This window comes from Mastigoproctus giganteus, chromosome 8 (assembly GCF_048544385.1).
Source record: "Mastigoproctus giganteus isolate SK-2022 chromosome 8, ASM4854438v1, whole genome shotgun sequence".
NCBI classification, from domain to species: domain Eukaryota; kingdom Metazoa; phylum Arthropoda; class Arachnida; order Uropygi; family Thelyphonidae; genus Mastigoproctus; species Mastigoproctus giganteus.
Genome location: NC_143582.1, coordinates 4,315,541 through 4,599,931, shown reverse-complemented (window position 1 = coordinate 4,599,931; position 284,391 = coordinate 4,315,541). Strand labels below are relative to the sequence as shown.

Sequence of the window (284,391 nt, the reverse complement as noted above, 5' to 3'; positions counted from 1 at the left end):
TTTCTTATGTTTAACTTCAACAGTTTCTCTTCCACTTTGCTCTCAGTTATTACAAAATCATTAAGTATCCTGTTACAATTTGATAACCTTCTGCCATTTTCAAATCTTAATACTTCCTCACGTGTGAATGTAGATGCAAAATACTCATTCAGTTTGTTTGCTATCTGAGCAGGATCATCAACAGTCGAACAATCGATGTCAAGTGGACCAATCAGATTCATCCCCTTCCTTTTAGAGTTTATATAAGTAAAGAAATCCTTGCTGTTTTTCTTTCATGGAGATAGCCATGTTAGCAACATGGCTATCTCCATGTTGCTAACAAAAGCCTAGAGGTCAAGTTTAATTTTTGTTTAATTCTTGTCCATGAAACATTTTCATGGGGGGTGTTAAATTATACTGGTCACATTCCTATATCTACTAAAAGGCCTGTATGTTATTATATATTCTGAAAATCTGATATTTAAATATTAGTATTGACCGTACTGTGCAAGAAAGCCAACTTCTGCTGCATCAGGCAAATAATAACAATTTAAAAAAAAAGTAAATGCATGTTTCCCCCTCTCCTTGTGAGTATTGATCTAGTGTCCTTTGAGTTTCCCAAGGCCATCGACCTCAATCAATGGAATAAGATGCCTCTATTAGGAGGCAACTCACTGGATAAAAAAAAAATTTCCTTCAACCTATTCTGTATTCCTTTTCCTTTTAGTTTGAATTTATTACAATGAAAATTTTCTCTTAGTTAATTAATGCCATGAAAATTTCACCTTTATTTATTTTACTGTCCAGTCTCGGGGCCTTAAACCTCAAATAAATTACTTACAAACTACCTAGCTATCAAGCTCTTTACCTTTGGGATATTTTCAAGTAACTGTCTTTTTTTTTTTTTTTTTTTTTCAGAAATGGACAATTACCTTATTTGTCATTATTAGCGGCAAATTGATGTAGCAAAGCAAGCTTATACAGTTTAAGCAAAAAAATACAGCCCATGTTATTTGCCCATCCTTTCTAATAATTTGCATAATCCTTCTTTACCTTCCGGTAATGGTTTCCCATAAGGTAATAGTGCCACTGGTGGAGAACCTGAGTGCCATACTTTCTTTTTAATTTTTGAAAAACCTTTTGAGTTTTCTAAATTCTGCTTGGTTATACCAGTATTTCATATTTTTGTGATGGGTTGCTTGTTTTCTTTTATTTGGTTTTTAGGAGCATTAGCAACTAAGGCCATATTGCTCTGGGGATATGCGGTGGTCATTCCCTAACCTTTCCGCATCCTCTGTATTTGGTGATCACGGGCTCGAACCCCAGTCTAATCAAGAAGCGTGTGCTATGCACTGCTGCTCCTGCCCACCTGGCTACGGAGGCGCCTGTGATGGGTTGCAATACTTATTGTCTATAATTTTTTAGTTATTAATAAAAAAAAAAACTTAATTCTTTAATTTTTACATTTTATTTAAAGAAAAATTTTTGCTGAAAATTAAAAACATAACAAAATATAAAGAAGAAACTGTTGGTCTGTTCATTTTCCAATTTAAAAAAACTGTTAAATTTACAAAATTTCAAAAAATATTTACGCTTATAAAAACTATAAAATGTTTATAAAAAAAAAATATGTATATATTACTGTTATTCACTTCAGTTTTCAAATTTAAAGTGAATAACAATAATAGTGAAGTGAATAAGTGAATTTTTTTTTCCTGTCATCCCCTAAAACCATTTACTTCCTCAGTCACATTAGGCCTCCGTAGCCAGGTGGGAAGGAGCAGCAGTGCGTAGCACACGCTTCTTGATTGACCGGGGTTCGAGACCGTCACCACCAAATACGCAGGATGCGGAGAGGTCAGGGAATGACCACTGCATATCCCAGAGCAATATGGCCTTAGTTGCTAATGCTCCTAAAAAAAAAAAAAAAAAAAAAAAAAAAAAAAAAAAACCAGAAACCAGTCACATTAGAGATTAATAGTTAGAAATTGCTCTAACTGCTGAGACAGTAGGTTCCTCCAATTCCTTTTGGACAAAACTGAAAAGGAACTTGATGGTTATAAAAGGTTATAATGCATATACCACCTCATTCTATTTCTGTTAAGCTACAGAACACTAAAAAAAAAAAAAAAAAAAAAAAAAGCAAGCAAGCATTTTGGAATGCCCCTAGCAGGGCTGGCTTCATGAGCGATCAAGTGGTACGGCTGCACAGGGTGCCAAAATTTAGGGAGCACAAAATGCCGCGCAAATTCGCTGATTTGCTGTAAATCTCATGTCGCGATATGAAGTCAATCTTGCGTTCCGATTTAAGCAATTCAGAAGAGTGGATTTCAGTTATCGTGCATTCGAATGAATAAACATGCCGCTCAACTCACCAGAAACGGGCCACTGGCATTTCCCACGGGCCCCATGTCAATCAATGAGAACCTTGTCAATCAATTTGCCCCTGGAGAGGTTGTGCAAAGGCTCATGGGATTGAATTTTTCTCAGCTTGGGACACTTACATAGACAGGACACGCATAGAATGGATAAAAGAATATTTTCTAACTATCAAGGCAGTATTTGGATCAGAAACTGCTAGTTTGGGGAGGATACGCTGAATAATTTTAAGGGCAGCTGTGAGCAGAGGTAAAATTGATTCTTGCACTGCTTATATTGGGACATCCAGCACCCTGGAAAACAAGGGGTGTGTGTTAATTACTGGAATTAGGACCAGGAAGTCCTGATGGGAATAGCACATGTAGGGGCTGTGCTATGGTCACTAAGAGCAAAGACATTACACTTTTAGCATTAGTAGAGGCATTTGATGCAAGAAAGCAAGCTTATGCAGCAACAGCCAAAAAAAAAAAAAAAAATAATAATAATAAATAAATAAATAAAAAATAACCACTTCCACTTCACCCCTCTGTTCGTTCGAAATACCTGTCCAGCTGAGCCTTAAATTTATTTAGGCTATCAACTTCCACGACAAGGGATGGAAGTCTATTCCACCAACCAACCACCCGCTGGCTAAAGGCAAATTTCCTCACGTCTATCCTACATCTGACTTTTTTCAATTTGAATTTATGCCCTCTCAGGTGATTATTCTGAGCAAGAGGAAGACTCCCATCAGCATTTAGCATGCTCAAACCATTCAAGGCTTTATACACCTCTATCAGATCACCTCGCTGGTGCCTAGTCCCCGGACACTGTAATTTGCAAAACTTAGCCTTTCTTCGTAAGAGCACCCCTTTGTTCCATTCACTAATCTTGTTGCCCTTCTCTGTACTCGTTTCAGCATCTCTGCATCCTTCTTGAAATGAGGCCTCCAGACCTGTATACAGTACTCTAGGTGTGGCCTGACCATTGCCTTATTAGCATTAGTAGAGGCATTTGATGCAAGAAAGCAAGCTTATGCAGCATCAGCCAAAAAAAAAAAAAAAAACCCACTTCACCCCTCTGTTCGTTCAAAATACCTGTCTAGCTGAGCCTTAAACTTATTTAGGCTATCAACCTCCACCACAAGGGATGGCAGTCTGTTCCACCAACCAACCACCCGCTGGCTAAAAGCAAATTTCCGCACGTCTATCCTACATCTGTCTTTCCTCAATTTGAATTTATGCCCTCTCAGGTGATTTTTCTGAGCTAGAGGAAGAATCCCATCAGCATTGAGCATGCTTAAACCATTCAAGGCTTTATACACCTCTATCAGATCACCTCGCTGGTGCCTAGTCTCCAGACACTGTAATTTGCAAAACTTAAGCCTTTCTTCGTAAGAGCACCCCTTTGTTCCATTCACGAATCTTGTTGCCCTTCTCTGTACTCGTTCCAGCAGCTCTACATCCTTCTTGAAATGAGGCCTCCAGACCTGTATACAGTACTCTAGGTGTGGCCTGACCATTGCCTTATACAATGGAATAATCACCTCCTTATCCCTGCTGGAAAAATTCCTGTATATCATTGACAATACTCCATGAGCTACTCTTGCAGCCCATCTGCACTGCTCAGAGAACTTCATATCTGCCTGCACAATCACCCCCAAATCCCTTTCATTCTCTACCACTGTCAGTGTAGTACCACAGAGTTGATACGTTGCTCTGGGGTTGCTGTTTCCCATGTGTAGTACTTTACATTTGTCAATGTTAAACTTCATTTGCCACCTCTCAGCCCATCTGCTCAACCTTTCCAGATCCTGTTGCAGCAGCATAGTGTCAGTAGTGTCCTTGACAACCCTGCAAACCTTTGTATCATCTGCAAACTTGGACATTAAGCTTGATATACCATCATCAATATCATTTATAAATACAGAAAACAATAATGGACCCAACACTGAGCCCTGAGGGACTCCACTAATAACATCTGTCCACGATGAGCAGTGTCCATTGATTACCACTCTCTGTCTTCTCCCCCTCAACCACCCCTTTATCCATAGCAGCAATTTGCCTCCAATGTCACACTGCTCCAATTTGTGTAGCAGTCTTCCATGTGCAACAGTATCAACAGTATCACTCACACACTAGCAAGGCTTTTGTGGATTTACTGGATGATTGTTTTCTACACCAGCATGTTCGGGAGGCAACTAGAGGGGGTAATACTCTTGATCTGATTATCAGTAGTGATTCTTCATGCATTAGGAATCTGCAGATAAATGAACCACTGGGTGGCAGTGATCACAGTGTGCTGAAGTGGGATTTACTCAAGGAGGTAACTACCATCAGAGGTACAGGGAAGGGTTTTTGCTTTCGTAAAGGAGACTATGCTGGTCTGAGACAGTATTTAAATTCTATACAGTGGGACCAACTGATGATGTTACCAACAGCAAATTCAAAATGGGAAGCATTCAAGGAATTAATCTTGGAAGCTACCAGGCTTTACATACCAACCAAGAAATATTGTTCAAGGTTCAGGCCTAAATGGTTGTCAGATGAACTAATGAGACATATGGCAGAGAAGAAAAATGCATGGGATACATACAAATTAATGGGTGACGTGGAAGCCTATGATAGATATAAGTTGGTCTGTAACCAAGTCACAAAGGAGATTAGGCAGGCAAAGGCAGATTATGAGAAATCCTTGGCAAAGGATGCAAAGAAAAACAGAAAAGAGTTCTTTACCTATTTAAACTCAAGAAGGAAAGGGATGAATCAGATTGGTCCACTGGATGTTGATGGATCAACAGTTGAGGATCCAGCTCAGGTGGCTAACAATCTAAACGAGTATTTTGCATCTACATTCACACATGAGGAGTTATTCAGCGAGGGGAATGCCAGAGGTGTATTCAACTCTAGCAGTAAGCTACAGAATCTTGAAATAACTGAGAGTAAAGTGGAGGAGAAACTGTTGAAGATAAACACAAGAAAGGCACCCGGGGTGGATGGGATCTATCCAGTTATATTAAAGGAGGCAGCAAAGGAAGTAAGCAAACCCTTAGCCATAATTATGAGAGCTTCCTTGGACTCAGGGGAGATACCCATAGACTGGAAATGTGCAAATGTGACCCCAATTCACAAAGGAGGATCAAAGGCTGACACAGGTAATTATAGACCTGTTAGTTTAACTTCGGTTCCAGGAAAATTAATGGAGGTACTGGTTAAAGAAGCACTGCAGGATCATCTGGACAAGAATTCAGTTATAGCTCAGACACAGCATGGGTTTGTTAAGGGCAGGTCTTGTCTGACCAATTTGATTGGATACTATGATGTAGTCACAAAAGAACTGGATACAGGGAATAACTTTGATATTATATATTTGGATCTTAGAAAGGCTTTTGATACTGTTGCGCATGGAAGACTGCTGCACAAATTGGAGAAGTGTGGCATTCGAGGCAAATTGCTGCTATGGATAAAGGGATGGTTGAGTGGCAGAAGACAGAGAGTGGTAATCAATGGACACTGCTCAACGTGGACTAATGTTATTAGTGGAGTTCCTCAGGGTTCAGTATTGGGTCCATTGTTGTTTTCTGTATTTATAAATGATATTGATGATGGTGTATCAGGCTTAATGTCCAAGTTTGCAGACGATACAAAGGTTGGCAGGGTTGTTAAGGACACTACTGATACTATGCTGCTGCAACAGGATCTGGAAAGGTTGAGCAGATGGGCTGAGAGGTGGCAAATGAAGTTTAACATTGACAAATGTAAAGTACTACATATGGGAAACAGTAACCCCAGATCAACGTATCAACTCTGTGGTACTACGCTGACAGTGGTAGAGAATGAAAAGGACCTGGGGGTAATTGTGCAGGCAGATATGAAGTTCTCTGAGCAGTGCAGACGAGCTGCAAGAGTAGCTCATGGTGTCTTGTCAATGATATACAGGAATTTTTCTAGCAGGGACCGGGATGTGATTATTCCCTTGTATAAGGCATTGGTCAGGCCACACCTTGAGTACTGTATACAGGTCTGGAGGCCTCATTTCAAGAAGGATGTAGAGCTGCTGGAACGAGTACAGAGAAGGGCAACAAGATTAGTGAATGGAACAAAGGGTTGCTCTTACGAAGAAAGGCTTAAGTTTTGCAAATTACAGAGCCTGGAGACTAGGCATCGCCGAGGTGATCTGATAGAGGTGTACAAGGCTTTGAATGGCTTGAGCATGCTCAATGCCGATGGGATTCTTCCTCTTGCTCAGAATAATCACCTGAGAGGGCATAAATTCAAATTGAGGAAGGACGGATGTCGGATAGATGTGCGGAAATTCGCCTTTAGCCAGCGGGCAGTTGGTTTGTGGAATAGACTTCTATCGCTTGTTGTTGAAGTTGATAGCCTAAACAAATTTAAGGCTCAGCTGGACAGGTATTTCGAACGAATTGAGGGGTGAAATGGGAGTAGTGGTTGTTTTTTTTTTTTTTTTTTTTTTTTGGCTGATGCTGAATAAGCTTGCTTTCTTGCATCATATGCCTCTACTAATGCTAATGCTAATGCTAAAAGCCTTTCTAAGATCCAAGTATATAATATCAAAGTTATTCCCTGCATCCAGTTCTTTTGTGACTGCATCATAGTATCCAATCAAGTTGGTCAGGCAAGACTTCCCCTTAACAAAACCATGCTGTGTCTGAGCTATAACTGAAGTCTTGTCTAAATGATCCTGCAGTGCTTCTTTAACCAGTGCCTATACAAGGGAATAATCACCTCCTTATCCTTGCTAGAAAAATTCCTATATATCATCGACAATACACCATGAGCTACTCTTACAGCCCGTCTGCACTGCTCAGAAAACTTCATATTTGCCTGCACAACCACCCCTAGGTCCATTTCATTCTCTACCACTGTCAGTGTAGTACCACAGAGTTGATACGTTGCTCTGGGGTTGCTGTTTCCCATATGTAGTACCTTACATTTGTCAATGTTAAACTTAATTTGCCCCCTCTCAGCCTATCTGCTCAACCTTTCCAGATCCTGTTGCAGTAGCATAGTGTCAGTAGTGTCCTTGACAACCTTCCAACCTTCGTATCGTCTGCAAACTTGGACATTAAGCCTGATACACCATCATCAATATCATTTATAAATACAGAAAACAATAATTTACCCAATACTGAACCCTGAGAGACTCCACTAATAACATTAGTCCACGATGAGCAGTGTCCATTGATTACCACTCTCTGTCTGGGTAATGTATTTACCCCCACACCCTTTTGGCATCTCTCATAATGTGGATATAACTTCACAACTGAGATGGCTTGTTGTATTACCTGGGTAACTGCCCGCCCACTGATGACGAAGCCAAACGGCTTCGAAACGATCGTCTGGGTGGTGGTACCGCTGAAAATAAATAACAGTAGCCTTCTCTACTAGAGAAGCGTTATTTATTTGAATTAATTCAATATTAGCTATCTTATTGTGAAGGCAACCACATTATGAGATACAATTAAAACGATGCCTTCTATGCTACAATCGTAGCTCAAATATATGGGTTAACTATGGTGTATTTACACCGATATTATATTGTTAATTTGTATTTATCCCATGCATTTTTCTTCTCTGCCATATGTCTCATTATCTCATTAGTTCATCTGACATCCACTTCGGCCTAAACCTTGAACAATATTTCTTAGTTGGTGTGTAAAGCCTAGTAGCTTCTAAGATAAGTTCTTTGAATGCTTCCCATTTTGAATTTGCTGTTGGTAACATCATCAGTTGGTCCCACTGTATAGAATTTAAATACTGTCTCAGTCCATCGTCGTCGCCTTTACGAAAGCAATAACCCTTCCCTTTACCCCTAATGGTAGTTACCTCTTTGAGTAAATCCCACTTCAGCAAACTGTGATCACTGCCACCTAGTGGGTCATTTACCTGCAGATTCCTAATGCATGAAGAATTACTACTGATAATAAAATCAAGAGTATTACTCCCTCTAGTTGCTTCCCGAACATGCTGATGTAGAAAACAATCATCCAGTAAATCCACAAAAGCCTTGCTAGTGTGTGTGACCAGCCCCCAAATTCCAGTCAATATCTGGGAAATTAAAATCCCCCATTATAAGACTCTTTGATTTACTGGCCCATTCTATTTCCCCCTACAGTTTCTTATTATACTCATCAGAGTAATTAGGCCTATAGCACACTCCTACTTTCAATTTTGATCTCCCAATGCTTATGTCACACCAAACTGGCTTGACACTGCACTGTCCAGCAATGTTGACTGGCTTCACTTCCTTGGATTTTATGTATTTCTTAACTAATAGCATAACCCCTCCTCCCTTCCTATCCTGTCTCTCCTTTCTGTAGACATTGTATTCCCCAAATTCCAGTCCTGCATTCCTTATATGTGTGTGACTCCACGTCTCTGAAATCCCCACAATATCTGCCTTTGATGTTTTGAGCAATACCTCAAATTCATCAAATTTATTTACTAAACTCCTAGCATTGGTGTATACGCAAGTATACATGCACCTGTTCTTTTTCTTAGCTACCCTAACACAACTCTGCCAGGGGCAAAGGTTGATGCCGTTGTAGAGCGAATATCATCTTTTAAGGGCACAAAAGGTGATATAGTTGTACACGTTGGCACTAATAATATTAAGAGTAGGAGACCGGCAGAATTACTTAACAAGTACAGGTCACTGTTGAACAAAAGCCGAGAATTAGGGTTGAATTTGAAAGTGTCTGCAATTCTGCCCAGACACGATAGGAGGGAGTATATGATGAGAGCCTTGTCGATCAATTCGGCCCTGGAAAGATTGTGCAAGGCTCAAGGGGTAGAATTTTTTTCAGCCTGGACTGTACTTGTTAACAGAAGAGATTGCTTCTACAGGGATGGGATACACTTAAATAGAAAGGGTGCAAGAATATTTGCTGATGCTATCGAGGCAGTGTTAGGTGGGTCGGAAAACCGCTAGCTTGGGGGGAGACAAAGACCAATAGATTGACAGTAGCCACTGGCAGAGGTGAAAGAGATTCTTGCACTGCTTCTATTAGAATGAGCAGAAATCTGAAAAACAGGATGCATGGTATTTCAGAGACTGCTGGGAGCCATTGCGGTACAAGTAAACACATGGGTTGTGTTAGGGTAGCTAAGAATAGAAACAGGTGCAGGTATACTTGCGTGTACACCAATGCTAGGAGTTTAGTAAATAAATTTGATGAATTTGAGGTATTGCTCAAAACATCGAAGGCAGATATTGTTGGGATATCAGAGACGTGGTGTCACACAGATATAAGGGATGCGGAACTGCAATTTGGGGAGTACAACGTCTACAGAAAGGATAGACAGGATAGGAAGGGGGGAGGTGTTATGCTATTAGTTAAGAAACACATAAAAACCAAGGAAGTGAAGCCAGTCGACATCGCTGGACAGTGCAGTGTTGAGTCAGTTTGGTGTGATATAAACATTGGGAGATCAAAATTGAGAGTAGGAGTGTGCTATAGGCCTAATGACTCTGATGAGTATAATAAGGAACTACAGGGAAATAGAGTGGGCCAGTAAATCAGAGTGTCTTATAATGGGAGATTTTAATTTCCCAGATATTGACTGGAATTTGGGGGCTGGTTACTCACACACTAGCAGGGCTTTTGTGGATTTATTGGATGATTGTTTTCTACATCAGCATGTTCGGGAGGCAACTAGAGGGAGTAATACTCTTGATTTGATTATCAGCAGTGATTCTTCATGCATTAAGAATCTGCAGATAAATGAACCACTAGGTGGCAGTGATCACAGTGTGCTGAAGTGGGATTTACTCAAAGAGGTAACTACCATTAGGGGTAAAGGGAAGGGTTATTGCTTCTGTAAAGGCGACTACGATGGACTGAGACAGTATTTAAATTCTATACAGTGGGACCAACTGATGATGTTACCAACAGCAAATTCAAAATGCCAAGCATTCAAAGAACTTATCTTGGAAGCTACTAGGCTTTACATACCAACTAAGAAATATTGTTCAAGCTTTAGGCCAAAATGGATGTCAGATGAACTAATGAGGCATATGGCAGAGAAGAAAAATGCATGGGATACATACAAATTAACACATGACACAGAAGCCTATGATAGATACAAGTTGATATGCAACCAAGTTACAAAGGAGGTTAGGCAGGCGAAGGCAGATTACGAGAAATCCTTGGCAAGGGATGCGAAGAAAAACAGCAAAGAGTTCTTTACTTATGTAAACTCTAGAAGGAAGGGGATGAATCAGATTGGTCCACTTGATATTGATGGGTCAAGTGTTGATGATCCTGCTCAGGTAGCTAACAAACTAAATGAATATTTTGCATCGACATTCACACATGAGGAGTTATTCAGCGAGGGAATGCAGAGGTGTATTCAACTCTAGCAGTAAGCTACAGAATCTTGAAATAACTGAGAGTAAAGTGGAGGAGAAACTGTTGAAGATAAACACAAGAAAGGCACCCGGGGTGGATGGGATCTATCCAGTTATATTAAAGGAGGCAGCAAAGGAAGTAAGCAAACCCTTAGCCATAATTATGAGAGCTTCCTTGGACTCAGGGGAGGTACCCAAAGACTGGAAATGTGCAAATGTGACCCCCAATTCACAAAGGAGGATCAAAGGCTGACACAAGTAATTATAGACCTGTGAGCTTAACTTCTGTTCCAGGAAAATTAATGGAGGCACTGGTTTAAAGAAGCACTGCAGGATCATTTAGACAAGACTTCAGTTATAGCTCAGACACAGCATGGTTTTGTTAGGGGAAGTCTTGCCTGACCAACTTGATTGGATACTATGATGCAGTCACAAAAGAACTGGATGCAGGGAATAATTTTGATATTATATACTTGGATCTTAGAAAGGCTTTTGATACTGTTGCACATGGAAGACTGCTACACAAATTGGAGCAGTGTGACATTGGAGGCAAATTGCTGCTCTGGATAAAGGGGTGGTTGAGGGGGAGAAGACAGAGAGTGGTAATCAATGGACACTGCTCATCGTGGACAGATGTTATTAGTGGAGTCCCTCAGGGCTCAGTGTTGGGTCCATTATTGTTTTCTGTATTTATAAATGATATTGATGATGGTATATCGGGCTTATATGTCCAAGTTTGCAGACGATACAAAGGTTGGCAGGGTTGTCAAGGACACTACTGACACTATGCTGCTGCAACAGGATCTGAAAAGGTTGAGCAGATGGGCTGAGAGGTGGCAAATGAAGTTTAACATTGACAAATGTAAAGTACTACACATGGGAAACAGCAACCCCAGAGCAACGTATCAACTCTGTGCTACTACACTGACAGTGGTAGAGAATGAAAGGGACTTGGGGGTGGTTGTGGCAGGCAGATATGAAGTTCTCTGATCAGTGCAGACGGGCTGCAAGAGTAGCTCATGGAGTATTGTCAATGATATAGAGGAATTTTTCCAGCAGTTTATAAGGAGGTGATTATTCCATTGTATAAGGCGATGGTCAGGCCACACCTAGAGTACTGTATACAGATCTGGAGGCCTCATTTCAAGAAATATGTAGAGCTGCTGGAACGAGTACAGAGAAGGGCAACAAGATTCGTGAATGGAACAAAGGGGTGCTCTTACGAAGAAAGGCTTAAGTTTTGCAAATTACAGTGTCTGGAGACTAGGCACCAGCGAGGTGATCTGATAGAGGTGTATAAAGCCTTGAATGGTTTAGCATGCTCAATGCTGATGGGATTCTTCCTCTAGCTCAGAAAAATCACCTGAGAGGGCATAAATTCAAATTGAGGAAAGATAGATGTAGGATAGACGTGCGGAAATTTGCCTTTAGCCAGCGGGTGGTTGGTTGGTGGAACAGACTTCCATCCCTTGTGGTGGAGGTTGATAGACTAAATAGTTTAAGGCTCAGCTGGACAGGTATTTTGAACGAACAGAGGATGAAGTGGAAGTGGTTTTTTTTTTTTTTTTTTTTTTTGGCTGATGCTGCATAAGCTTGCTTTCTTGCATCAAATGCCTCTACTAATGCTAATGCTAACTTATGTGTTTATTTGTACCCCAATGATTCCCAGCAGTCTCTGAAATATCCTGCATCTTATTTTCCAGGCTGTGGCTCATTCCAATAGAAGCAGTGCAAGAATCACTTTCACCTCTGCTAGTGGCTACTGTTAATCTATTAGTCCTTGTATCCCCCCCAATCTAGCAGTTTTCCATCCCACCTAACATTGCCTCGATAGCATCAGCAAATATTCTTGCACTCTTTCTATTTAAGTGTATCCCACCCCTGTAGAAGCAGTCTCTCCTGTTAACAAGTACAGACCAGGCTGAAAAAAATTCTACCCCTCGAGCCTTGCACAATGTTTCCAGGGCCGAATTGATCGACAGGGCTCTCATCATATACTCCCTCCTATCGTGTCTCGGCAGAATTGCAGACACTTTCATATTCAACCCTAATTCGCGGCTTTTTTTCAACAGTGACCTGTACTTGTTAAGTAATTCTGCCGGTCTCCTACTCTTAATATCATTAGTGCCAACGTGTACAACTATATCACCTTTTGTGCCCTTAAAAGATGATATCCGCTCTACAATGTCATCAACCTTTGCCCCTGGCAGACAGGAACCCCAGTCCACTCAAGGAACGCGCGCTATGCACTCTCGCTCCTGACCACTTGGCTACGTCAGGCCTGTTTTTTGTGCAGTTCCAATTGCTATGGGTCTAACACAATGAACCCACGCTGGACTCTATTGTCCATTCAAACTTGAATTCAAGAATCTGGATCCTTTAACCAAGTGGCATGTAGACCATTTGGTGCATCAATCAATGAACAATTTATTTGGGGGTGTAGCTCATCAGGTCATGGGTTATGCTTGTGATTGCCTTTGCTAACCATCACAGAGTTCTCTTTTTTTTTTTTTTTTTTTTTTTGTATGCATGATTTTGACTAAACTGCTTGAGGTTGACATCCAAATCCTGAGTGTATGATAGCATCTGCTTTGGGAAAAAACAGCTGAATGCATGAAGATGTGCATTCCATATCTCTGAGTAGATAGGAAAATGTTTTTGATATCCCTATAATGTCTGTTTGATGACTTAATTGATGCTTCAGCTTCATTAAATTTAATTACTATATTCTTTACATTAATGTTCAAGAAAGCATATATGTGCCCAAAACCACTTATATATATTTTTTGTTCCACAAGGACATCCAGTTGGCCTTGTAATTATGCAGCATTTCTGGCTGCTGAGTGTTCTAATAGAAGTAGAATCAATTTCACCTCTACTTGTGGAGGTGCCTCTGTAGCCAGGTGGGCAGGAGCAGCAGTGCGTAGCACATGCTTCTTGATTAGACTGGGGTTCAATCCTGTGACCACCAAATACGGAGGATGTGGAAAGGTCAGGGAATGACCACTGCATATCATTGGAGTAATATAGCCTTAGTTGCTAATGCTCCTAGAAACCAAATAACAAACATAACATCTACTTGTGGATGCCATTAGAAAAAATTGTATTCATTTTTATGTTATAAAGGGATGATTTATTCCTATGGTCATATTTTTCGGCCTCTAATATGATTTAAGTTTCACTTAACTACACACTAAAAGCAATAAAAAATGCATGTATTATACTAATCTCTAAGCATTTATTATTTAAATACTGTACTACAGTATAGTTTAGGGCTAAAGCCTCAGGTTACATAGGGAGCTGACTAGCATACAAGTTAGTGCAATTGCATCATTTTTGTACGTAGCCAACTACTCAAGTAGTTATAAATTGGTATCATTAAGTATATCTCATATTGTGAATACCTTCACAATGAGTTGTCATTATATTGCACTACCTCGAATAAGTAATGGTTCACCATAGGAGAAGACTATTGTTATTTATTCTCAGTGGATATATCAGTTGTCATCATTGCAACACCAGGGTGCCTGCTCACCCACTGATGAGGAGCCAATAAGCTCCGAAACGGTGCCGTATGGGTGATGGTATCTGCTGAGAACAAGTAACAATAGTTTTCTCCTATGGTGAAGCGTTATTTATTCGAGGTAGTGCAATATCATGGCAACTCATTGTGAAGGTATTCACAATATGAAATGTACTTAATGATGCCAATTTATTTCATTTATTATTATTATTATTATTATTAGCTATATGGTGCAAGGAAGCCTGAGGCTTATACTGCACCAGCCAAAAAAAAAAAAAAAAATTCCTGAGCCACCTTGAGAGAGAGAGAGAGAAAGAAAGAGACAAAAGGGAATCACCAAGAAAGAGAAGAATGATGATATCCAGATCAGGACCCTGGGTGTGCCATGCCCATACTCACCAGATGTGAACCCCTACTTGAATAGTTGGCTACGTACAGATATGATGCAATTGCACTAACTTGTATGTTAAATACTGTATTAGTCATACCAAATTATTCACGTATTAAGAAGCCAGTGAAAGAAGTCTTAGCAGAATTTTTCTTCATCATCTTGATACAGTTCATCAGTGTTACTAAGATTATTCAACCTTTGATTGAACTTGCTGTTCTGTTCATTGTTTGGGTTATCTTTAACAAGAATATCCATCTCCGTCTTGACCATTCCTCTTTCCTTGGCTTTTTTTTGTTGATCTGTTTTTACTTGCATTGCAGGTTGCATTTCCTTGCATTTCAGGCTGCATTTCCTCACATTGCAAGCTGCATTTCCTCTTCCTCCTGCACTCTTACTCAGAGCTCTGTTCCAACTCAGTTAGATCCTCATTAATCAGATTGGCATTGTGTTGATTCCAACAACTCCACGTTATTTTGTTCTCTGACTCTAATATATATGGTCCAGACCCCTCAAACTGATGGTGGTCCTCTCCATCTGCCTTGCTGATCAGTTATCGTATAGTCTGCTGAGCATAATAGGTTTTCAGTGTCACTATTGCTCCCTGGTCCTTTGGTTGTAACAAAGAGGTCATATCTGTTGTTATTAAAATGACTTGAATGTTGTGGTACAGGTCTGGAATTTTAACAGGATGGCCAGTTGCATTGCCAAAAACAAGCAAGACTCTGTTTCAAGATTTTGTTCCTTACAATACTTGGTGAAGTTAGAATTTAAAATTAAAGAAAGTTATATTAAAATGACAATTCAGAACAACATAAATTGCAGACATCCTGTACAGGGAAGTGCATCAGTTAATGGCGCCTCCGTAGCCAGGTGGGAAGGAGCAGCAGTGCGTAGCACACGCTTCTTGATTAGACCGGGGTTCGAGCCCGTCACCACCAAATACGGAGGATGCGGAAAGGTCAGGGTATGACCACTGCATATCCCGGAGCAATATGGCCTTAGTTGCTAATGCTCCTAAAAACCAAAATAAACAAACAAACAAACAAGCATCAGTTAACTCCCTCAAAACAAGCAGGTTAATTTTTCTTCAAGATACAGCAAAAGGAACTTGATTAAAATAATTATTAATAAATACAGGGTGTTTCAAAAGTGCTGGTCAATAATTTAAAGGTGAACTGTAGACTACAATATGCAAAAAACACCTAGTAAACATGGGTTCTTAAGTGAATCATTTTCGAGATATTGCAAATTTCTAGTTAGCATTAGCATTAGTAGAGGCATTTTATGCAAGAAAGCAAGCTTATGCAGCATCAGCCAAAAAAAAAATATAAAAAAAAAAAATAAATAAATAAATAGTTGGGATCCACCACTGACAAGGTGAACTGTAAAGAGTTCGGATCCACCACTGACTTGTTTTTTTAAGTTAGGTTATGCTCATTCTCTCCCTTTCTCCTCTCTCAATGCTCTGAGACGTAGCAGGCATACTAGTACTTGTCAAAGGATAGTCAACGTGGAAAGAGGTTATAACAACAAAGAGTATGTGGATATGCACTTCATGTATTCATGTATGGTAAAGCCAACGGCAGTGCACTCGAGGCTGCACGTTTGTACCAAAAATCATTTTCCCGCCGAATGCAGCCCAACAGGCACACATTCATCAGAGTACATCAGCGCCTTAGAGAACATGGAGTACGAGCAGGTAGCCCAGAAGCATAACACCTGATGTTGAGGAAAGGGTGATAACAGTGTGTGGCAAATTTTACGTTGCCAATTACTGTACCCCTATGTGTACAAGCTCTCAGCAATACAGACTACCCTCCCAGAGGCGCCTCTGTAGCCAGGTGGGAAGGAGCAGCAGTGCGTAGCACACGCTTCTTGATTAGACCGGGGTTCGAGCCCGTCACCACCAAATACGCAGGATGCGGAAAGGTCCGGGAATGACCACCGCATATCCCGGAGCAATATGGTCTTAGTTGCTAATGCTCCTAAAAACCAAATAACAAACAACAACAACTACCCTCCCAGAGTGAACTTCTGCTAGTGAATATAAGTGTGTCCTTTTCATCTTTAAATTATTGACCATCATTTTTGAAAACCCTGTATAATGAAGTAAAATGGATGAGAAAGATATCTCGCTCCAAAAGTTGTAGCATGCATTCATACTTTTCATTATGAAGACCATAGACTCTAGCACTACTCTATGCCTGCTTGAAGGATCCAAACATGTTAGCACACACAGTGGCACCAACGACGTGCCGACCGGGCTAGCCGAGTGGGTAAAGTACCTGCCCGGCAACCCAAAGGTTGCGGGTTCGATTCCCGCCTCGGGCTTGGATCAAAGTACTGCAAAAACCTTGGGAGGTGCAATATGGCCACAGAAGCCGATGCACCAACAACTACCAAATCAAATCAAGGCACCAACGAACATCCACCATTTTCTTATGACATTGAAAGCATAATGTTCCAGTTTGTTTTTTAGAGGTTTTTTTGTTATTATTATTTATTTTATTTTTTGGTATTGTTGTAGATTTTCAGAACATTGTTTTACTACTAATTTTGATTAACTTGAGACATTTATATATGTAATGAGAGAAATATTGATGAGACAAAACAATGAAAATGTTTGAATCTTTTTATTAAATCTGTTACAAAATTATAAAGAATAATTTGAAAAATAAAATTTTATGTATATAAAAAAGTTGTTTATATAAACAAAAACAACTTTTTTTGTTACATAGTGCAGATGATTAATTTTATTATCGGTATATCCCTAATTTCCAAAGCCTTTTTAGTGAAAGTTCACCTTCGGATTAATAGCTGCATTTTTCAAATGCATTTTTCAAATGTAGCTATTTTTAAGTTCCAAATAAATAGTCTCACCAAACAAAATTGCAATAAATAAACTGCATTTTTAATTGCAATTTATTTTTTGCAATTATTTAGGTAAGATAGATATTTTAATACTCACATAAATCTGTGATTTTGAAAAAAGAATAATGCTTTTGTGAAATATCGATTGCTTCCATGGGCCTTTCACTGACTTGTAAGAAACCTATGGATATTCCTTATCATTTGAAAGATGTGTGAAGATTATTATCCTTTGGATAACATGATTCATAAAGTTAAGGATGAATTAATTTTGCTAAAAATCTACATGTTCTGAAATGGATAATAAATAAGATTAAACATCAAGAATAATATAGAAGAAATGTTATACTAAAAGTGTAATGATGACATTGAATGCTTCAGATTTGTACACCGAACAATGGAAGGGATTCTGAGTAGAAAACTGTACCTTATTAAAATTGGTTCTTGAGTGAAACTGTACCTTATTAAAATTGGTTCTTGAGTGGGAAATGAAAATGATTATTAATCCCCACCACCCTGCTCACTGCTTAACAGTGACTAGGGTAGTGTGGAAGTGACACCATTTGGACATCTGTGTGCGTTTTACATGCAATACAATTTTGGTTAATTTTTTTCTTGGAAGTTATATAATAGTTTATAAATTCTGTATTCCATGTTCAGCTCTGAATTGAATCTTCATGCTATCATTATTACAGACAAAAAATAATTCTTTATGGTATTTATTGTGGATAAAGTGAGCTGTTCACCTGCTACTGTTCTATAGAGCTTTTGTTTCAGTATCTTTTTTTGCTTTATTCACACATTGGAGCACTGGAAATTAGGGGGGTTAGAAAATGAATTTTTATTATTTTTTGGATAACAAAGCTGTTACTAAAGATATTTTTTTGTTCTCATCAGTCAAAATAATTTTAGAATAAAGATTAAAATTTGAAAATGCAATATTCTCAAATCTTTTTTTTTATTTATTATTTTTATTTCAAAAATGCAGAATGGTGTTTAAAAGAAACAACATTCCTTTTCTTGTGGGTTTTTTTTGGAAACTCGTCAAAAAAATTGGCAGGGGGAGGCTTGTTAGAAGGTCATGTAAGCTATATAATAGTTAATTCCATTGCTATTTAACTTATTGCCAACACAGGTTAGCTGATATTTTTGATTGTTGGAGTAAATATGTCGATAGAGTTCAAAGTCTGTTTTCATTTTTCCTCTAGCAAGAAAGGAAAAACCCAGTTCTAGCACAAATAGCTTTTGTCACGAGATTGCATGAATGTGATGAGATATATATTTGTATATAAGTAGATTGGGGAAAGGGTGGAAGAGTGCCGACAAAACTGGAAGTAGTAAAAATGGAAAAAATCATTGGATACCTAAAAAATTAAAATAATATATTAGAGTGGTACTTAATACTATAGATCTGATGATTTTAACTTCTTCATCAAGGGTCATTAGCCAAAAAACAAAGGAAATATAGCAAGAAGTAGTCTCTTTCTGATATGAAATATATGTAGTGCGTATGACAATGAAACCAAATTGAAAAAGAGTGTACGGAAGCCAAAAAGTGGCGGTAAATCTAGTGAGAAGTCGACATATATTTCATAGCCATCATTACATACATCAACTTCTCAATAGATTAACTGCCACTTTTTGGCTTCTGCGTATTCTTTTTCAACTTGATTTCATTGTCATAATCACACGCTACGTATATTTCATATCAGAAACAGAGACCTTACTTCTTGCTATATTTACTTTGTTTTTTGGCTGTTGACCCTCGATGAAATTAAAATCATCGGATCATTAATTACCACTCTAATATAATATTTTTATTTTTCAGGTACCCAGTGATATTTTCCACTATTACTACTTTCAGTTTTGTCAGCACTCTTCCACCTTTTTCCCAATCTACTTATCTATATTCCATTATAGTCATTGGGTATTTCTGCTATTTCTAGTAGTGCCCCTAGTCCATAAACCATCTTAACATATCTCTATATATTATTCTTTATTATGATTTCAACTTTCACTACAACCTTTTACTTTTAATACATTATATATATATGTATCCTTGTTATTTCATAATTATAATTATTTGATTATAAACTGTTCCAGATAAGAGCTGATGAATTCCTGAAACATGTTCGGTGTTGTGCCTCAAAAGTGTAAAAACCACTGCAACAAATTCTACTGTGTGTGTGTGTGTGTGTGGCCCTTTCCTAACCCAATTCCGACAGTATACAATCACAATGGATATTCAGAAAATTTACCAATTATACTTTGGCTGTCCTCTAGGTAACCAGAATAAGCTGTGAGTACCACTTGTTTGAATCAATTATGTGATTGGTTGAACAAAGTTAATGGAAACAAAGGAAAAGTTAATGCCAAACCCATGATATGGAGGGAGCCAAAAGATCGTGGTGATGATTACTTTTTGTAATGTGGATTCTCTGTGAAGAATAAGCACAAGATTGTTTATCTGAACCTGAATTGAGCAATGAGACCAATCCCTCACGATGACATTATATCAATTCTGTTACCTCCACAGCATGAATTAAATTTTTTAGAAGACAAAATGGAATGTGATGAAGGTTTGTTTGACAGAGACCTGAGACCTTCAGCTGATCCTGAGTACACACCCAGTGAAGAGACATTAGAACAGGAGTTATTTACCTAAGATAAATGGCCTCATCTATCCTTCCCAAAGATAAAGCTGAAGTCGCCCCCAAGACTAAAGAAGAAAAACTTTGTCAAGAAGGATATTGAAGTGGGTCACTATCAAAAAAAAAAAAAACCCACATTTTGGTGATAGTCTTTATAGTAAACAGTCTACTCTACTACTGTCAAATCAATAGAGGTTTTAGGGAATTGTCACAAGTACACATTACATCTGAATGGCTCCTCTTCATTGACTCCTCACAGCAAGTAAAGCTGTTTACTTGAGTAACAGGAATTTAAAACCATCCATCCCCATTTCCCACTCTGTTCATCTAAACCAGTAATCACAACGTGTTCAGTATATGTAACCCACTGCATGTAGTATCTCGTACCCTGATATGTACTTAGCACCCTCCTGGCACTTTGCCGTCCCGGGGTGTTTCCTTATGGAAATACACAGATAATAATAATAATAAAAAACAAGTAGTAGAGTGGTTATATGGTCACTGCCCTCCACACCCCAGGGAAGGACAGTGATTATATCCACTGTCCAGGTTAGAAAAGGCTGTGGTTTGAATCCTGTCAATGATACAAGGAACTTTTATGGTCTTTTTTCACTCTGTAAAAAAAATAAAATTGACCAGGGAACATAGGTTGCAATTTATGGGCATAATATACAAGTGAATTATGCCCATAAATTGCAACTTTTTCTCATTTAGATGTACAAACTGTCATATTTAGGTAGCCCTAATATGACAGTTTGTTCATCTAAAGGAGGCACTACAAAAGCACTGCCCAAAGCAATTCAGTTTAGCACTCATCAATGGAATATCTGTGGTAAATTAATCACTGGTATGTTAATGGTCAAGCAAATAAGGTTCACAAAATATTGTTTCCTATGCTTGTGGGACAGCCATTGTACCGCAGACCATTACATTAGATCAGGGCTGTGCAAAGGTACTTGGGGACCCAGATGCAAAAGGAGTTAAGGGGCCTCATTTATTTATGTTGAGACTTAGATGGCTCCTTGAATGGGCTCCCCCTAGATTGTGGGGGCCCTGATGTGGCGTATCCAATGTACTCCCCATTTGCACGGCCCTGCATTAGATGTGACTGGCCTCAAAATGAGTACATATGAGCCAGGAATGAGTAGTAGTAGTAGTAGTAGTAGTAGTGGCACATGATGCAAGAAAGCAAGTGTAGGAGCTTATGCAGCATCAGCCAAAAAAAAAAAAAAATCACACCATTCCCTCCAAATGCCTGTCCAGTTCCTCCTTAAATTTATTTAACCTATCAACTTCTACAACGACAGATGGAAGTTTGTTCCAGCAATTAACCACCCGCTGGCTAAAGGCAAATTTCCGCACATCTATTCTACATCTGTCCTTTCTTAATTTGAACTTATGTCCCCGTAGGTTGGTAATCTGAACAAGTGGAAGGATCCCATCAGAATTCAGCGTGCTCAACCCATTCAAGGCCTTATAGACCTCAATCAGATCACCGCGCAGGTGCCTAGTCTCCAGCCACTGCAATTTGCAGAACTTAAGCCTCTCTTGGTAAGAGAATCCCTTCATTCCCCTCACCAATCGTGTTGCTCTTCTCTGTACACGCTCAAGCAAATCTACATCCTTCCTAAAATGAGGCCTCCAGACCTGTACGCAGTACTCAAGGCGTGGCCTGACCATTGCCTTATACAGAGGGACAATCACCTCCTTTTCCCTGCTAGCAAAATTCCTATATATCATTGACAAAACCCCATGACCCGCCCTAGCAGCCTGTCTGCATTGCTCAGAAAACTTCATATCTGACTGCACAATTACTCCCAGGTCTTTTTCATTTTCTACCACCTTAAGTTTAGTACCACACAGTTGGTACGTTTCTCTGGGGTTACTTCTACCCATATGCAGTACTTTGCATTTGTCAAGGTTGAACTTCAGTTGCCACTTCTTAGCCCATCTGCCCAAATTATCTAGATCCTGTTGCAGTAGCACACTGCCATTACTGTCATTAACAACCCTGCCAACCTTTGTGTCATCTGCAAACTTCGACATTAAGCCTGATATACCTTCATCAATATCATTGATAAATACACAAAACAACAGTGGACCCAACACCGAACCCTGTGGGACTCCACTAATAACATTAGTCCACGAAGAGCAGCACCCATTGATTACCACCCTCTGTCTTCTCCCACTTAACCATCCTTTTATCCATTGTAGCAACTTACCCTTAATACCATTCTGCTCCAATTTGTACAGTAGTCTTCCATGCGCAACAGTGTCAAAAGCTTTCCTGAAATCCAAGTATATGATATCAAAATTATTTTTTGCATCCAGTTCCTTTGTGACCACATCATAATAACCAATCAAATTTGTCAGACAAGACTTTCCCTTAACAAACCCATGCTGTGTTTGAATTATTGATGCAGTCTTGTCTAGATGATCCTGCAATGCATCTTTAACCAGCGACTCCATTATTTTACCCGGAACAGAAGTTAAACTAACTGGTCTGTAATTAGTGTGCAGTATTGCCATTAGCAGATATGATGAAGATTTTCCTTCCACCTCTCTCTACTTTAAACTTGGTCTAATGAAGTTTGTGAAAGTGATGGATAAGATGAATTTGAAAGGATTTCATTACTCAAGTGAAATTCCACAGAAGATCAATACTGCAAAAGTGAGAAAGTGAAAGAGGAAATCATTGTTGGGCCTCAGATGTGGGAAAGTGTTTTGGATAAGTACAGGCCTCTCACATAGAAAAATGGTGGGTTCAGAAATTGCATCATAGATAGTGTATGGGATGTACAGCATATAATTTTGTTTCTGATTTGTCACTCTTTTCTATTTCATCGATTTTGTGATATTTCAAAGGAGTTTTATAACCTGTTATATTGTATAGATTTTATTTTCATTTGTGGAAGTCACACCTATCTACTTGTGATGACTGAAGGCTGGATGATATGTTGCATCCTCAGACTGTGATCTGGAGCAGTTGATTATTGCTTCTTGTAATAGCAATATTAGGTGACATTATCATCTAATATATCATTTAGAGTTTTTTTTGTGCAACAGTAGTGGTATATGGAGTCACAGCAAAAACTGGCAATATATATAATCGGTAATAGAATTACAACATTTTAATGTGGCATCATTATTATTAAGCAAAAATATAGATTAAAATAATTCACTCTGTTTTAAAAGCATTTTAATCCTTTGTGAAACTCTCAAGAGTGCAGTAGTGATTTAGGCTAGCACTAACCCTCCCTTTACCCAGTAGTGGTCCCTGGTGTAGTCAGTAGGATTCTTACTCCTCTTCATGTTCTAAGCTCCAGACTTTATTAATATTTTGTCACAGTGGGATATCTGTAAAGTGGGAGTATTGGGTAGAAAAATCAATTTAGTTCACGAGATACTGATTTATGAATTAAATATATAATTAAACAAATAAATTGATAAAGTAAGCAATAAATAGGCAGTCTACAGTGATACTAATTTGGACAACTTCCATTCATTTTTAAATCGATACTTGCAGAAAATTAATGTTGCTGGCATTTAAAATATAGAAATTAAGCAATTTTACTGTAATTAAATATTCACTTATAGAGAGCAAAATAATGGATTTATCATCATTGCATCAACTCCTTATAAGTTTGAGAACATCTATGACAACCAGGAGTGGCTGACCAGCTGCCAGCAGTCCAGTACCTTGTGTAGGATATGTACACTTGTGCTTTGCACACAATGCTCACCACAGGTGTTGGCCGCATGCCGCTGTCCAACATGTGATCTTTGACTGGTTATTTGACTGCTGTTGAGCCAGTCACGGTAAACTTGTTACACCACAAACAAGTGCATTTAACCATGTCGGCTGTTGTTGAGATACTGGCACCTGCGCATTTTTAACCCACAGTAATTTCACATTCATAGTGGGAAAGATCTCGACACTGACTTCCTCAGAGACACTCAAAAACTGATTGCCATTGCGTGCGAACTACTATCTTATATCAGCTGTTCCTGACTTTGAGTCTTCACAAGTGTCACAGACCAGTCCATTCCTAAACAATTGGTCATTGTTAATACAAAGCCAATCCAGTGTATATTTTATGTAAGGGGACTGAACATGAGTTCAGCTCTGCCACTGTTCACTGTGATGATACAAGAACTCTGGAAGACATTAGAATTTCACCCTCTTTGACTTATGTAATCATGTACCAACACTGTATGTGGCCATATGAATAAAGATAGCCTTGTAACTTTTCTATTAAACCCATATTTATTATGAGAGATTTTAATGTTGGTGCCTAGACTCATTATGAGATATTTTATGTTGGAACAATTTTTCTATTGAAACAATTTCCATTGAATTAATATTTTAATAAGTGTGTTAATTTAAATCTCTCATAATAAGAACTTTTAATTAACATGCTTATTAATTTTTAATCTTGACAGAAGGTCCATCTTTTGGTGTTCGAGGCCTCAGGTACTCATTCCAAGGCCTCATTATATTAATCCAAGACCTCATTATGTTAAACATACAGTATTAAAATGCCCTTGCAGTTAATGTACTTTTTTTTTGTACAAATTCTATAAATTTGGTTTTGAATTTATTTCCACAATGTTTATTCCAGCACTAACTTACTCCAATATGAACTTTGATAACCTTTTGAATGTTTTTGCTAACAAAAAAAAAAAAAAAAAAAACCAAAGAATGCTTTTCTCTATTTTAAACAGAAATCTCTGTTTAAAAATTCTTTGTTGAATTTTATTGCTGGAATAAAATTGAATTACATTTTTTTGGGTATTGTATTTTTATAGGATCTAAAAACTTTATAGATCCTAGGCCTAATGGAAATGATAGCCCTGCTTGGCACCCACATTATTTACATAAGAGGCAAAGTCTAAGTAATCATCAAAGTAGAGCAGTGGTTATCACTGTCTGTCCTACCCACACACCAGGTGGAAAATGCATGGTTAGATTAGACATAACTTACACTGGAGGGAGGATAATAGAAAAATTCCTTTATGGGCCTTTTCACAGTGTGACTAAGTTAATCAGTTTCAGGTAAGGGTAGTGTGGTGTTTTTTCCTCCCAGAAACTGGTTTTTTGGTCAGAAAACAGCAAATCAACCACAGAACACATTCAATTTAGAAACATATTATATAGGGTGCAGTATGGCCTAAGTTGTTGATGTGCCTAAAACCTTACAACAACCAATAGAAAAATTCCCTCTTATGGGCTCTTTTCACTCCATGGCTGAGTTAGTTGGTCTCAGGCAAGGACAGCAAAGTTGCATTCCTGGAAACTCTGGGGGGGGGTCCAGGAAAACAATCAAACTGACCAGAGGAGACAAGCAATTAATGGACATATTACCTATGATCGGATGAAGTTGTCCTCAGGTAACCTTAATATGACGTTTGTTTTGGTCATCAACTATTATACCTAAATATTTAGTTTTAGGGAATTTAGGAATTTGTTTGCCAGATGGTCTGTTATAACTCAATTTTCCTCTAAAAATAAGGATTATTTCTTTTCGTTTAAAAAATCTGAAGACTATTTATGCCAGTACCATTCAGAAGTCATTGGGAACTATTTCAGATGTTTAAATTGCAGCACAAGACCTACTAAAGATAATCATTAGATCATCTGCATAGGTTAATACTTTTATCCACCTATCATTCTCCATCCTGCTTCTATTTTTGTCCCATTATTTTTTTTTCCTATTATATATCTATTCATTAATTAGCTGAATTATATATTGCTTTATAATTATAAAGCATTTCTTCGCTTTTAACTTTATCTTTTTAATGTTTTTTTTTTGTTATTTTCCTTAATGCTTTAATTTCAATAATTTTGTTTATTTATTTTTACTATTGTATCCCTTGTCTGAGCTGCATGCACTATTGTAATAAATACATTTTCTGTTTATACTCAAGGCTGATCACAATAAGCTCAGCGAAATTCACAAGTTGGAGTGCAAGAACATTACCATATTTAGTATACACTTGGGCTTCAACCCAAGTGTATACTAAACCCAACATGTATATTTCAAATTTAGCTTCCTAAGTGAATTGTTCCAAATTATATTATTTAAGTAATATTTCATAAAGTAATTTATATAATTTAACTTAATAATCATTATATGTATAATATTTTATTTTTATTATTCCTCACATTCTATTGGCCTTTAATGTCTGTTATACTTCTCGAAAATAACTGGGAACTAAATCCGGTAAGTGAAGTGGATGTAGTCATGCGTAGTATCTTATGTACAGTGGTGCCTGAACTTTAGTTCAACTTTGCCTTGGTACACTGTGATGAGACAGAAATCTGTAAAACCGCCAGAAATGTGTGTAATGTTATGTTTGTGCAGTGTGTGTGGCTTAGTTGTTTTTGGCAACGTTGACACCCGGAAGGTGAATTACCAGAAGGAATTCGCTTTACTTATAGGCAGGCGAAAAGCCTGTCTATAAGTAAAGCGAATGGAGGACCAGAATGATGGTGTGCTTCGCAAAAATTATTGAATGTGAAAACTATTTAAACTATTTTATTAGGTTAACCTGGAAATGTAATTTCAACTACCCATGTGTGCTGTGTCTGTAAATAGTGTGTGTTCTCCAGTCAATCTGTCTGCTTTTCTGGACAAAAAATCTTGGGTTCCAAGAGGAAAAAAACCTTGCTATCTACGCCTAAGACTGACCAACTCAGCCATGGAGTGAAGCCCATAAAAGTTCTTGGCGTCATTGACAGGATTCGAACCTGGGCCTGTTCCACCCGTCACGATATCACTGTGCTAACTGCACAGACCTGAATGTGAAGTAAGGAGTGTGCTGGGGCATTGTAGTGATGCATGGGTATATTCCCTGAAGCCTACTTTTCCGTTCGTTTTATCTGAGCACTATCACCATAGAACTGTTTTATAATAATCTGAGTTCACAGTTTGACCCTGTGGGACAGGTTTACAAAAAACAATGCCTATGAAGCCAAAAAAAAGTATGATAAGCATAATCTTCATAATTGTTGGAGATTGACTTGCTTTTTTGGACTTTGGAGAAGATTGAGTCTTCCATTAAGAGGACTGTGTCTTTATTTCTCAATCTTAGTCGTATGCCTACAATTTGTCACCAGTAATGATATAAAAGCAGCCTCGATCAGCAGCATGCTGATGAAGGTCATCAATATTACATCAGTATAACTGATGGAAATGATCTAATTAAGCAATTTGAAATTTGTTCTAGACTGAAATTTGTTCCAACAGTCAATTATTCTGTCTAAAAGCAATTTTTGCACTTCTGTTCTGCAACCAACCTTTTTAACTTAAATTTATCCTCTTGTGTGTGTCATCCAAGAAAGAATAAGGATGCCAACGGCATTTATTTATTTTTATTTTTTTCAATCCATTTAATGCCTAAAACGCTTCAATCAGCTCTCCTCTCAGGTGCCTAGTTTCCAGATGCTGGAATTTGAGAACTGAAGTCCTTGGTAATAGTACCCTTTTGTGTCCCTGACTAATCTGGTTACTCTTCTCTGAACCCATTCCAAAAGATCTACATCTTTCCTAAAATGAGACTTTCAGAACTGTATGCAGTATTCCAAATGAAGCCTAGCCATTGTCTTTTACAACCTAATAATCATCTCATGTATGTGATTTACAGAGCTTCATTATCTGTTCTAGCTGTTTACATTGCTCAAAGAAATTCATGTGCATGCACCCTTTTCATAAGAAACACCAATTTCACTAACAAATTCGCCGATAGTTAAACGTAAATCACCCCTATCAGATCACGGGCACAAGAGACACTATCATTTGTTATTGAAGTCGACGGTTGGCCAAACCGAGGATCATCTTCTGCTGCCAAGCATCCCTATTTGAACTTTGCAAATGCCTGAAAAGTATTTGAACAAAACGCGCGCTAATTCAGACTGACTGGAGATAAGCAGGTGATTCATGCTTCAAGTCGACAAGAAACAGCAAACACGTGATAAGTCGCAACTATATGACATCGCAGTTCAAGATACAGTCAACTGTCAATCCCTGAACTTTTTGATCCCGCTTTTTACATGTAATTGTGCGCGGAATCATATGCAGCAATAACGTTCTCATTGGAAAATTTCAATATTGCTACTTTTTTATAATAAAAATACAGATTTATTAATTAAAGTCAATTTTTTCTGTAGTACTGTATTTGAAAATTTCTATATTATTCTTTTAATTTATATTTGATACGAAGGACAGAAATGATTCGCCATCGCTGCATTTGACTATAGTTAGCAAACTGGCGCTTACACTACTTGTAGGATAATTTGATGTGGCTCTGCTAGTAAGAATAAATATTAAAATTTAGGGGGAAAAAAGGGATTCCTACCTTTTTAATATTCCTGTGAAGTTTCTGGAATTTATGGCGTACCGGTTGGCTCCAAAGCCAAAGCTTGTTCTATTATCTCTTTACATGCCTGAAATACATCATCTGGAGAACCATCTGTCGTTAGAACGTGCAGTTTTCCCTGAACAGTTTCTGGTAAGCTTTCAGAATATTTCTGGAATGAATCCAATTTCTCTTGAATTTTTACTTCGTCTAATTCATTTTGAACCCTAAAAGCCTCTTGTTTCTCAGCCCTCTCTTTTGCCATCTCTAACGACACCTCGAAAAGAATAATAATAGAAAATTCTACCACTTCTTCGAATTTTTTAGTATCATCCACATTATTTGGAAAACCGTCAATTACAAATCCACGTGCAGATGGTAGCCAGTCAACCATTGCCCTCTTTAGAAGATCTATGATGACATCCGATGAAATCTCTGTCATGTTTTTTAAGCGTTTTCCTTTTTCGGAATCTAAGCACATTTCTTGATGCAGGAGATCATCAGGATTTAAGTGGACAATGTTGTATTCTTTCACGAGCCTCGCAGAAATGGTGCTTTTACCAGAGTATGGTCCACCTATGACACTTATAACAGGGATCTTTGAATCTCTTAGAGGTGTAATATCAATTGGCTCATCTCCGCTGTCTATAAGTGTGTCTGATGAAGCCGTTTTGCTAATGATGGTGTTCACAGCACTTTGCATTTGGGAAAAAATTTCATTCAAGTCATCGCTGGTGTCATCGATCATTTCTAAAAGTTCCCTCTGTTGATAGTAATCTACGATACTTAAAATACTACGTGAAGTGTCCGATATATTAGAAGGCGATTCACTAGTTAAAGTGTCACGTTCGCTTTTCATCGCTATTACATAATTTGGTCTTGTTTGAGTTCTTGATTCAAATTCGATGACATCTTCTAGGTTACGGGGAAAACCAGTGACCAAAGCGATATGGTAATGTTTACAAAGTGATATCTCACTTATGATAACATCCACTGCAGAACAAGAAGGGAGTTGGGAGACGTCTGACATTCCGACCACTGTTGCTAGTGATTGAAGTAATTGACCAACACCTATATGGGTCACATCTGAAATCCTGCGACTCACTTGTTCGCATAGTTTCTTAACTCGATCTGAAACACTAACAGCGAAAATAACCAGTTGGATCACCCGAGCTGGTTGAATCGGGCTGTAACCCAATTTACTACAACCTTGTGTAGGCTGACAGTGCTCCAAATATTTTTCAGCTCCCATCTGTCCACACCGAGTGGAAGAGAAACAGTGCGTGGAAAAGTCACGTGATCTATTGATGAATGTATTCCATTTAAAGTCTGCGATTTCTGCCTCTTGCACATAGCGAAGGCATTCCAGGATGTACTCGATGTGGTCATCGGGTCGATGGTACATAAGTGCAGCCATCAAACCTTCGAACAGCTGACCAATCTTCTTTTCCGAGACGTAGGACATGACTTTCTCATAAGACGCCATTCCCCGAGACTGCGTACAAAGAACAGACGTCTTTCTGTCTAACACAGAGCCAGCAACCCTACACAAAGTAACCGCAGTTCAGAGAATTGTCGCTTAACGAGCGCCAGGCAATCGATATAATGGATGACAAGCATGTGTCACGGCATTACTGATTATTAGCACATAAGAGGATGATATATTAATAATTGTCATTCTATCAACACTTTATGATAACCCTTTTTGTCCCAGTATGCGTTACAATTTTCCTTTACAACTTTTTTTTTTATTGAAAAGCGAGTCTGTCAATATTCTCTCGTATGCCTCTGTGAACAGGGACATTGTTACGCGCATACAAAGAAGGTGAAGGCTGTTATTACATTTGCTGACCTCATGAGAAAAGAGAACACGCCCATACCTGCACTATATTAGCTAGAAGAGAACTGTAAAAACTGGCTACAGTGGCTTATTACTACCATAAGAATATCCATTATATTTCAAAGTGATTAAAAAATTCCGTGTGTTTGATGTGTAAATTTGACTTTGATTTGATTTACACGCCCATTATAGGATCATCCTAATAACGATATAAAGAGTAAAATTTACATAATTACTTATATTTTTATGATTAATTCAATAAATGTCAGTTTGTAAAATTCAGTTAAATAAATTTGCTTTTCATTATTTGCAGATGATGTTTTTTAATTTTGTTCTAATGGAGTACTGATTTTTATCATGTTTGAATATTCAACCTTTAGAGTTTATTTGTGTCTTTCTGTATACAATGTCTTAAAACGAGGTAGATCTAATAAATACTGAAATTTTCATGGATATCAGTATCCGTTGTATACTTATTATCACATTTATCATTATTATTATTACATTTAATATGTATTAGAAGTGCAATATCAACTTGTACTAGAAGATCAATATCGGCACTGTGTGAATAAATATTGTGAACTGTCCAGAATACCCGATAAGTGCAGGTGGAGATCGACCTGGTTGATATTGAATGAATGTATTGGGGATGGCTGTCTCATCATTTTGACAAAAACAAAATCATAAATTAAATATTCTAATTTGGTTGAAAAGCGTGCTTCCCTAACATCAGGAATTACCCTGTAGCAGGACATGCACATTCCCATGTTACACGAATAGCACTAAAATACAGCCATGATTTGAAATTTAATGCCCCAATACGTTCGCCATATTGGATTAACCTTGCACATTCTGGTTATCACATGGGTCTCTTAAAGGTCTACGTTTGAGGATGATGCAGTTCAAAATGTGGTACATGATTTCCTACACTCTGACAGAATTAATATGCCCACATTGAAATAAACATGCGAATACATGGTCCTCCTGTTAATTATTTTTAGAATAAACCATTTTGAAGATATTTTTAAATTCTCTTCATTTATTAACTCCATTTTATTTATTAATTTAAAATATAAATATATGTTATCTAGAGTTTCTTAACCGATATTCTGTGATCCTCCCCTCTCCTAATGGTGCTCCAACTGTTTCTGAAAAAGTTGGAGGGGAAGATTGCGGTTAGAAAGAAGGATAATCAAATAAACACTAGAGAACAGAAAGTGGACCTCTCAACCCCATAATTTTTTTATGAGATGACTGGATCTATGGCCTTAAACAGATTGAGAAACCAGTCTCTAAAAGCTGAAATATTTCCTTTTGTTTTATTTACATTGCTTCACCTGTTTAAACTGAATCACACTCCGTTGGTGTTATAGATGTGTATTAAAACTAAACACAAGAAACCAAGAACAAGCAGTGAATCTTGAGATGCTTTTATTAACGACACCATGTACAAGACACAGGCGGCACATTTTAAGGCCACTTCTCATCCACCCAACAAATTATTGTTGAGCAAACCCAGGTGTGGACAATGAAAACAAAACATGGTGATATGGGGCAAGATGTTGGAATGTAAAACTTCTGTGAACTTCATCCACTGTTGACTAAAATTCTTTATTAATATACGGAACTACAATTTTTTGCACAATTTAAGAACACAAATATATGTAATTCATGAAGCAGAAATACAACCAACAATTGAAATTATAACATGCCTAGTGTTTTTCTGTCAATGACGGTTTGAAACAGAGGTGTGTATTTTGTGTAAGACAAAAAAAAACTTTTTGAAATTTAGAACCATTACAATATTCTGTTTTTAGGTTGTCCTTTTTCTTTGTAAGCTTTAAGATAAAAACAAGTGCATTTGGATATTGTTATTTTTAAACGAATAGAACTGAAATGAGTTAGAAAATCGCTTCTCTTATCATATAAAATTATAAGATAGCTTTCTATGGAAAGTGAACAAAAAGAAAAGAGAAATGGAAATTCAAAGAAATAATAATAACCATATACACTGTGCTGCCACTTTATTAGGTACACCCCTGCTGTGCACACAAATGGTTTGTCCCACAACGTTGCAAGTCACATGACCACAGTTGTGGCGATAAATGCAGCAGAACAACCTTTCTAGTATCATTTAAGCGTAAAAACCGTAGCAAGAATGGGGAAAAGGAGTGATCTAACGGACTTCGAACGTGGCATGGTAGTAGGTGCAAGACGTACTGGACAAAGCATCTCTGAAACGGCAGTTCTCCTGAACTTTTCACGCACCACAGTTTCAAGGGTATATCAAGAATAGTGCAACGAACAGAAAACATCCTCTCAACAGCATTCCTCTGGAAGAAAATCGCTTGTTGATGAGAGAGGTCAGAGGAGGATGACTAAAATTATGCAAGCAAACAGGCTGGCCACAATGTCGCGTATTACGTCAGAATACAACCTTGGTGAATAGAACAAAATATCGCAAAGGACCACTAGTCCCACTTTGTCGCAAATGGGCTGCAACAACCGGTGGCCACATCGCGTATCTTTGTTATCAATGAAGAACAAGAGAACACGCCTCCTGTGGGCACAGCAACACCAGCACTGGACTATCGAGGATTGGAAAACAGTTACTTGGTCTGACGAGTCGCAATTCCCGGTGCATCATGTTGATGGAAGGCTCAGAATTTGGCGAAAACAATATGAATCCTTGGACCCGTCATGTCTGACGACTACTGTGCAAGGTGGTGGGGACAGTGTCATGGTGTGGGGAATGTTTTCTTGGCACACGTTGGGTCCATTGATACTCATAGATTCACGTCTGAATGCCCCATCGCACCTAAACATCGTTGCTGACCAAGTGCATCAGTACATGTTGACAGTTTATCCTCAGTCAGATGGTTACTTCCAGCAGGATAATGCGCCAGTGCACAAAGCCTGAATCACTATGGAATGGTTTCAGGAACATGACAATGACTTTTCCTTGCTGCAGTGGCCCGCTCAGTTCACGGATCTCAATCCTATTGAACATCTTTGGGATTAGCTGGAAAGGGCTGTTCACTGCAGGCCTACACCTGCGTCGAATCTCAAGGAACTGCGTGACACACTCATGTCTGCATGGTACTCCATTCCTGGACGTTTTCAGCATCTTGTTCAATCCATGCCTAGACGAATTCAGGCTGTTTTGAAGGATAAAGGAGGTTCAACAAGCTACTAGATAGGTGTACCTAATAAAGTGGCAGCACAGTGTATATATATATATATATTTTTTTTTTAAACTTTCATTGATATTTCTAAAATAACCACTTGCATAAAAAATAACATAATTTTTATTACATTTTTTAAAAATAATTGTATTATAAAATACAATTATATTTAGAAAATGAATACTTATTTAGAAGTTATTAATCTTAATTGCAATATAATTTATTTATGTTATAATATGAAACTTAAATATCTAAACACTTTGAAAAAATTGATAGATAGATAGAGAGAGAGAGAGAGAGAGAGAGAGAGAAAATTCAATGACATAAAGCGCGAATATTGAAGATAGAAATTTACCATTTTTTAAATAATTATAAAAGACACATTATTATTTCTTTATTTTTCTGGTTGTAGTTTTTTAATAGTATGATTGTACATTTACAGTTAGGGACCATTCACAAAGTACGTAATGCGATTTTTAAATTATTTTTAACACCATCTCTCCCTCTCATTAGTAGGTATGAAATACTCCAATTGAAATCACGTTCTTTTTTTTTTTTTTTACGAAAACCTATTAAGTAACATTCCTACAATTTCCCTCATTACGTACCGTAATGTTTACCTGCCTCCCTTTGCTTGTGTTGCGCCATTTGTGAATAGTCCCTAAATTAAACGCAATAATATATAATATTTTATATTTTATTTCAATAAAATATAAAGCTTAATTTTACTAACGGGTGACCGTTTATTTACTATTTTTTAGTTAATAATAGTAGATGGAAACCATATTTGGCTAACGAACGATGATTTCTAGAAAATGTAATTTTTCATAGAAGACAAATAAATTATTATTAGTTTGGCGTGGAGTATTCACATTAGTTCGACTGTGTCTGAGCATTTCAATTTCTAGTTCTTTGAACTCGAAAGTAAAAATTCCGATACAAGTGTAATAAATGGCACTTTATTTTTTGCCGAAGAGACCATAAAGTTTTAACTTCAAAGTGGCTAGTTTTTACATGTAATATATGAGGATATTTTCTTGATAAAAAAGGCTTCTGATTATATGAGAGAGAGAGAGAGAGAGAGAGAGAGAGAGATTCTTTTAGAAATCTAGAAACCTTAATACTTAAATGACATACGTTATAAATTATGCCATACAGGCATATTACTTTACTTTTGCAATAAATTTTTTACATGTCATTTAAACTATAATTTTTTTACATTCTTGAAATAATGTAATATATTTCATATTCTAAGAAATTAAAAACATTAATTTAACCTACATAATGATCCTTTGACATATTGATCAGTGAAAATTAAAGAATATTGTAGTATAGTATTTTAAATATTTTAAAAATAAAATATTTATAAAAAAACAGTTATATATATTTATCGTTTTAATTTCCTTTATATTCAAATGGACACTTCTGAAGGGTGCGCTGTCTATAGTCACAAGACGTCAGAAACAATAGTCACGTGATCTGCATAATTATTTGCAACTGATTGGAACATCAATGCTCACTTTCTGTTTTATTTATTGTAATAAGTGTTGCAAATCAAAGTAAAATATCCTACGATTTTTTAATTATAAGTATAAGTAATACAAAAGCATTCAATATTGTTATAAAAAAATAATAAATGTTTCGAAGACAGTAATTAGAAAAAATATGACAAAACAAGCATTATTTTAATAAATATGAAAGCTATCTAGTTCGAAACTAATTTTTATTGTTTGTATGTGTATATAAAAAAAATTAAGCAATTCTTTAAGAAGTTGCATACTTAAGGGAACTTCCACTAGTGCTAATTTATCAGATTTATTTCTGCTTGATGGCATTTATTTAAAAAAATTTATAAAGTCTGTAAACTTGAAAAGTATGGCTATTAACATTTGTGATGTAACGTCCGATATGTGACGTCATCAAGTTGAAGTTTACCACTTTAGGACACTGAATTTCTTTATTATTTTAAGCATGCTAAGCTCTTGAAGTGATAACGAAACAACCTAGTCTTTAAAGCTAACAGGCTTTAAATTATTAATTAAATTAAAGTTTTTATTTTCTTAATTAGTTTAATATATACCCTACCTTAAATATATTATTTTATGCCTATTTCGATTCATTGTTATTTTTATACTATCAGAATAGTTAAATACTAAATTTAGATAACACTACTCTTTTTTATTTTTAATGACAGAGAGTTCGAAATAGCTTAAAAAACTACGGTTGCCAATCAAAGAAATTATATTGTTTGCTGAAACAATATAATTTCTTTGGAAATCATCTATTTTTCAGAGGACTGTGGACCCAAGATCAATGGATTTACCATCTCTGGATTCCCTCCCCTCTGGGGATGTATCTGAAAGGAGTGGCAATCTGCCTTTACAAGAATAATCTCACACACTGGATGTGTGTGAGCTTATTAATTTAAGACTTATTTATCCCTTTTCAAGAGGAATTTTTTTGATAGAAGGGGACACACTGGTTCTGCTATGATCGATATTAAGGGATAGTAAAAGTTTTAGTATATTATATACTAAAGAAATTCTGTCTTAATAAAAGTTGGCAACCCTAGGGGGAAACACCAGGGATTACGAGTTAATATTCGAGCTATGAGATAAGTGGATGAAACCCAAAGAGGCTACAATCTTGCCTTATCAACTAAAGGAGTAGTTTGTAATATAAATAACTTGATATACTGCTATAAAAATTCTATTAAAATGTGAAATAAATAACATTGAGAAAATGAGAATGCATTCGCTATATACAATGAATAATTAAAGGTGCAAATTATTATTATTTCTTTTATGTAATTCTTTAGTGAAACGATGATAGGAAAGTATAAAAAGTTGAAAATTGTCTTCTTAAAGTGAAGTATAAAAAGCGAGCAAATTTATCAAAGTAAAATAGTTTACCATGTCGTCTCTACAATGTCTTTGTTCACACCATATCTTTCCAAAACCAAAGTACTTGATTTGGTAACAGCTGTTGAATACTAAAAATGGTTCTGAAAATTACATAAATTCAAGTATCGCCATCTGGTGGCAATGCTATGAAGCGTAAGGCAACAAAATCAATATCATCATTTATAAAATAAGTCTGTGTTTTGTATTGAAGCGATTATATCTTTTACTCAAGTTACTAAATATAATGGTCTTTACTGAAATATTAAACAAACACCACTGACATACCTGAATTTCTGCAACTGACTGTAAAAAAAGCAAGGCAAAGATTTAATCATTTAAAAATCATTATGTGTGGGCATCATATATAATTTAAACCAAATAAACAAACCACTTTCTAATATACACAGACATTTGGACTGCTTACCAAATATCACTTTTCCGTATAATAGTTGTAAAGCATTGAATTCAAACTTGGGAACTTGCATTTGACTGTACATGATATTTGTTCTGTTTTAGAAGTGAAAAATTGTACATAGAAATAGCCAGTCTTTCAGTTATTATTTAGTTTAAGAGAATACTTTGATTTCACTAGCACATCAATGAATTATGAGGGATACACACAGTTGTAGTGTCTCTTGACAGAATACCATACATACTGCAGGTGACATCATTTACTGTAAAATGTACATCTCTCTAGAATTATATCTACTCGATCTCCTGTTATCTATCGGACATTACTGAATCAGAGATATACAAGCTGCCTCTACAAGATATACAAATTCCTTCCGCTCAGAACAGAAGTCAATACTCATGTGTACATAAAATATCATTCTTATAAAAATGAGAAGAACGTTTAAATCGAGACAATAAACAAATATATAGAAACGTTTGTCACGATTTAAGCGCATATAAGGGAATACGAAATTTGGCGAAATTCCAGCTTATAATAAACACAGTTTTAAAAAGAGCTTATCACTGTCAAGGTGGCTTCAGAAATGGATGGAGATGAGAAAAAAGAACACCACAGTCATTTGAATGTTCGCAAAAATTAGTTTCTCACAGCTTTTGTGACATGAAAGATGGATAAATAGAAAAGGATCTATAGATGAAATATTATCTGACGTTACTTTAATAGCAGCTACCTGTTCCACATACACACAAATACTAGCTCTATGGTATACTATGGCATCGTTATTGAACGAACTTTTGACAGAAGGCAGGAACATTTAAGAACTTGGGAGGAGCAGTTATATTTGAAAGTTTATTCTTTTCAAATCCCTCCTATATTTTTATTAATCTCTCCATTGATATAATCTAGTCATTGGAAATTTGTTCCCTTTTTGCAGTTAGCTAAAGAACTATCTGTTTGTTCAAGATATTTGTCCTTGTGTAGTGTTTTACTCCTGCAGCTCTAACATTTGTAGTCATTTTGGTTAATCGACTATGAAATATAAACGTGGAATACGTAGCTTTCAATGAGCATAGTTAAGAAATCCAGATCCCTATTTACTGTTTGATAGTTTCCACATGGATAGATTGTTCTAAAAGTGGAGAACAATCTGGTTCATAAATGAAAGGTTCATTAGTTAAGTTTTAAATTCAGCAAGTTCTATTCCACTATAGTGAAATAACGAAATGAGATTTATATAAAAAAAAGAATTTAAATAAATAAATATGCTTTATAAATCGTCAACGTTCTCTAAGGAACAATTCATTGCAACAGTTTCTGAAGTAGGAAAAAATCCATTGTTGTAGAAAAAATCCAGTAAGAAAAAAATTATCTGAGTAAAAGATTCAACAAGATGAGCAGATAGGGTGGAGAAATGAAATGCGATATATTTTTCGTTTTTCTTTTTTTTTTTTTGAGCTCCAGAACTAATTTGTTCAAACACTTCCCTATTATTACTAATATCGAGCGGTATTAAGACTAAATAAATTATTGCGAAAGTACATAAAACAATTTTGACTCTCATTGATCAAAATTAGTCCATAGATTTCTTTCTTCGATTTAGCAAAATTTTCAAAAAAAACAAAAAAAACAGAGTCAATATCACTTATAATTGAATGTAATAGGGTGTAAGCAAAAATAGATAATTCCATGATTGAATTTGTAAAACCAACTTGTCCTGATCTTTTCCATTGTAGTTTGGCGAATACTAATTCACTGGGAACTGCAACTAGTTAAAAATCGAAATTTGATAGCTAGAAGATCTTTCAAAAAAAGGTAGTATGTAGTTTTAAATTTATGCAAGTTAGCAGAGGAGTTTAAAATATTGGGCCGATGTAAAAATTAAGAAAAGGACCCATCCTATTTCAAACATATGAACTAAAACTTTGTTTAAGCTTTTTGGTATATGAGATTGAGTGGTTTCTAGTGATCACAACACTCCACTGTCAACCGAATTTTGGGACATTTAAGTTTGAACTAAGCCACTGATATAAAGATAATTCTAATAATGTGCACTGAAAAGTGTATATTTCCTCAGAACTAAAAATCATTAAGTGGAACATTTAAGAGCAAAATTTTTAATAGTGCTTATAAAGTGGAAATATATATATATAAAGCTAAAACCTAGGATTCAAAAGCTACCATAGTTGCCACCGTTAATTACATCGATAGTACTGGCTTACAGAATATTATTTACGGTAATGCGCTGGTACATAATAACTTCCTGGTAAATCTAACTTTTGTAGGCTGTACAAATTCATTCATTGTGATTATCTGACAAAGAACAAAATAGCCTAGGAGAAAGTAGAAGCAGAACTGTGAACAAAATTACCTTGAAAATAAATTCCTCAGAAGTTTTGGAGCATTTGTACCAGTGTGAGCCGAACAAGACAAGAAATAACTATTTACATATTATTTTTGATTACCCGCAAACATTTCTGTTTCTCTATGGGAAGAAAAATATAAATATTTTATACATAACAAAACATTTAACATATCTCGACTATCGCTCGTGCACACACACACATATACAGATACACACATACGACATATGTGCACACAAGCGCATTGTGTAGTTCTTGTTTTTCATCACTTCAGTTTCTTTCCCGATATAAGAAACATTTTCTACAATGAAACAACAATCTCACAACCACTGTACATTTTGAATACATCTCCCTACAACTTTTATTGCTTATCAATGTCCAAAGACTTTGCTAAATTTTAACAAACTGTGTAATGCTTTGTCCTCCTCAATTTTCCACAGTACATACACCCACTATTCTTGGTGTTCTTATATTTGATAAGTTAATTACGAAAGTTATTAAACAAATGTAGGCTATATCAAGTTTCTATATAGTTATTAAACGAGAAAACCACGTAGAATTTTATTGCTGATAACAAGGATGCAGATATTTTTTATAAATGTAGTTATTATAAGAAATATGATTTACGTGTCTATTTTTAAGTATAAAAATTAATTTTATATGCCTTGACAATTTTGGAGTTTAGTCTTGAATAATGTGCCTTGGGCCAGTCTGGGGTCAGTGGGTTTAGAGTTCGAGCCCAAGTAATTTAATATGTATGCAGTTATAATGAATTTGAAAATAAACGAAAATTTATAATTTTGCCAATGTAATATTTTTGATTAAAAATTAAAATAATTTTTTTCAGTAATTTTAAAGCTTCTGTTCTTTAATATATATTTAGAACATATTTAAATAATAAATAAAATAATATTTTGCTGAATAATAAATAAAATATCCAAACGTAGTCTGGGTTGTAGAGTAAAGTGAATATCGCAGAAGACGATTAATTATGTTAAGTTCGTTCGTGTTTTAAGTGTCTAATTATGTTCCCTAAAAATTTGCAGGGAATAAATAAAAAGGTATTCGTTTTATTTCTTAATAAAAGATGTTCTTGGAGTTAAAATATTTCGTAAATTTGATAATAAATGTGAATGCGTATTTGTATAGTCGATTTATTTGCTTGCCTTATATACGGATAATAAAATACGCCGATGTTTCTTGTTATTTAATTATATTTTGATTAAATATGAAAGGAAACGTATTCAAAATTTTATTAGAAAAAAATTTGGTTTCTTCGAGCAGGAAAATACTTAGGCATTATTTATATTTTTATATAAAATTAGTATTATGTATTATTACTTATTTATTGTAAAATTAGTAGTGCTATGTTTGATTTTTACAGATGGCGCTGTTTTCTCGTTTAATAACTAATATTGAGAACAAAATTAACAAAAAATTTAAATGACTCATAAATATAACTGGAAGTTCCACAAGATTCTTTTGTGTACAACATAATGTCCAATTGCACAATAATCTAAACGTAGGTTAGTGGGGGAAATAACAACACTTTTCTAAGACATAATGAGCGTTTATAAGAGCGTGAAGAAAGAGAGAGAGAGAGAGAGAGAGATGCAAAAAAGCTCTCCTACGATGTGAATAGTATGTAATGGCTTGTGAGGATGTAAGATCAGTTTCTTATGTGAGCATTGGAAACGTACACCCTTAGTGCATTTGTACATCGTTGTCAATGGTGACAACGTTGTAATTTTATATTTTTTCCTGTATAAAAGGCTGTTCGTAGCCGTTGCCAGGGCAACACTATTCCAGCATAGTTCGTTAATGCTTACAGGTGGCGCTGATGTGCTTCTAAACCGATGTCTCGAAGGCCACAGGACCTGGTTGGGAGGGAGGCGATGATCGTACTCCGGGAGATGAGGCAGGAGACGGCCAGATTTCAGGCTGTATGGCAATAGCAGTGGCGTTAATGACGGCGGCTGTAGCAGCTTTGGTGGTGTTGGCAGCATTGCGAGCGGTGGTGGCCGGAGATGGCCTGGACGGGCTACGGAAGGGACCAGGATCAGAGTAGTGGGCCGAGTAACGTGAGGTGCGTGCAGGGGAGGAGCCTGTGCAGAGGGTGGTGCAAAAAAGAAAGGGAGAGAAAGACAGAAAGTGCAATTAAAGTGATACTATCAGCCACTAGATGTCGCTAAGTGCAAAGCAGCATGCTTTTAGGATGGTTAAAATAATGAAAGTTTCACACTAGCAAACGATCAAATGATCGTTTGGTAATATGAAAATCAATCCAACTGAACATTTAGGATGCATTAATAAACATAAAAAATATATGAGAATATGTTTTAAAATATCCTTAATACTAAAGTAATTTTAAAGTGATCGTTTTATGGAATAACTCACAAAGAAACTGCTTGTTTTTATTATAATACTTAAATTTTTCTTGTTTGATAAAACAATAACATGCAGGATTAATGGATCCTCTGTATGTTTTGCCAACAAGTAATCAGCATTCAGAAAAGCAATACATTTATAAAGATTTAAGTTTTTTTACTGTTAAATTCAATGGTTAGAAAAATATTCCTAAACATTTTCAGATTGAAATAACAAATGCAATATTCGATTATGAATGTTTTGCATTTGGAACGAAATAATATGTTGGTAACATTTTGTCCATTACAAAGTAATCTTATTGGACTAAAAAAAGTAGAAATATATAAATTTCCGAGAGAGAGAGGGAATTATTGTTACAGTGCCAAATATTTTGCGTTTTATTTATTTAATATTTAGGTTAAATTTAAGAAAGAACTTTTAATTGGTAAAATATAATATGAGACAAAAATAAGGGTAATAATAAAGGTTAACATCTAAAAAAATAGACACAAAAAGGTATGTTAAACTTCCAAACTTCCTTTATTCTCGTTGAGTGAAAGAAGTCTTTTGCCGGATTTTTGCAAAGTTGCAAACATAACACATAATTAATTTTGGGTAATTTCTTCTGTCATGCCCCTTTTTAGGAGGACCTAAAACCAGTGATGTCAGAAGCAGAAGTTAAAATTTTTGCTTCACTGATCTTATTATGGAATTTTTCAAAATCCGTTTAGCGTTTACCCTGGCTTTTAACTTTCCAGTGAGATGATTATTGTGGTGATGAGATGATTATTGTAAGATGAATATGAAACTATTCTAAAGCTAAAAAGAAAAGACTATATCACTGGTAACTGAAAAATTTTACATTTTATTGGTACTTGAATTATGAAAATAATTTACACCAGGTATACTCAATACATTATACGAACTTGCCTTTTTTTTTTTTTTTTTTTTTAAGAACAGTATTGCCGAATGAACACCGGGATTCCATTATCAAGTCAAGATCTATGGAGGTTTTGATAATCTCATCAAGTCAAGATCTATGGAGGTTTTGATAATCTCATCAAGTCAAGATCTATGGAGGTTTTGATAATTTCAAGTGAAGATCAACAGGAGATAGATTTGATCAAGTCAGGATCGACAGAGAGATTTAATCACGTCATCAAGTAAGATCGACAGAGAGATTTGATTAAATCATCAAGTCAAGCTCAACAGAGAGATTTGATGAAGTCTCTCTCTCATCATAAACGCTCACTAAGGCTTTTTCATCAGATTAAAATCTGCTCATGTGCCTTTAAAACTAATAAGCGGATGATTATTCAGAATGAACGAAATAACTTGATTGGTTATTTCAGGGACCATGAATAGTATTCCTTACATATAGTGCAGAAGTCAATCACTCATGTTATATCTGCATAAAACAAAAAATCAAACACATTGTGAACAAAGTAAGAGGTTCAGATGTTTTTTGTGGACTGAAATGTTTACTTTCAAAGAACACAAAATTGATTAGGCTTTCACCAAAGCGTAAAGTTGTCTTCTCTGCAAACATATTCCATCTGAATAAGGTTTTTCCCCTTTATCTGTTTATATTGAGCGTGAGTGAGAGATTTTATTTATTTTCTTAATAGGAAATTTGGATTTCACAATGATATTTATCTTTGGCTTCTTTTCAACGAATCATTTCGGTTTTAATGTTTTTTTTTTATTTCTTTGCAAATTTTGAAAAGGCTGCTTTTAGAAATCAGGATAAATTCTGAGGACATTGCCCTGAAGTAGAACAAGGATCGATAATGACAAAGGGTTTATTGCTCAGACAGAGTTATTAGTCAGCGGCATTCGCGTGGATGGGAAACTGATTCATATAATTTCCCCTCCACCCTTTCAGGCAGCCACGCATTGGGTTAATGACGTCACAAGCGTTATAATTAAAAATTAGCACCCGCTAGCTGAACGCTTGCCATCAAACCTAATAACGATTACATCCGTTCCTAGATTAAATGTAAATATAGGGGATGCCTGCCAGGTGGTCGTCGATATTCATGTTTACCACACGAAGCCGAAGAGCAGGTGGTGATTTATTACGCCTTTTTTTATACCTGCGTTTATAAGAATGGTTATTTCAATATATGAAGAAGAATTTCGGAAAAAAATTTAAAAAAATCGATAGTTTTAGTCTTTTCCTGCGGAAATTACGAGGAACAGCGATAGACGGAAAATATTTCATTACTCATTGACTGGTAGACCACATTGCTGTTTTTAAGTAAAAATTAATTAACTTAAGGAAATCACATTTTTTTATTTTATTTTCCAACTGTAATAGCAGACCCTATAATAACCTATTCTTAATCTTCTATTTTTAACTTTGTTTGCCTAGCCCTAGCTTAGTGGCTTGGCCTATGCAAAATACGTGCCTAGGAGCCCCGCCATTTGGAGAACCTTGATTATGTTATTTTCTCATTTTGTTTGTAGTAGAGTGCCACAGAAAAAAATCCGACTCGCCAAACTGAACATCCAACACGAGACCAACTCTAACCCCACCCCTCAGAAAATATCTGCAAGTCCAATCGTTTGTAATTAATAAATATTAATTTTGTAAACAAAAGTAAAATTTTTTTACACAGGTGTAATTTTTATTTCGTATTTACAGAATACAGTTTAGTTGCCTTTTATTTTAAAAATTTATATTAATTCATTTTGCTTTTCATATTTTTATTTTTTAATTGATTGTAATCGTCATTTAAAAAAAAGTTCAAATAGGGCTCTCAAATAATTTCTTCCTAGGGATTAAATACATCAAAAATAGGACGTGCTTAAACGACGTGTATTTTAAAATTTAAATAATAATAATAAAATTCATTATTATTGGTAATACGCTTGTCACAATTCTCCCATACATACAAGTCGAATCCCATTATTGTGCGAGGAAATTCTTATGGGTTTCTTTTTACAACGTGGCTGAGCTAGTCTGTCTCAGGCAAGGGTTGCATGGTTTTTTTCGTGCAGCAAACCGAAAACCTTAAGGCACGCACGCGCGCACATACATAAAAGAATAGTTCACTGATAGCACTTTATTTAGTAGTCACCTAAGTTTAAACCACGTTCAACTCAAATGCGTGTACTAGTGTACCTTCGCGTTGATTCAGCCCAAAAATCCAAGGTCCCAATAACGTGGCCCGCCAGATTGAGTTGCACAGGCCGGAAATTAAAGGCTGGAATTAGAGCTGCACAGGCTAGAATTATAATCAACCCATGTAAATATCTTGTGATTGATAAGATAACAGCGAACATTTTAGTTTTCGAGCACAGCGCCTCTAATGGATTTACTAGACTATTCTCGACAATTGTGAAAGAAAACAGAAAAAAGTCAATCACAAAGTCCTGGAGCGTAATCGATTTATTAATAATCATTATTCTCCAGCTGCAAGATCACAAAGCTTCGGGTTGTTAAATAGGGTAACAGGAACAGACTGTTATGAAAGTGAAGGTCACCAACACTACAATGGATGAAAATTGATGAAAGTCTGAAAAGTTTGAGCTTATGAATTAATGTGATGTGATGGATCATATCAGATTAATTTCTAAGCTCAAAAGTCTCATTATTGTGGTGGTTTTTGCATAGTCGACCATATATCTGTAGCTCTAAATGCATAATACGTATAACTGGGAGTCTGGTAACTTAGGCTAGTCTTTTGTTATTTTAAAATTATGTAAATGTTTTTTTAAAATGACATGTACGTTAGATCATTGTGTTGATGATTATAAGCTTTAGTTGTATATTTTCTGATGGTAAATACAGGTTTATCACTTAATTCGCAGAATGGTAGTGCCATAGTTTCGGGGAACTGCCAGTAGATGGCAGGAGACTTTGCTAGAGAGATTTCCTTATTATTGTCCTCTTAACCCCTATATACATAATTAGCCTGTTAGAGGTTCTATATCCGATATTCGCCCTTTGCAGGAGCAGTTGGTCCAGATTTTCATTTAATGGACGATGTGATGGATGCATTGCCCACAGATCTCTCCCCAAGTAGATTTCAAAGAGAGAGAGAGAGAGAGAGAGAGAGAGAGAGAGAGAGAGAGAATATAATCCATGTGTAATGGCTAACCAGATTCCCAATCCAATAGTGCATGTTTGGGGTATTCTAAGCAGAACGCTTGCCATTTACAGGCCAAAGAATAGAAATCTCAATGCGTTATCTCCGTTGGTAGATAACACATCTTATTAAGGGGTGTTTCTTTGGGTTATCGATGTACCACTTTTTGGCAGCTCATGAACTTATTTTCCTAACTCTGCAATTTCCTATAAAAATTTGCCCAATCTTTGTGCATTTTTAAGACACACGAACAACGAATGTTTCATTAATGATATGGTCATAATCAAATAAAAAGGTTTTGATTTATTTACTTTTTATGTTTGTTCCCTAGCTCTTGAGCACCAGAAAATTATGAGCGACAATGTCTTAACATGTCTAATAGTGAGGAAAAAGCAACGCCACATAATCACACCTTTAGTTTCCTCTACACTTAGTCTAAACAGGCTTTAAAACAAGGATCAATTTAAAGTGGACTTTATGTCAGTAATTAACATTTAATTGGCAATGAGAGTGTGTTAAGAGTCCTGGTGGCATATACATATCAGAACGATATGCGCATGTGCAAGTGCGTCCATTTGTATCGACTGTGTGCGCAATTTCAGTTCATTTTACTGAAAGTAAGTGTGAAAACTCAAATCTGTCTTTTGTTGTTTAACCATTGCTCAAGTGTAAGCGTTCTGTGTAATAGAGAAGCGCCCTCTTTTTTTTTTGAACCATACATCCAAATTGCTTTTAACAGCAAACCCAACAGTTCTCGAAGCCATTAGCTTGCCTGAATAGAATACTACTAACTTTCAGATTTGGAGTTCTCTCCTGACGGGGACAGGATGAGAATTCCAAAACTGGCCTTTATTTCCCCCTCATTTAAAAGAGTTTGCTTTCGAATAATTTTGATTGATGAAGTTCAGTAAGAAAATTAAACCACACCCAATTCTTTTGTTCGTCTAACTATTCAATATTTCTTGCTGTGAAGGAGAAAAACGTTTAACTTTCAATAAAATTGAAAGGCTTTTTTACTGGAATTATTTGTCTACTTCGGGGTCTAAACAAAATAAAGCACCATGGCAACCTAGCAGAAATCCCATTCATTCTGTTTTATTGAGCTCAGAGGAATTGTGCAAGTTGGGCTTTATAGTTTCTTCTGTAATTTATCTTTTCCACTCACAAGTCGAAAAAGATGGTTTAAAGCAAACCGAAGGACATCTGTTTAAATTGCCTTTTTTCGCCTTCTAATTTTATCGTTTTTTTTTTTCCTGTTGCATGAAAGTTTGCTTATATTTACTTAGCTATTGCTCTGACTTCGGTTCTTATTAAAGTAATGGAGAAATTCATTAACATCCAGGTTCTAAAATATCTTGAAACCTCCCCCCCACTTAATTAATGATCACCAGTATGGATTCTGCCATTGTCGTTGATTAATTATCTTCTTATAGGGGATCTTCTAGCTTGTGGCACCTTTGGACAAATGCCATAGAAAAATTTGAATAAACTGAGGTAGTTGCTCTTGATACTTAAGGCATTTTATCGAATTTAATGAGGTTCACTCTTATGGTTCGTAGCCTTCCTTTTGCGCTTGAATGGCCAGTTACTATGTGTGTAGCCTTTAAAAATTTCCTTTATATACTGTATTAATTACTTTCTTCTAGTAACAAATCCTATTCTCGGTTTTAATGATCAGAGTACTTTACATATATAGTATTAGTATAAGCCAAAGGATGCGAAAAACCAGTTACCAGTAGGGTACCAGGTATACGCATTAAAAGTGGAAAAGTAAACCACTGGAATACAATTGATAATAAATTCAATTTGTCTGCTACATTTTCTAAAATACTTGCAACGTATCTTTCAGACATGCAATCTCAGCGAAGGTGACTACAGGATTCTTAACTTCGGCATCCCTTTTGATTTATAAGTTGTTAATGTTGCAAAAGCACGATTCTGTCTTCATGGGTCTATTAAAAAAACCGAGTAATAGTTCTCATCGCTGATATCAAGTCTATTGACATGGGCACATCTAGAGAACATATGGAATGTTTTGCTGAAGAGATGCCACTTCTTCTGAATCGAAGATACAGATCTTAATGTCAAGATCAATGATCCACAATCTTAATGTCATCAGCCTAAATCAGAACGTGAAGTTTGTTGTTGTCACTTTTCGAAGTCATAAATGAATGTAATAATAGTCCTAGATAGGATTCTTGCGAAACAATGAGATTAAATAATCTAGCACGGTGCAGTATATAGTATAATGTTTGATAAGATAGTTTCAAAGAGTTATTTAGATGATTAAGAGTGACATCACACTACATTTCTCAGAGAGAAGAGAGTACGACTCTGTCAAAGAAATAACAGAAGTACTGTACTTGTTACGATTATATCTTCGTAATTCAACGGGTGAGGCCGCGAATAACAATTCTCAAGACCATCCTCATTTGCTTTGGAAAGAACCTGTCAAAGTACGACTGTCATATTAGAGCCACTTCAGAATTTCCCCGTCTACCCATGTGTATTGTCTGTAAATTGCATTTAATGTTAAACCCCTAGCATTGTCGCTGTTGTGGGTATTATTGCATCAGGCAATCATGTAACCAATCACTGCCTGCAATAAAGATATATACAGTATATGTATTCTCTGGCAGATTTGCCTGTTTTGCTGGATGAATAATCAGCCACGGAGTAAAGTGTAAAGTGTATTTAGGGTCATACGGCACCAGGGGTTTCCCCCATCTCCGCGTTGTTTACATTGTGATGGGTGTGCCAGTTTGCTGGAAATGCCAGAGATTTAAAAGTGTATGGATATTGTTCATATGTAGTGTCGTATACCGTTGTTCATCTGGTCATTTAGCCGCTGGACCCCTACTGAGGCCCAACGTTGTGGGCCACGGAGTGGAAAAATAAAAGTTCCTTGCGTGATTTACGGGATTCGAACCTGGGTCTTTTCCACTCAGTATGGAAAGGACGATGATTATAATCGCTGTCAATAATCAAAGATCCTGTCAAAGTTCAGACCGGTGGAACTATTGACATATGCCAACAAGAGTGTTAAAAAAATGTAAGTGATCTACTTGAGAACAATATTGTTGAAAAAAATTGGTCTATAATTATGGTTATCATCCTTGCAGCCTAGAAAGTGATAATTGCAATAAACCTTTGTGATTTTGGCTGATTGAGGTATGTAATTATAATTGCAATGCGATTACTGTATGGTACGGATAGAACCTATTTGGAACTTCTGGGTTTGGCTTGGATCTGATTGCATCTTCGATATCGGACTGCGATGAACTGTAGTGCTGATAATCTTATTAATTTTATTTTACTGCTAACAGAAATAAATGCAGTTGCATTTATTAAACAAAAAAGTTCTGCCTGCTTACTTTTAATAATGCTCGTACCCAGATCTCTAGACAAAATAAGATGTAAAATATATCTTGCTTTGTCTGGAGATCCTTCTTCCAGCTTTACTTTCTTATTATGAACATATTCGCAATACCGAAAAGTTAGGGTTTTTTCTTTAGTTCCCGGTATTCTTTTTTCTGATCTTTTAATGTTGTGCAAATCTAAATGAACTTCCGTCACCACTATTTTTCCTCTTCCTCTCACCGGTGTTGTTCAACTCTCTTGCTGAATTGCATTTCAATAATTGGAATCTATGATTTTTGTTCTCACTTTTAAATCTCTTAGGAAATGAGAGGAAGCCAGCCAATCATTTCATTATACTTCAAAATCGCTACGTTAATTTGTTTTTTATTCTCATCAATCTTTTTTTTTTTTTTTGGACTTTATTTTTAGAAACGCCGACCTATTGTAACAGAACCGAGCACTGAACTTTTCTCAGTTAACACCCAGGGTCCTGAGCTGGATATCATCATTCTTCTCTTTCTTGGTGATTCCCTTCTATTTCGGCTCTCTCTCACTGTCTCAGGGTAACTCGGGAATTTTTTTGGCTGGTGTATAAGCCTCAAGTATAAGCCAGTATAAGCCTCAAGCTTCCTTGCACCATATAGCTAATAATAATAATAATAATAATAATAATAATAATAATCAAAATGAAAGTAAATTTCATTTTTATTTTGAAGTTAGTAAGCCTACTGAACTGATCGAAGAGCGGGAAAAGAATAAATTGAAATGCCAACTCCAAAAGTTTAAAAGGCACTGTTCCGCAGTCGCTGTATTTTACACCTTTCAGAATTCGATCGAGGAACAGCTGAATTGGTGCATGCTTAGTCAAAAATTATTTCAAATTAAATGTCAAACATCTTATTTGAAATACATTTTAAGATAAGTAATCAAAATCTGCTAAAGCATACATGTAATCTTGCGTGATGAAGAAATTAGTTATAGTTTGTAAATTCGTTTTCAGTAGACTGCATGGCTGACAAGAAAAAAAGAAAAGAAAAAAGAAAGTCAGGTGACATAATGTGTGATTCCTCTATGTTTCGCCGTTCTCCAATATTGAGTTTCTTTGTTCAGAATAACTTATGTGTCTGAAGTCTGACAGCTTTTCTCTGACGCTTGTAATTCGCGTGCGTGGGTCACAGCTGGCCAGCTCCACGGACCAAAGCTGACGTTTAATATTTAAATAAGCATCATCTTAGACCACGAGATCTACACGCATATTGAAGTTATATGTCCTTGCGTGCAGTTAATACCAAGCATGCAAATGAAACTGAATCAATAGGGTTGCATATTTTATTATATCTTGAAAGAGATAAGCCATGAAACTGAACTTGGTTGTAAGTTGGCTAGTACTTCGATCCAGAATCGTGGTGATATTTTTTTGCTTCATGAAGAATATTTCACTCAGAGGGAGATTTGGGGATTCCCCAAAGCGTCGTATTGCTTATCACGTGAAAATATTTTGTTATATGAATGTTATTGTTCAAATGAGAAAATTATATAGTTTACTTTGATTATTTAAAAGTACCATAATTAGGATGAAAGCAGGACTTTTAAGCAATGACTTGACTTGATTTTGTGAAATAATACAAATGCTCGGTTTACAAGAGATTAAAATACACTGATGGAAGATGAACTTGCACAATCCAGACAATGATTTTAAAGCTTAAATAAATTCACGAAAATCAACATGAACGACCCAAAGAGTAGTATCTAGATTGCTGTTGTTGGATTCTAGGATCATCAGCGACTAAAGCCATATTGCTCCGTGTATACTGTTTGTAAATTGCTTGACGAAACGGGTTTTTTCGTCCAGCACGGTTGCTGGACGAAAAATCCCGAGTTTCCAGGAGAAAAAACCATGCTACCCTCGTCTGAAACCGACTAACTCAGCCACATTGTGAAAAAAGGCCTATAAAAACTTCTCCCATCATCGACGGGACTCGAACTCAGATCTTTTCCACCCGGGGTGGGGAAGACGGCGATCCTATCAACTGCGCTACCCTCAAGGGCTGTTAGATTTTGGAAGAAATCTGTTCCAATATGTTTCCTGTTAACGTTGCTTTAGCAAAATATTTTCGTTTCACTTTTGATTGGTGAAGTGCGTAGGGGGTACATCTGGATTTAAACTAGTTCCTTAGAAAGCAAATATTAGAATTCAAAAAAGTTTGGACATTGTATTACTTGCTGTTCTGTGCAGCTCGCTTTCCTGACATAATAGCGACTTTAAGCTGTCCCTAAAAGGTTAGCAGCGTTATGGTGAAACTGTCAACTAAAACGACTTTAATAGATGTTATTAAATGAGGACGGATTGTACGCTCAATCTCTCAGTTTTCGTTATAACCTTGTCTTTTCCTCGTGGATAGCATAGTGGTTATTATCGCCTTCTTCCACACAACGGGTAAAAACAAGTCCCAGGTTGGAATCTCGTCAATGATGGCATAGTGTGGCATAGTCTTACCCTAAACACTATGCCATCATTGACGAGATTCCAACCCGGGACTTGTTTTTACCCGTCGTGTGGAAGAAGGCGATAATAACCACGTCAATGATGGAAGAATCTTGGCTGAATTAGTTTTTGGCGAGGAGAGCAAAGTTTCCGCCGGAAACTTCGGGGGGGGATGGGTCTTAAAGAAAACAGGCAAACCGACCAGAGGACAACACGCGAAATTTATGGACATAATATACATGAATGGATGAGTTATTCTTTCATGTAATAACCCTAAAATGATTTTTTTAGTCGTCTCTTAAGTTCATTTCTCTTATTATTCACCATCTAAAATACACGGAATTGGACATTTTTGTTTTTTTTTAATGAAGACTTTTACTGGCTATATAGCTGTCTAAGATAAGAATCCGATGGCTGTCTTTTTGCTGGCATGCTGTAAGAAATGCATTTTTAGAAATGGTTTTGGTGTTTGTTATTGCTGGATCGTTTTTATCTCAATTACTTTCGCAGTAATTTGTTTGCTTGCCTGGTGGCGTCGTTGAGATGTGTACTTTCGGAAATGTAAAATGTGTTTCCACGGTCATAAATCTCATCATGAACAGCTTATTTTACTGATAGTTTGATATGTATCTGTCCTTCCTTTCTGGAAACAGGGTAGCATAAAAGTATCAAATAACCCGTTGGTAAACTTTTTATGAAACGGATGATAATAATTCAAGTAGGTTATAATTTGACAATAATTACAACACCAAACGTTTCAGTAGAAATGTAAAACTGCTAATTAAGAAGTCGAATTAAATGAGGGCCAAATTAAAGGGATAAAAATAACAAACGTCAAAAATATCAATATTCACAGAATTTCAATGAGTTAATACCCACGACATCAAATGTTTTCTTATGAATACACTCTCTTTCTAAACGAGAAAAAAATTTTATGCGATCACTTGAGAAACTTTTGTTTTCAAGGGTGATGATTTTATCACATGTTGGTTGAAGATTACCAGAAGTAAGGAATAGCTTAGAGAATTCAGATTCATATCTCTTTATACGACTTATCTGATTTTTTGAGTCATTTACTGTTGATTGTAAAATATAATATTAATATAAAATATAAATATAATAAAATATATTTGTACGAATTTTATGTGTAATTTATTTAAAATAAATAAAATACAGATAAAATTCGCATTGATTTATTTTAAAAATGTCATAGTGATCTACAAATTTATTTATTTTTATAATTAAAATTTCGTTAGTTTTAAATTATTTAAAGTTTTGCTTGTCTAATTATATTAATTTCAAATTATGTCTAATAAATATGTGTATGCATTAGCGCCCTCTTGTTTTATATTTCGATTTACCTGTATCTTTTGCTTTACAAGAAATCGTCTGCGTTAAAGTGTCTGCGCCTTGGTTGGTTATGGCGATATTTAGAAATTATATACGAATTTATCGTTGAAAATAAAGAATTACAGAATAATCCATTAATTTTAATATTTAAATTAATTTTTAAGAAAAGGAGGAAACCAATATTCCTACGACTTTTGGTAAGCGAGATTATTTTATTGAAAGAGTTAAATTTATTTCATCTTCAATGTGTCAGAATGCTTCTTGCTATTTAAATGTTATTTTTTTTTTTTTTTTTTTTTGGTTTGGTAGTTGTTGGCGCATCGGCTTCTGTGGCCATAGTGCACCTCCCAAGGTTTTTGCAGTACTTTGATCCAAGCCCGAGGCGGGAATCGAACCCGCGACCTTTGGGTTGCCCGGCAGGCACTTTACCCACCTGACTAGCCCGGTCGGCTTTAAATGTTATAAAATACATTTAAATAGCAAGAAGTATATATAGTATTTATAGAATCACAAATAAAAAAAAAATCAAAGTCGAGAGGAAAACACAAATGAAACTACTTTTAATTACTGTTTAGTAACGAGTGAATTATACAATTTTTTTAAACGTTTAATATTGTACATGAGCTGAAAAGGACGGCCAGAAGTGAAAGACTTGTATTCTGTACAATGCCTTTTGAAAGTTGTGTAAAAACATCGATGTATCACAGGTGGGAACAATCTAACATGGAGTATGTATCAAAGAAGGAATATCGTTGTAAGTTTTTGTTGTAAGTCAGCTTTCTACTTTTAAGTCATTTGGTTTTTTCTGAAGGCATAGAAAACAGTAAGGCAACGTTATCATTTCTTTGCAGAATGAAATTCGGATAGATGCTATTAATTTGTGGTTTGCTAATGGTTGATTAGCTCAATATTTTGAACTGTGCTAGTATACTTCTAGAATAGTGATAAAAAACTTATAGCTTCGCGCTTATTTGCAGCTACAGAATTTTTTAGTCTTATATTTGCTCTGTTTTCACTTATTTGAACTTGATGAAAACTGGGCACAGGGTGTAGCAGGAGTCGTAGGTAATTAGTGTTTATTTCTGTTATTGAAAGTTATTCTCATTGAACCTTAACGGAACAAGAGGGATCGCAGCATTTATAGTAGAATTGCTGGAAGTACCTAGACTGTCCGAAGGGGCGCTGCTAGCTCTCCGATCATGCGCTCTCCAAAGCAATGACCTGACGTGACCTTTAGTACCTGTGTGTACAGCATCGACACTGAGACTACGTGGGATTTGGCTCCTCCACCAGTCTGTAGTATCGGTGACGGGGAACTTGGAGGGGTCAGGCCTGTGGAATTCGTTTAAGGAATACAGCTTGTGGGTGATGTCCTTCCCAATCAGGTTATAGAGCACAACGTCCAGGAAGTGATTGTTCTTCAGGATTTGCTGGAGTACTCTTCGTGACCAGCAGACGTATCGACACTCTTCCGTCGCTGTTAACGTTACCTGGTGGTGAAAAAAGAAAACAGATTAGAACTTTTAATTCAGATATCTTATTCGAGTTTGGAATAATACACAAAGATCTTTTTTGAGATTACTTTCTATTTTTTTAAAAATCATTTTATTCTTCCTACTGTCAAGTAGGAAGAATAAAATGATTGCGGTTATAAGATTTCAACAGCCCGCGAAGATGGAATATGCACAGAATGTGGTTGAAAGAGATATTTTCATCCAAAGTTCAAACTAGATCTTCAATGATAAATTACTCAACTTCTACTTTTATAAAATAAGCCGCATATAACAGAGGAACTTCCAATGGACGGATTTTCATGAAATTTTATATTTGGACTTTTTAAAAATATTTGTTGAGCGATTCCAAATTTCATTAAAATCGGACCAATAGAAATACGGCAATTATTATTTCTTTCTTCCATATAATTTGAATGGATAAAAAGAAATTCGTAGTTTAAATGTAGTTTTAAAGTCCTTGCACGCTTTGCGTGTGTTGTTATGTAAGACTCCTGAACGTGGTGCCGCTTGTGAAGTGATACATACTGGTACATATAGAGAGGAAATACTTAAACGTATATGGGAGAAGAGTAATAAATATTATACAGTTGTAATTAAACTGAACGGCTGAGTTTAGAGAACGTAAACCTATAGAGTTTTGCTAAGTGTTCTATTAAGATATAATCTAGGAATTAATTGATAAGGAAATAACTATATTTACTTTTCACTTCTATTAATCACAGAAAAAAATGAAATTAATTTAATTTAATGTAGCGCATTGCATACATTAACTAACTTGTTTTACTTTTCTTTTTACCTTCTTCCTTTCTTTTTTTCTTTTTTCCGTAACACATCTAAGAACTGGTAACTTATGCGAAGACAAATGAACACCTTCATATTCATATACTGTCTTCTACCAGTCTTCTCCACAATTCTTTATCATTATAATAAGTTTTTACACTCTTTGTTAGCTACTTTGCACTTAAAGGTTAATTACATATCCTGTTTCGATATTTCCATCCTCTTTTAGCGCCTCTGGCGGATAGCGCAGTTTCTGTAATCACCGCCCTCTCCACACTAGGTGGAAAACATCTCAGTTCGAATCCCCTCGATGAGGCGAGGAATTTTTACAGGCCTTTTTTACAACGTGGCTCAGTAAGTAGGTCTCAGGAGAGGGTAGTATGGTTTTTCATCCCGGAAACTCAATTTTTCGTCCAGCAAACATACAAATCGACTAAGAAACCACAGACAGTTTGCAGACATATTATATACGGTGCAATATGGCCTAAGTTGCCGATCCGCGTAAATCCCTACAACAAACTTCATATAATATTGCAAACCTTTGTAATACCTACACCATTAAGAAAGATGTTGTTCTTATTGGGTTTTAGGAGAATCGGCAACTATGGCCATGTTGCTTCGCGTATATTGTCTGTAAACTGCGTGTGTTCTGAGGTGGATTTTCTGCTTGCAAGACAAAAAATCCGAGTTTCCGGGAGAAAAAACCATGGTACTTTCGCCCGAGAACGTTGTGAAAAAGACCCATAAAAATTTCTCCCGTCATCGACGGGTTTCGAACTCAGGTCTTTTCCATTAAGAAAGAAATCTAGAGAAGAGCATAAAAATTTGTAAGATTTGAAAATCTTACAAAAATAAAATATTTTTTTTTAGACTTTGGAAGTTAGTTTTCCTTTTTGGATTCTTGCCGTTAGTAGGATAATATGGTAATAGCGTCAGTTTCAGTAACAAGAATTATTCAGTAAGAATTGTAAAATTAGTGGGTAGTAGTAATGAAAAACAGAGCCATTAGCATAACTTCCGTTGTAAGCAGGGAATAGACGGTGAATACTACGGCAAACACAGCATGGGGTTTGTCGCGACAAACAAGTTAAGGTTTGTGCAGAGTCGAAATTTACGCAGACCGGAAATCGGTTCTTAAACGCACACACAAGTTTCCAAAAATAGATGCTGTGGTCACTAATGTCACTTTTTGTGGTTTTGGAACGCTATGGAGACAAGTCGTTATATGTGAAGGGTAAAGTGTTGTTTTTGGACAACCGGCTACTTCAAAGAACACACCGGATGGCCGCAGATCCAACAGGTTGAAAATAGGGGTGTATTGATCACGTGCTACTGGGCCGGCGGAATAAGGGGTTTTCCAACAAATGGAATGAGATAGAATCCGAAAGTCAATGTAAGATTGGTAGAAGTCACTGGGAAATGGGCGTGGCGAAATCGGCAGTAAGAGGTAGGAAAAAGGCAGTGAAAGGGTTGCAAAACACACTAAGTTGGGATTTTGGCGGTGTGAGTTAAAAATGGTTTAGGAGGAGACTAAGTTGAGATTTTGGCGGTGTGAATGAAAATGGTTTAAGGACACAAAGTTGAGAATTTGGCGGTGTGAGTAAGAATGGTTTAGTCAGACACATAGTTTAGATTTTGGTCGGTGCTAGTAAGAATGGTTTAGTCAGACACATAGTTTAGATTTTGGTCAATGCTAGTGAGAATGGGTTAGTCGTTGAGAAAGTCAGAGTTCTTTTTTTCTGAGTGGAACATAGTCAATGTTGGCTCTTTGGATCGTCTAGGAGTTGGGAAGAAATATGTGAAAGACAAACGAGTCTCTCACAAAGAAAAAGGTGAAATCAAATCTGCCGAAAAAAAAGGCCAAGATTCCTGAAATCTTGGAAAGCACAGTGCAGGATCGGATGGAATCGGAACCCCGACCGACATGATAGTAGCCATTCGGAAACAGGAGAGGTGCATCAAGCGGGCTGAATAAAATGGAGCCGAAACCTACCTGGCAGCACCACTACCAGTGCCTAATTCTTCAAGAATAGAAAGACGCTGCCCCAGATAGTGAAGATAAGATGTACCTGATAGGAAGGATGAAAGATGACGCCCCACCGAGTTCTACAAGTAAGTCGCTAGTTTGTAGTACATAGTACTGTAAGGACCCGTCCTTACATTAATTAATAAAAATTGTTAAATATTATGAGAATTTAACTGTAATACGAATAGTGGTTTTCTGATAAAAACAACATGGGTTAAGAAGCTCTGGAATTCAAAAATACCTTCCAGTCACTCCCTGTTTAGTTGTAGTTTGTTTGTATGGAAGTTCTTTGACGAGTCAGTAAAAGTAAATAACCGTGACAAATCCCCATTAAGACAGAGGCAGATGCACCATAGTAAGGGCCAAGAGCACTTAAGTTGGCTCTCTTAGAAATTTCACGGTGGAACGCTAGTAGAGGTGGGCGACGTCACCAGGTGTGCGCGCGTGAGGTCACGGGAAGAGCTGTGACGTTTCTCAGTTAACCTGAACTTCCGCCTCTCGTTCTAGATGGTTCTCGTATATTCTAGGCCACGGAAGTTGGGAAGAAGACCCGCCCACGGAAGATGAGAGGAGACAAATGAGAGCACAGGAAAAGGGATGCGCAGATCTCCTATTGGCCAGGAAGAAAGTGGAGGGAATTTTGAGAGGGAGATTAGGAAGAAGTTTTCGTGGCATTCAGGGAGAAGCTTTCGTGGCATTCGGAAGAAGTTTTCGGAGGAGTCGGAAGAAGTTCTCGAAGCGGTCTGGAGAATGATTTGAATGAGTTGGAGAACGATACAAAGCAGAGCAGTAGTCTAATTTGGGTGATAGCTGCAGCCCTGAGGTAGATGGAAGCAATGATAGAAATTCTGCGTATCCCGACAGCCCGTAGGAATGTTCACCTGTAAGCATGGAAGCCGTAGCAAGGAAGAATCACATCCTGAAAATTATGTAGGCAAAGCCAGTCGAATGAGTGGTCGAACCATTGACCTACTAGACAACTCCTCTATCCACGGAAGAAGAAATGCTGACCGGTAAAGAGTATACGACCCTGATTGATTCCAGCCACGCAGTATCCGTTAGGGAGACACCATAAATCACCGAGATCCCCAAATGAGCGCCCCCGCATTCCAGTACCTGAATGACCGATACGAAAGGAAGCCGAGCAGGGAGGAAAGTTCCAGGCCAAACACGTAAGTCCTAGAGAGTTTACCGAAATAGGTGTACTTAATTTATTAAGGAGAGGACTTTAGGAGAAAAATGTGTATATTTAAGTAATGAATATATGAATAAACGGGTAATGTATTTAAGACGGACGCAGCCTATAATTTGAAGTGAAGCTCCTCATATTAATGCTTGCTGGAAGGAGAGATTATAATAGATAAGTGAGAATTGTTTAAAGTTGAGAAAGGTTTTTATAATATATATGAAATTAAAGGTTGAAATTTCAATTTATTATGAGTTGGTTTGTGGAGAGTATTTCTGATTTGAGTAGGGGCTAATTAAAAGTGATATATATAAAGGTATAGAGGATTAACGGTCCTGAAGGGTAATGTTAAATTGAATTGATTAATATTTCCTGTTAACCTGATTGCAGAAAGGGTGTCTAATTGAATAAATGCAATTTTTTTACAAATTGAGACACGAACTCTGAAGGTTTTTGTGAGCCAGTTCATTGGCTGGTAGTTGTTGGTTTATTATACAGACTGTTCATAAGAAGAGTGAGAAGAATCTATGTAAAGTGTATGACACGACCTATTGAAGTCCCTGTAAAGAACATGAAGAGACACCATGACATAATGAATAATAATGTGTATTAGAGTAGAATATCTGATGATGAAACAATTGAGCTTGAACAAGATATTTACACATATAAAGGTTAATGAAATAACAAGTCACCAGCTAAATATAGTTTGAATAACTGCTATTGCTAGTTTTTGTATGATATGTTAATAAACATTGTTTTATTTTATATTCATGTGTGGGAGTCTGTCATTCCGAAACTCAGCCAATCCTGTGGAGAAATACTTAAAATAATTAAGGTCCCCTACGAGTCAGGTAATCTTCTGAGAACAAACAAGTCAGATGCTAAGTGGGAGGATTGGACTACTGGGATATACATATAAAAAAGGGGATATAAGTAATAAAAAATTAAAATATTAATACAAAAGGAAGATATACAAAAAAAATAACCCCATAAGTAATAAACGTTACCCCGCCCCCCACAATTGGCGAGCGAAAGCCAGGATAATTCTGCACAACGGAAGGCTGAGTTCTGAACGACAGGAAAATATATTTACATGTATATATACATGCAATCCAGTTGCTGAAACTGATAGAAAAAATTCAGCTGGCGAGCCAGAAAGCGTAAGTTAGAATTATATATGTATTACTGAGTTGATTATTGTTGAATGAATTTAGATTGAACAAGTAAATAATGGTGGATTTTAGAGGCAAGTATTGATTTAGCATTGAACTGGAAATTATTATTTATGTACAATTGAATTAATTAGTGAGACCGGACAGGGAAACTTCAAGGATAGATAGGTAAAACTTAAGGAGTTTTATAATTATTGGGTGTTGAACTTTTACTAATTGATTATTGACCAATCAGGTAAATGTTAATGATAGATTGAATTAGATTATCTAATATAGTTAAAGAATTCTAGAAAGATTAATCGGCAGACATATTAATTAGTTAAGGTTGATAGCTAGAGATTAATAGATATAAAATAAAAATGCCAAGAAAGGGTAGGAAACGCGGCGAGGACTGCGAAAATTTTTGGGGCCACAGTGACGAACATGAAGGCCAAGAAAAACCGGAGGTGAGAATGGTAAGCGGGGTAGCAAAGGGGTCAGGACAAATCAAATACAGCAAGTATTTAAAACCATTTAAGGGGGAATCAGGTGAAAGAGTGGAAAAATTTATTAATAAATTAAAGCTAATTAAGGATAAGGAAGAGTTAAGCGATATGGATGTCATAACTATAGGGGAATTTAAATTAGAAGGACAGGCATTAGAAAAATACAGGCAGGCTACAGTGGCAGAAGAAATAGTAACGCTCCACAGATTCACTGAGACATTAAGAAAATTATTTGGGAAAAAGAATGACTTGTTAACAAGCGTAGGAAAATTGGGGGGATACACGCAAACCACTCGAGAAACAGTAAGCGAATTCCACCAGCGCCTCCTAAATTTAAAACTAAACACAGAAACATCGGAATCGGAGAAACAGGCATTCGAAAAAATACTAACTGGGCAGTTCATCACAGGGCTCAGGCACAATTTTAAAAAAGAAGTACTAAGAAAAAATCCAGAAACATTAACAGACGCGTACACCCACTCATTAGAGGAAGAAAGGCTTGAGAACTTTAGCAAAAATACGGGGGCAAGGGAAATAAACGCAATGACCGACAGAAAGCAGCCTGAAACAGGAAAGGAATCGAGGGAGTGGGGAAGCGAGATCGAAGGGTTAGCTAAACATTTAAATAGTATCGAAAGAAAGATGGAGTGGATGATGGAAAGGCTCTCTTTAAGCAATGATGCTAGAGAAAATCAGCAACAAACGGAAGTGAAACAAAGATTGGGTACAGTTTCACAAACAAACGAGGGGGGAGACAAGGACGGCGGTCGAAAATGGTGTTATAAGTGCCAGAACTCAGACCATTGGACCCGCTACTGCAAAGTGAAACAGGGTGCTAAAGAAAGCTGGGAAAGGGAAGAGTATTGGGAAAGAGACAGGTACCCACACGTAAAAAACCCCAGAAACATGGACAAGCACAGGGAGGAAAGGCATTGCGCAAAACAAGGGGGGTATCGGAATGAACGAGAGCGCATTAACAATGCCGTAGTCAAGAGACATGGATCTTTTAGACATGCCCGCTGTGGGAGGCCATCATTACACTCAAACACCGCCAAAGGAAAAACCATATCTTTAGGTGCGGTAAGTGATAATGGCAGTAGAAACGACCTATTATATGTGAGAGGCAGCTTAGGAGGGGTACCAGGTAAGTTTCTGGTGGACACAGGAGCCTCGAGGTCTATTTTAATGTGGGACTACCTCATTAAATACTGCAAAAGGCCGAGTAAGGGAGATATAAGATGTTGCCGCGATTTTCTTGTGGAGGGGGTAGGTGCTGAAGGAATTCACACCGATTATATTGTCAGAGACAAGGTAAGAATACAGGGATGTGATAACTTGGTGGCCCATTCGTATTTTGTGGCAAACAGAATAAACAGTCGTCGACACGACGCAATACTAGGCACGGACCTTCTAAGGAAATTAAGAGCCAAGATAGATGTGAGAAATGGCCGCATTACCTTCGGCAGTAATACCCAGGCGAGTCCAAAGGTAGACAGGAGGCGAAAGGCAGGCGGCAGAGCCCAGTATGAGCCAGAGAAAGGGGAAACTTCGAAGGAAGCTAGTGGGAAAGAATTAGAAGGGTGTAAGGCAAGCACAGATAATAAAGTTCTGGTTACACAAAACAAATGGGAATTAAATAAGAACACCAAAACAAATAGGAATAATGAGGGAAGGTGCCAAGAGAATGGGAGGGTGTTACACGTAGGAATTTTGGAAACGAGAGAAAGGGTCGGTTTACATTCGGGAGAGAAAACACGTGAAGGGGGAGAGAATGGCTGTGATGAGAAGGATCGCAAATTAAATGGAGCAACAGAAATTAAAGGAATCGAAGGATTAGGAAATTACAGAACTGAAGCTTCCAGTGAGGAGAAGGCACACAAACTGAAGGAAATAAACAGGATGCAGCAAATGTATCTAGGAGCAGTATTCGATGAAAATATGGGATGGGAGTAGTTAATGAAGCTTAATATAAGTTTAAGTAATGTCTGGTATATAAGTGTAATTAGAAAATATAGAAAGGCAATTTGAGGAGATTGGCTGTCGATAAAGTGGATCTGGGATAAGGTCATATCCGTCTGAGGACAGAAAAGAAAAAAAAATTTATATATGGAATATAAATTTTTTTAGGGGAAGAGGAATGCTATGTAAGGACCCGTCCTTACATTAATTAATAAAAATTGTTAAATATTATGAGAATTTAACTGTAATACGAATAGTGGTTTTCTGATAAAAACAACATGGGTTAAGAAGCTCTGGAATTCAAAAATACCTTCCAGTCACTCCCTGTTTAGTTGTAGTTTGTTTGTATGGAAGTTCTTTGACGAGTCAGTAAAAGTAAATAACCGTGACAAATCCCCATTAAGACAGAGGCAGATGCACCATAGTAAGGGCCAAGAGCACTTAAGTTGGCTCTCTTAGAAATTTCACGGTGGAACGCTAGTAGAGGTGGGCGACGTCACCAGGTGTGCGCGCGTGAGGTCACGGGAAGAGCTGTGACGTTTCTCAGTTAACCTGAACTTCCGCCTCTCGTTCTAGATGGTTCTCGTATATTCTAGGCCACGGAAGTTGGGAAGAAGACCCGCCCACGGAAGATGAGAGGAGACAAATGAGAGCACAGGAAAAGGGATGCGCAGATCTCCTATTGGCCAGGAAGAAAGTGGAGGGAATTTTGAGAGGGAGATTAGGAAGAAGTTTTCGTGGCATTCAGGGAGAAGCTTTCGTGGCATTCGGAAGAAGTTTTCGGAGGAGTCGGAAGAAGTTCTCGAAGCGGTCTGGAGAATGATTTGAATGAGTTGGAGAACGATACAAAGCAGAGCAGTAGTCTAATTTGGGTGATAGCTGCAGCCCTGAGGTAGATGGAAGCAATGATAGAAATTCTGCGTATCCCGACAGCCCGTAGGAATGTTCACCTGTAAGCATGGAAGCCGTAGCAAGGAAGAATCACATCCTGAAAATTATGTAGGCAAAGCCAGTCGAATGAGTGGTCGAACCATTGACCTACTAGACAACTCCTCTATCCACGGAAGAAGAAATGCTGACCGGTAAAGAGTATACGACCCTGATTGATTCCAGCCACGCAGTATCCGTTAGGGAGACACCATAAATCACCGAGATCCCCAAATGAGCGCCCCCGCATTCCAGTACCTGAATGACCGATACGAAAGGAAGCCGAGCAGGGAGGAAAGTTCCAGGCCAAACACGTAAGTCCTAGAGAGTTTACCGAAATAGGTGTACTTAATTTATTAAGGAGAGGACTTTAGGAGAAAAATGTGTATATTTAAGTAATGAATATATGAATAAACGGGTAATGTATTTAAGACGGACGCAGCCTATAATTTGAAGTGAAGCTCCTCATATTAATGCTTGCTGGAAGGAGAGATTATAATAGATAAGTGAGAATTGTTTAAAGTTGAGAAAGGTTTTTATAATATATATGAAATTAAAGGTTGAAATTTCAATTTATTATGAGTTGGTTTGTGGAGAGTATTTCTGATTTGAGTAGGGGCTAATTAAAAGTGATATATATAAAGGTATAGAGGATTAACGGTCCTGAAGGGTAATGTTAAATTGAATTGATTAATATTTCCTGTTAACCTGATTGCAGAAAGGGTGTCTAATTGAATAAATGCAATTTTTTTACAAATTGAGACACGAACTCTGAAGGTTTTTGTGAGCCAGTTCATTGGCTGATAGTTGTTGGTTTATTATACAGACTGTTCATAAGAAGAGTGAGAAGAATCTATGTAAAGTGTATGACACGACCTATTGAAGTCCCTGTAAAGAACATGAAGAGACACCATGACATAATGAATAATAATGTGTATTAGAGTAGAATATCTGATGATGAAACAATTGAGCTTGAACAAGATATTTACACATATAAAGGTTAATGAAATAACAAGTCACCAGCTAAATATAGTTTGAATAACTGCTATTGCTAGTTTTTGTATGATATGTTAATAAACATTGTTTTATTTTATATTCATGTGTGGGAGTCTGTCATTCCGAAACTCAGCCAATCCTGTGGAGAAATACTTAAAATAATTAAGGTCCCCTACGAGTCAGGTAATCTTCTGAGAACAAACAAGTCAGATGCTAAGTGGGAGGATTGGACTACTGGGATATACATATAAAAAAGGGGATATAAGTAATAAAAAATTAAAATATTAATACAAAAGGAAGATATACAAAAAAAATAACCCCATAAGTAATAAACGTTACCCCGCCCCCCACAGTACCTTCACATACACAAAGAACTGTAGAAACCCAGTAAATTGGTCAGCAGGACTTTAGAAATACCTAATTGTAAAGATAGTTTAGTGAAGAATCAGGAAGGAAGAACATTAAAAAGAGGGAGATTTATTAGATATAAGATATTTAGAATGTTGGATATATGATAACGTAGAAAGGGATAGAATGGAATTGATGTTAATCATTAATTGTTATTAATGGTATTTAAATGAAGCAGTATTAAACATATGCAGGATGGAATAGAATGGAATTAATATTTCCTGTTAATAGTATTTAATTGGTGCAGTACTAAATATATGTAGAAAGGAATGGATGGATTTGATATTTCTTATTAATGGTATTTAAATGAAGCCGCATTAAGTATATGTAGAAAGGAATGGATGGAATTGATATTTCTTATTATTGGTATTTAAATGAAGCAGTAGAAAGTATATGTAGAAAGGAATGGATGGAACTGATATTTCTTGTTTAATTGATGCAGTATTAAGTATATGTAGAGAGGAAGGGAATGGAATTGATAATTCTTGTTAATAGTATTTAATTGATGCAGTATTAAGTATATGTTGGGAGGAATGGAATGGAATTGATATTTCTTGTTTAACTGATGCAGTATTATACATGTAGGATGGGATAGAATGGAATTAATATTTCTTGTTAATAGTATTTAATTGGTGCAGTACTAAATATATGTAGAAAGGAATAGAATGGAATTGATGGTTCTTATTAATGGTAATTAAATGAAGCAGTATTAAGTATATGTAGAAAGGAATGGAATGGAATTGATATATCTTGTTAATGGTATTTAATTGATGAAGTATTAAGTATTTCTAGAATAGAATGGGATTGATATTAGTTTGTTATTGATTTTTACTAATGTATGAATATGATATATATATACACATGTAGGTGAGACCAAATCATGTTGTCATATGTATGAATTCAATTATTATTTGGTTTTAATTATGCTCATGTAAATATGTCTAATAAACTGATTTTTTTTTATACAACATTTGTGTGTTTTTGTTGTTCTGAGTACAAGCCTATCCAAAGGGAATTAAACACATATAAGAGCTTTTCCCCTTGAACTTTGAATTTTCTGTGAAGCAATAGTCAGATGCGCAAGTGGGGAGATATTATAACGGGGAGTTGTATTAAAAAAGGGGATATATTTAAATAGGGGAATAAAAAGAAATAATATAAAATATGTATAAACATATAAATCATAATCAAATTTAATCCCCCCCACAAATTTCCGGTTTATAGACTATCTCATTTTGTTAGATTGTGATAATTCGGACGAAATTACAATGGTCATGACCATCTGGGTTCGATTCTCGAGACTGAAGGAACTTTTATGGAAAGCAAAGATGTCTTGCCACCAGAAGAGAGGCGGCTATCTATTATTTCTCTTATGTTCTTGTTTGAATAATAGAAAATACAAATAACACATGGAGGAGTAATCATAAATGTAGATGAATGTGATTTGAATTGAGTTAATTTTTCAAACATCTTTTGAAAAATGTTTGAAGTCGGTTGTAAACTACGATCTTACGCAGTTGAAAAAAGAGACTTTGCCTTGTTCGAAATATTGTTCAACTGCTATTTAATATCTCTAATTGGAGTAATTGTACAATACAATAAAAATGAGAAGTCAGTTATTTTTAAAAGTAAGTCCTTTTTATATAGCAACGAGATTTGCAAGGCGATGTGCGATTTGAAAGCTTTTCAGAATATAAGAGATTTAAATCCTTTTTGGAGGTTTATTTTTAGGATCAGAAATAGGATGGTGAATATTTAAATGATACCCAGTATCTATCTTATAATGATATTCAGTTCAATTCATTATGCGATCATGGATATACTCATCTATATGAAAATAAGTTAATATAAATGCACCAAATTTTGATTATTTATTTATTAATTCATGATTTAATTATAAAAAATTCTATTCGGACGTCAGTACTCAACTGGGTTATTTTTATCAAAAAGTAAGGAATTTTTATTGCAGAATTTGAGTCTCGCCTTTCATTTACATCTGTTAGCCATAGCAGGATTTGTACTTTGTACAGAAACAAATTTGTTTATGTGAAGCATGCGTTGATCAGATATTGGAGATGTAATATTAGTTTCACCTAACGAAAGACAGACAAATTTCCTGGGTAGTATGCCTTGCTGTTTGAAATCAGGAGGTTTTTTTATTATGAAAACTCCAAGCACGAGAAGTAATAAAAACCTATAGTACTTATTACCGTATGCAATATTTTCCAGAGAAAGTCAACCACAGTATTTCTTCCTTTAAGATAGAATTCGAACTTGCTTTTTCTCCGCTCAGCGTAGAAGCACAGTGAATATAACTCGTTCCATCTTCCTGACACTATCATTATGTTTTTATAAGTTTTCTTTTGTGAATATAGGCAGTCGGCTGTGTTTTACTGGATTTCTTGAATCGACTGAGATCGTATTCCTTCCACGTCCTTTTATTTTGGGGATAGCTAAAAGTCGAATGGTTCAATCAGGTGAATAAGATGGCTGCGCACGACGGGAATGTTTCTGTCGGTCAACTTTTGCAGGACGGTGAGTGACAAGGTGCTAACGAGTGACAAGGTGCTAATGAAGGAGCCAACCATTTCATTTTCTGGTAGATTTCTCAATCGTTTAAAACTTCTTGGTAGTATGACTCATTGACAGTTTCACCTCGCCGAACCAATTCTGATAACGTCATGCTGATTGCTGAAAATACAATCAGAAGGACCTTCACATGTGATTTTAATATGACACCTTTTTTGGCCTTGGAGATGACGCTAATTTCCATTGGGAACTTTGAATCTTAGTCTTGGTTATATCCGTACAGTAAAGACTCACCACCTGTTATAATATTTGTTAAAAATGCAGGATCCGACGCAGCTTAATCTAATAATTCATATGAAATGAAGCCTCAATGCTGTCTTGATCGGTTCGGAATGCTGGTGGATCTCTTGGAGTTGTGTTCATCTTCAAGGAAAAAGTTTCCTTCACGAAGTATTTGAAACCACTTTAAAACTGTTTTTAAGTCATTGCATCATTTTCATAAACTGCAAGGAGCATTTTATCTGTTTCATTGTCTGCCTTTCCAAGTTTACAGCAAAATTTAATGTTCGTACGTTGTTCAAGTTTCGTTATTTTCAATGCACGCGACAAATGAGAAAAGTGTGTTCACTGAAAGCAGCTTTCTGCTATACTGACATAAGAAATTTAAACTTGTTGCGCGCATGCTGAAACCATGTCGTTGTAAGATCCTCTAGAATGTTTTAGTTGCTGTTATATGTTCAAGAATTATAAGCGCATTCACCGAACTTTTATCAAACCTTGCATTAGTATTTGACAAGACACGACCGAAGAGAAATCTTGCGTAATTCACAGTCCATGTGTTACCAGTTATGTGCTGTAACACATGGGATAGCAATCATGTTGCAATATCATCTACCTTTCCTCCATCATGCCTCTACAGATCACATGTGTCTATCTTGGTATTCGTTTTATTCGGACTGTATAAACAAAGTATATTCGACTGTATAAACAGAGAAGCTCTGAAACATAAGAAACTAAATTTTAGCTGTAATAATAGTGTTTTTATTGCATTTAGAGATATTGCTTGGATAGAAAAGAAAAAAATTTACCTGAAAAAGTTGATCACTGTCGGCTGTACATGACTCCCATTCCGGAGAGTCAATAAATTCGTTGGGAAGGATGTAATGGAGAAGGACGTCTTCACACGTGGCTCTCATCCTAAAAGACATGAAAACAGTATAAAAAATGAAAATTTCATTACTGGAACTGTGAGAATTTTTTGCAGAAAATTCGTCATATTCAGCACGTTTCTTTAAGTTGATTTTATAATAGTAGAAGGCCATTTTCTTCTCCATGTAATCGCTACAGCGTACTGAGGCAAACACTTTCAAGAGAATGTACACCTTGCTTCCATAAAAATCTTATTTGATTGGTTGGTGTAATGCCTCTCTGTTTTCTGAATAATGATAGATAGATAGATCAGTTTTTCACTCTTCAGCTTACCATGAGATATAACGAAATTTATTGATGAATATCACTTGGATTTTTAAGAATTCGAGTGCATTTTCTTATTTGAATACATCGATTCAAACTTCAATAAATAACTTAAAGTTTTATTCTCGATAAGTCAGTTGTATATAAATATACAAGTAGAGAGAGAGATTTTTCATTTTTCTTTCTGCCTTACGTATAAGGGGAATGTTCTTTTACGAGTCAAGTTTTCCCATATGGTTTTATTATTGTATTACCAGAATTTTAAATAATACAAGTACAATACTCTTTTATATGTATTCATTTGATGTTTCTCAGTATACCTTTATTGGGGATGATCATCACCTTTATATACATAAATAAAGGATTCTTTATTGTTGGGTTAAATGTAATTATTTTATCTTTTTCCATAATGAAGAAGAAACTAACTACATTTTGTAATTCCCTAGAGCTATAAATATTAACAGACCTACTAACCAAAAAATTAGAAACACATCTAGTCTATACACGTCGTTGTATGGGTTCCAATAAGTGTCTCAGGAAATCTAGTTTCAAATTTGACTATTATTCCATCACGATATTTGTCGACTGCTGTATTGTGGTTGGAAAACTATGAAGCTGAACTGCCTTTTGTAACATGTCACAGACATTATCAGTCGGTTTCAGATCTGGAGAATTAGGCGGCCATGATAGACGTTAGAAATTTTGGGAATGTTCCTCGAACCATTCAGATATAATTGTTGCTCGGTGGATAGTGGGGTGTCATCTTGAAAGGATCCATCGCAATCCGAGTAAAAATGAAGCATTACAAGGTGAAGTCCGATACGACAGAAAGATATTCATTAAAGATAACTGAACCTTCTAACGGTGTGAGTGGATGCAGTCGGCACCAACACAACACATTCCATATCATGATACCAACTGCAGCCGCTAGAGTGGTGAATGCAAGGCAGTCTGGATGCATGGATTAAGGCTTGCTCCACACTTTTACCCTACCATTGGTGCAAAAAAAAAAAAAAAGGGTAAATCTCGAGACTCGTCAGACCGAATGATCTTTTTTCACTGTTCCACAGTCATTGACGTTGGTGGTACCATTCCAGTCGAATCTTTCGATTTTTTATAGAAAGCAGCGGCTTTCGTATAGGCATACCACTACCAAATCCCACCGCATGGTTCCTTCTTTGCATAACTTAGATTTTTCAGTCGTTTGCTGCACACTGGATCTTCTGTTCTGACGCACAATTTGCCTTAAATTTCTGCGGTCTCGTTCTTGAAGTATCGACTTTCTGCTGCATTTCTTTTTAGAGCTCCATTCTCCTTTCCTCTTCCACTCGTATACTTTGCGATGGTTGCTTTCTACAAACTAGTGATTACCTTCGTTTTCTCAATTGCAGATCCTGCTAGACATTCCCCAACAATAACAACTTTCTGAAAATCGGAAAGATCACCTGTCTTCCCCATGACCGGGTTGACTAAGAAACTCAGGGTAGCGTACATTATTTATCTAACACTAAGGAATTTCTGATCACCATGTGGCAACTGACATTTGACATTTGCACATCGTCCATTTATCTGTTGACGCCAATTGAAAAAGATTTCTAATTTTTTGGTCGGTCAGTGATATGTATACTAAGCAGTTAATTTTTATATTTTTTCCTCTATAATATATACCCTTGCGGTCAGCACAATGATGGTGATCGCTGACCTTCCACTTTATCCATTCAGTTTTGTCTTATTGCGTGGTCTGAGTTCTGGGTTCGAATCCTGCCTAGGCGGGAGAAACTTTTAAGGACTTCTTTTGCGTCGTGACAAAGTTAATTGTTCTCGGAAGTAATTCAGATGATAGGGAAGCACCTGCCTTTCCTTCGTGGAGAGATTCAGTCCTTTTGTTGATATTTGTGGAGTTGGACAAGATAAACTTGAAAAAAGTCATAATTTCTCTTCCTTTAATATCCACAGCAGGAACAGATGGTATCCCGTTGTTTACCTTCCGAACAAGATTCTAAATAGATGTTTAGTTTCGTACCTCTTAGCTGATTCAATCTCCTCTTCTTCTGAGTACTATTTTTGGTACCATTTTTTTTTTTCAAAAAATCATGTCTACTGTTTCTTATTTGCGGAAGATCTTATTTGCACCACTCAGTTCCTCTTCAAGGAAACAAGCCAGAGAAAATTCCAGCCTTTTATAAAATCTGTTATACCTCTTTGTGAACTAAATTAAATTCTTTGAGATGATCATTAACTCAACTTACTCTCATTAACTTCTTTTTTTTTTTTTATCAAAGTCGTCTTTTGATTTTCAAATTGTTCTTCTCTTTCCGGCTTAAATGCTTTTAATAGCTTCTTGAATCTATAGTTAAACAACTTCTTAAGTATTTGTTCGCGTTAATCACCTTACAGAAATAAGTTGTTTAAGGAGGATAATTCCTTTCATTGAAGAAAGATATTGTTTTTCCCGATAATAAATTCCACTTGATTAAGCTCATTGCTATATTTTTTATCTCTCTCGCGAATCCCTCTTCTGTGCTGAATCAATAAAGTTAACTGTACAGGAGGAGACTGGGTCTTTTTCACAAAATGATACAGATCCGAGAGCTAAGCGGCACCATTTAACTGACAGTTTCCTTTTTCACAAATATCCTTTATTAATGTAAGGATTTTTTGCTTGGAAGAGAGAGCAAATAATTTTGTTCTTTTGTAATTTTTTTCTCAGCAAGTAATTATGGACTCTTGGATTTATCTTAATCTCCTGGTCCTGCTGCCGTGATGAGCATATAGCAACCAATAATATGGACACTTAGTAGTAATAAAGATTATATATCTAAAAAAAATTCTTTGTCTTTAACTAAAAGGTCAGTTTTGATGCATGGAGTTCGATATAGATATTTTTAAGTTGCCTGTCTTTGGAACTTAAAACTTTTTATATATTTTTTAATGCGCTAATTTAAAACTACTTTTTATTTTAAAGAAAATCCCTTCGCCTTTTCCTTCAAAAACTGATGAAACATTCAATCAACTGCTGTCTTCCATTTTGTTTTTTTGTTGGCTGAAAAGGAGTTTTCATTTGTCTGACGCTCGCACAAAAATGGGAGTTGATAAGCAAATTAAATCAGAAAGGATGTCATCAATATCCTTATTGCTGTACTTTTTTCTTGCTATTTGTAGTAGTTTGACTTTTCCTTCGTGCCTTTTCCGTTTTTTGATTTTTTCCACTTTGGTGTGAGTAACTTTTTCACCCCCAGATCTTCGTTTTATTCAACATCTTAACTTCAATTGCAATTGAGATCATCGTAGAGTCGAATTTCCGGTATATTTTTATGGTCAGACGTATTTTCATCGATTTTTTGAGATTTTCTCTCCTCTATTTCCTGGAACATCACTTGAATTGTTATTCAAAGAACGGAACAGCGCAGGAGTTGCATTTTTCGATTTCTATTTTAGTTCAAGTGCATTTTAAACAAATTGCTTTTTTAGAAGCTAATATCCAAGATGCATTTGGTGACACTGTTTTAATACAAGTCGATCAGTATGTTTTTATACGGCTAGAATAGAAATGTAAACTGCCAGGGATTGAAGAATTATGAAACTTTAATATCGAAGTCAAAGATTGAATTAAAATTTTATGAATTGCTCGTATAGTACGTAAAAAGGGTAAGAATACAAAAACATTATACAAGCATCTTATCTAGATTAGAATTGAAAAGAATCATACACAATTGATGGACTTATTTTAACATGAAACTGCTCGTTTTATTATCGAAGGAGAAAGAAAAAAAACTCCTATAATTGAATTATTGAGTTGAAATCATACCTGGATGTTAAAAAGAGTACGTGCGATACCTACTTGCCACTGAGGAGTATGGACAAACGTTCATCAGCTGCTGCTATTCCTTCCATGGCGTAGTGTTCGTCTGGCTCTAGGCTAAGGATTTCGGCATCCCGTATGAGCTGCTTAAAGTTCTTCTTGTCGACTCTGAGCGGAGTAAAGACTTTGTTGTAGAGGTCTAAAAGCTCCGGTTGAATCCGTGGAGGGAGTGTTTTGTAGGCTAGATAGACTGTGTGAGCACAGTTCGTCACTAAGAAGGTTAAATTCCAGGCAAAAATATCCGGAGCACAGATGTCCATCCCCGCCCACATCGTCACCATGAGAAACCCCATTGTCAGCACACTGCGCATGAGCAGTATACTTAACCGAAATTTGTGTGGCACTAGAAAAGCCGCTGCGTAACACAGGTGGGCACCTTGGAAAAGCACGTGCTGAGCATCTTCCCAGTCTTCGCAGAGGTATTCTGTTTCGTTCCCCGTGCCGTTCACGTTCATCTGCCCTATGGTTATGGTGTAGACCTGTGTGAGGTTCTGCGAGTCCCCACCGGTGCCGTTATCAGCCAACAGGTCTCGTTCCCTCAGTATCTCCTCCGCAGCTCTCTGCAGAGCCATGTGGACCTCGTGGACTACCATCGTGGCCTGGTTAGAATGACAGACATCTCACGGAGGTGTTTCTGCAACAAGAAATATGAGGCATTCTGAGAAAGATTAGCACAAAAAAAAAAAAAAAAAAAGAGAGAGAGAGAGAGAGAGCAAGTGAAAGCGAGCGCCACCTAACGATTATTGATTATACCTGTCAACACCGCAGACACATTAAGCTAAGTAAATATTCGATAATCTTATAATTTACAGGGTTTACCAAAATTTACCCCCTACTTTATAATATTAATAGCTTTTTTCTGATGTAGGTAGGCAGTCCATTTTTATTTATTTGAAGGATAATTTAATTTCCTTTTATTATTGTTAAAGTTATTTATGCCTTAATTTTTAAATTGAGTCATCATAACGCAAAAACAAAGTTTGACTGAAAGAAACTGTCAGGAAAATTGAAGACAATAATCGATTTCGAAGCCTTGTGGACTGCTGTGTGTGAGTTTATAGTTATTGTCTGTTCATTAACTAAGAAATATAAATGATTAGCAAGATGATTTGAAAAGATTTATTTGGCTAATGGGAGTATTTTTCATGTACGAAGTTTTGAATTGATTTAGTACTACTAATGGTCATCCGATATTGAAAAATTCAGAGAGTGAGAGAGAGGCGATCAGATGATACAGTTCAAAGCTCCTCGGTCTTTTTGTGACAGTGATATCAATGACACGTGCCCATTGTAAACTCAGATATAGATATTATTTAATCGTTTCAGCCAGCAGAATTTTTTCTTTTTTTTTTTCATCTGCTAAAGTCCTCATACAATCATGATATTAGTACAAGAACGCTACGTCGGGAGCTGCTTTGCATTGGATTTTACGGAAGAGCTGCATCGCATAAACTGAAAATCTCAGAACTTGATTCACAGGGTCGACAGCCCATCATAATTGATCCCTGGAACGTTGAAAAACAATATTATGGAGTTATGAATTACGATACGTGGTTTTAAAATGTGATAGCCGTGTTTTGGTAGATGACTCAAGAATGTTATTTATCAGAGTATTTGAGATCCACTTTGAAGGATGCTGTCACTGCCTGAAATTGTTTGTAATGGCTTGAACCATTGGTTATCTTTCCGGAAGCAATGAATGCCATGCAGTATACGCTGCCCTACCATTAATACCCGGACACCCTTCCATGGATGTGGAAACAGTTCCTATGCATGCAACGCGTCACAGAACCTGCTATAAATATATGCACACTGGGTTCGAAACAGACAATTGCAAAAGTTGGCATGCAAGATAACATGTTCAACAGAATTACTTCAACAGTTCGACAGAATTGATCACCTCAACAAATGCTAGACGCCGATTAACATGAGGAGCGCGAATTCTGGACTGTAGAGCAGTGGAAAACAGTCATATGGACAGACGAGTGGAGGTTCGCACTCTACAAGTCTAATGGTCGTTCCTGGGTGTGGCGAATGCCAGGCGAACAGTTCCCTCCTGATTGTATTCTCCCACAATGAAGTTTGGTGGAGGCAGTATCATGGTATGGGGCTCCTTTCATGGTTTGGCTTGGGCCCAGTAGTCATCGACAAAACCATGAATGATGTGCAATACCAGGACAACTTGGACAATTATGCACTCCCAACATTATGGCAATACGTCGGGGAAGGCCCATACCTGTATTAGCAAGACAACGCGTCATGCCATACTGCTCGGGTCGTAACATGGGTATGGAAAAGTTGGATTAGCCAGCCCAGAGTCCTAATCTGAATCCCGTTGAGCATTTCTGGGATGTATTGGATCGTCGGATACGTGTACGTCGAGATTGCCCAAAGAACGAGGCCAAACTGGGGGCTGCGTTCAAGGCCGAGTGGAGGAACATATCAGCTGACATTCATAAAAAGCTGGTTGAGAGTATGCCGCGAAGATTGAAGGCCGTCATAAAAGCAGAAGGTTTCAGCACAAAATAGTAAATGACACAATAAAAGCTATTTTTTTTGTCTAAAGGCAGGTGTCCGGTTATTAATGGTAGGGTAATGTATCGACTTTCTGAACAATTCCGCTTTTCCTACTAGCAGGCAGTCTGAGGAGTGGTCCTTTTCTTTTTCGCATTACGATGAACCATTTTCATATTGCACATTTTTTTTTTTTCATTTATTTACACACTCAAATATTATGTACAATCTCAAGAAACATATACAATAATTTATATACAATTTTATGTACATTTTCATTCTCATATATAATTACCATAACATATATATATATTTTGTTCACATTACAGTTGAGGAAACACAGTACAAAACACGTGTGTGTGTCCTGGTATCAAGGGTGGCCCCTTGGCATAGCCCATCTCCACCTAGTGGATCCGTATTGAATGTAGGACCTCTGCAAAGGAGCAGCCAATACCTGTGCAGCTGCTGTCTGGTGCCTGTCCCCAGGCGCGAGTAGCCGGGCCTGGGTTTTTTTTTTTTTCCCTCTTACATGCAAAAGTGCTCGAGATCCCGCACCCACTGGAGGTAATGCAATACAAGTGGGTGCCCGCTATCCCGCTCACAGGCTGCCCAGGCCTGGAAGCCCGCAAAAAAAAAAAAAAAAAAAAACAAGGCTGGAGCTCCAAAAACCCATTGAAGTCACACAGCCAAGAGAAACATTTTTAAAGAACCCTGCAGTTATCAGTAGCATTATATATCAGTTATCCTATTAAGTTTAGCATTAACAAGGAAATAAACTGTTAACATTGATTACACTATTTACATTACAGTGAGGTTTACCAGTCTCTCTGTTTGACAGTTCTAGCAACAGAATTTGAGAATTATTTACAGTCGTTTTTACAGCAACATTAGTTGTTACTTACCAATAGTTACATGTATTTCTGGTTTGTACAATGGTAAAGACTGTCCAGTAGTCTAACTGTTCAGGAAATATAGTCTCATTTAATTTCTTCCCCGGTACAATCTGAGCTTGTAGAGTATTGGGCGATAGAAGTTCCTCGATGCGATTTCCATGTAGAAAGTTCACATGGTATTCCTGAGCTTTAGGCAGGAGAGGAAGTTCCCAGCATGCATTAAAGCACTCGCAGTAACACTAGCGTTCTTGCAGAAGGTTTTTCTATACGTGTAGCTATAAATTATCAGTCACAGAGCAGAAATTGGAGTTTTTTGTGTTCAATTGGCTTGATGGCATTTCAGATTATTGCAGGATTCTTCTTATGGGGAGAAGATCTTATTTTATTTTATTTATTTATTATTTTTTTTTAAGTAAGATTTCATAAGAGAGAAGTGTGTTCGGGTGCACAGAAGTATGGGTATTCTTAACTGTACGGATAAGCAATTATTTACAATTCTTCAAGGTTAGCTTCCTAATAATTTAGGCCCGTTTATACACAAAGCTTCTCAGTGAGCCGTCCAGCATCACTTAGAGGAGAAAGGGGTCTACCTGTCATTTCCTGTTGCGTTGCTGGCTATCTTCCGATATGTTCTTCCCAAAAGTGAGTTAATCTGGATCATTATGACCCCGCAGTAGAGTTTCTAGCCGCAAATCTTTTCTTGAAAACTGCCGCAGAGAACTGTTGAAATGTAGTGAAGACATCAGAATTTTCGATGAGCAAATGTACATTATTTTCTGAGAGATTATTTATTTTACTCAGCAGTACCTGTCTTTCATTCGAATAATCATTACATTCAAAGAGAACGTGCTGCCATGTCTCAGATGCTCCGCAGTGACAGAAAGGGTCAGGCTCAAGGCTCCTTTCGAAAAGTTTAGCCCTGAGCGATCCGTGGCCAGTCATTAAATATGTAGTCATGCTAGGCACAAACCATTTTGAGACTGTGGGTAATGATGCGAATTCAACATTTGAAATGTATCTTCGTGTAACTTCACCATGTTCACTTTGAGCCCATCTTTGCTGCCAAACAGCAGTGAGTTCCTTTCAGAGTCTTCGTTTTTCTTCTTTTATTCTGTTCGTAGGGTCAGTTACAATGTTAAAAATATTTACAGAAATTCCTTTTTTGAGATTGTAGATCATACCCCTGTAGGAGATATAAAGATCCAGAGGCAGGGTTCCTGCTAGAACTTGTAGAGCATTATTGGACACTGTCCTAGGAGCTTGTAGAAGTGTGAGCAACACCGAACGCTGTAATGACAGAAGTTTAGTCCTGGTCTTAGTTTTTGAGACCCTCCAAAACCAAACACCTGCTGCGTATGCAGCAATCGGTAGGAAGATTGTCTTATAGTATAAAGACAACGTCTTTTTGCTGAGGCCCCATTCTTTTCTGGAAATCCTTGCAATTCCAGCCGTGAAGTTTTTAATTTTCTCAGAAATTTTGGATACGTGAGTATGAAAGTTTAGTTTGTCATCGATTGTAAGTCCCAAGTACTTGGTGCTGGATACGTAGGGGATTTGTGAGCCATTTAGGATAACTCTGGGAGGTCTGCCATAATTGAATTGCTTTCGAAAAACCATGAAATTAGTTTTTGTAGGGGAAATTTTGAGCTTATTTAGATTGGCCCAGTTGGATAAATCATCCAATATTGTTTGGATCTTTTGTTCCAAGATTGTTCTCGACCTTCCAGTAACGCCAACCGCCAAGTCGTCTGCATATGCAATTTTTAGGCAATCTCCATTTTCCTTTGTCAGCCATTGGTCTAAGACTGCATTCCAGAGGAGAGGCCCCAGGACTGAACCCTGCGGGCACCCTCTGGAAGCAGTCGTGCTGTAAGTCAGGTGTTTGGCACAAACCTTGATCTGTCTGTCCTGAAAGTATGATCTCATAATTTGGTAGATATGATTATCACACATGGCTGAACGTAGCGACCCGAGGGCGCTCTCCCACCAGAGGGAGTCGAATGCGCCCTCGAAGTCCACGAACACCACCAAGACATACTTGCTGTGAGAATCCTGGATGTATTTCAGAAGAGAGATTATAGCGTATTCGGTCGAGTGACCCTTTTTGAATCCGTGTTGATGATCTGAGCACAATTGTTGGTCCGATAACATGCTTGCAATTCTGGGAGAAATTAATCTCTCAAAAAGTTTCCCTAAGTTAGCCAGGAGGGATATTGGTCTGTACGCCCTTGGGTTTGTTTTGACTTTTCAAGGTTTATATAAAATTTTCAGTAGAGCTAGTTTCCAGGGTTTGGGAAAAAGTCCTTCGAGGAAGCATTTATTGTACATATTCAGTAGGATATTGGGAAACAGTTTAAAAAATTTCACAATTACCAAATTCTCTAGCAAGTCGATGCCAGGGCATTTTTTCTTATTGAGTTTAGCAGTAGCAGCTCCTAGTTCCACGAGAGTAAAAAGGCAAACATCGGTAGATCCAACATAATTCTGGTTTTTCCTCCTGATCTCTGCCTGTTCTGGAGTATCACAGTGAGGTAGATCCTTTGGAAACAAATTATCTACGATCGTTCCAATAGAGTGCCAGTCTGTTGTTTCTAGGTTATTACTAATTACAGTCTGATAGATATCTCCACTTATCAGTTTATTCCTCATTATTTTATATATCCCCCAGGGAATACCAATCCCCCAGGGGTTGGTATTCCCAACATCCTTGACCAAGTTTTGCCAGCAGGTCCTCTTACTTTCAGATATGGCTCGATGGAATAATTTCCTTTTCTCTCTATAACTGTTTTTCAGCCTTTCAACGTCCTCGTTAGAAAGATGTCTATTACGCTGATATAAGCGTCTGGCTTGTTGAGTTTGAAGCCTCAAATCAGAAAGCTGAGGGTTCCACCATGGGACTGAAGGCTTTCTTATATGTTTCCTTTTAGTTGAGTTTGACATAGCTATATATAGATGTTGCTGAACAGTGTCTACATATTCTGAAGCCGATAGTTGGTTTAATGCTTCAGCATCCTCCCCATTAAATACCGTACACAGATAATCCTCGAATTTTTTCCAGTTGACTTTATCCATACGGTATCTTCTTAAGTCATGGACAGTCAAGTCATTGTGTTGGGAGTTCTTTGATATGTTGAACGTGATAGCCCTGTGATCGCTGTTCACCAAGGAGGGTTTCACGTCCCAGTTTCCAGTTTTGTCTTCCATCCTTATGGAAGTAAGTGTGACGTCGATGTTTGATTCTCCGTTGGTAGTGGAGAAAGTAAATGGTTTATTTTGTACATTTTTAATACAAAGGCTGTGAGCCATAATTAAATCTTCAAATTGGGCTCCCCGAGGATCAGTGAAGCCACTGTTCCAGAACGTCGATTTGGCGTTCAGGTCCGCCGCCACCACCAAGTTATTATTTGCGAATTTATCACAGATCTTGTCCAGTAGGTGCAATGCTATATGCACATCTTCTGAGGGGGGACAGTATAGTGAAGTTAGGTAGAAAGAGATGGAACTAGAGGATACGAAATTTCATATTGCACAGCCTGACTTGGCTTGAAGACATAAACATGCAATAGTTTCACTGCCCTGCTGACAGCTCCGCGTCCCAGCAGTGCGGAGCCCTGCGCAGGCGAATGGAGCATTAACCCTATTAATCCTATTGAACACCTTTTGGTTGAACTGAAACGTTAGCTTCATGCCTGGCCACCACTCCTGCAACAGGTAGCTGAAGGAAATGGACGATGGATATACAGTAGACCAACGCATTATTAAATATTGTATAAGGTCAGTGTATAATATCAGTGAGGTTAGTGCTACGTAATGTTGCCGAACCTGTGTCCTATCTGTAGAATCACGTTTTATAGCCCTTATAGCATGGCATTTGTCTTAAATTGGTTGAACACATAACTAATATCAAAAATTGTGTTTAGCGAACTCACATCAGCAGAATTTCTGGTGAAGAAATATAAAATATTAACATTGAAAGATCGTTTAAAAAAATGTTTTTAGCTGTTACATGCAGATCCGTGTAAGAGATTATGTAATCTTCCAGTTCGAACTTTTATCTTGGAAGGGCCCTACAAAGGCATTTTCGAAATGGAATTTCAAATAATTCATATATTTTCCCACTTAAGAATCAAATTGTATGGATTTTGCATCCATCAGGTTGTTAAAATGTTTCTTTTGAACGAGGCTACATTGGTAGCGGTCCATAAACGAACTGAACTTTTTTACTTATTCAAGTTAACCTATTTTACTGAATTATTGATGGTCACGCAGGGTTTAACTTACCTGCCAAGAAAGGAAAACTGAAGTTATATAACATTTTGATGGGTTAGTACGCCGTTCAAAATAATTTATAAAAAATGGAACCTGCTGCTTTCCATTTTGTAATGTAATTATGTTAAGGATATACATTTACCGATGTTCTTATACCTCGTTTCAGACAAGCAGAAAACTTTGATCCTACTGAATAATTGAAATTTCTGGGTTGGTTACCATGGTATCGCACTTCCAAGATAAAAGATGCAGCATGCGAACTGCAAGATTACATAATCTCTTACAAGAATCTGCATGTAAACAGCTAAAAGCACACATTCTTTTTTAAAAACTATCTTTCAATACCAATATTTTATCTTTCTATTCCGGAAATTCTGCTGAAGTGGGTTCGCGAGACGTGATTTTTAATAGCAATATGAGATTAGCGGGTTTAAACGAGTGACACAAGAGGGCGTCATACGAATACATCTGTTTAATATTACTATCTCCAAATGGAAGATATAAACCAGATAGCGCCCATGAACAGCACTGACAGCCGTAGTGATTTTGCGCTAACAAACATCTAACCTAACTTTAAATCTTCGCGAGGACTGGAGTATGCAAACCTTCACAGCACAAATTTCCCCTCTGGTGATAATTTTTGGAACTAATTTTATTTTTTGTATAATTCTTCTCTGCATCCTCCGAAGAACACCTGCCAGATTTCGTTGGATTTCTTCCACTAGATCGCGCTCCAGACTTCTTTCAATAGGATTGATTTTGGCCACTCTTTACATTTAGGGGGTCGTTTGTTAGCCACCTTAGCAGTGCTTGGGAATTCCATCTCCCACCAAGACGTATTAGTTTCGCATTTCAGTAAGATGCACTGGTTGAAATTCTAAGGACATCAAAAAGAAATTTTCTTCGACTCCGGTAGCATCTATCGTTTACATGACAACAGACCTTTGAACTCATTCCACATTGGGTTCGGATATCTCAGCGAACCTTGTAAATATGGCACAATATATGTGATGTAATTTTTTTTATAAGCTTACGGGTTTAATATCAACTACGTACAGAAACAGTGCGACCCAAGTTTGCTGGATACCCTTGGCAATAGTCAATGTTATAGTGTAGATGTGAGAGTTGTTGCTAGGAGACGCAAAATGAATTAATAGACTATGGGTATTGAGACTGTTTTTGTGACAATCGATGTATAGCGTGATATGTTTCCATAACGTGTCGCGCAGTTACAAATATTACAGGATTTATCATAACTTTCATGTCATGCTGTACAGTGTCACATTATTCTCCAAGGAAGGAGAAACGATTGCCAGTAACCAGTAATAAGCCTCACTGCTTACTTCATTTTTAATTCATCTTTCAGTGTATTGCAGTTGCTGATGTATTTCGTTTATTGGACCAGCCCCTCTTGATTTTTATGAAAGTTATTGACTATACCTAAGATTGTTTGTATTAAATTATGAATAATGGAAACACTTAGGTGCCAGAACCCAATGACTCTAAACTCTAAATATTTTTTATTTAGAGCGTTTATTTTAATAATTATCTTTTATAGTTTATATGATCATTTAAAATGTAATGCTACGGTTTCGTTGAAAGTAGAGGCTTACCTTTGCGAAATTGGATGGAAACATTCCCTGGGTAGCAGGTTTCCATCTGTTTATGAAGTAATTGGAGTAAATTCAGATGATGAATCCTCTTGACATTTTCATGCGAAGAGGATTCACTTCTGAATTATGTTGTGAGGGAAGCTAAGTTTCGTCGATGCCCATTTAAGCAGCTAGAATTCTGATTCTGAGGAGTAGATTTTTTTTACATTTGTGGAAGCAGTGAAGGCACAGATTTCAGTGCCGTAGAAGATTGTTGAATAGACGGTGGTGATAATTTAGTTCCATACTGTGGAGGTATCCTCGATGTGGAGGAGCTCTGTTTTTGAGATCCAGCGAAGCTTCGCAAACCTTAATTGCAGGGCATCTAGATGGATATGAAAGAAGAGCTTGCTATCAAAAATAACTCCAAGGTTTGTGCAGGTAAGCTCATTTGGAACGGCTTTACCCCTAGTGACCCTATGAAGATTAACTGCATGCGGTTTCAGACCATACATAAATTGTGGCTGTTTATTTTGATTTGTGGTAAGGTCGAAAGACAGGTAGTTCTCAAGGTCAAGCAAGTTTACTATTAATCAAGCTATAAGTTGCTAGACAGTGCTCGATGTGGGCGAGTACCTTGAGATCATTGACGTATGATATAATATCATGTCACCCGTGAATAACTGGGACCACTGATGTTGAGAATAACAGACCGGAGAGGATCTCGTCTAGTGGGATCCCCACATTGATTGTTTTGGTCATGGTCTGGTGAACAAACTTGAGAACAATAGTTCTTTCGCAGAGGAGCGCTTTCAAAGTTCCACAGAAGGTCACCATGAACGGAGAAGTGATACTGACGCAGATTTACCTGTTACTGGATATTATCATCATCCAAAGTAAACGGAATGTCGACATATATAATGGCGATTTCTGCTTTCTCTTTGAATGCTTTATAGACCAGTAGTTCTGTATGTTACAGTAGATCTTCCTTTCATGGCGTAGTGTATTTGTTATTGCAAGTCGCGGAGAATCTGTGTAATCAGACAAGGAGGAACTATTTTTCCAAGAATTTTTAGAGGAATATCTGTCATGGCGCAATAAAATTGATATTTCGCTGTCTTCAGTTATCCTTACGGCACTTTCGGCAAGGAGGGTTTCACAGCTGTTATCTGGGATGGACACTGTTCCACGTCAATAACCAATTGTACCTGGTTGTTGACGCCATGGCAAGTGGAAGAAGTCATTAGGAGTTGTATGGAGGGGGAATAAGTATAAATCAATAATTTTTTTCACGTCTACGTCATGTGGTAAATTTGTCGTGGGCCGAGAAGGATGTTGAAGCTTTTACGTTTTGAACATTTTACGGATTCGCACTTATTTTCTAGGTCCGTTTTTTTTTTTTTTTTTTGGCTGAGCTAACATTTGTTAATGTTATTAACAAAGTTCATAAATATAGAGGCATACAATTCTCCATTTCATCCCTCTTGAATGAATGCATTTACAAGCAGTAAAGAATATAAATAAGAGAAATGCTTATCTTTGCTGAGACAAGCATTTCTCTTATTTATATTCAAAGAATCTAGGATTTTTGATACAAAAAAACGAACAAACCGACCATTAGACCACACGCTACTTACAGACAACATACACCGACCCCTCAACCTTAGTTTCCTGCATACATTCTAAACCCATTCTAAAACAACCCAACCCTTAAATATTACTCCACACCGTTTTTTTACCATAAAGTGATATAACGGTTGCCTTGACAACAGAAATAATCACTCGTTCTAAAGAGGTATCATTAATGGAGATCATTAAGAACAACGGTTTTATGTTCTCTAATTATACTTATGAGAGAGATCATTCATTGAGTTGCGCTGTAATATAGTTAAAATCGGCTGTTATTTATAACCAAACTCCTTTATATAGGTTGGTCATTTAAAGAATAAATGATTACAGGAAACCGCTTTGTGCCCCCGAGAATAATTTCAGGGTTGGATCTTTTTATAACTCTTAAGATAAGTTTACTTTATTTCTTGTCACGAATTTTTGACAGTTCTTGGTTATCGTGGCATATCGAGGGCCTCGTTGTGTTTCCTTGGTTACTTGATTAGTGCTATACAGCTGACTTAGTACGTAAGCCGGAAGTGAAGCCATATTTGGAAGCCGGTGACATTCTCTTTGTCTAGCAGAGTTTTCAGAGAACGGATACATAAGCCCAGACCACGAATTGCTGATTCTAGCATTCATAAGCAATACTCCATTAATATGCACTGATTCTAGCGCATATTAAGGCAGCATTGCTTATCGGTCTGATTCTGAACGAACAGCGTAATTCAAAAATTAAAATAAGAAACTGCGAACTTAGAGGATGAGAAGGATTTGAAACAAGAAATTTCGGCCTACATGTACTATGTTATTAAAAATAGTGGGCAACATTTTCAAATATGTTGGGTTTCCTACGTACAGTAGGTAGTTAGCAAGGATCTTTCTCCCTCATAGCAAATAATTATCGTAGTCAATAAATAAATGAATTCATAAATCATTTATTTATGTGAGATACAAATGAGTAGGATTTAAAATGTTCGCATGAGACTAAATTTGGCCATTATCTATGACGTCATTGTGTTGGGATATTTATGAGTTTGTTCACAGCATTGTCGATGTTCCTCCATTCGAGATGGATTCCAATAATCCAGACCTTTTCAAAAGACTTGCTTAGATAGCTCAGGCAGAGAGACAGAAAAAAGGGTAGGGCAGGGTAGGCTTTCCACTGTGAGTTAATCCTGTTTTTCAGCCTGTACAACATGCAAATCAGATAGTGAACACACTTCTACAGACACACGATACGGATACGATCGACAAGCTACTGTGTGTGAAAATAATAATTTGAATTTTTACCATTGACAGTTTGGTAGAATATTATCTACTTTCAAATTAAAGGATCAATGAACAGAATTTGATGGTATAAACACATGCAAGATGAGGAATCATTCTTAAATAAATAAATAAAAAAAAAATAAAAAAAAAACGCGCTTACTGTGATTTCCTCTCCCAGTTAAAACCACAAGATTTCGTTTTTTATTAACTTTCAGTAGTGCACCCTTAGCCTAGAGGTAGCCAATCTTGACTGAGGTGAGCAATGATTTATTGGAACTTCGTTGGAATTGAGTCAAGAAGAAAAATTTGAAGTCTTCTTTGTCTCTTTTGACTTTGAGCAATTAGTTGTGAAAGACGTGAGGGAATGGAGAATGGTAAGCAGTACACTTCATAGACCACGTGTTTATTGATGTTACATCAAATGCCGTTGGTATATTATTTTTCTGGAGGACTCATCTAGGATTTTGTCTGGAAAGCTACACGTCCCTGGATGATGATACCACTTGCCACACCTCCAAAGGATTCAGGAGACGTCTTGGCATCTAATAATGTCACAAAGCCCTGATATGATTTCAAATAACCAGTTATGGAGCGACTTGGAAAGAAACTAAACAGCTATAAGTATCAATTGTATTTGGCATAAATATTAATTTGTATCTGGACAGGGTTTCGCCAACTCTTCAGATTTTGAATTTATGAGTTTGAGAATCTGAAGACTTCGAAGTGCTTTCCGACTTTATCTAGTAAAAAAATTCGGAAAGCACTTCACATCATAAATCGAACTACCTACTTTTCCTTCTATGGGAAATTAATAAAAACTCTCAGGGCTAATGTAAGTTTGAAATTTACAGCGCTCCTGCATAGATATTTCTCAATTCTTTTGATCCTTTAAAGGATGAAAACTGATATTAGAAGGGCTGGGAAAGTAGAGATTTTAGTTATTTTGCAAGCGTGATGGTATTTACACTAACAAGGTGAGGTAATAAGCTGTGAAAAGTTAATTGTGACTAATCCAGCGTGATGAGCGATCGCGGCAGTTGGTACGAGATCGATGGTAATTATCTCTCATAAAGTCAGGTAAATATGATTAACCGTAACATTATCCCGACGGGCAGTCGTTAATGGTGTGAGAAGAATGGTGACGTCCTCGGAAGAAGAATTGCTGACATAGATGTTGTGTTAAGCAGATGGCCGATGACGTCAGATTACGTGAAGTGTTTGAAGTTAAGTTAATGGACCACATAGTCTTCTGATGCTAATAACTTTCCTTTTCGGCTAATGGGATGAATAAACATCAAGATTTTAATGCACCGTGATGGAGTGGCTATTTGTGGTCTATGACGTCATTCGGCTTCGTCAAATGAAAATATCTGGTTGAGTTTTTGAAGTTCTGTCGTCAAAGATCTTAAAAACATTGTCTGCAAAGTGTGGTTACAGTGTGATCACCAAATTTATGGTGAGGTCACATGGCTTCACCATATTTTGCAGTAAATTAGATTGGTATTAGTCGTATGGTGCAAGGAAGCCCTCGGCTTTTGCTGCATCGGCAAAAATAAAATAAATAAATAATAAACCACCTATTATTTAACTCCCTCTTCACATAGGCATCTAACCAGCTGAGATTTTAACTTCCCCAATCTCAGCCTCAGCCACTCGTGGAAGAAACATTCCAACAATTAACAACTCGCTGGCTAAACGAAAACTTCCTGCAATCCAATTTAAATCTCTCTCTCTCTCCTTGTAATTTTAATTTATGGCTCTTAGTTCTGGAATTATCTATAACAGTGAAAACTTCATCCTCAAATAAAACGAACTTGTTTTCTCCTTTCAGAGCCTTATCTCATTCAAATGTTCTTTAAGGTGCTAGTTTCCAAGCTCTGCAGCCATTCGAGTCTTTCCTCATAAGAGCACCCGCCCTCGTGGGTAGCACAGTTGGTATAATCACCGTCCTCGTCACATCCGGTGGAAAAGATCTGAGTTCCATCTCGTCAGTGAGGAATTTTTATGGTTTTTTTTTTTCACAACAGTGTGGCTGAGTTAGTTGATCTCAGCCGAGGACAGAATTTTTTTTCTCCCGGAAACTCGGGTTTTTCGTCCAGTAAACAGCACAGAGCACACGCAATTTGCAGACATATTATATACTGCGCAATATGGCCTGGGTTGCTGATGCACCTAAAACTCTACAACAACCAACCTTTTTTGCCGATCTCACTAGGCATGCCAAATGGCGCTCCTCTTTGCAGAATTCTCTGCTCTGCAAACTTTTACTTTCCTTGGGCATGGGTGGGCTTCCCGGCCCAGGAATGTCCAACTCTTCGTTCCTTCCCTGCCCCCCTCATCCGGAGGACGCCTTCTTTCCTCGTCTTTCCATCTTCCTCCCCGCTTTTTTTTTAATATCTTTATTGCAGGCAGTGAATGGTTACATGATTGCCTGATGCAATAATACACATGACATTTCACCCGCTATCATTTTAATTGACACGAGAAAGCAGAGGGCGAATATCCGTTTGGAGACTTTTCTGTAATTTAGAAGTTGGGTGTTATCTGAAGTATGTGTGAGTGGTGGCAGTTTATGCTTGAAGAGGACCTACCGAAGAAGCCAGTACTCATCGGATGCAATGGTTTTTAGCGTGGTTTTCGTTGCCGATGCCCAGATTTCTGAACCGTAGGTGATGACTGGCTACAGAAACCGGTATATGTATTGGAGCGTGTACTCAGGCTCTGTGACATGAAGGAGTTGTTGTTTGGAAAGCCAATTTTACTCCCACTGTTCCACTATCACCCCTGCTCACACTTGTGTTTTTTTTTTTTTTTTTGGACTTCGTCCAGGAAGCTCAGGCGACTCTGGCAAAGACTAGCCAGAGAATTATAGGCAGCATGATTACCTCCAACGGTGGTGGCGGGCAATAGGGTCCCACTAGGGCTCTGCGGCTAAATAGCCAAAGAAATAACAGAACCCAACACGATACTATACACATACAACATGCCACACACTGTTACTACAGCAAAACTTTCATTTTATATTATTTCCCTGTATTGCCCGCCATCTACAGATATTGCTCCTCATCTTCATTACTTAGACTCGGCGCTTCACGCTATTAACCCAGAGCCTCTGCTAATTTTAATGGATGCAAATTCTAAATCTTCTTTGTGGCACAGAAAATCCACAGATACAAGAGGACGCCTTTCAGAGTACCTAATTTTATCTCATCAACTGAATGTCATTAACCTTCCAGGGCCGCCTTATACCTTTTCCAACTCCTTGGGACAATCAAATATAGACATTATATTGGTAACTCTCACTTATTTATAACTGGGAGGTAAACACTGATCTGACTACATCTGATCATAGGGTTATCTCTTTCCTATTAGAAAAAACCTAAAGTTTCGAGGAACCTCCAAGGGACCTAGTGAGATATCCGCTTCGTAATATTCATTGGAGCAACTTTGAAAAATCAATAATCCAGGATTTTCCTTCAGATGATATTAAAGCTATTTCTGACTATAATCCTGAAGAATTAGCATTTCTCATTCAAAAGACAGTTCTGAAAGCCACTTCCAGATCAACAAGGAAAACGTTCTTGACCATCAAAACCATTCCTTGGTGGGCACAGGAACTCACGATACTAAGACGTAAAGTTCATCGAGCTAGAAAAGTCTTTCAAAAAGTCAGAAAAAACAACAATATCTTACCATCAGAACTCTCAAGACTACACCAAAAATTTAAAAATACTAAGAAACTATATGTCAAAACCATCAAAAATAATAAGTTGGATTCCTGGCAAAATTTGATAAAAACTGCTGGTAACAAGGATCCATGGGGTTTGATTTACAAAATCTGCAGAAACAAAATAAATCCAGAAGATATCCTTAATACAGTTATAACAAATACGAAAGACTCTTTAAACTGGATCAATACTGTCAATAAAATGCTAGACAGGCTCTTCCCGCAGGACGATTCTATCCTTGACTCCCCTGTGCAGGCTGAAATCAGAAATTTAAATTGCCTTTCTCATTGGATGAGTTACAATCTGCAGTTAATTCAATGAAAAAGGACAAATGTCCTGGACTAGATCTACTGGCATGTATATTTCTTAAACGCTTCTATGAGCTACGACCAAATCACATGCTTTTCCTCTTCAACAAATGCTTAGAATTTAGTACCTCATCTCTTATCTGGAAGTCATCTTTATTGAAAATTTTACAAAACCAGGAAAACCTCAGCATGGCCCAAAATCTTACAGGCCAATTGCCTTGCCTTCCCACTTAGGAAAACTACTTGAACGTTTAATCAGTCTTAGAATTAATTCACTGCTTGCTGAGGCCTACTTAAATTCATCCCTTCAATATGGCTTTACACCAGGTGCCGGGGCTGTGAAAATGCATTGTTTCAAATGAAAAAGCTCATAGATGAATCCACATTTAAATATACTCTAATTTTATTTACAGACTTTGAAGGTGCTTTCGACACACTATGGTGGCGGAGTGTCCTTCGTTGTCTGAGTTGCAAATTGCCCTCAGTTATTATACCTTCTCATAAAGGACTATTTAATAATCGCTTTGTCTTGATTCAAACTAAACACCAGTCTATATCCAGACCTATTACTTGTGGCTGCCTCCAAGGGTCTATTCTTGGACCCCTAGTATGGAACTTAGTCCTAAATGATTGGCTTCTCCTCAGTGAGATGACTTAACTAATATAAATACAATAGCTTACTGATGACTTATCCATTATTGTCCACCGAAATTCCAGAAGGGATCTAGAAACTTCTGCAAATAATATTCTCTCTCTCTCTAGACTATCCGACTGGGCCACTCAAAAGAAGCTCACCGTTTCAATGACAGAAACAAAAATGATGATCTTTAAGGGAATTCTAAATTATGGTAAGCCTCCAGTAATAAAATATCAGTGAAATTAACTTCCTATAGTGTCCATACACAAACACCTTGGAGTTCTAGATGACAAGATGACCGTCTAGCCTTCTCATCACACTTACAGCATCTCTCTAAAAAGATTAAGAACTTTACAACTTTACATCAATGCTCTGCAGAATTTCTAGGAAAGAATGGGGACTGAAAAACAATTCTTTCCGTATCTTGTATCGTACCGTCTTTATCCCAATTCTATTATATGCCTCCTATATTTAGTTTCAAAGGGCCAGCCTTCTTACCGTAAAATCTCAACTGGATACTATATAAAGGTCTTTTCTCTTGGCGCTGCTTCGAACATGTCGTACAGTCTCCACACCGGCCCTACAAGCTATTGCAGGCACTTTATCCGCTGACCTTCATGTTATTTATAAAAGTCTCTGCTATTATATTAGGAAAGGGATACCTATTATCCTCCTTAATATTGCTGTCGATCCAACTGCTGACCCAAAGAAAGAAAAAAAAATGCGAATCTTCTGACCAACTGTTGACAATCCAGGTGGTCCTTGTCTACTAAAGGCATTGTAACGAAGTCGTTTATACCTGACATCTTATTTACCTCTTCCAACATTGTACAGAAATGGTTCTTCCCCAGTTTCTGCACATCATACTTAATAACAGGTCATGGATCATTGAAAGCTCTTACAGTTTAATCTGACCACTACAGATTCTTGCTTATGCGGTGGCATCGAGGACTGGCAACACGTAATTTACTCTTGCCCAACTTACCAAGACCTTCGGCAAAAGATCTCAACTACATCTCATCACTTTGCTCCTGGAAACGAACACGATTTAATTACAAATAAAGAAACTCTTGAAATCTTCCAAGAATTTTCAAAAGAAATTTTTAACGGACGCGCCAGCCGGTTTCCCTATCAGGATATCTGCCTTATAACTGAATTGTGATTTCACCCACCATCATTGACTGTATATGTTTTTCCTCTCTTCATACGATTCTGGCACCAATTCCACCGAGTCTTCTGTTCTGCCATGTGTCGCCCTGTCCAAGTCTACCTGAAATTTTATTCTGAAACAAGGGATACCAGACTTTACCTACTGATTTCTCTAACTACTCGATTACTGCTGATTGCCACCCCATCACTAAGCTACATGACCACTGCTCAATTCATTATTCTTGGCGATTTTTTATTTATTTTTTTTATTTGTCTATTTTCATTGTATTTTTTTATATTTTTATTTTTTAGAATTCTTATTTTTTATTATTTTTCTTATTTTTTATTATTTTTCTTTTTTTTTAATTATTATTATTATAATATTATTATTTATTATTATTTAAAAAAAATATTTATCTGCTGGTACCACCTCCCTCAACATGAATTGTTGAGGAAGTTTCCATCCTGCAGTGGGTTGATAATGGCTGCAGTTTACTTTTTTTTTTACCACCCACCGGTTTGGGCTCCCAGTGGAACGGGATTTGCTGGCATCCACTGGAATTTATTTTTCCTCCAGTGGATGCGGGATTCTTACCTTGTCACTTTTGTTTGACAGTACGCGTATTGTTGTGGCCCGCCTCCTCGTGGCGTGGACGGATACTAGGGATCAGCCATCCTGGTGATCGCTGCTCCCTAGTAGCAAAGTGGCCAGATACAATAGAACAAGACACACACTTCGCAGACATAACACCATATTTGTATCTGCCCATTTCACAAAGCTCTGTATTCATCACAGTGTACCATGGTGGAGTTGAACTAGGTTCCGACGTACATAAGACACAACACATGTCCATATGCCACACACACTTCTGGCATTTACAGAGTTTTGTATACTCAAGAGTACTGATGGCGCAGTTGTAGCAGACAACCGGTGGCGCCTTATCCCCAAACACTATGCTCGTCTTTGGACACTTCAAGAAGCTTGAGGCCTTTTTTAGGTGCAGTCTCCATACATGGGCCCAGTATTCCAAGCGTGGTTTCACAATTGCCTTATATAATAGTATTATGACTTCCCTATTTCAGCAAGCAAATATTCGCCAAATCATCGAAAGGACACCATGGGTCTTCCTTGCCGCCTGTCTACACTGTTTGGAGAACTTCAAGTCTGACCGTACTCTAACTTCCAATTTTCTTTTTTTCTCGACTGTTTTTATTTCAACTCCACCAAGTGTGTAAGTTATTTCCAGGTTGCCGTTCCCCAAGACCTTGCATTTTATTGCATTAAAAGATAGCTTCCACTTTTCTGACCATCTGTGAAGTCTAAGTCGCCCTGAACAAACTCTGCTTGTCGTTGGTTATTAATTTCTCTACTGATATCATTTTGACATCACGCACTCTATCCCTTATTCGATGTCATTTAAGAAAATCAAAAACAACAATGATCCCAGTGCTGCTCCTTGGGAACCTCACTCCTTTCGTTAACCAAAATTGAAAAATCCTTAATTGTAACCCTCTGCCTTCTGCCCTGCAGCCATCCTCCAATCCATCTAAAGATTTTGGAACATGTTCCAGCTTATATAGTAACCTATCTTGTAGACTCAGTCAAAGGTTTTACTGAAATATAAGTAAACAATGTTGAAATTATATCTTACATGCATCTCATGAATTACTCTGTCGAAATAGCGAATCAGGTTGGTTAAACATTATTTTCCGTTTACGAACCATGCGCTATTACCTTCTGAATTCTATTTTTATCTAAATGATCCCATATTACACTCTTTATCATTGTGTCCATGATTTTCTCTACCACTGAAGTCAGACTGACCGGTCGGTAGTTATCGACTTCTTCTTAGACACCTTTATGTACTGGGGATGCAATTGCACTTCTCCTCTCCGAGGTAGTAATTCCTGTGTCTAGTGTCCTCATAGTTAACCTTAATGGTTCAATGCACTATCTTGCTCCTCCCAAAAAATTACTGGGCCATCAACTTCTGGAGTTGATAGCCCAGTAATTTTAAGGGAGGCGGCAAGAGAGTGAAGGGTATTTCTTCCGGAAATATGATGCAAAATGCCTGTTCAATTCATTTGCAATATTAGCAGGGTTATGACTTTCTCGCTCCACCCATCGTCTGCGTGGGTAGAACAGTGGTATCGAAACTGTCCTACCCATACGGAGTGGAAAAGATCCGGGTTGGAATCCCATCGTGAGGAACTTATGGGCTTTTTTTTCATTCCGTGGTTGAGTTAGTCGGTCTCAGGCATAGATTGCAAGGTTTTTCTTCCGGAAACTCGAAGTTTTAGTCCAGCAAAACAGGCAAATAGACCAACGAACACACGCAGTTTACAGATACAATACACATGGGTAGTTGAAATAACTCCGGGTGACCCTAATCATCATCATCCAACTTAGAACACCGTGATCACTTACAGCTAATGATTGCTCTTCTGTCTGCATGATCTGACTTAGAATCTAGCTGATTTAAAAATTTGTTCCCATGAATGTTTAGTCGATTTTTAAAAATTTTGTTCTCCACGGTGAGTTTCACTCTTACTTGCTCCAATCAATTAGGGACAAATTGAAATCACCCATAATTCTTCCATACAAAAGCTGTTTGGAATTTTTTTTTAAATGACACGCTTCCTAAGCATGTGGATTGATAGGAAGGTTGGAGTAGTCACAGAACCTCCTTCTTCTTGTCTACATGTGAAACTGGTGTCCATGTTGAAAGTCTCAGAAACAGCAGTTGCTGAAAAAAATCAGTTGTGAGGGTGCCAAGATCAACATCAGTGTGCTAAGAAGTAACCCCTGAGAGATAGTACTGTGGTTGCAATTGCTGTCCTCCTAGTTCTTTTTAAAGATCTGGTTTCATGTCTCATCAAGGTGGATGGAAAGATTCTTTCTTCCATTCCAAGAAAAGCCCAACTTTCTTGAAGAAATTAAAATGATAAAATCATCCCTAAGAAAAGGCAAAAATTCCCCTCCCTTTCGAAGATATTACAATTCGCCACTTACTTTTTTCATCCCCCCCCTTTATAGTGAGTGTTGGTTTAGGATTTACTTGCCGTTTTTATCTTTAGACAGAATTGAAGACAACCATCATCCAATTCATGGTGTACTCTGTTAATAACTGTTTTTTTATATATTTTTCGACAACTTTATAATCGTTCTTGTGCTGTACTTCATTAGTGGGGTGTCTATCGTATTCTCTAGACTGATATTAAAAAATATAACAACATTGGTAAAGACAGATACTCGTATACAGAACACAAGATGAGTTAATGAAGAATCTTAGATGATTATTTTTACGTGCATAAACACAGTATTAAAGATAACTTACACTACTTTGTGCTGTACGGCTCGATTCTCTACATCTAGCTGGAAAATTGTTCGTTGTTCTTTCTTCGGCTTGGCTGGACTTTGTAATTACCATGGCGATGGCTGATCATTCTGGAAAAAACAGAAGCATATTACTAAACAAGAGTGCACCAAACTGACTTTGAATTTGTCTTAATCTTATCTTAATTTGTGGGGAATTGTAATCTTAATGCTATGTTCGGCGATCTGTTACTGTGGAAGAAAGAATATTTTATATGAAGATAATGACGTCAGTTCTATGCCCAGTTTCTCTCTTTTGCTGGAAGAAAGCGTCATAATTTTGGAATAACACATTTTATTTCAGTGGTAGAGTTACTCCATGATCATGAGACACTCGTACTATTAGCGATTATTAATTCTTAATAGATTATCAATTACAGTTTATAAATTATTACTAGGAAGATAAAGTCCACCAGAGGAAAAAGCAACCGAGAACGGACGAACAGAGTGGCTGTTGAAGACCTCCTCGCCACTAATTAAACAACCCCTTGGTGTGTACACAGCAGATGTTTGCAAGTGAGCTGATTTCGTGGAATTATAAATGAACTAGCGAGACATCAGAATGACCTTTATGTATTATTTACTCATGGTTTCGCGGAGCCCCGTTAGCGTCTGTCACGAAGTGTTCTCGAATTTATGGTAAGCTGCAAACACCAGAAGACGCTAGTCTCAGCGTCGTTTGGTCATTATTGGCGCCGCTTTTGGCTATCTGAAGGAAGATATGGCTGGGTGCTAAGCTTGAGGTTCCGTAACTTGAAGATTGGTGTCAAAGCATAACTCGTTTTGTTCACAAAGGACCACAGAGGCTAAGAAAAGAAACGCTGCTAAATATACAGGAGCGAATTATATCAGCGTATGTGTGTGCATGAGTGTGTCGTAGTTACCGTATGGAGGGGTTAAAACACCTGGATTATGTATAATAAGGAAATTAATCTAATAATAAATAGGAATTTTAAGAATTGGATAAAGTTCTGGATGGCAAAATTCATTGGAAAAAATATCGAAATCTATATAGAGTTTTAGGTTAGCAACGTATTATAGTGATTTTAAATGAACTGTATTCTGCGCATTACATTAGGATGGTGAAATACGTTATTGATAACTTTATTTCATGAAGGATTTGTAGCACAAGAATAAGCACCAAATGTGAACTTTATCAATCACTTCGTCAATGCACCAAATGTGAACTTTATCAATCGCTTTTCTCAGGCGAAGTTTGTACGAAAAATCCCACTTAAACTCGAGTTTTCGTCCAGCCAACAGCAAGCCAACCGAAAAGCAGGCGCAATCACAAACAGAATATATGACGCCTTAAGTTATCATATTAAGGTTATCTGAGAATAACCTCATCCGCCCAAGTATATAATGTCCATAAATTGTTTTGAATGTTTTGTTGGAAGAAAAATCCGAGTTTCCGGGAGAAAAAACCTTCTTATCTCGCCAGAGACCGACTAACTCAGCCACGGAAAAACCATAAAAGTTCCTTGATTCATTGACAGGAATCAAACCAGGCCGGTTTCAACTCAGGTGTGGGAGGACGGTGATCATATCTTCTCTGCTACCCGCGAGCAGAGTAGTTATGATCTACACTGGAGCTTAACAGGGACATAACCTAACTGTCCGAAAAAGTGCGTCATTTATGGGAAGTGTTAGACCCGCGACCCCAGATTTCGCATTTTCTATACATTATTTGAGCAGGTATAGTTGATTTCCTTTGCCCTCCCCAGCCTGGTATAAATTACGTCTTCTGGACGGATATGCTTAGTCTTTTGACCACTTATAAATATACATTGAGTTGGCTTATCATGGCAACATGTACGTAATACTTCGTGAAGCTGCCTTTTGCCCGTAATACACCCCGTTCACTTCTTACCATGGATTCCTCAAGGTATTGCAGTGTGTCCTGTGGTAGTGCTGTCCATGCATTGCACAATGTGTCCAGTAATGCCCTCACTTTGTCAGGTCCATGGTCGAATGTCCTTTTCTAGTATGTCCCAAATATACTCAGTTGGGTTGAGATCGGATGAATCGGGCAGCCATGGGAGGGCGGGAAATTCATTGTCATCTCCTTGAAACCAGTTAACAACCGACCGGGCCTTGTGGCGCGGAGTTGTCTTTTTGTCTGGATATAGTCATCATATAGGGGTGAACTTGGTTGGCGACGATATAAAGGTAACCATTCGAGCTGTTGATCAATAATTATCACACAACCTGGAATTACTACAAAAACAGTTCAATAAACTATAAGACCACCGCCTCCAGCCTGCCGAACTCCAACAGTGCAGCCAGATGCCACGTCCTCATGTTACTTTCTTCAAATGCGGATACTCCCATCAGCATGTTAGAGCTGGAAATGTGATTCATTAGACCGGACGACAGATTTCCACATGTTAGTGATTCAGTGTTGGCGCTGATGTGCTCATTCAGGGCACAGTTTCTTGTGTCTAGCAGTGAGCATGGGTACCCTTGACGGCTGTCGAATGACATAGCCTATATTCCATGTGGATATTGGTCTTGCTACGTTTTATTGAGTGGTTAGCTGGGTAACTGTGATGTTTCTGTTACACATGGTGCTCTTTGGCCAACACCCGACTTCCAAAGCTATCTCAGTGTAATAAACTCTCAGGCGTAATAAACTTTGGAAAATCCTATGCTGTCCTCAGTCCTTTCTGTTTTGTGGTGCCAGATTCAGGCACGCCAACAATTAAGTATCCTTTGGAACTGAGTTATATTATACTCTTTATCTGTTTAAACCTTGAGTTTCAAAGGTTGAAACTTTGCTTATTTCTAATTGCACTGTTTTACCTCCTCTTCCTTTTATGCGAATTATATCATATGATGTTTAACGAAGTGTTATTGATAATTCACGTACAAGTTAATTTCCAACATTTGAATGTATTCCTTTGAAAATGGGATCGAGTTTCCGTTATTTTGGTAGGGCAGTGTATCTCATAGGATATATCGTTGCAAGTACCTTATATCATTATATGATAATTGCAACGATATAAGATACTTATATCTGTGTATTCATATACTGTTATGTCTTATAAATAATTAATTGGTCTGGGAGCGAAATATCAATAGATATTAATCTTATCTAGAAAATATTCTTATAAAACTAGCTTGCTACTTTAATTAGTTAAGATTAATTATTCCAATGCTCAGGTTTGTGTCAACACACTAACTTACGGAAATTTAATTACATGGAAGTACAGGTAGAGAAGGAAAAAATGAAACGCTTTAGACCCGGAAGAGAAACACCACTTAATAGATTCCCTCATTAATGCAAATATGATGAAACCCAGGCATGGTTGCAATGTTAATTTACATTTGCCATTATCAGAAACAAGGAACGTAGCACTAAGTGCCTTCCCATGCCAGTTTAAGCAATGTCTGGTACCCATTAATTGAAGTGCTGCAGTTATTCTTTCAGCGTGGGTTATGATTGGGCAGTAGATAAAGATCTCTGTGTATGCTCAAAGAGATCTGAAATATGGGATCACATTTCCCCTTTCGAAAGATGCCTTTAAGCAACTAATGGACGAAACTCGGAGTCAAGGATCAACCCATTCTTCTTCTTTCTCTCCAAACAGAAACGAAAGATCAATTAGTATCAAGGTTGGCAAATACTTTACTATAGTTTTCCTCGAAGATATCGCATCAATAACTGTTCCATGAGAAGTGGAGGAAAGTAACATTTCAAACATGATAGAGTATGGTTCTCCTTCTGCTTGGTGAATGACCTACTCCGGCTGTATTTCAATACAACTGGTACTCATTAATGGCTATTCTTTTTCTTTAGCATAATCGATCACTGTCGGAGTGACATTTGCAATCGAAAATCAATCAATAATGACAGTGTTAGGGTGTGGTGGCACATTGGTGGAGCAGGTGTTCTACTTTTAAGCTTATATTCAAGATTGCCATTTACAGTGCATCACCGATGTATTATGGGAAATAAATATTCAAAAATGAAAATGAAAACTGGTACAAATATGTCGCGATAGAAATGCAATATTCATCAATTCAAGATTCAAGAGTTTCTTCAGTCAGATATCTTCCTTAAATAACACCATCGACATTACAGCAAGACTTAAGTAAAGAATCGAGATATTTGTCTTATAATTTCAACTGGGAACTGCTGTAAGCTCCTCAAGGAAACCATCTGGAAACACAGGATGACGGTTGCTATGACAACAGAGAGCGTATTACTTATTAATATTATTTTCAGACCAGACAGAAAGGAAAAAGTGGGCCCATCTCTACAGTGATAAAGGTGTGCATCTGGAGATGGAAAGAAAATAGGACAAGATGAAACCCGAATAATGGAGACGTCAGCGTTGCGTGAAGAGAACCAAAGATGAATGCATTTCAGTTACTTTCCAGCTTAGCTTTCTTAATGTAGACTGATTACTTGGGAGGATAATTAAGTTAGAATTAACGGCGTAATGTTAAATTTGGAGTTATTCCGATTTCGAAATGCCCAGTGACTTAAGAGTTACCTTTCTTATTATCAGCGTTTCTTAGGATAATTTGATATTAATTAAAACTGCGCGCTAAGCTCTTGCGTGAATAACAGACACTACTATTGTACCTCTTAGATAAGTGTGAGTTGCCATGGAAACATTCTAATTGTTGGCAACCTGCTTCATTATGAGTCTTCCTGCACGCCATTGTGTTCAAAAGAAGGTGATAAGAATATCCTGGAACCCATAGAAGTTTATTCTGTAATGGCTTTGAAGGAAACAGCGAATTTGAATAAGGAGTTACACAACCGAATGAATTGCAACAATGTGATGAACTGATGTTGAACAGTGTGGAGTTCAATTACGGAATTAATAATTTTTGAGCTTTTCTGTGCTGCCTTGGTGATTAACAAGGAAATCAATTAATGCTGCAATAAAGAAGCTTTAAAACGCTTTGTGTCTTGAAAAAGTGTAGATGTAATACGAAGATGGTTGAGATGAAAATCATAACAGTTTAATATTTACACTCTGTAGCGTTAAAATTGCAGCACCCAGAAGAAATCAGCAGGTGGATGAGTTGCACCGAGATATGCAAATGATCAATAACGTAGGACCTTGAAATGAAAGAGCCTTGATGCTCTTTCATTTACTAACAAATGATTAAAATGTCGGAACAATTGGGCTGATATAAAAACGAACGTAGAGATTGTGGGGGTTCAATGTGTGACGCAGTTAACAGGCTTCTGTCTCGCAAGAACGGACTTCAGACTTTAGAGAATGCCGAGTCGTCAAGTTCCACACTGATATTAACAACTCAGCGACTTCGAAAGAGGGCAGATTATCGGTCTCCGAGAAGCTGAATGGTTGCTTCGTTGTGTTAAAGTTGCGTTAGAGTCCTAATTTTTGTTCCACTTGAAGAACTAATAACTGACAAGATACATGTCAATGTCCCACTTGAAGAACTAATAAGTTGGATCACCTTGGTGAGTTTTATTTTTGCTTATTCTGGGTGCAAGCAGAATTCTGTGCGTTATTTTATTCAACGCTAAGGATAATGGGTCTGCCTTCCATAGTGCCATTGTCTTAGCATTGGAGCGTGGCCTCAGGCCCTTTTGTGGTCAGCAGGTCTGAATTCTGCTTTTCGACTGGGGCTGGGTTTCCCCCTGAGTGACCTTCAAGAACACTTCGTCGTGTCTCGGCGTTATTTGTGACATTCAAAGTGAAAAACAGTGACTAGCCATGAGTACCACGTGCTCCCCCCCACCATAAACTCATCATGGCAGTGCTTCAACTTTTCCCTTGTCAGTTTTCTCGTCAAATCGACCTCGCCAACGCCAAAGTAGCCCTATCCTCTAGGGCTATTTCTACTGTTGGCTGTTCCCCCACGTGTTAATTGTGGTTAGCCAAAAACTTCAACAGGCTATAACTCGGTGTTAAACTCACGCATGAACTTGTGATCGGAGTCTCTCGCCATCTCCCATCTCCCGGGAGATATCATCCCGCTCGTCCAAATATTACCGTTTATCCGGATCTGTCATAATGGAAAGCAACTATGACATTTCTGAGATCCAAAATGGCACTGAAAGCCAAACGGAAGACATCCTGGCTTGTGCCATGGCGGAACGCGATCCCAATAGCAAGATGGTGGACCCTGGCGACCAGCAACCAGGACATACCACCAAGAGGAAAAATAAGAAAGAAGTCCCTAAATCAGACAGAGAAACCCGCAGCACCAGACAGACTAAAGAAACACATGAGCAATCCCGAGCAATGGAAGATCCAAAACAAGCGGATAAGACACCTGTTCTTTATCCCACCAACCCAGAGGGTACAGTACCAGAACAAAGCATGATTATTAGAACTAAATTGAAGACCATACTGAGAGACAACAGTAGTAGGATCTCATCAATGCTTTGCGCAGAAATTATCCTCCAGTGGACAAAGCTAGAGACCATACTGATGGATACGCATGTACAACACCAGAGGGCGATTGTGACCTTGGAAGCCCTCCAAACAGATGGCGGCAATCAAATTCCACAGCGCGCCCCACCTTAATCACAAGTGCTGAGGAATACTAATAACACCACAAATGCCCAAATCACCGCCGCACCTAGGAAAACGCTTCTACCAAAACCACATCTAGTGGTGCTCAAGTCAACAAACTTTGAAGCACACAAAACCAGTGAAGAGGTAATGAAGACAGTCATAGACTCCCTTACTGGAGACTTCAGGAACGCAAGAATAAAATCAATATGGAAAACGCGTAACACCGGAGTCATTATCGAAACTGAAACCAAAGACGACGCCAACTTAATTTTAAACACCACTAAGATCCCTACGCTTGGTCTCACTGCTGAGCCGCCGATGAAAAGGACCCCCTGTATCGTTGTTTTTGATATGGACAAAGAATTGACTCCCTCTACCATCTGCGAGGAGATCTGTAGAAGAAATTTACAGCAAGTTCTCCCCGACAGAGACATGTTAAAACTGATCACACCAAAATATCAAACCAAGAGTAAAAATTGAAGCTCCATAAACTGGGTCATCGAACTGGCACCTGAGGCTTGGCAAGCCATAATCAGACAAACGAAGATGTACATACACTGCTTCACGTATTGCTGCTTTGGGCACACCACTCACACGTGCGTCCAAGCGGTAACTTGTGGCTACCGCCTGGACGCACGTGTGCAGAGAAGGGGCACAATTTCAAAAACTGCCCGAACAAAGATAAAGATCCGACTTGTGCTAACAGCAAATGGCACAAACTTCCTCACTCCCATTCACTCCGAGATAATAAGTGCCCCGTATATCTGAAGGCAAAGCGTGCCCAAAAACAAAAAATCGATAATGGGGACACTGCCTAAAAACATAATACCATCTGTATCAAATTCCTGCAATTAAATGCTTAGCGAGCCAAAGCTGTTGTTTCCCAGACAAGGCAAAAGGTGGAGGAAGACAACTATGATATACTGCTCCTCCAGGAGCCATACACACTCGCAAATACCGTATGTCGATACCCACTGAACGACAAGATCGTTCAAGTGGAAGGTGAAACGCCCTGGACGGCCGTGGTCGTGCGCAATCCCAACTTGACAGTTACGAAGATATCTCATCTATATTCTACATGGGCCACCTATGCACATATTATCTCATCTATCCTGGGAATTTTTACGTAATATCCATGTACTGTCGTCCAGGAGGAGACATTCTGACAGCTGTCCAATACCTGCACTATGTTCAAATGGAACTACCAGGATCCATAATCTTCATTTGAGCTGACCTAAATTGCTGCTTACCCATGTGACACAGCAAAACCTTAGAACGCAGAGGCTCCAGAAATGGCCAGCGCATGGAGGAGTTTCTCACAAACAGCGGCATTGTGGTCTTAAACCGTCCTTACAACCTGCCTACATTTCCCTCAACTCTCTGGGAGACCGCCCTGGATGTCAACATGTCAACGAGATCTTTTACCAACTACATAACTGACTGGACGGTCCAGGATGACTGGACCACCTCAGCCCACTGAGTCATCACTTTCGAAATGCGGAGATCCATCCACCGAATACCAACCAACAACCAAAAGTTGCACCGTTATGCAGTCCACAAAGCCAACTGGGACAGCTTCAAACAAGCCATAAGTACAAATGTACAGAGTCTGCTGACCAATAACCTAGAAAACCAGAACCCAGATCTGCACCAGAAAGTTGTTTCTGAAGCAATAATCAATGTAGGCAACCAAACAATTCCGAAAAAGATTCCACGACCGGGTGCGGACCCGTGGTGGTCCCAAGAGCTGGAAGTCTTCAGAAGACACGAAGAGGCGTGCTTTTCAAAGAGTCAGGCGGTCCTCCCCCCCTCCCCCCAGAGGTTGAGTATCATCAGCAACAGTACCGGGAATAACCAAGAAAATGATAGATATCGGAGCTGAAACTCCGATTGGAATTCACTGCATTGCGCATCAAGAAGCTCTTTATGGGAAAGTGTTGGATCTCCAACATGTTATGAATGTAGTTATTTAAACTGTAAATTTTACAAGATCACATGGCCTTCATGTGGCTGATTGAAACATCAACGAATGTTTCAACACAGAAAGAGGGAAATCAATAAAACAACTATAAAATATGGAGTGGCTGTTTGATCTTGAAATTCATACTAGTCATTTAAATGCTCTTAATTTAAAACTACAAGGGGAAAGTAAAATTGGTCTGATTTGTTTGGTGACATCAAATCATTTCAGAATAAGTTTTTGTTATTTAAATTCCAGTTGAACGAGGCAATTTATTTCATTTTGAATGTTGTACTAAGCTAAGGAAGAAACACATTTCCAAAGAATCGTTGCCTTTCGTTATTACAATTAATTTTTGACAAGTTTGAAAGTCGATTTTTTGATATAAAATCCCATGAAAAAACATGAGCTGTTGTTTGAGAATCCATTTACTTCTATGGCTGAAAACTACAATTCCAGATTGCAACTTGAAATTATTGATCTTCAAGCCAAAATATGATTCAAAAATAAGTATATAGACTGCAAAAATAAACTATTTGAATTCTACAAGACTTTCCCATCTGAATATTTTCTGCTAATAGAAAATGCCATGAAAATGGCTACTTTCTTCAGATCAACGTATGTTTGCAAGCAGATTTTTTTTCACTCGTAAAATCAAATAAATATTTAAAAAGAAACAGAATAACAGATGAGCATTTTTTTATGAAACCCCAAACACGAGAGGTATTAGAACATATAGCACCGTGCATGGGTTGGAAGTTGGAAGTTGAGAAGCCGAAAGAAGATATTTGTTGACACTGGACTTGAACTTCTGTAATTTTCAGGAAATACGTATGAAGGAAGGTTGTTCCAGAAAACGGCAGTTGAATGAATAAACGAGGAAGATGAGAAATTGGTTCTGTGAGTTTGAAGTTGGACAGTAAATGGATGTTGGCTGGTGGCGGCACGTGTTCGGACTGTTTTGAAAGAGAAAGCGGGAATTATAGAAGCCAATTCAGAAGAACAGGGCCCATGGAAGTATCTGTAGAAGAGGCATGCAGCAGAAACAGTGCGTCTATGAGACAGCGAGTGGAGAGACTCTGTTAGAGATGAATCATTAATTAACCTAACTGCCCTCTTCTGAATGGAATCAAGAAGCCTGAGAGAGGTTTTGGGGGCACCACCCCAGATGTGGGAACAATATTCCATGGCAGGGCGGATTTGCGATTTATACAGAGTGAGCAGCTGTTTGGAAGAAAAGTAACGCCGAGAGCGAAAGAGAAAACCAAGTTTTTTAGATGCAGAGGAAGCAATATTTGTAATGTGCTTGTGCCAAGAAAGATTAGAAGTCAGAGTAATCCCCAAAAGAGATATATGTCATCTTGCCTAGAAATCGGAGTGTCACCAAAGATAAGCAGAGGAGCTGAAGAATCCTTTTTGCGAGATATAAGACAAGACTGAGTTTTAGAAGGATTGAAATCAACTACGTTGTCTTTGCCCCACTGGAGAATTACTTGGAGATCGGCATTTAAGGAATTGGTAGCGGATATTCGAGAAGTTGAAACTGCTTGAGCAGGGTAAGATTTTTCAAAATGGAAAGTGGAATGCAATGTGCTGTCATCGGCAAAACTATGGATAGGATTTCCAGTCAATGGAAGAAGGTAATTAATATACAAGAGGAGAAGAGTGAAGGAAAGAACTGAACCTTCGGGGACACCAGCATTAGTGGAGATGTTAGAAGACCGAGAGCCATCTACCATTAATCTCCGTGAGTGGTCAGAGAGAAAACTGGATAACCATTTACAAAGAACAGTTGGCAAACCATAAGATGGGAGCTTGTTTAGAAGACCTTTATGCCAAACACGATCAAAAGCCTTTGAGATGTCAAGAGCAACTACTTGTGTTTCACCGAACCTTTCCATTGAATTAGTCCATAAATGAGTAACATAAGCCAGAATATCACCAGTGGATCGACACTGACGGAATCCATACTGGCGATCGTTGATTAGACGGAAGGTTTCTAGATAGGTTAAGAGTTGACGGTTAAGTGTAGAAGTAATTTCAATGGGACGATAATTGGATGGGAGGGATTTTTCACCAATTTTAGGAAATGACTGGATATGAGGAAATTTCCAAGCAGAAGGAAAAACAACTTTGGAATAAGAACTTCATTCGTACGTTGGCATTCGATGTGAGCGGACGCGCTTAGACAGGGCTCCTCAGTTAAGTGGTTTACTTTTGGATAGTGCTTTTAAATATTTGATTTATTTAGATATTGTTGGATTATTTTGTTATAGGTTTTCCTGTAACTGTTTGATTTTAATAATATTATAGATATAATTTTTTAAAGTTACTTTCATTGATATTTATTTAATTTTATAATGGTAGTTACGAGATCTGCCTTAAACACGTCACAGGGTATCGTGACTCACACGGAAATAGCAGATGGCGATTTACGGGTGAGTCATGATTTAATCCGTTGTGGAACCTGTGGAATGTTTTCCAAGGTCGACCTGGTGACTAATCCTACCTCACCTGGGGATTCTTTTCTTTGTGATCGATGTAAGGAGTGCACCGATCTTAAATTACAATTTGGTGCACTGATGGAACAATTTGAATCCCTGAAAAAACGAGTGCCTGCCCTCGAAAATAATGCTTCTGGGAGCTCGTCAGGGACTCAAAACTCCAGCAATCTACCAAGTGATGTACACCCGATTCGAGCCTCAAAATAGAAAAACCAAGCGCAAACTACCCTGGTTAAAAAGGACATTGTTTTATTAGGAGACTCCATTGTCAGGGAAACGGGGAATATTTTTTGTAATAAAGATAGGTGGAGCAGAACCAGGGTATGTCTGCCGGGAGCAACTATTGATGATGTCACCAACAGACTGTCAGATTTTAAAGGGGGTAAAGAAAATATCATTATTCATGTCGGAACAAATAATATTAAACGTACACGATCTGACGATTTGTTGGAAAAATACAGGACCATGCTGAGAAAATGTCGCGAGCTAGGCCATAATGTCTATGTGTCTGCAATTCTGCCCAGACACGATAGGAGGGATTATATGTTAAGAGCTTTATGGATTAACTCAAGACTTGAAGGAATCTGCAAGGCTTTAGGGGGTAAATTTCTATCAGCATGGCCCACACTTGTAGGTAGAAGGAATTTGTTTTGTAGAGACGGGATACACTTAAACAAAGGTGGTGCAAAAGTTTTTGCCAGTATTATTGAGGATACCTTAAAGGCTCAGGGAAACTGCTAGTTAGGGGGGATGTGGGTAATACTGACACGCGTTTATCTGATAATATTGGTCAATGTAACTCTTGCACATACCTTAAGAGTTCTTATGTGTTACCCCAACTGGATGTATTATCTAGATGTTCTGGGGACAAAGACGTTTCACGTGAGCGGGTAGCTAATATCAGGGAAGAGAGCCTAAAAAACTTCAAGGGTTGTGTTAGGTTGTGTTAGGGTTGTTAAATATACAAGAACAGTAAATCTTAATTGTTTATACAGTAACGTTAGAAGTGTCGTCAATAAAATGAGCGAATTCGAACTGCTGGTTAAAACAAGTAACGCGGACATAATAGGGCTTACAGAGACGTGGTGCCACCCGGAAATTGGGGATGATGAGTTTCAGTACGGCTTGTATAATGTATTTAGGAAGGATAGAGTAGATAGAAGGGGTGGTGGGGTAATGCTTCTTATCAGAAGCAGCCTGAGTGCGACGATAGCTTTCCCGGATTCAGACATTTCACATGCTAGTATAGAGTCTGTATGGTGTGAGATAGTTGGAAACAAAGGTACAATGCGAGTAGGAGTAATCTATAGACCAGGTGATTGTGAAGACTATGACAAAAGCCTCTACATGCAAATGGAATGGGCAAGTAAGCATCAATGCTTTATTATGGGTGATTTCAATTTGCCTCTAATTGATTGGAGTAAATGGGAAGGAAACTCGACATGGGGAACAAAATTTTTAAATCAGCTAGATGACTGTTATTTGTATCAACATGTCAGGGAAAGTACTAGAGAAAAGAATATCCTAGACCTCATCATCACACATGAATCAGATGACATAACAGGGGGCTGACAGTAGAGGAACCAGTAGCAGGAAGTGATCACGGAGTTCTACGGTGGATGATGAAGACACAGAGGTAGCAGTAGTAAAAGGCAAAGGAATGGGTTTTAATTGCAGAAAAGGAAATTACGATGCCTTAAGGTACTACATGGCCTCTATTAACTGGGTAGATATCGCGCAGAGAATGAATACAATTGAACTGTGGTACGCTTTTAAAACATTAATCACAGATGCCTTGAATGCGTATATACCATTAAAAAAATACTCCACGAGAAGGGTTCCAAGTTGGATGAATAGTGAAGTTGCCACATTACTTGAGCAGAAAAAGGTGGCATGGAAATGTTACAGAGCAATAAAAAGTACTGAAGCCTATAACAGCTACAAGGTGATGTGTAATAGAGCCACAGAAAAGGTTCGACAGGCAAAGGCAGTTTATGAGAAATCGCTAGCAAACAGAGCAAAGAGGGGGGATAAAGAATTCTTCACATATATAAATGCCAAGAAGAGCAGGACAAACCAGATCGGACCTTTACGTAAGGGAAAGGGGATAGTAATAAATACACCAGCTGCCGTTGTAGATGAACTCAACAGTTATTTTGCATCGATATTTACAAATGAAAACCCTTTTGTGGCAATGGGAAATTGTGGGGGCGAAGTTAAAAAATATGTAATTAATGATATTGAAATTTCGCAAGATTATTTAATGAAAAAACTTTCAAGCCTACAGACCAGAAAGGCTCCTGGAGTTGATGGAATATACCCTATAATCTTGAGAGAGGCGGCAAGCGAGTGCATTGAACCACTGAGGCTGGTTATGCAAGCATCACTAGACTCTGGGGAGATTCCCTTGGATTGGAAAAGTGCAAATGTATCTCCCATACATAAGGGTGGCTCTAAAAGTGAAGTGGGAAATTATCGACCTGTCAGTCTGACTTCAGTAGTAGGGAAAATCATGGAGGCAATGATCAAGGGTGGAATTCAGGATCATTTGGATCGAATTGAAATTCTCAAGGATACTCAGCATGGTTTTGTAAAGGGAAAATCATGTTTAACAAATCTGGTTCGCTATTTCGAAAGGGTCACTCACGAGCTGGATTTAGGGAATAATTTCGACATTGTTTATTTAGATTTCAGCAAAGCTTTTGACTCAGTCCCACATGAGCGGTTGCTTTATAAGCTGGAACAGGTTGGAATCACTGGGAAAATCCTTAGATGGATAGAAGGATGGCTTCAGGGCAGGAGGCAGAGGGTTGTGATAAATGGCTATTCCTCAGATTGGGTTGATGTAAGAAGTGGGGTTCCCCAAGGATCAGTATTAGGACCACTGTTGTTTTTAATTTTCATAAACGACATTGATGAAGGGATAGAGGGCGTGATGTCTAAATTTGCAGATGATGTTAAAATTGGTAGAGTAGTTAATGATCACTGTCAAGCTGAGCTTCTTCAGAGAGACCTAGATAGACTTCAAGAATGGTCAGAAAAATGGCAGCTGTGCTTTAATCCAACAAAGTGTAAGGTATTACACCTGGGAAACAGTAATCCCAAAATAACTTATTCACTTGGTGGAGTTCAACTAAACCCAGTACTGGAGGAAAGGGACTTGGGTGTTACGATACGGTCAGACATGAAATTCTCTGAGCATTGTAAACAGGTTGCAAGGAAGGCCCATGGTGTCCTATCGATGATCTATCGAACTTTTGCAAGTAGAGATAGGGACGTGATAATCCCATTATATAAGGCTTATGTTAGACCACACTTGGAATACTGTGTTCAAGTATGGAGACCGCACCTAAAGAAAGACATCGAGCTTCTTGAAACGGTGCAAAGAAGGGTAACTCGCCTGGTGAGATCGGCAAAAGGGCGTCCTTATGAAGAAAGATTTCGAATATGTGGGTTGCAGAGTTTGGAAACTAGACACCTTAGAGGAGATTCGATTGAGGTGTTTAAGGCTCTGAGAGGCATCAGTAAAATGAATGAGGACAAAATTTTCAAGATTATAAATTATGCTAGAACTAGGGGACATAAATTCAAGTTACGGGGGGAAATGTTTAGATTGGACTGCAGGAAGTTTTATTTTAGCCAGCGAGTTATAAATTATTGGAATAAGTTGCCTTCATGGGTGGTAGAGGCCGACAGTTTGGGGAAATTCAAAGGTCATCTGGATAGTACTTTCGGGTAAGGGAAGCGCATAGGATGATAGGATTAATTTCCTTTTTATTTATTTTTTATTTCATTTTATTATTTTTATTTATTTATTAATTATTATTATTTATTTATTTAATTTTTGTTTTTATCATTGTTTTGTTCGGATTTTTTTTTTTTTTTTTTTTTTTTTTTTGGCTGGTGCAGCATAAGCCATAGGCTTTCTTGCACCATACGGCCGTTACTAATACTAATACTAATAAGAAAGTGAATAAAGGTGGCATAGCACAGGAGTAAGTTCAGGAGCGCAGGTTTTGAGAACAAGTGGAGAAATACCATCAGGACCTGGAGCTCCATCGAGAAATACCATCAGGACATAATCTTCATTATGTATTTAGATTGGCGTCACAAATTCGCAACCAAATTTTGAACAATTATTTAAAAATATCCAGCCTCAATCATCTTATTAAAGTTAAGTTTTGTCCAGTAAATGTTATTGTGTATTGTATTTAATAAAAGTTTCGAATATTTCAATTTTAGATTTATCTTTATATTTATTTATTCATCTTAATATTGAAAAGCAGTGATCCTTTTCAGGTGGTGAATTTTCTAAAATGAGAATTTAAAAGCAAAAGTATTTTTTTTTAAAAGAAAAGTGAAGTTTATCAAACAGAAACAAAAGTAAAGTATTTAAAAAAAACAAACAAAAGTAAGTCATATTTTTATAATTTTAATAAAATCTAAAAAATAAGTCACTGACATAGATTTGTTGCACAGAAAAGTGCTGGGAATTTCCATTTTATTATATATAGCTTGAAAAGAAAAAACGGTAACATGAAAATAGAAACTTCCTTTTACGAGTAACAAGAAATAGAAAATGTGACACAATTTTTTCTTGACTCACTCTGTGTGGCCCCGAAACAAATCTAATTTTGAATACGTCCCCCGTACGGGAAACGGTTGGACACTACTGCCCTAGACCTAGAAGTTGCCCATGGATATGCTCTACCATCTGCACCGTGGAACCAGCACTATATTCATGAACTTTACCACAGATTCTTCCAATAACTGATCCATGGAGAAAAGAAGACTACAAACCCATCTGATGACCATCTGGCAACGACGCTGGACAGACTCCACAAAGTTCCTACAAAGCGTATAAACTACATATTCACAGTATCCGTCCTGGTTCTCCACAGGCATATATACGACCTACCTCCTCACAGGGCACGGAGAAAACCGCTGCAAACTAAATATACTGGGAATTATTGATAATCCAAGGTGTGTCTGTGGCTCCCTGGAGTCCTGACACCATCTAATGTATGAGTGCGAATGGGAAGATCCCCGTGGTCTACTTGTCACGCAACTTCATTTTATACCTACAAATCAGGAGCATTACCTACTGGAGGACGAAATCACCTACAGCGTCTTTTCTGACTTTGCCCAAAAGATGTTTGCAGACGCCGGACACTTCCGCCACCTGCCGATCCTAGCATACTGGATCCGCCTTAAATATAACCTCGAGCCCTGGTCAACCTGCCGCAAGGAAATCACACACCTTGGAAGAACCAGGCTGTAACAACAAAGTGCAAACCAACCAAACATTACGTCATCGTCACCACAAAGAACAGGACATCAGTCCCAAGTGCGACCAGACTCAGGCCATAACTAGGACAAACTGTAAAATGGGACACCGTTCCCATGAGTGACATTTCTTAGACCGGACTGTACTCACTGAATGGGAACTTCTAAGAAGAATAGTCACAACTTTGCTGTTTAAGGCGATCTTGGCTGTCAGAACCATGCTCCCTTGCATGGTCCTTTCTTTCCCTTTCCTCCTAGCTGGGGGAGCTGACGGTCTCTTTGTCTCCTCCTCCACTGTTCCCTCCTTCCCTCTGGTGGGGCTGGGTCTGGCCCACTGACACCTTGGGGGTCGCCTTCTCTATTCATTCCATATTTCTGTTCTTTTTCCCCAAGCGTTCAGTCTCCCCCTGCTCTCTCTCTTAAAAATTTTCACGACTAGCGTTCAAACTAATCCCTAGTAATTGTACCCCGAACTCAAAAATTTAATTAACACAATTTTTAATTACCTCGGCTAACCCTATTTCTTCTCTCCCCCCCACCATTTTTTTTATGTCTTTTCCACTGAAATCTCGGGAAATTAGGTGGGAGGACCTGCCAGAGTAAATAAATATAATACTGGTTTACCTGGTCTGCCTCCACGTGGTAGAGTGTGAACAACGTTGGGTCCTATTAGGGGCCCAACGGCTAAATGACCAGAGGCACAACGGTACACGAAGCTACACATATACAAAATCCATACACTTTTAAACCGCTGGAATTGACAGTGTTCTGTTTTACACCCACAATGTATACTATGCGGAGATGGGGGGAACCCCTGGTGCCGTTTGACACTAAACGCACTCTACACTCTATCACAGTGCCCAAATGATGGCAACATTGACTGCAGGAAGGTATGACTGCTCTTCGAATGGGTAGGGGACCACGATGCTGGACTACAGAACAGAACTGGAGGATAATCTTATCCGTCGATAGGTTTACATTGCATCTACAACCACACGGGCTACCATCCAACGAGCTGTGACATCAGCTGGCTGTCACTCCATCACCCATCATACACCGACTGGCAGAAGGGAGCCGCCGTGCATATGGGCTATTGCGTTGGCTACCACTGATCGCTGGCCATCGTAACAGCGTTTGGAATGGGGCGGTGCACGGGCCACCTGAAATACAGACTGGTGTCAAAGGGTAGTCACCATCGCCGCTTTTTGAACAGTGTTATTGTTATGGTGTAGGAAGCGATCACTTTTGATAGTCATTCTTGGTTGGTGTTTGTCAACGGCAATCTTATTGCTTGCCGTTATGTCGCCGAAATTCTCGAATTCGTCTTTCTCCCCTTTATTACTGGGGTTCCTAACGCAATTTTTCAGTATAACAACGTCGAAATACATTCCACAGGGGTTTTCTCTGAGTGTCTTAGAAATTTTGGGATACCTACCTAGTAATAGATAGGCCCACCTTTCGTATGGATAAGGGCAGTCACACAGCGATGCATTCAGTCCACTAGAATGAATTATGCCCAGCTGTCCATAATTCATTCGCATTCCAAGGTGGAGGATCCAAAGCTCGAACGGACCTTTCCACAACATCCCAAAGATGCTCCTCAGGGTTCATGTCCAGTGAACGGTGAGGCCATTCTTTGGTAGTAAAATCTGCGGAATGCTCTTCGAACCATGTTCTACTCACAACGGCTCTATGGGAAGGTGTATTGTCCTGCTAGAAGCATCCATTGCCCTGTGGGTGCACGACGACCATGAAGGGTTGCAGATGGTTTGCAAGGATGGACACGTAACCTGGACCGTTCAGAGATGCATCTAGACGTACAACAGGTCCCAGCGTGTGCTAGTTGAAAATGCTCCAGACTATTACCGACCATCCACCAGCTTGAACAGTTCCTTGTTGACATGACAGGTGCATTGCTTCGTGCGGTTTCCGCCAGATACACATCCTGTCCGCTCGAAATAACTGGAAACGGGACTCATCGGACTAGGAGACCCGTCTCCAATCATCCCAGGTCCAGTGCATAGGTGATCTTGATCACTCACGGCATAATATACTAGAAGAAATTCCTACCCAAGTTTGTCTTGCAGTGCTAATCTTTCGGAAATGTGATCTAGATCATTGGCTGACTTCCCTACATTTATCTCCTCATTCTAGCCAAACACCATGAAAATAAAAGCTTATGTTTTTTTACCATAATCGTTCTCCTGTAATCCTACCACCTTCTTATAAGAGAATATGTTAAAATACTTTCAGCAAGTAGCTGAGCTACATTGAATGTCCACTCTATTAGACAGACCTACCAAATAGCCAGAAGATCCCCATTTAGCTATTAGAACAGCCTAGATTCTTTATGGCAAGTGCTCAACGGAATTTTAAAAGCATGCAAGGGATGCTTTGAGATGCAACTTACATATTGCGGATCTCTACTTCGAACTGCTCGTTCGCAGGTTCTCAATTGGATCGAGATCTGGCAACTGGGCAGACTAGCGCACTAGACTTAATTCACTTTTATGTGTTCTTGGAACTATTTCCGTAAAATTTTGGCCTTGTCACACGTTGCATGATTCTGTTGGAAGAATCGATTCGCAAATGGATTGGAAGAATCAATTGGCACAGAATCCCTACACAATTGCCCGTCGGTTTTATATTATATTTACAAATATTTGATGCTATTAATTAAGGAAGCTCCATTTCATTAAAATAGTGGGTATACTTAATAAAGCCAACTCAATATACATTAATGGTTCAACTGCGAATCCATCGAACTAAAAGGACAATTTCAACAATATTTTTTTTTCTGTTTTGTAAACCCTCAATCCATTCAGAACACTATAGGCGAAACTTTAAGTCTATTTTTGAAATCGTCATAAGAATCAATCCATCAGTTACACCGATAATATAATTGCAGGGATTTGCTCTAAAGATCTAAAGATCTTATCTTATTCAATTAAAAGTGTCAAAGTTTTAATCAATTTGGAATGGTGCAAATCTCACTTGATGGATCGGTTTCTTTTTCATCCCAAAACAGTATTCGCCCATTCAATATGGAGTACTCTCATTTGGAACCAAGATGAGAACAGAATCAGAGATTATCTGAATGTTTTGCACTGAAGAACAGTTTACCATCGTATTGGAACCAGCCTGAAGATAATGAATCAAAATGCACGCTTTACTACCACAGCTTCTTAAGTGCATTAATCAAATGACATTGCCCAAGAAGTGATATCCATTTGGTAAATGTTTAGGGAACTTCTAAAACATTTAAATGATAATAAATCTCTCTGGGAGAAGGGCAATAGACTTTTGTAATCCTAGAAGTTTCTTCGCTCCTTCGATGGCCACTGAAGTTATTAAAAAGCAATAGTCTGCCTCAAAACTTTACACATAATTTAATTATAAAGGGTTTGGCGCCAGAGAAATCAGCTTCTGAGCCAGCGTCTGAGAACGCCTAATGGTCTTTAATTATTTATTAATTATTCCGAAGAAAATGGACCGTGGCTTTGTGTAGGATACTTATAATAACATACGGGTACGATAAAAGACGGCACTTTTAAGGGAACCCGTCACGCCTAATTAGAAGATGCTGAGAAAATGGATCCAAGATACTGTGGGTGACAGCGGCGATTAGCAGATCGGAAGTGTAATCACTTGATTATGTCGGCGCAGGAAACCGCTGAACTTGCGAAATGCGGCGCTTTTCGTTTGGAAATTAAGGAGTTGTGATGAGTTTGCAAGGGCTTAAATGCTAATTACTCAGATTGACATGGCTTGATTAATTTCAGGAACTCATCCCAATCGCAATCATAAAACTCTTCATATCCGCCATCGTAAAATAAAGCTGAGAAAAGGGGTGTTCAGAACTGGGCTTTTATGTTTGAACGAGTGGTTTTAACACGAACTCAAGTGCGCTTCTGAAAAGGTTTGGTGGAAAATTCTCTTTTCCTCAAACTTATTTCAATGCTTTGTTTTTGTATCCTCAATTTTTATTTTGTCAGTATTTTGTACGAAGTATTTTTTTAATCATGCTGATGTTCACAAAATTTGATGTGATACTTCATCTATTTATGTACCATTTGATTCAATTTCATTAATCTTTCGATCTGAATTCCGAGGAATTTTTGGCTGTTGTAAGCCAAAGCGCAACAGTTACTTGACAGGTATGATCGCCTCTTCTCATCCAATTTTAAAAGCAATTTAAAATTATTTATCTTTTAAAACCTCCTATTAGATGAAAACACAAATAACAGTATGTACTGGAAGATTTCAAAACAATAACAAATACATGATTTGAATCATATATGAAAAAGACGTTGAACAACTTAAATATACGTTTGTACTCCTCAGGGTCCACACACACAAATGTGTATGTATATACGTAGATACTCCAGAAATGTTTAATATACAAAGACTGGAAAAATTTCGATCTGAAAATAGAGAGTTGTGCAAATGGTTTCATGTCCAAGCTGGCTCTTCAATAATCCACGAAAATATACCCAAATAAAGTGATTTCTGTAGGTTCCAGTACAGGCGTGACAACGAACTTCTTATGCTGAGTTGTTTTTTTATGTCGCATTGGCTTATGCTGATAATGAGACTATTAACTGACACTTGTGGTATCAATTTTCATTCTTGCGAAAGGGTTAACAGAGTCACAGCGTAATTTCTCGGAAGTGTGCGTTGTGGCTAGCAACCCTCTTGCATAGAGTATCACAGGAATGTGCTATTTCATTGAACGCTGGGCATTTGGCTGGCCGTTACATACGGCCTGTACTTGTCTGAAGCTCACCAGGAGAGTTACGTGAGTACATGTACGTGAAGTAACCCATTTAAAGTTTGGATCAATTTATCCTGGCTCAAGGCGAAATAAAGATCAAATACTACCATTGACATTGTGACATGGCTTTTGAGTGCAGCACACCACGTGGAGAAGGGATGAGTTTGAATCCCGTCAATGACAAGAGGAACTTAAATAAGCCTTATTCACATCAGAGCCAAATTAGTTGATTTTGGGGTTTTCTTTCCCGAAACTTTCGATTTTTTCGCCCAGCAAAGAGACAAACTTGACCAGAAATTACTTGAAATATACAAACATATTTTGGTATGGATATATGAGTACCTGCTTTGAGAACCTGAATTGTAAACGTTAGGGCCCTTGTAGGTAGTACAGTTCGTACAATTACTGTCCTCCCCACACACCGTAGAAAAGACGAGTTCGATTTCTCAATGACGCCAAGAATTTTTAAGGGTCTTTTTCACAATGTGGTTGAGTTATTCAGACTCAGGCGAGGGTGGCATGGTTTTCCGTCCATAAAAGAGCAAATCGTCCACAAAATACACGCAATTTACGGATATATTATGTACGCTACAGTATTGCCTAAGTTGCTGATGCACCTTAAACCCTATCACAACCAATGAACCTAAATGTTAGTTTTATTTTTGCTATTGACAGTCAATTCAGTTCACCAAATATTTTTTGGTGAACTGAATTTGGTTCCCCCACTCCTCTGTAAGTCCTCTGTAAATCCAGTAAGCCCAGAAGCAAGTTAGTATGCTGTAGAGTCTATGAGACACTTTAAAGTTAGGGCACGACAATGGTTATCTTTCTGGAAGGCGATAAGAGGATTGCCTGGGACAGATCTTCGTGAGAAAGTTTGTTTACTTTGGAACTACTCTCAGTAAATTCTTACAATGCTGCGATTCCCATTTAGTTGCCTGGTAACCTTCGACTTGGCTCTGCTTTCATTCTCTTTCTCTTTCTCTATCCCTTTCCATCTAAAAGAATCATCCAGTTTGTGTTTTATGATATTTTCACATGATGGTTATCTTGGCTGTTTTTACTTTTCATGTTGCAAGGTCGTGGGCGACTTTGTTCAAGAATGAATCCCATTTACATTTGTACTTAAAAACATATTCGAATTTATGTTTTTCTCCACAACTTTTGAGAACCAGTGTAGATGGATGGAACCAGTGAATCTTTGTAACTGTACTTTTGCAAATATAAAGACCTTATAAGGAATAAAAAGTATTTGCAAATGTTTCTCTAATTAAACGTATCCAGATAGTTGAGATGATGTAATATCATTAACTGCTCTGTGGAAGGGTTGGATTTCTAACGAGAACTGCTGATAACAATGTACTTGGCACTCTTCCATCCCCATATTTACGACTGTAGGGAGTTTGTGATAATTTTTACCCTCGTTAGTTCACTGAATTATTAAAATGCAATTAGCGACCTGCTAGAAAAGTCAATTTAGATGAAAAGTATTTAAGAGATTTACGTTTTTCTGAGGTTAATTAAGACCTTCAAGAAACAAAAGTTAAAGAGTGTTCAAGAAATAAGAAAAATGTTCCCGTTTGAAATTTGTTTTTCACAGAATGTGTTCATTTCTAAGATGAAAACAAAGATCTCTCGTACTCATTCTGAGTAACGTTTTCCAAGTCTATTAGTTGCAAGTTAGCTTACTTAAGCTTATTGGTTAGAGAAAGTTCAGCTGCGTCCATTAGCCAGAATTCACTTGTGCGTTCACACAGAAATTCGGAGCATAATTATAGACACAACAGAAGATCGCTCGAGACATTAGCTGTAATGAGGCAGTTCCCAAATAATGGACAGCGGTCTAATGAAGGTAATGGGGTTTATTTGTAGTGGAATACCAGGTGCACCAGCTGGAATACATTAATGCATTCCAATCTTCCATCCTTCCCTATCCAAGTACATCACCGATCTTATAACCGACATTTATTGCTGAATATTAATGCGTAGATCTCAAGTAAATATCGAGAAGACCAAAAAAATACGTTCATGAATAAAATTCATGAACAACAAAGAGAGAGAGAGAGAGAGAATGAGAATGAAATAAGACGGTAGTGGTGCCAGTAAATGATCATTCCTAACATAAATTGGAACGATGCAGGAATCCATTTTCCTGCCAATTGCGTCTGTATTTCGTGATTTGGCGTAATCTGTGTGCGAAGATAGGGGGAGGACGCCAATCGTTTTTTGGTTATTGTAGAAACTGTTTCGAACGAATATTAGTGATGCATAGATACGGGGCGAAGAAATGGCACGATTTCTAAAGTATCGATTGATTTTCGTAGAGCTACTTGTATTGGAAAGAGCTCTGAATGTGGTTTGATTAGAACCGATGGAATCTGGGTCATGGACAAAAAATGGCTTTATCTCGCTTTTGCTCACGGAAAAGGCAACAAAATAAAGAAAGCTGTAATAGTCATCGTGCTTAATTGATTTGCTTCTAGGTTCAGACTAGAAACTTCATATTGTCTATACGTTTCTTTCAAGTTTAAGATAAACATTAAAACTCTCATTCCATCTATCCTACCATTGAAGTTTCATTACTGAATTGTAAAGCCATTAAAACTGCGTCTGCTTTAATGGCTAATATTTGGATGCACACATGAAATATAGGTCGCGCTAGGATGTTATTTCTTCGCAGTGATTCGATATTAGATAATGCAGCGTCCATGACCAATTTTGTAAACGAATATGTTGTTCCTGGAGATGGAATTTCCTCCCTTGCTGTGCTTTTCTGTTTATTGTAGAAGTTTTTCAATGTTAACGTTTCAAAGTCTCCTTTTTTGGCTTATTTTTATCGTCTTCACGTAGATAATCACCAGTTTTAGGAGTCATAACCAAGGAAAGTATGGAAGGAACAAGCCGAGTACTTTAATATTTCAGAATGTTGGAGAAAAAGGAAGTAGGCCAGAAGTTTTTAAGTTCTGCTGATGCAGTTATCGGTGGTCGAAACTTAATAAATTGCTGCCTACGCGTTTAAGATATGTACCAAATTTTACTGAATAAGGACAACTGATACTTCAGATATGATTAATTCATTACAATGAATCTAACCATATAATAATCCAAATCAGAATATCTCGACCCTAAAAGTCAGCACGCATAAAGCCCTAGGCGTGGTCAGTGAAAAGAACGTTGCGTTGCTTGTCGAATCTGATGGAACTTGTAGGGCACGGTCAAACATAATTATTCGAACTTTGCCTTTGTCTTGAAGATTAAATTTCACTCTTTACAACCAGAGTCAATTGATTATTTGACAGAGCGATTTAGAATTAAAATATAAGGTTTTCAGTTGATTATACAAAAGCATAGGGAAGAATCAAAATTCAGTTAGGACTTCTGGAACAGTGTGATACCATGTTATTTATTTATGAAGTCCAAACTTCTTCAGTTTGGAGAAAATTTATAACTACAATGCTTTCTGTTCTAAACTGTTGTTAGTTTGGTTATTTCAAATAAACGAAATGCAGTTAAACCCGTGCGTTTTCAATAAACTATGTATTCTATGGTTAGTTTATTTCGGAGATGAAAGCCGGTAACATGGGCTATTTCTATAATGATCAACTTGTGAGTCAAACATTATGACCACCCCTGTCTCCATCAGTGGATGCATCCCACATGGGGAACGATTTGCGGCGCTAGGAAGGCGGGGGCCAGCATTTCAGAAATCGCAGGCATTGTCGGCTGTTCGAAGACCGCTTTAGTGCAGGTGTGACGGAATCGTCCGAAGAGGGACATGCAGCCAACCAATGTGCCGGAATGGCGAGCTACCACTGGTTGACAATCAAGGTGAATGGTTAGCACTTGTCTGGGACAACAGACGGATCCTTCAATTAACAGCAGACTATAACCAGGGCTCACAAAGAAATGTTTCCGAGAATTCCATCCAGTGGACGCGCTTGTGGATAGGCCTATGAAGTGTCTGTGTTGACATCGAAACCTCTGAGAGGGCATGGGAGCACCATGGACATTGGACAACAGGAAAAGAGTCGCCTGGTGTGACATCAAGGTATAATATAACAGAACATAACATAAAACATATACACACACCACAAACATAAAAACACCACATGCACTGCACAAAAATAACATTGCGCATATTTCTGGCTGTTTTACAGAGTTCTATAAATCACGCTGTATCACGGGAGAGTTGAACTATTGTTCTGGTGTCGCTCTACATAAGCTACTATACAAGTCTACATGTATCACATTCTACCTCGTCATTGTTTCGGACTAAATTTTGCTACATGGTGACCGTGCATCCAGATGGCATTGGACTCTTTCCACAATGCAACTCCCCGCGTCACAAGGCCAGAATTGTTCAAGAATGGTTCCTGGATCATGTGCTCCTCTGGCTGCCAGATTTCTCGACATGAAACCCATCAAACATTTGTGAGATGAGGTGGAACGCAACATTCGCCAGTTCACGCAAGTGCTTCCTCCTCCTCCGTTACCGAACTCCGGGATCTCCTTCTGTTCAGCTAGGCCAGGATACTTGAGGACACCTTCCATGGTCTCGCGCAGTTGCAGTCGATGCCATACCCGGTGTAAGCGGGTATCACGGCGAAAGATGGCCCAACACGTTATTTGGTAGGTAGGTGATCATAATGTTTTGGCTCTTGAGTGTATTGTACGAATAACTGAAACGTAGTGCCATTCCGAGAAAGGGGATAACCAATTTCGGTTCCCAGAGCCTGATGAAAATCAAGCAGATTTTGAGTGTGGTATGAGATGACTAGTTATAAAGGAAAGAAGATAGTAAGGGCATGTTCCAAAGCAGGTACAACGATATTTTATCTAATGAGATAAAATATCCTTGACATAGTTCTCACCAAGGATCCAAGCATTATCAAAAATATAACGGTTCAAAGAACTGATAGCAGGAGGGAATATAATGTCATGAAATAATAGTATCTATTGGACGGATTACTTAGGTATTTCTTCAGATGAATTAGCTGGGGTTATTACTGTATACTATTTGATGCTCCTACATTATGAAAGTGTTTAAAGGATTCATCCTGGAGGTCACAAAGAGATTTTCTTTTGAGCAGTAACTGAAAAGGACGATCTCAACATGGGATGTTAAGAGCAGCTGGCTTGAAAGATCTAACTGAGTAAAAGAAAAAAAAAACATGGTCCGGTTACAGGCTATTACTTCATACGCTCGCTGGCAAAGAGAGATAAGAACGGGAAGTTTTACTCATATACGAATGAGTATAAAGTAAATTCATAGGTTCTCCCCTTTACAAGATCAAAATGGTAGTATAATTAACGGCCGATTTGAAGAGGTAACTAGACATCTTAGGAAGAATTTGATTATAGTGTATAAGGCTTTGAGGGGAATTAGTAAATGATATTGATGAGACCCCACCGATGATATCTTTACCTTGTCGTGATGGTGGGGCTTGCGCGTCTCAAATGATCTACAGCGCTATGTTGGTGGTAGCTTGCTACCGGTAGGGCCTCCCCAGCCAGAAAGTTTGTAGCTAGAGACCAAACAAAAAAGAGACCCTGGCACTCCATGTTGGGGGTTGATGCAATGGGCCAGCTTCCCATTCATCATAAAACATTTTTTCAATGCTAAAAGACCTAACAGAGAAAGAATCGGACCGAGAAATAGGAATCGAATGTACAAGGAGGAGGAGATATTGATGAGGGAATAGAGGGAAAACTGTAAAAGTCTGCTGACAACTTAAAAACCCAAGTTTACGCTGTTCAAAAGGAGAGTTGGACAATATTCAAGGAAAAATTGGACAGACACTTTTTAACAATGGAATTAACATTTTTGGTACAATTTTTAGGGTTATATTTGAACCTGCCATACGCTTCACTTGTGGAAGAGTTGGAAAACGAGATGGATCTTTTTGAGTTAAACACCTCTATTTAGCTCTTTAATCTACATCTATTTATTCATATCTACATTTTACATTGCGTATGTGAACAACAGCGTATGTGCATATTTGGATAGTCGGATGTTACTAGATTTATTTGTTGCTTTCTGACATGCTCGAAGAATGCACAAAAATCGATTTGTTTCGTACACTGACCCTGTGTATGTCTTAATATGGTGCTGCCAAAGCTGCAGTGTACGTGTTTTGGATTGGTAACGATATTTTTCAGGAGCAGTGAGAAGTTGTAACGCGACATTTTCTAAGGTTGGCATCAACGTAATTCAACTTTGTTATGCAGAGAAGCTATTTCTACAGAAATGATTGTATCAGTATTATTAATCTACTCACTTATCTTATACGAGTACAGGACACTTAAAAAGTATCCGAAAAACTGGGTGTGTTCTCGTTTTAGAACACCTTTCTATTTATAAAAAAGTTTCAGAAGAAACGTGATTATAAATAGAAACATCTGATTCAAAATAAGCGATTGGATGAAACGTGTTCTTTTGTTTACAGCGAATCTTTATTTAACGTAAAATTACAATGTTTACAACCCACATTTAAGCTATTTATATCTTAGTAACGAAGATATAACGTTTATTACCTACATGAAAGTCATTGGGGAAAACATTCAATCAGTTTAAAATGCAATATTGATGGTGCAATTCTATTTTCATTCGAAATGGCGTGTTTATGTGATGGGAAATTTCAAGTAAATGAATATTTCAAAGCGCATTGCTTACCACACGAATTGTTTGTGCTGAGCACCCCGTTAAAGATTTATTGCAACGTTTTATTACTTTCTGCACTCATTTAATTTTAACTGCCACACTTATTAAGAAAGTTTTATATTCGAAGGTTACAAAACAAAATTCATATTTCTGAAGGAGCACGCAAACTTTTATCATCTGTACTAATGGATCCAGAAAAGAAAAGTTTGTTCACTGCATTCTGGGCTTCATATTCAAAGGAAATTAAGCATAAAGACAACTGTATCCCGCTTAAAAGGATTTTTCCTTTTAAATGTTCAAATATAATAAATGATACTTTCAAGTTTGCATCTGTGCAGTACTATAAAAAAGAAATTAAATCTGGAATTTATGTTATACGAATCCTTCTGTGGTCGTAGAACCAATATTTGTGTCTCGAAATCTCATGCTTTGTTATGAGAAAGCCGGTCTTAGGTTTATTTCTCAGGAATGGCTGGTAAATCCTCGTCAACTAGTTTATTGAATTAGTATAAAGGCGAAGGCTTCCTCCCAAAGTGACTGGTTTCACAATAAGTCCCAGACGTTGGCAGCTGTTCAAGTGGGCAGATTGATAGCAAACATGCGCATTGTAACTTGACAGCTCCAAGGGACAATACATGTCAAGGGACAATAAAAATCTCAACGAAATGTATGGGATAATATAGCTAGAAATAAATGTATTCAGTTAGTTAAACCTTTATGCCACGCTGGAGATTTAATCTTTAGTAATAATTAGTGAACCTTTGTGTTATTTTTCTAAATTATTTCGTGCTTCCTCTGGTTCTTTCATTAGCCTCAAAGTAACTCCTTTCCTGAGTTACCTTGAGGCTAATCGAAACAGCTCCTGTCTCGAAAGTCGAAGAGCGTATTTATAAAATAGACCTGGCGAACAAAATGCAGTGCAGTACAGAACTTATTTGTCCAGACAAGGAAAGAGAAAAAGAATGAGCCTATTCATCTTAATCCTGTTCTTCTGTATCCATGGAAACAAAGCCCATCTAAAGTGAGGAGCAATTTGAGTTTCTGAAACTGCTCAGAGGGCTAAAAACTTGGTTAAATTATTTTAATCTTGTCCCACGTGCATGCTAATAGCTCCTCAGAAACCCGTAATGTATTCCAGCGAACTGTACTTAGAGGAATTTTGATCAACTTATGCGATCAATTCCATTCTTTTCACTTTATTTTCTATATTGGCGATAAGCGCATGCAGAAATGCTTGGCAAGAGTCAAAGGACAACTCTCACCCTTGACATTTTCCAAAACACGATATAATCTTTAACGACATCGACCGCAAAAAATCTTCCCCATCAGATTTCTTCGAGAAGTATTTTTCTAATAATCACTGATAAGTGATTCGTATCACGCGATACTCCTTTTCCTAAATTTCCGGTTCCCTATTATGAATCCACTCAATCCTGCATGAAGTTTAAGGATTACAAAAAGAAATGTTTGTTTGTTGACTAGCTTTCTTCGTAAAGTAACCAGACAAGTCATTCCACAAATTATAAAGCTTACTGAAATACAAATGTTCCCATCTTCGGAATGCATAGACCTTACAGATTTTATTTCAGAAATTCCACCTGGAGTTCTTCCACTTAACTGAAAAGCAATCTATATACATTCAGATGTTGTAACTATTTTATTTAAAATGCTAAATATTTAAAGGAATGGTAAAAATTTCATTAATAAAAGATTCACCAGCACTTTAAAATGATATAATAAAATAGAGGTTTGGTTTGGGTTTTTTTCCCTTTAAGCTATAAAATTTATTTCATTTTTAATTTACATAAAGTTTTATGTATGGAAGAGTGGAAGTGAAAGAGGATATAATTGCTACTATCGAAGAGAAGCGTTTAAAAGGTATGGACACGTAAAACGGATGCAAGAACCCCAGATATCCAAAGGCAATTCTGGAATGGATACTTCCAGGGAAGAGGTAGATCTAGGAGGATATGGATGGATGGAGTACGGGAGCGCATGCGAGGTCTAACTGACCAAATTACCTTGAACCGCACTTTTTTGGTGGGAAAAATAGGCTGAGGAAATCCATTGTAAATGGAAATACTCCTCTATAAAAAAAATAAATAGTTTTGTACTTCTGAATTTGCAGTTTAACCAGAGATAAATCGCGCTACTCTACATTCTGATGTGGATGCTTGCGGTTTTTTCAGGGCTTGGATGAAGAAATTTCGGGTAGGATCATCACGAAACAAATAGGACTACCGAGAAAGTCTAACCATTGGATCAACTTTATTCTTCGAAATGAAACCGGCTGATATCTTTAAGAAAGAGAGGACCACCTTCCTAAAATTTTCGCATAGAAGAAAAGTATTTCTGGTATGGGCATCTTTAAAAATCTCATCAATCAGCCCAGACAGTCCCCTTCAACTATCTCTATAACCAATGTCCTATAAATAGTATCGATAGACTTCCCAACAAACCTTGTGATGTTCTTCTGAATAATTTTCCTGAACATTTCCTGTGTATTGTGTAGTGATTCTACAGTTCATGGACTACACAGAATGGCCACTTCATTAGATACACCAACCTCAGTGGGTAGGTCCCTGTTCAGTATTTGGAACAGCCTGAATTTGTTCTGGAATGTACGTCGCCTGTCATAAGGAATTTTTCTCCACTTTATAAACAGAAAAAGTTTCAATGTTTGTTAACCCACATTATTTTTTGTAGTTCTAACCCACTTTAATGAACTTTGGGGGAAACTCAGCGTCCACTGAAGCAGGCTTTTCTTCCGTGACATAACTGCGTCAGTGTGATTCTTTTTCCAACAGCGAAAATATTTTCATAATAAAGTGGAGTACCAGAGAGACAGGAGCGTGTTCATACCACATCAGTCTTTTGCAATTGCGAGTTTTGGTGGAGAATTTTATTTCTGTACTTTTAGTAACCTCATCAGATAATATCCAATATGGTTATTTGCATACATCCTTGAACTTTACAGTTGAATTCTGAAACGCTCTTTTTCATGTTTCCTATAATTAAACAGAGTGCTTTGTAATGTTCTTTAGAGACTGTTATGTCTTCTACCCTGATAATTTCCACCATTACAGTTCTCATTAGGAAGGAAAATATTGCCATTGGCTGCACAGCGCGGGTAATGTATGTTTTAGGGTGTTATCGGAAAGCGTGGAAGTTTGTTCCTTGTTAAGCGAATTTTGTTTTTAAGTATAGTTTCCACGGAAACTCTTCCGTCCATTAGATGTAATACTTTGAATAACTAATTAAAACAATTTTGCATGTTTTTTCCTGCTTATTAGACACGTTGAATCAAACAAGAACTTTGGATCAAACTTATCCATTGACACAGTATTCTTAAAATCCTACTTCATTTTACGATTAAATGAATTTTTCTCCTTAGGAATTTTTTTCCAATCCGTGAAGGGTGCTGGTACCAAGTGCCATGGGGTGGTTGGTTGTGTCCGGTTACTATTATTATTACTCTTGGTCGAGAAGCTCTCTGACTATCCTACAGGTGCTCAGGATTGTGGCTTTCTGGAGTTCCATGTAAGTGTTCACTGGGAGCCTATTACTGCTAGGTTCTTATGGAGGCTCTTTAACGCCATGCAGGTGGTTCGCACGGTGATCGGGATATTCTTTGACTTCCTGTCTTAGGTCTGTACTTTCTGATCTTTACCTCGTAGGGTTACTGATGTTAGGTACCTCTATGTCGCTTAGTGAGCCAACCATTGGAGGGGGGGGGGAAGCTTCGCCCATGTCTTCAAAACAAAATTACTACAGGTTGTGTAGCACGATGATGAAACAGAAAGGACTGACTTGATCTATGTACCACTCTTTTGAGCACCCTCCGATTATTTTTTCGCAATTTCTGCGGTCTTTCTGAACGTTCCCGAATGTAATAGCACCATGAGATGAGAAGTTTTAATTTGTTGAATATGTCATCAACCGTTCATGTGAGATGTTGAAATTTTGCTGCAATGGAACCAACAGATTCATTTCTTATATGACATCCTATGATGACTCCCTGCTGGAAGTCACCAAGCTCTAAACTCGCCCCATTTTGACACGTAGATAGCGAGTGTGGTTAACTTTTCTGAAATCTCAGGGATATCTGGATACTTTTTTCAATATAGTGTATGAAATTTGGATTGGCAAACATGAGGAATTCTAATGCTGATACAGACTGTGGCTGTTAACACACGAACTTGGATAGCCTTAAAGGTTGCTGAAGGACTGGTGAAATTGCTTGTGCCTTCTTAAAAATTATTAGTTATGTTGCAGTCTTGGGTATTACAAGTCCATAAATGATGAAAATGAACTATTTTTCTTTAGTAAACCAGGCAGGCGCCAATAGGTTTTTTTACCCTAAGAAAAATATTGTATTAGCGACCATGACTGTTATTTGAAATAGCAGTGATTACAGATTTCCTTACCAATTTTAACTTTATTGAAAACTTATTTAAACCTTATTAAGAAAGCAAGTATTGTACCGCAATGAAAAAACCTGAAATGTAAGTGCCAAGTTATTTGATTTACTTTTGTGGCGCTGTGGAAGCGAGTTCCTTTGTTTATTCAGAAAGCTAATGCGTTCAGATGTCAGCTATTTTATGCTCGACGTATTACAGAAATAAGTTAAGAACGTGGAAGCTTGTTAACTTGATGCCTAACAAAAGACTTCAACTGTCTTTCCCTGGAGGGGGAGGAGTCTTTGAGCTTTTATTGACTTCCTTTCCACTCTCCTGAATCGAAATATTGAGTCGAAGAATATTCCGAGTACAAACTTGTGGAATTGATCGCGTGGGTTAAATACTTTCAAGAGATAGCCTCGGAATGGATCATCAAAAGGAGGATTTCGATAAGTTCAATAAATATCGCGTTCTTGGAGAGCCCTCGGAGCATTGCATTTGAAAGGGGTATTTATTCCGTGTTCTGGAAAATTTCTCAAACTTTATGGAAATTTACCAAGTTCGACATGAAAATAAGAGGGTGAACCAAATGAAAAACCGGACTTTTTTTCTACCAAATACTGGTGTTTATTTTTCAAAAAAATTTCCACCAAAATGTAGGCACTTCTATCCTACGCCATATGTTTAAACACTATGATATCCATTACAGAAAGACCATCAATATTTTTGACTCGATATATATCCTCGCCTAGACAACCTTTAATTTCATCTACATGAGGTATCTCAGGCAAGCTCATTTAAAAGAAATAGGAAGCCTCTTCAGTGCTCACCGATCTCATTAGCAAACAAGAACCGTAGATCCCTTTAATCCTTTTCAGTGGAAGTACAAAAAACCACAAAACGAAATATTGCTCTAAACAGTTTTCTTCTTTCTTTTACAAAAGAAGGTTCTTACTGCTCTAATTAGTCGGACTTTACGTGGTATCAGCGTCTTCATGATAATTAGTTACGAAGGTTAAAGTTGTCTATTGTATACTGTCTCTTAGAAGTGGATGACAGGAGAAATATTTACCAGGAGTAACTTCTTAATGAGGTTAATACTCTCCTGAATAGCTGTGTTGACCCTGCTGAACTTGGAATGTGAAATTAGAGGGGAATTCTTTGGCTGGGAGTAGTTATATCTCGCGTTAAGAAAGAAAAAAAAAGTAAACAAATTCACATATCCTGTCTCATCCTTAAAATATTAATCACTCTCCCACCCACTTTGTTTCTCTTCCGATTGGACTAAAAATAGAGTCTATCGGAAACACGCGCAACTATAGGAAAGGTCATGTCAGAAGTTACCGTTTCATCCCCCATAAATCATGACTGCTCACGTGCTTCGTATAAGTATGACGATTAAGTTGGTAGCAGGTCGCGTGCTTCACGTGCCACGAATACACACAGGATACCTGGGGATACGCTGTTCCTCGGACCTACTGAATTAAACATTATCTGGCGACTTACATGCACTCATCATGTGACGTGTTTTGAAAAAGAAGTTGGCACATGGTTGTGGCATTTCGCTCTCCTGATGGCGTGTTCTTCAAGTGAATAACGCCTAGAGAGCTGTACTTAGTGAACATTAGAGGACTTGTGCTGCCACCTTTTACGGATTCCATTACAAATTTCGACTTAAAATAGCTGAAATTATAAAATTGTGCTTATTATACACTATATGACCAAAATATTCGACCAGAAGTTTCCTGCGCATGCATATTGGTTCGCACATATCAATATAAATCTCGTGGATCTACTGTTCAGGAGCATACATTAGAAGCCAGCTCATGGATTGGGACTTTGACTTTCAGTGTGGAATGTTGATGGTTGGATACCTTTCTGTGCATGTAATTGCAAATCGTCTGAACCTCCCAAAATCCACTGTGGCGGACGATATTCAAAGATGGATGGTCGTAGATGATACAAACAGAAAAGACTTGAATATCCTCCCACAGCCAACGAGGATAGTCTCGCGCTTACACCATCTGTAGAAAAAATCACGGAATGGTGGATGTTTCCGTGGGTTCAAGAAGCCATGGGAACATCTATCAGACCATCAACCATCTGTATGGAGCTGCATAGTCTGGGGTTTAATGGCAGAGCAGTTGCGTATAATTGGAGTCATTTCCGGCTTTCGTGGACCCAGCGACAGAAGGTGCTATGGAGTGACGATTCTCGTTACATAATGTTTCGTCCCGATGGATATGGTTGTAAGTGGAGATTACTCGTGGATGTGTTTCAGCTGGTTTGAAGTTAGTTCTGAACGTACAAGTCCATGATCTGTTTGAATTTCTGCATGCGCTACTTGTACTAGTACCATGACAACGATCCTTGTCAAACAGAATTGATTTGTGGATATTTGGCTCAGAGCGCGAAACCCAACCCACTTAACACTTGTAGGACGAATTTGAGCACTGGCATCTACTTTGCAGGAAGAATGGAGACAAAATCCGGTCGACACTCACCTGAAATTGATAGAAAGGATGCTCAGGAGGGTTTAGTGTATGTGTCCGAATACTTTTACCATGTAGTATAGTTGCATTTTGTAAGTAATTTTCACAAAAACACATTGTTACAGCTATCCCCGCATGTGCATAACTTTTAATAGACACAGTGGTTAAATTATAACAGTTATAAAATAACCAGAAAATGATTATACCACCGATATTTCGTTACTAGAACTTCATTCTCCAAAGGACTATGCAATCGATACAACAGACTCGTTTCAGCATAATTTTACTTACACATCACTGCATGATTCTGTTGTTCTTGATGCCTTTCCTACCTCCTTTTCCAAAATAAATCAGTCTCTTTGTTCAAAACATTTCGATCAACTATTGTCTCCTTAATGGTTGTTAGGCTTTTGCATATAATTCCAATTTACATAAAATTAGATAAAATTTAAGCCATCAAATATTGTCCTCAAGGCTGTCGCCAAAGTTTTGAATTTTCAAGTATCTATTTATCAGCATTCTTCCTTTCATCGATAGTCACCAATACAGTGCCCTCGCTGGTTCTCCTTTAGTTCCTTCTCTGTTTACCTTCTATGTAAACGATCTGTCGTCCTCATTTCTTTCTACTAACGTCGTGTGGCAAATGTTCGTGGTAAATCCTTTGAGGTTTTCTTCAAATTAAAGATAAAACATACAAACTTTGTAGGCTTCTGTGGTACAAACGTTTCTGGAGTCAACTGCCACATGTTACAAAACCCCAACAACACCATTACTGATAAAATACTGTACTTCGTTCTGTTGAAATTAGAGTTCAAACATGATGATGCAGATGGATTCATTAAAAAAATGAGTTTGTTTTATGTCATTCAAAGGATTTGCTGTCCAATGCACGTTTTTTTGGGATACTAAATTTATTCAGTTCTTTTTGAATTACCAAAGTATATTTTATTGAATCGACCGAGGTTGCCTCCAAATATAGTCAGACATAAGAAAACTTAAAAACTCTATGAAGACATGAGATATGGTTTTAGACATGCTTGTCCATTCAGTTGTTTTAAATCATTAATCAATTTGAACACTGCTTTAAAATACGATAGTCGAGGACCAAAAGTAAAGGTAGAAAGAAATTATGAAAATCTGGCGAGACGCCAGGTCTAATTTTCAGAAGAATGAAGTGGGTTATAGTAATAACACGACTTATGGAATATGCATTTACCTGGATCTCTAGGGGACACTTTGGATGGGTTCCAAATGGCATGATTCATCGTTGACACAAATGCGAGTTGCACACATCTCTCCAGCGTTTGGAAAAGACAAGATTTTATCAACGGAGGGGGATTTAATAACAGTAAAATCATTAAGTGCGATTTGTATTATGGTGGAATAGAAATCTTTATGCAATAGTGTAGCAGCAAAGTTGAAACCTCAATAAGAATGGCGATATGATAGAAGGAAATAATTAGAATTATTTGTTTAAGGTATTTATGGTCTTCTGTTGAAATCAATCATCAAACAACAACTGTATAAAGAAACCTTCGAGGGTTTCATCTGTTTATACGCCATCAGACACAGACAGACGTGGGTTTTAATGTTTTCCACATCACCGAACAAGACATAAAGCAGACAGAAGTAAATTTTTGGTTAAATGTCTTTCCGAATTGATCAGAGGACAGCATTCAAACGGGTTGAGTACAAGTTCGAAAGTGTTTTATTATGTTTTTTTTCTGTCCACTTTAAACTGATATTACGGGAGACTACAAATCTGTTAACTGATATGGTTTTAATTTATGGTGATGCTCGTAAGAATTTCATAAGAATTTTAAGTCTTATCCAGATATGGAGGCTACCTCATCTTAAAAAAATACATTGAGCTTATTAAAAACAAAGGGTCCAAAGACTTCGAGGAATGACTTCGATTATGTGGGTTACAGAGCTTGCCAACCAGGCACCTTAGAAGGGACCTGACTGAAGTTTATAGGGCTCTGAGAGGGATTTGTAAAATAAATGAAGACGGAATTTTCAATGTTATAAAAGATTCCAGAAAAGGGAACAATAAATTTAAATTACAGGAGTTGAGGTTTAGCCTAGATTAGTCAACTAGTCGTTGATTGATGGAACACGTTGTGGCTGACAGTTTGAGGAAATTCATTCGTCAGCAAAGTTACCTACGTGAGGGGAGAGAGAGAAACACATAATTAATCTGTTATCTTATCTACTTTTTACTTTTATCCGGTGCAGCAAAAGCTTGTGGCCTTCTTGCACTATATGGCAAATAGTAATACTAATTTCATAGCTGAAGATGTTTTATATGGCAAAAGTGCAACAACCCACTTTTCTCGAGATGTTTCCGATTCATCATGCCGTTTTTTTTTCTTTGCTGTTTCGCAAGGTTCAGTTTTTCATAGAGAAAGGTTTGGAGGTTTGGTTGGCAATATTGAATACTTTTGATAATTACTCTCACCATTTACAACGCAAAATAATAGAACAAGTAATGAAATTTAAATATTTGAGCATACAGAAGTTAACAAAACCAATAGAATAGTGGACGAAATCCTAAACCATGCGAATAGTGTTACAAAATGGCCGAAAACGCAGACAGATTGGGCAAAATGGTCCTGCACAGTGGTCACCATGATCACCAGAAGGGTTAATTTCTGTTTCTAAAGATCACCTCAGCTACAAATCTATTGCGATTTAATGAATCACTAGCACCATTAGCATTTATTTCCACAAGTGACGAAATGGCGTATGATGTGGTAAGAAATGAAATTTTAAATTGTATGCTTGTCAAAGTGGTAAGATCCATAGTGTAGTTTAGATTAGGTAGATAGGTCCAAAAAGCATTTATGTTGCCAATGATCCCACGCCGAGAAAGACAACTTTCCACTTCGAAAATGAGCATATTCGACTATTTTTTGTTAACGGTCAGTCATCTAGATACTGATCTGAGGATTTAATTAATAAATACAAAACAATATTGAGGAGAAGTCGCGAGTTATGATTGACATTGAAAATGTCTGAAATCTTGTTTAGACACGATGGGGGGGGGGAGTACCTGATGAGAGCCTTGTCAATGATTTCTGCCTCAGAGAGAATGTGCCAGCTCATGGGGGAGAATTTTTCTCAGCGTGGCGTGTGCTTGTTAACAGGAGAGCCTGTTTTTAGAGAAGGCATATACTTAAATAGAAAGGGTTCAAGAATATTTTCTAATGCTATCGATAAACTGCTAGAATGGGGGAGATTACACAGATTAATAAATTTACAGTAGTTGTTTGCAGAGGTGAAGGTGATTCTTGCACTGCTTCTGTAGTAACATGCAGCAGCCTGGAAAGCAAGGATCGGGGATTTCAAGACCTGCTGGAGTCCTTCGTGGAACAAGCAAATATATGGGCTGTGTTATAGATATTAAGAATAAAATTAATTGCGTGTGCACTAATGGTAGGAGCATAGTAAATAAATCTAATGAATTTGAAATACTGATCAAATCATCAAATGCAGACAATTTAGAATTTGAATATGGAAGTACAATGTACAGGAAGGACATAGTCTTTACTGTCAAGCGGAACTGAGGACTCTCGTTAAACGGTGGGACAGAAAGAACACACAGGACGGGAGGAGGGGGTTACGCTCTTTCTTAAGAAGCACATAAAATCTAAGGCAGTGCTTCTAGTTGACAGAGGTGGACAGTGAAATATTGAGTCAGTTTCGTGTGACATGAGCACTGGGAAAACAAATTGGAGTTGCAGTGTGTTATAATTTGTTTAGTGACTGTGATGAGGCAACAAACAACTGTACAGAGAAATAGAGTAGGCCAGTAAATCAGAATGTCTTATCATGGCGTACCTCAAGTTTCCAGATGTTTAATGGAGCTTGTGGGTTGATCACTCACACACTAGCAAGACTTTCGTGGATTTATTCGATGACTGTTTTCTCAACAGCGTATTAGAGAGGCAACAAGAGAAAGAGATCAGTACTCTTGATCTGATTATCAGCAGTGATTCTTCGTGCGTTATGGATCTGCAGATAAAAGACCCAATAGTTAACAGTGATTACAGTGTACTGATGTGGGATTTACTTAAAGATGTAACCGCCGTCAAAGGCAAGGGAAAGGACTTTTGCTTTTTCAAAGGTGACAACAGCTGTCTCAGACAGTTTTTAAATTCTATAAATTGGGACCAACACGATGTTACCAGCAAATTCTAAATAGAACGCATTCAAGGACGCCTGAAGGCCTCCTTGTTTGATAAGATCACATTGAATATCTATGAAGAATACGAACTCATAAGCCTAGAAGTTGGGATGTAGCGACATTTCAGTGGAAAATTTTGAACGCGTGTAGTATATAATGGTAAAATAATGGTGTATGGAGATCTGATGGTCAATAAAGATTGGTGAAAACTTTGACTTGGTGTTATTTTTCTCAATTAGTCACTCTGATTAAATTATGAAAAACTGTTATTCAATAGGACGTAATAGTTTTCGAGTTATTAATTTTTAATTGTGGAAAAGGACTTTATTACTACTTTGCACATTAATTAAACGAAGTAAATCCTGATTGCTTTTGCAATAAAATGATGAAAATCACATCTGCCATAAGTTGAGAAGTTTTTGTCGAGAAATAATTCCCCCTTGCACATAATATTTTTCTTCCTAAACTGCAACGAGGAATGCGTGGTGCCAAACACCCTTGATAATTGCTACGCTGATTAATACATGAAACAGCACCTCCCAACTAATATCACGCAACCAGCTTATCGTGCCTCCGTTGGTAGCCCTCTTATGATTCGAACCTTTCTAATTATAATCCGTCCATTTAATATTCATGTCACGTGCTTGCCGCCTCCTTACAATCCTATAAAAAATAATGCGATCTGTCTTTCACTCTCGGAAATAAGACAAATGCGAACCTACTTTGTCCTTGTTTATTATTGTGCACGATTTTCTCAAAGCCACCTTGTGTAGTCTTTGAAAGAATCGTGCAGAATGTCTTGTTTATTGTCTCACTTCTTCAAGAGTACAATTTTCAATCAACACAAACATTTCCTTTAAAATATCAACTCAAACAGCCACTAATAACTCTAGATTACATTGCTCAAAGCAGTTGAGTGCTCTGAGTTGATATCCGTCTTCCAAACATAGAGAATCTCATTCTGAAGTAATCGATAACGAGATCCGCCCTGGTAGTCAGAGGACTTATTGTTTTGGGTGATTGATCGTTCATTTGAACAACTCGTGATTTTAATTAGATCTATTGGTAAGTCAGAATAAAGTTTTCTTACATTTTTGACCCCAAAGTTTTAAGAATTAAGGAATTCCTTTTTTAAAGGATTTAAAATATAATGGTATGTGCTGTTTTACGATATTAACTTCATCTTTTAAAGTTAGGAATATTTTGCAATTGGCGTCAACAGCTAATTAAACCCGCGGTATGTCAATTTAAGTTGTCATCATATAAGACAAAAGGAGAATGCAGCTCTAAAAGAAAGAAATGCGATAGAAAAATCTCCAAATTTGAGACAGTAGGAATTTAAAGCAAATTGCGCGTCAAGTACAGTCTGGTATGCAGCAAATGACTGAAATATTCAATTTAGAAAGATCCATTCAAAAAAAATTCAAAGGAAGACTCCATTTCCAACAGAAACTATGCGGCGGGAGTTCAACAATCTGGGATTTGTTCTTATGTGCCTATATTAAAGCCACTTATTTCTGTAAAAAATCGAAATATTCGACTAGAATGGTGCCACCAACGCTAAAACTGGTCTATGGAACAGTGGAAAAAGATATGTATCGTGACGACTCGTGATTTTCACTTTGCACATGGTAGGGCATACGCATGGCGTGAATCTCATGCATCCAGACTGTCCGTTTCCAACTACTCAAGCGGTTGTTGCTCCAATGAATATCTTTCTGTTGATTGAACCAAATTCACTCTGCAGTGCTTCATTTTTACTCTATTGCAGTGGATTATTTAAAGACAACACTGCAACTATCCACATGTATCTGAATGGTTGGAGGAACATTCCAACGATTTCCAACATCTACCCTGGCCACCTAATTCTCCACATCTGAGTCGTGTTAAGAAAGCGTAGGATATATTGGAAAGGGCAATTCCGCTTTTTCCACTTCGATAGAAGAATGGACTGAGACTTGCTCGGACGCTTAGTGAAGTCCATGCCACGACGTGTATGGCCTGTAATTCGGGAAAAGGGTGACCCTACTAGATATCTAATGATGGTTTCTAATTTGGCTAGTAAGTGTACCATGAACAAGACCAAACGAGTATTTACTTCAGAGCAATATGTCTCTTATTTGATTAGAGTTGCATTATGCCACAGATCTGTGCCACCTGTGATTCATTGCGATCAGTCGGGTGTCCAGGTCTGTTCCGCTTTCTAGATATCTTCTTATTTTTAAAAACTACTTTGATCCGCGAAGTAATCCAAGAGTTGTCTATCGGAGATCGTTAACACGATTTTAAATACAAATTTCAGATTTCAAATGGGCGTCGTTGTTGGCGATTAAACCAGAGCGTCTTGATTAAAACATAGATTTCATTCAAAGAGCTTTGACAGCCGCCAGCTGTACTGAGTGGAAAGCTGATCTTGCAATGAGAATCAGACTGGCATGAGCAGTAGACGTAAACGACCAAGCTTGTAAGAGGCCGCATTCTTTGGCGTTTCCCCTTTCTGGCCCACGAAGAGATCTTAATTCATCTGCGATGCGATAGTGGACCGACAAAGTAAGGGGTGGGAGTGAGAATACGAGCTCGGCATAACAAGATTTTGAAACTTGACTCTGAATACAGATGAATTGCTCAATAAAAGCATCTCCTGCTTTGTGCATCCTCGAAGGGTTCAGATCAATTCCTACCTTTTCGTACACTCTAGAAATTGAAACTAGCCTCAGCAGACAATTGCATCGAACTGTTAAAGCAAGCGAAGTCTGAAGCGTGGTCTCGCTGTGGGGAAATTAATGGACCAACGCCTAATTAGGAAGACACTTCCACGGAATAAAGGACCGTGAATGACGGATATCCTAGTGAAATGGATGTCAGGCAGGTGGATATTTTGCAAATCGATCATTAGCAGAGGATGAAATAAAAGTCCTTTCGCTGATTATTAGCCCACCTTGTGGCTTGTTTTCGAAACACTTTCGGGTGGATGTAGCTACTAATGTGATGGATTCACCGAGTGCTTCATTATTGCCTGTTTGATGAGATCGCTCAGTGGTTACCCGGTCGGATGCGGAATCCTATTATAGCGTATTCGTCCGGCTTCTCATTACATCAATCTAAATTGGATATACTCTCACAAGACGTGTGCCCTTTACGTTGCTGAAACTAAACTATGCATTAAAATATAAGCTGCCTGAAGAAGAAGAGTTTGTTAAAAATTTATATTGAAACAAAAAATCTTCATAATGAAAACTTTGTCATGATTTCAGAACATCAAATAAATTATTAATTTGTAACATTTTAAATATATTTTTAAATGTTAAGTAAAATTTAAAAGCCTCGTCCAGTGCTTTAGTACATATTATATGGAAAGGTCTCCTTTTCATAGTTCATTGAACCGGATAAACAAGGAACTCATATGAGCCACACAAGTTCTTGCGGAGCAGAGCTGGCTGATTTCGAGAGGGATGTTATTGTCGGATGTCACATTACTCGCTTACTGATTTTTGCAACTGCTGACAGCCTACACGCGTAGCACGCCAATCATATCAAGTATCCTTGCCAAAATATCAACCAAGAGTTTAAGAGTCAGTTTATCTAGTTTTTCTTTGAACTGATTCATTAAAACTACTCACCTCTACAACACCACTAGATGGGAGTTTGTTCAAATAATCAGCCATTCTCTGGCTGAAGGAAAATTTCCTCACATCCGACCTGCAACCATCTTTCTTCGATTTAAATTTATGTACCCTCATGTGTGTAATCTGAGCAAGAAGAAGAATTTCATCATCAATGAACTTACTCACAAGCCACTCAAGGTCTTTAAAACCTAAACTCTCCGCCTACCAACAGTTTTGCACTGATGGAGGGCAGAGAGTGTGAGGAGAATCTCACGAAGCGATGGACCCTGTTTGTCTTGTTAAGACAACCCAAGCATCACGGTATGGGGAATGTTTTCTTGGCACGACCTTTCCCCTGTATCCTTTGATACCGGTGGTAGGTCGAAGGTCATCCAGGGAATACTTGAATTTTGTGAGATCTACTGTACGTTGCAATGTTATACTTTTATTCTGAAGGTGATGGGAAATTTATGGATGATAATGCAAAGCACCTCGTGCCAAAATCGTGTAAGAATGGTGAGGAGAACGTGACCCAGAATTTCACCATCTGCCCTGCCTCTCCTCGCTCCCCTCCCTCACATTCAGCCGATATCAATCCTATTGAGAATGTGTGGGACATACTTAGAGATCTATTCGGCAACGAAGTCCTCTTCCTTCAACTTTGTCGCGGCTGTGCGATATTTTACTGGAAGAATGGTTACAATAAGACCAAAACGCAGTAAAACATTTATAGAATCCCGTCTGCTCCGCACACTTGCTGTTTTCCGAAACAAAGGCGCTCGATTCGATACTGAATAAAGATTAGCATTTTTTGAACACTCTCTCCTCACACGCACCCCACGATCAAATTCACGTCTAGATTCATTAAATACAACTAATGATTCCATTCCGGTCTAAGTTTCATTGCCGGAATGATAAAAGACAGCGAAGTTTTTCTTCCACCAAATTCCATTCTCGGGACTATACGTTCTGGCAGGCAGCTTTCTCCAGGCATCTTCCACATCCAGGCTCGACCGTTAGACGAGTAGACCACGTACCATGACTCATCATTTCAAAGCATGGGTTTCCATTGTTCCAAGAACAGCCGAATTTACACCAAGCTAGATGGCGTTTGCCATTAGTCATGGTGATCAGTGGGTTGCAAACAGTACATAGGTGCTGAAATATATCGCAATATATTGGTGCTGAAATATATCGCAATTGTTTCGCTGAAGGCGTGTGTGTGTGTGTGCGTTGCGACAATGTCGACCTGCATTCCAAGCGGACGATTCTTTGCAGGCTCTCCTGCCATGATCCTGAAATTTAGGAGGTTTTCATGGTCATTTTGCGATATTTCCAGCACATTTTCAGATCGCATCCAATCGTCGACCTAGAGATCTTCAGTGCCTTTGAATTGTCACGTACAGTCCAACTGCTTATGTGATACTCTATTATCATTCCGCGTTAAAAGTCTGTAAGTTGGGTTGATTACTTCATTTTCCATTTACAATCTACTACTGTCTTATCGAATCTAGGAGTATGTTTATTATATTAAAAGATGGGTGTTCCAGACATAAATTGGTTGTGCAATGTATATTGATTACTATGCAAAAAACTGTTTTTAGATCTGATTTTCAACTTATTAATTTTTAAAAGTGGAAAAGGACTTTTTAACCACCCTCTATAATATGGATTAAAAGCCCTGTTCAGGAGTGTCTAAAGTGATAGTTAAGTGGCATCTTTCTCGATTAATGAGTTGACCATAAAAGCCCATAGAAGTTCCTCCCTGTCTTCCCTGAAAGGTATCATTCAACGTCGGTTGGCCACAGGAATCTAACCCAGCATTTTTCGAAGTCACGTGTATCAGAAGCACTTAAGAATATTTATCTTAATCGTTGGTAGGACGACGATCCTACCACCTGTGGTATCCACGAGGGCTGTAGTCGGAAGGGTACTCAACGACAAAACCACACCACTCTGAGTATCTCTGAATGAATACAACTACAACCCTATACGATTGCGTCTCCAGTATATTGAGATTTTGCTAATAACATTCATCCTATGGTTGGATGGATGTAATGAGATTATTCGTTAATTAATACCCGTATGTAATAGAGAACCTGTGGGATATACAGATCTGCTATTGTTCAATTTGCTCTAACAGTTGGAAGTAGTTGAGTCAATATGGACCAAAGCTGGTCCATATTGACACGCCCTGTGGCACGTAGTAGTAGTAATAATTGAGGCAAGTGACGCAAGAAAGCAAGCTTATGTAGCATCAGCCCAAAAAAAAAATAATAATAATAATAATAAATAAAAACATTCCACGCATCCATTCCCTCTAAACGTTTGTCCAGTCCAGTTCCTCCTTGAATTTATTTAAGCTATCAACTTCCACAACGACAGATGGAAGTTTGTTCCAGCACTTAACTACCCGCTGGCAATTTGAATTTATGTCCCCTCAGGCGATTAATCTGAGCAAGAGGAAGAATCCCATCAGAATTGGGCCTGCTCAGCCCATTCAACGAGTTATACGCTTCAATCAGATCCCCTCGCAGGGGCCTAGTCTCCAGACGCTGCAATTTGCAGGACTTAAGCCTTTTTTAGTAAGACCACCCTTTCGTTCCCCTGACCAATCTTGTTTCCCTTCTCTGTACTCACTGAAGCAACTCTACATCCTTCTTAAAATGAGGCCACCAGACTTGAACGCAGTACTCAAAGTGGCTTGACCATTGCCTTATACAAAGGAATAATCACTTCCTTTTTCCTACTAGCAAAATTCCTGTATATCATTTACAATACCCCATGACCTGCTCTTGCAGCCTGTTTGCGTTTTTCATAAAACTTCATATCTGCCTGCACAATTACTCCCAGGTCTTTTTCATTTTCTACCACCTTAAGTGTAGTACCACACAGTTGGTACGTTTCTCTGGAGTTACTTCTACCCATATGCAGTACTTTGCATTTGTCAATGTTAAACTTCAGTTGCCACTTCTCAGCCTATCTGCCTAACTTTTCTAGATCCTGTTGTCTTTACTGTCATTAACAACCCTGCCAACTTTTGTATCATCTGTAAACTTGGACATTAAGCCTGATATACCTTCATCGATATCAATGATAAATGCGCAAAACAACAATGGACCCAGTACCGAACCCTGGGGGACTCCAATAACTCTGTCAAAATCTTTTCTGAAATCGAAGTATATGATATCAAAATTATTTTTTGCATCCAGTTCCTCACGTTTTCGACACTTCGTTGAATCCATTGAGTCCGTTGCCGCGATGAATCCAATCTGCTCTGAAGGCTGCGGGGGAATCTACTCGCTATTAGGTAGGTATATCTTAATAAGTAAAGTAAAGTGTGTTTAGGGTCAAGCGGCACCAGGGGTTTCCCCCATATCCGCGTAGGTTACATTGTAGGTGAACCAGTTTACTGGAAAAGCCAGAGATTTAAAAGTGTATGGACTTTGTATATGTGTGATCCCTTGTACCGTTGTTCATCTGGTCATTTAGCCGCCAGACCTCTACTGAGGCCCGACGTTGCCCCAATTTCCTCGTGGAGGCAGACCAGGTATCCACTTGAATATAGTTCACTCTGGCAGGTCCTGCCACCTAATTTCCTGAGATTTCAGTGGCTAGGACCTTAAAAAAAAAAATAAAAAATAAATAAAAAATAAAAAATAAAAATAAATAAATAAAAATGTGATCACGTTGAGGAGGAAGTGCTAGGAGGTCAAAAGAAATGGTGGGCGAAATTGATTTTCACTTGTGGAATTTAGATTGTGTGGGGTGTTCACTAGCGTGCAGGTAGAGTGGGGAGGGAGACTGAAGACTGGGGGGAGATAGATAGAAGTATGGAGCCGATAGGGAAGACAACTCCAGTTTACAGTGGGGCATGCCCATGCCCCACCAGAAGGAAAAGAAGGGGTGGCGAGAAGGGGAGGTGACAGCAGGGCTGTCCCCTCATCCCCCGCCAGGGAAGGGTAGAAAGTAGGCCAGGCAAGGGAGCTGGCCTATTCGCCAACGGGGCATACATGTGGGGTGGCTTCAGTCGGGCGCCAAGGCGTCAGGGCTGCCCCATTTGGTATTCCCAGGAGTGGAGTGAAGATATCTCTGTCCAGGTTTTCAGTCCAGGTCTGTATGACATTTGTGCAGATCATGCTTGGTCTTTTATTAAGTAGTTACTCGTGGGATCCAGGTCCATCCACTGGTGGATATTCAGTAGGATAGGCTTCAGTCACAGTCAGGGTGGACTCCCGAAGGTCCGATTGTAGTCAATGCGTTTGGTTAACAGTTCTCAAATGGAATCGGCATCCTCCATCGGTCAGTATTTGGGAGAGTGCAGTTCAGGCACAGTCCAGTTTTATCTTGGTTCATCATTTGTTGTGATTGTTGTTGTATTTATCCTAGTTGTCCTAGATTTTCCGGCAAAGGAAGAGTCTGGCGTCTTACAAAGAGGCACTGAGCAAAGTTGGTTAGGGCATTGTAGGTTCCCTCGTCCTCCAGTAGGTAGTGCTCCTGATTTTTGGGGTTGAACTGGACTCGTGTGATGAGGTGTCCACGCAGATCTTCGTACAGTTCACACTCGTGTAGCAGGTGGTCCCAGGTCTCGAGGGAACCACATGCGCAGGCTGGGTTATCTGTCAGTCCAAAGAGGTTTAGCTTGTGTCGGATAGCTCCATGTCCTGTGAGAAGGTAGGTGACGTGGAGACCAGGGCAGAGCCATGTCGGATATTTTGGGTACACCTTTTGCAAGTTCGGAAAGAACCTTCGCGTGATGTCTCCTTTGTCAGAAATCGTCCAGCGTTGTTGCCATATCGATGTCAAGTACGCTTGCAGCCTGTATTTCTCAACTTTACAGTTATTAGCCGGGTCCGTAGTGTGGTCCTGGAAGGTTGTGACTTTGCCACGTCTGAGTTGCTGAAGCATGCCATTGCGAATCACCTCAAGATCAAGAGGGAGAGCGTCCGTGATCACTTGTAGTGCATGAGTAGAGACTGTCTTGCATGCTCGGGTGAGGGTCAATAGGATGGGTCTATGTATGATATCCAGTCGTCTGCGGTTTACCGCTGTTGAGGCTTTGTGGAACCAGACACCGGAGGCGTATGCGATTGCCGGGATAATGGCTGCTTTATAAAGGATCGTAAGTGTGCGCCTTTTCAGGCCCCATTCGCAACGTGTGACTCTGGCAAGCATGCCAGCGTATTTTTTCATCTTAGCCTGTATATATTTTAGGTGTGGGGTGAAAGACCGATTACGGTCCAGGATAACTCCCAGGTACTTTAGTTCTGTGACTAGCTTAATTGTCCTATTGTTGATTCTTATTTGCGGCGGTCTAGTTGGGGTTAGGTAGCCCTTAAGTAAGATGGATTTAGTCTTGGTGGCCGAAATGGTGAGCCGATGCCTTTCCGTCCATTCTTGCAGTGTGGTTACTGCTGCATTCGCGAGAGTTTCTAGTTGGGCTCTTGAATCTGCAGTAAGGGCTAGGTATAGGTCGTCTGCATAGGCCAATGCCTGTACACCCCCTAAGTCGAGGGAGAGGAACTCGTCCAGTACATAGTTCCACAGGAGGGGGCCTAATACTGAGCCCTGGGGGCATCCTCGGCGTATCTGTCGATCTACCTTGCAGTAAGGGGCCTGTACTAGGATCCGTCTGTTTGTTAGGTAGCTTCTTATGCAGCTGAATAGATTTGATGGCAGTTGGGCTGCCCTGAGTCTTGCGAGGACGCTCGGCCACCAGAGGGCGTCGAACGCTCCTGCAAAGTCTATAGAGATGAGGAGAAAGTATTTTTGTCTGCAGCTCTCCGCCATGTCAAGGATACATTCCAGTGCGTCGAGGGTTGAGTTTCCATGTTTAAAGCCAAACTGTTTGTTTGCTGTTAAGCTAGCTGTGAGGTAGTGTGATTCAATCCTATGTCTGAGCAGCTGCTCCAACACTTTGCTGAGCACAGTCAGGAGTGCTATTGGCCGATAGGAGTCCGGCTTGTGCTGTGGTTTTGAAGGGTTTTTAAGGATCAATTTAATGTTTGCCACCTTCCAGTCCGTAGGGAACCAGCCTGAGTGGAGACAGTGGTTGTAAAGGTCCAGGAGCAGATTCGGGGTGTACTCAACCACTTTCCTTACTATTTCCGGCTCGAGCATATCTAATCCTGGGGTATTCCTGTTTCTTATCTTGTTAATAGCAATTTGGAGTTTTGCTTGGGTGAAGGGCTCCTCCGTCCTGGGGGATTTGTATGCATCGTTGGCTTGGCATAGCAGTTGCTGTTCAGGAGTGTTGTCTCCTTCAATGGATTTAAAAGTGGCGTCTAGTATATTGTTTACAGTATCGTGCCAGTTGTTGGTCATGGCACCCTGGGGAGTGATGGTGGAAGGGGTTACCTCCCCCCTTGGCAGCTTATTTGTGACGATCCGATAGATGATACTCCAGGGGTCAGAGTTGCCGACAGTAGAGACCAGATGCTCCCAGGACAGCTTTTTCCGCTGCCTGATCGTCGCAGTATAGGTGTTCCTGGCCTCCCTGTACTGTTGCCTGAGTGGTTCCACCTCAGGGGCCGGCCAGGTCCGTCTGGCTCTTTGGAAGGCGCGTCTCCTCTGGTTCATTTCTCTTCTTAAAATATCAAGTTCTTGCGACCACCACGGAACGGCTCCTGGCCGAGGGGTCCTTTTCCTGATTGCTTGATTAGCCGCATTTACAATGGCATTGGTGACAGTGCGTTGGTGTTGGTCCAGAGTTTGTTTGTGGAGCTGGTTGGATGGCAAGTTTTGTGCATTTCTAGTGATGGTTTCTTTGAATTTTCCCCAGTCTGCTTTGTTGACAGCATATCTATTCTGTTTGTAACAGTTTGTCTGAGTACGGTATATCTTAATAGCGGGTAGATTCCCCAATATTGTCACTGTCCACTTTTATTGTTAGGAATTAAGGGGTTTTAATCTTAATTGATTTGAGAGGGACCGCGTGTCCTACGAGGACGAAATATTCGTCGCAAATCAGATCAGATAAAGTATTCCATCCAGAGTTCGAAATTGTAAAGATGCCTTGATTATATGGAATAAAAAGTTCAGTGTAATCAAGACATTCAGCAATGAACCTTATGATTTTATGTTAGATTTAAAGAATGTCCCACGCAGAAACGAATATTTAAGGGAAGAAAATTTTTTGAAGTTCGATAGAGCAACACCATTGCATAAGAGGCGTACAAAACGTTGGGTTTAAGTATTTTGTTGAAGTATTTAGTGATTAGTTCACCTTATGTTTACTTCAGATTTGCAAATATTTATGGTATTGCTGTGATTGGTTAAGTGCGTTTATTTGTCTCTATACTGATACACAAATTTCCAGACACTTCCATTTGAGACAGTTAATTTTCAGAAATTGCCCCATCTTTAAAGAGCAGTTTCTTATGTTGTTGTTCCATCTTGTTTATCCGATCTCTCAATGTTGCCATTTCATGTTACGATAAGTGAGGAAGTTGGAACAGTAGAATGGGTAGGTCAGAGTCTAGGATAAATACAACAACAGTAGGTCCAAGGTCAGAATTTTACCACGTGATCATTGATTTAGTAATAAAGTAATCGTTCGCTAGATCTGTTCACATTGATCTCATCCCACACATACACACACACACACACACACACTTGCTCTTCAGTTGGTTATTATCTGATAAAACCTCAGCGAGGTTTCGTAAACACATCGAGCAAAGAAGCCATTCAAGTGCTTTAATAACAAGAAAAAATCAAACCCACCGTCCATTCCAGTATCGATGGTAAGTGCACACAACCGCCACCACTCGGAATTTTCCAAGAAAAATCCGCCTTATTTCTGGAATTGTCAGCTAGCTAAAAGAGCTTTAAACACTGAACACCTACATACGTCAGATGACCCTCTTCCAGTCCTCCGTATTTTGGTTCCCGTAATGTTTGCCTCCACTGCAATCAAATCGTTCTTCCGTGTATACAATCGTGTAAATTGCATGTGTTCTGAAGCCGATTTTTTGTTTGCTGGAAGAAAAACTGGAGTTTCCGGGAGAAAAAAAAAATTCTACTCTCCTCTGAGACCGGCCAACTCGGCCAAGTTGTGAATAAGGCCCATAAAAATTCTTAACGTCATCGACGGACTCGAAATCAGGTCTTTTCCAATCGATGTGGGGAGGATGGCGATTCTACCAACTGTGCAATCCACAAGGACCCTGAAACTGGGATTTTTTCATCCACGTGTGGCAAGCTTTGCAATAGCGTGACGAATCACAGTACCCGGTTTTCCAATCTGATGACGTTGTTTGTGTCTATGTGATGTTCGGCAATTGTACAGCTTTATCATGTAGTACACTTTATCATTTAGGACGTGTGTAAAACTTAAGAACCAACACTATTTCTATAGGTTACAACCACAAAATCTTTACTTAAGGTAATCTTTAACTGATGAGAGTAGATTCAGTCTCAGCAGCGATTCTGGACGTCAGCTAATCTAGCGAGAGGTTGGCACACGGTGTAACCCCTCAAACATCACTGAAAGCGATCGATATGGCGGTCGAGGTGTTCTCGTCTGGGGAGGCGTTATCTTGGATGGACGTACACAACTTCAGATACTGGAAGGCGGTACTGTAACCGGTGCACGCTACTGTACTGAGGTAATCCTTCCCCATGTGTGTCTGTTCCGAGGTGGCATTGGCCCCAAGTTCGTGTTTATGGATGATAACGCCACACCTCATCGCACTGCAGCTGTGATATGCTTTTGGAAAGTGAGGACATTGTTCGTATGGATTGGCCTGCCCGTTCCATCGATCTAAATCCCATCGAACACATATGTGACGCTCTGGGGAGACGTCTAACAGCACGTCCACATCCACCAGAAAATGTTCACCAGCTGAAGATGGCGCTGACAGAGGAATGGACGATATTACCGCAAGAACTTATCAACAACGTTGTTCTATGTATGGATAGGCAGTGCAAAGCCTACATCGACATTAGGGGTGGCCATATCTCCTAGTGAGGATCACCTCTTCCCTTTGTTCCATCTTTGGCTCTGATGTAGCTGTATCATGGCAGCCAGTGGTACGTTGCCATTTTTGAATAAAGTCCCTCTGTACCGTTTTGTTTCCGTTGTTGTGTCGGTTTGGTTTCCTTCATCATTTCTGTACCTCACGAGGTTCCTTTGGTATGCTTTTCCCATATCCAGGCCAATCCTATGAGAAGCTACAGATGAAAACCTGACTGGTCCTTAAATTTTGAACACCACTGTATGATACTCATTCTCACTCTTGCATGTCCGTGTCTTCCAATGAAATCATTGCAAAACTTCATTGGCCTGCCCATAGCTCCAACCTGAACCGCCACTGACCACCTTTGTGATGAATTGGAAAGTCAGCTTTAGAGCAGACTAACACGCCTGCGATCAAAAAACTTGAATTGACCGCCATGTTGAAGGTAGAGTGGACCAAAATATAGCCTTTGTGTTTTTAAAAAATAATTTTAACAAAGGGTATAAGGTGTAATGAGGCCAAACGTCGTCTGACACATCATTAAATATTGCATCAATAAAAGGCTCTTTGAAACGGGAAGGTGTCCAGTTACTTTTGGCAATATTGTATATGTGTCTTTGCGATTCTACTCAATCTCTGGGGAACTGAATACTTATTTCTATCACTCATTTTATACTGGTTTTATTGTCTCTGAGCCATGCCACCCTTTTATACTTTTCTACTGAATATCCTTTACGTTGAGGTAATACCAGCTTTTATCTTCTTCCAGGTGCTTACCCTTAATATCACAGTGAGGAAGGTCTGTTTTCGCGTGTGAGCCAGTGGTAAGCGTTAATGGATTCATTAACGATGTCCACTTAATGAAACTTAATGGTTTCATTCTACAAGCATTATTCTTTTTTTCCCGGTTGGATCCAGTTTGGGTGCAAGCTAAGCTTCCATTCTTTTATTCTTAGAAAATTGCTCATGAGTATTCTCATACGATTTTTCCATTCCTTGGCCAGATGAGATGGTAATAAATCTTATTTATTCATTTCAGATAAGTTTCTGTTAGGGACTTTGAATTCATAAAGAACAACATTGTCACAACTCGCTTGTAACTTGTATTTCCTAACAGTATTTGTTATAAAGGCCAGGTTGGATGAACAGTTATAGAAAATGATTATCAATGAATGTAATATGATAACATTCGAACGCTAGACCATTCGACAAACAGGCCTCCTTACTGGAGAGGATCACGTTCTCATGACCCTTTATTCTAAGTCCATATATCAGTTCGATACATAAATCTAAATTCATTGCAAACATCTGAGATTGCATGACTATTCATTGGTGGGAAAGGCTTTCCTCATGGAACGGTAATGACAATGGTGCCTTTTCTCTTTGCACATTAGCACAATTAGGTCTTGCAAGCAATCCGTGTTGTTGTCGTGTAATAATCTGTCCAAAGGATCGATAACTTACAGCGAGAATTTTGCCCATTCCGAATTACAGTCAATGACAGAGTTCCACAAGTGGAAGGTTGTTTGAAGGTCGAATCAATCCCGAAAATCAATGGCAGAGAGAGAATGGACGCTGGGTAACTGTCCTTAGATAACAATTCCCATGAATGAATACTGTAGGTTAGGAAGGATAAATAAGTAGGATCGTTTCCATGGATGTCAACTCTTGGTCATCTACCGAAGGACTTAGAAACAGATATTTGAAGTTGGACTGGTTGAACGAAATCTTTTAGTTCGCTCTTATTATAAACACACACACACACACACACGCACGCACGCACACATTTAACTTTATAAGAAGTAGCTTTATTCACGTTGCAGTATTATACTCGCTGGTACAAAGTGGTTATACTCACCCGACTGGGTTAGAATCCTGTCCACGCCAGGAATTTTTATGGGCATTTTTTTCACAATGTAGTTGAGTTAGTCGGTCTCATAGGTTTTTCCTATTGATGATGAAGGATTGGATACAGACTTTCATTTATCTGTTCGTTCTGCTAATAATAACTACTTAACCAATGAAAATTCAGAGCTACTCAGTGTTGATGAGATCGACTTAACAATTAAGAAAATTAAAACTTCAAAATGTCCTGGTATGGATCTTTTAAAAAACATCTTTATATTAAGGTTTTACAAGATGAGGATTTTGCTTGTACTATATACTGAGTGATCACTGAATTATGACCACCCCTATGAAAACTGAATGCGACCCGTTGACCACGTGAGGTACGAGAGTGCGCAGTTAGTCGACCTACGTAGCATAGATAAGGTGTCAGTGGTTCAGTAGGTAGTAAAATTGCAAGCGTGATGGGTAAAAGGAAGGATTTATCTGACTTTGATAAAGGACAGATTATGGGAGCTCGACGACCTGCTGCCTCGATTTCCCAAACGGCTGAACTGGTGGGGTGTTCAAGAGCCGCCGTTGTTAAATTGTACCAGGACTGGCGTCAAAATGGTCAAACAACGACCCGGCAGCAAAACTGCAAAGGTCAGCGAAAGGTTAATGTGGTGAGCGCTGGGTCCGACGATTTGTAGAGGCGAACAGGCGGAGCGCTGTTGAAGAGTGAGTACCCAATACAACATGGGCCAACCCGGAACAATATCTGGCATGACTATGCGTCGCACGCATGGGCTATACCAGCAGATCCCTACGGCATCCTCTCCTAAGTTCATCGGCGTAAAAGACTCGCCTGGTGCAAAGAGCATGCAAGTTGGACGTTAGAAGGCTGGAAGAAGGTGTGCTGGTCGGATGAGTCATCTTATTTACTCCACACTGTGGATGGTCGTGAATGGATTTGGCGTCAACAATAAGAGGCTCTTCATCCATCATGCATGGTATCAAAAGTGCAGGCCGGTGGAGGCTGTTGTATGGTGTGGGGCATGTTTCACTGACAGGAACTTGGACTCCTGGTGCATGTGGAACAACGTATCAGTGGTCTCCGCTATCGTCAACTGCTTGATGACTGTGTACACCCCGCTATGTTACACTTTTTCCCGAATGGCGATGGTGTCTTCCAAGATGACAATGCGCCGAGCCATCGGACATTTGTTGTGCAGGAATGGTTTGAGGAACACAGTTCTGACCTCCAGCATATCAATTGGTCTCCGGACTACCTCCGATATGAATCCCATAGAGCACTTGTGGGACACAACGGAAAGGCATATCATGCGTCTGGATACACCAATCACCTCCGTACCTGCATTGCTGACACACAGCTTGGTTGGCCATACCTTCCGAACCCTTCCGACATCTTGTTGAATCAATGCCACGTCGAATAACTGCTGTACTGAGGGCAAAAGGAGATCCTACGACCTCCTTTTGCGCCACGAGTCAACTGTCCAGTGATGCTCTTGGTTTGGTCTTAAATTCCTCAGATCAGTTAGAAATAGCAAGCAGTACGGTTGTTTATGAAAAAAAATGGTAATCTAAAATACCATTTTATAGCAAGGTCTTTTTTATTGAAAAATATTGAAAAACATTGAATACATTCAGTTTACTGACATGTGTATCAACGGCTCATTGGTCTTTGTTACGTTGATGCAAAGCTCTGAATAAGATTTGCTAATATTGATCGTATACTCTGCCCTACCATTAATATCCGGACACCCTTCCATGGATGGGGAAACACGTTCTATGCATGCATGCAACACGTCACAGAAATGCACACTGCTTCCAACAGACAATTGCAAAAGTGGGCATGCAAGATGACACGTTCAACAGAATTAACAGACTTCCAACGTGGAATGATAGCAGGATGATACAGCAAGCGTTATGTACGAGACATCGCAGTCAATCTGGGGATCCCTAGGTCAATGGTTAGTGACGTCATGCAAATGGCAGAGGAATGGGATTGAATCTGCCTGCTAAATCCCGAAAACGAACAGAACTGGAGAAGATAATTCTGTGAAGAACTGTGTTCGCAAATCGTAATTTGCCATTGTCACAAGTCACACAAACCCTCTGTGAGAGTATTGGGACTAATGTCAGCACTAGTACAATACGAAGGACACTCCATGATAAGCGTTGCAAAGATCGTGCAACTGTTCACAAGCCACTGATCACCTCAACAAATGCTAGACGCTGATTAACATGGTGGAAAGAGCGTGAATCCTGGACTGTAGAGCAGCGGTAAACAGTCCTATGTTCAGACGAGTTGTGGTTCGCACTCTACCAGTCTGATGGCCGTTCCTGGGTGTGGCGAATGCCAGGGGATCAGTTCTTTCCTGATTGTATCCTCCCAACAATGAAGTTTTGTGTAGGCAGTGTAATGGTATGGGGCTCCTTTCATGGTTTGGCTTGGGCCCATTAGTCGTTATCGACAAAACCACGAATGCTGTGCAATAACAGGACATTCCGGACAATTATGCACTTCCAACATTATGGCAATACTTCGGGGAAGGCCCATACCTGTATTAGCAAGACAACGCGCCATGCCATACTGCTCGGTCGTAACAGAGTGGTTTGAGGACATGGGTGTGGAAAAGTTGAATTAGCCAGCCCAGAGTCCTGATCTGAACCCTATCCAGCATCTTTGGGATGTATTGGATCGTTGGGTACGTGCACGTCGAAATGGCCCAAAGAACAAGGCCGAACTGGTGGCTGCGTTAAAGGCCGAGTGGAGGAACATATCAGCTGACATTTATAAAACGCTGGTTGAGAGTATGCTGCGAAGATTGAATGCCATCATAAAAGCAAAAGGTTTCAGCATAAATAATTTAATGACACAAAGGCAGGTTCCAGATATTAATGGTAGGGCAGTGTATTTACTTCAAACTGCGAGGTTCTCATAACAGTAGGGGAGGACATAATTATCAGGAATACATTATTGTGTTTAAGGAGCATTAGCCTCGTCACTAATATCTAGTGGGATCCGCGCAGAATCAATCAATAATAAATGAACTCTTTTTCGTGTCCAATTGTTTGTATGAATGAAACAAAGCCTGCCAAAACCAACTTCAGTTTCTTCCAGTATTACTGAGCATTTCAAAGTTGTATCTCATATAAAATGGGATTTTGATACGTAAAACCCCTTCAATACCACCAGGGGCATTGAAGGGGAGGATTCAAAAATATCACTGAGACCGTGTCTCCTTAAGCAGCTTAAAATTATCACAAGCTGAAATGGTAAATTTAGAGAAAGAACAGAATAAATGGACCTTTCTCAAGTATAGTGATGGAAGTTGTGCATGATATATAAAAAGAAAAATGGAAATATCTGGAAAAATGCCCGCTGGCAACCTACCTTTGTGATCGGATTGGGTTATTTTCTTATTCCTTTCTGTTTTATCTAACTGCCCCTGAATATGCTGTTGTAGTAGAGGTTTTTCAGGAGCGTCAGTGTGATCGATTTTCTATTTGTTCTACGAAAAACCCAAATCTCTGGGAGAAAAATACCCTCGCCTGAGACCGACTAACTCGGCCACGTTGTGAAAAAGATCCATAAAAATTCTTCACATCATTGACGGGATTCGAACGAAGCCTTTTTAAAAATGGTGTAGGGAGGACACTGGTTGCCAGCGAGGCAAATGTTGAATGATTATCAGAAAGACCAATAGCCCAAACAAATCCACTTACTACATTAGTCCACTTAGCCAAGTTGTTATTCATAACTTCTTTCTGTTCTTTCTCTACAATTTTCCACTCTAAGAACCCAAGAAAAATTAAACCGGTTACTCTCTCTCTCTCTCTCCCTCTCTCCTTCATGTTCCTCTTAAAAATAACATCTTACTTCATTTCTTTAAATTTAGATTTTAGCAAGGCTAAAGCAACTCTTTCTGTATTGATTGGCTTAATTCGATTAAGTCCATTTTTGGTATTAGAAATATCGTATTGAAAGTGGTAATGTCCACCTGTACAATTTTTCATGGACTTTTTTTTGTGCCTTTTTATGGTCTTCCTTTGTAGACGAATGCCTGATCGCGAATAACACGCGAAGACCATAAAAAAGTTCTCATTCTTTCTCCTTCCACCATTAAATTTTGATACGGTCTGTAATGGCACCTGACATTACTGTATCGCTTAGATACCCAGAAAGTTTTCTTGTGATAAAAACACCAACAGTTACATCAAATTCGTTGAAAACAGTTTCGTGAGGATTTAAAGAAATTTTGAAATGCTTATGAAGGCCAATATTTCTTCGATGGCTCAGTTACCGTAGACGATTCCCTAGTTAGCAGCAACTAAATCAAATGAAATATTTCTCAATCCATAAAAACTAATGTTCGACGAGGGACTTATAAATTGTTTTTATTGTCTCTTGTTTTTCACGAATAATAGGCAGAGCCACACACCAATTCTGAATGAATAATTGGGACCATAATTTTATGACTTTTAACAGCGCACCAATTTATGAACTCATTCAGCACCCTATAAAGATGGAACACGTAATGGTACGGGTATTTGGCTTCCCTGTTTACTGGGAAAGGTTAACGCATCTACGTAAACATCAGAAGAGAGATCCGTGTGCATTACGAAGAGTGACACTTCCGCATGAGCACCCGGACCTAGAAACAATTGTCCTCTTCCTATTTCCGCTAGTTTTGTAATATGCCAAAAGGCAAGATGAAGAGATTTTTAACAAACGGAGATGCTACATTCTTTCAAAATCAAGTCTCTGTCTCATTTCACTGAAGTAATGTGTTTGTATGAGTCGCTAAAAAACCGTAGCCTTGAGAAAGGCCTTGAATGAGTAACTCCAAAGCTCCTGGGATGCTGTGGTAATTTGGAAGGCTGCCAAAAATCACTGATGGTGACGAAAGAAGGCACGAGGAGACGAGATGTTTAAATACACTTCTCTTTATTCGACGCAGATCTCTTTCATAATATGGTTTGGGTTACATTCCCTGTCCATCCGACTGAATATGCAAAATAGTTGGTGAATTAAATAAAAGCCTTGAAATGTGGCTGTTTGGTGAAGTTATTAGTTATATGTGTGTACGATAAAGTGTCATGGGAAGTTTATCCATGGTGCAAGAAAGACCCAGGCTTTTGCTAAGGGACAGTGCGTTTCGCTCTTCAAATAGCTAACCATGTAGCTGACTTGAATTTCTCTAACTGTCAAGAGAATAATAATAAAATAAATAAACAAGAGATAACTTATTCCAATAATTAACAGCTCCCTGTCTAAAAGGAAATTTGCTACATTCTAGTTTAAATTCTTTTCCCATATTTCAATTTATGGTCCCTAACTCTGGAATCATTTATAGCAACGATAATCTCGCCTTTACTCATTTTATTGTCTTCTCTCATAGCCTTATAAACCTCAATCAGATACCCTTTAAGGTGTTTGGGTGCCAAGCTCTGTAGACCACATAATCGAAATCTTTCCTCGTGTGTCGCCCTTTTGTTGATCTAACCACGAGTGCTGCCCAAATTTGGATTCACTCAAGAAGCTCAATGTCACACTGCACACAGTATTTCCAGTGCGGTCTTACCTTATAAGGATAACCTCCCCATCACTGTTGTTCGATAAATCATTGATAAGACACCATGGACCTTCCTTGTCGCCTGTATACACTGTTCGGAGAACTTCATGCCCGCCCATATCATAATAAGTTATTTTGGAGTTGCTGTTCTCCAAGTGTAAGACCTTGCATTTTGATGCATTAAAACAAACATAGCTGCCACTTTTCCGATCATTCTCAAAGCCTTTATGTTAATGGTCAGCGCCTATCCATTCTTCAGGATGGATAGGCGCTGACCATTAACCACTCTCTCAATCACCTTTACATCATTTCCAACTTTTGGCATCACGCCCTCTATCCTTTCATTGATACTATTTATAAAAATCAGACACAGCAATTGCTGCCCTTCAGCCATCTTTCGTTCTAAGCATTCTAAGATGAAACGCATTACTCTGCGTACCATCTTAGAATCTTTTCCGTTATCTTAACGTGATCCAGCTTAAACAGTAGCCTCTCACGAGGAACTGAGTCAAATTCTTTGCTAATATGCAACTGAACAACGTCGAAGTTATTTCCTATATCCAGCCCTTGAATAGTTCTGTCAAAATGGACAGAGCTACTCAAGGACTTTTACAAATTTCGTTAAAAGAAAATAATAAAATTTTGTGTATCCTTCGAATACACAAAATATGTATCTTCGTTTCCATTTAGTGTTCTTGTATTTCTCTCTTTATTATTACGTCCGCTGCATGGTAATGGATGTCTTCACCATTGTCAAAAAGTTACTGTCCAACTTCGCACTGAACTGTACCAAACTCTTCGCCTCAGCTGCTTTGGTAATTTATTTATTTTTATTTATTTTCCCTAAAATTTCACACATAAACTGATGGTCATTTAGTTCTCCCAAGAGCAGCACCACCACCACGCTGCCCTTAATAGTTCAATATACGCAGTCGCAATGAATTTGTAAATTCTTCTGGCCTTGGCCATCTAGAGAATGGACGGAAATAATTATTCCTTTACATCCGTTGAAGTTTCGACGAACTGCCGATAGATGTCAGGAACGCGTATGTCTAAAAATAAGCTGACACAATTGCAAGTCCTGACATGTTGTCTGGCAGATGCAAAGTGACCTAAGTACTGCAAGTGTGAACTTTTTTGAGCTGCACAATGGTAGATTTGAAGACCAAGCAACGTTTTATTATACGCCATTGGATCGACGTGGTACGAACTCTACAGAAACTGGAAAAAAATTCAGATACGGAAGCAAGTACTTGAAGAAAACAAATATTCAAATGCATTAACTGTGGGCACCACGACAAGTCTCAAACACTAATCAAGAAATGGCTTCTAAGAGTATCCTACCAGTTGGTTCATCGAAGGAGGTTATTTTGAAAAGGACAAAGCACTGGCAGACTTCAGCGACGAAGATTAAAATTAAGGTAGGTCCATTCCGCGAATTAAATGATCAACCTGTGTGTCCTGTGGTCGATTTACTATTTGCTGAACGAAAAACCCGAGTTGCTGCCCTCGTCTGAGACAAACGAACTCAGCCACGTTGGGATAAAGACCTATAAAAATTCTTCGCGTCATTGACGGGATTAGAACTCAGGTCTTTTCCATCTGATGTGGGAAGGACAGTAATCATACCAACTGTGCTACCTTTCAGGGGCCCTTCTGCCTGCTTACAAAAGTCCTACAAATAATAGCCATGATATAATATGCTTTCCTGGCTGCCTGTTCACATTACTTGGTAAATTTCATAATTTGATGGTATTTGTATAAACATTCATATTTGATGGTATCACAACTCAATTCTTTTTCATCTTGAACCACTTTTAACTCCTTTCCCTCTAGCTTTTAAATACCTCCTCAAGTATAAAAGTTTTTATTAAGAAGCATCAAACTTCAGTTGTAATTTTTATACTTCATCTGAAATTTCGAAGTAATTTTGAAGCAACACGGACTGGTTCTGGTTATTAACCACTCTTTGACAACTTTTCTGCTTTTCTCCACTTTCCATCAAATAAGAAGTCTATCTGATCCGATCTCCTTCTTTTTTGTATTCATGAACGAGTAGAATTCCCTTGTTACCATGTTTTGCTACCTTTGCTAGTGATTTCTCTTACTAAGCTGTCTTCTGTCGTACTACTTGAGTAGTTTTATTACAGTTGCAAAACTGAAGGAAGCTGAGTTATGAATTTTGCTCTTACCAAGGAAATTTTCTTCATTTTCGGGAAAGTTACATTGAGGAAGGTTAAAGTCAAATAGTTTTTATTAATACGTAGAGTTTTGAGAGAAAGAAGATGATGTAGAGTTCTGAGAGGAAAAAACATGAACACTATTAGACAGAATGGAGTAAAGAAATTGTGAGTTGGGAATTTCCAGGTTGGGAAATCTCCAGGTTGGGAAATCGTATCCGAGTGCTACTTTAAAGCAGAATGAATCATTAAAGTCATTTGGGCAAATGAGATGAGCAGTGCTAGTCGAAGAAAGTAATAGTCAAGGTTTTTTTTTTCACAGTTGGAATTAGGGAAATGGAGTTCACTGAGACTAGAATAGATACACGTTGAGTGGCCACATTATTAGGTACAGGAACAGCCATGTGTTCGTACCACGAGATGTAAATCAGGCGGGAAGGTACCATAGGAATGCTGTGTGGAATTTAGTGGGCAAGACGAAAGATTTAAGTTATTTTGAACGTGGCATGGTAGTCGGTGCCATATGCGCCCGTTTGAACGTCTTGGAAACTGCAACCCAGCTAGGATTTTCACGTATTATGTCTCGGGTGTATAGAAATTCGTCCAATAATCAAATAACATCCAGTCAACGGCGATACTCCATTGGCTCGTTGAGTGAAACCAAGTCCCACTCCTGTAAGCAAAAAAAAAAAAAAAAAAAAAAACAACAACAACAACAAAAGACGGTACAGTTAGAGTTAGTCTCTGACGAATCTCAGTTCCTGTTTCTCTTTGAAAGGAGGACCAGAATCTGGAGAAAACATCATGCCAATGGATCCATCCGTTAAGATGTTAGAAATGTAGGCTGGTGGTGGCAGTGTAATGGTTCGGGGAGTGTTTCATGTGGCTACTCAGTGGTACACATTGGACCCTTCGATGTCACAGGTTATCCGAAAATTGTTTTCAACTAGACGCATCCCTTCACTGCTGTAATGTGTCCATGTGGGTATGGGTTCTTCCAACAGGACAAGGAGCTTTGCCACAACGTGAGAATTTGCAGATCCAATTCCACGAACATGTGTGAAGTCAGTCCACTGTTGTGGCCTCCGACAGTCACAAGATATCAATCCAATTGAGCACCTGCTGGGTGAATAAATAATAGTATGGTTAATCAATGTATATTTACAAAATGAATTTGAAAAAAAAAAGATGACGACGTCGGAATTTTTGGGGGATTCGAATCTCTTTCAAGATAATTTGTTGATTGATTTGACTGTTCATGATTCATTGTCTGCGCCGGTAGCACAATGGTTAGAATCACCGTCCTTCCCATACTGGGTGGAAAAGGCCTGGATTCAAATCAAACCAATGACACGAGGAACTTTTATGGTTTTTTTTCACTCTGTGGATAGTTAGTCGGTCCCAAGCATGGTTAGCAAGGCTTTTCATCCGTAAACTCAGCTTTTTTGTCTAGCAAAGAGGAAAATATATCATAGAATACATCAATTTATGGATATAATACACATGAGCCATAACCTCTGTCTTCGGTAGCTGTAGCTTCTGTAGCATGCTCATTACGAGAACTAGGTATCCAGATTTCTCGATAATGACCAGAAAGAACTCGGAACTGAAAAATAAAACATGAGTACTGCGATAGGTTTTCGAAAGAATTAGAATATAATTTATATGGAGGACAAAGAAAAATTTGGCGAATCATACGAAATAAAATAAAATAATTAAATGAATTAAAATAATACAATTCAAAATGTCAGCCTCAACTGTCTGCGAAGGCAATTTGTTCCAGCAATGAACGGCTCACTGGCTAAAAGAAAACGTCCTACGATCTAGTCTAAACCTCTTCTCCTGTAATTTGAATTTACGGCCCCTGGTTGTGGAATTCTTTATAACAGTGAAAATTCCACCTTCAGTCATTTTACTAATCCCTCTCAGTGCCTTATAAACCTCAATCAGGTCACCTCTGAGGTGCGTGGTTGCTAAGCTCTGTAGCCCACATAATCGGAGTCTTACCTCACCCTTTTACCGATCTCTCCGTGCGGGTTACCCGTCTTTGGACCCTTTCAAGAAGATCAAAATTATAGGGGTATAAATTTATTAAATACGGCGCAATATAGCCTAAGTTGTTGACGGAATTAATCCTATAACAACCAACCAACCTGTCTTTTGTTATAATAATAGCAAATTTACACCCAGTGCAACTCCATTTTGTCCTGCCAAGCGAATGGAACTGAGTTCTCAATGTCTCATGCGCTGTCACCCTGAAGGAAATGTATTATACCATTGATGTCTTAATCTGATCTGTGATATGCCATTTAATAAACCCGGATGCTTTTTCCGGCGTTACGTTTTACAGAAAGATGCAACTAGCCCAACAAACCACACAATAGCTGGAGACTGCACTGGGAAGTGTTTGACCATCCTCTGTATAACATTGTATAATCTGAATATTTGAGTTATTATTACACATATTTGTTCTAGCCTTCTTCACTGATTTTTGTCGAATACAAACAAACACGTATCAACCATTTCCTCGCGGTGCGTAGACATTAATGATTGTTTCTTCTGGTTGAGGTTGCACAGACATAACAGCTAATGGATATGCCCTGTACCGGAAGCACCCTCATGCGGTTCCAGTTAATTAATGTGTGAATTATTGGATATAGAGTGTATAATCCCCTCATTTTGTACGTAGCAATAAGCGAAGGTTTGCTGTTTGGCGCAAGAGTTTCATATTGTAGAGGTACTTCACCACGAATTACTGGTATTGCAGGACCCTAAATGAAAAACATTGCTCCAATGGAAAGTTTATTGCGATTTATTTAAAAGCATGGTCTCATCAGGAGTATCTGGAGACTTTACGAATATAGTAAAGTCTCCAGATACTCCTAAAACGTATATTTCTAGAAGTAACCGAATTTTAATAACGCGTGTACCCACCTTAATTACTTACTATGTTTTCGTCGGTAGGCTCTGAAACAGATTTTGACAACAGGAAAGTGGGATTTTGGTCCAATTCTCTTTCAACAGAGAGATAAATTCATCAGTTGTGTTTCTGCCTTATGCAAAGCCGACTTTCCAGTTCATCCTAAAGGTGTTTGGTGAAGTTAATGCGCTGAGAGCTTTTAAACCAAACCATTACAGGCTGCACAGCAGGACACGGTGCATTGCCATGCTGGAATAGAAAAGAGCCTTCCTCTACTGCTGCCGCAGTACAGGAACAGAGCGGAATTATCCAATATAGTACCTCATTGTATTCCTTGTTCCAGAAACGAAGACCAATGGTTCAAGCCCAGACCCGAAAAATAACCCCACACTGTGGTTGCATTTGGTGGAGTTAACCACTGGGGGGGCCTTCAAATCAAATCACTACAGGTTGCGGGGCAGAACACGGTACATTGCCATGCTAGAATAGAAAAGAGCCTTCCCCTACTGCCCCCACAGTACAACAATAGAGCGGAATTATCCATAACGTCAATGTACCTGATGGCAATCATTGTTCCAGGAATGAAGACCAAGGGTTCAAGCCCAGACCGGAAAAATAACACCAGACTCTGACTGCACTTCTGGCAAACTTCATACTTGGAACAACACACTTTGATAAACAGCGTTCCCCGGGTATCTGAACCTAAACCTGCTGTTATTCGTTACTCCATAACAGATTTTCAACGTTCCAGGAACCAATTACTATTGACTGGACATCAGGTACAGGCACGTCCACACTGCGCATTGTGCGATGTGATGTCCAGTTTGTGTGCTGCAGCTCTACCATAAAATCCGATCTCATACAGGCTGTTTTGGTATCATCTACTCTGTGGCAGAAGATCTCTAGCCGTCTCCATGTGCCAGGAACGATAACCAACTAGTGGTAGTATATGTTATGCTAAAAATGAGCTGATGAGCTGTACAGTATTGCGATAGATGGTGGGGTTGCCAGGAAAGCTGGCTGGGATCGTCTTCTTTAATAAATAAAAAAAAAATCTTATGCAGGGCTCCAATATATTGTATTTCTACTGATATCAGTTCTTGTGGCCTTCTCAAAAGTAATTCTTAATTCCTGGCTTTTGTAATTTCCTGGCTGTAGTAGCATTCTTCCATTGATGATTTACATTCGGTTTTACATTGATCAAAAATCGTCGAAAAAAAAAACATTGAGGATTTATAGAAGCTGATATATTTTTGTTGAAGAGTCTTCTTGGTTTCCCAAAAAATCGATTTCACTGTCTGTCTGAATTTCTGTGATCATAATCCTCAACCAACTGGGATGCACTTTCCACCCGCCGATCTAAGAAGCCGCTAATGGCCTTGCTTCCCGCCTGTCAGGAATTGGCTATTCAAGGAACTTCAAAAACCATCAGAATCTCCAAATGGACAAAACCATGGTTCTCAAGAGACCTGAAACCCGCCTTCTTAGATAAGCAGTGTGCCTTCAGGAAATGGAAGAGTTCTGGAACCATACACGATTTTATTAACTTTAAAAAGAAAGGAGCATCTTTTCTGAAGCAAAAATGACACGCCAACAATATCAAGCTAACAAATTAGTGTGCTCGAAGCGGCCATTTGGATGTAAAGCACCACAGGGATATTCAGATGGCTGAGAGTCTCTTCATTGAATGGGCAGACAATACTTTTGGTGAGAGTTGTGTAAAGGAGGAATCTAATCATCCTTCTCCATCCCTTTACGTGATTTGACTCCCCTGTCTACACTTAATATCACGAGGGAAAATCTGATGAAAGTTATAAACAAGGGAAATCCTGATGGATTTACCTTGTTTATCATTAAAATATCCTGTTTTCATTGTGGACACACAACTGCGTCAAACCCATTCCAAAGAATTCGAGGCCTAAAACTGAGAAGGATTTTAGCTCGATCTCAGTGGGCTCTTTGCCTTAAAGTTTTTGAAAAGACAAAATCAACTTATTAAGCACAGTTTTCATCACAGGCCTTGCCAGCCTTCACAACGTTATCCCTGGGAGATGTACTGCCACCAATCTCCTTCCGACATTGTTCCACATACATGAAGCTTTGAATTCTCGAACGCAGCTTGACATAATTTATCTTGACGTTAAATCTGCATATGACAGGATTTCCATCATATATTTTCTTAACATCCTGAAGAACTACTTCAAGATCTTCGATAACCTCCTCTCTGTACTCAAAAAATTTTGCAGGAAAGACGATTCTTTGTTGAGCACAATGGTCTCTCACGATCCTTTACTGTCTTTCGAGGAGTTCCACAGGGTAGCGTTTTGTCAGCAGCGCTGTTCGCAGCAGCTTTGGAACCTCTTCTAGCAAATTTCTAAAACATGACATCGTACACCGACGATCTGAAGCTTTTATTCAATCGGATCAGCTGGAGCAAGTGCTCTTTATCCAAAGAGCTGCAACAAAACAAATCTCTGAGATAAGCACCTTTCTTCAATACATTGGTCTTGAACTAAATGCCGAAAAATCTGCCCGGATGACGTTTACAAAAAGGAGAAGAATAAACCCAGTGCACATCTCTATAAATGCACATCAAATTAAACTTGTCAACTTTCACAAGGATTCGAACCTGTCTTTCAGGAGAACTTCAAGGAGATTAGAAACAAATTCTTCTCAGTCCTTTGGTCAGCTCGACAGGAACTGATGGGTTACGGCAATAGCAAGCTGATAACTAAGTTTATCCGATCTTTTGTGGTACCGGTGGCTCTCTACGCATCGGAAATCTGGTCCACTGTCCCTCCAACCAACTTGCGGCAGTTCTTGGGGCTTCTTCATTGATCGAAGAAGTTTTGGCTTCTTCGATCCCTCAATAGGACTTCAGGACAACCCTTTACTATCTCTAGGGGGTATACTACATTCGCTGCATAGAATGACTCCTTTTAAGCAGATCATCACCACTCGCAACATAATTATCCTTATTATTATTACAGTTGCTCAGAGCGAAACGGATACAAAATATAGATTCTTGCCACTTCTTCTTGCCACTGCACGAACCTTGCTAACTCGTGCCTGGACACACTCTAGCTCTGTAAATGAGAGGCGCACCGAAATCGCTAAAGTCAAGTTGGATCTTACGAGGTGTGGCTATCCCATCAATACCCTTGACAGGTGTGACATACAGACACGCGACCAAGTAGTGACCAACAGAAACATCCAAGGTGATGACTCAACCACGAGCGCCTTTATCCCATACTACCCAAACCTATCACAACAGGTTTGTAGAATCTTAAAATCACATGGGATAAAATGCGTACAACTCCCAGGCAGAAAATTACGATCCCTCATCTCTAAGGTAAAAACACCTGTCCCCACCCTACTACAAAGAATTGGTCTACCGCATCTTTTGCCGTGACTGCAGTAGCTGCTACATCGAGGAAACTGGGAGACGGCTCGAAAAACGCCTTTCCGAACACAAAAGAGCAATCCGCTTAGCGGATGTGGTGCACTCAGCTATTGCCGAACACGTTTGGGCAACCCACCACGACATTGACCCACACCGCGATGTCGTGATTGTGGATAAGTCCCGCCATTATCGGCGACGCGCCTGGTTGGAGTCGTTAAACATCAAATGCTCCAATACCTCAGTGAACAGGAACAGTGGTTGTCAAGTCCACCCTATCACCGAAACAGCAATCCTGTCCATTGACAAACGCTGGCCACGTCCACATACACCACAGCCACAGGCTTCAACATCCAACAATTAATCACGCACTTCAGGTACAAGATTGGCAGTTCACGCCCCCATACTCCATTCTAACTGTCAGTTTAACTGAAGAAGGTTGACTAAACAATCGAAAGCTTTTATTTGTGTGTATCTAATCTAATATTTTGTATCCGTTTCGCTCTGAGCAACTGTAATTTAATAATAATGAATCCAGAGCGCACAGGCCTCTTTAATCATATAATTATCCTCTCTAAGCTCATTTTCTGTAGACTAAATGCTCCCAGGATCGACAGCCAGCCTCATCAACCTGCCCAAGAAACAGAAGAATAATTAATCGGCGTACTCTGTGATCCGACATGCCCTCAATCAAATCAGCTTGTTCGGTCATATGTTCCCAGTAAACACGATTGTTTTTGCCAAATTCTGAGCCTTCCATCAACATGATGCACCAGGAACTTCGACTCGTCAGACCAAGCAACTGTTTTCCAATCCTCGATAGTCCAGTGCTGGTGTTGCTGTGCCCACAGGAAGCGTGTTCTCTTGTTCTTCATTGATAACAGAAAAGAAAAGAAACAATGTAAGATTCATTAAGAAATTGCACTTTTTCCTATGTAGACGTTTTATATGTTTCTTTTCGGGAACTTGAATTTATTTGTTTATGTTTTAAAGAGAAATATTTTCCAATTTATTCGCATTTTAATTGCGCCACTTTTTTCATTTCCTCATTGGATGGGGGATACATGAAAGGAATTAAATTGCCTTTCGAAAACAATTTTCACTCTTTTATCTTAAGTTGAAACGGCACTTTCGTCTTATTTTGAATGAAAGCAGGTTAAAATAAGCTTATCTCATTTCTATAATAATGGTATCTGTCTTAACTAAAAATGGACTATTAGAATTCTGGATAAATGAGAAAAAAATATATGAACAGCGCATGTGCCAACTATTTGGAACGATTCCAGTGCTACACAGAAGATTAGAAGAAATGCTGACTTTGGTGAAATGACGTAGATCCTTAATTGCCGGAGATATTTGGTCATATCAGAGTGTAAGTCGATTTCTGTTTCTCTCTCTCTCTCTCTCTCTCTCTCTCTCTCTCTCTCTCTCTCTCTCTCAATTTCATTACAATGTAAAAGGAATACACGGAAGATCAGCAATAATTAGTTGGTTGCTCTACACTCATTGGGGACTTTGGACGTATTGTGGCGTATATAAAATGTCTGTAAATTGCGTGTGTTCTGTGGTTGATTTTTTGCTTACTGGACGAAAAACCCAGTTTCTGGAAGAAAAAGGTCACGAGGTCTTGTGAAAAAGGCCCATACAATTTCCTGGCTTCATTGATGGGATTCGAACTCAGGTCTTTTACAACCGGTGTGGGGAGGAGGTAATTATACCAACTGTGCCACCCACGAGGGCATTTGACCGATAATATTTCTAATTGTGAGAAGAGAATGGTAATTAGTATTAGTATTAGCCATGAAGAAGTGGCTAATACTAATAATAATTGCCTCATTTGGACCTTATTCCAAATGAGGTCTTGGAATTGTTTCTTTACAATTGTTTTATACAGTTGCATTATGATCCAAGAAGTTCTGACAAGCAAATGATCGGTAAATCGTCGATAGGACACTAGGAGAATTAGGGACTTTCCTTTCCGCTTGTCAGGATTTCTTGGAGAACTTCAATTTCCTATCCATCCATATCTCAGCTCCCTGTTTTTTTCGCTACTGATTTTTAATTCGTGCCCACCAAGTTATTCTGGAGTTGCTGTTCCTCAAGTGTACGACCTTGCATTTTTCTGCATTACGACACAGCTGCCTTTTTCTGACCACCGCTGAAGCTTATGTAATCATTCTGAAGAAGGACACCTTACCACTGCTCATTTAGCTATTATCCCGATCTTGATATTTGCAAATTTTGACATCACATCCTTTATCCCTTCGTCAATGTCAATAAAATCAGAAACCACAGGGGTTCCATCGCCGATCCATGAGGGTATCCTCCCATTCTTAACACGAGTCCATTTTGAAGAGTAACTATGAATAGGAAACCTCTTTCCCCCAATTGCACTTAATTCCAGTATGAAGAGCTCTCGCCGGTCACTCAATACATATAAGCAATGTCCTTCCCACACAGAGTGGAAGAAGCCCCGCTTCAAATCCCTTCAATGACGCAAGGTAGTTTTATGTGCTTTTTTTTCTCCCAAAGTAGCTGAGTTAAGTCGATCCCAGGCGAGGGTTACATGGTTTTCCTTTTGGAAATTCGGGATTTTCTTCAAGCAAACAGCCCAATAGACACGTAATTTACAGACATAATATATAGGTACAATATGTTAGTCCCTGATGCGCCTAAAACACTTCAACAATAACAGATTTTTTGCAGAGCACTGGGATAAGTAGCCAATCGGACAACAAAAACAACATAAACATGCACATCACTATGTTGATTGGCTTTACCAATTATGGTATCACCAGAAATGCATGGCAAGTGTGGAGACAAAACTGAATAAATAATGATGTCCTGCGATCCATTTATGGATCTTAACCCTCATACGAACATGTTTCAGCTTATTCAGTAACCTCTCGTGCGGGAGAGAGTCAAATATTCGCGAAAGTCCAAATAATGTGAAAAGTATTTCCTCCATCAGCTCATGACTGACTCTTTGAAAATTGATGGCCAGATTAGTTAAACAAGCTTTTCCCTTTCAAAATCTTTGTTTGTTTGTTTTAAAGAGGAGTTGATCAAAATAAATTATTTTAACGAACTAAAAAAGCTTCTCCTTAGTGGAGACGTCTTAAAGGTTGAAGATAATAACTGGATCATTGCGAGAAAAAAAGCTGTGATTTCTATAACAGACATACAAAGTAACACTGATTAGGTTGTCTCATCACAGTCACTCTTAACTGTGGTAAAGAATCCATGACTCCGAGTTAATTTGAACTATGTTCAATGTGTGAAGTTGATCACTTTGATTAGGGCTCAGTGCTCGTAAACTTCGGAGGTCCTCAGCTGGTGACCATGAACTTTAGAAATTTTCCATAAGTTTCCTTAATTTGCTCTGTGGAGGAACCAGACCACATTTACATAGTTCATAGTTTTTCCTCATGGTTTTCATGCGTTTTGCACAAATCCAGTTTGATGCCTTCAATGCTCCCAAATGTAAGATAATGTGGTTGATTTTTGAATGATAAATTAGGTTCTAAAATCATTGAGAGAAATTTAACCGTTGTCTTTCTGAACCCATTCGTAGCAAACGGGAGAAATCCAGGATGGCATTTCTACGTGGTTCAAATATAATGTAGTTTTAGTTGTTTGGATTACACACTTGAGGTTAAAAAGGTTTCCGCATCTTATTGGTGGCCTCCTCAGACACCAAATATTAACAAGATTGATATTTGGTGACTGAGGAGGCCACCACAGTTGATTGAATTCACTCTCGTTTTTTATGTGGTGTAGTCTATCGAAAGAATTTCTTCCGTATTCGAAAAGATGGTTGTAACGATTTTTTTGGCGAAGATTTGAGTCTTGAGTTTGTTACCGGTTTGGATCTCAGTGATGGATGTACTCTTCATCACGAGATTCGTCTTGAAAGAATATTTCGTGTCTACATTGTGTATGTGTACATTTTGTTTACAAATTTGAGCCGTGCACTGTTTCTGTAGATGTGTGATATTTCTTGCTTCCAGTGAGAATTGATCACTGAGTTTTCGTGGGAGATGGTTAACTTCGACTCCCCAGAAATGTTATATTCTCTGGTAGTAATGGACACTTTCATACGACTATCGTGCGTAACCAGGATTTCAAATTTCTAGCACATTTTATACTCCATTTAAATTGACCAAAATTTGATATACTATACGTACACTGCCGCCTAAAAACTTTGGAATCACGTTTCATTTTTCTTAATTTGCAAATTTATTTTAAAAATAAGACCAACTTTTTCACCAATTTTTATTAAAGTATTTTCTATTATGTATAAAAATCAAAAATGTCAAATAATATTTAATACATTTCAAGAATATTCGAGGATATTCTATAAAGGTGTAGAAGACTCCTGAATGTGGAAGAAGATTGTTGAATGTGGTAGAACGTTGTAGATTCTATAACTTTCTAGAAGGTGGGAGTATTATTTCAACAGTATAGAAGATTGTAGATGATTTTAGACTGGTTTGCAATAATATGAATTGTAAAATAAGTGCAACTAATAAAATCGAACACCCCTCAATTGAGAAAAGGTGTTTGGAATAAGTTTTTAAACCCATGAATGTGGTAGAATTTTGTAACCCATGTGATGACGGGCTGAACGCAGTTCAGCCCGTCATCACATGGGTTACAAAATAAACATAATATAAGATTGCAGTTCTTTTTAGATGGTCTTTTTGTATACAAGTTATTTTGGACAGTATTGCCAATTTGCAGAGTATTGCCAAAAAACTAGGTATTTCATTTAAAGGAGTGCAAACTACCATTCGACAATTCAAGGAGACTAGAAGTTTAAAGGACAAACGAAGATCAGGACGACTGAATGTAATAGCGAAAGCACAAGATAAGCCCATAAGACTGATTTCTGAACGCAGTCCACGGCTTACTGCACATTAAATCCAAGCTGAGTTCAAACAGGGAACAGAAATCTTCCATGTTGTACATCCATCGTACAACTTCATCTTAAATAAGCAGGACTTCATGGTCGTGTAGCCGTTGAAAATCATTATTAAAACCGGAAAATCGAAAGAAACTGTTGATTTGGGCTTAGAACCATCAGCATTGGACAACTGAACAGTGGAGAAACGTACTATGGATGAATGAATTCAAATTTGAAATTTTTGGATCCAAGTGTAGGGTTTATGTGAGATAACCAACTAAGTCAAGCACGATGTTTAAAGTGTGTTCCATCATGATCTGGGGTTGCTTCTGTTTTTTCTGGAGTTAGCGATATAGTCAGAATTAAAGGAATTTTAAGAGAAGAAGGCTATAAAAACATTCTGGAATATAATGCAATATCCTCTGGGCTTCGACTTGGTGGAAGAAATTTTATGTTCCAACGAGACAATGACCAGAAGCAGAGCTCTAACTGTGCGGGGAATTTCTAGCAACTGAACAAAAGGATAAAGTATTTGAAAATTATGGTATGGCCACCCCAATCGCCTGACCCAATAAAGCTTTTATGGGATCATCTAGACCATCAAGTTCGTGAAGTCTGCCCATCAGCACAAAATTTTAATTTTAAATGTTAAAAATGCAAATTTATTTAGAGAACTGTTCTCTAAGATGGCCCTTCTTAGAACTAATTGAGAAGTACTGTTATTAAGTTAGGTTTTTCAGTGTATAGTCTTAAATGGGTTACAAAATAAACATAATATAAGATTGCAATTCTTTTTAGATGGTCTTTTTGTACACAAGTTATTTTGGGCATTTGCTTTTACGTATTTCTTGAGACAATAATTATATTTAAAGAACGTACTGGCTAAACAGAAGTGATTCCAATCTCTTTCATTCTCCGAATACAATTTCCTGTTTAAGGAGCGTTTCCTAGAAATATTTTTCTTCTCAATGCGTCATCGAGCAACGCGGCATCTGAATGAAACTAGTGATTTCTCCGAGTGCCGTGTTCCCTGCATTACACACGAACGTTTGAGAGAAGCACTTTCTTGGTAATCTGCTTCCGTCACCGAAGTGTCAGAGGGTGCCCCGGATTCATCTGAGCAAACAGTTTAATCGCTTTCTTACAAAGGCGAGCACAACCAAACACGTTGCAAATAATAAGGGTATTATTAGAACCCATTTTTCGATCCCTGTGGAAGATCCTCTGCGAAAATCCATTACACAACATTCTTACCAAGCTCATAAAAGACTTTCAACTCTGAAAGCAGCGACAAGTAATTAGATGCTTTGTACAAGGACATTCCATCGTATTTCCCTTCTCTTCTTTGGTTTTATTTGTCCAGATGGAGAAACTTTTTAAGGAATAAGTGGGCGAGAAGCGCTTGAAGAAGGATTTGTTAAAAAGAGAAATATTTGTAGCAGTAAAAGAAATTTATTGGATCCCCATCAAAAGAGGAAAATTTAAATTATAAATATCTCTTCATTTAGAGATTCATCTTTCTCTGTTTGCAATAAATATTTACCCAATCCACAATCTTTGCTATTTTAATTTTAATTAACCTTTGAACAGCCTGTTTTCATAAAACTTCTCACGATAGTGAGCCTTGTTTACATTTTGAAAGCTCCTCATTTGTCACGATGACTCGCTGTATATTCATTAAGGATATTTATTGTTTACCAACCATCTTCGTGGTAAACAGAACAGCTACTAATAAAACGGATCAAATGTTTTAAGGAAATCCCAGCTCTGGTGTTTCTTCAGTGATCGATCCCTTTAATGCTCTAACGACAAACAACAATGAAAACACACGCCTCTTACACCCGCCATGTCCGCAAGGGATGCAAGTCCAGGCAGGTGTAAAAAGGCTAACAAAAAGGATACAAAGAAGGCATCACGCTTACCTTTAATTGTTACAGGGACCTGGCGAAGTTGACATTTCGTCCATTGGAGGATTTCATTTTCCGGCACTAACCTACGTCGGAGTTTCCTCCAGCCCGTTCCATCGGATAATGTTGACCTCTTCAGCCCAGTCGCCTCGAATTACGATGGTCATGGTGTAACGGGTGAGGGGACTTTTTCCAGTTTGAGCACGGAACACTGCAACGCTATCCAGGGCGAGTCGAAGGACTGTTTCGAGACTCTTTTACGAGAAGGCGAACAGTTTAAAGAATTCCACCGAGCTTTTACATCGTCGGGGTGTTCGTTAGAATCATCGGGTGTTGTTCTGATGGTGCAAGAATGACAGCGGCATGTCTGTGTGTATGTGTGTGTGTGTGCGTGTCGATCGGCTCGGATATGGCGGCGAGTCAGACTCGGTAGCCGAGCACCTGACGCATGATCAGTGCGTGCAGCTCGAAGACCACAACATCCGTTGGCTCGGCGGTGTTTACCCAAGAGTCCAGAACGTCTTCGTCGCCGGATAAGCGGGCGGCGATCTTGAGGAACGCAGTGTCGAGAGGAGTTGCTGCTGCAGTGAAGCCCGGGAGTTTTCCTCACATTGCACGTCAGCGGTTCAACAGGCGGCTTGTTCCATAATCTCACGTTTTTCTACAGCTGGTCGTTAAAATTTGCTCGATGCGCCATCTGGTGATGAGTGTAACGATATCCAGTAAGAGAGGCAATGGTCGAAAAGAGAACGATCGATCACACACACACACTCTCTCTCTCTCTTTCTCAGGCTATGGCGTCTTAAAGTGCTTTTGGAATGATCGGGAATTCTTTCCATGTGAACGCAGAGATTATAGGTAAAGAAGATAACTATGAAGAATGGCATGGTGAGACCAGCGAGTTTCGTAATTCAAACTGCATTCTCACACTCTCTGTACTCATAAATGGAGAGTAGATATTTGAAGACAGACTGGAAGGTAGCCAAGTCAATGGTCATATGAAATCATAATCCACTATCTGAGTAGTGTGTTCTCAACTGCACGCCTTTCTCATTGCAGAGACAACTAATTAGCTTCAGGAATTAGTGGGTGGAGAGAGAGAGAGAGAGAGAGAGAGAGAGAGAGAGAGAGAGAGAGAGAGAGAGAGAGAGAGAGAAGGAAGTATGTAAGGAGAATTAAGATAAAAAAAAAAGACGAAAGAAATACTTATATAAATAATTAAATATAAAATTTTTGTTTTCGAACTGCAGCTAAAAATAAGAAGGGTTGCTATAAACAAGTCCCAAATTTTTTATTCCCGGGATATTAAAGTTTAGTTATAATTAAAAAAATCCTGTAAAATCACAAAATCTCTTTATGTTCGAAGTTATGTCAATAAAGAATGACATAAATTTCTTTTTACACAAATATGACCGTTTAAAACGAGTTTTAAACAATTACAACCACAAAATATAACGTACTTTGTGACTCATCATCAGTGACTAAGGCCATATTGCTTCTAAATTGTGTGTGTTCCGTGGTCGGGTTTCTGTTTTTCTTGATCAAAAACCCGAGTTTCAGGAGGAAAAAACAATACTACCCTCGCCCAAGACTGACTAACTCAGACACATCCTGAAAAAGATGATCCTCGGTGATCCTATAAAATTTCCATTGGGTTTAAGTGAGGCGATTGGGATGGCCACACCATAATTCGCAAAACCCTCTCCTGTTGTTTATTTGCTACAAATTCGAAGTGCAGAGAAAAATGAAACGTGTTTCCAAAATTTTAGACGGGAGTGTATGTTTTTATGTACATTGGTACCACAATGATTGCAAAGGTTAACCACATTTAGAAAAACTAAAGATCAAAGAGAGATACTCAGTTTCTCTAAGGATAAGACACTCAGAATCCCTAAGGATCAAAGAGAAAGATGGGTCAAACATATTTAGAGAGAAATCAAAGAGAGAGAGGTCCTTAGATTCTCTAAGGATCAAAAGAGAGAGAGCTCTCAGTTTCGCTACGGATCAAATGAAGTGATGATCAGTTTCTGTAAGGATCAAAGAGAGAACGTAATCGTGTTAAGAAATGAAATTCAAAGAAAGAGAGAGAGGGAGAGAGAGAGAGAGAGAGAGAGAGAGAGAGAGAGAGAGAGAGAGAGAGAGAGCAAACTTATTTAGAGAAACCGAGGATCAAACGAGAGAGGTCCTTAGGTTCTCTAAGGATCAAAAAGAGAACTCTTTAGTTTCTTTAAGGATCCAAAGAAAACTCAGTTTCTCTAGGGATCAAAAGGAGAGAGATTCTCAGTTTCTGTAAGATCAAAGAGAGATTGACTGTATTTAGTGAAACTTGAAAATCGAATGAGAGAGAAATATTAAGTAGTAGAAAGAGAGGGAGGAGAAAGCCAGATAGAAAAATTTAGAAAAAATAGAGAAAGCGAAATTAGACGGTGACAAACAGATGAACAGAAAGAGATAGGTTTGGACCAGAGAGAGAGAGCAAGAGAGAGAGAGCAAGAGAGAGAGCGAGAGAGAGAGCAAGAGAGACAGAGCAGGAGAGAGAGAGAGAGAGAGATAGAGAGAGAGAGAGAGAGAGAGAGAGAGAGAGAGAGAGAGAGAGAGAGATCTTTAGTTTCTGTAAAGATCAAAGGAAGAGATTCTCAGTTTCTGTAAGGATTAAAGAGAGATTAACTGTATTTAGAGAAACTGAAAATTTAAAGAGAGCGACAAAGAGAAAGATAGAAATATTGAACAGCAGAAAGAGAGAGAGGAAGAAGGCTGGATAGAGTAAATTTGGAAAAAAGAGAGAAAACGAAATTAGACGGTGATGAACGATTAATAGACAGATAGAAGAGAGATAGAGTACAATAAAGAGAGGGAGAGAAAAGCAGACAGAGAAATGAGTGAAAGCAAAACCAGGACGGTAACGTACTGAAAAATAGAAAGATAGAAAATGAGAGCAAGAGAGAGAGAGAAAGAGAAAGAGAGAGAGATCCTTAGTTTCTCTAAGGAAAGATACTCAGTTTCTGTAAGGATCAAAGAGAGGAAGATGAAACGTATTTAGAGAAACCGAGGATCAAAGACAGAGCTCATCAGTTTCGCTCCGATCAAAAGAAGAAATGATCAGTTTCTGTAAGGATCAAAGAGAGTAAGTAACCATCTTAGAGAAATTGAAAATTAAAGAGAGAGAGAGACTTAGTTTCTTTGAGGATTAAAGAAAAATGGAGAGAAAAATGCTCAGTTTCTGTAATGATCAAAGTGGGAAATTAACTGGGTTTAGAAAAGAGAGAGAGAGAGCTGCACGGCAGTTGGAAACACAGATGTAAAATTAATGTGCAGAGCAAATGAGAGGAGCCTGAGTAGGCGTTGCATGAAAAAATAATAATGGTGTGTTGTTGGATGGGAATTCGACGAACTAATTTTCGTTGGAGGGTGTGAATTGGAAGTGCCAGTTCGCATCCACGTGCTCCACCCACGCATTGCTTCGGGAAACGAGTACACAGAATCGCATCGCGTCAACAGGCAAAACAATCCATCCAAATATTTATTTGCCACTCTCGGAACGCAGCATTAGAAACAGTTCCGGGAATGAATCAATTGGCGGGTGTACCGGAGCAGAGCGCAGCAAACGAACCCGTTCGTCAAGCGACAAGTTCATTCCGGGGAAAGGTTACTTATCTCGTGCAGATTCCGATGGCGGAGGCCTTTTCCTAATGGGAATTGGTAGACTTGTTTTCGCGCCCCGGCAAAGTGTTGCTAACCATGACTCGCTGTGATCATCTACGAGTACACATGTACTAGAATTTGCCGGCCCTGTGGGAGGTGGAAGAGGAGAAAGCGATGTTTCTTTTGCTTCCCCCGATCACAATAGAGAAAAAGCCAACGCGAGAAATATTCCAAAAATGCGAAACGCATTTATTTCTCAGAATTTAATACCTTCCTTCCATCCTCTTCCACGACATTAATTGTTGAGTAGACGTTGATAAATTCCCTCTCTAAATAAAACGTTACTTTCATTAGATGTCACCGAAATTAAATGCCCACGAACGAACCTAATTTAAATATTCCAGCGACCTCTCTTGGAGAAGCAAAGTGGAACGCATAAACGTAATTTTGCGCTGAACTGTGAACGCAGTCCTTGTAATACCGAACTTAGCTCTGAATGAAGTAAAAGTGCTCTAAAGAGGCAGAACTAATACCACACTTTTTACATCGTTCTCTTTTATCCCACGTCCTTGGAAAACGTAATTAGAAGAAGGTTTATTGCATGTTGATAGTAATTTATACCCAGCAGCACGTCGTTGACTTCCCATAAATAGTTCCAATCCCTTTTTTTTCCGGGTGAGATGGTAAAATGGGGTGTAAAGCGCCATTAATGACAATCTTTCCTCTTCTAGCCGACTATCAATTTGAAAGTACATTGGTGGCAAACGCAACAAATTTTGTTATAATACGAAAACAGTAGGGATGGAAATAAAACCTTTTCGTGCATTATAATTTAATTTACGGGGGCCCAATTAGTGTTTATTTACGATGTATTTGGTTCTGTCCACATCGATCTTTTGCTCTTCAACCTTTCATTTTATGGTCTATGAACGCCTTTAATGGATTTACTTGATTCACTGCTTAGTAATCGTAAACTATCCGTAATAATTGATGATACTTCAACAACATCGTTTACAGTTTCGCAAGGTGTTCCTCAAGGCTCACCCTTGGGTCCGCTCTTTTTTATTGTTTAAATTAATGATCTGTAAACCTTATTTCAGTCCGTTAATATATAGTAGATGATATATCTTACAAAGCTATTTATTCTTCAATTGATAACGATGAACTCCAGTCCTCACATGATTCCCTCTCTGTCTAAGTCAATAAAAATCTTGTTCAAGGACTTAAGTGTCCTATTTCGATTACCTTCATCACTCTTCCCATGTTGATCATGTAGACTTCCAAACTTCTTGGCTTAATTAAGCGTTCTTCGAATTTCATGGGTGACAGAGTCATAATTCTTCTCTACAAGCAACTTATACTTCCCATAATTGATTATTATTTGGTCCCCACAACAGGAATATCTTTCTCACAGACTTCACAGAATTCACCTTCGAAACTATGGATCTCTTTGTCGTCGCTTCAGAATCTTTCCTCTTCACTCCAGACAACAACTCCGTGGGTCTCTTTTTGTCTGTTCTTTTTTGTCTACAGGGTCTCAAAAGAGACCCTTTTTTTGTTAACAAAAAGGAGACCCATGGAGTTGTTATGGTCATTTTGTCTAAAAAGGAGACCCATGGAGTTGTTATGGTCATTTTGTCTTCAAAAAGAGATCCATGGAGACTCTATTATGGATTATCCATCTCTTTTCTTGAACAAACAACTTTCACTATACCCCGCTTGAATTCTCATTATAAAACTAAATTCTCAATGCTTGTCCGTCCCTCGTCCTCAACACTTTCTTGAAAGTCCTCAGTTCCGTTTCCTTCAGGTATTATTACATAATCACAACATTGATTTTACACTTAATCCATCTATGTATAAGAATTGCCCTTTACTCTGTTTTGTTAATCCAAATTTTGTATATATTTGAATTCTACTTTTGTATGGATTCTCTGTAATTCCCAGCGTTCTCACCATTATCTAGGGTTCGCGTGTTCTGTGGGTAGAAGTTTGTAAATAAATAAATTAATTAAAAATATCTGCGTTATGTAGGTTGATAAAATTAAACTTGCTATTATAGTTTTCAATTTTCCATGATCAGTTCTAGCAAAGTGGTTGTTGAATGTTGTATGAAGCAATTTTAAAATTAACTCCAGCTAACCATCTGGAATTGTTATGGTCATTTAATTATCTGCGAAAGGAAAGTCTTTTATTATGCATTGTGAGCATAAGTGGGTCAAACTGAGAAGGGCTCGTAGAGGAAACCTTTTGCACTCGGAGGTTCGTGGGCTGCATCATAAATTTTACGAACTTTCTTATGAAAGTGAGTATAATTTATGAATTTTAATTAAATTTTGTAATTTGAACTGATTAACCAGACAGATAAATCAGTCAGTGCTGCCCTGCCCTAATTTATAGCGTATACGAGGAACTGGAAACTTAGTAATCCTTCGAGAAAGTTTCTCAGCTTTTTTGAGCAAAAACAGGGCAAACAGCTATGAAATCTTGTTTGAGAATTTATTACAAGCCTACCAAAATCTCGACTGCGATATGTCTCTAAAAACAAATTTCCTCCTTCCCATTTAAACATACATTTTGGTTTTAGCTTATCAAAATCCACATTGGATAATTGGAATGGACAATCCATTTCGGAGACATTTGTTAAGAAAAAAACCCTTAATTAAGGTGCTTGAAAAAGATTGATTGCAAAGTGAATGCCAGCGTAGATGCATTATCAGGTTGCTGGTCTACTGCTAACAGAAGGTAGAGAGAATTATTGTCTTTTAAGTTGCTCTTAAATTTGAAAAGTAAAGGGGGGCTGGAAAATCAAAGGCTCACTGTATGACATCAGTGCACAATACCTTATAAACCTACTTTACAGGCCGTTGATCGCGCCTTCAAAACAATTAAAAGGAATGGGAGGGGAAGATTGTAAAGGAATGGGGGGTGGGAGAATCTCTGATGCTGGTTGGTGACTTTCGATAACACCAAATCATTCCAGCACTCAGCCGTTTCTTATGAATTTCGACTTGCTAGCACCTCGGAAGTAGAACACAAATGAAGTCACCACGAATGAATGAGTCTCTTTAATATCCATCTTGTGGTTCGGACCATGCGTTAAGTCGGGATTTATTCATTCCATATATTCTAATCATCTCATCCGATTTGCCACTTCAAATTAAGCCGTTTCAATTGCGTGTTCAAAATTTTATTGTGGCAATCAAAAGGCACATGGACAAACATTCAAAGTTGTTGCGCAAACCTACGTCTATGCTTTTGTCATGGCCAAAAATGACTATCTTAGCACCCCTAAAGTTGACAATGGCAAAATCGCACGGGCGTTTTCCACACTTCGTGATATGTAAGTTATCTCACATGCTAGACTAGGGAAGGTGTCCTCAAGTATCGTGGGCCAGTTGAAAAGGACGTCCCAGAGTTCGGCAATATATTGATTCACTGACTTGGACTGGCTAATGCTGCGTTCCATGGCATCCACAAACGATCGATGGGGTTGGTACCCGGAGAATTTGGCAGCCAAGGATGCACGCGAAATACTTGGACATGATTTTCGAACTATTCCTGCACAATGCTGACCTTGTGACACGGGGCGTTGTCTTGTTGAAAGAAACCATGTTTTTTCAGATTTATATTTATAGTCTTTAAACAATAAGCTGACAATTAGCACTACAAAAATCATTTTCTGTTCAAACTGCATGGAGTCCTTCCCTTTCCCAATTGAGCTTCGTACTAACGAACTGACAGGCCTACTCGTGCAGTAGGATGCGTCCACTCTTTAAGATCGGGATGGTCATAATGGTTTGGCTCATCAGTGAATTTTATAGTCCAGGTATTAGGAAATAACGAATACTGTATATTTGGTTGTCAGGACAAAGGAAGGTGCAAGTTAGCATTAGACTTATTCTTCTGTGTTTGTGGTTATCATAAGAATCCGAAGCAGGTGAAACAATACAATAAATGAATGTTTATCGAAAAGCTGTTTAATAAAGACCTGACAATTCCCAATCCACTTTCCAGATTGGACGTGGAGGAGAGGATAATTGGGGTTATCCTGTCCTCACCAAGAATAGGATGAGTTAGTGACGGACTTGAGTCTAACCAAATCCAGTGTAGGGTTCCTGATATCTCGTTTAAAAGAGTGGAATCTGCTACAACTCAGCTGCAAGACTTTCACGTACAGGAAAATGACGTCACTTATGAACGTTTTTAGAAGGTTGTAGAAGCTTAGTGCTGTTATTTAGATCTGATTGGTCCGATACGCCCATCGATTCATGTTATGCACTCTGAAGATTATAGAAATGTGAAACGTGTATTAGAGAAAATAACGTGTGACAAATACAAATACAAATGGGACGTCTGTTGGACTTCAATTCTGATGCTCCTACTGTTTCACTAAGTTTTCTTGCTTTCTCTGCCTCTTGGATAGTAAGGTAGTAGATGGGCATTACAGAAGAGAATAGTCTGCCAGAATTGAGTTGCAGATGGTGCATACAATATAGTAAATAATTCCTTGGTTGCAAGAAATGAAGTCTTGCTTTCACCATCCCATATAAAGGTAGGAACTTAACTTTGGTTCACATTAAGAGTGAAAATTATATGGAATGATCAGATGGTTGAAAATTACGGAAAAACAGGACACAGAATGCCAATCAAGATCCATCACCTGGACTTTTTTTTTCAGACAAAATGTGGGCGATGTTAGTGAACAGCATGGGAAAAGATTCCATAAGATCATACAGCCAGTGGAAAAGAAGTACCAAGCAGGATGGGATGAAGACAGGGATGGTCAGGGACAGGAAAGACAGGGATGGTGGCAGCTATATTTAATTTTTGGTCTGCGTCGACCATACTGACCACAAAAGACTTAGAAGTTTAAAGATATATTTTAAGGAGTTTTGTTTTTGATTAACCCAAGGAAGGTTTCAACTTTTTAATTTAGATCCGCTTGGTGTCTTGCGGATGGGAGTATCTCCAATGTGGCATCCTACTACAGAAGATGGGAGTAAAATGCTTTTCTGGAGTCTTTTAGAGATAGTATAACCTGTTGTATAGCACCTCAAAAGAAGTATTGCATATTCTTATCTCTGAAACGGAGTATCCTTTATTTTATTAAATATCTCCGATCAACATGCAAGAATCTCAGACGCATCCCGAAGGGACTCATCTGAGATTCTTGCATGTTGATAGAATGACATGAAGAAAACAATAGATGGAGAGGTAAGCGATAGATAAATGAAAAATTTGTTATTAAATGCATGTATGTATTGTATATCGTAACAACTGCTCTTTCAACTCTTACAATTAACAAGATTAGTGACAAGCAGAACTGCGTAACGTTCATTAAATTTCCATCTCCTTGAGTAACTTTGAAATTCTTTCGAGCGATGTGCAATGTCGATATCTGAGTTTCTCTTTAACACATTCGCGTCACGAGGACATGTACCAATTTTTGCTTTCCCTAAACTCGTTTTCGTGACTGGTGCTGATTTGATTACAACCATTTTCTCCCTCCTTCCTCCTCCCTTCCCCCATCCACACGGCTGTAAAGGCTGTGCTTCGGTGTACGCTGTTTGCTAGTGAGGGATATTTCGGCTTTGTGAAGAGATGGAAGCAGATCCCTTCTGGCGGTTGAAAGCTCTTCGACATGCGCGTCTCTGGAAAACTCGTTAAGCTCTCATTGTGCAGAAGTTATTAATATACGTCAAGAACTTTTTCTGAAGTGCTTTCTTCGAAGAAAATTGACAACTCAAAGAAATTCGGTTAGGCTCTACGAGAGCCACACTTTATCAATAATACAGTTAAACTACTCCTGTTTGTTGAGGGACGTGAATGGCACCCTCTGTCAGATCCTAATAAGAACGGAAGGCGAGGAACAAATATATCCTACACATGTACTTCACCTTACCAAAAGTATTAGAACAACAGTTAAGACATTCTTATGGACTGTCTTACTTTTGGGTCAAAATATTCTGCATTTCATTTCAAACCATGCTGTACTTTTTGTATTCTATATTAATCACAAAAAACTAGTTTTTCATCTTGCTTGCTTTCTCCAATATAAGATAAAACCACTAGATTAATAATGTGATTAGAATTCATTTTCAAGGAGTTAAATAGTGAAATTTTATTCTTTAACTTTCATTCTTTCTAATATTCACCAAATGCCAAAATATAAATCACATTTAAACTTTGTAATTTTGGTTTGTCAATTTGCCCCAGTAGTCTGTGTTTATGTGTGCCATTTCAATGCGAGAATCCATTTTAGCGATTTATACACCCAAAATTATTCTACGCTATACCTAGTGCCTAAACTCTGTAACCCACACCTTCGTAGTGGGGTCTGATAAGGACACTCTTTTCCCTTCTTACCAGAGAAGTCATCTCCACTTTGAGCCCTTTCAAGGAGGTCAATATTTTTTCTTAGATGCAGCTCCAGACCCGAACAGAGTATTTCAAAGATGGTCTCAACACTTCTTCTACCTACGAGCAGAGGCAGGTTACTGAGAAGGACGCTGAGGCATCTTACTGAGAGTTTTTTTATGAGCACAAGCACAAGAGGTATTAGAACCTATACTAGTTAGTACCGTGCATGGGTTGAGGGTTGAGACGATGAAAGAAGATACTTCTTGACATTAAACTTGAATTATTGTAGATTGCAATTTTCAGAAATTCGTATGAAGGGAGGTTATTCTGGAAAACTAAAGTTGAATGAATAAACGAGGAAGAAGAAAAGTTAGTTCTGTGAGTTTGAAGTTGGACAGCAAAAGGATGTTGGCTGGTTGCAGTACGTGTTCGTAGTGCTTTGAAAGAGAGAGCGGGAATTATAGAAGACAATTCAGAAGAACAGTGCCCATGGAAGTATCTATAGAAAAGGCATCCAGCAGAAACGGAACATCTATGAGACAGAGAGTGGAGAGAGACCCTTAGTGATGAGTCATTAATTAACCTAACTGCCCTTTTTTTGAATAGAATCTAGAAGCCTGAGAGAGGTTTTTGGTGCACCGTCCAAGATGTGAGAACAATATTCCATGGTAGGGCGGATTTGCGATTTGTACAGAGTGAGCAGCTGTTTGGAAGAATAGTAACGTCAAGAGAGAAAACTAAAACCGAGTTTTTTAGATGCAGAGGAAGCAATATTTGTGTTTTGTTTATGCCAAGAGAGATTAGAAGTCAGGGCAATCCTAAATAGAGATACAGTATACGTATGACCTAACCTAGAAATCGGAATGTCATTGAAGATAAGCATAGGAGCAAAAGAATCCTTTTTGCGAGATTTGGAAGAGGTGTTTTGGAAGGTGGAATGAAATGTGCTATCGTCAGCGGAATTATGGATAGGATTTCTGTCAATAGAAGAAGATCAATAATATACAAGACGAAAAGAATGGGAGAAAGAATCGAACCTTGGGGAACACCAGCATTAGGGGAGAAGTTAGAAGACAAAAGCCATCTACCATTATCCGCAGCGAGTGAACAGAGAGAAAACTGGATACGCAATTACAATAGATGGGTAACATGAGCCAGAATATCACCAGTGGGTCGACACTAACGAAATCCATACTGGCGATCAGTAATCAAATGGAAGGATTCTACTTAGTTTAAGAGTTGGCAGCTAATTGATTTCGCCATTATTTAAAAAGAGTAGAAGTAGGCGCAACTGGACGATAATTGGACGGGAGGGATTTGTCAGAGATTTTAGGAACTGGCTGGATGTGAGCAAATTTGAAAGCAGAAGGGAAAACACCTTTGGAATAAGAAATAAAAAGGAGTGACACAGAACTGGAGTAAGCTCAGAAGCCCAGTTTTGAGAACAAGTGTCAGAAATACCATCGAGACCTGGAGCTCTCTCAACAGTAAGATTGTTCAAAATCCTTCTGACATTTTGGCGGAAGACCACAGGAGGCATTGAATGGAATGTACTATGAATGGTAGGATGTGCTTTAGGAAGGTCATTAATACATGAGTTCGAAGAATAGTAGGTTGCTACCAGGTCAGCTTTATCTTTGGCTGAAGTGGCAATGGAACCATCTGGTTTTGACAAAGGTGGGAATAGAGATGGACCAGTTGCGGTCAATAGCTTTGGAAAGAGACCAGAATGTTTGACTACCATTTGGACAAGAAGCAAGTTTTCTACTCTTAGCCTGTTCGAAATCTAGTTTGGATTGATTAATAAATAGGCAGAAAATGAAGTGGGAAATTTGGATACAACCCAATCGCGATATGCAACATTATTATGTTGAATAGCCTAGCGCACTTGTTGGAAAACCAAGATTTAGATAAAGAACGGGATTTTAAGGCGGAATGTGGAATAACGGATTTCATCACTACAATAATTAATTTCACTGACATTATCTGAGCAACGTTGACATCAGAAAATTTCAAACAGTAATCCGACCGAGGAAAACAAGAGAAGAAATCTCGCAGATCATCCCATTTTGCATTCTCGTAATGCCAAACACACGAGGTTGAGAATGGCCATGATAGAAAGATTGGTTGTAGTAGTTTTATGAGCATTAGCGACTAAGGCCATATTGCTCCGTATATACTGTGTGTGTAAATTGTATATTTTCTGAGGTAGATTTTCTCTTTGCTGGACGAAAAACCCGAGTTTCTGGGAGAAAAAACCATGCTACCCTCGCCTAACACTGACTAATCCTGCCATGTTGTGAAAAAGACCCGTAAAAATTCCTAACGTCATTGATGGGATTTCAACTCAGGTATTTTCCACTCGGTGAGAGAGGACGGCGATTCTACCAACTGTGCTATCGAAGAGGGCACGAGAGAAAGACTCCATTGGAGAAGAGACCATCACCGAGTTGTGACATCACCAAGGTCAAATTTAGTAGCTATACTCATTACCTTTCATTTATCTCTCCACCCTTCCTTTCTGCAATTTCTGTAGTTACACATTGATAATTTTACAGCTATAATCATCTATCTATCTCCTTTCCTTCCACTCCAGAAATTTTCATTAATCATATATCTGTTAACCAATAACTATTACCAAATATCCATCTCCACTCTTTCCTTCCAAAATTTCATTTAATCATACCTATGTTCTGCCTCCTCCGCCATTTATTTTCCGTCTGCCCTTGCTGACAACACTTCGGGTTTCTTTCATTGCTCTCCCAGCTAGATTTCCCCAACTCTTCTCTGCATTCCTCTCCACATTACCATACACAAAAAAAACTGCTCCTTGATCCTTACTAACTCACTCTCACTGACGCTGACTAACTCCTTCTAACTAACACAGACAAAAATATCAACTCTGTCTCTTTCTCCAACCCCTTCACTCTCTTTTTGTTCTTCTCCTCCCACATCTAACTCCCGAGTTCGCCACGCCTATTCTCTGCAGCTCCCTCCAATCCTACATTATCATCGAAATTTCTTCCCATTTCATTTGCTCATATTCCTTTCTCCGCCTGCCCATTTCACGTGCCTCAGTATTCTTTTTTTATTATTATTCCTCCTGGTCCGCTTCCATCCAGTGCGTCCTTTGATGTTTTCCGACCCTTCTCCTAAAAAACTCAAATTTTACCTAACGTCTTGTCCTCAACAGCGTTGGAAAACACGCATCTCAATCTGGTAACCGCAGAGTCTATTTTGGGAAACTTACTTGCCGGACAAAATGCCCACTTCCTGTTTGTTTAGATTGGTTGAAGTGAACTACTCGCTTACATTAAACCCCCGCTCCCTTTCCTGTGTACGTCTCGGCATAACCCTTATTTCGTCTGTTTGCAACTGACCCCCTGCTGTCTCGCCCGCAGCTTTTGTTAGTCCTGAGAGTATGACGGAAGTTGGTGGCCCGGTTCCTGCTATTAGTCCTTACCCATCATTAAATTTATCTTCCCAATGAATAATTCTTATTAGTGAAATTGCCGATATCGCTACTTTATTTGATCTTGCAACAAGAATTCTTTAAATAATAAAGCAAACCCCCAAAGTCTTCATTCAATTTAATTTGTAAGATATTGTATCTTACAGGTTGGACTGGAGAAAGTCAAGTTTCAAAGAGCTCCAAGTGATTAGTAGAGTTGGAAGAACGATAGAGGCAACAGATGAATTTGACACAATGTGGTAAAGAGATTTTAAGCCAGAGGAGATCGAAAAGAGGAGATTCAAAATTACTTAGTCTCTGACAGGGAATATCAGAATAACATATGCACAAGTACCACCTTTGAAGCGAAAGGAATCATACAGCGAATAATTTGGGCACCTGAGATGGGCAGTGGTTGATTCAACTGATAATTGGGATTCTGTCAGAAAGAGTACATGGGGTTTGGCACACTGTAAGTGTAAATGTACATAATTGAGAATGGAAATGAGACCACGTATATTTTTGAAATAAAGGAGGAAGTGTTTGGGTGGTTTAGATATTTTTGCAGATAGGTTTGTTCTATTAGGTTGACAATTTCTGATGTATTCAGTAGTAGGAAAATGTGGGGGGGGGAACATGCTGTATGAAGTAATGAAATTCTTAGTACTATTTAACGTACACATGGCAAGAATGTACCCAGCTCCGACATAAGGTGGCCTCGACAATGCCTCCCCCACCTTTGCTTATTAGAGGCTAGAGAGATTATACACTAGCTGATTCAGAAGCCTCCTAGAAAGTTGCCAATAACTTCGGTCCGGTGGACTATCTAGCGGCTGGCCTACGAATCCCATTTTAGAGCTGTTATCTAGAAATGTAAGGACGATTGGATCTTTCCAGGATGTCGATCACAGCCTCAAAAGATATCAGTCGTACTACATGATGGAAGAGATTAGGGGTTTGCCGGATCTTTGCTCTAGAGACTAAACATGAGTTCAACCACTTAAAGCTTCCCATAAGCAAAGTGGTGGTATTGCACTGGTTGATGAGTCATCTACCACCTAGTATTGCTTTGTAACACAGAGGGGTGGCATTCCTCTGTGTGGTGTGGGAACCACACGTCGGCCCTTGCTTCCGTTCGCACCTGGGTGGTCACCTCCAGTGTACTAGGTGCCCTATTTTAGGACTTGCACTTGGGAGTTATACTCAGAGTTACTAAGTCTCCCACTATTATTTTTTTTTTTACAGCTTTCTTATTGCACAATCAAAGTTAATCTATTTTATAGGGTGGTTAATCTTTCCATCTTTTAGAAACTAATAGCTCGAAAACTATAGGTAGTATCAAAAAGCGGTTTTTGTATTGTACTCATTATATGTAGGAGCTGCTTTTAAACAATAAAAAACAGTTCAAAATGTGACCAATAAGGGGGCGCACGCAAAGCGATTAATTCAGAAAACTTACACTGGTTAAAATTTAACCGATCTTTATTGACAATGAAATCTCCACTTGTCCACCATTATTTTCTTATGAGCAATAAAGGCAGAGTATTATGATATCCACAGGTGACTTCAAAATTTCCGATGGAATGTTCACTGCCTGCCGACAGATTCCTTTTTCAAATCGAATAATTTCTTGTGATATAGGACCACAACTTCTAGGCTTAGGAGTTAGGCAGCGTTCTTCGAAACTCCTTACAATATTTAATGCCTTCGTGGATAGCACAGTTGGTAGAATCGCGGTCCTCCCCACACCAGATGTAAAGGACCTCAGTTCGAGTCCCGTCAATGATGGTGTGGATTTTTATGGGCCTTTTTCAAATGTGACTGAATTAGTCGGTCTCAGACTAGGGTATGGTTTTTCCTCCCGAAAAGTAGGGAGAACCACAGAATACAATATATGGAACAATAGTGGATATCAAGTGGCTATAATCATCGTATTCTCCACACCAAAGAAGTTGCCCGTTTCGAATCCGTCAATGAAGAAGGAATTTTGTGGCTTTTTTTTAAACAAAATGGCTCCGTTAGTTCGATGGTTTATTCTCCCGGAAACTCTGGGTTTTCGTCCAGCAAAGAAGCAGAAACAGTATACTGTAGCTTCATAGCCTTAGTGTATTAACGAGTAAAATAAATAATAAAAAAATTAAATGAACTACCTATTTCATTCCTTCCTTTGGGACATTCAAAGGTCTCAAAAAAAATCAAATTATTATTTTAGGGTTGCTCGTGATTGAATACATTAACACGTATTTGTGTCTGTAAATTGCGTGTGTCCGTGTATTTTTGAGACACCCCGTATAAGATATTGTGCGCTTGCTGTTTCTTAAGTGTAAAACGTTAAAACATAACTACAGATTTTCACATAATTCCAGAAGTCTATATAAGAGCTCTTCTTGGCGCTGATCCTTATCTACTCTACTGATCTCGACATCATCAGCGTGTTTTGACATTATTATTATTATTGGTCTCATGTTATTTCTCCCTGATTGGGGGTTCTCTCAGGTGTTATGCCCTGGGCTTGCCCAGCAGGAGATAGTAGATCCTGGCCGCCTCCACGTGGCGGGGATGGGGGATGGGACAGTGACCAGGTGTTACTACTTCTTACCTGCTAAGAGCCAGGCACCAGCCGAAAACATAACAACAGAACACACCATAACACTTACACGCCCAACACACTACAGACAAATGGCCGGTTTTGGCGTAAGCTTCAACACAAGAAGTACAATAGCGGCTAATGGGGGAACCCTGGGGTCCACCCCAACAACACATGAATATCTCAGAATATCCTTGATTGAGGGTTCAAGAGTAGAAGAGTACTCAGGAGCAGAAAACCTGTAGGAATTGTGAACTTATGGGTCATTATTTTGGTGACTGCCCAAATAAAGATAAACCATCAGTGTCCAAATTGTAAGAAGAGGAAAAGAAATTGTGCGCATTCATTTAAGGATTCGAAATGTCCTGAGTATTTAAAAGCCTTTGATGAGATTCGGTCAAAGACCTCTTATGGATAGGACACCATCAACAGGTACAGCTTCAAGTTCAAATTACCCCAAACTTAAATTCTTACAACTGAATTGCCAGCGGTCAATTTCAGTTATGAATGACCTAACCACTATTGCTCAAGAGCATTCCGTACAAGTTCTTGCTCTTCAAGAACCTTATTCATATAAAGGTTTTGTTAAGGGTCTACCTATTATTTATCGGATTATAGTCTAACTCTATCACAGTAGGGACTGGCGGAAATGCTCGACGATGGATCTGGGCTTCAGTCGTGATTACAGATTCAACCCTGATGTTACAAAGATTCCCAGTCTGTGTTCCACGCATGCTGTGTGTGTTTGTTTGGAGGGTTGGTTTGCACAGATTTATCTGGTCTTGCTTTATTGCCGGTGCTCGCAGTACCGAGATTCTATTCAACCTTTCGTCGATCATTTGGATGCAACATTACAATCCCTTTCGGATAAACAGGTCATCGTTTTGATGGATTCGAATGCAGAGTCCACCTTGTGGAATAGCCCACAGACAAATCAAAAAGGAGAGTTGCTGGAGGACCTTATTCTTTCGCAACGTTTAAGAATTCTCAATAGTTCTGGACATCCCCCTACTTGTGTAACCCCTCAAGGGCATTCCTACATTGATGTGTCTCTTGTTACCGCGTCCATTGCCTCTAAGGTCAGTGATTGGAAATTACACACAAGCTGGTCCACTAGCGATCGTAATGTAATTACTTTCTGTTTGGGTGCTGACATCACTAGAACCAGATCGAATACAACTGATAACCCTTGGTATCATACACAATCGGCCAAATGGCAAATTTTTGAGAGTTTTCTCAAGGAGTCTCTTTCATCGGACGAGCTGAACGTCATGGAAACTCTTTCTGTTGACAACCAGGTAAATTTCATCCAGGACAATATACTACAGGTGTGTGACAAATCGATGAGTTTTAGGAAGAGAAAACCTTATCATGGGCCCTGGTGGTCACCAGTTTTATCGAACCTAAAATCGCTAACTAGGCGAACACGACGTGAATTTCAGAGAGCAAAAAGGGACAGAACACGTTCATCCCTGGAAATACTGGTGTTACAAAATAGATATAAACAAGCTCGACAGCAATATCACCAAGAGATATAGACAGAAAAAGGCTTTATGGGAAAGTATGGTGAGTTCCCAGGGAAATGCTGATTTTAATTTCCACCTGTTCCAGAGCAGGTGGAAATTAAATCTAAAAATTCGACTTATATTGGACAGTCTGAAGAGCCTCCTTTCACATTTGAAGAGGTAGATAATGCAATAAATTCAATGCGCTCTGGGAAATGTCCAGGTTTTGATGGTCTTGAAGTGGACGTCCTCAAAAGAGTCTGGAAAGTAGTTTGTCATTTTATTCTCAAACTGTTTAATTCTTGTCTGCAACATGGAATTTTTCCTAAAGCTTGGAAAATTGCAAATCTTATGATACTCCTTAAACATCCTAATAAATGTGAGGCCGACCCGGCTTCATACAGGCCGATTGCCTTGCTACCAGTTATGGGCAAGGCTCTGGAAAAAGTGATCGCTAATCGACTATTATTTATTCACACCAATAAAGCATTATCATCTCCTGATCAATTTGGTTTTACTCGTGGTAAGGGGACTGAGGATGCAATTGCCAGACTCCTTACTTTGCAAAAGGAAACTGATATAAAATACCTACTTGGCCTCTTTGTGGACTTCAAAGGGCCTTTGACACCCTTTGGTGGCAGAGTGGTTCCGGGAGGCCGAGGTTTCTAGACCAATCGTCAAATTACTTACAAGCTAATTTTACCAGCGCTCTATCATAGTTAAGAGTGGTACTAAACAGGTCTATAGACATGTTACAAGGGTTGCCCACAGGGATCAATTCTTGGTCCCCTGTGTTGGAATGTTGTGTTTGATTCATCTCTTACCAGGAAATTTGAAGGAACAAAGATGATTGCCTATGCAGACGATCTTACCATCCTTGTCCGCGGAAATTCAAGGAAGAATCTGTAAGACACAGCTAACTGCGTCTTACAAGAATTTTCAACTAGGTCTGCAATTCACAAACTGCAAGTTTCAACAACTAAAACACTTGCAAAGTATAGAGGACAGACAATTAAATATACTGCCATTACAAAACATTTCGGTATTCAACTTGATGATGCCTTAAGTTTTTTGTACCATACAAGGTATGTGAAAGAGATGTGTAAGTCTTTCTTATCCAGATTGAGACAGGTAACCAGGTAGGAATGGGGCTTGAGAAGCCATTCACTCAGGTTATACTATAATTGTGTTTTTTTTTTACCTATGCAGCTGGAGCGTAGGGATATAGGGCTAACAAGTCTGCAATTATGAAACAGCTTCTGCAGGCCCAGCGTGCTGCCCTCCTGATGTCAAGGGCGTGTAGAACCACTTCTACTATGGCTTTGCAGGTGTTTTTGGGAAAATTACCCCTACATTATGAAGTACAATACAGATAAATGATGTATCACCTGAAGAAATCAATACCTGTCACTTTGGATGATGTGTAACTTGACCTAGATGCATCTTTAACATCTGAGAAAAGAAGGCTCGTTCCCTTTATGTAGATAAATGGCAAAGAGACTGGTCAGCTTCGGAACTTGGCGCCGTGAGCAGAGAGTTTTTACCATCGGTGAAGGACAGGAAGAGAGAATATTTGTGGCTTGCACCTGGCTTGAATGGTACATTTTTACTCACCGGCCACGGGAGTATTAACAGCAAATTATTCAAATTAGATTTGACTCCTACCTGCTTTGTCTCTGTGGATGGGAAGAGAGTATTGACCACATTATTTTCGATTGTAAATATTATCAAGACTACAGGCGTGAACTGCAGCTTGTTTCTGATATCTTCACAATGGGAAATAAACCTGCGTTTATCTGATCTCAAGCAGCATTTACAGCACTGAACACCTTTGCCTCACGTGCTTTTAAAAGAAGGGAGGAGCTTAGATGTGCTAATTTGGGATAATTTTTTCAGGAGTTGATGATGATTGGATACTCATTGTAATTAAATATACCCTGGAGGACATTGAACGTGTTGCTGTATATAGTGTAAATTCTCGGTGTTCTTCTGAAGACATGGAACCTGTGTATAGTGTGATTAGAGTAAAAAAAATGATAATAAATAAATAAAACAAAATAAATAAAAAACTTGTTTCTCCGAGGGAGTGCCTGGAGCAATGACTACAAGAGATTAGACATAATTATATCTCAAGAAATCTTGCTGATCCTAGGTTCTAGGATGGGGTTCTCCATGGGATTATTTCCCATAGCATCAGAAGTCAGTCCGTTTCTCCACCTCTCTTTCCTTTAGTCTTGCTTAATTTCTTCTACCTTCTAACTATTGGAGGGTTCCTCTGTTTGATTCTTCTCTCTTCTGTTCTTTCCTACTTCTCCAGCTCTCAAACTTCTCCTTCTATAGCCTTTTCATTTCATCCTAATTTGAGCTCTCTCGGGTCTTTTGCCCTGGGCGAGTCCAACAGGTGATAGTAGATCCTGACCACCTCCATGTGGCGGGGATGGAGGTAGGACGTGGTGACCAGGAGTTGCTACTTCCGATCTGCTAAGAGCCAGGTACCGGCCGAAAATATAACAACACCCCATATCACTACACTTATACATCCAACACACTGCATAAAAATGGCCGGTTTTGGCGTAAGTTTCAACACAAGATGTACAACGGCGGCTGATGGGGGAAACCCTGGGATCCGCCTGAACAACACATGAATATCCCCTGAATATCTCCCTGATTGGGGCCTTCACCTCGTGACGGGTATTGCTACCAAGTACACAGGGTGGTTGTTGTTATGTCTGGTGTTACTGTTGATTGAGGAACTCTCTGACTATCCTACAAGTGTTCAGGATTGCGACTTTCTGGAGTTCCTTGTAGGTGTTCACTGGGAGACATTGCTGCTAGGCTGTTATGTAGGGTTTTTGGCACCATACCTGTGGTTGACACGGTGATCGGGATGGTCGTTACTTGTTGCATATGCCACATCTCTTTGATCTCCTGTCTTAGGTTTGTGTACTTCTTGATCTCTTCCCCATGGGTTTTCTGCAGGTTGCCAGTGTTGGGTACCACTATATCAATCAGATAGGTAGCCTTTTCTTTCTTGTCCTCGAGGGTTATGTCCAGTCTTTTGTGAGTGATTTTCCTATCCGTTATTATGGTGCGGTCCCAGTACAGCTTGTGGGTTCGGATCTCTAGTACTGCCTGGGGTTCGTACTTGTAGTATGGTACACTTTCTTTCATAAACTCGGATTTCCTCGCTGGTTTCTGATGTATTATCCTGGCTACCTGGTCATGTCTATGGGTGATCACCTTGCATCCCGCGGTGATGTGTTGGATAGTTTCTGAGGCGAGGTGGCATCGTCGACATGTGTTCCGGGCTCCTTGGCGATGTATTTTCTATAGTTCCTGGTGTTGATTACCTGGTCTTGGATGGCCAGCATAAATACTTCAGTCTCGGGGAAGAGCGTCCCGCTCGTGAACCATGCATTGGAAGCAATTTTATCTATTTGATCTTGATCGAGATCATTGTAGTGTCTACCGTGGAGTGTCTTCTCTGCCTATCTTTCTATCTTCGTTTGTGCCTTCTGGTTGGGGGGGACTCCTCGATTAGGTTGAATGGGGTATACCACTCTATCTTCCTTATGGCTTGCTGGAGTGCTGCTGTGTGTTTCTGGAAGTAATGCTTCAGGTTAACTGTCGTTGTCTTCTGTTGTTTAATGAGGTTTATCGGGCCCCTTCCTCCTTCTTTCCGGGCAATCTCTCCACGGTAGATTTCGGGTACTGTTGGCGGCTCTTGGTCATCATTGTCCTTGTCTTTCTCATGATATCCTCCAGCTCGGTGTTAGTCCAATCTATGACCCCGAAGGAGTATGTTAGCACTGGGACTGCATAGGTGTTTATGGCTTTAACTGTGTTCCCTCCATTCAGCTTTGCTTTCAGCAGTTTCTGAGTCTCTGATGGTACTTTTCGGTCAGGCAGGCCTTTTCATTTCATCCTAATTTCCTTAAGACCTTAATTTCCTTGTGCTGTAACTGATGAGCCTGCATCATCCGCAAGTATTTGTAGGCCTTTCCCTCTGCCATGGCTTCGATCTCTTTATTATTTATTATTATTTGTTTATTTTTTTTGCAAGTCTGTAGCTGGTAGTTTCGGTTGACTAATTTTCCCTGGTGCAATTCGTGGGTCTTCCATTTGTCTAGACCAAATTTCATCCTATTATTATTATTATTATTGTAAACAAATTCTTTTGATGAAAATAAATTGTATTGTATTGTATTGTATTGTTATTATTATTATTGCTGCTCTTATATTATTATTATTATTATTAAGCTTGATTTCGCCCTCTGTACAGCTGGTTAGCTAGAAGGGTGTACATAGAATTATAATTAAAAAATATATATACATACATACATACATTAATAGGACAATAGATAATGTTTGACAACCTGAAGTTGGGATAGCATATTGTATACATATTTACAAGAGGGAGAAAACTTAGATTTGCACATATATACCGAAAATTAATTAAGTTTACAATATTAATTCAGTTTACAGTCTATTAAAAGCATCCAAAGTCTTGAACTTCAGAGAATTTTATGCGTCTATCGATGGCATGTGATGGACTGGTAGACGGAGTGACTTGATCGTGTTTTTCGAGATTCACTGGTGGTCGGTCGGTCTGTGCAAGTCTTCCAGGATATTCTTCCTGTAATTCTTGTCATCCAATAGTTTGTTGGGTTTAATTTGCAGATTGTTGAAATATTTCATAATGTTTGTTGGGAACTAAGGCGGACAAGGTTGGTGAGAGTCGACCTATACCGTTTTTTATGTCGCTCTTTTGGGTGGGTACTTGAGGCTAAGATTATTTCTTGCTCGTTGGGAGAAGAAATCCTATTAGTTAACAGTTTGGCAAGAGTGATAAGGTTCTTTTTCCAGAATTTTGATTTTCCATGGTGTCATGTTCATGTTTGCATGTGGAATAGATCTAGAGATGGTGAACGGATTCCCATGGATCCTGTTCAACCACTTCAGAACCTAATATTTAGTTGCCAGTTATTTCTTTGCAATACTTGATGGGGCTGAGGACCATAACTCAGACGCGTATAGAGCGATGGGCGTGATAACCTTTCAATATATTTGCATATTAGGGACGTATTTTGGCAACCAACAAGCTCCTGCCGGATCACCCAGAAGGCTGCATATGTTTTCCTTTTTGTGTATATGAAATGGTCCTGGAAAGTAAGGTTTTCGTTCCAGAGGAGACCAAGATCCGTGTGAGATGAAACTTTTGTGACCTTATTGCCATTTATTAGAGCTTGGATATCATTTTTGTTCCGCTTCTTGGTGATAGATATTTGGGAGGATTTTTTCTGATTTAGCTGGTGCCCTGCCATATCTAAGTAGTCAACAAGTTGATTAATTTGTTCAGCAGTGTTTTGATTTATTTCCTGAACGCTTTTATTGTCATCAGAGATGACGAACAACTTCAAGTCATCAGCGTAAGAGCTGAAGTTTGTGAACTTCGCTAGAAATGGTTGTAACTTGAGTGCAAAGAGCATGGTAGATAACACCCCCAGCTTGTGATACTCCTTTTCTTACCATTGCCATAGTCGTACCGACTAAGGGATATTATCAGTATCCTTTCGTTAAGGAGGTTGCGAAGGATGGAGATTAGTGAGGCGGTTGCCTTGTAGTAGTTCTTTAATAAATGAAGCAGTTTTTGAGTTGACACATTGTCGAAAGTTGATTTTAGGTCAAAGAAGATGATGTCTATTTGAGATCTGTTACTGATGGCATGTTGAATCCGAAACAGCATGTCAAGCAGGTTTGTTAGAGGTTTGTTTGTCACTGAGGCAGTGGTCAGTTATTGCAGGGAGTAACAGCTTTTCAAAGATTTTTGAAGACATCACACTACATATCTCTTCGTCGATGTCATTTAGGAAATTCAAAAACAACAGTGGTCCGTGTACCGATCCTGGGGAATCCCACTTTTTACGTCATCCCAATTTGAAGAATAACCATTAATCACAACCCTCTGCCTCCTGCCTTGCGGGCACCATGGAAAAAAAAAAAAACTATCCAAGGATTTTCGCTATGATTCCGACATGTGCCAGCTTATAGAGTAACCTGTCTTGCGGGTGGAAGCAAATTTTTTGCTGAAATACAATAACGAATGTCGAAATTATTTAACCTTTCAGGATCCAGCTTGCGAGTGACTAAAAATAGCTAATCAGGTTATTAAGAGTTCTTTTCCTCTCTAAATGAACCTGAATTACACTCTTGTTGGTCAGCTACGCTGTTCTTTCACACTACGCTGAAAACTTCTGGTTGGTAGGAATTTTTATGAGCGTTATTTCCCATTAACGCAGGATTGCTTTTTTTTTCTTTTTATCTTACGGAAACAAAATATTTTATTCCACGAAAGAGGCAAACCAATCAGGATGACACCGCAGTCTATTCTGTCAGAGCATCGAGGACCTCAATGTAAACAACTGAAACTCTAATGAACCACTCTTACATTGCCATTCATCAACAGCTTGACGAGCTATGTGTACTACACTTAATGAGACTCAGTAAAGAAGATTGCGGTTGTTTCCTGGAAAACACCATCAAAGTAGTAAGTCCGACAAGTAATAAATGATATAGATGATTGTCTATCATTTCAATTTCGTGGTATAAAACAGGAAACTCCATTTATACTTTGTATTAAAAATAAACTGATAGATGCAAGATCCTTTGCAATACAAATATTTTTAAAAATGACATTGAAATGCAGGATTATAAACAGTCAACATCAGTATGTAAAAATAAATTCTAAAATTCATGAGGATGCAGAATTAAAAGTAATTAAACCATTTTATAGCCTGGAGTTTGATAGCCTCGACAAATCGTGTTCTTAATCAATTTTAAAAATTTCAGAGGAGGAAGTGGATGTCCTTATTAGCTTTGAATGCGAAACCACAATGGGGTCATCAAATGAAACAGTTCTTTTGAAAGCATTCAATACCACGTTATTCATATTCATCTACATTGAGTGGCTGCTTTATTAGATACGCCTACTTAACGGCGAGTGGACACCCCATTGGTCCCTAGAACAGCCTGGATCGTCATAACATGGACTCAACCATGTGTCGAAAACTTGCTTCCCACAGTTGCAAATTGATTGGTTGCAGATCTCTACCCGCAAAAATTCTAATGACTGCGAGTTGACATCCCCACTCTTAATTAATCATTAAGAGAGACACTCTTAATGAACTGACTCGAGAGACAGAGATAGAGTTGAAAGAACTGGTATAAGTGTATGGCTAATAATCACCAGAAAAATACTTCATTAAATGGATTACCATGGTTGCTCATCTGTTTCTTTGCCTTCTTAGATTCCGGTTGTATCGCACCAACAATTTGTTTGTTGGTGCAATACAAATACAACTTTCTAATGCTCCTTGGTGACCTTTTAATGAAGTGGAGATGTCGATTATATTTTAATAATGCTGAATGATCAGTAATGGACAGTAAAATTATATCAAAGGAAATGAAAATGGTCTTACATTTCTTCTATTTTCTTAGTTCCTTAAATTCTGAATCGAATAAGTTCGCAATTTTCGCCCTCTAAAATCTTTAACCTGGCACGCGAACAGATACTTAGAATAATCATTGCACAGACGCGCGCTGAATTTCTCAAAGAAAATGCGTCTTCATTATCGAAATTATGGGGACCACTAAAGGAATAGTTGTAGTTTTGAGGTTAAATAATAAAGATAGGTTAAGAAATTATTCGTTGGTAGTCAGTATCGAAGAATTAGTTATTAAAGAAAAAGTTTAAAAAATGAGGCAATGCCTGAAATTTAATTTTCAGGATCCAGTCAGTTCTTCATGTACATTTTATTAGGCGCATTAATGATTTTGTAATAACTGAGAGCAAAGTGAAGGAGAAATGTTGAAGTTGAACATAAGAAAGGCACCTGGGGTAGATGGGATCTATCCAGTTATATTAAAGGAGGTCGCAAAGGAAGTAAGCAAACCCTTAGCCATAATTATGAGAGAATCCTTGGACTCGGGGGAGGTGCCCACGGACTGGAGCTGTGCAAATGTATCCCCAGTTCACAAAGGGGGATCGAAGGGTGACACGAGTAATTACAGACCAGTTAGTTTAATTTATGTTCCGGGTAAAATAATGGAGTCACTGGTTAAAGATGCATTGCAGGATCATCTAGACCAGACTGCAGCAATAATCCAGACACAGCATGGGTTTGTTAAGGGAAGTCTTGTCTGACAAATCTGATTGGATATCATGATGTGGTTACAAAGGAACTGCATGCAAAAAATAATTTTGATATCATATATTTGGATTTCAGGAAAGCTTTTGACACTGTTGCACATGGAAGACTATTGTACAAATTGGAGCAGAATGGTATTAAGGGTAAGTTGCTACAATGGATAAAAGGATGGCTGAATGGGAGAAGACAGAGAGTGGTAATCAATGGGTACTGCTCTTCGTGGATTGGTGTTATTAGTGGAGTCCCACAGGATTCGGTGTTGGGTCCACTGTTGTTTTGTATATTTATCTGATATACCTTCATCAATATATTTATGATATTGATGAAGGTATATCAAGATTTGTGTCGAAGTTTTCAGATGATACAAAGGTTGGCAGGGTTGTTAATGACAGTAATGGCAGTGTGCTACTGCAACAAGATCTAGAAAATTTGGGCAGATGGGCAGAGAAGTGGCGACTGAAGAGTGGCAACATTGACAAATACAAAGTACTGCATATGGGTAGAAGTAACCCCAGAGGAAGGTACCAACTTTGTGGTACTACATTTGGGGGTGGTAGAAAATGAAAAACCTGTGAGTAATTGTTCAGTCATGAAGTTTTCTTAGTAAAGCAGACAGGCTGCCAGAGCAGGTCATGTGTTTTGTCAATGATATACAGGAATTTTTCTAGCAGGGAAAAGGAGGTGATTATCCCTTTATATAAGACAATGGTCAGGCCACGCCTTGAGTACTGCGTACAGGTCTGGAGGCCTCATTTTAGGAAGGATGTAGAGTTACTAGAACGAGTACAGTGTAGGGCAACAAGATTGGTGAGGGGAACGAAGCGGTTCTCTTACTAAGAGAGGCTTAAGTTGTGCAAATCGCAGAGGCTGGAGACTAGGCACCTGCGAGGTGATCTGATTGAGGTCTATATGACCTTGAATGAGTTAAGCACAGCTGAATTCTGATGGGATTTTTTCCGCTTGCTCACATTACGAACCTAAGGGGGCATAAATTGAAATTGAGGAAAGACAGCTGTAGAATAGTTGTGCGGAAATTTGCCTTTAGTTTAGCCAGCGGGTGATTAATTGCTGGAACAAACTTTCGTCTGTCGTTGTGGAAGTTGACAGCTTAAATAAATTCAAGAAGGAACCGGACAAACTTTTAAAGGGAATAGCTTTGTGAATTTTTATTTATTTTTTTTTTTTGGCTGACGCTATATAAGCTCAAACGCTTGCTTCCTTGCATCACATGCCTCTATTGCTATTACTATTACTATAACTCCTGCAGGATGTTTTTGAATGGGAAGTGAAGAGTATGGACATGCAAGCGTCAAATATTCGGACACTGTGCCTTGCAGGCAGCATGGCTGCAGATCCGTATGGACATCTTCAGACATCTAGTGGAGTCAATGTCTAGGCGAACAGTGACTGTTATCCATGCGAACGGTGGCTCAGCACGTATTAGGCATGTTCCATAAATTCCAGCGGTGTTTGGATACTTGGGTAATGAAGTGTTTTTTCTTTTGATCATTAGAAATTTCCCTCTACTGAATCTTTCCTTTGACATTCCTTTTTATGTAATACAAATAAGATCATTGTGAACCAGTGGACTTGGAAATGATTTCTAAATCTTGTGTTGAAGAATTTAATTATACATGGCAGAAAAATTTTAAATCTTTGCAAAAAAAAGTTGAGAACTTTAGGCCTTGCATAGTCTGCAGGGTACAAAGTTGTATGTCCCTGTTTTAAGTCATTAACAGAATTACCTATCCATCTACAACACACACGCACACAGATACAAACCTCTATCTGAATAAATTGTTCTTGTGATCAGATTAAATATTTATTTCTTTAGATGGTTCTTGGAATCCATCAGTGCTCTCTCTCTCCTTGTGCGCACTGTACTTTGTAGATCTTGTTAGAGTCATCATATCTTGTTCGTTTTCTTAGAGTTTTGTCAATTGTTTTGTGCAAACTACTTTTATGACCGCAGAACAAGACGCTTATAGGTATGGAAATGTGGAGAGAGATTCCCTCATAAATATTTAATGATGGCTTTTGGAAGGTTAATCCCGGCGAGAAGATGCCAAGCCAGTGGGTGCCTGCATTCTTAAATGCTAAAAGAGCGAAAGGTTATTACCATAATATTACTGAGTAATGGCCAAGTTATTTACGACTCCAGCTGAGATTCTCCACTTACGCTCCGTGGTGTTATTTGGATTATGGAGAGTAATACTGATCGTGCTGTTTGCCTATGAATAAAGAGGAAGATCTTCTCATTACTTTTAACGCCTTTCCGTTAAGGTCACGTGGTTTAAGGTTATTTAAGTTGCACGAATTTAAAGTAGGTTTATTTGTAACCACTTTTGAAAGTACAGAATGTGGATCCAATTAAATACAATAGTTTTAATATTCTATTGTATTTAATTATTTTAGGACAGGGCTGTTCGCAATTTTTTCTGATTGTCTGCTGAATTAATTTTCTCTTAATTACTTCTATGCCCTTATGACCTTACACTTCTGATGATACCGAGCATCTTCTAATGATGCCTCGTTGAGAGTAAAGACTGCCAGGCTGTTCGACTGCAGTAATCTGAAGCCAGAATGGGGGATCTATCAGATTTTGAAAGTCTTATTGGGGGTGCAGGTGGTTTAGCAGGAGCCACGATTCAAGAAACGAAAGATATAACTGGTTTCTCAAAATCATCCATCTCAACGAACATCATCTTCACGAACGAAGCCGTCGTCAGCTAAGGATGATTGCACGGAGAAAAATGAAATGTAATGTGCAGCAAACAACCAACAAAAAATAAATTCAACCAAGCCCAGAAATGCCCTCTTTCAACCGTACCATGCGCACGGAACTGAAGACATTGGGTACTGGCAGTCGCCTGCCTATTCAAAAGCTATTCATTTCAGAGAAAAACAGAAAAATCAGCTTTCAGTGGTGCCAGAACGTTGTGATTGGACAGTGGAACAATGGAAGAAAGTCACGTGGTCAGATGAATCATGATACACTTTGTTTTGCGCTGATGGTAGGCAGAGAGTATGGCGAAAACCTCATGAAGTGATGGAACCTGCTTGCCTTGTAAAGACAACCCAAGCATCTCCAGGTGGTATCATTGTATGGGGACTGTTTTGGTGGCACGGATTAGGTCCGCTGATACCGTGGAAGGTCGAATGTCATCCAGGGAATACCTGATTTTTTATTGCACCCATTGCAGGGTGCAGTATTTCCGATAATTGAGAATTACTGCACCCTGCAATGTTACACTTTTATCCTGAAGGTGAGTCACTTTACGGATGACAATACAACAGCCCAAGAATCGTGCAAGAATGGTTCGGAGAACCATTCTTGCACAATTCTTTCGGCTGGTAGGAGCAAAACAACATGGGAATTGGGGGAACCCCCCCCCCCCAACATCACACTGAGGTTCTTTACTCCAAATCGGGTCCCTTTTACATTTCGGGCGGGACCAGATCCAGCAAATTTTGGGTGTAATCCTCAGAAACTCTGAGGTTCCATAAATAGAATAAAGTAGTACTTAGTAACTCAATTGGCACTCCGCGACATACTACTATGGGTGACAATTGTGTACCTACATTTCAGCAACCATGTCCTGCTTCATATGATGGAAGAAGCCTGAAAAATTCAGAGTTAATACAGCGCACTACTACCGTTTAGCATCCCAGAGAAAGTTCAGGGATCGATGTGAAATAACCGTATATCAGTGAGGGAGAAGCAATGCCACGTCATCATTAAGTCATATTTCCTATCTGATTGGCGTTACAAGAATATTGTTCGACATAATTTGCTTGACCTCGAGCGGTGGCCTCCGAGGACCCCGGTAATGCCTTGTTTGGAGAGAAATCATGCGTGTCTGAGCACCAGACGCCAGAGCAGCTGATCTGCATAGCAATGAGTGGAGCAGGTCAGCACTGTCCCTGGAGGTATATCAGCCAGAATGTTTACACAAAATATTAGAAGTCTCGTTAACAAACTAAGCACATTACACTATTTTCTCCACCCACCGATAAAATTTGCATTTTGGAAACATCGTTCCTTCAAGGAGCCGTGCTTCTGTAATGCAGCTCTATGCAGCCTCCTCACGATGCTCTAAAAAATCTGCTCTCCAGGAGAAACGATGGATGTTGCATTACTCTATGAAGAAGGCTTTTTTATCATAAAAACCAAATTTCGCAAATTAGACAACATTGATGTCTTATAATTCATTGTCAAAGAGACAAATAAAGAACAAGTTTATGTTGTTTATATACCTGGCTATTTGTACTGCGAAGCTGTGTGTTTTTTGTGCTCCAGGAATTTCTCCTCAGACTTCGAATACTCGAGACTGATTTCGGAAAATCGGATATCATCAGATTCAACATGTCTTGAAGCACCTGTGATATAAGTTTTTTCATCATCCATTAAGGGGTTAAGGAATAATTTATGTTAAAAACTTACATGTAAATCGATGCCCACAGACTTTGAATTAGCGTTGCATTCCGGACGTTTTAAGGATTGATGCGCGAATTTCTTCTCCTCCTTTGAGTGGAGAAGGGCCGCATCTTATGTACCTTTAGCCCAGCTGTCCAGTAATGCGTTTATTTCTCACTTTTACTCTCTCGTTCCTGAGCTACAACCATGTTTACGTTCACTTTGTTGTCCGCCATCTTGTTTTTTCCTTTGGTCAATTTGACCACGAACTTCATCTCAGCAAACATTTGTCGTCCATTTGTTGATTATGCCAACGCAGCAAGATGCTAGAAAGGACGTTGATTCCACTCCTGAAATGGTAGACTCAAAGAATTAGTAGATACCCCAGCTGAAGGCAGGTGTGACCATCATAGATCTATGTTATCACAATTTCTGCTCCTAGTACATGAAAACTCCTCACGTCATCGACAGGACTCGAACTCAAGTCTTTTCCACCCGGTGTGGGGAGAACGGAGATCCTATCAACTGCGCTATCCACGAAGGCTAGAGAGAGAGAGTAGAGACTATTGTGTTAATCGCATTTAGATATTGAGTTCGTATCCTCTTTGATTTCCTTAAGAAGGGTGTTCTCAATTGAAGATAAAAATACACCATGTTAATCCCGCAGGCTTGGGATGTTAACGGGAGATGAAACATTTCTCCACTGTCGTGCCACACAGTGCTTCATCTCCACTATTTAATTAACGGCTTTCTTGCGACCGATGGGAGCGCAACGCTCGTGTGCCGTTTCTGTAATCTCGAACGGAGGAACTTCGTCACATCCATCATTCTGAACAGACACAGGGGTTTTGTTTGTCTAGGAGCAGATGATTTCTCATTACCGACTTTGCTCGCTACTGTTTGTCACCCGTTGGCATTCTTTCTCGACAGAATTATTTCACAAATACGTCCCTTATTTTCAGGTTTGCCGGAAGGATGCAATTAGGAATATTAATTGACTCGCACGTTGATAGAAAGAAGCATGCAACGTGAAATCTATTTTGGACGTTTGTGTTCAGATGGAGCAAACCTTTTTTTTTTTGTATTTTGCCCCACGGTATTTCTATGCTCTTTTTATACACCTCTTTTTCTCCAAAATGATATTAGGAGAGGCTGCAAAAGGTAAGCAAACCCTTAGCCATAATTATGAGAGCAACTTTGGATTCAGGGGAGGTCCCTGTGAACTGGAAAAGTGCGAATGTATACCCAATTCATAAAAGGGGGAACAAAGGGTGACACGAGTAATTACCTGTTAGCTTAACTTCTTTTCCAGGGATAATAATGTAGTCACTGAAGAAGTAATGTAGGATCATTTAGACAGGGGTGCAGTTATAACTTCAGTCACAGCCTGGGTTCGTTAAGGTAGATATTTTCTGACCAATTTGATTGAATACTATTGATGCAGTAACAAAGGAACTGGATGCAAAAAATAATTTTGATATCATATACTTGGATTTCAGGAAAACGTTTGATACTGCTGCACATAAAAGACTGCTATACAAATTGGAGCAGAATGGTATTAAGGGTAAGTTGCTACGATGGATAAAAGGATGGTTGAGTGGGAGCAGACAGAGTGGTAATCAATTGGTACTGCTCTACATGGACTAATGTTATTAGTGGAGTCCCCCAAGGGTTATGTGTTGGGTCCACTGTTGTGTTGTATATTTATCAATGATATTGATGAAGGTATATCAGGCTTAATGTCCAAGTTTGCAGATGGTACGAAGGTTGGCAGGGTTGTTAATGACACTAATGACAGTTCGCTGCTGCAACAGGAAATACTGAAGTTTAATATTGATAAATGCAAAGTGCTGCATATGGGTAGCAGTAACCCAAGAGAAATTATACCAACTATGTGGTACTACAGTCAGGGAGGTGGAGAATGAAAAAGATCTATGTGATAACATAGATCTTTTTCATTCTCCATATTTTTCATGTAGCAGCTGTGTGGTACTACATTCGGGGTAGTAGAGAATGAGCGAGACCTGGGGGTATCATGGGGTTTTGTCAATGATATACAGGAATTTTTCTAGAAGGGATAATAAGGTGATTATCCCATCTTATAAGACAGTGGTCAGGCCACATCTCGTGTACTGCACACCGGAGGCCTCATTTTAGGAAGGATGCGGAGCAGCTGTAACGAAACGAGTACAGAGTAGGGCAAAGATTGGTGAGGGGAACAAAGGAGTGCTCTTACCAAGGAAGGTTTTAGTTCTGCAAATTGCAGACTAGACACATGCGAGGTGATCTCATTGAGGTGTTTAAGGCTTTGAATGGGTGTAGGAAGCTCAGTGCTGATGGAATTCTTCCTCTTTCTCAGACTATGCACATGAGGGAAAATAAATTGAAATCGTGGAAGGATGGTATCAGAATAAGTGCTCAGACGTTTGCCTTCAACCAACAGGTGGTTGATTGTTGGAACAAACTTGGATCCCATTGCTGTGGAATTGGACAGTTTGAATAAATTCAAGGAAGAACTAGACAAACTATTGAAGGGAATAGATAGGTGAAATGGAAATTTTTTGGCTGATAACTTTGCTTTTTTGCATCATTTCCCACTACTAGTACTAATACCAATAATACTAAAAAATGACCAAATATTAACATAAACTAACGTGACATATGCCTTAAGAAATCGACTATCTTGACCCCCTGTCACTCCTTTAGGAAGATCTCGTTCGATTCTGGATAACTGGAGGAATCTGTAAGGTCCTATTCATTATTATTTTTTAATCTTCTTTGCTACTTCATAATTCTTTGTATAAGTGGAGTCATGATTGCATTATACCCATGTGAGAGTTTTCTTTCTTATAGCTAAATATGGGGGGGGGGATTATTTAGCTATAAGAAACAAAACTATCACATGGGCTCGGATAATTGCACTATATTTGAATTATATGCCTGTGTATTTATTTATTTAGACGTTAGAGGACGAAGAACAACCCTAGTTACCAGTAGAATTCAAACTGTATTCTATTCTTCCAGAATTATTTAGACATAATTTATCGTTGTCTACAGTATCGAACAATTATTCGAACACCATTGAAAAATCAAGAATTTGAATGAACAGATTAATTATTTGTTGGCTCATCTTTTACTTCATGAACCCATTTCTTCTGAACTTCAATATGGGTCCAATACAATGCAACGGACTAGTTTCCCAGGCACTCTCCACACCTACAATCAATCTTATCTGAAAACCGTAAAGCATGATCACAAAACTCTAAGTGCATTCTGCATATTCGCAATATCTCTGCTATTGTCTGGACACTTCAGGCTTGGTTCATGTTTTGCATACATCACCTTCATATTGCTCCCTACATTGGGAAGGGTTTCGATTACTTTAGGTAGGGTAGTGTACTTGTGTCTACACTGTTTGTAATGTAAATTGTCCACGCTAGAAGAAGTAGAAGGATTTATTTTTATAATTAGATATATATTTTTGTGCACTTTCTGGATTTCTACGATGGGCCATGGATTTACACTGAGTTGGCTTTGCATTAGCAATATCCTCTTGTATAGGAATAGACTAGCCTGTGATATGATGAAGGCTCAAAGACGGGAACAGCTGCTATAAGATTGTAGTTCGCTCACAAACTACAAGCTTATATCAGGAAGGGCGATCAGTTTTTGAGTGTCTGTAAAGAAGAATGGTCAGCATTGAGATCTCTCTTTTGTCCCACAATCATTCCTCGAATGTGGAATGATTGGGAGGGCAAGAAGCGCAGCTGCTATTTTCTTGACAATGGCCAACATGGTCCCCTTCTTTGGTGTCAGGAGTGTTCCATGACTCGCTCAACGGCGGTCGAGCACCTACCCACAGGTCACGTTGGTCAGCCACGTGTGGTCGTGTCCCTGGGGAGCGTGGTGTGTCTGCACCGTTTGTAACACAGCAACGTTGGCACAGAGACACAAGAAACTCTGTCTTGCATAAGCATGTCAAGCCCAAAATCTCAGTTTATTGCTGACAAAGCCCAAAATGCTCACTTTATTGCTGTAAAAGCCCAAAATTCTTAGTTTATTTCGGACTTTTACTGCTCTGATCGTTAAATCCTAGTATTTAACAGTTCTCTCCCCCTTGATGAAATGGTGCTGTAGTTCAAAATGTTGATGAAATGTTGCTGTAGTTCAAACAAGAAATAGCAGAATACAATTTTAAAGAAATACCCTTAAGAATTTATTGAACTGACTTTGAGATACATCGAAGATAGACAACAGTTCATAAATAAATTTGTACATAAATTACTACCGGGTTTAAAATATTGTGCAGTATAACATCTATAAATATTCCAACATGTTTATTGAGAATTGCATTGGGAGCAGGGGAGAAGCGTGTTTATGGGAAATATCGGATAGTTGGAATTACATGGATCCCCTCAAAATGGATTCGTGTCATTCTTACTGAACTAAAAATAGAAATATAATTTTTTATGTTAATTTACCAAAAATAATTGACGTTAAAAGGGTCAAAAGTATTTTGTTTTCACCGTTCTGGCCAGATGAATATAACCACATCCTTTAATGAGTTTAAAAATCTTCCATTTGCTTGTGTGTTTGTAGGAAGCGCGTGTTGGTCTTCATTCACTCGTTTGTATTATTCCTATTGCGTAAAAAATTATATTTTCATTCTTTCGATTGTTTTCTTTAGTTTATTTTCACTCTTGTTTAAATCTCTGTCAAATTCTTTTTATAATTTCTGTACTACGAGAAACAAGTTGTAATTGCTTTTAGATGTTATACCACAAGAAGCTGGAAGGAGACACCATGCGATTCACAGGAAACATTACATTTGAACGTAAGGGTATGCTGATAGTATAAATTCTCTCTCTCTCTCCTTTCTATTTTCAGTACATGAAAAATGAGATGTACAGCACAAATATTATATAATATTAATATTAATACATTGGAAAGGGAACCACAATTTTACATCTTCCTTGTTGGAATATAATCAAATTTCTTTTATTACACTTTATGAAAGGCATGAAACATTTTATGAAACGATATTTAGCTGATTATACCTGCTACATACACATCATTATATCTCTATATCTCTACATAACTGACATCTTACACCACCAAACAAAAACCACAGAGTCATCTTCGGGTAGAGTTCCATTGATTTTTAAATGCTGGATTCAGGTTAATATCACGCACTACAACAACACAGAAGTCGCTTCTGAATTAATCTGCTTTTTGCTAATCGAGAATTGGATCTCGATAACTTTGATCCAGTTCTATAGTTTCATATCTATATCCAAAAATAAATGCGGAAAATCTTCGTGCCGAAATTCGAAATGAAAATGGTGAAAAATTGAACTCACAACAGACGAGACTTCTGGGAGCGCTCATAAACCAGATTTGAACTGGTAATAAAAAGTTTGTGATCGATATAAGACTCTGCAGAAATACTACTTATACTTTAGAAAGGACTATTATTATTAAGAAAAATAATAATCGTCCAAAAGTGGACCGACCATTGAAACACGATCGAATTCCTTGGAAAGAAGACACTCATCAAACTCTACTATCGAACGTGGCGAAAAAACTATAATTTTTGAATTTTACTAAAGTCGCAACGTTGATCGAACTTGACAAATATGAAAATTTACAGGCATGCAACTATCTCTAATGTTAGAAAACGTACTGGCAAAGAGCCTACCTCCTTATCGGAAGTACCTATAATTTGCACGGTACCCGGCCAAGCATAATTGATCTATGCTTTTAGTGCGAGCTTTGCACAGTCCCCGGCCAAGCATCAAGTGTATGCATTTGTATATATATATATCTATAGGAATATATTTATATATCGAAAATATTTACATTCAGTTTTTCCATTTTACGCGGATTATGTATAAAAAATATTAGCACAATATGTCCAGCAGCTGAAAGGAAACCGGCAATTTCGGGTCTCAAAGCAGGAAAACAACAACTCGTGCATAATATTTGAATTGGTATTTTGAAGCTTTTTAACTACCAATAATCGCTTGGAAGGGTGCAAAGGGGCTGACAAGAGTGTGAACAGGTGGGTCCCTATCAACCATATTGAATCAATACATTGTGCAATTGTATACATTACCCACAAAGCTGAGGTATAAAGAATATGTATATTAATAATGAAAATACTTCACTCAATATTACCAAATCACATTGATTTAACTTTTTTTTTTTCTAATTGCGACACAAACAAAAGACAACACCTATAGCTTACATTTTATTAGAGTTAGGATATAGGATCTCGCTGCGAGAACATCCCTTTGCTCCAATTGCAACATATAAACGAACGAACGAACGAACAAATAGAATTTCCAGTATAAAAACACAATACCAGAAGTGCTTGTATCATATTTAGTAAAATATGGAAGCGTCTAAGTTGTCGACCTTGACTAGAAAGATTTCGTTCTTTCTGTTTACAGAAATGCTAAACGAACGAACTTTTAAACTTTAGAAACATGCAGATTATTCTCTGAATCCTTTTGTAGAAATCTATAATCACAACCTATAACCAGAATCGGTAAAAAATTATAATCAGAATCTTTAACCAGAATTAGTAAGAAAATTTATAATCAGAATTTATAACCAGAATCGATAAGAATTCTATAATCAGAATTTATAACCAGAATCGGCAAAAAATTATAATCAGAATCTTTAACCAGAATTAGTAAGAAAATTTATAATCAGAATTTATAACCAGAATCGATAAGAAATCTATAATTACAATCGGTATAATCAGAATTTATAACAAGAATTGGTATAATCAGAATTCATAACCAGAATCGATAAGAAATCTATAATGAGAATGTTTAACCAGAATCGGTATAATCAGAATGTATAACCAGAATCGATATGAAATCTATAATCAGAATCAGTAAGAAATCATAATCAGAATTGGCAAGAAATGCAACCAGGATATACATAACTAGAAATAAAAATAATCAGAATTGGCAGGAAATACAATCAGAATAAAAATAACCAAAAATAAAGACAAGGAGAATTGGCAAGAAATTATAAACATGATAGTAAGAAATTATAATCAGAATCGGTAAGAAAAATAATCATTATTTTAGATTATTCTGATTATTTCAGTTCTGATTATTTTAGACCTGATTATTTTAGAAATAAAGATAACGAGAATTGGTAAGAAATACAATCAAAATAAAAATAACCAGAATTGGCAAGATATTATAAACATAATAGTAAGAAATTATAATCAGAATCGATAAGAATTAAAAATATTTCTGATTAAAAAAAAAAAATCGATAAGAAATCATAATCAGAATTAGAAATATAATCAAGAAATACAACCAAAATAAAAAAAAAAACAGAATTGGCAAGATACTATAAACAGAATAGTATGAAATTATAATCAGAATCGATAAGAAATCTATAATCAGAATCGGTAATAAATCATAATCAGAATTGGCAAGAAATTATAATCAGAATAGTAAGAAATTATAATCATAATTGGTAAGAAGTCTATAAGCAGAATCGGTAAAACAACATATACTTAAGTAACTTAAATTTAAAACTCTTAAATTACCGGAAAGATACCAATCAAATCATAAGGGAAATTAACTTAATTGATAAATATTTAATATCGATTTTCTTTCGCATACTGAACATCGACACACCAGGACAACATTTGGTAATATTCACAGTCACGCACATACTTTCCAAGTTTAAATTCTCCAATATATTCTTAAAGAAGGGTAGCCATCTTGGGATACTTGGATCCTCTGTATTGATCCTTACCATAATTTTCGAGAGTTATTTTTCGGTATAAATATTCGTTTACCCTGCTTCGGGCGCTATCTTGGGAACATATAATTCCTTAAAGTTCACTTTCTTTGTCCTACACATAAAAGGCAGATTTGAAAATAAATCATTTCCGAAAGTGCTTTTTTTAGTGCAAATAGGGACAGTCCCAAATATTGGAATATTCCTACTCCACACTGAAATTATAAATCCGCGCTTCAAAAATAAACATCGAAGTTCCTCCTGGCAGCCTTGGCTCCAACGGACACGCAGAATACTGTTCCGGGGTTGCTTGGCAACCGTATCTATAATTTGGAGAGTAATGGCTTCATCGATGACGTCATTCGCATCGTCCTGCAGCCGGATAAGGTTTCATAGGAAGATTGTTGGACACTGGATATGACATCAGCCTCTCTTTGCTATCGAAATCTAAAAAAGAAAAACAAAAAGAGTTATTTGCGCAGATGCAGCAATGTTTCTTTTGTATTGAGTTCACGTCTTCAGCAAAAATACTCTTCGCGTGGGTTTGAGTAGTGGCTTTTAATATTAGCGCAGATTACTGGTGTCCTGACTTCCGGGTGCTCTTTGAAGGGAGAAGATGCCGCTGCTCAACGAAGTGTTTGTAATGTTTAGCCCAACTAGAGTGGTGACACGAGTGGAAAATCGCGCCGGACCTTAACTACAGCTTACACTCAACGCCCCAAGTGTCGTTTTTCTTCTCCTACAGTGCGCAAGGAGTTAACGTAATGGGTCATCGAAACCCCCCCCCCTCTATCCCCTTAAGCAGGAAGGCTGATATTGGAGCCAATTCTCCACTCTGGAGGGGTATCAATACTCCGATGCTGCTTGTGGTTTTGACGCTGCTCGTTGTAAAACACACTTCCTCCCCCTCCCATTCCACGAGGGGCTTTGTGCGCTATTGAGTGGCACGCGCGGTGACGCATGACACACTTCTTCCTTAGTGCCTGGCTAGCGACGTGACAAATGTCATTATAAGCCCGCCAGGGAACTCCGCTACGGCAACCGAGGCTCGTGGCGGGACATGGTTGGCTTGCTCCACTCTCTCGACTTTGTGACCTTTCCGTAATTACGTTTATCCAGGGGATAGGAGAAAGAACGTGTCGTCTCGAGCTCCACATAAACCTTGTAAGCGTGGGAACGTAGCATACTTGGACGGTTTTGCAGCGAGACTACGAGGATGGATGAGTTGAAAGGTTCATAAACACGGAGATGACGATCACCGCTGAGAAGCAGCTTGTGTATGAAGTGGCGCATAATGGGGGGGGTGCTGTGACGGCGTGGCAGGCGATAGAAAATGTACGCGTATTAGACAAAATGGATGTCTTTTGTTGTGGACTGTTACTTCATTAGGCTGGAACAATGAAGAAAAATCTGGCAGCGCGTTAAGGTGGTATGTGTGAAGATGAGTCTAGAAGACTTGATTTTCAAGAATATTGGCAGCTACTGCAAAAGGGAGGTGTGCAGAAAAAGAATTTTATCTTATATTAAACGGCCTTTCGTGTCAGTGTGAGTTAATAGGTTAAGTGGAAGCAGATGAGAGCGTTTATTTTTAATCTAATCATCTTCATAGAGATGGGCAAAAGATGGGTTTTCCAATAGATCGTTTCACTCTAGCATAAAACAAATTTATTTATAAAATTTAAGGTTTCACTCTCACAAAATGAGGACACCGGACAAAAAAATTAGTCACTCGTGGTATTTAGGTCATACAACAGATTGACCACGTGTATCTTCTACTCTTGTTTGCTTATAGTACTGAAAGTAGAGTATGAGGTTAATTAGTCTTCTCTATTTAGAGGTATAGCAGTTGTGATTGAAGAAGCAAGAGGTCTCGTCTCAATCACGAAAGACGGGTTGCAGAAAAGATGTTAGTGAGTGGGAAAAGGAGTGATAGCATTTGGCAGTTCTAAAGGACATCCTGTTAAAGAAATTGCTGGATTTGTTGGTGTTTCAGAAAGAGCAAGAACTTCTTCAGCCGATTCCTGAGAGAACACTGCGAAGAGAATTTCAAACGTGGATGTCTGGAGTAAGGTCTGGCAGAAAAAGACCAATGTTAAAAGCTATGCATAAAATAATCCCTGCCAAAGATTTAAAACTGGACTGCGGATGATCGAAAAGCTGTAGTAACAAAAATTCAAATTTTACCTATACTATAATTATTACAGGCACCGAGTCAATCAGACATGATCTCCTCTTAAGAAACCCCACACTGAACTCTCTTATAGTTCCATTCTTTTCCAAGTAATCCTCTTTCACTTCATAATCCTCTTTGGTACAGAAGTCAAACTTATAGGTCTGATTCAAGGTTTGTTTACGAACCTTTCAGTATAATTGAATTTATTTCATCAGCCACCGGTGCATTGTTCACCTTTAATTGTAATGATTTTGCTTGTCCTCTTTGAATCATCATAAAAATATTCAACGTCTAATACAGTTGGGGAAGGACGTTACCGGTGATTTTCCACAGAATTATACTTTTAGTAATAATCACTTACACTACTTGAATATCACGTGAGGAAGTTAACGTACTAAACAAAGGTTTAAATTGAAAACCACCCCTAGCAAATTTCCACACTCAACTTCCTTGTCCACTTCCACAGCAGTTTGAGGAACATTAAGGATGAGCGAGCCAGAGACTCCAAATCTCAAAGCTATACAGTGACTCCAAAACACAGACTACAAGATCAACAAGAAAGTCAACAATTTAACAACCATCGAAAGAAGACCATTATTAGACCTTAAGAAAGATAAAACCATTCACATATCGAAAGCAGATAAAGGAAACGCCACAGTCATTATGAACACGAAGGACTAGATCGATAAAGTTCAAGACCTACTGAAAGACACCAACACTCACAAAGGATCGAAAACACTGACCCCCACTAACCAGATAGAAAATAAAGTAAAGCAAAAACTAAAATCGGTGTTCGACCTTAATAGAAGATCTTCATAAAAAAACTGAATCCCAACAGCTCAGAAGCATCATACCTCTTTGCAAGCATACAAATCCACAAACCAGGTTTCCCAGCCAGGCCTATTATTAGCGGAAGCCTTCACCTCGGACAGAAGATTTCAAAATCACTAATACAACTCCTCTAACAAATCATACCAAAGAACCACTGATCCATAAAAAACAACCAGGACCTAATTACCAGATTGAAAGATGTGGAAATCAAAGAAGACATCTTGGTATCGTTTGAGGTAGACTCGATGTTCACAACGTCCAGTATGAAACTCCATATTAGCTAGAACACTGGTATCCTGAAGTTTATAAACTTATTTACATGTGAATGGGGGATCTTCTTCCGTAGCAGTAGAAATAAAGTGGGACATCGATTATCCGAAACTCCAGTTATCCGAATGAATCCAGAAATGGTAGTTATATCGAACCATATGCGCTGTGGATGCAAATATATCGTTTAAAAACAAAATAAAGGAAACTATAGGCAAGGAGAGAGTTCGAGTGGCTTAACATTGTCTCTTATTCCCCGTTTCCTCTGTCCATCAGGCCCCCCCTGCATATAGCAACTCAGTGAACGGAATTTCATGAAATTAGAGAAATAAAAATCCAGCATTTTTTATCATTAATAATTCTAGTTCGCTATACATACAAGTTCGTTATAAAAAAATACTTTTCCACATTTAAAAATTACTAAATCGAAAACTATAGGTCGAAATTTAGAAAAAAATAATTAAACAAAAAGTTCAAAATTTGACCACCAGAAAGGAATAACCCATTTCTTTACTCTGAAAGTATGGTGAGTGGTCCCATTTTATTTGAAAACATTAAACTCTTTGAAGTCTTGAAAAATACATTTTTCAGGACTTCAAAGAAGATCTTTTTGCAATGTATCCACTATTGGAAAAATAGCTGGAAAATAATATCATTTAAAAGAAAAAGAGATCCCAGGTAGTTCGGATACTCTTTGCCCCTCCGTGGTAGACTAACAATATGAAGGGGCAATGTGCAGATCACTGCATCGTAGATAAAATCCCCTTTTAAGCTAAAGTAACTTCGATATAATGTATTACTAGAAAAGTAGCACACGAATCGAAACACCCTCTCAGCGCAAAAACTTGATGAATATTCATAGCCATGGAACGCTTTAGGGTATCGTCAATGGCCCGATTGTCTTCGTCTAAATGCCTAGAGCAGCTAGCGATAACATCTTTTGTTTAATGCCCCGAGCTTTGTCTCTGATCGCATCCCCATATCTCCCCCCCAATAGAGAATGACTCACCAGAATCTCCTTCTTGGTCTCGATACATCCCATTTAGGGGGAAGTTCTGTATGTAGGCAAGGGGGTTGTGACTCATGCTGTTACTGTGAGGGCTTTTGCAGGGGATGCTTCGGAACGAGGATCGAGGATCTCCACCATCCTGAGTAGTCGGATGTGACGTCATAGATCCAGTGATACTGGGCAGTCGAATGTCTAGATGGGAACCTTTCTCCGTGACGATCTGTGGGGAGGAATTGAGGCACATGTAATCGATAGGTGTAACGAAAGGGATGCGACAGACAGTCATTAAAAATTTACATCAATAATAGAGAAATACAGAGCTTATAAGATTTCTCTGAAAATGTCTTTAAATGCGCATACTGGTTAAAAAGTCTCAACCTAATGTTTGGTCGATTTAGTGCGTTTAAACTCAATTGTTTTATTCTTTGGAGGAGAATTTAAAGTTCGTTTATAATTGGTGAGAGGCCTGGTAAGGATCAAATCTTTGTGAAGGGATGGAAGGTAGCTCTGAAAGGGTTTAAAACTAATTCTGATTTCAGGCAGTTTCTGTGAAAATGCAGTAGACATTTGAATATGAACTACACTTAGAATTTCTTGTTTTTTTAGTAAAGCTTTTTTATATATTAAACTATAAATGTTAAAAAAACCGTATACATGAATTTTCCTTCAATGTCCATACCATTTTCAAGAAAAAATTGTCAGAACCTTAAAAATATTAGTTAAATGAATAGATACCTTGTCGTTCATGGCGTAGAGCTTAGTGGTTATATCCCTAGCCAGCAGGAGGGAAAGGACATTCGCGAGGTAGGGTTCTTTGATCAGAAGATATTCTAGAGTTTGCCTTTGCCAAAAGATGTATCGACATGGAGTTGCTGCAATAATTGATACCTGCAGAGAAACACTGCACTTAAAATAACATCCTTTGCTTTTTAAATCATGCAAATAAGCGCAGCTAAAGTTATTTTTTAAATCTAGAATGAAGCTAACTTTATATGAGGTTTCCATTGCAATTGCATCTTAGTGGGCGGATTTTTTTATTGTCATTTTAAACGAAACCAAAGAGTCGCAGAGCTGTCAGAATAATTTCTTCCTTACCTTGAATTTCTCTTCTACCCCAGCTCTGCTGGATTCGAACTCAGGAGAATCTAAAAATTCTTTCGGGCTGATGTGATGCAGAAAATGATGGTCAGTGATGACGTTTATCCTGGTTGAAAAAGAAAAGATATCAATGAATAAAAGATTACCTTACTCATCGGACATATTTAACAATGACCAAATAATTTCCAGGAATTTTTTTCAACGCTTTGCGATCCCACTTACCGAACCTTAATCCTTGTGACTTCAGGTTATGAGGATAGCTAACGATAGAGTTTCCAAGTCGGTCTCTGGCTGTTAGAAGGAAAACATCAAAAGGCACGTTGCCAAAATTGCCCTTGAAATCCATTGGGCTACAGTTGATCATGTTGTACTATTATCGTATATTAATACCCTGTTAGACCTCATCTATATTAATCTAACTGAGTATTAATAACACCTTAAGTTTTGTTTTCCCATTAGCTATGTAAAGGTACCATCAATCCGCACCACTTCTTATAGACGTACCATATTCGTTATGTAGCCTCATGAGTATATGCTCAATGTTCCTACTCATCGAACTGTATGGGATGATGCTACCATAGTTGGTAAGAATAAAATAATATTTCACTCACTCATTCAATTTTATCTTCACGATCTGTCGCTTCCTCACACCGTACCATAAGATCAAATAAATTGTATCGGCCATGATACCTTTCAGAACATAACTTTCCGGGTATATGCCTCACAGCTTGAGGCTTAGAACCAAAGTAGCTGAGGAGTTAGTATATCTTTTCTATAAATTGCATATATTCAGTGGTCGATTTATCTGTTTTCTGGACGAAAATCACGTTTTTCTGGAAATCTAGACCAGTGTCATGCAACCTGTTTTCGCGGACTTCTAAATGAAGCCCTCTTGGAGCGTAATGATTGTAATAAGCGTCCTCCTTCTCCTCACGCCAGGTAGAAAAGGACTGAGTTCAAATTTTGTCAATGACGCAAGGAATTTTCATGGTCCTTTTTCATGGCGTGGTTAAGTTATTCGGTCTCAATTCAGGGTTGCATGGTTTCTCCTGGAAACTTTGATTTTTCTTCCAGCAAAAGCTACAACGTTCTATTATTCTTAATAATAAGCGTTGAGATCGACAGACAAAACTATTCCTAACCCACCTTCAAACTTTGCCGTTCCATGTTCCAAGTACGCAATTTAAAATAAAAAAAAATAAAAAAATCTGTTTCTTTAAGTACCATACATGATAATTTATTCTTAACAATTTACTTCTCAGAATTAGTGTGACGAATGAGTTTGTATTTTTCTTGATATGTAAATTATTCATGATGTACATACGCCGAGAGGGTACTTTTTTAGATACACCTTCAACCCTTAGAACAGATACCATTCAGGTACCTTTCTTAGGTACCCTTCAGCCCTCAGAACAGCCTGAATTCATAGAGGCATGGACACATTGAGGTATCGAAAGCGAGCCACAGATATATATTAGTTGATATTGACTCAATTGCTTCAAATCGTGTCAATCTCTAAACCTCGTTCCACAGGTGCTGAATCGGATTAAGATATAATTGCTGGGAAGAACACGGCAATAGGTAGCTGAATTTACTTTCATGTTCCTGAAACCAGTTGTTTACACTTTTGGTTGACATGATGCATATCTGTTTTGGTTGACATGATGCATATCTGTTTTGGTTGACATGATGCATATCTTGTTGGATAAACCAATTCGCAGAAGAATATCCTGGAAGACTTGCATCGAAACACCGACTTCCAGTGAATCTTATAGTGAATCTACCATCTACCAATCCATCACATGCCATTTACAGACGCATAAAATCAGGAACCTCTGTATTTCAAGATTTTGGCTGCCTTTTTAATAGATTGTAAACTTTTTTAATAGATTGTAAACTGAATCAATTCTCCTGCGTATACATAATCAAACCTAAGTTTACTGTCTCTGTTACTCAATACCCATATTATGCCAACTCCAGGCATGTGCATTGTCAGATCATCTATTGTCCTTATAATTCTATGTACACCCTTCTAGCCAACCAACTGTACTGGGGGTGAAATCAAGCTTAATAAACTAAATAATAATAATAATAATAATACACCGCAGCCATCAACAGCGTGATGCTATTAATGAAGGAACCCTCCATTTCGTGAAAAGGGTGGGTGTGACACAGCGCACTCTGTATTGATCTTCCAAATTATACAGGTGTTGTTCCTCAATTTTGGCTATCATGATTACGATCTCTGAATAGAAGAATATCGTCTTTCAACACTATATTTAAACTTATAATTGAAGATTATGGTAATACTTTACCAACAAACGTTTCACACAATTCCATCATGTTTTATAATTAAGAAGGAGTTGAGGAATACACCCAAATACACGTGGCAATGAAGAGAACCTTTAGAACATTTGGGAGGAGAACATCACTAAGCACTTAATTGTAGTAAGGGAAACATTGCTATTGATACATTAAAGATTATTGATACATATTGAAATATGGTGAACCAACGCTACGTTGGTTCACCATATTTTTGATCATCGCGTAAATTTTCTGTCAGCACATTTTCCATACTACAAAGTATCACCCAAGGCTGCAAATGGATGATATTTTCTAGTATGGCAACATCCAAGACTGCAACTTCATCATTTTGGCAGTAAAGCCATTCCATAAAATACCAGCAGAAATATAAACCATGGATAGAGGTTAAAAAATCGTTACTTACTTCCCCGATATCAGGAGTCCCAGTCTGTCCGTCCTTGTCAGGTTCTGCATGGCATAGGCTTCTCCTGCGTGGAGAGACATGATCTGCGCATACTCCAGGCTCACCAGCTTCTTGAACAGCAGTCGGGAAACCTGGCGGAACGTTTGTTATTAATGAAAAAGGTAGTGTAGGTCGACGACCCTTTCATGGTACTGCAGACAGGTGCGGTGGAGCAAGTCACGTCTGCGTACATGACACAGAGAAAAACTGAATCGTATTGAACGCCTCACTATGCGTGTCAATGTGGCATAGAAAAGGAACCGCGATGAGATATTTATGAGGCTTATCAGAGAATTAATAAGAGATGGTTAAGAGAGGTTATCGGGATGTTTCAAATTCTGTGGAATGTAGCGCAGAACCCTAAGGAAACTTTCTTTAAAATTTCTTTTTAACTCGTATGTGACATACATTGATAAGATCTTCGTCACACTAAGTCGATCAACCTTTATGTTTTCCCATGGAGCTCAGCGAAGGGCAGATTAAGGTCAGCCAGATCAAAGGCCAAGGTTATATAACGCGATGGAAGGTTCATAAAGATTATTTTAACAAATATCAGAGCAAATGTGATATTTATATCCATTACATCAAGATTATCTCAAAATGGGAACGATAAAGATTGAAATGTTGAAAAAGTGAAGTTATTAATGATCTGTGAAAGCTAAAAATCGTTCCATAATTTTTTCTAAATAAGAAAGAATTAATGTAATGCTAGTGATATTTATGTTTTATTTCATATTTTATACAAATAAAATATTTATATGAAGTATATACGTATAATCCATCCGACATATAACACCATGTAAAAGTTTTCAAAAAGATTCTGTTTATCTGAATTTCTTGGTGAAGTTTTGGAAACAGACTGTATACGTTTGCAGTCACCTTGAAAATCTAGAGCTTTAACAAATTGTTTGAGCAGGACTTCTAAATTAAGCCCTCCCAGGCATCACAATGTTATTAATAAGCGTCCTCCTCACACCGGGTAGAAAAGGCCTGAGTTCAAATTCTGTCAGTGACGCAGATACTTTTCACAACGTGGGTCTCAATTGAGGGTTGCATGGGTTCTCCTGGAAACTCTGATTTTTCGTCCAGCAAACAGGCAAAGCTACCACGGTTCTATTGTTCTTAATAATAAACATTGTGATCGACAGACAAAAATATTCCTAACCCACCTTCAAACTTTGCCCTTCCATGTTCTAAGTACCTTGATATGAAGTAATGGAAGCAAGACTTTGTTTCTTGCAACTAAGGGACTGTTTACTACATTGCGTGTGCCAAGCTGCAACTGAAATCTGGCAGACCATTCTCTTCTGTAGTGCTGATCTACTGTCCTGCTTTCCAAGGGGCAGAGAAAAGAAGGGGATTTGGCGAAACCGTCTTGCAAACTCAGTAGGAACTAAACATCTTTAAGTCCAACAGATATTTCATTTATTCTGGTCATACACGATCTTCTCTAACATATACTTCACATTTACGTAGAGTTCTTTAATATGAATAGAGCGAGCACCAGGAACAGGTGGGTTTCATTAGCAACATCATTTAGATGTAGCTAATAGTTGGTAAAGGTCCAATGTCGATGAACATTGGACCTTTATGGACTATTCTCGTAAAGACTCATCAAATCAAACCAACAGCACAGAGATTCTGTAACAACACATAAACGTACACGCACTCCAGCTTAAAAGCTTGAAGCCACCTTTAATGTTTCTTAATTTTCAAACTGTTTATTAAAATATTTTTTATTATATAAAAAATCAAAAATATTAATTTAAGATGTATTTAAGAAATTTCTAGACTATTGGACAATATTTCAGAAAGGTGAAGAAGACTTCTGAATGTGGTAGAACATTGTAGATTATTGGAAAATATTTTAGAATGTGGGAGTATTGTTTTAATATTATAGAAGATTGTAAATGATTCTAGAGGGTTTAAATAACAATATAAATTGAGGAGTAAGAGTTGTAACTGATAGAATTGGTGGAAGCTTTGCGTGTTTCGTGATAAACATGGCAAGAAATGAGGAACTCAGTTTGGAAAAAAAGTGCTATTACAACTCTGTATAAAGAAAGTTATTCCATGAGAAGTATTGGCTAAAAACTCCGTGTTTCCTTTAAAGATAGAATACAAACTACCATTCGATGATTCAAGGAGAGTGGCAGTTTAAAGGACAAACCACGATCATGGTGACAGCGCGGAACAACAGAAGCACAAGATAAGACCATAACAGTGATTTCTAAGCACAATGGACGACTTACTGCTCTGAGATCCGAGCAGTGTCCGATAGGAACACAGAAACTCGCCTGTCTACATTCACTGTAAAATTTCTTAAACAAGCAGGACTTCGTGGTCGGGTAGGGGTCCGAAAACCATTATTAAAACTGGAAAATCGAAAGAAACGGTTGGCTTATTCTAAGAGCCATCAACATTGGACAATTGAAGAGTGGATAAGCGTACTGTGGCCAGTTGAACACAAATTGGAAAGTTTTGGATCGAAGCGTGGAGTTTCTGTAAGACGATAAAAATGAACAAAAAATGAACAAAAAATGGTGCCACATTGTTTAGTGCCTACAATCAAGCACGGTGGTGGTTTCATCATGATCTGAAGATCAGAATTGAAATTCTTTCAATTCTGACATTGTCAGAATTGAAGGAATTTCAAGAAAAGAAGGCAATAAAAAAACATCCTTAAACATGATGCAATATCCTCTGGACTTCGACTCTGTGGAAGAAATTTAATATTACAAGAAAATGACCCGAAGAACAGATTTTCTAGACAGTAAACAACAAGATATTTGACATCATTGCGTGGACAACCTAATCGCCAATATAGCTTTTATGGGATCATTTAGACCATCAAGTCCGTGAAGTCTGCCCATCTTCACAAAATTTATGGGAGCCTTGCGGATCACTTGGAATAATGTCAGTCCAGACAAAATTAATTGCCAGAATGCCGCGTCTGTGTAAGGAAGTGATAAAATCTCATGGGGGATATTTTGATGAAAAATCAGTAGTTGTCAATATTAGTCAATTAAATATTTTTGCTGTAAATTTTTCGATGTCTAATAAAAAATCTTAAAATGGTTTGTACTGCGTTGTTTTTCTACATTGACTTCCCTCTTTTTCTGGAGCTCTGCATTGGATCTGGTTAGACTCAAGTCTGTTACAAATTCGCACAATTATTTCAGATTATGGAATGTGGCATTACACTTGTACAGGCTCCTGAGGTGTAATCTCACTTATCCTGTTAATCAGATGTTCCTCATCTAATTCTGAAGACTCTAATGTTGATCTGCATCTGCCACAGCAGAAATGAAAAACCACAACTTGTTTTGATCCCACATTAGGCACTCCAATATAGGCTTCATAAGCACTGCAAAATTTGATGCCACCAACGATGTTATCTTTTTCCTGCATCCAAAACACAGCAATGCTCTTCTTCCATCTTCATTCGGTAGCCATAGAAAATTACAGAACTAAATAATACTTTTAGGTTATAAATTTGAAATTTAGTTAAATCGAAATATGTGTATTACTTAAAAAATTCTAAATTATTGTGCCAATTGAATTCAACACATTATTGAGCAAACAAATGGCCTTGGGTATTCAAGACTTAAAATTTCTTAAAGTTTTGTCAAAATAGTACTTTCACTTCACTTAATAGTTGATAATTTTCTATAGTTGAATTACTAGTGTGGTTAGCTAAAGTTAGTTGATATCTTACCTGAAGGGGTTGAAACATAGTTTGATATATTTCTTCCAGTTCCGGGGGAAATTTCACTTGTCTCATGGTGTATAGGATGTACAAGGTCTGTCCCATGTTGAGTACCATGAAACAAAAATTCCAAGAAAAGACATCGGGTGCGCAAATGATATTCCAGGCCCAAGTGGAGAACAGCAGGAAACCTGGCAAAAGGATGAATTAAAAAGTCCATGGATGTAAAAGAGATTCTACTTCATTAATTTACGAGGATAAAGGATAAAAATTGGTTACGATAATTCAATAGGGTGCTTTGAAATTTGAATAGATCCTACAAATGAGACAAATTAACACATAGAGGCAGTTGAGCTGAAGGTTATTTGGGGTTTAATGCAGACTATTGCTTCGCAGATTCTACCTCGTGGCAATTTCCGGTTGCCACGGTAACGGTATTTCCTGGAGTGTCATTTTGTTATGGGTTTTCGATTATGTGTCAGATTACTGGTTTCCCTGAGAATCGTGTTGATGCACGCTACGATGTCAGGTGGTTAAGCATTAGATGGAATTATCATCAACAGTGGCCCGATGCACTCCACGAAATAGAGGCCGGAAGCCAGCATTAGAAATTCAGTTTGCGTCCTCAACCAACACCGCTTGCCATAAGGTTCTGGGATTTGTGTTCGATCGAAATGTCTGAACATTCAGCGAGGTGGGCGTGTCATTAAGTGTGCCTATGCGTCATGCTGTCTCTTGTGTCATTTACCGCTGAAACCCTGTCACCGTCAAAGGCGGTGGGATGGTGCATAAACAGATGTCGGCAGCATCTTTGTATACCTTCTCTTCAGATGCGTATCAGTGGCTGCTGCGAGATAAGCACGGCTCACTGACAGCGTCGAAAACACGGGGCGGACGATCGATAAGCGAATGGCTCGGAGGGAAAGCTATCTGAGTTCATTTTAAGGGACATATTTCAAGTCTACTGCACACGCACTTTGCACCTCTCCAGGAAACATCTTGGTAATTGGGCGGAATGTGCTTGTTATTTTGTTGTTAAGGGAACCCGCATCCATATCAATAAGAAAACATGTTTATTTCTGAGAAAGATTCTCCTTATCGAAGAAATATATTTCTCTAGAAACTCTCACCTTACTGTTGCTGTAGAAACCACTTTGTTTCCATTTTTCTTAGTAAGAGAATGACGCGTTGTTGTTATTTCTTTCTTTTGTGCGTATAGAAGCATTTCGGTCTTCCTTACTAAAGTTTTCCATAGATTAATAACACTAATCTGTGGAGAAGGCTTACTGAAGTAATTTTTTATATTGCAAGGAGTCAGTTTTTGTAAAACCCCACAAGACGCGTTGGATATAAGCTGAAGATTCAACATTCTGGAAAAGTGCTTGAAGATCAGCTTGCGTTTCTATCAGAAATTAGTTTTTCAGAAAGCCCGGTTATCTTTATATCTGCTGAAGAAAAAATAAAAAGATTGTTGAGCAATAGTATCTTGGGTGTGATGAAGGTTAAGAGACCACAAAAGAAATTTGTTGATATTACCATTGAATTTTCAGGAAATACACAGAGTATTGTTTCTTCATATGAAAAGTAGATGGAATGTCTTATCCATCCTAGAGTAGAGTTCCTCATCTGGATTTTCGGGACTACTGGGAGACAGCTGCAATTCTTAAAATTATATTTTCCTGCTTTGGTATTGTCAGAACCAGGAATATTGATATCGATTGAGTTGGATAAAAGAAACTTCATGTTTCAAAATTGTTTCTTTTTCTATTTTCCATTAAAAATGATTCCCAATAGAGATCGCTTTTTCTCCCTCTTTATGTTTATTCATTTTCTTCCTTTTCTTTGAAAAAAAAAAGCATGATATTAATACAATTTGGTGCACATTGTATTGAAAAGGTTGGAGACCTCTGGTCTAGAACAAGTGTTTGTGTTTCTCCAAAGTTTTCTATAGAATGTGTCGAAAGACAAGTGACATCAGCTTTGTTAGGAGAACTAATGGAACCTGATGAAATCCATACTGACGAATGAATTTCTCTATTAATTCGGAGAGGGTTGAAATACGACCAGTAATGCGATGAATATCCAGAGCGATGAAGGTTCTTTTAATTTATTTATTACGAAAAGCTAAAGCAGCTACTGAGATATGTGTGTTAGAGTAGAGATAATTATTAAGACTGTTATTTGCTGTCAATCGGAAATCATATATTGTATTTCATGTGTAGTCGTCTTAGCCTCTTCATCGGAAGAGAAATTTCCTTTGTATTGTGGTGGGTAGAGAAATGCGAGGTTAAATTGCCCTGTCCAAAATGTCACAGACATTCTCAGTGGGATTTACATCTGGGGAATGAGTTGGCCAGGATAGATGTTGGAAATTTTAGGATTGTTCCTTGAACCATTCAGATATAATTTTTGCTCGGTGGATGGTTGCGTTGTCGTCTTGAAAGAATCCAATGCAGTCCGGATAATAATGAAGCATTGCAGATGAAGTTATTCGTATACGACAGAAAAATATATTTATTGTAGTTAACGCCTTCTAAAGGTATGAGCGGATTCAGTCCCTGCTAGCAAGACATCTCTCATACTATGATGTTACTTCCAGCCGCATGAGTGGAGACAAATTGGATGCATGGTTTCATGGTTTACGCCACACTTTAAGTGTACCGTTGGTGCAAAAAAAATTGTATATCGAGACTGTCAGACCACATGATCCTTTTCCACTGTTCCACAGTCCAGTCTTGACGTTGGTGGGATCATTCCAGTCGAATCTATCGATATTTTACAGAAAGAAGTGGCTTTCATATAAGCACACGACTATTTAGATTCTTCAACTTCGCTGCATAGTTCGGTTGAAAATGGGGTTTTCTTGTCCTAAATTGAATATTTGAGTCATTTCCTGCACACTGGACGACTTTCTATTCTGCCACATTTCTTCTTTTTAGAGCTGCATTCTCATTTCGTTTTCCACTCATTGCGCTTGCTTTTGAGATAGTTGCTTTCGACAGTGATTTCGTTTGTGTTCTTAAACTTTTTCCTGTTTTATCCATGACTGGATCGATTAAGAAACCACAGGAAAGCGTATGCTATTGATTTTATAACAAGGAATATGTGATTACATTTGCATACCGTGCGTTTAGGCCAATTGCAAAATGTTTCTGATTTTCTGGTCAGTAAATCTATATAACTAAATCCAAATATTTAAATTCTGAAGGAGTCAACTAAAAATAAAAACACTGAAGATATCGCAGATCATGTGTTACGGATGAACACAAATGTATTCAAACAGTCCGTGGAATTCGGCATAGTTCAGGTGAGGAGTCACTGTCTGCGTAGCTCGAGCAAAAGCCCCCACCTGCTTACGAGAACAGGTTCAATCTAGAGAGGCAGCATCTCTACGTAAGGATTTGTGTTCGATCCTGGCTGGATGTGGAATTTTTCGAGCATATCAGAGGACTTTACTTGATTTCTTGGTCTCAATGAATGACAATGAGACCAAGAAACGACCGGGTAGGCATAAAATGTTGCATAAAGCACGCCTTGAGCTGGTTCAAGAAAACCTTGCTTCTCAACCATATCCTGGAGAAATTGAGCTTTCAACTAATAGTGGCCCTGGAACCTATAAGTGTTTCCCCGACACGTCGAGAACTGCGTTCCATGAATTTTCACAGAACAGCTGCAACTGCACAGGTTCATACCAAAAAATGTACATCTAACCGGGACTGTGGACCAAAGAATCTAGTTTTGATACTCGCATTTTATAACCATTTCTTATTCAGATACTCCTGTCTTATCATTCTTTACTTCGACTGAGTGCTTGAGAACTTTAGAAAGAATAATGTAGCGTGTTTAGAAAAGAGTAATATTTTCAGCAGAATTTATAAGAAAGTATATTCATTCGATTATAAAGGAGAAACTTACCCAAGATCAGAAGTCCATGCATAAAAAGAATGCCAAATCTGCTGTTGGGAGACAGATACGAGATACAGAAGCAGATATTAGCCAACTGGAAGAGGATATGCTGGGGCTGTTGCCAGGAAACACAGGGGATCCTGTCCAGATCATCGTAAGTGTCGTTACCGAGTAGAGTGGCTTCATGGAGGACACTGGAGTTGAAGATAGTTAGGAATGGTTGAGGGGAAACACCCGCCCAGTATGGCTGGTAATTGGAATTAGTTGGTTCAACCTCCTCCTTTGGTCTCCACGGAAAGGTGGTGTGTGATGGATACATGGCCACAGGGGTGTAGGGCACTGCGCCAGAAGTAAAAAAAAAGGAACGAAAAATTAGATGAACGCATAATGAAAGATGGAGTTTCTATTGCGTTAATTTAAGCCACTTTAAAGTGTCGCTAGCTCCATGACGACTTTGAATAACCCCTTCGTGGTATTTCGCGGTTCGTTGTTGTAAACATCTTTAACATTTTTGTGGCATACAGCAATGATTGTGAAAATGCGATAAATTGGTTTTCTAATGTTTTTTTTTAGGAACAGCAATTATCAACAAGGCCTGTTCACGTCAAATCTTGCAATTTACTTAACACTCCTTACGTAGTAGTGATACTCCTTCTTACTGAATGTTTATACTGCAAATACACCACCAACAACATCGATAATGCACCTGTTCTAAATGCATAACCATCCCAGCCACTGTGTGCCGTTTTTAATGAAATATGATTTCATTAAAATCATATTGAAATCATGATTTACGTATCAAAATTGATTGAACCACATATTCTACAGTATCGGTATTAGTATTAATACTGGCAATATTAATAATATTAATACTGCGAGGAAGAAATGATTATACAGCACAAGCAAAAAAAACCCCCTCGCTTGTCCATTCGTGCCAATAATTTGTCCAAACCTTCTGTAAATTTATTCCAACTACCCACTTCCACAACACCACGAAAATAAAAAAAAAAAATAACTGCTTGTTGCAAGTTTATTCAACCAATCAATTATTATTTGACTGAATGCAAAATAACACCCATCTACTCTGCAAATTCTGCAACCATCCTTTCTCAATTTAAAGCACATCAATTCAATCACCATGCAAAAGCTTATGTTAGAGTGATTATTACAGTGATTACAATTTACAGAACTACAGTTTGTTGGTAAAAATATCCTTTTGTGAGCCCGACTAATCTTGTTGATCTTCTCTGCTCACTTTCCAACAGATCTGAGTCCTTTCTAAAATAGGTTTCCGAATCTACATGCAGTGTTCCAGATGGAGCCTAACCATTGCCTTATAAAATGGATAATTATCTCTGTGTCCTTGCTGGCAAAGTTCATGTATATTATTGACAGAACTCCATGGGCTGTTTTAGCAGCCTGTTTGAACCTCAGAAAATTTCATATCGGACTGTAAAATTACTCTTAGGTCATCTTCCTTTTAACAACTACTGTCCAAATGGCATGTTATTATGCAATTATTCTAACTAAATGCAATACTTTTCATGAAGCAAAGAATTCTTTGCTACTTTCTTAGCCAAAGACCTGCCTTAGGCTGCCTTGAGTAATTTGATTGCATAATACCTTGTGATTACTGTAGGACTGAACTCTGAGTCTCCTGAAAATCTATAATTATTCCTTATTTATTTTCTTTTTTTTTGCCGCTAATATCGTTGGCTTTTCTAACATCCATTTTGATCTAACATTAAGCAATATCTCTTGGCTGATATAAAACGCTTAAGTTCTGCAATTACATCCTTGGACATTTCCCATTAGCATTTTTCTAGCAACATTAGTTGGTCCCAATGAATAAAAATTTACAAAATTTCTGAGCCTCATCTCTGAGAAAATAAAATTCCTTCCCTTTAAACTGGACAGCAATTATTTCTCTGAATAAATCTCGCATCAAGACATTATGGTCACAGCCAGCTAGTGGTTTCTTAACTTGAAGATTCTTAATATCATTGCTGTAACTACGAAGAGCACTGCTTTTTCTTGTTGCTCCTCTAAGATGTTGGTATAGAAAACAGCCACCCAGAAAATTCAGAAGTATTCTGCTACTGTACGAGTGGCCAACTGGATATTTGGAAAGGTAAACTTCAAATTTGCTGGCCTACTCTATTTGTCTGTATAGTTGTTCATCGTCACAGTCATTTGGCTTTTAACAAATTCATGTTTGTTTTTCCATTTTATGTTAAACTGGATTGCTCAACATTAAACTGGCTTGTTTCTACTGATTGTTTTGTATATATGGGTTTCTTAATCAAAAGAATAACCCCCCCATCATGTTTGACCTTTCTATACACATTATATCTCAATATTAAAATTCTGCATCCCCAATATCAGATACCATGGTCTGATTGTTCCTCTAATGTTGGCATTTTACTGCTTAGCCAGAAATTAACCACACCCGCCGTCCACGAATCTGGAAAAGCAAGACATTGTCTTAATTTTCTCAAACACCACTGAATATTTTAATATCCTCTAAATGATTCCAATAAACTAATCGATGACAAAGAATACAGGAAGCAAAGCCTGGAAGATGAGTATCGAAATATCGACCTGCAGTGAGTCTTAACTAACACCATCTAGTTGTTTAACATCAAATTCTTCAAATTTATTTACTGTGGTCCTATCTTTAGTGTACAAGCAAGTAAATATATGTCTGTCCGTCTACTCCCATGTGAATCCCACACAGGCTTTATAATGCCTTTCCACGGACTATTCATAATATCGCATGACTAATAGAAGCAACACGAAATAATCAATGCCACCTTTGTTTATAGTTGTCTTGAAACTATCAGTACCTGTATCTATCCTCCACAAACCAACGGTTTCCCAATCCACCTGACACTGCCTCGAGAACATCAGCAAATATCCTTGAAAAACTACCATTTAAGTGCATCCTGGTATCTATAAAATAGTCCCTTCTGTCTATGGTCATGCTGAGAAAAGTTCTACCCCATGAGCTTTGGACGGAATTTATTGGCAAGACTCTTTTCATGTCTGGGCAAAATTCCAGACACTTTCAAATTCATTCCTTAAAAGATGACAATTCTTCGTTATAACCAATTTTTCCCTTGGAAGACGTCCTTGTTCTTTAGGAACCAGGACTTGACGAGTCTCCTGATTTAACTCCTAGTGCAACGAACGTTTTCTTCGAGAAAAGTGTTGCTGTGTTGGAAGTAAAACAAATGCGCCTACTTGTTATCAAAAATTGGTTAGGAATTCGACGAGAATATACTCTAAAATTAAAACCAAAGTAGGGTCGAAAATTTACAGATGTTGTATCAATGAAAACTTCTTTGAAAAATGCAGGTTGCTAATTTGGCCACTGATTGCCTGGTCTCTAAAGTCGAGGTTCCAGTTTATTCTAAAGGTATTCAGTGAGATAAAGGCTGTGGTTCTGCGAAGACAAATAAAGATGTATTCTTACCTCTTCAAATCAATTTGCTATCAGGTTTAACTTTGATAGGTCAAGGTCAAGCAAGGCCACTAAGAATCTTTCCTTTTCTGTTAATCTAAGTATTCCAAAAATATTATTCTCAACGAATATTATTCACGGTTTATCACGGTATATCTGTATACTATAAATTTTAACATTAATATACAAGGGATTCCACAAGACTGGATCCATAGACAAAAATACATAATATTCTTACGATCAAACAAACAAATTTCTTAAAGAAATACAAAATTCTTTAACAAATTGCTTTATATTCGGGAAGTTACAGTGAGCGTCGAAGCCACTAAGGTCTTGAGGCATCATTATATCATAAGTGATTCTGTACTCCGTTTCCCAATCTGAGAGAGGAAAACCAGAATTTTGGGAAGCGAAAACAAATAGAGATTTGCCTCTTTGGATCAAGTACACAAGGTCAATACTTAAGCAAATATTGATCAGGTGGATTAGTTGGTGCAAAATGGGTTAATATTCATTTATAATGAAAAAAAAAAAAAGATGGGCCAACGTTTATTAGGAACAGGGAACCTTTGATGATCACAAGTCAATTGTCTTATCGAAGACAGCACAAGAACTATATGAGTTTCTCTATTCAGCCAACAGAACCTCAGATTAAAGTGCAGAGTCTGTGATGTGTAGAGCCTGTATAAATAAGATCAGCTGGTAAAAAAGGCATTGATCAGTTATTCTAGAATGATCACGCTCTTCTGTACAGAAGAAATTTGTTGTGGATATTTTTTTTAATTGGCATCTGTGTTTGTGGCATAACAGGCGAACTGATACACAATATTTGACAGATTCTGCTGGAATACCTCAGAGTCAGGAGTGAAACCTAAGAGACCTTCAGCTGGCTTTTATAATATCAGGAACAGAGATATTGATGATGCTTCTCAACCCACTGGTGATAATGAACCTTCTTATTGAGTTTAAAATATTTTCCACCAGGATCACATATGTTACGATCATACAAGAGTCAAAAAAGATATTTATCTTGATTTTGTTTTAAAATTGTGTAAATAATGGACATCTGGGTCTTCACAATAAATCGGTGGTGATATTAATCGCCAATTGGTATTCGATAAAAATCTAATTATGAACTCCCTATAATTTTAATTTTCTCTTAATGAAGAACTCTTAACTAAACTAAACGAAGAGTACATTATCTTATTCGCATGACTTAAACCTCAACCTGGAGTAGCTAAATGTAATCATATCTATATTGTACCTCAACGTACTTGTTCTTCGAGCTCTTTCAAGGTCGATTATTGTCATAAGAGGAGGTATCCCAGTTCTCTTGTCTAAAAGCAGCGCATTTTCTAAAGATCAGCAAATATCCATGACTTCACCAGCTGGACTGTTTCATAAATCTCGTTGTTATTCGAAATCATATCAGGGCGCACAAGCGTCGTTCCCCCAATGTGCAGCGCTCGCAGCTAATGGCATCCATGCCAGTTGGAATTGCACTACAGTTCTCCCTTTGGTTACTGCTAATATGGAGCTGGAGTGGGTGACATTGGCAGCATCAACATCCTCGATTGAACCCTTGGTAAACGCATCTATTTTAGCCGAAGCGCTCTTTCGCAGGTATTTTCAAAGAAATGCTCGTAAACAAAGTGTTCGTACTTACCATGGGTGAATATCATGGGCGGGTCAGCACTGTCTCTTTTGACGAGTGCGGCAGGAGCCAGTGCACCAACACACAGCGGAGAGCCATTGTTCTCAGTGGCCTTCTCTACTCCTCTACTTAACACTGCAGTCCACTGACTGAAAACGTATGACTCACGCTACACTCACGGGCGCGCGCACACAGGGAGGAGGCTATTTTTAGAGTGGACGGAGCTCGGAGAAAATTTAATTTGCCCTAAAGGTGGCAGCACCGGATAGCCCACAAAAGAGACGAGTCATTGCGTGGATATAACCATTTTAAGTTCACGATGTCCTGGAACGATGCTTTTTGGGCTCCGAGTTTCTTTTCGAAGTGAAATTACTAATCAGATTCACTGCACTCCAGCCTTGTATTGCAGAGAAAACACAATTAAAGGGGCAAACCATCGGCCAAAAATAAATACTTCCTTGGGATTCAAACAAAAAGAATGTAATCTGCTAGCTGATGGTACAACATTTCCTATATTTAAAAAAAGAAATAAAGATACAGAAGAATTAGGGTTTCATGGTAACGCAGAACAATTACAGCTATTGGTTGAATCCGAAGTAAGAAGGTTTTATAACTACAGCAACCTTCAGCATCTATTGCCCATTCTTTTTGAAGTCTGTTCCGCTTATAAGGTCAGTGAACTTTTAATTGGATTGCAGGGTGGAGTTTTGAAGAATTGCTGTTTCTTCTGCTTGTATCATCGAGCAACACATCTGCACTACTGTACACGATCAAAATTTGACCAGCATGAGAAGAGTTGATCCTTGGGAAAATTTAAATCCTTATTTCACAATTTTTTAGATAAAAAAGAAGAGATATCTTTTCTTCATTCACCATTTTTAATTTGCTAGATGACTCTTAAAATCAGCGTGTTACATTTGCGTTTGAAAAACATTTCCCAGATAACTTCATTACTCTTAGAAGAACAAGATGAAATGTTCCAACAGAATATAAGTATAACAGAACAGAAAAGCTATTAAGGAAGATAGGAACATAAGGAAGATACGGCCACAGATGAAAACATTTCCAAACGGACTGTGTTATGAAGCTCAATTCAAGTGGACTCTACGCAAAGAAACAAGTGGTTTGTATCCCATTGACTCCAAACCTCGCAGAGCACATCGAAACGGGTACCATTAACGTGCGGCTTGGAGCCCTGATAAATGGGGTACATTTCTGTTCTCTGATGAGTCCCGTTTTAGCGTACAAGCGAATTCTAGACGTTATTTCATCTAGAGACAACGAGGAATGCGGTACCATCCCTCCAATCAGAGAAAGGGACAATTACGGTGGAGGTGGTGTTCTCGTGTGGAACGAGAATCTTGCAGTGTCATTAGTTTTTCTCCAGTGACAATATTTTGGGGAAACTGAAGACTTTATACTGTGATGTAGACTGTCCAGTTAAAACATTATCATCATCCAAGTATTTTATCAATCTGATCTGCCGCTTATCCCCTTCCTGGCGGCACAATTTCTGGCATAACATATACTACCACAAGTTGTCATTCCGGGCTCATGGAGACGGCCAGAAATCGTCTGTCAACGTATTATCCGTATAATATCATTATCCGTATTATACAGCACACAGCATTAATCGTCTGCCAGCGTACTGATAACATAATAGACAGCATCATCATCATCAGCAATTTCAATCCACTGCAGGACGAAGGCTTCTCCAACAACTTTCCAGTTCCTTCTATTTTGTGCAATTGCCATCAATTTACTACTCACAAACTCACGAATTTTATCTGTTCATCTCCGTCGTTGTCTTCCAGGTTTTCTTCTAGCTCCTCTTGGGTACCATTCTGATATTTTCTTAGTCCATCTGTCATGTCTTCGAGCTATGTATCCTGCCCAAGACCATTTTAGTTCTTTACTTTTGATAAAAATGTCCTTTACTTGAGTTTGCTGCCTAATCCATGTGTTTCTCTTCTTATCTAACAGTCTGATTCCCAATATAATTCGTTCCATTCTTCGCTGTGTAGTTCTCAGCTTCTCTTCCATTCTTTTGGTGAGTGCCCAAGTTTCACTTCCATAAGTCATGGTGGGGAGTATACAGTGGTTCATTATTTTACGTTTCAAACTGGGATATTGCTCTTCAGTATGTGACTATATTTCCTGAATGCTATCCATCCAAAATTTATTCTTCTCTTGACTTCCAGCCATTTATCATTATTACAGCTAATAACTTGTCCCAGATAAGTATATGATTCCACCTTTTCAATTACTGCTCCTTCAATCATTATTTCCCTTTCCGTGTCATACTTGTTCATCATTACTTTTGTTTTAGCCATATTCATCTTTAGTCCAAAATCCTTACTAACTGTGCATAACTGATTAAGATTTTCCTCTAATTCTTTTGGCTCACGACCACAATGTCTTCTGCAAACCGTAAATGGTTTAGGTACTCTCCATTCACATTGATTCCTTTCTGCGCTAGTCGGGGTTTAGAGCGGAACAGGCATTCTGTGTGTTATCAGACAGTCTAAAACACTGATGGATCCAATATCTCTCTATTTCAGAAGATTTAGGAGAAGTCCGGTTGGCCTTCTTCCCTAAAATCCACTCATGCACATCTTTTCGATGGTAAGTCCTGTTACGTCACTTAGGTGGCAACGAACGTGTAGAGTGGTTCTCTTCAAGACGCCTGGTCAGCGTAAAGGGGAAAACACCAAACCCTCCAGCATATGACAGCACGACGAAACAAATGGCCTTCAGTCCCCAGCAGCTTTCACTCCCCCTCTTACGGCAGCGAGAGGATCAGAGTGGAAGCAGAGGGTGCTAAGAATCTCTGGGTACCACCAACCTGCCATGAACGGAAACCGAACCTGGCCTGTTACAACGTAAGATCGCTCATCGGTGAAGACAGGATATTAGAGCTGGAAAAGGAATTAGAAAATGTGAATTGGAATATCATCGGTTTGGCTGAAACAAGAAGAAAGGAAATGAATCACTTATACGTTTATCAAGTGGAAATCTGCTGTACATCAATGGAAACAGTGAAAGGAGCGAAGGTGGAGTTGGGTTTCTGGTCCATAAAGATATAAAAACCAACATTTTGGAATTCAAAAGTACATCACCAAGGGTGTCAAGACTAATACTCAAGATTTCTAAGAGGTACAAGCTAAAGGTTTTAATGATTTATGCGCCAACATCGAGCCATGATGATGAAGAGGTTGCAGAAATGTACACCGAAATTGAGAGTCTTCTAAATGAGCAGAAAACCCACTACACTATTATTATGGGGGACTTCAATTCTAGGGTTGGAAAAAGACAAAACAGCGTAGAAAGGGAAACTATAGGAAATTTTGGAATTGGTGAAAGAAATAAAAGAGGTGAAAGACTTGTGGAATTTGCAGAATCTCGAGGAATGTCAGTAATGAACACTTTTTTCAAGAAAAGGGTGAACAGAAAGTGGACATGGAAGAGTTCAAATGGATTAACAACTAATGAAATCGACTTCATCCTCACTAACAGATGATATATCGTGAATGATGTTACCATCCTGAATAAGGTAAATGTTGGAAGTGATTACAGAACGGTAAGATGCGCACTTGATATAGATGTAAGAAAAGAAAGGAAAAAAAACTGACTCAAGTAAATAATACAAAGGTCTTTGAGATAACAGAAGAGGAGAAAAAGCAGTATGTACTGGAACTTAAGAACAAGTTTGAGCTTCTGCAGACTGCTCAGGACCAAGATATCGACGAGGAATATTACAACTTTCTGAAAGTTATAAAGCCCAAGAAACCTATAGGGAAAAAGAAATCCAAAGAAGAAAAAATTAGTCAAGAAACACTTGTCGTGATGAACCGAAGACGACAAATGAAAAGCAAGAAAAACACTGCCAGGGAGAAAATTGAGTATACTGAGTTATGCAAAGCCATTATAAGCCACTCCAAGAGAGGACATAAGAAGAATTAATACAAGGAAAGTAGAACAAGCATTAAGGGAAAACAAAGGATTTAAATCAGCAGCCATGAGCTGCTGATTTAAATGATACTAAAACTGAAACAGATGATACTAAAACTGAAGAATAGAGATGGTGTACTTATAAATAGCAGAGAAGGCGTAATTCAAATAGCAGAAGACTACTATAGAGAATTATACAAGGAGCGAGGGAATGATGTCAGCAGTGGGGAAGATGGATTGCAAAGTAGCAACACATACGACATACCCGATATTCTTCCTGATGAGGTAGAACATGCATTGAAGAAAATGAAGAATCGGAAAGCCCCGGGGGAAGATGATGTTACTGTAGAGTTGTTAAAATTGGGAGGAAGAGACATAACACAAAAACTGGCAAGGCTCTTTTCTCACACCAATTCTAATGCACAAAGTGCATTAGAAAAGGTGTGACGCCTAAGCAGTGGAATAATGCAATCATAGTTTCATGCAATCACAAGGGTCATTACTAACAGATTAGAAAGAATACTTGATGAAAATCAACCGAAAGAGCAAGCTGGCTTTAGGACAGGATTCTCAACTATGGATCACCTTCACGTAATGTCACGGCTAATGGAGAAAGCAAATGAATATAAAACACCATTATGCCTTCATTTGGGGATTATGAAAAGGCATTTGACTCCATACACCATAAGGCAATGTTTCAGGGGGCAGTGGAAAGGCAAGGCATGGATACCCCATATATTATGATTTTGAAGAAAATATATGAGTGTGCTACATCCTTTATTAGACTAGACAAAGACAGTAGCAAATTTAAAATCGAGAAAGGAGTTCGACAAGGAGACACAATATCTCCGAAGCTGTTTACTGCTGCCCTTGAGGAAGCTTTCAGAAGATTAGACTGGGCGCAGCATCAATATAATACCCCCAATTTGGAGGTATGTGGGAAAGACCGGAGTTCGAGTCCCATTGAGGATGGGAGAAATTTTTATGGGCTTTTTCAACAACGTGGCTGAGTTAATGGGTCTCAGGAAAGTAGTAGTAGGGTTTTTCCTCCAGAAAACTTAATTTGCAATTTAGAGACAGTATATACGAAGCAATACGGCCTTAGTCACTGATGGTCCTAAACCTGTACTGCAGGGAACACTGTGCTACTCTGATTGCCAAAACCTTCCGTGATAGTATGGTAGTTTCGCCAATTAAAACCAATAGCAACAGCAGTATTCAGATAATGAATTTATTTTTTGCAGTTTCTGCAGAGATAAATTTCTTTCTGCTTTTTTTTGTGGATATTATATAGATGCAAGTGAAGCATGACGTCTTTGGTGGTCCGAATTTTGGGTATATATGAAGCCTAATTTAGAATGCCTATAGGCGATTATGACAAGTTGAGGACATCGTATTTCTGCTGTGAAAGTTGCAGGCCAACGTTTGTGGTAGTTTTGAGAAGAGTCCAGATTTGGATAACCAATCTAATGAACAGGATAAGTGGGATTAAACCTCAGAAGCCTGTTCAAGTAAAACGCCACATTTATCTAATTAGCAAGAATTGCATGACTTAATTAGGGACTTGGGTCTAAGTAAATTCAATGCAGAGCTCTTGACATACTGCTTAAAAAAGGGGAATCTAACAAATAGATTCCAAGTGCCTAGTCTCCAGACGCTGCAATTTGCAGAACTTAAGCCTTTCTTCGTAAGAGCACCCCTTTGTTCTCCTCACCAGTCTTGTTGCCCTTCTCTGTACTCATTCTAGCAACTCTACATCTTTCCCAAAATGAGACTTCCAGATCTGTGCGCAGTACTGAAGCTGTGGCCTGACCATTGCCTTATACATTGATTTTTATGAAGAAATTCGTATTTTCATAATTTAGAAGAGTGATGTATGTTCATAGGCAATTCAAGTAAAAGTTTAAAGCTGCGTTGCTTCATAATTGGAACACATCCATCGATTCCTCATTATGTTCCAACATGCATGGGCTCGATTCATTCCTTCAGGATTTCTTTGTCTTATAAAGACGCTGGATTCCTTCTGGTTTGCAAGTTAGTTTGCGTTTTCTATTTAAAAACGCATCTGAGTTTCTCTACAAATATCAATCGTAGAATTATCTGTTGGAAAGTAGTTGTTAGAACAATCAATAGGTGGCGCCACAACGCACACAATATTTCCCCACTTGAAATATTGGAAAACTTCGTTCAGATTGTATTCTACCGCAAATTTCAGTGTTTATGGCTCAAAATAATTAAACACCAAACTCATTTCAGTAGATTGGGACTTTCTTGTAGACAGTTCCCTAGACCCAAACAAGTTGGAGCTGTCATCTTCAAGAAATATCCTTTTTTTTAATTATGATGCCAATTCGGAACCATTTTTTTGATAAAAAGGAAACAAGTATTATCCATATTTGCAATAATCTTCAGAAGGTCCCTGGCTTTCAGAGACATTGTGAAGATTATTTTGGAATGTCTTTGAAAGCCAGAAGAAGACAATTTGAACTCACGAGACAATAGAATTCCATTCAAATTACGGAGTTGTATTTTATTTGTGGATTTGTCATGTTTATGTAGGCTTTGAAGGTAAACATTAAGCAAAAGCCTTGTCTATGGCTTTTGCTTAATGTTTTTTGAATTTGTGCCCCCCTCATGTCCACCTTCTGCCGTTCAAGTTGTATGCAGATGACTGAATTTGGGATAAAAGGAATGCACATTGTACTGCAGTAAGGCTATCCTTAGTCTGGAGAATAGGCACCTGTTAGGTGATCTGATTGAGGTGTTTAAGGCTTTGAATGGATTTAAGTAACCCCAGTGCTAATGGAATTCTACCACTTTCTCAGACACACACAAAAGGGGGGCACAAATTCAAATTGAGAAAAGACAATTGTAGAATAGATGTGCTGAAATTTGTCTTTAGCCAACGGATGGTTGATTACTAGAACGAATTCCACCTGTTGTTGTGGAAGTTGATAGCTTAAATAAATTTAAATAAATTGAAGGAAGAACTGGAAAAACTATTGGAGGGAATGAAATGGTAAAATGGGAAGCGTCCAATTCTTTTCGGCAGAGAAATTTTAGCGACTTAGAAAGGAGGAATGCATAAATTTATAAAAAGGAATTTAGATGAAAAGATTTTTGAAAAAAGAAAATTTTTGAAAAGAATATAGAAAAATATAGAAAAAAAAGGGAATTTTTAGATTTTAGAAAAACGAATTTTCATCAATGAAAAGAAATCGATCCAGCTAGAAGAGTATGGCCTTGAAAAACGGACTTCAAAGGACTCTCCCCAAAGTATTTTAAATGTATTTTTTTGTCTCCATACTAACGGCCTTTCAGGTAACGTGCTGGTTTGGATCCCTGCCGTGCGGTATATCGCATGGTTCGAATCTTATCACAAAGGAGGAATTTTTATGGGTTAATGCTTGGTTCTGTGGGGGGGATGAAAAAGACGTCTTTAATTTATATACATATTTCTTTACTCTTCTTTAAATTTTATTTTGAATGTGTATAATAATAATTATGCTTTATTAAATATTCCTTATTTGTTCTGTTCCCTTATAACTATAGACCTCTATTTCTTACACCCCTACGTACACATCTGACTTTGCTTTACAGGAGAATTCCAGATTCGAGGGATATTCGTATTCAATTATGTATAATTATGTATGTATATACATAATTATGTATAATTCCCTTCGGAAAGGCTGAGTGTTCAGGAATAACAAACTCACTAATTAATAAACAACAAAGTTTATTTACATATATATACACAACATAATATACAATTGAAAAAAAAAACATGTAATATGCATACAAGGTTAAGTCAAGGATACCTTGCATATATTATTCTTATATTAACAATCGATATGCTATTTTCCTCATTATACTCTGTGTTCTCGCCATTCTGTTACAATACACTGAAGACCAATCTTAACTTTCCTAAAGTCTCTATTTGTTATTAGTCTTTCGGATGAACCAACAATTCTTCACCAACACAAACCCTATATTTAATTATCTATCCTTAAAACATAGTCAAAACTTCTCATATAAAATTTACTATCCTTCTAACATATTATAATGTTTTGAACAACAGTTTAATCTATTACTTATCTTTCGTTTCTCTTGCATTTTACAATAACCTTTTTGAATTAATTAACTCTGTTAGTATATATATAATTTACTTAGGAGATAATTTATCTATCAAGTTACTTCTAGTGCTATCTAGAAGTAACTTGATAGATAGATAACTTAATGTTTTTCATTAATTAATCACTATACTGTTTCACCAACAGTCCTTGTTAACTTACAGTACTTAATAATATCTCACCTACTTCTATCTTTTTTCTTTCCTTTCCGTGGAGGTTACAAGCTTTCCTGGCTCTCAGGGTACCTTCTGGGGATCTCTTTCATCAGCTACACCTGAATTTGCTACAGATGATTTTTAGGAACTCTTTGCTGCACTGGGACTGGCGTTCTTTCTCCACCTTATTCGGGCTACCATCCATTCGCTGCTTCCTTCCTTCTCATCGAGCTACTAATTTCGCATTTTCGCTCCTTTCTCTCGAGCTACTGATTCTGCGGATTTCGCTCCCTTTCTCTCCACTTTATTAAAACTTATCACAAGGAAAAACTCATAGGGAGCTACCATCTTTTTTCCGCTCCACCTATTAAGAACTTTTTTGAGAAGAAAACTTCCCCAGGGCGCTACCCAGCTCTTTTCCCACCACGACCAAACACTCCACTGTTAACTGACACATATTTCCTACCACAACAGAACCCTCAACTGTCCATGTTACTAACTCATTTTACTTATCTCGACGAAAATCTCGACTGCTGTGTCCGCTGACTATTTCATATTCCCTAGCACCAACAAAAACTCAACTTACAATCCCACTAACCCATTTTCCTAAACACCCATAAGATCTCAACTATGGGTCTCTCTATCTCATTTTCTCAAGCACCGACAAGAATCTCAACTTCGTCTCCTTCCTAACTCATTTCCATAAACACCCACATAACTCAACTCGAGGATCTGTGTCTGTCTTCCCCTGTTCACTCACTTTTCGTTCATCTCCTTTTCTGTACCGCATACATATGTCATATCCGCCCTAGTTTTCAGTTTAACCAATCTTACTCATTTTATCAACTTTCTCTCTCTTCTTATTTGCTCATTTTATTTTCTCAAGCTGATTCCTTGTTGCTCGATCTAACTTCTTGTTTTAAGAAGTTTGTAAACTTTCTCAGGCTGTCAGTACCTTTGAAGTCAGCCACTTATAGTTATATTTTAGCAGACTAATTTCCCACGATCCACTTGCCATCACCGACAGCCAGACAGACTTGAATCTAATTGCCAGCATTTCTTCCGTATTCACTACCTTGTCTTTCATTCAGATGTCACTGATTAAAGAAATGTCCCGACAGCACATGGTCCACCGCGCCATTGTTTTCCAGAGTTAACACCTTCTACTAATAGCCGTTGCTACAGGTTTCTATTGTTCTGGTTTGCCTGTGTGAGCTGAGAGTCGAGTGTCCCTAGCTTGCTAATAGCTTTTCACTTACCGCTCCCCTTGTATAGACGTTGTCTAATTTAATCCCTTGGCTGACCTTAGTAATATTCTTGACGTATGGTTTCGCTCCCCCATATTGTCATATTATAAGTTTTACTTTAAATAAATCTCACTCCTCCACAAAATATTATATTTGTAAGATTTTACATCTTACAGTTCCTTCACCCACCTGGTAACTCAGGTTTTTAGGAAGCAAACAAGGCAAAAGGACAACACAATATACGGAATTGACAGGAATTATATACAGACGCCTGATGACCTTGGTTGCTTGGTGCAAAAATAAACACCCTTTTAACTTCTGTGAAAATGTCTCACTGGTCCAGAACGCTTTCCATGTAGAAGTCAGACTTCAATTCCGGCCCCTACACCTTCTCCAGAGAAGCCTATTGATGTAGATATATTCATAACGTTTTAGCTTTAATATGATTCTCTGATTTCAATGTTAGACATAATAATTTTTTCTTTAATTGAAGGCATCTCTTTTAACCGAAAAGACTAATCGAACCATCTGATTCCCTCCGAAGCTTCCCTCAGGAGAGCTGGCGCTCGATGGAATCAGTCTGATCCGGTAAAGCGAATGATTAAACAAACATGGGTCTGTGCCAAAAAACTGTTACATCATAGAGGGAATGGAATTGAGATTACGGAAGAAAACAAAACATTTGACACTCACCTGAGACCCACTGACTCAATCACGTTGTGAAAATTGCCCATAAAAATCCTGGCATCATTGAAGACATTCGCGCTCAGATCTTTTCCAACCGATGTGTTTTTCAACCATGGGCAGCTATAAGTTTATCCATGTGGAGATGAAGTATTAATTAGCGGTCGTCCTGGCATCTTAGTTTGCATCACTACATAGATAACATGATTCTCAAAATGACGTTTGAACAAGAATTAGAATTAGAATTATTAGAATTATTCAAAATAGACGCACTTCAATAACAACAGATGGAAGTTTGTTCCAGCAAACCCGCTGGCTAAAGGCAAATTTCTGCACATCTGTCCTGCAACCATCCTTCCTCAATTTGAATTTCTGCCCACTCATATGCGCATTTTGAGCAAGAGGAAGGATGCCATCATTAATGATACAATATAACATATTGTATCATTGTGTAATTATCCCATTGCAATGGAATAATTACCTCCTCATCCCTGCTAGCAAACGTCTTGTATATCATTGAGACAAAATCCCATGAGCTGTCATGGTATCCTGTCTGCTCTGCTCACAGAACTTTACATCTGATTGCGCAATTACACAAGGTCTGTTTTCAATTTCACTATCCCGAGTGCGTTATCACACACTTTGATAAGTTATTGTGGATTACTTCTACCCATGTACAGAACCTTGAATTTTTACATGTTAAACTTCATCTGCCATTTCTCAGCCCATCTGCCTAATTTTTCTAGATCTTTTTTGCAATAGCCTATTTTGATTACTGTTATTAACTACCCTACCAACCTTTGAGCCATCTGAAAACTTAGATATTAAGCTTGCTATACCTTCATCAGCACCATTAACAAATATTGGAAACAAAAATGGACCAAGCACTGAACCCTGGGGGAGTGTAGCTCCAATGATAACATTTGTCCAAAAAAAGCAGCGTCCATTGATGGTCACTCTCTGTCTTCTACCACTCAACCATCCCTTTATCCAGAGTAGTAACTTGCCCTTAACGTCACACTGCTCCAATTTGTACAGCAGTCTTTTACGAGGGTATTTGAAAAGTTCATGACCTAACCACGAATTCCCATTCCATGGTTAAGATGACCCACGCTGGGGGGGGGGGGGGGAAGTCACCTACCAGGGCTCCACTGTCAGCACGATGGGTCCCAAAGTTGTTGACAGCAGATCAAAAATCAAAAATGCACAAGACTTGTCAAGTGCAGCGAACATTTGCATCGTTTTCAAGCAAATCGAGTAAAATCCTTGCAAAGATTGTGATCATGGATGAGACGTGGGTCCATCACTTTCGGCCAGGGCAAGACATTCCTGGAAACCCAAGAGAAAAGTTTCTTCGCAGCTAGAATAAAAGCATTGGAGCATCGGTGGTGAAAGCGTATTGACTTCAACGGGGACTATGTTGAAAAGTAATTTGTTACTGGGCTTCTCAAATAAACCGTTCATACTCAGGCCACGAGCTTTTCCAATGCCCTTTGTCTCTGCAACAATATCAGAAGCTTTTCTGAATTGCAGCTTCATGAGGAAAAATGCCATTTGGGCAGACTTTGATGATGGGTTGATGGATAGTTAGATATCGTTAAGGTACTCTTGACATTTGTTGCAACATTTATTAAATCCAGGTAGATTTACTTAATCTAGGTTGCATCTTTTGAGATTTGTACATTTTGGAACATTTTTTTAAGATTTTTACAATATATTTTAGTATGTTTTCATAACACTAGATGGTGCAAGCATCAATCGTGGTTAAGATTTTGTACATGCGTTCAAATCCCATAATAAGGAGAAGAAATCTTAGGTTTTCTTTTTTCTTCTTTTTTTCACGCCTCAGTTGAGTTAGACAGTCTCAGGATAATTACTAACTCATTTCTGAATCGATTAAAAGAATATATCGATATTATCACTGTTTATAAGGAATTGTCTTTTAACAGTTTCACGTTTCATATTTCTGCTACGAGATGGCGCCACTATAGGAAGATCAATTACAGTGTAATGTATGTCATAATAAGTCTAGGGATTTGTTGACGCCAATAATAATAATAATAATTAGCATTTATAATCGTTGCTGTTTATGATAATAAACATCTTTGTAATTAACTTCTTCAGTGCCTTGATTGGAATGGCTCTTTATATTATGAAATAACTTCATGAATTTTGTATTCAAAGATTTTTAAAAGTTAATATAATAATAAAACATTATATTTATTTTTATATTTATATTATATTATTTTTATTTTTTTTATATATTATAAACATTAAATAATTAATGCTCAATAGCCAGGACAAAGAGACTAGTCACAAAGAAATATAAAATAGTCATACAGAATAGGTTAATTTTCTTCATGGATCAGTAGCCCCACAAGGTTCGGTATTGGGCTCCTTATTTTTCTAAAATTAAATTTTCCTAATGGTGGTGTTTTCTTGAAATCGACAGTACGAGAAATACATATATTACGAAGAGAGGCTCTTCGGAATACTGAGATTCACAGAGGATTTACTGTACGCGATTACTCGACTTCATTCAATTATCCAGAGGTATGGAATCATCTCGATGGAAATGGTGTCGTTAATGTTGTAATAGGGTTTTAGGAGCATCAGTGACAATGGTCTACCGTGGTGCCAGCAGTAATGGGCCTGGCGTGTTCAACTGGCACACGTTGAGACCTCTGGTACGTCTAGACGAATCTCTGAAAGGTTCAGGTTACGTGTCCATTCTTGCAGACCATCTGCATACCTTCATGGTCATCGTGCACCCACAGGGAAATGGACTCATCTAGCAGGACAATGCGCCTCTCCACAGAGCCGTGGTGACTAGAATATGGTTCGAAGAGCATTTACCAGCATGGAACGACCTCCCCGTTCACCAGACATGAACCCTGTGGAGCGTCTTTGTAATGTTGTAGAAAGGTCCTTTCGAAGTTTGGATCTTCCACCCAGGAATGCGACGGAATTATGGACAGCGATGCAGCAACCATGGATGGAAATACCCGTGGAACGCTTTCGTGAACTAGTGGACTCAATGCCTCGCCATGTGACTGTTCTCCGGGCGAAAGGTGGGCCTAGCCGTTACTAGGTAGGTATCCCACGATGTCTGTCCACTCAGTGTATACTGTATGTAAAATTGCGTGTGTTCTGAGGTCGATTTTCTGTTTGATAGACGAAAAACCAGCGTTTTCGGGAGAATCAACCATGCTATCTTCTCTTGAGACCAACTAACTCAGCCTTGTGAAAAACACCCATGAAATTCCTCAGACGGGACTCAAACTCAGGTCTTTTCCACTGTGGGTAGGGCAGTTATCCTACCACCTGTGCTACCCACGAGGGCAAGGGGTTCTGTAAGTGTCTGCCATGGGACAGACTGAGCAATGAGAAAATGCTGGCAGAAGAGGACATTCCACTACTGGGCCCACAGGTGTCTTTGCCTGCTTTTTCCAAAAAAATATAAAGGCAGCATTGGAGACAATCATTAAAATCTTCAGCAGAATTTGGTACGTTCCATTGAAAATGTTGAAATGATTTTTATAGGATGGAGACTTCTTATTAAAGTGAAAAATTATTTCATTTTCTCTTTTTGATCGTTTAGTGTGTGCAGTGAACCAGAACTAACTGATGCGCAATAATTTCTGCAGGGCGACACAATATAGGGGATGTTAAATTGAAACGTGTATTTTGTGGAGCGTACAGTTGTCCGAAGTGACTGCATTGTGTGTGGATGGTTTCCATGGTGATGGAACGGACGGATGCTTAAGAGCGGTAACCCTGGTGACAGATCACGCAACGAAAAATGCGTAAATTGCATTTCTGGCTGCGAAGAGAGAGCTGGTTGTCCTCGCTTGTATAGAACCATACGTGAGATTGAGCTTTGGTATAGTTTTGGAATAGTTGTGGATGGGATGTTTCCTTAGGATTACATAATGGAAGGGTGGGCGAGTTTAATAACTGTAGTCATCACAGAAATAACACGCAAAGTTTAATTAAATCTCTTAATGCATTTGTTAACTGTAATCTTCTTTTGAATGCGTTTTCAGAGGACATCAGTATTTCTTTTTAATTAAGAAGTTATAAAGTAAAGAAGAAAAATAATTGGTTAGAAAGGAAATATTAAACCCAATTGCAATGCTTTTTAGTTAGATACTGAAAACTAAACTAGAGAAGAAAGGATTTCGAAGGAACAGTGCGGATTTACAGCTGGACGGTCCTGTATTGACCATTTAATCACGGTTAAGCAGATTCTAGAAAAATGTCAAGCGACTGGACAGGACATAGGATTAGTGTTTATTGACTTGGAAAAATCTTATGATAGTTTCCCAAGAGAGGTGCTGTGGAGTGTCATGGAAAAAACATCAAATGGCTTGTACAGGAGCCCTGTTTATCCCCCACATTATTCAATTGTACCTTGAAGTGGCTCTGGAGGCTTGGTCCCAAAGATGCAGACCAATGGGATTAGGTGTGGATCAAAACATCTACCTTTCAAATCTTTTGTTCGCAGATGACCAGGTGCTGATTGCGAAGGACGCGGAGGATGCTGACTATATGTGCAGAAAGCTATTGGAACAATATAGAGAATGGGGTTTGACAATAAATTTCAACAAGATGGAATATTCAACAGGGGACATTTTGAGTTCAAATGGAGCACAGATAAAGAATGTGAATTAAATATCTAGGAGCTATTGTGAAGATGGATGGTTTGTCTGAAGATGGGATCACAAGAACAATTAATGAGGGAAGAAACGTCTTGGGAATGTTGAATCCAATATTATGAAGCAATACTGTTCCGCAAAAAACCAAACAATTAATATGTAATGCAATATTTCAGAGTATGCTACTACCTATGTGGATCTGGGATCTGGACTATAAAGGGAAGGGAAAGAAAGAAATTGGTAGCTGTCGAGATGGATTTTTGGAGAAGATCAGTAGAGTTAGGAATGAAGACATAAAAAAAAAAGCAATGGACGTACAAATAAACATTGACAAAATAGAACAAAAAAGATTAGAATGGTATGGACATGTTATGAAAATGGGGGAAGAGAGACTACCTAAAAAGCAATGGAATGGATACCCCCAGAAGGAAAAGGAGAGGAAGACCTAGAAGCACATGGGTAGAGGGAGTGAGGGTGGCTATGGAAAAGAGGAGATTGAAGAATGGAGACTGGGAGGACAGAAAAGAGTGGAGGAGCAAAATTAAAATATAAAAAAAATAAACAAAAAATAAAAGTTAAGTCGAGGATAACTGTTGATACAATGGGAAAATCCAAGAATTTTCAGACAACCACAACAGCAACACATTTCTAATCCCATACGAATAGAACAGATGCGATTATGTTTGACTGAGTCCATACTTTGCTAAAATAATACCATAATCTATTTGGGTTGCGCTGTTCAGTGGTTTTGAAATGAATCCCCACAGAGTTGCACATTTATTGAAGGTTTCATGAAATCTGCATTGATGAAACAGTGTTGCAGAGTATACCGAGGTACGGTTCAAAGAGCTCATGATTGATTTTATTCAAGACTGGTAAAATATATTGGTAATAAAGAAGACGTTCGACAGTTGGATGTGACTTGCATTTCCAATCATTTATGTCTGCGATTTTGGTCGGGTTGAAGGCATCTCTGGACATATGTTGTGTTTATGTAAGGCGGCTCCTGAACTTGAAGGCAAATTTGAAGGCATAATGAAACACCTGATTGTAACGAATTTTTGTAATATCATCTACGGGCATCACGCTCGTTGAGCAATGAAGATGGAGGAAATCTGCTTCTCACTGTCCTCTCCAAATATGCCCAAAGTGGCTCAATAACATTTAAGTCTGGTGATTGTGCAGGCCAGGCCATGGGAGATGTTCGGCGTCAACTTCATGTTCCTTAAATCAAGGTTACACACATCTGGCTCTGTATATTGGAGCATTATCTGCTTGGAACATGTTATCGTTTGTGGGAAACAATGCTTGTGGAAAAAATCTGCTTGATCAGGATATGAAGGTAATCAGTGGAAGTAATTCGCCTGTCAGGTTGATGATTGGATCTAAACAATACCAAAATATTGCTGCCCAAACCATTGTTGATTCTCCTCCAAGTTTTGCGGTTGGCACAAGATGGATGATGCGCTTTCTTTGGCATTCGCCAATGTAAACTGTCTCTGATGCTGGAAAATGTGTGAACGATGATTCATCCGAAAATATGACATTTCCAATCATCAAATATTCAGTGTTTGTGCTCCTTACACCATTGCATCCTCTTTCTCCCGTAGATAATTCTTTAAGATGGCGGCCGTTGGACGACTCGAAGCCAGGCAGTCACAGGCGCACATTGGCTTAATGTGTCACGCAGTGTCGACTAAGCACAATGAAAGCAGTTGCAGTTGTCGACCATGGAAGCAGTTTCAGGAGACAGGAACCATTACAAGAAGAGCTGGCCTAGGTCGTCCAAGGGCTACTTCAACCAGAAGAGACCGCTCTCTGTTCCGCTATCATACGCCATACCGATGTCAAGTGACCATATTTTAAGCATCTTGTATCGACTTTTTTAGTGTGACCTTTTTGGTAATTCTTATACAACCCCTATAAATGTCGCTTATACCTGCCCGAAGTTTCTGGCTGTCTCCTCATTTCATCGTTATTCTGTGGTACACCACCATACCAAATTTTGTCCAGCTTCATCGCAAGCTGCACGAGTTACAGAACGTTTTCTACGTGTTCTGTTAATTTTGTTGAGTAGTGTAGAATGCCTTCAGGAGGAGAAGGACTTTCGGAAAGGAAGCTTTTATGATTATGTCGATGTGATTTAGAAACACCCTGTATTTTCTTTCTTTTTCTCTGTGTTTCTGCCCTTCTTTCTACTAAAGTACACCCTATTTTCTTTTAGAATTCGGTTCTTTTTATAATTCTTCTGAATGAAAGTGTCATTGCAGAGGGTGGACAAAGAGAGAGAGAGAGAGAGAGAGAGAGAGAGAGAGAGAGAGAGAGAGAGAGAGAGAGAGAGAGTAAACAGAGTTTACTCAGTCGCGGTAATCCCCTGTGCCAATAGATAAAAGCACTTAATAGCATAGCGGAAAGAAACTTGTGGAATACAATGACCTTTGATTTTACTGAGAAGATGAAGCAATACTTGGACTTAGACGATCCATTATGACAAAAGAAAGTTTATTAATGTCTTTTGTGTAAATATCTTCTTATGTGTCGCCAGTTTCGATAAGGTCGATTTGTTGCATTCGGAGTTGATCTCTCACCACTGGTTGTAGATGTAAAAGGCAGTCTGTAGCGTCACGATGTTGTTCAAGAAGTACCGCAGGATAATACAGAGGTAGTGCTAACGAATCCTTCAGTCTCATTTCCAAGAGAGTTGGATCTGTTTTGACGAAAGTCCAAATTATATTTGAAGTAGTTTGAAACCCGAATTTTGAAGTCATGTCGTATTGCCATTATTTCTCAAGGGAAACTGAAAGTCCATTGGTGGATTGGTGTTTGTTTATTCGAGTTCTGTAATGATGTTCCCTAGGGTGTATCACTAGAAAGAAACATTGGTGATCTAGGTATAATTGGATGGTAGATATACTGGATTATCATACCTGTCTATTCTGTTTATTACCAGGTTATTACGAGTTGTATTCTACATGTCTTCAGGGCATTCCTGTATTGTAACCTTCTGTCTCCTGTACATCACCCAACCCCTAATCCACTGATGAATCTTCCCTATTATTCCAATGTTCTCTAATTTGAACAATAACTTCTCATGAGAAACAGAATCAACATCGCCCTTGTTGCATGCATGAATCAACTTTGACATTATATACAAATTTGTATCTGGATTTTAGAAAAGCTTTTGATTCAGTTAAACACTTAGAATTCAATTTTTGTTGGAACACTCCTTTATTGCGTCTCTAACTATAGATTCCATAATCTTACCAACCACAGAGGTCAAAGTCACTGGTTAATAATTACCGATCACTTCTTCAGTTAATCCCTTATAGAATGGGGAACATGCAGTTCTCCAATGAAAACACGTATAGTATCTTAAGTAGAACACGGTACATGAACGTCAGTTCTGACCATTTTGTCATCAGGAAGGTGATCACTTGGAAAACCCGCCCAGTGTACATCTATACACGGTGAGGTAGACCACAACTGCGCATTAACCGTGGCCAACCTCGACAGTCACTCACTGAATGTCCAAAGCGAGTTTGGATCCATTCAAAAGAACCACGTGCCAGCAAACGGGCATCAGCACAAACACACACAATGATTCTCTTTCACCCAGGAGACAGGACGGCAAATGACGAAGAAAAGAAGAAAGTAGCATAAAGGGAAAGAAGCGTAGTTTGACAAGGGATACTGCTAGACCATATCTTAATCCAGTGCTGCCCAAAGTAGTCCACAAAGAGAAAATGTCTTCAGTCAAAGAGTAGCAGCAAAGTTCTTCAAAAACGGGATCAGCAAGGCAAGAAGTCAACCAGAAGTCACTGGTTGATGACGGTATCACTGTGCAGAGGAAGGATTGAGTTGCGGGGAGTCTTAATAAGGGACGAGCCAGAAAAATGCAGCATCTGTTAAAACTTCCTTCACATGTTCTTTAACAACTAGCAAAATTTTGTACACGATGTCGTTAGGATAACAAACGAGGCAACAGGTTGCATTTTCATTAATCATGTGTTTTCAATTTTATGGCTTGCATTAACATTGAGGTTGAAAGTCGTCATACGATTAAAAGCAGCATTGCAGAAGGCTTGAAAGGCTTGGAAATTATTGGTAGATATGAGTGACTCGTCACATCCAGCAGACACATTTTTAACTGTTGCCTTAATAACCGATCTTGGGTCCTCCTAATTCACAAAGGACGTGAGAAGAGTCTTCAGGTAGCCCACTTCGACAGGAGGCCGTATTACAAAGTCTAAATTGGTAAAGTTTTGCGTTAAGCGAATCATGTCCAGTTAGTATGCAGGAAGTAAACTAACAATTATTACCAAAAGTATCCGGATACCCCTGCGCTCGCTGCTGGCACAGTGGATATCATATCCGGCCTCACCATATCGAGTGGAAAAGTTTTGGATTCTTATCCCAAAATGATGCGAGGAATGCTTATAAGGCGAGACGTTGAGTTTGGCAACCCATCTTTAATTGGTACCTGGAACATTGTTAGGGAGTGACGAATCGCGGTAGATGGTTTTCCGATATGATGGCTGTGTGTTGGGGTCTGGCAGATGCTTGGAGATTGTTATTTGTCAGAGTGTATCGGCCCAACAGACATTTTTGCACATGTTTTTCGTGGTTTGGACTTGGACCATTGTGGGGTTGTCCTTTTTTGTTCCAGCATGACAATGCGCCATGTCTTTTTGAGCAACTGTAGTGAGTTGATTTGAAGACACGGACATGCAAAAATCTTATTGGCCTTTCCGGAGCTTCGACCTTCCTGTCGAACACCTTTAGGGTGTAGTGGAACGTCGGCTTCGGGCAACGCCATCACCATCCCAATGAGTGGTGGAATTCACCTCTGTATTGAAGGAGGAACCAAAATAGAACCATCCTGTTATCGAAATTGGTTCGGAGTCTTCCGACAAGGATACAGTTCATTTTTAAATCGAAAGGGACGATCCGTCATAATAAAAGGATACTCGAAACATGCAGGTGTCCGGTTACTGTTGGCAATACAGTGTAGAATGAAGTTGCGAATCTTGGCTTATACAAATTATATACATTTCAACAGATTAAAAGATTTTTAAACATTTCTTCGGTGACAACACTAATTGTTCCTTGAGTTATAGGGCATTTCAAAGACTACCTTTTCAACCCTTGCCCCCTTTTCATTCCCCTCTCCCTATCTTATGACAGCCGTGTCCTGCTTGAGCGCTGTGAAGAATCGTCCTCCAACATATCTTCGTATCTCAGAGAGACGTTAGGTGTTGTGGCTTTACTGCAATTCCACCAGGGTAACCTTTCTAGGAGCGAAGTAATTTACGACCACAGAATGCCGCGCGCTCTTCAGAGATGCCGGTAATTCATCATACGAGTGCTTGCTAAGAGAGAGAGAGAGAGAGAGAGAGAGAGAGAGAGAGAGAGACGAAGAAATGGCCATAGCCGTGTGGGTAGTACTGCAGTTCACCATTGCAATTTAGCTTCTTCCTCGGTTTTCTTACTTTTCCTGTACTTGAGAAGTTGAGTGTCACATCTTTAATGAGGTTACAGGTTCTGGAAGCGCCATCTGTCACGACAGAATATATATTTTTATTATATTTCATTTGTTTTATAATCCCCTCTTTCCTTTTTGGTTTGATTTCGACATCATTTTAGCAGAACTCTGCAATTTTACACCGATGAGGAAGATCTGTGTAAGTTCTTTTTATTTGTTCTATCTATTCTGTTGTCTTCTTCTATTTATATATATTCTTTATTTATTTTAAGCTAATTTGTATCATGCCATTGCTTTGCTTTAACTTGGTTCTCACAAAACAAACCAATTAAGAATAAATCTAACATTATGGTTCCTCTTTAGACCTGGTTTGCGAATGTTCTCTTTTATTTTTGTACTGAATAATCTCAGAAAACTCCTGAGAGGGAGATCTGGACAAAATTGATTCGCCCTGTGACGAATAACGACTCAAATAAGCGTTGGCATCTCACGCTTTGGAAGCAAGAAAGTCGTAATTTCCTGTCCCGCATCTTGACTACCAGTTCAAATAGGGGCCGAGGACACAAAAGGAGAATAGCAGTCTCTCTTGTATCTATTCACCAAGAGTAAATATTTCACATCGAAGTGAAGGAATGTTTTCTAAAGTTTATAAAGAAATTGTTGGTTATACGCAGGACTGGACAAGCACGATTGCCTGGTTGCCATTGGTGACTAAGAAATGGGACCTGAAAATTAACATTTGGTACGTCAATTGAGGTTGAAATGAGAGCCCTTGATTTAAGATCGCCATGGTTTGTATCTTCCAAAGAATGGCAAGAATTTCGGCAAAGGTACAGTAAGATAGGATAGGGTTGAAAATTTGAAATGAAAAATTGACACGCGTCCCATCGTCTCGCTCTAGTTCGATGTTGTAGTACACATCGAACTAGAGCGAGTGCACAGGCCCACAGCGAGACGATGAGACGCATGTCACGCAAATACAGTGCGCAGGACGCTAATGATATTGGACAGCACGGTCGTGAGGTCGTCCGGAAGCCACTGATGTTCTTAGCAATTCCAGACGCTGTCTAGTTTGGTGCAAGACCTGTCGTTTTTGGACTGTAGACCAATCGTGAGGTGCTTTGGAGTGACCAAGCAAGGTACATGGTCTATCAATCTGATGGTTTTGCCTGGGCGTGACAGATGTTTGGAGAAAGCTACTTGCCGGACTTTATCATCCCAATAAATTTTGGCGGAGGCAGCTTGATGGTCTGGGGCAGTTTTTCATGGTTTGGCCTGGGACTGGTTGTTTTGGACAAAACCGTGAATGCTGAGGTCTATCTACACGCCCTGGACAATAATACGTTACCTGCATTGTGCAGCATGTCAGGGAAGACCCATACTTTCGTAACAACGCTCCATGTCATATTTCTCGCCTCTTGCGGTCTGAATTGAGGACTAGAGGTTGAACTGGCCAGCCCAGAGTGATCTGAATCCTATAGAGAATCTCTGGGAATAATTGGATCGTCGGATGCGTGTGAGGAGAGATTGCCCAAAACAGAAATAGAGCAGAACTGCTTTGAAGACGGAATGGCAGAAAATATCGGAGAACCTTTACAAAAAAAACTAAACTGGTGGAGAGTTCCACGGAGACCAGAGGCTGTCATAAATCAGATTAATGATTTCGGCACACGCTGCTAGCTTTTCAGTACATAAAGGTAATTTGTAGATATGCAGGTGTCCTGATGGAAGGGCAGTGTACAGTTGTTATCTTCACGCACAGTAATGCCAGAGGGTCATGGACGCAATACCATTTTAATAAACAGCAATGCTGTTATGAATGACGCTATGGAAAAACAGTCGCTTGCAGGGTAGTATGGATTCAGAGTCGTTTCGATCATTGGTGATAGGAGGCGCCACTTGAATGCAACAAGAGCGCACTCTTCGGTTGGGCAGGAAGTTTATATTGCGCGAAGAATCCAGTCTGTATTCCTTACCATTCCTTGAAGGTCCTGTTGACAGCGTGAAGCAACTGCTTTGACAGAAATCTGTCAAAGCGAGTATGGTGGCGATGTGCAGCTGGTTGGGGCGATATTCAGACACAAGGCCCAGGAATACACCCTCGCCGATAGTGTTGTGGTTATAAGCACCATTCACTCACGACAGGGGGAGAAGAATTGAGTTCGAATCCCGGCAGTTGACGCGAGGATATTTATATGGGATTTTTGTATAAGGTCGATGAGATAGTTTGTCTTAGGTGGCGGTCGCGCGGTTTTTTAATTTTACTTTTCTTCCAGCAAACAGCAAAGCGATAATTACAGACAATGTACTGACGCTCCATAGCTTCAGTTGCTTTGGCGCTTAACACACATCTAACTAAGAAATACTCTAGGAGCATGTCTACCCAATTTTTGGCTCGGAGAAATGCATAAATATTTGAAGACCACACGAACCACCTTGTGTGGTTCGTGTGGTCTTCAAATTCTCAAATTTCTCCTGGGTGGCATCCCAGGAGTCTTTGCCCCAAAGACTCCTCGGATGCCAAGACTAAGGGTGCAGTAACCAAAATGGTTTTACCGGCAGTGGCTTTCACTAGCCCAAAGTCTCCTCACTGGGTCTGCTAGTGACCTGCCTTCTCAATGGTCATGGCCCCTTCAATCACAAACTAATAGCACTTGACATTCAGCAAAACCCAAACTGCGACTGGAAACCTGGGACCACGTTTGTATACTTTCCCACAGTATGAGGAATTCTGACTCAAGATGACGACAAAAATTCAAGACATTCCCCCGCCATTATGAACATGACTTCTTTCAGGATGAACATCACTACGCAGCTCTTTCGGAGTTTGCGCACTCAGTCATTTAACTTAGGTGAACAAAAGCAAGAAGAGACACCTACATGCCCCGCTCTGAGATGTAGGCATACACCCAGTATGCCTACATCTCAGAGCGGGGAAAAACCCTGTTACCAACTTCTGGGTGTTTAAATACTCTAGACCTCATCTTAAAAGGGAACTCTACATGGGAAGTAACAACCCTCGACAACTAGCAGACTTGGCAACTAACCTTGACTAGGATTCACAACCACCATTATGTCACATGGTATGCAAACCTCATTTGGGGTAAGACCTCTATGCTGGCACAACACTGTCCGGGACTGAATCCCCACCTCTTGCCAACCCCTCCTGGGGGAGGATTCTTGCTGACGCTGCTCGGCAGTGCTGGATTGCAACCCTCAGCTGGAGTAAGGTTTCATATGCTGGCACTCCTAAGTGCAGGGTTCTCCACCTTGCTAACCCTTGTGTGGGATACCTCATCTGCACACCACTGGGGTAGTTCTTACTGGCACTCTCCTAGAGTGCATAGTGATACTTCCTTCCCATGACTGAGTAGGGACAACCTATCTTCAAACCCTCACAAAGGTAGGAATGGAATTTTTGCCGTCAACTTGGGTGTGGGATTACTATGCACCTGTTCACCATAGGGTAGGTCATGTGCTGCTGACATCCTCAGGTGTAGGACGACCATGCACCTGTCAGGTGCCACTAACACCTTCGGGTGTGGGATACCAAATGGCGCTCCTCTTTGTAGGGTTCTCTGCCCTGCAAACCTTTACTTTCCCTGAGTCTGCCTGGGCTTCTCGGCCCAGGGGCATCAAATCCTTCGTTCCTTCCCTGTCTCCCCCATCTTGAGGACACCTTCTTTCCTCGTCTTTCCTAGTGGTGGCGGCGGGCAACATAGGGTCCCACTGGGGGCCCTGCGGCCAAGTAGCCAAAGAAACAACAGAACCCAACAGAATACTATACCCATACAACATGCCACACACACATCTATGTATTCGAGATTTAAACCAAAAATACCTTCCTTTAGAAGAAACAAGTCCATTCACCGCAGAAGAACTTACTTCAATCTTGAATAAAATTCAGTCAACCAAATGTCCTGGCGATGACCTTATCGACAATATATTTATCAAACACTTTTATGACCTAAGGCCCAAAGTTCTACTTAAATTATTCAACAACTGCTTAAATACTGGAACGTTTCCCAAACCATGGAAACACGCCATTCTTAAGATTTTACATAAACCTGGTAAGCCACTAGATAATGAAAGATCCTACCGCCCCATAGCCCTGCTCTCTCACCTGGGAAAAGTGTTAGAGAGATTAATCGCCAATAAAATAACCACACTGCAGGGAGCCACAAGCTCCACATCCTCTCTTCAATACGGATTTAGGCAAGGGCTTGGATGCGAAGACGCCTTATTAGAACTACACCACCTCATTGACTGCTTCACTTCCAAGTACGTTATGGCAATCTTTATCGATTTTGAGGGCGCTTTTGATACTTTATGGTGGGAGAGTGCCCTCAGTAGACTCCGTTCCAATCACTGCTCTCTTCAGCTTTATAAACTTGTTAGAAACTACTTTGCCGATCGCACCGTCACCGTCATCACTAAAAGCACGAAGATTCAGAGATCTGTTTCCCGTGGTTGCCCCCAAGGATCAATTTTGGGTCCCTTGATTTGGAACCTAGTTCTCGATGATTGGCTGCTTAGGACGACTGAATTTCAAAATGTGCAACAACTTGCGTATGCAGATGACATTATCATTTTAGTGAATGGAAACTCAAGGTCTGAATTAGAACTCTATGCCAATAAAGTACTCTTTGAACTATCGTCCTGGTCCTCTAAGAACAAATTAAAATTATCCCCAACAAAATCGAAGATCATGATTTTTAAACACAAATTAGACTATCGCAGACCACCAGTTGTAAAACTTGACAAGAAATCACTTCCACTTGTCTGAAGCACCAAATTTTTAGGAGTCATCATCGACGACCGCTTTTGCTTTACTGAGCATATTCAACATCTGTCCGTCAAAGTTAAGAGTTTTACCGCAATGCTACTCCAAATTAACAGAATTCAGAATTATATCAGAACTTGTTCCTGCCGATCATGATTGAATGACATTACTACTTCTGTTTGACAATACACCTTTTCTCTTTGTGTACCACTTTGGGCAGCACTGCATAAAGACGTGGGCAAGAAATGGATAAAGATTTTATTTATTTATTATTATTTATTATTATTTTATATATATATTTTTTATTTATTTATTTTATTTTATTACTTTTTTATTCTTATTTATTTTTTATTTTTTCATAATTTTTTTTCTTTTTTTTTTACTTTATGCTATTCTCATCCTTATTTCTACGTCTTCTGCTGTCCTGTCTTCTGGGAATGTGTGTGTGTGTGTGTGTGTGTGTGTGTGTGTGTGCTATTGCCGGCTTGCTGGCACGGGGTTCTTTTGAATGGCTCCAAACCCTCTTTGGACATTCAGTGCGTGACTGTTGAGGTTGGCCATGCGCAGTTGTGGCCCACCTCCCCGTGGTGTAGACGGACACTGGGCAGGCTTTCCAGGTGATCGCCTGCCTGGTGACAAAACGGCCTAAACAACACAACAACACACACACTGCACAAACATAACATCACACACATTTGTGGCCTTCTTCAGTGCTCTGCAACCATCACAGTGTACAAAGACGGAGTTGAACTTTCGTTCAGGTGCCGTCCTACATGAGATACATCTCTACACATGCCAAACACACACAGTTCTGGAATTTACTGAGTTCTGTATACTTCACAAGACTACTGATGGCGCAGTTATGGGAGACCACCAGTGGTCCCTTACCCCCACTATGGCTTAGTTGCTGAAAGTTCTGTATATTATGTTTGTGTTGTATCGCATTCGCGGTGGTTGCATATGTTGGTGTTCTTTATATGTTTGTCTCTCTCTCTTTCTCTCTTTTTTGTAACCCCCCGCCCGTCTTTGTTCCTACTCATATTTCGATCATTGTCACCACCTCCCTATGAATGTCGCCACTGCGTCCCAGGGCGACAATGCAGCTTTCGTCGATCCATCCATTTTGCTAAACACATGCGCGTCTCATATGAAGGGTGTGTTGTTTCTGCCATCATTAATAGTGTCTGGAAGCCAGGTAACGATCCACGTCTTCCTTGGAAAGTCATCTCGGAGAATAAATCTTGTTTTTGTCGAGTTGTCTGGCTAACAAAGACGAAACTTGACGCTGTCCGAGAGAAAACTTGGATGTAAATTATTCTTTGTCACTCTCACAATCGGCTGACAAATGGCTTTCGGGTCCAATAAGGTCTTGTTTACGCTTTCAGTCTTAGCGTTTTGTTGCCTTTGACTCCCAGCAAGTGATTATCGTTAGTTCCGTGTTCTTTCCTCTTCTCAGCGCGCTCGCTTTCAGGCCGGAGCTCCTCAAATTGCCCGACGAGAACCGGGCGTTCAGAAATTGAAACCTGCCATTGCTGAAAGACGACCTTTTTCAAATAAATTGAATTTCAACGTGTTTGTGATACTTCCTACGCTTCGAAAAGCATCAGATTCCCATTGAATTCATTTCCGGTTTTGTCCCTTATAAGAGGAGGAAGGCAGTCCTCTCTTCCGTTGTCTTTAAACAGCGAGGGTTGCTCATATGGAATAATTTCCATTTTATTCTGAGGATCAGGTAACATCTGATTTATTATGTAGTAGGTCGCTACATTTATGGCACGCTTCAAGACTTTAAGACTATTGGATTCTGTTTTTTTTTTTAATTCAATTTTGATTTCGAGGATTAAGTTTTTTATTAAATGAAAGAAAATTTGTTAAAATTCTATCCTGCTCCAAGTTTAGTTAGGAGAACGAGAAGTAATCAAGAAATCTGCAAGAATTCAAGAAAAACTCATAAGATCTAACTACTTACACCGTGTGTCTAAATGTATCTGGATGCCTGCATGCTTCAAAGAATCTTTTATTGATACAAAATATAATAACTTTGCCTGGGTTCGATTTTAATAAAATTTCGGAAGCTCGATAAATTGTTCCAAAAAAGCGAAATTTAAAATTCGATGAAAATCCATTCACTGCGATTCGAGTTATTGGACATGCGGACGGACGGACAAAGAAATAATTGTCGAATTTCTATTGGTCAGATTTTAATGAAATTTGGAATTCCTCGATAAATCGTTTTAAAAAGGCCTGAAATTTAAATTTTATGAAAATCCGTCCACTGGGAGTCGAAATGTTACATGGTACGTTGTAGTTAAAACTTCCTCCCGATGGTAGGTACAGAGATTGTCCAGTAAGTTGACAGGTTGCAAATAACAACCTGTTTCGATAGTAGCGTTAACGTTCCGTGTCAGGATTTTGCAATGGAGCAACGAATGAATATCGATTTTTGGTTTTAAACTGGTAAAATCTGCAACAGAAATTTAAAAACTGTTTATGGTGAGGAAATGTTAAGTTATACGAGTGTGTTTGAATGGTATAAGCGGTGCAAAGACGGACGTGAGGATGTTTACCATGATCCAAAGAGTGGGCGTCCATCATCCTCTCGAAATGTGAAATAAGGAGATCATTCGTCGATTTCTGCTTGAAGATTTAGGGATAAGGAATGTCTGTGCAAAATCTGTGTCGCACAGTCTCACGGATGAGCAGAAGCAACGAAGAGTGTCTTCATGCGAAGACTTCATCCAGGCTTCTATTCAGTAAGATCCAAAGACAAAGTGCATGCAGTGGACTTCAAAATCATCACAAGGCATCACCCAAAAGAGTTTCGTTTACAGAAGCTCAGGATCAAGAATGCTGATAATAATTTTCGACAAATGGTGCGATTCTCAAGGAAGTGGTACCTGAAAGGGAGACAGTTCATGCTGCGTTATTCAAAGAATACTGAAGCACATTTCCTGGGTGAGGCCGCAATCTTGAGAGAAAAACAGCTAGTCCTTGTTGCCAGACAATGCTCTGTCCATTCTACACCTGTTACGAAGACATTTCTGAACGTGGCATTGTACAGATCAACCATCTACCCTATTGTCTTGATCTAGCACCACGGACTTCTTCATTCTCTTTCCCAAGGTGAAACTGCCCTCAAAGGAAAGAGATTTCAGGATATCGAGGATATAAAGAAAAATGTAATCGCCGAACACATCTCTTTGGACGCCTTCGCTGACTCTTTTCAGACACTTATAGAACGGTATAATATGTGCATTCAATGAACGAACGAATGAATATAAGAGTCTTCCAAATTTATGTTAAAAAGAATCCAAATGTTTTAGATAACATTTGAACATAACATTTTTTACTGTGAATAAAATCCCAAACTGATTTGAAATCTTTAACTGATTCGAACTCATTGATGCACTTACAGAGTAATTATGTTTACTAAGAATGAACTGGATACTCTAATTGATTGAGTTCGCCAAGGAATCAATAAACGTGTACTCAGAGAGCGGCACACTTCGCACACAGACAGAAAGTTTTAGTATTACCGAGAGGAAGGAAAACACATTAACTGGCACCTCCTTGCGAGATATTTGCATAATGAACATCGAGTTCTTTTCTACGCCACTTCACCATAACACCTCATCAATTTAAGCTGCAGACTCGCTGATAAAACATGCACGTGTGGAACTGTGTGGCGTTCTTGTTTAAGAAAATCCCTTTAAGTCGTAATAGAAGACCGAAGCGGAAAATGAAAAATTCCCAGCACACTCCCGGGCCCAAAAAGGAATTTCACTTTTTGAAAGATATTTTCTTTTCAATAAAGAGTTCCTGCCTAAGAGAAATTCTTGTAATTTTACTGAATTCGAGCTACTGTACATCTGACGTCATATTCGGATTTATCTTCTTAATTTACATCAAATTTCATCCACTGGAACAACAACTGTTGTAAGGACCAACTGCAAGAAAGGTTTATTCTTCAATCTTAAGAGTGTGAAGGTCAGCATCTAAATTTGCACCACTTGCAGCATCTGGGGAGGGACTCGGGGAGAAATTAATCTCACTTGTGGGCTGCTCTGGAAGTATGGAATTCTGCCCCATAGGTAATGACTCTTTGGATGAAGGTGACATTATTTTTGTACTTGTTTTGATGTCTATCATATGGACAGGTATTGGTTTTCTTTCCGCCAAAACCCACACATCCTGGAATGGAGGTATTTGATATGATGGTGCAATACGAGTTACAATTTTAAAATTATTAAATCGAACAGTCAGAAAGGTTATTCCAAACACCGACCACTGGAATGCGAACTCTTTCCAAAAAAATCATAACTGCAGATTTCTTTTTAACCACTGGCCTCCTGTGGGGCTTGTACAGCAACAAATTTCTCTCGTTGTATAGCAAAGATTATTTATTTATCTATTTTCTTGCCAAGAGACTATTTTTAGATTGAGTTGATAAGTGATATGATATTGTGCCAGTTTGGTGATGGACAGGATCTTCGTATCATCGACAGAGCAGATAAAATGTGGCATGGAGATGGAGTGCGGATATAAACTGGCCACGAGAGGATGATCGAGTTGCTTTTTATTACTAAACACCTGCAGGAACATGGTGGATCAACCGTCCACCTCGACCTAATTTGTATGTGACATTGCCTTCGAGCAAGCAAAGAATGGATGAACGCAAGGTTGATTGTTTTCATACACTCTTTTGGATGATTTTGGAAGAGTTCGAAAAAGACCATACCCGATTTCATATCAAGGTAGATAATTGCCGGTTGGATCCTTTCTTTTAGGGCTGCATTCAGTTAGTCGAATGTTGGATAATCAGGTTTCTTGAGTGCAAACACAACTTCACAAATGGCATACACACTACCACCATTAAAGCACACAATTATGCATTTAAGGATTGAAGAAAAAAAAAGAGTGACTATCTCTGGAAAACTCAAACTACACCAGCTACCCTTATTTCTAGGATATTTGTGACCCTTTCCCCACTCCCTAATAACTTCAATACGCTCCACTTAGCTGAGTGACTGTTTCTTCCCCACCAATATGCTTCACACAGTCCAGACCATGGATGCAGATCTCCATCGATTTTTTCTGTGATATGAAGTATTGAAAAAATATAATGGCAAACGTACAACCATCGTAGAAGTGAGGATTTGGGTACGTTAATCTGAGGAGTTTCATTGTAGTACTGCAATTTTATTTCTAACTTTGTGTATAATTTCTATTTTGTTTTATTATTCCACCACCGCTTAATTAACAGCATTGACAACGCCTTGAATCTTGTAGAGAGAGAGAGAGAGAGAGAGAGAGGCAGTCAAGGAGATCAGCTGTCAAAATATAAAATTTATGTTTAACAATAAGTTGCAGACTTTCTGTGAGCAGCAGGCCAATGTTTATATTTATTGAGATAAGTTTTTGGTTTCAGGGTGTACCTTAAAAAATATCGTCGTGTTTAAACAGGACGAGTGAGCCCGCTAAGACGTTGATCTCAGATGTATTTTATTCTCCTGTCTGAAAAGCAGACGCGAAGGTCTTCTGCTGACGCACCGGTTTGCAGACGACCAAGGCGCGTGGCATTTATAGAAATTTCCATCGTGTCAGACGCTAAGTGAGGCCTGACGCCCGAGGAGACAACCGTATGTAGCTTCGCCTCATATCGCATTTTGATACCATGACGTGGCCTACGGTCTATTTGAGTGAAGCCAAGGCTCGCTGAGGTGGTTTTATTGCGGTAATCCCAAATAACTGTCAAGAAATGACACTCAGACGTGATGTAGTTGTGTTCGGGGATGGCAATGCTTTAGTACCCTTGGGATGTTTGTGCTTTGTTATGGACAGCAAAGATATTAGTCTCCTTTGGCTAGATGCACTGTTCCGCTTTTTTCATTGGCCATTTGATGTCCGCGTTTTTTGATTGAGGTCAGGAAGGGATGGCAACGGATTAGCTCTTTGGAACAGCTTACTTACATTGGAGAACGAACTCTTTTAAGAGCACAATAAATCATCCAATAGATGGCAGCACTACTATTGTCTGTCGTAGAAGTGGGGTGGTCAGAGAAAATAACACCCGGGCTCTTCCAAATTGCACATCAAAGGAAACCAGGTCCTCAGAGGTATCCAGTGATGCGAAGAAGAAGTTATACACAACATGGTTGATTCAGTCAGTCTTAGGCAAGGGTTATGTGGTTTTTTTTCTCCTGGAAATTCGGGGGTCGCTTGACATACACTTAAGCTAAGAAACCTAGTTGTGTTGGGGATACGCACTTGTCACTCTTTTCGAGAAGTCTGGGTCGAATCCTGTTGAAACACAATAAATAAACAAATGTATCAGACTGCTGTTACAAATGCCAGTGAAGACATATAGCCCAGGAGGGAGTTAGCATATAAGAATATCATACAGTATAACTAAGTAATAAAGGGACGTCTACACTGAGTGCCCTCTTTATTAGACACGTTCATGAAAAGGAGAGTTTTATTCCCCAAGAGCATCGCGTGTTCCTGTTATGAGATACAAAGCAGATAACTGTGTACGTGTGTTTTACAGATAACCAGAATGGGAGAAAACAGCACGAGTCTGTGGATCCATTCTACCAGGTGTCAACAAAGTAGGTGGCAGTGTAATTGCCTGAAGAGTAGTTTTGTGGTGTATGTTGGGCCCCTTGGCATTAGTGGAACAACATCTAAATGCTCCAGATTAATCTAAAATTGTTTCCGATCATGTTACCCTGTTGGAATTTCTCAGTCAGAGATGTATACAGTTCCTTCATGGTGCAGTGCGCCTATCAGGGATGAGTTCTTCCATCAGGATAATGCACAATATTACGAGCCAGAATTGTACAAAACTGATACATGAGAATCCATTTGGGTAGTTTTCTATTGGGTAGTTTTCTCAGTCATAAAATCTCAACTCAATTGTACCTGTGGGATACGACGAATATGCTCCTCGGGACAGGGAACCACAATCATACAATTCGCAACAGCTGTGGAAAACAGTTGAGTCATCATCAACCAACATCTCTGTGGCATATACGCATTTGACATCACGTTGAGTCCGTGATACGAAGAGCAGCACTCTTACTCTTGATCTGATTATCAGCAGTGATTATTCATGCAGTTTGTGCCTTTGTTATTGGACAAGGCTATATCATGCTTATATTGTGTAAATTGTACCCAGATGCATCTTTAGCAGTTCTATGATTTGTCTTCAGGCGTCCCTACATTTTTTTCTACTTTGATATACAATGTACGTTTTTATTGGACACTTGTCAAGTTTAACGAGATAAACTGGCAAGGGTCGCGGGGAGGTTTTTTTTTTGATATTTTGCCAGAAACAAATTGAACGATGTTTAAAGTTTCAGGGTGAGCTTCTTGTCTATTTACTCACTCCATTTATCACAGCTGCCTCCTGGAACAAGTAGAGCATGAAAGTCAGAAAAGCTCATTTATCAGAGGTGGCGTAAAAACAAAAGGGGTGGATAATAGAAAACCTTTTGTATATGTGAGAGAAAGACCATCGTGTGTACGTCCACCGAACTGCGAATCCCAAAGGATACAATATTCCATTTCCTAGTTTTTAGAATTTAAACTCTAATGAATGATACAGATTTCAAAAAAACGTTTTTAATTAAAATTTGTGATGGTCCCCCAAAGGAAGATCGATTGAAACTTCAGGAACTAATTATGCTCTAGCATATCTTTATATTTGCGAATGTTCCATGGTAATTAAGCAAAGAAAAGGAAAGTAAATCTTCAATGACGTCCTGTTTTAAAAATTCTTAAATCTTACTGAAATTAAAGTTAAAAATTATGTTGTTTATGCATTGGATTAAAATTTAGGATTGGTGAATAAAATTTAAGAGCATTTTCCAACGTCATTGACTGTACTCAAAGAACAGTTAATCGTTGATTTATAGAAACAGTTTATCAATATTAGACATCTGTTGTTATCTGGTTTGTTCTTACATTTCGAGAAATGCTTTTATTAAATAAAAAGTTATCGAAGCATTAAAATTGAACTCTCACAAATGAAATTCTTCTGGGACTGTTCCCGATCGATATTTATTAATAGAAAAGACACGCGATAAATCTTTTAAACATCGCCATCATCGTCCTACTTAAATTTTATATTCCTTCCTTAAAGTGATCAAAAAGAAATGCATTTTAATTAACTACAATGGAAAATCACTTTCATAAGGTTTCTGCTTCATAAGGCACGCGTATTAACTAGTGAAATAAGAAACGTGGACAGCTACTTAAAGATTCTAGCTACAAAGAAGATCCAATTATAGCTCTCTGGACGGACAAAAGCAGCTTTTGTGCTCGGTTTATAGTTTCGCATGAAGACCTCAGCGAAGACTCGTTATTTTTTGTAACGAAGACAAATGTAATGGCCTTTTCTTGAATTATTTATTGAATCAAAAGCTAGAAAGTTCAGTTTTGTTTCCAGAAAATTTTCTCTTTTTCACTGGACAAAGAACGATTGCAAAATATATGTCAGTGACCAGCACGAGCCCTCAGTTGTCTTACCTTTCGTTATGTAATTCTGAAATGAGATTTCTGACATCGCGCAGGGTGTGTCCAGATAAAATTTTGTTGCACGCAAATCTTTTATCATCTTATCACATCTGGAAGAAAAACAGCAGGGCGAGTATCAGTCCACTACGAACACATCCCATTCTTCCTCTACTATTTTTAATTCAACACCAACAAGTGCATAATTCATTTTGGGGTTGATATTCCCCAAATATAAGACTTTGCAGTTTGCTGCTTTAAAACATTGCTCCTTTCGCTGATCATTCTTGAAGCTTCTGCAGGTCCTCCAGAAGGAGGGCTGCTTCGGACTGATCATTAACGACTCTTCCAATCTCTGCTTCATCCCTGCAAATTTCGACATCACGCCCTTTATCCCTTCGTCGATGTAGTTTATGAAAATCAGAAACAACAGTGGGTCAAGAACCGATCCTTGGTTCGGTTATACGAATCTGAAGATTATCCATTAATCACAACACTCCACCTTCCCTGTAGCATTCTGTCTGCCCTGTAACCACCGTGAAGCCCATCTTAGAATATTTCTAGTAATCCAGCTTATCCCGGAACCTCTCACGAGGGACTGAGTCAAATGCCTTGCTAAAACCCAAACAAATTATGTCTACATTGTTCCTTACATCCATCCATCTCATGGGTAACTGTATCAAAATAGTTTACTAGGTTAGATAAACATGATTTTTCCCATAACAAAACCAGGTTGAATGTTATTCGGAATGCCATATCTATCTAAATGTCCCTGGATTGCACTCTACAAACAGACTAACCTGTTTGTAGTTACCTACTTGACCCTTGGGGCCACCTTCATATATGTGTGATGCTTTGTCACTTCTCAAATCCAAAGGAATCTCCCTCGAGTCCAACAATGCCCTAATAATTACTTTGGCCTTAACATTTACTTACTTATCGTCATCTGCTTCTTCACTATGTTCATCATCACTTGCTTCTCTCTTATCTTCATCATCATCTAGTTCTCTCTTATTTTGTCTGCGCGAGTAGCACAGTGGTATTGTCACAGTCTCCACACACCGGGTGAAAAAGGCCCGGGTTTGAATCCCGTCAATGACGCGAGGAACTTTAATGGGCCTTTTTTTTTCACTCCGTGGCTGAGTTAGTCGGCCTCAAGCGTAGATAGCAAGGTTCATCCTCCGGAAAACTGGTGTTTTTCGTCCAGAAAAGCAGGAAAATCGACCAGAGAACACAACAATTTACAGACACAATATACATGGGTTCTTAAAAGTATCTTTCTAGGAGTCCCTAGTTTAATAGTTTAGTTTTATCTTCATCATAATTTTCTTCTCCACTATATTTATTATTGCTTGCTTCTCTCTTATCTTCATCATCTTCTTCACAATTCCACTATCACCTTCTTTTCCTTCACTATCTTCATGACCTGATTCTCCTTCATTATTCTCATCATCATCTGTTTCTGTAATTCAGCTACATCACCTCCATCTCCTCATCATCTTTTTTATTTTTATCCTCATCTGCTTCTCTCTTATCTTCATCAACAGTCTATCTTATTTCATCATCATCTGATTCTCTCATCTTCATCATTCTTCTTCTCTCTCTCTCTCTCTCTCTCTCTTATCTTCATCATCATCTTCACAATTTCATTGTCATCTTCTTCTTCTTCACTATCTTCATGACCTGATTGTCTTTCATTATTTTCATCATCATCTTTTTCGGTAATTCATCTACATCACCTCCATCTCGTTAACATCTTTTCTCCTTAATCATCACAACCAGTACCATCTTGTTTTTCTCCTTCTTCATGATCTTCTTTCTCCATCATCTTTTTCTCATTCATTACGATCATTGTCATCTTAAACTCCTTTATCACCATCTTCTTCATCTCCCACCTCAGAATCCCCTTCTCTCTCTCTCTCTTTATCTGTCTTTCTAGGTGACTATTCTCTTTCCCCACAATTGATTTATTTATCGTGTATCAATGATCCAATTTGATTGTTGTATGGACTGAGGCACCCAAGGAAATCATAGTGATCCCCCTTCATCTGCAATCATCCAGCTGCAGACCTTGTGAAGAGGACTTTAAGAATTTCTCCAGTCACCAATGGGATTCAAATCCGGGTCTCTCTAAATAAGTAAAAAATGAACCGAATATTCTGTTACGAAGAAACTCCTCTCAGTGCAATACTCTTGTACTCTTGGACTTTGCAATGCTGAACCAGATTAAGTATTTGATTTGTAATTCGGAAGCACGTTTACTTTTTATAGAGAGTGTGGAGAATGAGAAGGAGGAGAGATCCATTGAACTTTGTGGACAAACTTAAGCATATTAGGTGTTAGAGAATTAACGCGATCTACATCGTCCCCTCTTACCTTGTTGATGACAACTGTCCGACAGTAGCGAAAGGAATATCTCGCGTCGTTGACCTGACCTTAGCCCAGATGTCCATTTCATCGAAGATACTTTTCGGCGTCCTAAACGGAACGGCCGTAGATCATTCTTGCGAGGGTCATTAGCGAGTGGCTAATCTATACGAGGCGCCTTCCTTTTGTTGCCGATGCTCCCTAGCTGAAGGATGGGAGAAATCGGCAGCACAATAGCAAATAGAGGAGGAGGAGGAGGAGGAGGAGGAATGAATGGCGTGAAAGGGAAAGATGGGGTTTGGCTGTAGAGAAAACGACGAGGCTTTATCTCGGGATGTGATTACAAAGACGATGCCACAGGGAGATGTTTCAGATGAAGGGAACGCTCCGAACAAATCCATCTGGTGTCTCGCACTGGATTTGACACTGTAGTCAGTGGCAACGGCAATAAAATCGATAGCGGAAAGATGTCTCGCGCTCGGGAGATGGGCACGCAGTTTGTGTATCGAGTTTTATTCCATCCATCTTCCACGGCAGGTGAAGCTCACGCACTTCTCTTTATCACTTAGCCAAACGATTTACAAAACCGCCAGGGAGTTCTCATTTCAATCCCTGGTTGATAAGCAAGTTTTTCTAATAAATTCTTTCTCTCGCTCTCTCTCTCTCTCTTTCTGCATCTTACTTTCTCTGTTTGTCCTCTCGTCTTACCTGCAGTCTGTTTATCACCAGCGCGTTCGCTTTCTTCAACCTTTTATCTGCCTATCTCTTTATTTCGATTTCTCTCTCTCCCTCTCTCTCTTTATATTCCTTTATTTCGATCTCGATCTCGCTCTATCCCTTTATTTCGATTTCACTCTCTCTATGTTTATATTCCTTTATTTCGATCTCGATCTCGCTCTATCCCTTTATTTCGATTTCACTCTCTTTCTTTCTCTCTCTCTTTATATTCCTTTATTTCGATCTCGATCTCGCTCTATCCCTTTATTTCGATTTCACTCTCTCTCTCTCTCTCTCTCTCTCTCTCTCTCTCTCTCTCTCTCTCTCTCTCTATCCCTTTCTTTCGATTTCACTCTTTCTCTCTCTCTCTCTCTATCCCTTTATTTCGATTTCACTCTCTCTCTCTCTCTCTCTCTCTCTCTCTCTCTATCTCTCTCTCTATCCCTTTCTTTCGATTTCACTCTTTCTCTCTCTCTCTCTCTATCCCTTTATTTCGATTTCACTCTCTCTCTCTCTCTCTCTCTCTCTCTCTCTCTCTCTCTTTATATTCCTTTATTTCGATCTCGATCTCTCTCTATCCCTTTATTTCGATTTCACTCTCTCTCTCTCTCTCTCTCTCTCTCTCTTTATATTCCTTTATTTCGATCTCGATCTCTCTCTATCCCTTTATTTCGATTTCACTCTCTCTCTCTCTCTCTCTTTATATTCCTTTATTTCGATCTCGATCTCTCTCTATCGCTTTATTTCGATTTCTCTCTCTCTCTCTATCGCTTTATTTCGATTTCTCTCTCTCTCTCTCTGTCTCTTTATATTCCTTTATTTCGATCTCGATCTCGCTCTATCCCTTTATTTCGATTTTTCTCTCTCTCTCTCTCTTTATATTCCTTTATTTCGATCTCGATCTCTCTCTCTATCGCTTTATTTCGATCTCGATCTCTCTCTCTATCACTTTATTTCGATCTCTCTCTCTATCGCTTTATTTCGATCTCGATCTCTCTCTATCGCTTTATTTCGATTTCTCTCTCTCTCTCTATCGCTTTATTTCGATTTCTCTCTCTCTCTCTCTCTCTCTCTCTGTCCCTTTATATTCCTTTATTTCGATCTCGATCTCGCTCTATCCCTTTATTTCGATTTTTCTCTCTCTCTCTCTCTTTATATTCCTTTATTTCGATCTCGATCTCTCTCTATCGCTTTATTTCGATCTCTCTCTCTATCGCTTTATTTCGATCTCTCTTTATCTCTTTATTTCGTCTCGATCTCTCTCTCTTTCTCTCTCTCTCTCTCTGTCTCTCTCTCTCTCTCTCTCTCTCTCTCTCTCTCTATCCCTTTATTTCGTCTCGATCTCTCTCTCTCTCTCTTTATATCCCTTTATTCGACTTCTCTCTCTCTCTGTCTCTCTCTCTCTCTTTATAACTCTTTATTTCGATCTCGATCTCTCTCTATCCCTTTATTTCGATTTCTCTCTCTCTCTCTCTTTATATTCCTTTATTTCGATCTAGATCTCCCTCTATCCCTTTATTTAGATTTCTCTCTCTTTTTCTATCCCTTTATTCTGATCTCTTTCTCTGTTCCTTTTTTTCGACCTCTCTCTTTCTTTCTTTACCTTAATTTTCATCTCCTTTCTTTTTCTATCTCTTTATTTTGATCTCTCGCTCTTTCTATACCTTTATTTCGATCTCTATTTCTCTCTCCTCTCGCTGTTTTTTATATCTTAATTTCGATCTCTATTCTTTCTCTGCTCCTTTATTTTGACCTCTTCTCTGTTCCTTTATTTCGATCTCTCTCTCTCTCTCTCTCTCTCTCTCTCTCTCTCTCTATAATATATATATATATATATATATATATATATTTTTCGATCGCTTTCACTAACCCTTTATTTCAATCTGTTTCTGTATGTTTCTTTCTATACGTTTATTTCGACCTCTCACTCTTTCTTCTTTACCTTCATTTTCATCTCCTTTCTTTGCCTCTGTCTTTGGCTGTCTTTCTTTCTGTCTTGAGTCCATCAGAATCGCTTCCCTTACAGCAAAAGCAAGCTCTCTCCACTAGTGATCAATAAAAGCGGAATGTTAGCGTATTCTGTTGTCAAAATAAATGCCACATCGAAGGATCCTTCTCTGAAGATGTGTGTGTGTGTGTGTGTGTGTGTGTGTGTGTGTGTGTTCAGAAGATAAGAAAGAGAAACGCATTTTTGTATCTCATCCAGCACATTTAGCTCACCGTACTTTATTATTACAGTACACTGTGGATGTTTGTTTTCCGGGATTATTGTCATGGTATCGTGTGTCAGAGGAGCACCTTCTCTTCTCGGTACCCTGTAATTTTGTGTTTGCAGCGATGATGGAGTGTATTCCACGAATTGCGCACACACTGGAAAGAAACACGCTTAACCTACCTAATGGAAATGTGGTAAAAATCCAGAATTATGTTAGGATGATTCATCTTCTCATAAAATCCTTTAATTCCAGCGTTCAATTTTCATGCTTTTTGCGCGAAAGAAGGGATCCAAATTGATTACACATAAACCATTACGATTTAATTAATTTATTCTCGTTATAATCCTAGCAGTGCCCGGGTTAGGGATTATCCTAATATCCCTTAGCGAGCGGAAATGTTGCGGAACCTTTGTACATCGATCGCAGGGTCTCCCGGTAGATGAGATAATATTATTTGCCGTGCCTCAGGATGGAACCACAGAATCTGCAGTACAGGAGATGAGTCAGCGTTAATTCTGACACTGTGTCACTAACAAATCCCATCTTTATTTATTGTCTTATCCTTGCGGTTAAACTTGAAGCGACTGTTGACGTTTCGAGCTTGTATTTATTTTCGATAAAGTGAATCTTCTAAGATTATGGTAGTTAGTGAGTATTGATCTCAATTGTTAAAGGTTAAGTTACGAACGAAGATTTTACTTAGTGTCATCATAATCAGCAGCTATGAAGAAAGAACTGAAAAAGTTAAGGGGAAATACGCTTAATTTTAAGATATCATCAAAACTCCTCCAAGGATGGGACGTAACCAAGACGACCCATTCTTCCCTGACACCCAAAAATGTTGCCAGATTTCAGAGTTCGTATTGCACTTTGAAAAATAAATTTTAGTTGTATGATCTCTTGTAAAGTTTTGTATTTCCAGTTATACACCGAGTGGACATTTTTTAGGAGCACCAGCTAACAATCTGTTGACATGACGTGACATGTAGTCAACAAGGCGTTCTCGTGGGTAGCACAGTTGGTAGAATCGCGTCCTCCCAACATCGCGTGGAAAAGATCCGAGTTCAAGTCCCGTCAATGACGTGAGGGATTTTTATGGGCCTTTTTAACAACGTGGCTGAGGTAGTCGGTCTCAGGCGAGGGTTACATACGTTCCCTCCCGGAAACACGGATTTTTCATCCAGAAAACAGCAAATCGACCACAGATCACAATTTACAGAAAGTATATACAGAGCAATATGACCTTAGTCGCTGATGCTCCTGAAACCCTACTAATATTCCAGTTCATCCCAAAAGTGTTGTTTAGGACTGAGATATGAGAATTCGGCTAGCCAGGATGGATGATCAAAATCTTCCTCTTGTATTCCTTCTCAGTTTCATAAATTTTGCGCTGTGGATGATGGCAGCGTCATCTTAAAAGTATCCCCGTCCATGAGGGTCAAACCACAACATTGATGAGAAATGATGTTCAGATATGTTCTGGAGTCCGCGGCGCCTTTCAGTGGGATCAGAGAATCAAGGATATTTCGTTAAAAGATTGTCCCGTCCAATACACCTTTTCCAGCAACCAATCTTTCGCAATCGTATAGAACAGGGTGGTTTCCAATATGGTTTTTCATATATTCAAAACGTAAATCGTGACTCATTAGACCAAACCACTTGAGTTCCTAGAATCATCCCAGCAGTATTTTCCAGTTAGTGTCTCTTCTGTTGATCAGCCCAAACTCTACGCTTTTAATAAAGTGGAGAAGCAATATCTGCTGAAAAAAGATTTTTACGGATTTTTCATTCAAGAAATATCTGAAGGAAATTACAATGTAAACTTTCTGGTTCATAGAAACCTTCTTCTATGACTTTCTAAACGAAAGACATTCTTTTCAAGTTGAGTGTAACCTAAAATATTTAAGGACATAGCCAAAACTGAAATCAATTCTTAAGTCTAAACATCAGTTATGGAAAGAAGAAGAAATGAATGGAGTTTTCATTCTTTCAGTAGTTGGCCTTCCCATCAGAGTCCACCGTCCGCATCCGGCTTGTGATTGATACCAACAAACCAGACGGTCATATCCAGAACGAAAGGACATTACAGTTTTCTTATTAAGTCTGTCTAGATGGGTTCCATGACTGTTGAGAATGTCAATAACAGCTGATTCCTCGGATAGAAATCATATTCGGTTGTTTACTGGTCATTACTTGAGCTTGTAGAGGAGGAAGAAATTAGAACTTCTGTTGGCGTGTTTTTCTCCTTTGCAATCTTTCACAATCGTTAATGAAGAAATGCGAGAAGCGCTCTCATTAATATTCAGAAGCTGGAAAGATATTTCTCCAATAAAATGTCTAAGAGTCGAAGGTTTTTCATTATTCTGTTTTGCTGTGTGGGAATGGCACATCCTACACTAAGCGGAAAGCGATATCTTTAAAGAGAGAGCGTCTCTTGAAGTGTTTTTATGCTTCAGGATCTGTGTGTTGAAAGAGCAGCCATCTCCCGAGACACGTGTCGAGTAGAATTAGGAATTGCACAGTGCAGACACGAAGCGGGAACATTAAAGATACATGAGTCCTTTGATGCGTTGGTATAAATTCCGATTCAATTTTTCTGTTGCGGTACGTTGGAATAAAGCTTTTAGCAGAAGACAAAAAGTAAGAGTGGAAAGGAAAATAATCAGGCACATTGGGGTCCTGTCAAGGAACATAATACGAGGAATTTTATAAGAATAATGGAATTTAACAAAACAAATAATCTTTATTATAGATTTGTCTACTGTGACAGATATGTCCAGGAGCATTACATGTAAGATTATGTAGAAGGTGCGCTCAAAGTAGGAAAAAAAGTAACGAAACGTGTATAACCATAAAAAAAAAATAGTAGTACGTTAAGAACCAACGCAACTAACGCTCTGAGGTATCAATAAATCTTGTCTGTAATTGCTGAATAAAATTCAAGTTTTCTGGAGAAAAAGAGCTTGCAACCCTCATCTGAGATCCTTAGACAAATTGGACAAAATCCTATTAAAATTCCTCACACCATTGACTGGATTCGAACTCAGTCCTTTTCCTCCTGGTTTGAGGGACAGTATTAATATGTAAATGAAGTAAAATACGAAAGACCAAAGGATGAATTCGCATCAGTTAGCTGGCCAGCAATAGTCACTCATTTGAGGTATTCATACCATCTGAAGAACAGCTCATATGGAGGTTAGTGTGGTCTGGTCTGAGAATATCTTGACAGTGGTTGTGATTCTTCTGAATCTGATTAGAGCGTAAAGTATCGATCTAGTCGATCGACCATGGAAATAAGTTATAGATGCGGGCAGACCTGGTGGCCCACTTAAAAAACCACAATTCGGAAAACAAATTTGGGTTTTTGACTGGTGGGGGTGGCAGAGTCATTTAATTTAGAAGCATATAAGATTGCCGGGTATACAACATGTTTAATACTTGGATGTAATCTTCACGCGTCCTGCCAACGTTTAGCTCCTAAACCGACTGAGGAAGTTCTCTGTGTGGGAGTTAAATCTTAATCTTTGGTCAAAGATAATTCTAAAATCTTTGTTGATTGTGAGGCTTATTATCGGTGTTCCTAAGAGCATGCATTAGAATGGTTGGAGATTACTTGAGGGAAAAAAAGCATGGACACAGATTTCGATTAAAGAACTGAGAGGTACTCACTAAGCTGTTATTTATGCTATGAGTGATGATATCTAAGGATGTTGATGGATTGTTGAGGGTCAGAAGCTTAAAACTTTATAAGGTACACCTATCTAACAGCGAGTAGGTCACCCTTTAGTCTTCAGAAAAACCTGCATTTTTCGTAGTATTGAGAGAGAGAGAGAGAGAGATAATCTTTAATGCCCTTCACGGCCAAAAAGCCAGGGGTTATTGACTCAAGAAGGTGTCGAAAGGGTATCACAGGGTGTTGCTGGTCCACGTTGACTCAGTTATTTCCCACTGCCCATCGGTTTTATATCGCATGACACAAACACATGATTCTGTTACAGAAAGAACGCCACCGTTTCATGGGAAGGGTTGTTGTTATTGTTATTGGGTTTTAGGGGCTTTAGCGACTAAGGCGTATATCTGGAAATTGCGTGTTCTGTGGCCGATTTGCTGTTTTCTGGACAATAAACCCTAGTTCCTGGAAAAAACACCACGCTAACCTCAGCTGAGACCGAGACCAAATTCCTCACGTTATCGATGGGACTTGAACTCAGATCTTCTCCGCCGCTGTAGGGTGGATAGCGATTCCACCAACTGTGATACCCACGAGGACCACAGCACAATATGTCCTAAATCACTGATGTACCTGAAAGCTTACAACAATCTTTGGAATGCAAGGAAATGGGTCAGCACCTGCTAGCCGTACAGCCCACAAGAGGAGCTCATTATTGGTTCTTGTCGTCCACAACTTAGATAAAGTCTCAGCAAATGATCATTCATTCTTTTCTCAACTAACTACTTAACAATTTGAACCTACGCCTAGCTGTCATCTTGAAAGCTGAAGCCATCAGCACGATAAAGCCTCTTGCAAAATACTGTAGTGTGTTTGACATTACTGTCAATAATAAAGGGTGTAGTATCCATCTACCGTTCTCCTTGGCAGTATAGTGGTTTCGCCACTTGGCGCTTGTGTAAAAAGATCGAGTTCGATTTCCGTCTATGATTGGAGGAATTTCTAAAGTTCTCTTCAGTTGAGGCTGTATTCAGGCGAATGGAGAAGGGTTCCCTCCTCCATGAGTTATCCAAAGTTTTTTTCATTACGAATAAAAATGCAAATTACGTGAACGCACGCTTTCACAGACGCAAGTTACAGCCACATCTTAAAGATTTTTTTTTTATCTTGACAGTGAAGAATAGACCACGACGATTTTTTTGAAGAACTTTAAATCAGCCTGTATTATGTACACTGAGTGGACAGAAATCATTGGATACCTACCTAGTAACGGGTAGCCCCACCTTTCGTCCGAATAAGTGCAGTCTCACAACGAGGCATTGAGTCCACTAGTTCACGAAAACGTTCCACAGGTATTTTCATCCATGCTTGCTGCACCGCTGTCCATAGTTCGGTCGCATTTCTGGGTCCAAAGCTCGAACGGACCTTTCCACAGCATCCCAAAGATGCTCCACAGGGCAGGGTTCATGTCTGATGAACGGGGAGGCCATTCCATGGTGGTAAAATCTACGGAATGCTCTTCGAACTTTGTTCTTGTCACCACAGTTCTGTGGGGATGCGCATTGTCCTCCTGGAAGAGTCCATTGCTCTGTGGGTGCACGATGATCATGAAGGGATGCAGATGGTCTGCAAGGATGGATACGTAACCTGGACCGTTCAGAGATGCGTCTAGACGGACCAGAGGTTCTAACGTGTGCCAGTTGAACACGCCAGGCCCAGACCATTACCGGCCGTCCACCAGCCTGAACAGTTCTTTGTTGACATGACGGGTGCATAGCTTCGTTCGGTTTCCGCCAGATAAGCACCCTCCCGTCCGTTCGAAATAACTGGAAACGTGACTCATCGGACCAGGAGACCGGTCTCCAATCATCCAAGGTCCAGTGTCGATGTTCTTTTGCCCAGTTGAGGCGTAGAGTCCTTTGTCGTGGTGTTAGCAATGGAGCTATTGCAGCTAATGATCGCCTGATGGTCTTGGTGGAGACATTTCTGGCACCTTCCTTGTTGAAGTGACTTGTGCCACTATCGTTCTCAAATTGGCTGAAACAATGCGAAACAGACGGCCACGTTCATCCACCACCTTTCTCCGCCCACAGCACTGTCCACGATGAGATGTTATTCCGGAAATGGCGTATTCCCGATACACTCCTTATACTGTAGAACAGAGATAGTGCAATTTATGTACCACCCCCGTGTTAGAGTAACTCGGCACCCAGTATCATCTCTCTTTCAAAGTCGGTTAACTCACGACGTTTATCCATACTGACATCTAATTACCATCTACGTGAATGCAGTGTACCTGCCAAGAGGTGGGTTTTGTCCACTAGCGAGACGGGTGGCAAAGTCGCGTGCTCAGGAACCAAGTGTACCATGAATTGCGTTCTTTCAGTGTACGCTGGTACAGAAGGGATAATTTTACGAGACCAGCATTTATCATTAAGGGGAGGACGACGAAACAATAAGAAAACATCCCCCCTCCCTAATGTGCTGTAAAGACGTTACTTGCGTAAGATCCAACTGAGCTCTTTTAGGAAAATATGAATTTTTAAATTCATATCAAAATAAAAAAAAAAACTTCTTTTTGGAAAGTGGCATTCTTTATCGTCCGTTGCCCGGGATTTGATGGAGTTTGCGTTCCTGTTATGATAATGCACTTGGGCGGACAAAGAAATGCAAGCCAAGAAGCAGCTCGGTCAAAAAATAATTTCGTGAATGAAAATGGAGCTTTAAACGCACGAGAAATCGAGCTTTAAATCATTTTGAGACATTGGCTGGTTTCGCTTTTCCAGGTAATAGAATTTGTCCGCATCGGGAATAGATCTTCTCTTCTGTTCAGGCCACTGCGTAAGAAAGAAATGTTTCCATCGATTGGAGGGGGAGTTGGATTTGCGTAATGTTTAGAAACGACCACTCTGAAGAAGATAGCGAAGATTTTCCATTACCAATCGTGTTCGGAAAGTTCTGTGGAGAAAGGAAAGACTTCTTTTGGTTTGCGAGTTTAAAATGTTGTCGTTCATCTTGCAATACTGGTCTGATCGGTAAGTGACACGTTGTATTTATGTAGGAAAGAGAAGACTTGCTAACACGAACTCCATTGTCATCCTATTTTACCCCCTGCTTCGAAGTGGTGCGAAACTCCCCTCTTTTAGGCCCCTTAGAATATATGTATAATGGATAGGAGCCAGACCAAGAGGAATACGGAGAAGGAAAACTCCATAGTGGTGGGCAGCCAACCTGAGTCGATTAATGTTAACATCAACTAGGCTGGAAACCTGAAGACTTAGGCAAGTCAGTGGATACAGCACTGCGATGTGGAAAGCAAGGGGACACTACCACATTAATGATCCCAAGAGTACATTAGCAGATGGAGACACAGTTGGTTGGAAAACGTTGGTCTCCAATGTTCATATTGAACGCAGAACCTGAAGACCTATCGTCTTCACCACGTTTGTCCATCTGTCTGTTCGTCCACATGCAACAACTCGACTCCCAGTGGGCGGATTTTCATAAAATTTTATATTTGTACCTTTTAAAAGATTTGTCGATCCATTACAAATTTCATTAGAATCATACCACCCATTGTAGCTGAAGCACTGAATTATGGTTGTTGCCATGCGATGGTTGGAGGAATGAAGAAGAATGCGACAGATGCGCAGAAATTAAATGTTTTTTTTCTAAATAAGTTAATAATTTTGAAACTATCTTGACTAACTTTTCAAAATAACGTTCGTTCTATTAATTTCCCTCGTTGTTTCGTTGTCAGTTGTTGAGTCTTATCCGTGTTCAACTCATTATTTCTTTTCTTTCTCATGTTTCGCCATCTCCTCTTCCATGGAAGTAATTTACCAAAAGCCGAGTAATTAGCAGCTGGCGTTTGTAAGAAAACACGGTCACGAGTATTTGACAGCTGCTTCGATTTATAATTACAGCGTCTAACTGTTACCTGAGACGCTGGTTGTGGGCTGCCGCTGACATGTTTGGGATAATTTGTCCCGTGTTACTGTTGCGCGTGAGCTGGTGGCTGCGTTGTTTTTACAGGATGTAATGCCCGCAGCCCCCATCTCATTTCCCCTTTATCTGCGCTCCTTATTCTGAGGTTCATCTTTTTAAAACCGCTTCCTTTATTTTCATTAGAGATGTGCGTCATCCTGATATGACTACACCAATTGATTGAAGGAATATAAAAAGACGCTCCTAAGAAAGGGATCATTGAAAGCACTTTCGAGATTTCAGTCTTTGGGGAAAACGCCAAGAATTTTCTTTTCTTCCAGTTGAGGAATGTTGGGTGTTGCTTCGATGATGAGCAGACAGACGAAAGATGGAAAAGAAGAAGAAATTGCAGTCGAATTGACTGTTGTCTGCCATCTATTCGAGATTTCAGCGCTGAAATCTGCGCTGTATTTTCCGAAGAGATGTTGACAGCAATCTTTATTCTCTCCTGGAAAATTTCGCTCAGAGCTCTTGGGAAATTGTGGCGCGTTCGAAGTGGTCTTTGTTAAAACAACATTAGCTTTGATGAGATGTAACGAACACCTTCTTTGGTTATTTACTTTAGGATAACCATGAGAAGAGAACATCTCTTGATCAGGATTTTAGCTAGCACGTCAGAGACAGTTATTAGATTGTCGGTTCTGTTCTTCCACTCGCGCAAATACCACGGTGTGAGGACAGTGGTTATTAAATCGTTTATTACATGTTTCAATCTTTGCAAAGACTGGAGGCAAGAAAACAATGCAATGGCACCATCACGGCCCGAATAATCGTGATCAAGGGTTAACACAAATAATTAAACGTCTTATAACAAAGTTGTAATATAAAGTTGAGTAACAGGATGTAACATTCACCGAAGTCTTGCAGTATCTTCACCAGTGCGGTGGCTAGTTATCGACAGCAGAAAGGCACCACTACGGTGGTTTCTTAAGGATAAGAGCTTATGGATGAACTTCGTAGTTGAGTTCATCGAGAATACTTTGAAGCCTTTCTCGATACTTTGACTCTTTGGAGAATCTGGCGAAATCACCGTTCATTTGTTGAAGCAGGCTCAGCTGTGATGAGCTCAAGGTGATTATTGAATGTTAGCTTCCTGTCAAAAACAACTCCTAAGTTGGTGTGCTGTTCAGATAGGGAGATGGATGGATATTAGTTTGGCTTCGTCTCAGTCTACTGTATTGGATTTTGTACGATTTATTTTAATTCCTTAAGTGGCAATGTATTCTGATAGTTGGCTGAACTCATCATGTGCCCGAATAGCCTGAATAGTCAATAGATTTGTAGTTCTCTTTTCTCATAAATCCAAATCCTATTTAAGGCAATGTTCTGTTTTAAACTATGAATGGGTTAATCTGTGTAATGCTTCCGAATGGACCCATTCGATATATTTTTATTTCATTGGATTAGTCAGGACTCGTCTAGCATTTATTTCACGAGGGTAGGTTTCCTACTTTTCAAAATTTAAAAACTCAGAAACTATAGGTCGCATTTCCACCTTGTTCATTCTGTGATAGGCACAATGAATCCTTCCGCCCATTAAAGGTTATATCGTTTGGATTCACACGCTATTATTGAACCCTTTTTATTTGAAACCATTAAAAATCGAGAGCATTTTGAGACATTCACAATTAATGGTACTCGATATCCTAGCCTATTGCAAACCAAAATTATCCCAGAGATTACTGACCGTTGTCCAGAGGAGGAAGGGTTGTGGTTATGGTTTGGATTGTTTGTCGTGGTATGACGTCGGACCTTTGGTAGGAACCGTGAATGTCAACTTTCAATAATGGTTAAATTCTTCTGAAAAAAATGGTGGAATGTGTCTTAGCGGCAAAAAGAGGACTAATCTATTATTGAATTGAGTGGCAGGGACATTAGGGTGAAGCCGACTTAGATCTCTGAGGTCATGGATGTCCGTGAATATCTTTGAGTGATGTAGATTTGGTTGCCCACAAGTCCTGATCTCTTTCGTGCCATATTTTTTGAGACACTCTCTCTCCAATAGGGATCTCAAAAGCCAGCTGTTCACGTCTGAAATAATGCTCGCAGTCTGAAAGACTGATTTATATCACAGAAGACGAACTTCTGTTACAAAGGCCAACGAACTTCTAGTGCACTTGGACAAATACTTGAACAAGGTTGTTGACTACGTCAAAAAATAATACACGGATGTCAATGTACTCTACTAGTTTTGTTAGAGAGTTGAATACAGTCGGAAAATGGAAGTAAATTGTAGTTACTCAATGATCCTTCATCGAAAAAGATAATCACAAGATCATAAATTGATTTATGTTGTAAGACTCCATTATGACTTCATTCGAACACGTTTCAGATAGCGCAGTGATGACTTGAAAGATTGGATTTTTGTGGAAATTATCCACCAAACGGTGACCTCTCTGGGTATCAAACTTTATACGCAGTTAACTTACTTCTTTCTATTAGACTACGTGACGATGCCACTGAAAGGTCCCTTCACCTTTCATATCAACTTCTGCCTGCATTCTACAATCTGAACACGCGATATTAAGGCATTACTTCTCCTCTGCTCTCACATCAAACTTTTCAAATTCTTTTCCGTCTGTGTTCACAAAGCAAATGCGACATCTTTTTATTTCTTCGTACACGTGCCATATCTGTAAGGAATGTTCCTTAACTTCGTTTTCGCGGATCGATATCGCCATTCCAAGCCATTCAAACTAGTGTACTGTGGCTTTCTTTCGTGTTTCAGGGATTCTCAGGGCCCTGTTGTGACTGTGCCTCCAGCAATTCACCGCGTTATTAAAATTGTTATAAAACCGAAGATAGTTTCACTTTCAGTCGAAATCACTGCGTTAGGCTTTCTTTCTGGGACAGTGAAGTGTACCTTTTGATTTCCCATTCTTTTGTTTGCCTTAGGTGTCTGGAACTTCGAAAAATATTTTGGAAGATTTATGGTTGTAGGAATTAATATCTCTGTAGGTCTCCAGCTCAGAAGCAGTGAGGAATCAAATATATCCGGTGTTTTAACCACGTCCACGCGTGATTTAAAATACTGTGTTTGAAGTTTTTAATTAATTTCTTTTTTCTAGGTTTCAAACTACCATCTTTGAATTTATTCACAAAAAAAAATGATCATTTTGCCCCGCGGTAAATAAAGTTCAATAGTCTCCATTAGAAGTCCACCACAGTGTTAATTTTAATCTCGATCGTGTTTCTATATTTTCAATGGTCGAAAGATCCTGCAGAGCGGCTCATCAAAGTTTGCTGATGGCACTGTTTTCTCTTCCATGATCGGCACAATTGCTAAATACAACTGACGTGGTATCTCCATGGCAACTGTTCCTTTGCGAAATGTAATTCCTCCGAGGTAACTGTACACACTAATTCCACTAACCTTTCCTTAGCAGAGTAAAAGGTTGAAAAAACTTATTTCAGCTGCTGCTTGAGTTTCTGTTGACAATAGCACTGTTCGCAGAATATTTTAATCTTCTCATTATTTTTAAGTTCCCACTGCTCTCTCTTTCGATCTTCTTATAATTTTCCACGAAGCTTCCGATTTTGTTTCATAATTTTACATGATCCTGAAATCCTTTTTTTATTAATTTCAATGATTGTTCAATCTTGTTCTGTCATTACGAGAGCATCCGTGGATTCTATGACCTGTAAGCTTGATTTCTCTTCCACAGAAAAAATGAAGTCACTGCTTAAAGAAGTATTGAAGGACCGTCTAGACATCTAGACCAATCGACCACTCAATTTACAGACACAATCTGCTGACGCCTAACCGCTCTAGTAATATTTGAATTGGAATTGGCACTGAAATTTGAAGTTGAAATAAGTTTATTTCTTTCATTGACCGAAAATAGAGTAGGGATTTCTTCATTTTTCTCAATCGTAAAAGGACATCATTGCTCCTGCTAGCTGCCTCGGTACGAGGAACAAAAATGATACGTTATTGAAGACCAAATTCTCTTAGGAATTCTGCTATATTGTTTCTTATTTGATCTTTTGAAAGCCTCGATGATTTTGTTTTGAATTTAGCTCCTGGTCAACAAACCAGTGCACTCGTGGATAGCACAGTTGGTAGGATTGCTGTCCTCAATCCCCGGGTGGAAAAGAGCGGAGTTCGAGTCACGTCGATGACCTCAGGAATTATTTATGAGCCTTTTTCACAACGTGGCTAAGTTGGTCGGTCTTAAGTGAGGGGAGCATGGTTTTTTCTTTTGGAAACTCAGGTTTTTCGTCCAGCAAAACAGAAAATAGACCTCAGAACACACGAAATTTAAAGACAATAAACGTGGAGCAATATGGCCTTAGTTTCTTATGCTCCTAAAACCCTACTACAACAAGAGCAAATGAGGTTATAAATGAGCCCTAGTTTTGAAACGATCTTTAAATTTCCCCAAGCAGTCAGCCACCACCACCCATCGAGGCAACTTATTCCAGTAATTAATAACTGGTTGGCTAAAAGGAAACTTCCTAGTCCAAACCTCTTTCCCCGTAATTTTAGTTTGTCCCTCATTCATAAAACGAAAATTTGACTCCATCGCTGAGAGCCTTAGGAATATACCTCAGTCAAGAAAATTAAGGTGTCTTTCCAAGTTCTGCAGCCACATATCTGAAGTCTCTCCTAGTATGGACGCCATTTTGCCGATCTTACCAGGTGCGTTATCCATCTTTGGACTCCTTCAAGAAGATTCATATCCTTTTTAAGGTACAGTTTCAGTGCTTGAACTCAATGTTCCAAGAGTGGTTTAAGAATTGCCTTAAACAGTGGAATTATGACGTCCCATTGTATAAGGCTAACAAATTCATTTATTCCCCTACCATTTTTAGTTAAAACATACAAAGTATGTCTTAACACCTTGAATTTTGTTGCATTAGAAACATGGTAGCTTTTTTAATGCAATTTTTTGACCATATTTGAAGCCTAATTCATCCCAAAGAAGATATGCCTGGCGCCAATTATTAACTATTCTACCAACCTTGATTTCATATGCAAATTTTGACATCCCGTCATCTATCCATTCGTTAATGTGTCTGTGTTAACTCGTATTCATTGCAAAAGACTTGGTGGTGTGAGAAGATTGTTGTAGGATTTATGAGTATCAGCAACTGAAGTTAAATTTGGCCGTATATAATAATCTGTAAATTGCGTGTGTTCTGTGGTCGATTTGCTGTTTGCTCGATGAAAAACCCAAATTTTCAGGAGCAAACCCCATGTTACCCCTCGCCTGAGGCCGACTAACCTGGCCACATTGTGAAAAAGATCCATAAAAATTCTTCGTATTGTTGACAATATTCGAACCCGATCCTTTTACTCCTGTGTGGAGGATGCTGATTACAACCATTGTGCTACCCGCGCAGATAAATCTTGGTGAAAACTAACTGTGTATTAGGGCCATCCAAGAACGAGCTCATTTTTTAGTGAAAAGGGAAAAAGTAAACAACAGTTGAAGAAATTGCTTCCATCAATTGCTGAATGATGGAGCAGCAACATGGAAACTAATAAGACAGCGCCGAATACTGTATGTGTTTGATTGAGCAAGTTTCGGCTCTAGATCTTAAAAGGGCAGTGACAGAGATAAAGACAGGAAAAACTGTAGGTCCAGATGGTATATAAAGTGAAGAATGGACAGTAATGAGAGAAAAAAGGGATTGGTTGGCTAGTTAAGTTGTTTAAGAAAATATTGAATACAGGAAGAATTCCCAATTTATCAGAAAAGGTCGAAGATGTCTTTCTACTGAGGCAATTGATGGAAAAGTTTTGAGAGGAGTGGATTGATATATACGTGATCCTTATTGATTTACTATTTAGGTTATCCAGGATATGAAGAGTGGAGTTGCATCAGAAAATCGACATAAAGCCCATACATCCCTATTATGATTTTGGATGAGTCGGGTTTTCTCCTGTGTTTGATCTTTTCTGAGGATGTTGTGAAAAGATAGGGCAAGATGTAATCAATAGGAGGAAAGAAGAGGAAAACCTAAAGTCGAAAGAATGGAAAAGCGTCCTGGAATTTAATAGTTCTAAAATAAGTAAAACAATAACTGAGACACGGAAGGTAGTTTTAGTGGGTACAGAAGTGTGGTGAGATTAGACGATCAGCCTGTGACAATACAGAAGAATAAATTTCAGTATCATCAGTGGTACAATTAAGAGGAGAGAGTGATGTGGATGTAAGAAGTAGAACGAGTACAGGGTGGATTCAAGTGGAGGCAGGCAAGTGGAGTAAGATGTAAAAGGAAAATTTTATAGAACATTGATTAGACCAGTAGTGATGTGGATCAGAACCTTGGCCAGTAAGGAGACAACAAGTTAGATGCAGCGAAAATGAGAATGCTGACGTGAACATGTGGTGTCAGGAGGAAGGACAAAGTGAGAAATGAGTCATCAGAAGGAGCCCAAGTGTATGAGGTTGATTGAAATGAACAGTACGGCTCTACGTGGATGAGGATTTGGCCCAAACGAGTGGAGAGAGCCCCTAAAAAAGTTGAACCCAAGTAGATGGGGAGCTTATGAGAGAAGTTCAGATTGGTCATTATCTTTACAATTTCAAAAATAGCTAATTAAGAAGCAGTTTTTCAATATTGATGGCTACAAACAAAATTGTAAAATAAAATAAAAAAATATTTTACAGTTTCATCACGATAATTTTGTGTTGAACAATGTTTCTTTCAAAAGAATTTATTGTAGACCCTGGAGCAGTGAAAGGAGATCCTGTGCGTAACGTGTTTCCTCACCTTCCATGCATCCTTCCATGGAGATGCAAAGTGAGATTTCCTATCCTCTCAAAAGTATTCGGACACCCTTCGTATTCGAGATGCAAACTTATTGAACTGCATTGAAGAAAGAATGATTCCAGATTTCAGCTGACTAGTGCAAACCTTTTCAAACGTTTTCCCTTAAGAACAAGTGCTGTCTTACAAGTGAAAACACCTTATTAATTTCGTTAAGGAAAATTTATCTTTCTTAAACATTATTTCTTAAAATTGCTAACTGTTAATTTTATTCCACGTAAAAGCAAGATTATTCTTTAATGCAAATGAAGCCAATTTCTTCCTTTATATTGAAAGAATACAAATTCACGCTAATTGCGAGGAGTGTTTAACTCGAGGACAAATTTTATGCGATGCTTACATTAGTCACTGCCATCGGAGGTAACATTCTTTTAAAGCACGTGCAAACACAGTTGAAACTACATATTGATCCAGAATAAAACGTAGTTGCCGCTTTGCGGTCATAGGAAAGAACAGAGGCCAGTGTTTTTTCTTTGAACTGCTTTGAACATCGCTTGTCTTATTTAGAAAAATCAACATTTGCGAGAAATGATGCGCATCCATTAATGTAGAAGCTGGATAATTAGCATTTTCACAAAGGACCGTTGGTAGAACGACAATAAGAAATTTCCTCTTCAAGTCAGGCTATGACTTCAGTACTTGCGAGGTCAGTTTTCAGTAATATAAGTGGGTCCTCGCGGGCAGGAGGGTAGGTATGTCACCTTTCCCCTACACCTGGAGGAAAGTTTAATGTGTGAGGAACTTCTAAATGAAGTTCCTCACGCATTAAACTCCCATAATTGCATTTTGTCTGCATTAAAATACAGTTGCCACTTTTCTGACCATTTTTGAAGCCCGTTCAACTCATCCTGAAGGAGCGCTGCTTGGCACTGATCATAAACGACTCTCCCAATCTCTACGTTGTCTGCAAATTTTGGTCCAAGAACCGATCTTTAGGGACTTCACTTTTGAAGCTACACTAATCTGAGGAATATCCATTGATCACAACTATCTGCGTTCTGCCCTGCAGCCACCCAGCGATCGATGTTAGATTCATTCCATTGTTTAAAAAATCCAATCTGTAATCCCAACCTGTTCCAGCTTACACAGTAACTTCTCATGAGGGGCTGAGTCAAATGCTTTGCTAAAATCCAAATAAACTATGTCGGGATGGTTCTCTACATCTAGTTCGTGTAACTTTGTCAAGGTGGCTTATTCAAAGCTTAGTTAAACATGGTTTTCTCATGTTGTATGTCCTTTGGAATGCCAAATACCTCTAAATATCTCTGGAATGCACCCTTAATCATTGCTTCTGAGATTTTCCCCTACCGCTGAAGTCAGATAACCGGTCTGCAGTTATCGATATCATTCTAAAAACTGTCTTTGTATATTGGCCATACATTTGGCACTTCTCCACTCCAAAGCAATCTCAACTGAGTCAAATGATGCCCTCATAGTTAACCTCAATGGTTCAATACACTTTCTGGCTGCTTCCCTAAAAATTATTGAGTTTATATTTGCTGTTAGGCTCGAACTTTTTTCTAATAGAGAGTCATCTGTAATTTAGAAACCACTAATTTCATATAACTCAAGTTCACTCGCACAGCCTCTCCTCAGCATGAAGGGTGTTTCATCAATAAAGATCGATGCGAAGTATCTATTCAATTCATCACTAACGCTATCTAAGACTGTCCCACACACATTAAACTCCCATACATGAAAGACTCTTTTTTCATATTCTTCGCTCTTTTCACCAGTGCTTTCTCATTCTCAGCCTGGCGTCCCTAACATTATCTATGATACTACTACTACAAATACAAAACGATTACATTAGGGTCACCATGAAAGTTATTTTGCCTTTCCATGTGTACTGTATCTGTAAATTGCATGTATTCTCTGGTCGATTTACCTGTTTCTCTGGAAGAAAAACCTGAGTTTCTGCTGGATGGGGGGTGGGGGGGAGGACCTTGCTAGCTACGCCTGAGACAGACTAACTCAGCCACGGAGTGAAACAAAAGCTAATAAAAGTTCCTCGTGTCATTGGAGAGCTTCTGTGATAATTATTTTAAAGGCCTGTTGCATAAACAAACAAGAATTCTTGAGGTGTGCGCAAGCATTAGTTTGACCCATATCATTTGATCCTTCTCCCTCTTAACTAGTAATTTCTCTTAGGGCATGCTCAAAGATACTGGCAAAAATTGTTGCATCACCTTTGTTCAAATGAAGACTCTCTACAAAAAAGATTCCTTCTACCTACAAGTGTGGGCCACGCTGATAAAAATTTCTCCCCTAGAGCCTTGCAGACTCCCTCAAATCTCGAGTTAATCTACGAGGCTTTCAGCATATCATCCCTCTATCGTGTCTGGGCAGAACTGTAAGCACAGTAGCATTCTGACCTAACTCGCGGCATGTTTTCAGCATGGTTCCATATTTATTCAAAAATGTCAGGCCTTGTCCGCTTAATATCGTTAATCCCCAAACGAATAATAATGCTCTCTTTGTTCCCTTTAAAATCTGATAGTCTCTTGACATCATCAATGGTTGCTCTCGGCAAGCACACCCTGGGTCTGATACACCTCTCTTTATTACAAAAATATCACCTGTTTCTCTGACAAAAGAGTTTCTCAATAAAACTAAATCTCCTTCACACAGAGAAGTATGCACTTAACTATTCTGTTCTGGGACCCGACTCGAGCTCCAAGTTACATTTGTTTCTAGGGCTGGCACTTGTTTCTTCAGTCACTTAAATTTTTCTCGCAATACACCAAATTTTAATACGAGATTGGCGTACTCCTTACGTGGCGTGCAAAGGAAAGGGTCGTCAGCTGATTTGTTTACTAGAACAACCATCAGGTATTTCTGCCCGAGTCATGATGTCTTGGTAGGCAAGTAAATAATAATTTATCTTTTAATAAACCTTGAGGCTGGACAAAGATTCAAATGTCTCATTCTTTGATGAAATCCTTGTGGATTCATTTAAGACTTGAGGGACTGTTCAAGACTTGTGGAGGAAATTTTCACCGCTTGGCCTGCCCTAGTGGATTGAAGCTAGTATAATAAATTTATTTGAATAGAGGTGGTGCAACCTCTTTCAACCATTTCTTTTCATATTGTGGAGGATATCTTAACTTCAAGGAAATTACTAATGGGGGATAAGGGAGTCAAGGGAATGACGCAGGCTAGTGACGGAGGCAAAAATCACGCTTGCATCTTTCCAGTGGTCAAAAACCACCAGCAGTCATCTGGTGGTTTTGCAACTTTCATCGAGAAAAAATGTGTTTAAGAAACAATAAGAGTTGCATCAGGTTTCTTAAAACCTCAAAACATACATAATCTATTTTATATTCACTATGGTACCCACATGTAACATCTCAAGAGGAACGTATCCTTAATGGATTACAGCACAGGCTTGTGAACTTAGTACCACCCAAATGGTAGGTTATTCTGGGATGGCCGTTGCCAAGATGTAAATCTTGCATTTCTCAATGATTTTAAATCTCAACTGCCTGTCTAATATATCCAGGAAGATCCAATAGAGTATTAAAACGAGTGTGCCAATAGTTTTTGGAGGGTAGTGCAGATCTGATTTTTGAATAGATCTTACTATCCTTGGATTTCAGTCAAAATATTATAAACTTATTTCTTTTACACAAACCGCTTTAACCAAACAGAATTTACCTTTGAACTTACGAAATGCCCTTCAGAAACGCCCTTCTGAATGACCTTTTCTGTGACCAAAGTGAGGAAAAAAAAAAAACCTCACACATTTGAACCAAAGCTATCAACTCCATTTATGCACATGCGTGCAATCATTTACAGAGATCAATGGAATTGTAGTGTTCACCGAGCGGAGACCCTCTCTGTGTATTAGAACTTGAAAGGATAACTGAAGTCTTTGTTTTCTTTCGGTCTCGATACCCAGGTGCTGTCTTTTGTTGAGGCGTGTTTATCGAAAGAACAAGAAACCTCACGTAGCAGGTCACTGAAAGTACTGTGTACCGAAAGGTTTCCACCGAAGCCCTTCAACAGAATCCTTGCCATTACAGGATTCTGCCATTTCTTCACGCGATTACTTTATTCTGCTCGGAACCAAATATTTTAAAAGACACACACGTCTGATTTTAAAAGCTTACATTTGTTTGCTCAACAGAAACGTTTAAAACAGGCTTGGTAAAAATCGCCATTATTAATGAAACCACTATAATGATTATATAATCAAGAAGGGAACAATTATAACTTAATCTGAATATATTCGAATATGATATCGAATATATTCAGTTAAGATTTATTCTAATTTTTATTTAGAATCATAGCTGGGCTAAAGAAGAACCTTTATTAGGTGCAGGAAGAGTTCATTCCATTTCATTCCACAGGGACCGGGTTGGATTCAGATCTGGTGACTGAGGAATTCACCGCAGTAGGCTGAATCAATGTCATGGTGTTGGAATCAGATCTGTATAGAACTGATTCCAACACCATGATACCATGCTGGCCTTGCGACATGAGCATTATGGCGTTGGAAGAATACATCCATAGATGGATACCTCGCAGTCCACACTGTCCACATCATTACACTGCCATCACCAGTGTGCATTGTTGACACCTGGCAGGATGGTCCTTGAACTCATGGTGTATTCACCGTATTCTGG

General features: G+C 38.7%; 3 protein-coding genes across 3 annotated transcripts; all 3 read right to left on the bottom strand.

The window, feature by feature from the left end:
* Window positions 1–23,222: 23,222 nt before the first annotated feature.
* On the bottom strand, window positions 23,223–29,608 carry LOC150081213 (adenylate kinase isoenzyme 1-like). The gene is made up of 2 exons (XM_090379362.1): window positions 28,502–29,608; window positions 23,223–23,500 (listed from the first exon to the last, which is right to left on the bottom strand). The coding sequence occupies exon 1, from the start codon at window positions 29,529–29,531 to the stop codon at window positions 28,533–28,535; it is 999 nt and encodes a 332-aa protein (XP_090235488.1). The 5' UTR covers window positions 29,532–29,608; the 3' UTR covers window positions 23,223–23,500; window positions 28,502–28,532.
* An 11,441-nt stretch (window positions 29,609–41,049) lies between these two features.
* LOC150081212 (popeye domain-containing protein 1-like) lies at window positions 41,050–168,122 on the bottom strand. Its single transcript, XM_090379427.1, has 6 exons — window positions 167,616–168,122; window positions 93,483–93,592; window positions 72,154–72,808; window positions 67,928–68,036; window positions 54,020–54,347; window positions 41,050–41,306 (listed from the first exon to the last, which is right to left on the bottom strand). The coding sequence occupies exons 3-6, from the start codon at window positions 72,765–72,767 to the stop codon at window positions 41,050–41,052; spliced, it is 1,308 nt and encodes a 435-aa protein (XP_090235553.1). The 5' UTR covers window positions 72,768–72,808; window positions 93,483–93,592; window positions 167,616–168,122.
* Window positions 168,123–205,358: 37,236 nt separating this feature from the next.
* LOC150081211 (popeye domain-containing protein 3-like) lies at window positions 205,359–226,573 on the bottom strand. The gene is made up of 8 exons (XM_090379389.1): window positions 226,435–226,573; window positions 221,315–221,644; window positions 217,409–217,590; window positions 213,652–213,782; window positions 210,921–211,029; window positions 210,561–210,713; window positions 209,826–210,045; window positions 205,359–205,992 (listed from the first exon to the last, which is right to left on the bottom strand). Exons 1-8 carry the CDS (start codon window positions 226,448–226,450, stop codon window positions 205,904–205,906), a joined length of 1,230 nt encoding a protein of 409 aa, XP_090235515.1. The 5' UTR covers window positions 226,451–226,573; the 3' UTR covers window positions 205,359–205,903.
* Window positions 226,574–284,391: the final 57,818 nt, after the last annotated feature.

Coding starts and splice junctions, on each gene's coding strand:
- LOC150081213 (XM_090379362.1), bottom strand. CDS start 29,531: ATGTCAGACGTCTCCCAACTCCCTTCTTGTTCTGCAGTGGATGTTATC.
- LOC150081211 (XM_090379389.1), bottom strand. Junction 213,783..217,408: donor CTATGTTTCAACCCCTTCAG/GTAAGATATCAA, acceptor ACGTTCCGCCAG/GTTTCCCGACTGCTGTTCAA. Junction 205,993..209,825: donor AGACCAAGAAGGAGATTCTG/GTGAGTCATTCT, acceptor TTTCTTTTTTAG/ATTTCGATAGCAAAGAGAGG.
- LOC150081212 (XM_090379427.1), bottom strand. CDS start 72,767: ATGGTAGTCCACGAGGTCCACATGGCTCTGCAGAGAGCTGCGGAGGAG. Junction 68,037..72,153: donor TCCATACTCCTCAGTGGCAA/GTAGGTATCGCA, acceptor CATGTCTTTTAG/GATGAGAGCCACGTGTGAAG. Junction 54,348..67,927: donor ACAGTGATCAACTTTTTCAG/GTAAATTTTTTT, acceptor TTTCACCACCAG/GTAACGTTAACAGCGACGGA.